At 43.0% G+C, this 218709-nt stretch overlaps 7 protein-coding genes across 9 annotated transcripts; 3 read left to right on the top strand and 4 right to left on the bottom strand.

The window, feature by feature from the left end:
• The first annotated feature begins 18211 nt into the window (after nt 1-18211).
• LOC117735954 (transmembrane protein 252-like) lies at nt 18212-19237 on the top strand. Its single transcript, XM_034540886.1, has 2 exons — nt 18212-18480; nt 18979-19237. The coding sequence occupies exons 1-2, from the start codon at nt 18212-18214 to the stop codon at nt 19235-19237; spliced, it is 528 nt and encodes a 175-aa protein (XP_034396777.1).
• A 1937-nt stretch (nt 19238-21174) lies between these two features.
• pgm5 (phosphoglucomutase 5) lies at nt 21175-44509 on the bottom strand. Its single transcript, XM_034541680.1, has 11 exons — nt 43909-44509; nt 41871-42033; nt 41554-41700; nt 41332-41457; nt 41035-41225; nt 39890-40044; nt 31065-31180; nt 28018-28153; nt 27149-27332; nt 23839-23976; nt 21175-22023 (listed from the first exon to the last, which is right to left on the bottom strand). Exons 1-11 carry the CDS (start codon nt 44164-44166, stop codon nt 21934-21936), a joined length of 1704 nt encoding a protein of 567 aa, XP_034397571.1. The 5' UTR covers nt 44167-44509; the 3' UTR covers nt 21175-21933.
• A 1490-nt stretch (nt 44510-45999) lies between these two features.
• Nucleotides 46000-47067, bottom strand: foxd5 (forkhead box D5). The gene has a single exon (XM_034541681.1). The coding sequence runs from the start codon at nt 47065-47067 to the stop codon at nt 46000-46002; it is 1068 nt and encodes a 355-aa protein (XP_034397572.1).
• A 1794-nt stretch (nt 47068-48861) lies between these two features.
• Nucleotides 48862-62035, bottom strand: cbwd (COBW domain containing). Of its 2 annotated transcripts, XM_034541784.1 has the most exons (16): nt 61861-62035; nt 61400-61535; nt 61186-61272; nt 60340-60436; nt 59925-60016; nt 57525-57584; nt 57092-57129; nt 55893-55939; nt 55116-55202; nt 54867-54911; nt 54145-54201; nt 52180-52231; nt 50231-50299; nt 50081-50146; nt 49814-49940; nt 48862-49469 (listed from the first exon to the last, which is right to left on the bottom strand). In XM_034541784.1, the coding sequence occupies exons 2-16, from the start codon at nt 61512-61514 to the stop codon at nt 49396-49398; spliced, it is 1113 nt and encodes a 370-aa protein (XP_034397675.1). In that variant the 5' UTR covers nt 61515-61535; nt 61861-62035; the 3' UTR covers nt 48862-49395. The 2 variants fall into 2 exon arrangements, with proteins under 2 accessions (XP_034397675.1, XP_034397677.1); XM_034541786.1 differs by lacking the exon at nt 50231-50299.
• A 9631-nt stretch (nt 62036-71666) lies between these two features.
• dock8 (dedicator of cytokinesis 8) lies at nt 71667-122219 on the top strand. The gene is given in 57 exon segments (XM_034542061.1): nt 71667-71962; nt 80173-80272; nt 84598-84773; nt 85421-85492; nt 85706-85814; nt 88490-88699; nt 89533-89618; nt 90283-90349; nt 94454-94603; nt 94958-95038; nt 95218-95380; nt 95479-95615; nt 95977-96070; nt 96570-96732; nt 97440-97557; nt 97823-97893; nt 98091-98235; nt 98472-98573; nt 98881-98976; nt 99104-99338; nt 99810-99974; nt 100108-100283; nt 100756-100768; nt 100771-100846; nt 101667-101695; nt 101698-101762; nt 102388-102405; nt 102407-102476; nt 102479-102538; nt 102817-102888; nt 102891-102930; nt 103066-103222; nt 103703-103842; nt 104131-104236; nt 104239-104296; nt 104874-104892; nt 104894-104934; nt 104937-105022; nt 106273-106455; nt 106756-106882; nt 107334-107421; nt 107545-107641; nt 108153-108287; nt 108746-108898; nt 110827-110985; nt 111070-111170; nt 112321-112513; nt 113115-113258; nt 113612-113681; nt 113684-113742; nt 113863-113997; nt 114420-114509; nt 115564-115800; nt 115898-116041; nt 117132-117238; nt 119868-120038; nt 120469-122219. Coding segments are annotated over 57 exon segments (6264 nt in total). The 5' UTR covers nt 71667-71909; the 3' UTR covers nt 120521-122219.
• Nucleotides 122220-122506: 287 nt separating this feature from the next.
• On the top strand, nt 122507-186358 carry aopep (aminopeptidase O (putative)). The gene is made up of 18 exons (XM_034542549.1): nt 122507-122526; nt 123693-124426; nt 124697-124866; nt 125638-125887; nt 126707-126920; nt 127435-127559; nt 141813-142026; nt 142789-142895; nt 147560-147662; nt 147906-148013; nt 148534-148577; nt 150550-150610; nt 154428-154490; nt 155721-155807; nt 173519-173635; nt 178406-178492; nt 178615-178763; nt 185644-186358. Exons 2-17 carry the CDS (start codon nt 123735-123737, stop codon nt 178753-178755), a joined length of 2583 nt encoding a protein of 860 aa, XP_034398440.1. The 5' UTR covers nt 122507-122526; nt 123693-123734; the 3' UTR covers nt 178756-178763; nt 185644-186358.
• A 530-nt stretch (nt 186359-186888) lies between these two features.
• Nucleotides 186889-213088, bottom strand: fancc (FA complementation group C). 2 transcript variants are annotated; one of them, XM_034542640.1, is made up of 15 exons: nt 212947-213088; nt 209844-210074; nt 205460-205547; nt 205190-205284; nt 199719-199826; nt 199558-199622; nt 199195-199359; nt 198895-199042; nt 195693-195748; nt 195499-195595; nt 194237-194312; nt 191706-191820; nt 189206-189380; nt 188363-188575; nt 186889-187892 (listed from the first exon to the last, which is right to left on the bottom strand). In XM_034542640.1, exons 2-15 carry the CDS (start codon nt 210039-210041, stop codon nt 187716-187718), a joined length of 1776 nt encoding a protein of 591 aa, XP_034398531.1. In that variant the 5' UTR covers nt 210042-210074; nt 212947-213088; the 3' UTR covers nt 186889-187715. The 2 variants fall into 2 exon arrangements, with proteins under 2 accessions (XP_034398531.1, XP_034398532.1); XM_034542641.1 differs by lacking the exons at nt 205190-205284; nt 205460-205547.
• Between the last annotated feature and the right edge of the window lie 5621 nt (nt 213089-218709).

The raw sequence follows: 218709 nt of genomic DNA, 5'->3' as shown, positions 1-218709 counted from the left end.
CCGGTGTATCGGCGTCAGGGCCGTTCAGATCTCCATCAAACAGCGGTGTCAGAAAAAAACCCAGAGAGGGATCACTCTCACTGGCAGCAGCTTTCATGCTGTCATCTATGGCGAGTTGACGAGGAATATGAAATGAATCAATTGATATTCCCATGGTCTTTGTAGCTTCTGTCAGGCAGCCAGGCTCAGCCAACCACAATAACCTGTTTACATGCATCGAACACTGACAGTGGTGCACCAGGATGACTAAATCACTGTATGTAGTTTGTCAGGTGTGTGTGTGTGTGTGTGTGTGTGTTTGTACAGACATGTTTTTGCGTGTGTGTGTTTTTTTTTTTAAGGCCTGAAGGGAATGAATGGGAACAGGTGGTAGCTCCAGACTACAGGAGCTCCTGACAGCAGTAAGGTCCCCAGACTCCCAGCCCCTCATTAAACATTGACACAAAAACACTGCAACTGTCTGTGTGTGAACAGTAATGAACCGCAGACGGCTACACCGGTATACACACTGCAACTTCGCACAGCACGAGCTCTCAGTCGGCGCCTGTGTGTGCGTGTGCGCTTTGTCCATCTGTGTGCGCTCCTTAATGAGGCACATTTGTCCATAGAGGTGTCCGCTTAGATATTGAGGAATTCGTCAGGTTCAGCAACAAAAGCACCCGTCTGCTGTCAGCGGACAGACAGAACTGTCCATTGGTTATGTGATGTGTGTGTGTGTGTGTGCGTGTGTCATTGTCAGAGCATAAAAGCACACATGTATGTGTGTATCCATGCAGGTAAGCGTACACTTGTTCGTTTGCGCGGTACCACTTCCTGTGTGCCTGACCTGTGCTCAGGTCCCTGCTCAGTTCCAGTTGGTAATGACGTCCCTTGGGTGTAGCGCATGCAGCAGCCTCCTCCGGTCTGTCTCACTGTATACTCCTAATGACATCATGATCACACACCGGCCCATTTCATGCCAAAAGCCCTCTTCCTCACCGTCGCCATCAAAACTCCCGTCCAGAGCGTTTCGCTCCCTCGCTTACTCCAACTCTTTCACACACTCGAGCCAACAACATTTCAAGGCCGTGGTGTTTTTCCTGTTGAACTGTTACACAGTTTCACAGCATACAAAGCACACGTTCCTGTCCAAACCAGAAGCTCAGTGTTGGGTCTGAGATTCAAGTGTGCTGCGCAAGACATAGATTATAGTGGCCTGCCAAGCAAAATGCTGTGTGGTACCTTTCATTATATCTTGACGCTAAAAAGTCCTAATCGGCAGACCGTTCCCAGCTGGATTCACTCGACAACGATTCATTCCGTCTTGTCGTTCGCTCATCCTCGTGCTAACTATGCTGTTGTTTCAGACCCAGCCGGTCTTCTCGCCTAACCTGCGCTACCCGGCTCACCTGGTGGCCATTCCCTCATTCGCTCTCTGGTGCATATATAACAATTCTTCCTTTGTTCTCTGTCAGATTGTATTTGTGCCCTGTGCCATAGCGGTCCAGCACGCCGATTAGCTTGAATAACACTGTGTTATGGTCTTCAGAAGTCACATGAGAAAATGTTCAGCCCCATTGTTACCGCAGCAGTCCATCTGTGATTTGTTCACACAGCGCTCCTTGTGCAAAATTGTTGGAAAAGTGAAGAAAAAACAAATATTTTCCTGCTATCTAGCAGCAGGTTGCATCTTCAAAGGCGATTTCTAATATAATCAACTCACAAATGTCTTTCACTTTTTATTTCGGAATTTACTTGGAATGTGCTTCTTTGTTCTCTTCTTCTTCTTCTTCTTCTTCTTCTTCGCTGGAACACATTAAGTCCGCTGCGCAGGCTGCAGCTGTGGCTAGCGGTTTGTTGAAATATAGTTCAATCAGGGAGAGACCAGTTGGATAAAGAAAGGATGCATGTTTATTGTTAACAGATGATATGAAATGATGAAGTTTCAGAGTCTTTGGCGCTTGGACTCTGCGGGGAGATTTGAAATTGAGGGCCGACTCCCCCGATCAGCAACGAGATAGATCCCCCCGTGGAGTCCAGACCTGGTGGTGATGAGCTGATGGAATGATGAGTTGATGAAGCTGATGGATCCATGAAGACTGGGCGGAGATGGGGAGGTGGAGGGGTGCGTGACAGCAGCATGAATGAACTGAAGGTAGAGAGACAGTCATATTTAAACGAGACAGCACCAAGATGATTGGCTAACCGTGTCGTTGTTACCGTGTGCTTATTGGATAGAGGGGATCAGCTGATCTGCGCAGCTGGTGTCATGATTGATGGCGCAGAACGATGACAGCAAGTAAACATTGAGTGAGCATGTGTGAGGAATGATTGGCAGGAATGTGAGGAATAGATGGCGGGCTGAGGGGTATGGTCTTCCTGTCTGAACTTGCGCTAGAGCTCCATGAGTTCCCACAAACTTTACACTTTTGTCTATTTGTGGGTCACGAAAAGTCCTGTTAGTGTTGTTTATGGCTCTAAATCCTGCAATACCCATGGGCCTTTGCTGCAGTAACTTCAAAACACTGCTAGCTGCAATATTCAACCAAAATGTAGCTTTCCGCATTCGCTCCCTGTCAGTAGCACATCGCATGCAACACAACTTTAAGATAGTGCTTGGAGGATTCTGGCAGAAATACTCTTTGAGTGCTTGTTGACCAACATTTTAAAGGCTTTTGATTCATATTGCCATCATTTGTACTTAACAGAGTTTAACCATAAGAAGTAATCAAAACAGTGTTTGCGCAAAAAAACTACCAACATTTTCAGGACCCTGAATCCAGAACTTTGGTGGTATATGGTGGGTTCATAAATATGCTTTAGACCCCAGAATGTATCCCCATTCCCTCCTCGCCCCTTTTCTGAACACAATCTGTTCAGTACTTGTGGAGTGGAACTATCGAGGAAAAGCCCACAGCCTGAACGTTTTGGGCATCTGAGAGTGCAGTTCTTCTAACACTGAGGGCCTTTGTGGTGCATCCAGCTTGCTATTATTACAGTACAGAAAAGAGGATCATAGGCATGTGTTCGTCAACACAGCCTGCAGCATCAGCCCGGCTTCCACATGGACTGTCTTCTTTCCCTCCTCTTCTTACAGAGGGCCGCTGGAGTTTGATCTCCTCTCTCTCCCCCTCCATCGGCCCCGAGGCGTCTGATTAAATGCTAATTAAAGCCGTTAGCGCTGCTATCACCGCTGCTAACTCCTCTCTCTCTGTCACAGAGATTAATGCCCCTCGTTCATCATCCCACCTCACCCAGCCCGAGTACCTGCCCAGCCGCTCGCAAAACCTGATCAAGTCATCATCCCCAAAACCCCTCTGCTCCGCTCCCTCCCAGCGCATGAAGATGGACGAGGGGTTTAAATTTTAATTTGAAAATTGCCCTCAATTATTTCTGCGGCGACCACTTGCGGAGCTTCTCATGTGGTTGAGTGGAAAAGGGTTACAGCAGCGGGTCAGTGGCTGTGATGAGCGATAAGGGGACATTAATAAGAAAGGCAGAGGTTCATTTAAAAGCAGAAAGGACAGTGGGAGCAGCTTTCTCATTATTTAACTCCCCAGCTTTATTTAAAGGACTTTATTTAAGGATACCAAGTTAATGTGTCCTCCAGGACAGACGGTTAAAGCGCCTGACAGAGTGAGAAAGTTACGGCCATAACTTACACCCTGAGCACACACTGTGGTGCCATCTTTTTCACCTCTTTTGACATTCTCTGCAGTTTTCAGGCAGAGCGGAACGAGCCGTGGAGGGACATAAAGCGTTAGAACAAAGTCACACACATCATTTCATTTTATTCTTTCACAATTTCTGGCCCACAAATGTTTTATTGCTTCCACTATTGGTAATCATTATAAGCTATTGGAAGATATTGGGCTATGTATAACAAGTCAGCCAAAATGTCATTTGAACTACCACCAGATAGGAGCTGAGTCCTGAAATGGGCAGCAACTCTGCAGGGCCTCATCTGGTGTGTGTTTTATGCATATCGTTTTTACTGAATTGTACTCATGACTCACAACTAAGTTTGTCCTCCTTTTTTCAAATGCATGGTTGTTGTCGGTGCAGTGTGAGTAGCTAGTTCAGCTGTTTAAGGTCCTCTGTTGAATGTCACCATCTTGATCGGTGAGTGAGGATGTTTTCGTATAAAAGCGGAGAACCGAATGACTTGCTCAACGTTTACCCCCGCACCTTGCCTACCTCCCAACCTGAGCCGCGAACCTGAGCCAACAGTGCTGTCGTCCAACTATTCCCAAGGACAATTAACAAATACAAGGTGATTTATGCATCTGCGACACAAGTGCTCCCACCCAAAAATACTTTCACTTCATCTCTCACTGTTATTGCCAACACTCTGCCGGATGCCTGTCCAGATGCTCTAAATCCATCTGCCGGTGTTTATAATGTCACAATGAATGAACTTGACTCCTCTTTTCCTCAATTAATATGTTTTATAGACAGAAAGCACACATGCAACAGGACTACATGCCGACATTGCATTTTAATATTCTATGGTATGACTGGCACATTCTGATAAGGAAAGGATAGAGACAAGTTTTGAGCTGAAACTGACGTCAGATCCCCACGTACTGAGACATTTAATAGTGAGTGCAGCACTGCAAGAGTAAACAACACCATAGTCAAGGTTAGCAGGCTTTACAGGTGGAGAGACGGCTTCAACATTCCATGGCTGGTTGATTAAAAGCCTAAATGAGTAACAGCGTGGAGTCCCACACTCACTCCATCATCCAGTGGGCTTTTTTTTCCCTTCTTCTTTCCGGCAGCAGCAGTCAGCGAGCGTCCGGCGAACGGGGAACAAAGAAGGGGGAAGAGAGACAGAGAGAAAGAGGGATGGAGCGACAGGAAGAGGAGAGAATGAGAGCATATATCAAGGCCGTTTTTCAGTGACATTTGTGCTCTCGGTGTGGAGAGCTACTATGAATATCAATATGAACCCATGGAGAGGAAACATAGTCTTTTTTTTTCCTTCTTTTTCTTCTCACTGGGCTATTCATGCACACAAGAAATCTATTCAAGTCAACGTAATGGCCAATCTCGGAGCCTGTGCATGGCTGTGTGAACAGTGCAGCCCGGCTCTAGATCTCATGAGTGTGGCTGGCTTGTATTAGTGAAAAACACTTTACGTCAAGTGCAACTGTGGCGGACACTACAATATGTAAATCAGAGTGGATTAAACTCCTGCATGAGTAGAGCTCGACGGCACCAATCAGCAACAGCTACCAGCCAACAGTTTCCCCAGTATCATTTTTGGTGTTTTCACACAGCCTCTCCTCTCCTCCTTCCTCCACTCCCTCTTCCTCTGGTGCTTGGAGATACAGAGTCAAAGGGATGCAAATCTACCCACTTCCTTCCTACCCTCCCCCATCTGCAAACACAGATAGCCCCGGGCCAGTCCCAGGCCTTTCTATATGCAGAACCAGTGACAGGAGTTACACACCATTCTCCCCCTGTAACAAACTGTTCCCTCCCTAACAAGCTGCAAGCCTCGCTCTCTCACTGGGCTGCATGTATGAAGCTGTGTGATTGGTTTGCCACGGTCATAACAATACGGAACGGTGTGCTGGATGCCTCCTCCCTCTTTGCATGTGGATTTTTAACGCCTCCTCTCTCCTTCCCTTCCCCGCTCACCTTATTGTGAGTGAGTGAGTGTGTGTGTGTGTGTGTGTGTGTGTGTGTACGCTCTATCTGCGTATGTGTGATTGTGGACTGTTGGCTCCAGGCTTATTACTTTAAGTTGTCTCCAGCCCCAGCGCTAATCCCTGTCTTCTTCTGGGAGGGATAACAATAATACAACAAGATCCAGAGGTACTAATGAAATCCTATCAGGTTTCTGAGTCTGAATGTCAGAGAGAGAGGTAGAGAAAGGAGACGGAGAGAGTTTATGAGGTATTGATTAAGTGGAGACCAAAGCACGCAAGAGAGATAGAGAGAGGGGAAGCAAGGAGGAAGAAAGAGAGCCAAGGAAGAGGAGTCGTGAAGAGAGAAAGATAGTCAGGGGTGAATAAAAGTGAGAGCGGGGTTTGAGGAGGAGCACGGTGAAAGTAATCAGGGAGAGAGAATGAAAGGAGGGAAGAGAGCGAACAGGATTTATGCCAAAAGAAGAGATTAAGAGTGAATGCGAAAGTTGGGTACGAGTGGAGACCGAATGTTTTCACTTCGGTGACTGAGCATGCGGCAGCTAAAACACATCAGCTCTGACTTGAATAGGTTTCAGACCCAGACCAATTCTCCCTCTGCGTCTCCGCCAGACCCACCATTTGCCCCTGGGATTGAATTAGGCCTGCCCCATTATACAGTTGCCATGGGGACCCTGACACCTCCACTGACGAAAGGAGAGCCACGCAAGGCTGCTGATCAGAATTTGTGTGTGTTTGTACGTGTGTGTGTGTGTGTACGTGCTTGCGTGTGTGTGTTTAGGTATCATTAAATTTATGCGCATGTTGAAATAATTGGGTGCCTTTTGCTAATCTTTGGTTCATATGAATTCTTGATTTTTATTCATCAGCCCTTTCTTTCTTTGAATATTCATTCTATTGCAGGTGTTGTGGTCGAATCAACAAACATTTTATCTCCAAAACGTCAACTTTTCATGAGAAAAAAAAGCTCAGCTTTGTGATAATACATTTTTCAACTAATTACATTTTGTTTAATTGCTTATTTAGCCTTAACATTATGATAATTTCCTAAACCAATAAAGAACATTAGTCCTTCGGTGTATCTAAAACATACAACATCACACAATCTGGAGATAGATGGCTTTCAGTGGAAGAAAACTACTCAATACCTGAGCAAAATAATCACAAAGAAAGAAAAACTGTCTTATTTTCAAATACCCTGGTTTACAAATATTTAAAAAAAATCATATACATAATACAAATTATTCTAAAGAAAGCCAAGTCATCTCTATGACACGATTGTGGCTCCTTTAGGACCATGTAGACATAAGTGAAACCACAAAGTCGCCTGGTCCCACACAAGCTGAAAATCTAGACATAGAGTTGAATAACGTGTTGGCAAGCAGCCTGAACATCTGTCCATCGACCAGACACCGAGCAACAATATCACTCAGTTGTAGGTCAAGTTGTAGGCCGTATGACTGTAATAATCACTCTCCTTATCTCTTAGCTCTGATCTGGTCTCCACCGGCCGTTTAGCTGCTCAATGTTGCACTATGCTCACCAGCGAGATGCTAGCGATGTCTGTCTGCTGTTTGGTGCCAGGCAGGTAGCATTCAGTGCTTAAAGGCTGCGTAAAACCCTCCATATAGAGCTGAGGGGATCTGCAGAGTGAGAATTATCTTTGGGTTTGTCAGTACAAACCATTCAATTCAGTTTATTTTGTATAGCCCTATATCACAAATTACAAATTTGCCTTTACAATCTGTACACATACGACATCCCTGTCCCAGGACCTCACATCGGATCAGGAAAAACTCCCCAAAAATAACCTTTGACAGGGAAAAAAGGGAAGAAACCTTCAGGAGAGCAACAGAGGAGGATCCCTCTCCCCGGATGGACAGAAGCAATAGATGTCATGTGTACAGAATGAACAGCATTACAGAGTTACATAAACACATTACATGAATATGACAACTCCAATCCATGAAACAGAAGGAGGTAGAGAGGAGGGGGGGGGGGGGAAGAGAGCAGGGCCAACGCGGGAGGCCGGCTCACCAGCATCAGACACCTCCAGACCCTATGAGACGTGAAGTCACAACGACTCCGGGGAGGAAGCAGAGTTAGTAAGGTGCAATGGAGAGATGTGAATGTATCCATAATGAGAGAGAGAAGAGGAGCTAGGAGCTCATTGTATCCTAAAACATCCCCCAGCAGCCTATAAGCCTATAGCAGCAACCCTTTCACATTATAGGTACTCATTTGTCTCATAGTTTGTATGAAAACTTTACATTTTGTAGCTTTAAGAATCAGATTTCTGGCTCATACCATGATCAATGTTGTTTAAAAAAAAAAAGAAAAAAAGTCCAGTTTGTAGATTGCTTGGACACTGCACATATATTTCTAATAATTTTCCAAAAATCAAAATGTATTCATTTGTTGATTTGTTTCACAACTTTTACTTGTGTCCCCTGAGAAAACAGTGTTTTTTACAAGTTAAGTTACCCACTTAAAACATCCTCAATGCTCACACACACACACACACAATCGCACACATAAACAATTGGATGGATGCTGAAAGCGGATACCGTGTCCGTCTTCTCACATTGGAATGTTGTCACCAACACAGTTTCTAATGGATGGCCAGAGAAAGGATGCCACCCACAGCACCATCTGGCTAATGCTTCGTCCTCTGCTTATGAATTACGCTAAATTGTGCCCAAGAGAGAGAAGCCACATGTTCATTATGAAAGCTGCAGGGGTATTAGAGATCCCCTGAGTCGCACCAAACGAGCTGCATGTCACAGGACGGCATGACACACAACACGGTGCCATGAAGGGGGAAAAAAAGAAACAACCTTCTCCGGATTTAATAGGATGTATTCATCAGGCAGCCTCGTCTGAGCTCTGACAGGGTTGGTTTTCTATTGTTTAAACTATGATCAGCTGTTCAGTCAGAGTATGACATGTTTGGTAAGTCATGCAGTTTTGTCGGTTGGGTGAAATCAGGAGAAACTGCACTGATGGATGTCACCCCCGACACCAAGTGACACCTGGACCTGAATTGAAACACGGTAGCCATTTTTATGGCAAAATGCTTACAACCGCAGCCAGTGTGCGTGAACTACCATTAGGTCTCTTTATCTGTGTCTAGGCATCATGAGACCAGCCTAACAGCATCTGTCAGTCCCTGCAAAACCCCCTCTGGTACCATAAAAGGACGGGCCCCCTCAGTAAAGGAACCGAGGCTGGAGAACCCAGTGGGGACCCATAGGAAGGTATGGAGAGAAATAAAATGCTCTGCTGTTTTCCTCCTTCTTTTCTTTTTCCATTCCAACACGGTGTGTGCCATGCATCGCCATGCAGGCAGATGGGGGAGGTGGAGGTGGAAATAAAACATGCATGACTCGCCTGCAGCCCAGGAAAATAATTAGTGTCATTTAGCAGACGTGTAGAGGAGAGCAGCGCAGCCCAGTCTGCCCACAGTACAGCGCCACGCCGCCTGCATACCGATGAACTGGAGGGTAACGCAAGAGAGCGAGGGACGAGAGTTGTGTTTTCCTTTTTATTATTTTGATGGTAATAGACGCCACAGTTTATTTTGGGGATGTTTTCATCTGTCACTCACAGCTGACAGGATCCTTAAACTGTTGCAATCAGAAAGAAATTAAACAAAGAGGCTCTTGCTTTCATCCGCCTCCCCTCTCAGAGAAGTTTCGACACAGCTTGATACATAATGCAGCGCCTCTCTGGGATCATTAGTCTCAAAGGACACAGGAAGTACAGTATATTTCTCCGAAGATCAGAGAACAAGATCTGAACTGTGTCTTGGCGCAGGCTAAATCATGCGCACCTTCTCACTCTTTTGCTCTGTCACTCATCTCCTCTCTCCCTCCTCCTCCTCCTCCTCCTCCTCCTCCTCCTCCTCCTCCTCCTCCTCAACCTCTTCCTCTACATCTGTCCATCGCCTTCCTTTCGTCTCCGGCCTCTCTTTTGCCCGGAGTCAGACCACAGCGCAAATTTATAGACAGTGGAGGGATGCCAGTGGAGGTCAAACGCGCGAGCGCCTCCCCGTCTGCCTCCCCTATCATTCTTTATGGCAGATCTAGTGGCAGAGCCTTCATTACCCTGAATTATATGCTCCGATGATTGCCTCTCCCCCGGCCCATGCATGCAGGACGGCCCTGGCCTTATCATCTTATCATCTTACCCAGGAGGAACGTAACGCAGGAATTCTTGATATACAGCGTAACATCTGCCTTCAACATGACTCCACTGCAGATCTTTGAACTTTACATCCAGAGTATGTGATGTATGTGACTGGGATCACAAGCATATTTTTGGGAAACTAGAGTGGGATTATTGTCTGATGGGGGTGTGGGTATATAGCTGTATCTATACATTACATAGACCCACTGATCTCTACATGATGGGAAATGGTGAACTTTTCTCTGGCACTAAAGCACAAACCCACCAAGGTTTTTTATTTTTATTTCCAAGCCCTGTAACTTAGTCCGTCTGCGCTCCTGAAGTTCCACCAAGTGTCTCCAATGTGTGTAAAGGGCAAAGCCCACATTGTTGGCCCCTCAGACGCTGCTGCCTCCACGTGCTTATTAGTCGTAGTCTGTCTTTCTTCCCATCTGTTTCTGATGTTTGGGGGAAACCCAGCGTGACCCACTACAAAGAACTCTGGTTAAAAAGCTAAATTCTCACCCTCATCGTTCTTGATTTTTTTATGTAATCAGCACAACTTATATATTATATAAGTAAAAATCCTTGTTGCTGATCCTTTTCCTCATGTTATGCGGTGTGAAGCCTGAATTCTGGAGTGGGGCACACTGAGAGAACCTGTAAATATCAATGCAGCATGTTGGAGGGGGCAAGGTTGGGGGGGGTGGGGGGGGGGACAAGGACTGGATGACACATGCAGTGCAGCAGGCTTCATCATCTCAGCTACAAGTCAGAAATTTCTCTGGGGAGTTTGCTAAAGTTTTCCCTTACAGATTCCTTCCTGTAATATCTGACACACAGCCTCACATTTCTTTGTAGATTTGAGTAGAACCAAATGCACACCAGGTGGAGCTGAGGGTGCAGTTATATTGCTTTTTCCATCTGAAAATGTGTCATCAGCCAGTGGTGTAAGTGGTATTATGGGAAGCCTTTTATCTGAGTAAAGAAAGCGGCAAAATGTAGACTTACTCCATTACAAGTAAAAGTATTAGTCATGTTTCAGTCATGTGTTTCTCATATTTTGTCCAACACATTTAGATAATGTGAAACAGTATTATGACTCATGCATTACCATTTAAGCAGCATTTCAATGTTGTAGCTGGTCATGGCTATCTTTTATACTGCTGTATAGTTCATCAATATACAATGCATCTCAAGGATGCATAATATGGGTTAAGGTGAAGTGTAGTGTAACAAGTAAAATATTGTTATCAACTACTACTACTATGTAGTGACGTGCAATATTTCCCCCTGAAATGAAGGAGCATAAAAAGGAAATACTTAAGGGTGTTCTCTGGTGATTTTGGCAGGGCGAGACAATTTTATACAAAACGCCACTCAAGCACATGAAAGTGTTGAAGAATCCACAGACGGGAACATGCGCAGACACACACATAGCAACAAGTCAAAAGGAGCCAAGAAAGGTCCAAATGATCCAAATTGATAGAGGCCGAGATATTCTGGCTTTTAATACATTGTATAACCCTCCAAAAACGTTGGATCCGAGACAACCCACAATGCAACTGTATATGTCTTTCATTAGACCCCGTTAAACACCCATGTCTTTCAGACTCCACGCCTCCAGTTTTAGAGGACCATCACCGGGGGGCTTCCTCTGCGACTTCAGACCCTGAGGCCCCTCCAGAGCCACATAACTGACATTAGAGCCACAACTAAAATTGCGCTCTCTACAATATGCACATGTAACTCAGCGCTCGCTGTATGTCCTCCGTCAGCATGTGTCTCTGTCACGTGGGTTTCGCCACTGCCCCCCTATTCACTCCAATGAGAGAAATACACTTGAACACAGATTATGAGCGATTCCTTCGCTGGAGTTTTTCAGACAGACAAAAAAAAAGTTGTTAGATCCTCTGTTTTAGCAACGCACTTTCGCAAGTGTATGCCATTTCCTATTGTTGGTGCATCCTGTAATAATGCGTCATCACACTACTTTTGGAACGTTGGCACTTGACTGCTGAAACGCCCAATGGGAACTACTTCCCAGGACAATGGATTTGTAAAATTGCTGCAGTGCCCCTTTTAGTAAAGTAGAGGTAGCTCTAAATCTTTTATTAAAGTGCACTACATGTTCCATCCTCAGTGTGTCAAGTCCACTATTCTCTTCTTTCAGGGAACAAGACTGCAGACTGAAGGTGAACACAGCAGAGGGCCACATGGCACATACAGATCATCCTCAGCCATCAGCTCCATCAATGGGCACAATTAGAGAAGTTGTTGTGCTGTATCATGACCTAAGTGTAAGTACAGACTCAGCGAGGGGTCGTAGACAGGGATTTGGATGACACACACACACACACACAGTGTGCTGCTATATAGCAAGCAGCCAGGCAGGGAGTCAGCCGTAACAGGGCTATTAGGACTCCCAGGGACCCTATCGATCTCCACATTGATCCCCTCCTGCTAGGCCAGTCCAGACACTGTGAGGGGTTTATATGGCTACTACAGGGATAAGCAGTGAAATCCTACAGCCAAGAGCACATGAAACACTAGAGGATGGACACGGAACGAGAGGTAAGAGAGAAAGAGCCACTTAGAAGAAGAACACAGAGAATGGGGGTGAAAGTTGAAAAGTTAAAAACCTTCCTTCCTTATACCTCCTTCTTCTCGACTTACAGTACAGTGCCTACCCCATCCCCCCTGCCCCTCTTTTTTCTTTCAAACACACATCTCACATTTGAGATATTCCTTTTATCTTTAATCGCATCTCCAAAATGATAAATTGACACCATGGCTTGTGCGTGCAAGTGCATGTTTTTTTACAATATAAAGACGTTATCCAAACTGAAGAGCTTTATAATCGTGTGCCAAAACAGCGGAAAAGATCTGGTGAGCATCATGGTTGTCGAGGCAGGCGGGGCCTTTCACACTGCCTGCAAATGGATCACATTCAGATCACTGAAGGATTGAGAGATAACTTTACTCCACAGGATCCACCCAGTGGTCCTGCTGTGCTCGAAGAAAGTGAGAGCTTTAGTTAAATATCGTAATTACTCCCTAATTAAATAGTTTTTACCAAGCAGTGCTGCAGGGCTTTTGCTCACTAGCCACTGGCATTGGTGAAAGAAAACAATGCAACGTCGCCCCCACTGGACCCTTTGTGGTACTACTACTGTAAATGCATAAACTGACAATGTGTTTATTACAGATCATCTAAACAATCCAATAATTGATATCCACCTTCTCCGTGTGAGTCTTCCATCCAGATTTAGTGGCTGTATAATGAGTGAACTTGTGTACTGCTGAGTCTGCAGTCTGACCGTGATGTGTATTAATGACAGAGGGGGCGACAGGTCTTCATCAGAGTGCAGCTGATTAATAACTGGCCCTTCACTCCTTCCCTCACAACTAATGGCTCTCTGTCTCACCCTGTCTATAATTATCACCTAATAATGAGGTCTAAAAGAGGGTGTGTGTGTGTGTGTGTGTGTGTGTGTGTGTGTGTGTGTGTGTGTGTGTGTGTGTGTGCGTGTGCGTGTGCGTGTGCGTGTGTGTGTGTAAGCAGGCAGGCAGGGGAGAGCATCATTTGGAGCTTGCAGGCAGGCAGGGGAGAGCATCATTTGGAGCTTTACAGACTGCACACGTATTATACATATTATTAATTGTTTACATGTGCAAAAAGTTCATTCATATCCATTTTGTGCTACTTTATAGATACAAAACAGAGATATAATTGTAGTTTTCACTACTAATTTTTACAAAATGTATTTGACAGCTATCAGTAAAGCACTGGATATAATAATTCAATCACACAAAACAGCGGTGGTCGTTGCAAACACAACTGGTGGAGATCTGTACTCTACTGAGTGCACCTTTCTGGTCCACACAGGGGGGTTCAGCCTGGCGTAATCAATGTATACAAACATTAAACAGAATGTTACAAAGCGTCAAATAAAAGCCCACAATTGTACATAAAATGTTCTTGTGCCGCCCTCGATGGACTGGCGGCCTGTCCAGGGTGTCCCCTGCCTTCGCCCTATGTCAGCTGGGATAGGCTCCAGCGCCCCGCGACCCTAATGAGGATAAGCGGTATTGAAAATGGATGGATGGATGGATGTTCTTGTGCCACGTGTCGCATTATAGTGCTGTCCCATTCATATTTATACAATTCCAAGCCCTTGCATCCTTTCACGTTCAAGCCTCCCCCAGGTGCGGTACCTTTAGTCCCCGAGGGTTCAGGGTTTAAGGCCTTAGGGGGTACATTGGGATTGGGTCTAGTTCTGCCTGGGATGTTGTAGATCAGCTGCTCAATCAAGGAAAGTGTTAACAGGTGTGCTTACTCATGTCCTCTTAGCAGGGAGGGCCTGGGCTCTGTTAAGATGAAGAAGAGAGGGAAGCTATTTCTTTAGAAAATATATTCTGTTTTTATTTGGTCTGCTCATTGGTACGGGATGATTGCCCATAGATGAACTGTGATGTCAGCAGTAATTGAGAAATCTTGTATTCATGATGTGTTCATTATTCTGTCTGAATGTGGATGCTTGTTTCAGTTTAGCTCACCCTTACGTATCTGGGCAGGTGGTAGGTTCCAATTAGGTGCGGCTGAATAGATAAAAGCCCAATCACAGGGGAGAGGAGGGGGAGGGGATCCCAATCTAAAAGGGTCCCAAACAGGTGTAGATTAACAATGATGTTAAAATATGAAAAACATGGAATTATGTGTTCAATCATTGTACCCTGAAAGAACTTTAAGGCCCCAAAAGAACAAGCGACTCAACTGGATACTTACCATGTACTTCTACGTTAGATGACAACTTTATAGTACTACATCAACCTGAATTGCATTGCATATTCAGATGTTACACGCTAAATATATAATTAAAATATAATGGGTTATTATTCATTGAACTATCCAGCTTTATAAATTGAAAGATCCCCCTTGAACAGGCGTTAAGTAATGGTACATTGTGCTGATAATGCCTCTCTTTAACTCTACTTGAAGTATAATTACAGGACTTTTACGGCGTGGTATTAATAGTTTTACAAATAGTTTTACTTTAGGAAGAAAGAAAAAATGCCCGTTTCAAAATGTGTGATGGTACCTCGAAACCAGCCCGGTGAACTCATGGTGTCAACAGTCTGCATGGTGAAATCATAATGAATCTTACATTTAGAGGCAGTAGGCTATGCAGTACAGACTGATTTGAGTATGTAGTATGCAGTATGCGACTTCAAAACACAGGGTTTAGGCACAGGTGGCCACGGGGAGTTGTTTTACCAGCGGCAACGTTATTTTAGTTATATATTAGTATGACAAAATGTACACAATTAGAGATGTGGCACAGTTCCTGTAGTCTATCCACTCATTAATTTTTTCCAGCATCGATGTAGCGTTAGCAGGCTATATCCAGCAGGAAAAGTGAAGCGCCGTCAATGAGCGTAGCAGCTGTACAGCTCTAACGTCAACTAATCTGTTAATGATAGAAACGCTCATAATGAGGCTGTCGTGTCTGGTTATGAGGGTCTCTAACTGAATTCTTTTGTTCTTCTTTTTTTGCCAAACAGCTGCATATCAGACCACCAACAGCTCCCTCCGATGTGGCCGCAAAGGCCCCACGGCACACGTGCATTCAGTCATTCTACACAAATAAAACCGGCCTCCAGAGGAATGGAGAGAACCCCTTTGAAATAGAATTTCTCACCTACAGTGGATCTGTTATAATGACACAGACACTGAGATCCCCATGAGCAATACAGCATTCCCAGGTGAAAATTACTCCGCGGCACAGATGAGCATTTGTCTTTGGTTATTCACTGACTAACTTCTATGAACTGTACGTGCAGCATATTGCAGTGTCACGCTCCTGTTTTATTTGCTCTTGCGGGTCAGCTCATTGTTGTGCTATCAGGCCCTGCCTGCACTGTTGAAAGCACTGTTGCCCTCTCACAGGGCAATACAATTACATCAGACCGCTGAATGTGTAGCCACAAAGATTTAGAATCTACTTAACAATTATAAGTGCCACTATTAACCCTCATTACTAGGTAATTCCTGCCAATTAAGAAGCCGATACTCAATCTCACCTGGGCATCAGACACAAGGGTGTGTTAACCTGTCGAAAAACATCGCTGTGGTGCAATAGCTAGATACTACCAGAGCTGAGCTCAGAGCATTAACTCCACGCTGATAAGACTGATAAGGTTCATAAAACCATTAAACTCTCAGAGTGCCAATAAGAGCTCAGATGACTGTGCTGCATTCACAACAAGCATTGAGTGGCAGTGCATAGCTTTCCATTCATAATACCATCCGAGAATAGCTTACTCATAGTGATGAAGAGTTATGACCTATATACAAAGAGGAAGGTGCAAAGTAGAGGTTGTAAGTCAATGGCAAACAGAAAGGGGGAGTACACTCACACGTGCCACGTAGCAGAATATGATCTAATAATATGATATATCCTTGACAATTAATTTACAAGTATCCATTTTATAGTATCCATCTCTTCAAAGCCACAGAACAATATTACAAATGATTTGTCTGATACCTTCCTTTAATAAAACCAAAGGCCACAAACAAGCCTGAGCAGCACTGATGTGTTTGGTCACATTGTAACCAAATATTTCTGGTCCATGCAAAACTTTCACTGACGAGGGCGATATAGAAAAGATCGAGTGGTGACTCAACAGAAAAGATCATAATGTGTGTTTTGACGACCTGAGCTTGTTCCGGGTTTGACCGTACCGCTGTGTTTATTAGTCAGCTTTATGCAACAAGGAAGTCATATTTTCACTGAAAAGAGGTTTTAACATTACAACTTTATAAGTTATAAGTATCATGGCCAAAGTACATTCAGAACAATTCGACATCCAATGGAGCAAGTACATCATCTTTGAGAAGAAGAAAGATAAGGGGGAAAATAATATATATATATATATATATATATATATATATATATATATATATATATATATATATATATATAGAATAACCTCCAAACAAATGAATACAGTAAATTAATTGAACTAAATGTAAATCTATCATCCAAAGTAAAATCTATGAATACATATAACTGTACATGAAATAGTACAAATGTTAAAGCTGATAACATCTTTTTAATTTTAAATAGTGCTTGTTTGTGCACTTACATAAGAATTACTTTGCAGGTTTATGGGGGAAATTACCTTATGACTCCTCCACGATGCCGTATCAGAGAAAAATGTTGTGCAATACTGCAACATTTTATCAGCACCAACTGTCTCAAGTTGCAGGCTTACTGCCAGCTGGTATAGTTGAAAGTGATGACACAGCAAATTAGAACATGAATTTCCTTACATGGACATGGACAACATTTTTGTTTTAAGTTTGAATAAGTCTACTGTGTACATTGGATTAATAATCAATAAAACAAAGAGGTTTTTGTCTGTTTGTAATATTGCATGTTTTAGTGCACTATCTGGGAGGGACTGTGGCTCAGTGGTGAGCAGGGTCGTCCTTCAATCACAGGATCGGCAGTTCGATTCCCGGCTCCGCTAGCCCATGTCGATGTGTCCTTGGGCAAGACACTTAATCCCCAAATTGCTCCCGTAACTGTTCTACAGTGAATGTTAGTTACTGCTGATGTGCAGGTGGCACCTTAGCTCCTCCCATCAGTGGATGAATGATGTCATATAGTGTTAAAGTGCTTTGAGTGGTCGGAAGACTAGAAAAGAGCTTTACAAGTACAGGTCCATTTACTGTTTATCTGGTATTGAAGTTTATCTGAATGATAGGGAAGATTATAAATCTATGAACATCATGTAACGACTTGAAAGTAAAATATAACGATGTCCTTCCTGTTTGCGGTGTCATCAATAGTTCATTGTATCAGTTAACACCGAGCATGCAACTTGGTGGAGAGAGGCTATAACTTAAAAACAAGTTAGGGAATCATGGTGCAGGGTTTAATAATTCTTGCTTGTTAAATTGAGCGGGTATTTGAGCAGCATTGCATGATATTTCCATACATCTCTACTCATCAGATATCACAAACAACAAATATCACATATTTCAAACGTATAGAATGAATTCCCAAATCTATGATCATCTTGGTATCAAACAACTATCAACCAGTGTTAATATAAAACCGAGGAGGCAGGAACATCCCAGCCGCCTCCCCCAATGTCTGGAGACTCACACACCTTCAACTGCAGCCACACTTGTTAGTACTCAAACCTGGTTTGAGGATTTATTTATGTTTCGGCAGGTCTAAAATTCTCCATCAACAGGTGTTACAGAGATCAACCCATAACAATCCTTGAGTACCTCCTGCCTGATACCAGTGTATCTCTCTCTCTGTCAGTGTACTGGAAGAAGAAGAACAGGGCACCTGGAAACTCCAAGAAAGAAACAACAAGTGAGTTAAATGATCATGAATGCGAGGAAGCAGCTGTGGTCCCTGGCCCGCATGGTGTTGCCCGGTGTGGGATTTGCGTTGACCTGCATCGGGGCCTACCTTGTGTCCCTATCGTGTGAGGAGGGCATGTACACTTTGAGGGTCATCTCTGCCTACATCATGCTTGTGTTTGGCATCCTGGTTGTGCTCTTCGGAGTCTTCTGGACCATCTGCCACAGCATGAAGAGCAAGATGTACCAGAGAGGAGGACATGAGCGGCACCTCCGGGCCTACACTATTGACAGGTAACACCGCCTGTGCCACTTTAAAAAGAGACATCATAATGATACTAATAATAATAATAATAATAAATAGTAAATAATAATAATAATAATAATTGTGCTTTTTGATTTTGTATCAAAACACAGAACTACAAAGCCACTGGCAAAAAAAGAATACAAAAGAAATATAGAATAATATAATTATTTTTTAAAGATTATAAAAAAGAATTAGAGCACAAAGATAAACAATGTTACAGTAATTACTTGAATAAAAAAAATGTTTTCCTAACTATAGCTATTGAAAAAAATATCAAAGTAATCAAGTAACTCTTCCTCTCCAGAAGGATGAGAGACTTTGTGCAACACAGGAAAATGTTTTGGAATCAAAAGTCAATAACATACGTTTGCTCATTAGGTATCCCAAATGTATTATTATTAAGTATTCTAAGGTATGTTTCTAATATCTGGCCCAGTAAAATAAAACTATTAAACCTACCATATTGTATGTATGTTCCTCTGCAGACCGAGTTCCTTCCCTCCATCGTACGAGGAGTCCCAGGGCAGCCAGCAGAGTCCTGATACAAACCCTGAGTTCGAGGTTGTGGTTGATGGGGTGGATGTGGCGGTGGGCCTCGCTCCTCCTCTGTACAGCCAGGACAGCTCGGACACCCCAGACTGCACGTGGAGCTGTGAGCAGCCTCCTCGGTACAGCCAGGTGGAGCGCATTCAGCAGGGAGGCGTGGACGCAGAGGAGCGGAGGGGGGCCTTGCCGGGACACTGAAGGGAGGACACGTTTTTTGCCGAACTGGCTGAGGGACAAACAGGAATGGCTAAGACAGAAAGTTCCAGAAGAATGGAAGATGCCTTTTTAAATATGGTTGTACTGCTTGGCTACTAAATGATGGACCACAGAGACGTGCTGGCATCAGTCTTCACCCTGACCTCTCTGTGCTGACCCTAGAGGTACGCACAGGGGTCTCAAAAGAGGTTAAGCCGTGGTTTTGTGTTGTTTGTTGCTCAAATAGAGTAAGAATGAGCTTCACATTTTAGTTGCTGCTTAGTGGTGTGACAAATAACTGAGGACAGTATTAATCCAGCTGGATCCATACAGGTCTAAATTGACAGACAGCGATTACTTTTAGCTGCACTGTCGCTCCAATTCGTACACGATTAAATTATTGGAAGTATAATACAGTTGTTTGTATTGGCGTTAATGACGCTAACCCTGTTCTACGGTCATTTGTATTATGGAAATAAAGTCGCTTAGCTTGTGTTCAATATGTTTCTTTCCCAGTATAAAGCCAACCATCGGGAGAATTGTTTTGCATTATAAATGCTAACATTTTCTGATAATTTTTCATGAATTACTTTTTTTTAAAGTAAATCTTCTTAGAATGCAGCTTCATCTCATTCAAAAGTAGTTTAAAACAACACTTAATTGATTTGAAGCTAATGTTAATATATTCAGACCACAATGTCCTATAAAATACATTACATTTTTTATTTATTGGTATACAGCATTTTATTTACCAGGAAACACACACAGAGCTTGAAAAACGCGAGTGAGACATAACCAAGATGGCTGCACCAAAAGTTGCAGATACAATTTAAAAAAGATCCCAAATCAGACAATGGACTAAAACTGAAAATTATACTAAAATGGACTCATGAATTTACATCCCCTGTGCAGACTATTCTTATCTCTTCTGAATCTCTGTCTCCACATCGAGGACACACAACAGATATCTTGTGATCTGAGCTAATGATTGCATATAATGGACGTCAACCCAGAGACTTGTGAGGCAAAAGAGTCCTTTCAGTCCGTGGTGAATATGTACACGTTTACTGTGTTTGACATGTATGCACGAAGATGCCATGATGTCCTAACAGAATGTTTTATTAGATGATGTTTTTTTTCTCTCAAGCACACCTGACAGTTGAAAAGTTCACCACAATAAAGATAATGGTGGAGCAACAATTCAACTGTGTCGTCTTGTTCACGTTCATGCACATTAGAAATTAAAAGGGTGGTTGTTGGCACCATTTTAATTACCGAGTACTTTAAAAGATGTTTTAGTAGACCTATTAGACACTTGTCTCTGACGCATGAACAATTTCAGGCAAAGCGTAAAACCGCCTTCTTAGCGGCACATTGATAAACTGGCATTGATCCTCGTCCAACCTCAGAAACAACCCGACATTATAGAACCGTTGGATGGGGCAATAGCCTGTAATGGCTGACAGGTAATGTCTGACTGACTAAGGGAACACATCCTTGAGGATATCCACTGGCACATCCTCAACTCATAATGACGGCAATCAGTGTGTTTATGAGTTCCTGCTCTGTGCGTCCTATAATGCCGTATAAAGATCAGCCCTCTTCATTTCTTATCTCAACACAAAAGCTTCAACACATCTCACACTCGGCTCAGAAGCCAGGGCTGTGCTCGACAAACAAAAGCATTTTCCATAAGGATGTTTAATCGCCACATGATATATAGTATCAGCACAACATGGTGCTCCTAATTATGAAGAATTTGTTTAATTAAAATCCCAGAATGCCTCAGGGCAACATATCTCACACTGATGTATTTGTATTTGTCCCCATCAGACCCGTCTGTTTCAATTAAAAAAGGCAAATACCACACACAAAAAAAGTTTATTTGGATTTTAAAAAAAGTATAATAATAATATATTCAAATATAGTTATATGTCATTCCCAAAGGCCTAAAATGACAAACTAAAGCGAAAGCCAGATTAGCAAACAAATCTAAAATATGTATTTTATTTTTCATTACCTGTGGCCTCATTTGCTATTTTGTTATTTTACATTTTAAAAACCTCTCCCATGGTAATACAATAAGTCTGACAAATTCCCACTATTCATAGCAAGATGTGCATTCATTCATATCAAACATAAACTAACTGTAAGTCAATTCACTGATATATTAGTTGTGATGCAAGGCCTGCTTTATTTTACACTTGGACAAAAGTTTGATTACTTAAAGAAATGACACATATGAGGGCAGGTACAAGCAAAAACAGCACGGTGAATACAAAAAATATCTCAGGTTCCCTTAGTCAATAAATCTTTATAACTGCAAGCCACAAACATTAACAGTCAGTCTGCACATTCATAATAGGTTTGCTGTCTTTTGCATTATTTATTCATGGCAATAATTAAATAGCCTGCATGGTTTGGAAACTAAATATTCTACGTTATTGATTATTCAACACAAGATAAGGACCCCCGGTTTAGTCATCATTTGAAGAACCAAAGAAAAATAAATGACCATGAAGTGACCGAGAAGGGATTTAAGGGAAATGAGTATGGGAAAAGTTTTTTTTTATTTTTATGTGTGAGCAGCTAGATGCATGTGTGTGTGTGTGTGTGTGTGTGCGTGTGTGTGTGTGTGTGTGTGTGTGTGTGTGTGTGTGTGTGTGCGCGTGCATGTGACTGTGTGTTTTCCTGGGAGCTCATGTGATGACGTTAGGGCCACGGCGCCCTGTCCTCTCGTGGACGTTGGAGATCTTCAGGGCGATGGCGATGAGAGGACCCAGCACCACCTGCAGTGAAGAACACATCACTAAACGTTTTTAGCAAAGATAAAGATGCCATTGAATACTTGAGAAACAGATTCCACAGCAGATAAGTCAGTTTGACTTTGCCCTATGAAAACTGTTTCAACGAGGATGGCAAGAGGCATTCGTTGGTCAACCAGTTCTTGTTACTTGCTCGAGATGATTAAGTCAAAAAATGTTGTGATATTAGCTACGAGTTTCCTCATGACAGGTGTACAACCTGAGCTACGTGCAGCTAAATATCTTGAAACATTTAAAACACATCTTCAAATGTCACCAACATTGCTCAAGAATGATATGGCACGACTCAGAAGTTTGGTGTCCATGTTGTTGTTTTTAACCGCTCATCGCACAGTGTTGTGTGATGGAATACATCACACACACCATTTGATACACCGTAAGCGTACACACGCAACTACAGTGTGAGGAGTTGCTGTGTCTTGTGGGTTGTATATTTGTATTTGGAGCGCTTTCAGCCTCACGCGAGCATGTTGTCTAATCATGTGCGTTGTGTCTGATGATTTATGTGCGCCGGGTAAGGGGCAGAACGATTAGGAATTAAATTTATGATCTAACATTAATGATAGATAGCCCAAGGGTTAAGTGTAAGTCACACAACGCGGACGAGGGAAATGTAATGACGGGGTGAAACTAATAAGTTTTACGGACTAAAATGTGGCAACTCAAAGCATTCAGGTGTGTTTATGTGTAGGTAGGTGGTCATCGATAGGTGGTCCATACTGAGATTAGAAGAGGGGGATCTCAAATTTGACTTTGTGGTATCACTTTGAAGTTTAATAAGTTTATAGATGAAGAGTTTAATAATGTGTGTTTTACATTCTTACACCTGAGTTAAGTTTGAATTATGGTAACGATGAAATGCAAACTTTGATGCTCAAGTTAGCACACTGAAGACATTGTTGTCCTTTGACTTGTAGAAAGGAGGGCACAAAGGGTTATTAACGTCAGTAAGCACACACTGTTTGATGAAGCTGGGCGGTTCGGCGGCCCAACCTGTGAGGCTGTCTCGCCATCATGACTGTATCTTTACAACCCCTGGGTATGGTTAAAGTGCACTACTGATGCCAACATCCATAACCATACAAGAAGCTAGTGTTTCTAATCACTCCAAAGTCTACAGGTCAATGGACTGGCATTTCACAGCTTAGGCCGTATTACCGCCGCTGTATCTGCACCTATCAGTGAAATTTCTTCTTGTTCAATTCAATACGAAAAAATAAATAAAATAAAAATACGAACCACTGATCAAAATTACACGTCAACTCAAGTGGCTTCTGCGGGGGTTAATACCAAATAAGTGATGATGGAAATTAATAGCACAAAGGAGATTTAAAAAAAAAAGGCTACTTCATGATGCCAGCTGAACAAAAACAGGCGAGGTGATTGGTTGTGTGTGCGGCAGTTTTCATTCAGGTAGTTTTAAATATTTAGTAATAGGAATACCATGACTCAAAGAATGGTGTGCCAATTGTGAATCTATTATGTATCTTATATTCGGGCTGTATAGTCTACAGACTATAATACTGTATATAAAGACAAGAGCACTGTCATCATAATACATTACTTCAGCTACTGTCTCATATCATTCAATAAAGATTTGATATTGTCTTTTTTATGGGGACGAGAATGGATACTGCATAACAAAAAGACTAATTTTGGACGAGGGATTTTAGGTCATGTCACTGTCAGGTGGCAAAACCTTTATGTGCACAAACAACCAGAGTGTCTGTCTCAGAGTCTCATTCACACACCGACACAGATCAGAAACACCATCTGTACCTGTGTCTCTCTGTTGTGTCTCTCGGGGTCTCTCTCGAAGCTCTCTGCGTAAATGCGGATGGTGGCGCCCGTCCCTCCACCGCTCCCGCTCATCCGAAAAACGAGGCGGGACGCATCAGTGAAGACGATCCTTAAACCCTAGAAATATACAGAGCAATGTTCACATTATCAATGTTTTTTTTTTTCGTTTTTGTATTCAGCACATTGTACATCTGCTTGATGAATTATCAAAATGACTAGTGGATTGGAATGGCCATTTTCTAACAGTATCCTGTTAGCGCTGCATACTAAACTAAATGTAGAACCTAATTCTACATATTACTTAAAAACCTGTGAGCTTCATCACACAATACAAATCGTTTAATATTCGACGTATTCAAAGTGTACACGCTCCTATAATTCAAATATGATCATTCATCATTGCTCAACAATACTGTTGATATGAAATAGGAAACATGGTTAAAGAGTATACTTCTTTAATGTGCAGTAACTACAAACATCCACTAGATGTCATTATGTGATTTGTTGGGACTGCGTCCATAGTAATGTCTTTAAAGTTATGGGAGGTCATAACTACTGCTAGTGTTCAGTGTAATTCCAAGACACTTTATAAAATACAGCCCCACATTGATTTGGTTTGGTAGCTCGACATATACGGTCGAAGCCTAATGACCTCTTTTGAACTCAACATCTCTGTTTACAAGAGAAACAGGATATTGTTGCATCGGGGTAACCAATCACAAACTCTTGCCAGCTGGACGTAAGCAAGATAAGACTCTTTGACTAATAATGGATGTGTGATGACTTTTATCTGTCCTAAATTCCACAGTGCCGCTTCCCTTATCCCAGTGGAGCAAAACACAAGCTCGGGGAGACAGCAATGTGTTTTGAGATAAGCAAGAAGCATAAATTAAAGTAAAAATGTCTCATTGGTTTTAATAAAACACACTTTATAGGCACTTTTTACTTTTTATCTGATCAACTTGACTGGCAGTAATTGTCCAATGTAGTAGTGCTGACAAAACATTCATATCATCATCAGGGCTAAAGAAATGTAGGCTACTACATTTTGATATTGACAAATGATGTGTTGTTTATTCTTAGTATACTACAGAAGAGTTTAACAAACTATTATAGGAGTAGAAAGTCAAGTGGGTGAACTGCCCCAGTAAGACAGTGACCCCATCACAGACCATCACTCCTCTTCAAACTGGGACTCAGCTTCATAGTTTATAGTCTTAATAAAAGTAAAGTCAACCCGTCCTCATAATGAGTTTAGCTCAGGCGTGTACCATGTCAGAGTCCAGGTGAAGAGAGACCGTGATAATGAAAGATGTCCGTCCGCCTGCCAGTCTGTCTTTCTATTTGTGAGCGTCAGCTCAGCTCTAACAATAGAGAAGCAGTTATCAGGAGGCTGACTAATGCACGTTAAAAACCATGTCCGCTGTACAGTTCAGAGGTGTGTGTGTGTGTGTGTGTGTCTGTCTCTGTCTATCTATTTAGTTATACAAAGGCAAAATGCAGTACATTTCTGGTCAAAATCGAGTGATGACCTGAACTTGATCTTTTTTACTAGTTAAAAATGGTGAGAAAGCCACAGCTAGCCTTAGCTAACCCTAAAACTACATTTCCTTGGCTGTTTCCTGTCTATGGTAAAGATCTATTTTTATGAACTGAAATCTTGGTAATTACGTTTGTTAATTCAGTTATTAACTAATAAAGCCATAGTCATTTACAACAACAAAAACACAGTTAAACTCTTGCTAAAGTGTTGCTAATCGCAGTATTATCAGCCTCGGACTCGGGTGCAAATGATGTGATTTTGTGTTTTATTCACATATTTATGTTCGTTTTTGATTGATTTCAATATAAATATCAATAGTAGACAGACACCGAACATGACTTTAAATGAACAAAACTAAATTCTTCTGACATTTTATTGGTATACAGGCCTACTGCATTTTCCAATAGTACAGTATCTGCATTTAGGTATTATGTAGGTTCTATAGCAATGATTTATATTTATCCACTATCTGTCTGATATGCAGACAATGCAGATTTAGTTCCGTAGTCGACGACAAAAGGCTGCCATGCCACTGCTGTGTAAATCCCTCATGCTTTGTCTTGTGTGTTTGTGTGTGTGTGTGTGTGTGTGTGTGTGTGTGTGTGTGTGTGTGTGTGTGTGTGTGTGTGTGTGAGTGTGTGTGTGTATGTGTTTATGTGCCAACTTGTCCCCCCTTTAAACACACTTGCAGTGGAGAGACTGCAAGTGAGACGACAGCTGATATAATTCTGTCCTGGCAGGAATGTGTGCTGTACTGTAATAATACACACTGGGGCGACTGGGATGCTGAGGATTTGCCACTGAGGTTAAATCACATTTTGGGGTGACTGACTAACTAGCTGTGGAGCTGCTGTAACCATGGTAACACAGAGAAGTATTCACAGCGGGACAGTGAGACCTGTATTGCTGTTAAGGTACATAAGAGGAAGTCAACGGACAAATTGGAGGCACTACTTTGCCGGCAAACACAAGTGTGAACATGTGAAGGCCGTGCAGGTGTATGCATGTGTTCACACTTAAGCAAAGGGACAACTGACGGACAGCACTTACACCAAAGTGCACAGTGTATGTGTGTATGTGGTATTAGGCAGAGCAGAGGCTAAGAAGTGTCGACGCCAGGAATTTGAGTTTCCACACATTTCTCGGCAGAACAGAGGGAGTCAGACGGGTAAACTTCACAGACTGTGAGGGGAGGGAGAGAGGAGGGTATGTGACAGAGGGACTTATTTTTATGTTTATGTGTGTGTGTGTGTGTGTGTGTGTGTGTGTGTGTGTGGATATGTGCTGTATGTTATGTGTGTATGCATATGTTTATGATTTTAAATGCATGATATACTGTCATGTCCAAATATGGAACCTCTCTAATGAGACAACATTGAAGCTTAGTGGGTGGTCCAGCTCACAAGAGGCTGACGAGTGAGTGCGTGTGTTTGAAAGGGAGCACAGAGAAGGTGTTAGTGTGAGTGTGTGTGCATGTTTAAGATGCTTTCGGGTAGACCTGACCCCATGACAACCGAACAACTGTTTTTATTTGTACTTTTCCACACAAAGAAAATAAGACATAAGTAGAGCTAGATTTAAGTTTGATCAAATATATTAGAAATATTTCTAGAAATACAACAACATTCTAGTTAAACAGTTATAATATGACTGTTACGTTTCTTTGTACTGTATGTATTATGAAAGTAATCCTCTTTTTCTCTTTCTTTTCCATGTTCCATCTTCCCTCTCTTATCCCAGACTGACCTGGTTTCGAGCCACTGTTCCGTCCACAGGGTCGATGTACTCAAAGTTGTCGGCCCTCTCCACGCTGTATATATGGTCTCCCACGGCAAACTTCTGGCTGGTGAATGCTTTGTCTGAGATGACCGACTCCAGATCCCTCATCAGGTAAAAGGCTGCGCGCGGGTCCAGGCCTTCGTAATCAAACCTGGCAAGAACCAACAACACAAACACATAGATGATTAGTAGGCCACTTACACGCCCACCACAGAAAAGGAAAAGCTTTCAGGAAAAGTATTTGTCTTTGATAAACATACATTTTTACAGCATTGCCTTTATTTAAAATGGCCCTAAACTGGGGTTATTAGAGTGATTTGTCTATTTTCATCAAATTGATGACAGCTGTTTGTGTTTTGCTGGGGGTTTTTTTGGGGGGGGGGTCTGGTCCTTGGCCTGTCCTGTATGGCCTCTCCATCTTCATGTTGTGGGAAATCTACATCAAATTTGTAACGCTCTCTGTGGGAACATGAAAATCTGCAGCAACTGTCAGTGGGAACATTGACTGCAGGAACCATCTCTGCCTGTCACAGGGGAGAGGTTAAAATAAGAACAACTGACAACCAGCGAGGAGGACTGGAAGAGAAATGGACGAAGGTGAAGGCCTTGGAGACATTTTTGGCTTTGCTGGGGATACAAAGGATTGAGACTTTTGGGAAAAGCAAAACAAATCTCAGGGCTTGTTGATTGAGATCAATTCAATAATGATTGAAACAAGGAAAGTAACAATGTAGGTAGACCAACAAAGAGATGATAGGGGGAAAAAATTAAATCCCTCACCGAATGCATTATGAAAGCACAGCTCCCTATTCAGAGAACATATACAGCTGAATTACCTGCAGAAGTAGTTACGTCCAAACTTGGCCCAGTGTTCTCTGACGATCTGCTCCACGCCCTGTTTCCTGGCGGCTATGATGGACAACCACACCAACACCGACCACAGACCATCTTTCTCACGAATGTGGTCTGAACCTGGAGGAGAAAGAAAACACCCAAAATACGACAACTCATGCTTTGTGGTTCAGGACGCAAAAACACTTCTGACTTCTGAATTTATGTGTTTTGGTGTAGCTAAACTATCTTTTTATTCACATATTTATGTTTGTTTCATATTGATTTAAAAATGTGTATTGATAGTATACAGACTTCCAGAACAGATTATTCAAAACATACATTTTCAGTAATTACGAGAGCTGAAGCTAAGCTGAGCTTTTTCCTTTGTACAGAGCCAAGCTAGCTGCTTTCCCCTTGTTTCCCATCTTTAAGCTAAGCTAAGCCAAGCCAAATGTAAAACAGTAGTTGGATTTAGCTTAGAATTCAGCTCCACCATATGAAACAAAAGGTCAGGGAGAGTGCTTGTGCTTGGAGATGAACCAAACATCCCCACACAAGAAAATGTTTCCTGCTGCCTACCCTAAAACACACACACACACACACACACGCACACCAACAGAGGAGTTGTTCACACCCTTGATCAGCCTCCTTCACTGGGGAGCTATCACTCTGTTCTCAAAAACAGCTGCACAGTAAAGGTATCTGTTTAGGGGGCACTTTGACATTTTAATAAGACGGAATATGTTAGTAATGTTTCCGAGGCAGAGCTTAGAGCAGAAAACAAACTCAGCAGTTGGGCATCATTTTAAGTTACATGCACATTTATTTCATGAGAAGGACATGAAGGTATCATTATGTCTGTTTTATAGCAGAGAGAATACCTTTATTCTCCACGAAACGCTGACAACAAGAAGTGTACTTCCTTCCTCCGGCTCTAGCAGTAAACAGCTGTTAGGAAACTGACAGTTGTCATTATTTAATCCCTGTCTCACTGTCTGTCTACTTTTATCTCCCTCTCTGACACAGAGCGACACAGAGTAGAACTTACTCATCTAATCATCATACCACCAAAGAACAAACAGAACGTTTCCTACGACCCTGGAAAATATTTTCTCTATACTGTTAATCTTATGGAAATAAAGTTACAATAACGCTTATCAAACGGTGTAATGCTGCAACAGGGAAGTCCTAAAGTCAGAACTAGATCGATTTTTAACTCAATGTGGGGAAGAAATAATATACAGAAAATCTTTTGTATGTTGTTTTTTCAAAAGGCATCAAACTGGATGTTGAAAGCATTACCCTTTTTAAATTCTGATGCTGGCAACAATCACAAAACCTCCCAAACGTACACAGCAAAGTTTGACAGAACTGGCAAACTGTACACTTGCAATAAATAGTTCATGCTGTGTTTGCCTAAATAAGCGTATGAGGGTTAGTAAAGAACAGGAGTGTCGTTCAGCTCTGATGATTTACTGCTCAGGACTCTCTCTGAGCTTTTGGCCCTACATGGGTAGACAACGAGTAAGCTCCCATAGTCTTCCGTGCTCTCTGCTCCTTCCATTTATTTTCTTCCTCGTCAATACTTCTCATATTTGGACCCCCCCCCCCCTCCCCTCACACACACACACACGCACACACTCTTTTTTTCAGCGTTTCTTCAATCCCGTTCATGCCAACAAACATGTGTCTTCTCCCTTGTTCTCTCGGTTTTTAGAGTGAGATATGATCTCGAATTAAAAGGATGAATGAAGAATGAATGTCAGAGAGAAGAAGGAAAACTCGAGAAAATGTAAAAAGTGAAATTAAAACAGCTGTTATAATATAATGTGTATATAATGTGTGCAGGCCTGTTGTTTATATTCTCTGAAGGTGTATGTGTGCGTCTACATTCACAGAAATTGCCACTGGAGGCCTGTCCTCATGTTGCAGTAGTTCAGGGAGCCCTGTGTCCTTTTATAGCAGAAGAATGGGGATTATTTACACATGCAGTCAGGGTCCCAGCCTTCACATCTATTGCACGACTGACTGGAGTCAAACTTATTTAGAGGATAAAAGCAAGTGAAAGTATTAACATGATTACACAAAGAGTTATTTTATCAACATTCCAGGTTCAACTTTGACCAGAGGATAGAGGATGTCATTTATTTTTGTTCCTGTACAATAAGAGATTATAACATTTAATCTGTGTTTTAAAATGTTGAGACAGATATTGCTGCATAAAAAACTACAATTCCATATTCATTTAATTGAGACCACGTTGCCGCTGCAGGTGTGCTGTGACAAAGTGCCACCGGAAAAAGTTGAACCCGGCTCAACCTTTCCAGCAACGCAATGCAACATCAATAGGCAATGTGCCGTGTTGGGCACATTCCTGAAGGATAAAATGATTTCCACCTTTATAAATGTCCAGAGTTGTAAAATCCTGTCTTTATTCAAACTGCTGTGCAGTATTATGGAATCTGATAAGCTTTAAAACGCATGGCTGAACTTCAAACCTTTCTGGTCTCACAGTATCTCAAACCAAGCCATCAGAACATCCGGTTACAGACTGTCCGATCCTCCGACCGCTTGTGTTTCTCGGCCCACTGGACTTCCTTATACTGGTGTCACTGGCATTCCCAAATTGCCGAAGTAACTAATTAAAATGTTATCATAACCAATATCAAAGATGGCTAAAACTACAAAAATAAGATCCAATGTGTAATGAACCCTTGAAGTTAGAGAGACGGTTGACAGACCACACTTGTGTTTCAGCGAGCCCTTCACAGTTAGCAAGTGCAGTCTTCTAGCGACGACCTTGTTTGCAGGAACCTCAGCAACAGTTGCTGCTGAGGGGAGGGGATTTCTCAGTCGCACACCCACTCACATTTTCCAAACAGGTCCGGGGATTTGAATCGGTGACCTTCTCCACGCGAGCTAAAAGGCTACTCCTGCGTTGTATCTGTGGTCATTGGCTTTCTGTTCCGATGTCACGGAGCATTGTCTTCATGAGTGGAGTGTGTTGTTTGGATTGTGAGTGAGTGTGCTGGAGCAGAAGAGAACGTACCTGTCCCAAAGCTCTCCTCCCCGCAGAGGGAACAACGCCCAGAATCCATCAGGTTCCCGAAGTACCTCCAGCCCGTGGGAGTCTCATACAGCGCCAGTTTCATGGCTTTGGCAACCCTAGGAACATACAGAGAGAAGCAAAGCTAGTATGCACACACAATGTATTTATCTCTAATGTCTAACGCCAGCCACTCTCAGTTCTGATACAGAGATACAAACAATCCTCTGACCTTTTGAAATAAACCAAACCAAATGTTGTACGACAAGTGTAATCTGCCAGCAGCTCATCCAATAACTTAATAAGGCAGAGGCAGCAAGAACAAAGTGAGTTAACCTTTTAGCCGATGTTTGCTTTGAACTTGAGCCATGTACTCGCATTGGGGAGAGAAGCAGAGGGAGTGTGCGTCTGTGTGTGTGTGTGTGTGTGTGTGTGTGTGTTGGGGTCCCGGGGAGGGATAAAGGTGAAGACAGTGCAATATGTGGGAGGAGAGTCATCGCAAAGAATCAGACAAGAGGGGAAAAGGGCAAAGAGTAAAACTTGTCAGTGCAAATATACAAAGGTATCTGGCTAAATACAATGGACTTACAGTAATATCATTACAAAGCAGTACATTTTGAGAGGAGGGTTGACACATTTGGATAAAATAAAAATATAATAACGTAATATCAAATAATAAACAAAATCAGCAGCAATTAAAAATAATCAGATCTTGGCACTTTAACATGGAGCCAGAGTCCCACCTCCTCTTCTAGCTGCCTCTGTTCCACTTGGATCTAACTTTCTGCACTAACATCCCCAATTCATTGTCACTGTTTTTATATTGTACATACAAGTTGCTACTCTGTTGTCTTTAATGTATTTTTTATATTTATCCTGTTATTTGTCATTTAAATACATATGTACGATGAGAGCGTACGTGTAACCGGAGTCAAATTCCATGTATGTGCACACATACATGGCCAATAAAGCTGATTCTGATTCTGATCAACTAAAAAGCTTTTCATTGGGTTTTCTGTCCATATTCTAAACTAAACTCATTATAATCACTACAACCATGACACTTTACATTCAGCATGTGAGTCAGCCACTGGCACAGTGTCAAAGCAGTGTTGCGGGCAAGGTCGTGGCTATCGGTAACAGTTAGGCCACCAAGGTCGTGTCCTAATTGTTGTTTCAGGAATCCGAAGGTTTCACTGACCTTTGGTAGAGTTCACATTCTACAGCTACATGCGCAAAGTATACACGGCAGATTTACTAAAACTGACAAGCTTTTTAAAAAAAAAAACATATCTGTAAGGGTGCTTTAATCAAAATATACATATATATACGTGTATAGTTATCACCCAACCCTGCAGTCTCCCTTAGCTTTACAGAGTATTTCAGCAACTTTCATCGCATTGTTTTCAGTTTACGACCCGCAACTGTTTTGGTTCACTCTTAGCGCTCTCATGGCATAGTTTCCAGCAGCAGCATGCAGCTGTTCAGCAACAACAGAAAAGCTCAGATGAACCTTCTGCACGCTATGTACCAAGTTAGCGACTAGCCGGTGAACATAGCGGAGCATTTAGCGGCTATGAAGATCCGGATATTTTTTCTCAGGAGCTAAAAAACGTATTTATCATCATCATAGCTAACAAATGTATCATGTCAACTGGATAACGGTGATGTGTTTGTGTTGTTTTTGAGTTGCTTGTTTCTGCCGCTCAGCATTGGCCAAACAATCACTTCATGCAAGTTTAAATGTAACTGCTTTTCGGCAGATTAGGCTGATATATATTCTCCTTACAGTGTGGGAAAAAAAACATTGAAACCGTATTTTGTGCATTGCAATTATTTTCGCGGTAAGTCAGAAATTGGGGCTGAGGTTTCACAAGAAGAATTTGTTGAATGCCAGCAGAATAATCATTGCTTTGTCATTTTTAAAACGAGCCTATCATATTTTACTCTTTAGTGTAGTAATATATTCCCATGTATCTTAGATTATGAACAAAGAACCAAACTAAAATGTTTCATCTGTTCAGGAAAAGTGACAAAACACACCCTACGTGAGAATGTCTATTGTGTCTCTGTGTAAGGCAATCTGTATAATTATAATTATGAAAGTTGCCATTCCAAGCCTGCTTGCAGAGATATTTAATGTGAAGACGGCCCAGTGTTCTGCCCAATCCCCACGCATCACTCCTCAACCACATCATCCACACCTCCTCAGTAACCGCCGAGAAAAGTAAACAGAATTCCCAGGACTCAGCTAAGAATGGCCGGGAGAAATATTCAACGCAACCAAACTGTAGTTGCTCACTAAGAAACAAACATGTAGAGCTGTCACTCTCAAAATGCTTCACCGTGGGATGCTGTTGTAATTCACAGTGCAATATTATCAAGCTCCTCTTTTATGGAACCAGCTTCCACTTTCAGTCCGGGGTCAGACACAGTCACCTCATTTAAAAATAGACTTAAGACTTTCCTCTTTAATAGTGCTTATAGTTAGGGCTGAATCAGGTTTGCCCTGGTCGAACCCCTTGATATGCTGCTATAGGCTTATAGACTGCTGGGGGACGTTTTATGATACACTGAGCACCTATCTCATCTTCTCTCTCTCCTTATGGATACATTTACATCTCTCCATTGCACCTTATTAACTCTGCTTCCTCCCCGGAGTCGTTGTGACTTCACGTCTCATAGGGTCCATTGGACCTGGAGGTGTCTGATGCCTGGTGAGCCGGCCTCCCGCGTTGGCCCTGCTGATCGCTCCGCCCCCCCTCCTCTCTACCTCCTTCTGTTTCATGGATTGGAGTTCCATTCATACATTGTCATATTCATGTAATGTGTTTATGTAACTCTGTAATGCTGTTCATTCTGTACACATGACATCTATTGCTTCTGTCCATCCGGGGAGAGGGATCCTCCTCTGTTGCTCTCCTGAAGGTGTCTTCCCTTTTTTCCCTGTGAAAGGTTATTTTTGGGGAGTTTTTCCTGATCCGATGTGAGGTCCTGGGACAGGGATGTCGTATGTGTACAGATTGTAAAGCCCTCTGAGGCAAATTTATAATTTGTGATATTGGGCTATACAAAAATAAACTGAATTGAATTGAATTGAATATATGCCGATGTGGGTGGGTTTCAAGGTTTTTAAGTGGTCATACACAACTATCATGCACATACTGTATATAAACTCCTCAGTGTCCAGCACAGTTGTTTACATGGGAATGGGAGGAATTACCAAATAAGAGTAACCAACTGTATTCCCCTGCGGGGAAGCGAGAGCTGGAGCGGAAAGCCTGGCATTCCTAAAAGAACACAGAAACTCTGGTCTAACGGGCCTTTGACGTTTTAGTACACGGCCAACATAAGCACTCAAACTGACCCCACCAGCTCCGTTTGTGTTGTAAAATTGTCGGGACAAAACCACGTGAGAAAATTGCACCAGTTTAACTGAAAAACAGTGTTGACGCAGTAAAACATAAAGTCAGGGAAGCAAGCACAATCAACGATCAAGCATGGCCTCGTCTACACTTATGCACGTGAGATGGTTTTAGATCCACTAGTAAGATTCCTTTTGAACTGAAGAAATGGAGGCCAATACATACAATCATACTCAAACACAAGCACATTTATTGAGATACAGTCCACTGTTTCAGGCCAGCCAGACTCAGAGGATTCTACCTCTCTCTTCACAGGCTTTGCCAAAACAGAAAAATACTGGCAGACACGGGGAATAAACTTGGAAGGTTTCTATTTAGGGCTGTAATCCCCCCGTGTCTATGTGTGACCTCTCAACTAAGGCTTTGAGGTCTGTTGATGTCCAATTTATCACACTGGCAGAACATCAACATCACTCTCAATACACGTGCCAAATCAAAGTGATTATAATACAAAGTGAATTCAACAAGGTTTTGAAAATGTATGTACCTATTCCTGTGGCGTACATCAGTTTCCGTACAATATATTTGTTCATTTTTCATCTTTACTTACATACATCTTGCAAGATGCCTGGTGCATTTCTCTCTATGATTGGAGAGCACTACAAAGAGCACCTTACGCCTTAAATTTAAGTTTCTGTATCACGGAAGAAGGCAGTTTGATAGATCAATAAAGCACTGAAACATGGTACAGTGGCTCAATAAACTAAAGAACAAGATGCATGTAGATTGTGAAGAAAAGGAAAATACTAGGATGAAGTTGTCAAGTGAATTTCTGTTGGTCCTTTGGTTTGGTTGCTTATCGTTATGTGTATGTCCTGTTTTCTATGACATGGGGGACCACGTTGGAAAGAAGTGGCTCCCATGGCTTGTTCTGTCTTCTTTATCCATAAATCAAATCCAAATCACTGCAGCGAGAGATGAGGCTACTGTTCTGCAAGACCTCACCTGTCTGATGAAGTGATGGAACAGAGATAGAAAAGGTCTGTCATGAATGATGCTTTGCCCCCATAAGGTGACGGGCAGGCAGAGATTTCACCTTCCAACATCCTCACGCTCTGGGCTCAGCTCAGGATTACAAACTTAGACCAGACTGACACACACACACACACACACACACACACACACACACACACCTACAGTATGACTTTAAATACTTATCAACCAATATCTCCTTTGCTTTTTCCTCTGTCTCTATCTTGTATGTATCAGGATGTAGAAAGGAGTAATGTGAAGTATGAAGAATACGAGGAGGGAAATATTGCCAGCTTTTGGCCTTGGCTTGATATTTTACCAAACATAGCATCCAGTGCCCTCTCTCCTCACCTCCCCCCCTCTGAAGAGAGCTCAGCCTGAACTTAAGAGCTTTAGGCTGTCATTCAGACAAAAAGTGCAGCATGCTGGAGCTTTACTTGGGCTTGAAATATTCTTCTTGACCTGAACCAGAAACCTTCACTGGACTACACCGAAAAACTAAAAATGAATACCCTGAAGATGTTGCCATGGTGGCCAACACTGAACTTCCTAGAAAGTGAAGAAGTCAAATTCAAGTTGAGAGGATTTCTGTAAATGGTCATAGCTAGTTTCCTACATTGTTTTGTGTGATCAGTATCAGAATACCGTTCTGACATTGTTTGAAAACTGTTTTATGGGCTTTTCCAAAACTGTGTCAAAAATATATTTTTCATCTAATAATATTCAAGGGGGAGAAATGTGCTTGAAGGATCAATGTTTTATTTGGCTACCTTGTGCATCTTGCTTCCCATCAAAATATTGGAGAATAATACAACATGTGAACCAGATGACAGAATTTCTCGTTTCTTGTTTCTTTTTTGTTTGCATTGTTCAGCTTGTCAGCTCTACAAATGGACTAAACCGTGGCAACCCTGCCCTACCAAAACTGGTCTGGTCTGGTCAATCTATTGAGTTTTTAATTCCCACAGTAAGTGCTAGTCCTCCTGCCACTGTCGCGGGTTTAGGGGATGGCTGGTCTTTCAAATGGGCTTCTTGCGCGTCTGCAGGCCCTCGTCTTGTCCCAGTGAAGCAGCTGCTGTTCTTCGAAGCTCAGACCTCTCTGGATTTATTCTTCCCAAGTATTTGTGTCAATATCGATAGCTTTCAGTTTTGCGTATACGTCCTTGTTGCGTAGCTGTAACCATCCTTCATACGGTGGAGGTGACCATCTCTGCTCGAGGAATGTGGACATATCTTTGCTCGCGACAGTACATCCCTGTTGGGCACCTCATGATACAATGCACATGAAAAATACCTTACAAATACCACAATACTCAATGGTCCATGGATCCATAAAGAGCCAACCCTGTGGTTGTAGCACATCCATGTCTTACAAGGGCAGATGTGCAAAACCATCGCAACAGAATTATCAAACAATAAAAAAACAGCTCAGCGACAACACAGCATTTAACATTTGACCCCTCTACTTTGCCGTGCTAATCAACGATTCAGTACAAGAAGTCATCCTGGTAACGGGCTCCCCAGCAGCTCAGCCCTCTCTTCTCCCTACGTCCTCCCATCCCTGGAACGGTTCATGGAGAGCAGATGTTTCCTTTACCAAAGTTTCCCCTCCCCGCCTTCTCTTCCTCCGACCCCTCCCTCCCTCACTCCCTCGCTCCCTCCCCGCATCAGCCTTGACTTATTGCATTTGCACAGAGAAACACCACGCAGTGGGACAGACAGCCTCAGCCTAGCCAAGATGTTGTTACACCTGTATCTCCGGCCTCCTGTCCATCTGAACCCAAAACAACCTGCTTGTCTCTGTCCTTTTAGCTTTTCTGGAAACACGCAACTCCATAGAGTCCAGAAACCGAAGCATTTATCAAGGCTTTTATAACACAGTTTGCTCGACTATGCATAAACACACGGCTGCTCAGTCTAAACACTCTGCATACAGACACACACAGGGGCCACTCGCTCTCCTAAAAAGGCCTACACTTGGGCCGGCTCCAGGGTCCGACACCACCCTGCAAAGCACTTTGACATTCTGCTTCCAGAGACAGCGGTGTTACGTTAGGAGCTTAAGTGGTGGTTATGAAGCTGAACAAAGTGACCCTGTCCTGCTACAAGGCCAGTAACTATCACTTCAATGCTCATTGAATAGGTGTGCTCGGCATCAGCCCACATACCCGAGAGTATGCCGGTGAATATTGGGTTTAACAGGGAAATAAAATAAGTAAATCTTATATAATGCCATTTATTTCTGACAATGCTCTTCAGAAAGCCCAGAGCATGCTATTATCTATAGATTAGGTATTATCTGTAATAGAAATCACACTGTAAGGTCATTCTATTTCTCAGGAGATTGCACAACCGAGATTCCAGGAAATTAAATTTAGGCTTTCATCAATACAAAAAAGGGCCAAATGCTGAGAAAATCGACAAAGGGAGATGAAGGAGATATTTTTAGTCGTAAAAGATGAAGAGGCCATTTTATCTAGGAAGTGTGTGTGCTGTATGAGAGGCCCATGGCTCAGGGTATAGCGGGACATGGGACAATTATGGTTCAGGTCTCAGTGTGTGTGTGTGTGTGTGTGTGTGTGTGTGTGTGTGTGTGTGTGTGTGTGTGTGTGGTGAAGAGCAGGGTTGGTGTGTTGGAGTCTCTACTGTGATTACTTGTAACTGTCAAACCCAGAGAGATCGGGATTGGCAGTGAGGTCACTTCTTGCCAGTGCTAACAATACACACACACACGCACGCACGCACACGCACACACACACACACACACACACACACGCACGCACGCACACACACACACACACACACACACACACACACACAGTTATGTGAGTATTCTAGTCAGTGGTACTAAATGTTTCCTGGCAGTGTTCGATACCAATAAGAGAAAAAGTGTCATGAATATATATATATAAATAAATTATTAGATTTAATTGTAATATTTCACAATAAATTACTTTTATCGTTTCATAGGCTTCAACTGTGATATTTCACAATACATGTACTTTTAATGTGAAATCAATGCAGGAGGACTATCGAACAGGACATTTGAGTTCCTGAAGCATTGTGGGATTACGATCCTGTGATTCTACAACGACAAACTGCTATAATTATCTGATGGGTATCTTACTGTTAAATGTGTTGACTGCGTTGACTGTGAAGTCACAGTATACAGTAAAGCTGTAATTTTACGATCATTAATTGTAAAAAAAAAAAACAATTTCACAGTAACTTGCTGTGAAAGTAATGTAACTAGTAGCCAGTGATTCACTGAAAATGTACAGTCAAATATTTCACTACATAAGAAAGCACGGGTGTGGAAGTTGAGGGTGTGAATAACATTTTTCTTATTCCACCATTTCCCCTGACATTTAAGTCGAATTTGGACATTTTACATGTTGGCTTGGATTAAAAAAGACAACGTGACAGACATCAATGCGCCACAGACTCTTTACTAAGAGTCAAGCATACGGCGATGAATGAACTGGTTCAGTTGAGACAAAACCAAAACATGCACCGTCAGAAGGATTTGAAATATTCAGTTGTGGAAGTCCAGGACTGCCAATATTACAATTAACTACACGTTCAAGTTTCATGTACAATATGACCATCCTGCCTGATAGGCTGAAGACAACCATCAATATTTCCCCCCCCACAAAAAAATTATACTTTGATATATGAATACAATTCTTAAAAGACACTGTTGCACACGCACACTTCTTTTCTTATACTCTTCAGGTAGGAGGCCCTTATTGGCTTTTTATTTCATTCACCGCAAATTCAGAAAAATAAATACTTTCATTATTAAACTGAAACACTTCATAAATAGTGATATTTTATGGAGTAAACTGAAAAGTGCATGAACACTGAAGCTTTTCTGGTCCCCTCATGGTAATAAATTACACATTTCCATTGAGCAGAACCCTCACTGGGCTGCAGTGCTGGGATTTCTCCTCCTGGATGATCACATCCTTTCACTCAGCACCCTCTGCTCGCCTCTGGTCTTATATAACGGACAATATTTATAGGCAGTGAGTAAATGTGTAAGTGTGTGTGTGTGTGTGTGGGGGGGTGTATGTGATCTCAGTCTTATTCATAGTGGGTGAGTCTTCATCAGAGGTTGGGAGCGAGGTCAAGGTGGTGTGACAAGAGCAGGCAAAACCCCTTCGATCTGAAATGTCTATTGTCCAATAGTTTTTAAATCTTGTTTGTCCAATTATCCGATGACAATTGTACGCCTGGTCTAGGTTGACTCTGCATGTGTTTGCCTTGTGTCTTTGTCCACTTTGACTCTGATAAAAACACAGTGGAGTCAAAACGTTGCACTGGCAAAGGCTGCAAATCAATCAGACTGCTCCTGTCCCTTTTTACCGTTGGACTCTTTGGACCTACTGAGTGTGTATGTGTGTGTGCGCGCATTAGTGTGTGTTGTACCTGTCGAGGGCCGTGCTGGTGGCCATACTCCTGGCAAAGCCCTTGACTCCCAGCTGCCTGAAGTAGGGGACGGTGGAGAGGTTGGCGGCCATGACGGCCAACGAGTCTGCCGGGTTCACAAAGAAGCCGTTTTCCCCGAGGATCATGTACCGGTCCTGACAACAGCACAGTCCAATACAGTAGAAAGTGAGTGTCGTTTTGAGTTTAAAGTGTCATAAAGTGATCCTAAGCTTGGCAGAGAATAAGGCTGGTGATCTCATACGATGACGAGAATTAACAATGAATTAATCATACTAGCTTATTTCTGTGTTTCACAGACTCCTTTGTTGTCTTAATAATTCTGCATATAAAACGCATGAATTCAATACATTATGACGGTAAATCTATTCAACTAACAGTCACAAAGCATAACCATTGGGTTACAGTTGGATTTGCAGCTCTGCTGTAAAGACAAAATGACACAAATGATTGAAAAACTTTTTCCCAAAAATCCCAATTACTCTTTCAAGTTTGGAATACATTAGTTACGGTATTATGTAACAGCGCGACCCTGGAAAAAAGTAACCTTCACACAGAAAGACAACCAATGGTGTTAATGACTGTGAAGACAGCAATCCTGGTGGGAGAAACAGAGCAGATATGACATAATTCTCCTGATGCAAAGCTAATTTACTCAAGCAAGGGTGTGTGTGTGTGTGTGTGTGTGTGTGTGTGTGTGTGTGTGTGTGTGTGTGTGTGTGTACGCCATAGACATGGCTATTGGATGACATGGTGGAAAAAGTGAGCTGCTTCTTGGATCATCATGGATACAGAATTGTTCAGTCCCATTGCTTGTCTTCTTGTTATCAATGAGCAAACAATAACAAATACAAAATAAATAAGGCTCTCTCTGGTATCTATGGGTGGAGTCTAATGACACCCATTTAGTCATAATCGGTAAAAGAAAATCGGAATAGTTCACAGTTATGAAAAAACATGGTTGTACTTTGTTTTACCTCGGGTAGAAAACTAAAACTCCTTTTGGGGGATTTGTTCCTCTACTACAAGAGAACAAAGTGAATTTGACACATGACTTGTAAATGCATAAAATGGCATTAAAAACCCCTGCAGACATATTTCAAGATAGTATAAATACAATGTCTCACCCCATCTGCATCAAATGCAGCTCCAAAGCCAAAGTCGCCTCCTTTCATGGCGTCGACCAGAGAGGTGGCATAAGTCAGGTTGGGCTCTGGAGGTTGACCACCAAAGTCCTCCAGGGGGACACTGTTGACAGCGGAGTTAGCGGGAGCTCCCAACTCATCACACAGGATCCTGCGTACATAGGGGCCCATCACTGTAGCACAGCACGAGGGGAGGAGAAAGGACAGAAACAGTTTAGTGTGCCATAATATTTACAACAGCTCGGGGGCTTACGTAAGGTAGAGGATGAATTGTCTGACCTCCGTTCATGGCATCTATGTGTATCTTGAGCTGATCTGGTCCTGTGAGAAGACTTTTAATGGCACTGAAGTCAAAGATGTTTCTCAGCAGCTGTAGATACACCTCAACTGAGTCCACGATCTCCACTAGAAAAGCACAGAGAAGAGCTTCTCAGCACCGGATGGCAACGTGTTTGTTTGTATGTCTTTAAGAAAGAGGAAAGCAGCGAGTGAGTGTTGTACCTCTGAAAGGTTTGAACTTGTTCTCCAGGTCAAATTCTTGCCTTCCCAGCCTGGACAGGTCAACACGGAGATCGGGGCAGATTGCATACTCCTCAAGCTTCCGGCTCACGTGGTAGATCCTCTCCATCACTGTGTCCGAAGACGGGCCTAGCAACGCAAAGGAAGACATACGTTATGTGGAAACAGTCATTTTTGTTCAGTAAAAAAAACTTATTTATTTACTTGTATAAAAAATATTTAAAGACACATCCCTGACTTTTACAGATGGTTTCAATCCCCTACGAAGCAACTAGGATAATCAGAAAACAAGCGCTCACCTCCATTCGCCACGTTGAACTTGATTCCGAAGTCTCCAGCGGGGCCTCCGGGGTTGTGACTCGCTGTGAGGATGATCCCACCAATGGCCTTGATCTTCCTGATGATGCAGGAAACAGCAGGGGTGGACAGGAGGCCGTTGTGACCGATCACCAGTCGGCCGATCTGCACAGAGCACATTTTAAATGGGAGCAACGTCAGTTGCACATCAATCCAGGCAGTCACCTATTGTTATAATGTTTTCCAAGAAGCTGTGACACAAAATCTAAACGGAAAAAAGAACTACACTGACCTATAAAAAAAAATGTAAAAGAGCCCATGGGTCCAACTGGATCTAAAAGCAACACGGGCTCAAAGCACTGCATAATTCTACAGGTGACTAAGTGACAGGCAGCTTTAAAAAAGCAAAATGATCTGCCTCAAGAGGGAGCCTAAATAACAGAGCTGCACTCTCTATTTATAATATGTACGCTACTTTTAAAGCGGTAATACCAGCAGCATCACATAATTCCCCTGCATATCAGCCATTCTAAATAAAAGTATCCTCACTGGAGAGGAATGTATTCTCCCGACGTCAGTGTATCCTCCCAACATCCAGCATGTCGCGTGTGTATATAAAGAAAAGACGAGGAAAGTGAGGGACTACACTATATACGTTCTCTTCAAAATACATTTAGCCTGAATAGTATTGTGTGTAATGAAGGACCTAACAGAACATGTGTAAATCAATGAATTATTTCCCACTAAGATCACATTGAATTCAGTAACCCGTGTCAGAGAGATAGTCCATGCATTGGGCGGGCGGGTCATCTGCAACTGTTGCCTGACTTTTGGTTCAATGCCATATGACAGGGGATCCCCCAAAGCATGAGGTTTGGCCTTGGAGAGGTGGAACGGCAAGAGAGGGGGGGGGGGGGGGGGGGGCATACGTCGGCAGGAAAATAGAGCAGGATGGATGGAACTGCTGATAAGGCCGACATCAAGAGACACTTGGCCGGGCCAGCAGAAAAAAAACAGACTGATCTCAAAAACAAATGATATTCCCTTCAGACTTTCCTTTGGAGCTTGTCCAAACCAATCACAAAGATCTCAGAGCAAGCGTTTTAAAATGAGCTGCGGGGATTTTCCTCCCCTCTGTCTCTCGCACTCTGTCTTCCTATTTTCGTTTATCTGCTGGCGACACTTGAGAGTTCACACGCATTTTGGCCGGGTGTGCGTGTGTCAATATGGCAGATTATTACTTTTCCCCCCTAAAGTGAAGCGCTCATGTCTGTGTGAGGATGAGCTAACGCGATAATGTGAGATAAGATTGTGATGCGAAAGCCAAACGATGACCAACTGTGCAATGCAATATGTGGAGCAACGGGATGCAATTGTACAATTTGGATTTTTAGAATCCAAAGTCCAAAAAAGCGGCCTATGTTTTTTTAAGAAGTTGTGGATCAATCTGCTGAGAGCATTTCTCAGCCGAATAAGTTACAGGTCACCTAATCGCTGTTCCTTCATAGGTTACAGCAATGCTTCCCTTTCTTTATTTTTTACCGGTGATCCCTGAATACAAAGTTGAGATGATTGTCTGTATGACTTGAGAGCACTTCAATGAAAATTAAAAAAAAAAAAATGTCTTTAAAGAGTTGAAGACATATACCTTTTCAGTATCTTACAAGAAAAATGGAAATATAAGGGGGAACAAGTAAACATCATTTTGTTCGTTTTTTCTCATGTCCTCCTCTGGGCTACAGCATAGACACATGAACACCCTGAATACAAAATGTGATTACTTCTTATGTCCAGGAAGTGGATTCAATCACGTTTCTTCATTGCAGTGATAAGCAGCTATACAATCACATGTGGATTTATTTCCATAACTATCTTGTAACAACTAATAAGTTAAATTGTAACCTTTTGTTTTACCAAGCAACAATGTCAGACTTATGCATCGTTGGGAGGGCTACAAGTATGTTGATATATTGGAACAAATGCTTCCCAGACTCTGTGGGCCTGTCAGGACTGTGGGTCACCCCCCTCCTTATTCCTTACCCCATTGGCAGCTGCCATCTGCACTATCACCTCGGTGGCAGCTGGGCTGAAGTAGCGGCCGTCGCTGCCCACCACCATGGTGCAGCCCTGGCGGTCCCGCAGGTCGATGGAGGACAGCACGCTTTGGATGTAGTTCTGCAGGTAGTTCTTCTTCCCCTCGAACACCGCCGTCTTCCTCCGCAGCCCGTTGGTGCCGGGCCGCTGGTCGTCGAAGGGGGCGGTTTGGACCGTCACCACCGGGATGGGGCTCGTCTCCATCCTCCTCTGCGAGACCCAGCGAGCGGGTCAGTTACTGAGGTTGGCTCCTGCTGGTTTCCGACCACAGAGAGTAAAAAAAAACACAAAAAAACAGCCTCTTTGTCATGTGTGTTGGCAGCACAGAGGGGCACCTCGTGGGCCTGTGAAGTCAAGGCACAGTTGCCGTGTCCCTGCCGAGGGAGTGGAGCAGTGACAGCAGTGACCCACGCAGGGATGAAGGGAGACACACAGACGCACACAACAACAAAAAATCCTAGAGGAGAGCAACAACTCCGACAATGTGTGTAGACGCCTTCAGAGCCGCATCCCCTCAGTAGCGTTCAGCAACAACTCTCCTCTAGCCGTTAGACAACTCCCCTCTTTTCCTAATAAGCCTGAACAACTGACTACAAGAGCCAAAAAAGAAAAGGAAAAAAAGAAAAAGCAGGCAGGGCCAGAATCTTCAAGGCCCACAATCAGCTGAGCCTCTGGACAAAAATAGACCGTTGACTGATGGCGGAGAGGAATTGTGTCGGGACCCTTTCTGCAACCGGACACTGCTCGTGTCCACACTGCCCGGTATGAAGGCGTAGGCCGGGACTGGAGTCACACATGGGGGCTTTATAAGTGACAGAAACGCTGAGCAAAAGTCCTCTAACTTTGTCTTTTTCATTGGAAGCTCATTTGTGTGAAGGGTCTGCAGTTCTCGCAGCTCTCTTGCAGGATATTTGTGTGTAAGTGAGTTTAAAGGAATCGAATCAGTGATATTGTATTTATTTGCTGTTACACGAGCAGGTTAGGCCATCACCAGGAGGCTGCAGAAACCTGCGTTATGTCCGCTCCAATGTCTGGTAAACAGTGCCACCTCGTGGCGGAAAGAAAGAACTGGACTTTTCTTCCACGTTTAAAAGAGCGCTGATGATGTTTCATAGAATCTTTATCGAACTGAACAGATTTTTAATTATTATTAATTTAATTATTTATGTTGTTATACAAAGTATAAATACAATACCAATTCATAAATGTGTGAGTTTTCAATGTGTTAAGAGTAATATATGCAAATGTTTATTTATTTATTTTAACAGTCTCATATTATAGATCAGTGAGTTTATTTTCAGCAACATGGACTGGAGCTGGTATCATCCTCACTAACCTGCAGGTTAGAAATTGTGTTCTAAGTTATTTTTGTTTCCATAAGTCCAACCAAATGATTATAAAAATATGTTTTAACCGGTAAGGATGGGTCGACTTCTTTAATAGTTTATAAATATTATTAACCAAGACATGAGTGGACGTGAGTGGACTTGACTAGGAGGATGTTGGCATGTTGTTTACCTTTAATAATGGTGTCATAATATGACTTTGGTAAACAAAATTAAACTTTTCTAAACTGACCCCTGATGCATTATCTAGATAACACAATCGTAATATGTTTTTGACTTCATAATGTAGACTGAGAATATCAGTTTTTTTTTTCTAGTAGGCTGTTAATATAATAATATTCCCACTGCGCCCTGATCCCAAACAGATATGTACAAACTGTAAATGACTACCTTAAAAATAAAAACTTTTAAAAAAATGTATAAATAGCCGAATAAAGAGCTTGGAACATCACATATTGTTCAGACATTTATTTTTGACACGTCAATTACTAACAAAAACACAACGATGGTTTAAACTGCAACAAGTCTCACAAATATATATTACCACTCTTCTTATTTACACGGATTCCTTTAAAAGACATAACTTTGAATGTCAACGCACATAAATATCATGCAATTAAAACATTTCTTTAAGAAATGGGCCACACCGACGTGTCTTCACAGCATCCGACACACAGACACTGTGAAGGCTTCAACAGTGATGGTAGGAGAGTCTGAGATGTTCGCTTCTTAAAGGAGCCGCGCGCAGCATGGCAGAAGGGCAGAACGGGGTCCTGGGAGCCTGCAGGAGCGTCGGAACCAAACAGGCAGCGCGGCCCGCCGTGAGATGAGCGTACCCGAGAGCGCCGCGAGGGCTCTGCTGTGGGTTTGTGTTCGCTGGGCCGATGGGGGAGGGCTTGCTCATGATGCTGTCAATGCTGAAGGAGCACTTTGCCTGCGGGCCAGGCTTTGGCTCAGCGGGTTCTGCTGCGCAAAGCTGCGCTCTGAAGTCTTTAGGCCCACTGCATTTCCCGAGACTGTTCAAAGTTTGTGGCAGGACGTGATAAGAGGAGGGGGGCATCATGATGCCCTCCTGCAGAGGCATGTACCGGATAGGAGCAGCGGCCGGGGGGCTTACCTGGCCCTGCACGCAGTATGGTTGCCCGTACGCCCGGTAGCAGTTCAAGTTGGAATAAAACACAAGTCCGTCTTTGCCAAACTCGGGCTGGTTTCTCTTGAAGCGCTTCCTTCGCCGCAGGAAGCTGCCGTTGTCGAACATGTCCTCTGAGGCGGGGTCCAGGGACCAGTAGTTACCTTTGCCCGGGTTCCCAGGCTCCCTCGGGATCTTGATGAAACAGTCGTTGAGGGAGAGGTTGTGCCTGATGGAGTTCTGCCACGCGGGGAACTTGTCCCTGTAGTAGGGGAACTTGTTGCTGATGAAGTCACAGATGCCACTCAGCGTCAGCTTCTTCACCGGGCTCTGCAGGATGGCCATGGTGATGAGGGCGATGTACGAGTAGGGAGGCTTTACCGAGCTGCTCTGGGCTTTCCTGGACGGCGGTGCGTCTGCGCAGAAACTGTTCTCGCTCTCCCCCGAGGAGTCTGGCTCTGAAGAGTCAAATTCAGCACCGGATTCTGCCGAGGACCCGGGGTCTGGAGAGCACTCATTTCGATACAAGCGCCCGTGGCCAGGCTCTTCCTCCCCCACTATGTCAATCTCATCCTCTTCTAAAGGCAACGCGGCGTGTTGTGAAGCTTCAAACTCACTGGAAAGAGTCATGGTCTCACGCAGAATGTTTAAAAAACGCGTTAAAAACTCAGCTGTGCCAAATATGCATTAATAGTTCGCCGTGCGTAAAAGCCAAGAGGTTTCTCATGCGTAAAAGCGCATCAGCCGTCTGGTTCTTAAACCTAGTGTACCGATTTGCCGTGGGAAGGAGGGCTGAGGCTTTATATGCAGGGAGACCACTGTCCTGCAGGCCAGTCCCATTAACCCTCTGGACCTATCAGAGTGGTCCCTCGCCGCGGGGAGCCAGAGGAGGCAAGCACACAGATGGGGGATGTGGGGGGTACTCGGGGAGCCTTGAAGTGCGCACGGCCTGCTCATGCAAAGGGAGCTCAAATTGTTGCAAAGTATTTCGCTATATGGGTTAAACGGCAACAAAAAACTTACATAAAATAAAAACAATATGTACAAAATATTTGTTTTAAAAACATGCCGCGATTAGTATCGATCACTCCAGTGCTCATGACTTGTTGCACTCCTGCAGCCCACTCAGTATACATTCACCGTGGTTGGTGTGAGCCATTGTTATGTGTCTGACATGCACACATGCCACCGAATTAGATGCATGTGATGAGGTTAAAGTTGACTCCTGGTATTTGAATCATCTGATATTACAGAACATAGAGCAGCACAGTCGGAGGTGGGGTGTTCTCGGGAGTTTTAACACCACGCCTTGCCAGTGCTAAGAAACCAAGTGTTCCCCCTCTCGGAACCCCCGCGGGTTCGTTTAGTTTGCCACCTCTGGATGCCCGCAGGTGGTGTGACCATGAAAATGGCCGTGGCATGGCTCCCCGCAGCCAGCAGAGAAAAGAGGCAATAGTCGCCTTAACGAGGCCATCAGCATCAGAATCGAGTAGGAAACGGCTCAGCTGAACGGTGCGCTCTGGGCTACAGGGCTCAGCTCGGCTTTACGACCGGGATGAATACGCAGAGCAATCCTCAAAGCAAACCGGTCTTACAGCGGATATGTGCTAAAAACCGTGCTGCTAAACCATCTCCATTGCAAATGACCACGTTGGGAAAACTCCACCTATTTCCTCACCTCACTGGGCCTACTACTGTGTGTGAGGGAGATGGTTCTCACAGGACTGGACCAATAAAGGAGTAACAAATACCTGACAACAGAATGGCGGCAATACGTCAAGTATTGCGACTTTATTGACGCTGCAATTCAACATTTAGTCTTAAATGCAGTGAAAATGTCTGTGCTGTGAAGCCATTAAGGCAAAATAGATGACAAACCGGCAGATCATTAAAAACGCTAATTTAAAGAAAACCATTCAAACTCAATTGGCAACACCTAAAGCTAGTTTGAATGTAAGGTTAAACATAACAACAACAGTTTCACTGTAGTGGAAAGCTGCAACATGTTTAATGCATCCATAGACACAATAAAACAGGTTTGCATGGCACTAACACAATATTAATGAATTAGAGCCAATTATACGTTTCATTTCTAGGAACACATTACTTTACTTGCAATATTTGAGTCCTCACACCTGTGAAACAAACACTCTTTATTAAAACCATTTCCTACCGACTAAATGCAGAAATTTGAAAAAAACATCCTTGTATGAGTTTCATAAAAATAAAAGCTAAGATGTTAATGCTCTTTAGTCATTTTCCCCACTTTGTTGAGTATCATGGTGAACTTACCACTTTAACACAAAGCTACTTTTGTCTGTTGTTATGTTAATGACCTGCCGTTGTCAGATAGAACTAGCCATTTTTACTAATCTTTTTACAAAAAACATGTATTTGGTTGAGGCATATCAGAGCAGTCGCAGAACTTGTTCAGGAAAAAATAAGTTTATTTTGAATAATTTTAAAAATACAGGAAGTTAAAAGCCAGGAAATTGTTTACAAAGTACAGTCTTGTACCACACTTGATACATTATGTGCGTCACTTTGCAACTTCTAACACTACTGGGGCTCCCGACCTGAAAAATAAATAATGGCAGATTTTACAAAGCCATCTTTCTGAGAAAAAAATTATAATAATTCCTTGCATCTTTGTGTGTGTGTGTGTACACATTTTAAAGTCCACGATCAAAATAGGTTTCCAGGGGTGACACAAAGCATTTAGCTCAGACACTACAGCCACATAAACACCTTTTGATATGCTGTAGCTTTTAAAGCAGGTATGCTGGATTATCACAATGTGAAAACTACTGTATGGATCATGACTGTAACCGTAACCGTCCACTGAGGAAAGGAGGAAACTGTCTGAGACACGCTGCCAGGTTTATGGACGGCCAAAAGCCACGACCTTTTGCCCCAGAATCATCAGGTTTCAATGCAAAGGGGAAGGAAAGTTTGTGGCTAGTTTCCCTGTGCTCCTTCCAGCACTGTAGAGATGAACTGTTCCTGCAGAATGTTCTTGTCCAGGTTCCTCCCTGCAGGACCGAGTAGAGACAAGCGTGAGCAGTGAGACGGCACGTAGAAGTGTTACGTAGCATAGTGGACATCTCTCGAGCATTATACAGGTCTGCAACTACGATTTCCTAAAAATGTGAATGATGTAATAAGGTACAAATACATTAAAATTTTAAGCAGGTTTACCGCCAAGAACTTATGGAAATGTGTTCTAGAAATCAGAAAGCTACTAAACGGTAATTTTGTCAATTCATGTATTTTTTTTTTGGAATACTAGATACATTTAATGCAATTGAATGAAGTGGCTGCCTTTGCAGTGGTGTGTGTAAAGACACATATGTGAATGAAGTGTGCGTGTCTTCACCTATAAAGACCAGCCGGTTGATCCGCGGGTTCTCCTCCCAAAGCTGTGGAGTCTCATTCAGGTCATACAGCTCGTGAACCCCCTGCAGCATCACTTGGTGGGCTTTACCTGCAAAGGATACTATGCCCTGAAAACAAACAAGTCACAAGTGACGAATGACACATTAACCGAGTCTGAATGAAGCGGCTGGAACTGATTAATACAGATAATAAAGTGGCAGTTATTGATCACTGCTGCCACTCGGGGGACTATTGTGCCTTACCGTACCTTTAACCGAATGACAGTCATGGGTTGCCCCTCTTTGTTTTTGAACATCTTCTCCCACAGGAGCTCCTGAAACAGTGCAAAATGGGTGTTTACTTTACAAAGGACTGTATTGTGTCTGAGCTAATTAGTAATGGCGAAGGGGACACCAACCTGGATGAAAACATTCAGAGCATCCTCAGAGAGATCGCCAGCCACTTCAAATGTCACAGTTAAAATACTCTGAGGATGACATTAAATACAAGGCCAAACTGCCATCACTGTACTTACAACCATTTAGACATGTTGTGGTTTTGAGAAGAATTGACGCAATTGTTGACCAGAATTGTAGTAAGTTCCACAATTCTTAACAAATATGTAAAACTTTGTGTGAAATAGGATGGTGAGGGGAAAGCCGATCTTACAGCACCAACAAAGCACATAAGTATTATCAGCACAAAGTACTTGTAAGTTTATCAGTAAACAGTAAAAGTACCCATTAAGCCAAATAGCTCAATTTAAAGGGTATATGCATCATCTGTAGGCATTTATGTATATTTTAATTCATGATCCAGTAATGTTCAAGCAGCATTTTAATATGGCCAAGGCAAATTTCGACAACTTTCTATACTGTTTGGTAATTTATTACAATGCACATGTTCTGATCATATGCAGCACAATATGTTGAGGTATATAGAATTATAAATACCTCTACAACACTTATACAATACTTGTATAAGTGTGCTTTCCATCAATGCTTTTATGTTTTTGATATATATATATATATATATATATATATATATATATATATTCAGACTGTTATTTAAAAGTCACTTTTCACTGATAAAACCTTTTCTAAATATTTTTTTTCACTGAAACCTGCAAAGTCATTATGAACGTTAAACAAAAGGAGTGTTTTTACGCCCCGGCTGATGACTTTGTCAATGAGCGTGTCAAAAACCACAACTCCTCGGCACCTGAAACCTCTCTTTATACGCGCGCACACACACACACACACACACACACACACACACACACACACACACACACACACACACACACACACACACACACACACACACACACACACACACACACACACACACACACACACACACACACACACACACACACACACACACACACACACACACACACACACACACACACACACACACACACACACACACACACACACACACACACACACACACAGCATTAAAAGGGCACTTTGTAGATATTTGGGGGTTTTGTGTTGGAGTGTTAAGGTTACACACTTCCTTGTCATTTGGTATAACAACAGAAAAGCAGCATTCTCATTTACATGAAAAGAGCAACGCGGGGAAGAGGAGGGGGAGGGGGGGGGAGGGTCTGGAGGGACGATTGAGCTTCATGCGGGAAAGGGAACTTGGAGAAAACAGACAACAATGCCGTTATTTACCCACACAAACAACCCTCATCTCTCCTCATCCTGTGATAAAAGGTCGTGGGTTTAAAGCACGAGATGAGGCCTAATTGCTGCGAGGAGTCATTCGGTCTGATGAAAGCATCAAGACAAATGGCATGGGACTAATCCTGGGGTAAATATATTTTCATAATTTACATCTTCACTGAAAAGAGCTGGATTTAACTGTTTCTTGGATATTGGAGACACATTGCGCCTTTAAATTGATACACCAGAGGTTTCCCCCTTCATATCTGAACGATGAAACGTGGTCTGTGTATGACTTCGGATGACATCTGGATTTGTTTCAAACGACTGCAAAGCCATAACACGGAGCAAAGACTCTAGTCAGTCTAGCCAACCCAGTGTCTACTGAATGTCTATGATGCTGCGTAGGAACCGAGACTGGGTGACAAGGAAACATCAAAAGCCTCAAGTCGATCACCAAACAAAAACCAAAGCAGGGAGGGAGTTTTCACTCCAGTGTCACAGCCTGGGGGAATGCAAGGCACAATGTTAGCCTCAGGAGAATGCATTCCCTTTATCCTGTAGGAAATGACGTGTTGAAATAAATTAGCAAACACAACAAGGAAAACCACAAGAGATGCATGAAGTACTGTATCGGCAGTGAATGAATGAAAGAATCAACTGGACGGCGTTCGGAGCACACAAACAATACCTTGTCAAGATGTGGCCTTGTGTCTTTCACCAGCTGGAGCTTCTCAGCGAGACTTTTCAGAGGAGAGGAACGATAAACAGCATATCACATATTTGTCCAGGTACATACAGTGTGATTTCCACTTAAAAAGGGCTCAAAAGATAACCATGCTGCACTCACTACTTAACTAAATTCAGTCATTGTATATATATATTTTTTAATGATTTCACAGATGTATCCATCCCTAAGCTGAACTACATGGCTGCTGTTGCATCTTGGGATTTTATGGCATTTAAAAAAAAAAAATATTTTTAGAACTGCATTTACACCCTTTGTCAATAGAAAGGTTGACAGAATAATTACAATGTGTCTTATATTCTTATTATTAGTAGTAGTAGTATTTAAATATGGCTGCAGAGACTGTGTGCTCTCTCTTCTGGCTGCTGATATGCTGGAGTAGTTTGGCTCATTAGGTTATTGTTTTTGGACTTAGTTACCTTTTATGGTTTTAGACAACTCTTAGGTTGTGGTTCCACGAGTTCTCCTTTACGACTTTATTTCTACTTTTTCAGGATGCGGCACATACACGCACGCAGCATACACACACACACACACGCAGCATACACACACACACACACGCAGCATACACACACACACACACACACATGCAGAAACCAGTGCTGAGAATCACATCCATTCTTAGGGCTCACAAACCAAGAGGTCGTTCTCTGCTGCTCTACAGTTTAGGCTTTTGTGTCCCGTCTCACAGTATAATACACTGCATGCTGTATCAGTGCCTAATGACACAGCTCTGAAAACTTTAGAAACAGCAATTAAATCCTACAAAACACCGACCACCACCCCCAAACAAACTCTGGCCCTTGTTCTCCCCGTCGGACCTCCTCATCCTCCCCCTTCTCCCTGACCTCACAAGGAGGCTAAATGCAGCGTCCAGCAGCTTGAGCTCTGTGTGCTGTTAGTACCACACAGGCGGAGCGGCGGGGGGCCGCTTCAAACAGCCAGCATGGGATGGAGGGGAGGAGGGGCTTGGACTCTCAAAGGCAGGGGGAAAGGAGCTATCTGTTGGGACAAGGGGGACTCCTCGGGAGCCAGTGGACACACACGGCTCTAATCCTCCGCAGCTGGTCTCAGAGACACTGACCGAGGGCATGTAAGAGAGCTTTAACACCGCGGCCTGTTTCATTCACATGAAAGGATGCACACTGACTCTATTCATGAGCATGACATTCTGCAGGGGATACAATATGATGACCACCCTGCGGTGTAACAGGGGGACGCTCAATAAAAGAGTGTGTTAATTAGAGAGAAACATGATGAGCAACAGTATCAAAGACTGCTGGGAACACCGTTCGGACCGACGAGCAACAAAGGCTGTCAGCGCAGTCCAACCAGTCTTAATCTTTCACTGCAAGTTTTCAAATAGAACACGATGGGCACTATATTGTCAGCGGGCACGTTGGTATCGGCGTGCACGCCAACCGATGAGAAAATACAATGAATAAATGCCAAAGACATGCTCAAGGCAATTTGAAAAAAGCGTCACTTTTCAGCTGTGAAAACTCAAATTTCTTTCTCCTTCTTCATAGAAGAGCGCATCGTATCATAAATCTATAAAAAAACATTTGTAATTCGACATTAGTATCCGCCCCAAACATACAGTAATGAGCAAAGTGACAACTACTTGCGTTATTTTCTTGAGATTGGACAATACTTTTTTTTGAAAAAGAAATATCTGGTCATTTCTTTATATGTAATTTAGTAACACTGTCATCGCTACGTCACTTGTCTGTCAGAAAGCACGGGCAGTTTTTAGGACAGTTTCAAGGATGTCAAATATCAGCTGATGATGCAAATATTAGTATTTGGCTTTTGGAATTAAAGTTCTTTGCCGTTAAATAGAGTATTTTATTCTGTAATTAATATATTCTGTGTACATGAACCTTAAAGGGGACAAAACCAACTCACTTGGCTCCGTCCTTACTGTCGAAGGAATGCAGATCCAGCACTTCGGAGAGATTCACCCTGTGGAAGAAGATCACAGATTATAAATTGGCTAAAACTAACATGCAGGGTAAACGATTGAACCGACTCAAGCGCAAAAAGTTGTGGGAATGTTTTTCCGATTAACCCCTCACTGCACGCCGTCTTTCATCTGTTCACCCTGGTCTGAACTCTGTGGGGTGGCAGGAGCAGATCTGACACACACCCAAACCTTTGAAACACACGGCTTGTGTTAGCCAGATGCTACTTGGGCCCCGACAACACACAACATGCTAACACAGAGGGCGCGTATAGACACACACACACATAACTGCACATGCGCGCATTCTCACACACACACACACACACACACACACACACACACACACCCACACAACCACCCCAACTTGAAGACCCAGGGTCAGAGAGCAAAGACTTGTGGGTAACTGGACACCGTTGAAGGTTCGGTGTTTATTCAGGGTGCAGCAGTTTGTTTATGTGAACGTGTGTGTGTGTGTGTGTGTGTGTATGTGTGTGTGTGTGTGTGTGGGGGTTCTCTTGAGCAATGTCACCCCTGAACGGCTTAATCTTTGATATAAAGATCTGAGCAGGAGCAGCAAGTGGAGTTCAAACAAAGCAGGGAACCTGGTACAAAGTTACATACACACACTACAAAATAAATATATTTTTGGTGGGGGGAAACTTACTTTGACCTCTGGCATTCTAGAATCTTGACAAGACCATTTACAGACCTGAAGTGAAAGGGAAAACAAGTTTACCACTTAGATAATGGACAAATTGGGCCTTGTTCCTTCTCCACTATCCCCTTAAACCTTTGTTCTTCTCGCCGTAATAAAAGGAGGACAAATGTGCTCAAACACAAGAGCATGGATAGAACTGCAGAATACTACTGTACTAGAAAGAGATGTGAAGCAGTGAAAGTGTGTGAAGCTGACCTGACCGCCTCTCGGATTTGACCGAGTTCCTCTTCATTCACCAGGTCTGTCTTGTTGATTATGGTCAGGTCAGCGACGGCAATCTGCCTAAAAAGACATTAAATACGGTCTATAGAACTCCTGTGCAATCTTAATTTCTTTAAGATCCCGTAAAAAAATAAAATAAATGAACAAGCCGCCATCGTGATAACTTGTGAGTGTGTGAGTTTCCGTGGGTAACGGTGGGCGGCGCATTCCAGACTAAAATGGGAGCTGAGCGCCATTTAGTTTGGAGGTGAAAACACAAACAAAGACAGAGAATGCAAAGGGTCATGCAACTGGTCTTTCTTCATCAGCGTATTTGTTCAACAACAACACCACCACACAGCTGCTGGAAGAGACAAACAGAGAGAGACCTGGGGACAGACAGACAGACCTGGTGACAGACAGATAGACCTGGGGACAGACGGACAGACAGATAGACAGACAGACAGACGGACAACCTGTTATGAGCATTGCTTTAGTCTCATATGAACCGCTTGGCATTATGGGAAACACCACACTCGGGCTCAGGCTACCACCAGCAGCCTGTTAGCTTAGCTTAGCACAAAGACTGGAAACAGGGGGAGACAGCTAGCCTGGCTCTGTCCAAACCCGCCTACCAGCTTCTGTTTGACTCTCTAATTAAGATGTCCTAAAGAAAAGGTGTGAAAGCAGCAGTGTGGTTTCTTTCTGTAAGGAGGTGAACAGGTGTATTTCCCAAACTGTTAAATTAATCATTGAAAAAAAGCTTCATACCTGGCTGCTTCATTGACGAGTCCGTCCGCTTTTTCCTCTGTTAGTTGCTACAAAAAGCAGAGACGGTGGACAAAAGGTACTCATGCAACCAGAAAATTAAAAGGAAACAGAGGACTGCTCAATCTGAGGCTAAAACTATAAGCTCATTCTTGAAAAAAATATGTTTGGAACAGCCAACACGAAATGTGACAGATAAATTGGTGAAAGAAAAGGCCTGTCCTCCATCTTTGTGAAGTGGGTGACTTTCTCAACACACGAATCCACAGGCGATGGCTTTTCATTTTCCACCTGTGTTTTGTGACTCACACTGGGGATGCTTCTTCAAAAACAGTTTAATATGTGACCACAGACAGAGCAGGAGGCGTTAATCTGGATCATGACCCCTGAGCGTCAATCTGACATTAATCTGTCACTGCGCCCATCATCACCGCTTCATCTCTGAAGGAACGAATGACAAAATGTTTTAAAGAGCCATAAACGAATGGCCACTTGATGCTTTTTTTTCCTTCTTTTTTTTTTGTCAAAGACCTCTGTACCAAGAGACAAAGGCCTCTCAGAGGGTGTGAGGCCAACTTGAAAACCTCTCAGACAGATGAGGGGAAAGGCAGGTGAGTGGATGTGACAGCCCCATTACAATGGTCACATCTCGGATATCTATTACTCCTTCGCTATCAGTTATCCTCTCCTTCCTTCTGTCATTATTTCCTTCATCTCGCCTCTCTCCAATGAGAAGACAGAGCAGCACCTACAGGCCATGAAATGTGTCACCTCACTGAGTATGACACCTTCAAATTAGAGCCCATTATCTAGGTGTCACTTGTCCTGTTCCTTTTATATGGGGAGGGGAGGGCAGGATGTGTGTGTGTGTGCGCTGCTATTCACTTGGGAAAATTCTCACAATTTTAACAGCTTATTTTGGAGTGAAAGTATCAATAAACCCAATGTAGGGGGTTATATCTCATAAACCCAATGTAGGGGGTTATATCTCAGAGGGGAAACACTGCTGATGCTTTAATGCAACCATGATTACTTTCAATACCGAAAAGTGTTTTTAATGTCACACAGTCTAGAGCGACAACTTTAAGGTGCTTGTTATGTCTGGCTAACAGTCCCAAATCCATATATACTGTATATATTTAATTAACAACACACATGACATGTTTTCTAAGAGGCTTCATGCACATCTTCTCAGCACATACCTGAAGTCCATGCTTGGCGTCGATGACCGTGACGATGCCTAGGATGAACGAAGGGATCAGAGTATCAAATGTTGCGACACAACTCGTGCACATTCTGTTCCGAGTTGCCTTTTGGTGCTTAGTTTGGTCCGTTTGGCTAAAGCCCTTTTCTCTGAGTTACGGGAAGTTCACTTTTGGTTTGCTAGCCTGTCACAACAGAGCGGACAGCTGAGTATTTAGTGAGGACACACACACACACACACACACACACACACACACACACACACACACACACACACACACACACACACACACACACACACACACACACACACACACACACACACACACACACACACACACACACACACACACACACACACACACACACACACACACACACACACACACACACACACACACACACACACACACACACACACACACACCTTACCATCCAAGTAGATGTCACTGCCGAGCTCTGCATCGACCCAGAACATGGAGGCCACGGCTCCTGCCAAACAACATTAACTGTATTGTTAGATCGTACGTGGCTGAAACACATAAACACAAACTTTTCAAAATGCCAGACATGAAATGTAAATAGAGGCAGCCTTTCTTCCTTTTTGTTCCCCATAAATGCACTTATTAAACTATATTTTCCTTCAAAATAATAAAGCAAACCAGGCAATGCCGTCCCAAGGCATGTTACCGCATAGTAATTAAGTACACGCTGTTAGACATCATGATGATCGATACAATTTACAAGACTGATGACATTTTTTTTTACATCTGTTGGAAATCTGTTTAAACACCCAATCTACAATAATAACAACATATTAAATGTTTATGTCATATTGCTAATACGTTTATAATACTATTTATATTATTTATGGATGCAAACTAATTTTTTTTGTTGTTGGCTAATTTGAAGAACAGCCTTCAGTGTATCATTTACTTCTAAAACATGTCAAATAGTGAAACATGCCCATCACAAGGGAACATCTTCAAATGATGTAAAATCGCTGGATATTCAATTCACAGTCATATAAAAGAGAGAAAAGCAGCAAACGTTAAATTTGAGAAGCTACAGTATTTAAAATGCGTATTTTTTACATTTCTTTCCTTGATAAGTATCAATAAGATTAATGTCATAGTAATGTAATCATTTCAACATAAAGTAAATTAACTGTATTTAATGACATCCCTGTCTTGAGCTTTTGTTTTTAAAGTCAGCATTGCATTCTTTTCGGAGCTCTGTGGAGCAGATAAAACCAATATCAGAAGCTTTCAATTGTTTATCTCCTGCCGGTACATTTGGTTTGTTTCCATCTCCCTGTGAACGCGGTTATTACAAGACCCTATGTTGCCTTGCCAGCCACAGCTTGTTCACATAATGCACTTTTGTCAAACTGCCAAGCGAGAATAAGAAAGCATTGTAAATATTTGATGGGTGCGTAATGAAAACACAGTTTTTGAGTGGCATGTTTCACACAACTCATCCGACCACTTCCTGGATGGAAGAGGAGAATCCCCCGGGGAGCCCTTATGATTGACAGCACTGCCAAGGCCAATGACAGACCTGTCCTGGTCGATAACGAGCCTGTCTCAGCCAATGACGCGGCGGAGGAGCGAGGACAGCCTTCCCGGTCTGAGCGTGCTCCGTCGGTTCCGTCTGTGAGGCCAAGTGGTGTGTGTCTGCACACGCTGCTACCTCCTGACACCTGTCCCTTAGCAACACGCCCCCGCCTGTCACGGTGCTCGCCCGGTAGCGGCCTGCTATTGATTCCCTGATTTAAAGCTGATAGCTGAACGGACAGCTCTGTTTTTTTGGGCGCTTCTGTCACCGCAACACAAGTGTGGTCCTCAGAGTTACAAAATGTTTCACTTCAGACGTTTAGAAAGAACTCTGCAGGAGCTTAACCACCATTGAGACACACGGAGAGAAAAAAGCTTTGCTTGATCCATAAGTCCTTCCTAAATATTGTGCCGGGAATAAGTCATTATGAGTGACATGAAAAGACTAGAAGCAGAGACCATCTTAAGTCTTACTTATAGTCCAGAATGGTGACATTATTAGTGGACACTCACTAGTTAACTACAACATGGCTGACAGCTCCTGGTTGTTCAAAAACACACATATTTCATCTTTGAACACATGTAGGCCCGTTTGTTCCCTTGCAGACCTGTCGGTTTCAGTCCAGATACTGTCACTATAATACTGAACAGAAACACTACCAACTGGGATGGGATGTGCAGCACATGGAGGAGAATGGGAGACCATAACCTCCAAATCCACAGCCCTTCCACCCTGCTGCTGTGTCAGCTGTCGTATCAACAGACTTCAGAGCGGCTTCCTCTCTCAGGCTGTGCACGCCTTAATTCATCCTACACATATAATATAGTTATTGTTGTTTGTTTGTCATGTAGACAAATGGGACTACAAACTTCAAACCCTGTTGTACAATGACAGTAAATAACCTTGTACAGTCCACGGGCAGTTGCGGGTTTAGTTCTGTTCACTCTGCTGTTAATAGCAGCTGTTTTTAGAAGTGTGTCAATCTTTATGTGGAATATAACCAGGTATTAGCAGTTCAGTTGTTTAAAATGGTTTTGTTACTCTGAAGGGGTGTTGGTATCTTATAGAAGTCACATTGTCCTCTCATTTCTTGAATACATTAGGACTGTCTAATGTCTGTGTTATGTGCTCGTAGTGAAACAGCTGGTGACTCCATGAGGCATATAACTTGAGAACTAGATCATTCCCAGGACAGAACTTGAACAAACAAAACAATCAAATACAGAGATATTTAAGATAAATGCTCCTATTTAAACTGTGCAGAACGTGTGGTACCTGGATCAGCGAGCCCCGTGGTTTCCAGCAGGATGTAGTCAAACTTTCCTTTCTTCTCCATCAGGTTCTCGATGGCTTTGAGACCGTTGTCCCTGAAGAATTAAGGAACAGACACTATGATTCAAAATGCCAAAAGCAGAGCTCTTGAACAAAATGTCAACAAAAGACACCAACTAAGAACCGGAAGCCAGACATACGATATACCTCAAGAAAATAACCAGAACACATGACGACCGTGTGCTTATACCCTCATTAGCACAGCAGTTCATCCACATAAGTAAAAAAATGAGGCATTAACTGAAGATTTGAAACTGTCTGAACTTATTCAAAATGCAGGGAAAGCAATAATTTTAACCTTTAATTTCTATTTTAATCAACACTCCAACACCGACGGGACTACAGCTACTCTACATACTTGACAGAGCAGCAGAGGCAGCCATTCCTCAGTTCCAGCCACTCCTCATACAGCTCGCCTGCCTGGCTTACAGCGAGGGACTTCTCAAGGGCGCTGCCTGCAGGCAGAGGACGACGAAGGGAGAAACATACAGAATGGTTTGGCTGATATAGACGTTTCTACCAAAGATGCCTTATTGCTGTTTAGCCTTAAAAACTCGGGCTAAATAGTAAAAACACACACACACACACAAGTATTCTAGTCAGTGATATACTCAATGTTTCCTGGCAGTGTTCGATACCAATATGAGAAAAAGTGTCATGTTCACCACTGTAAATTATTAGATTTAACTGTACTATTTCGCAATAAATTACTTTTATCATTTCAGGGGCTTCAACTGTGATATTTCACAATACATGTACTTTTAATGTGACATCAATGCAGGAGGACTATCGAACAGGACATTTGAGTTCCTGAAGCATTGTGGGATTACGATCCTGTGATTCTACAACGACAAACTGCTATAATTATCTGATGGGTATCTTACTGTTAAATGTAATTTGCTGTGAAAGTAATGTAACTAGTAGCAGTCAACAGTCAAATATTTCACTACATATGAAAGCATGGGTGTGGAAGTTGAGGTGAATAACATTTAAGAGCTTCTTTCAGTTGCAGGCAAAGTTGCTTCTATGCTGCTCTCTTGTGGAAAGTTGAGGGAGTGACACAACAATCATCAGCCTTGCATCAAGTTTATAATACCCAATTTGAGATGAACAAACACAATCAATACTACTGATTTGGATTAATCTGAAGGACATTATTATACTATACTTTTACTTTAATTTGTTACTATTATATTATACATACCCTCTCCAAATTCATTGAGGATGACAGCAATCCGCTTGCTGTGTTGTTCTGTTAAGATATAGTTCAGGAGTGTAGTCTTTCCAGCACCTACAATGAAACAGATAAACACACAGAAATGATAAGGAAGCATAAAGCTGAACAACAACAACAGCAGCTCTTGGTTGTGACGAGACACGTGTCTATAATCTCCTCGTTAAAGCCGCGAGTCTCTCACCGAGGTAGCCCGTGATGATGGTGACAGGTATCTGCTCTGCAGGAGGGCCGGGCGGGGTGTCGATGGGCACCAGCTCCGGGCAGTCATCTTCCTCCTCCATCACAGTGCCATCCATACCAGAAATAACCAGCTGGACCTGAGGAAACAGCACAGTTTAGTACAGTTTAGTACATCCACGCACGAGTGGGATTAGACACAACAAGGGAGAGGAAAACAAAAGCATCACACACACACATATGTTTTAGATACTTAGTCGGATGAATTATTTGTCATAAAGATGAGAATCCTAAACAACACGGAAGACGCTGAAACAACCGCCAGCCTCTCGCCTCGGTATCGTAGTAGAGAGGAGAGTTCACGGAGCGAGCGCAGCCAACATGGACGTAATCTCCTCCTGGCGTCGCTCACTGCGCCACGACGGCGAGACAACCCGACGACAGCGGAGGCTATGCGGGAATTACCTTAAAGTTCCTCCTGTGGATGCAGTTATTTAAAGTTTCCACCAAATGTGATATCTTCTGCACTGGTGCTGATTTCTGTTTTGACAGCGTGCGACACCGAAGAGGCTCCGTTCAAATTCGGACTCGGCGATAATAGTTCCGCTTTCGTTCACGTCGGTCAGAACAGAAAGTCTCCAGGACCGGAAGAGGGTTACGCATAATATTGTGGGTCAACCGAGGAAGAGATTAAGAAGGATTACAACATTTTTTGACAATAAATACGTACATTTCTTTGTTTCTACATTTTTTTGTTTCCGTTCTAGCTGCAGTTTCTCAGGGCAGACTAATGGGGTGTGGTGACAAGTGTCAACCACAAGAGGGCGAGAGAAACCTGTTTACGGTGTAAATGAGGGGACTAGGCTGCCAGACAACATATAGTAATCATGCAACATTTTAAGGATATTGGATGTTATAGTAATATGATTGTGTCACAGTACAATAACGTGCAATTTAAACTATAAACACAATGTCTAATACCATAACACGTCAGTCTTCTCATTTTGTTAAAGGAGCATGGTATAGTACAAAAGCACAAATAATGAGCATTGTTCACAATAATATTGCCAAGAAAAAAAATATAATGATTATGGCAGGTGTGTTGAATTGGACGTTAGAGTGTGGCATGTATGATATGGTGGATAACCCTGAATGTAAACGCTTAAATTCCAACACTGTTTTTTCTCGCGGATATTTAACAGACAAAGGGTACTAAGAAATGTAGAATGTCCCTTGGGAAATAAGACACATTTTAAGATGACCTGTTAACGTCATGATACGAATGGAGAGAGACAAGGTAAGTGAGTGTAAACTCACAGCTTAGGAAAGCTTAGGGTCAGCTGTAACATTTTGTCAATTTTTTGCAGACACCTCTTAAAATTATATAAACCATCTTTGTATGCATGTGATGTATATTTTGTGAACTTAATGGATGGGCCTACATAGTTCAGCCTTTGACAGCAAGTTAAACCCATGTGTAACTAGTAATATGAATTATTGCATCTTACAGATGTGAATATTACAGGCCTGTTGCAGAACACCCTTCAGAGATTACGCAAAAGATTGTTGTGACAAAGGCTTGTTGTATGAGTATTGGTGGAAAATGGCTACTTCTAACTTTCTCCAATATATCATATTATAAAGAACATTGGTAAGTAAAAGTGTATGCACAGGTTTGTCATTGCACAGCAAAACAATGCAAACAGCAGAGAAGAAGAGACAGAGCTTGGTTCCGGTTGGTACAAGAACAAGGAGAGAACTGACTATAAATTAATGAAGTTTATGAAGAAGCTGAAGAGGCTACTGAATTCAAAATGTGTTTTATGCTTTCAATTATTCAACGTTAACCACAGCGTGTAACAAATAAAAGCAGCCGTCTGAACATGCAGCACAATAACACACTTTTATTGAATCTTTAGTTATATTCAAAGCAAGAAATGACCCCAGTGAGTGGATGTCAGAATAATGTACACTACATACTCCAGTACGGTAGGTGGCGCTCTTCGCTTAAAAGATGGACTCCATATGTCAAACATTCTCCGTTTCTTATTCTGAGCAGGTCTCCTCATGTGGAAAGTTTGAAGGGAGATGAAATGATGTGCATTTCACTCTCCACTGTTTGGAAGTCTTGAAATGGCCTTGACAACTCCCCATGCAGCTGCTGCCATCATGACAGCTTTAAATCACGAAGAGGGAGCGTCCATCATTTACATAAATGCCTTTCAATATGTTTTACATATCTTTGTTCCTTCCCCCTTGAGCATAATTCAGAAATGTAATTATTAATATTCCCAAAATTCCAATTTACCAATATATACACTTGTGGTGCTTACGTATCCGGCCCCTAATGGTTAAGCTTGAAGATAACTTAAATTCAAAGAGCCATCAACTGAATCCAATATTAAACTAAAGAAACATTCATAAACACTGCAAATCTAAGTCTTGTTTATCAGTCTTTTTCTTCACATTTCTTCATCAGGGTCTGTTCTCTCACGATGGCGTTAAGGATCCAGGGTCAGCACTCTCCTCAGCTCGGATTGCATGCACAGTGATGTTCCTGACCTCTGGATCTTCATGCATGTCTTGCTTCTCATTATCTGGTCTCGGTGGCCATTCACTTTCTGTCCACAACAGAAATCTCAATACGTCTGCATCTGTCTCTGGAACTGTGACCTGATAGAACATTGATTCAATGTCCGCCGTTATGGATATTGGATTCTCCAGGAAACCTCAATAAGGCACCGATGAGTGTATTGGTGAGGTCAGGTCCCTGCACTAATTGTCCATTCAACACCACATCCTGAAAAGAAGCAGTGCAGTCAAAGAGGACACACATTTTGTTTGTCTCCGGGTGGTACACCCCATGATGAGGAGCGTACCAGACCCTGTAGTCATCACGGTCAAGCTCCTCCTCAGGAACTTCAAAAGCGTAGCCTTTATCCAGTATGCTTTTCATGAAGTCTTTGTAGTCTTAAAGAGAGACATCATTCTTTTTCAGTTTTCTCTTCAGGCTAGCAGCATGTTAGCTGTTGCATGTTTCTTAAGAAGTCCTATGCAGGAATGTCCATCCACAAACCCTGTTGTCTTTTGCACTGAATGCATAAACTGCTTGCGACATCTCTTCCTTGTCATCGTCGCGGCGTTCTGGAAAGTCTGTGTTGTACTGCTGAACCATGCTGTGGTTCACCAAGCTGTTCTTCTGTTGACGCTGTAATGAGCTGACGCCATCTTGGAATCAGTGGTCTCATCCAGCCCAGGATGGATGGCCCATCATCCTGAGTATTAATTAAGTGCCACGGCTCCATTGCCTCTGAGTTGCCTACATCAGCGTCAATGTGTGGTAAGGTTACTTCATGCAGATACGGACACTTTAGCAGATGTTAATGAATTGGAGTGTTTTCCTTTTGAACCGGGATACTGCTGTCTGTGAAGGCTTTGGGTAGCTGGACACACCTTGTGTCTTCAAGGCCGCACACTTCCACTTCTGAGTGCGTGCGACTGTAGATTAGCTTCCGCTCACCAGGTTTATCTTGAGCCATAGTGCTCAATAAGATCTGAGTCGGTTTTCCTTTAATGTTCAGTCTCTTTGGAAGCTCGTCTGTACAGAACGCAGCTGTACTGCCAGGATCCATTAAAGCACATGTCTCTATACACCTTCCACCTTTACGTGATCTCACTTTCACTGACACAATCGATAGCAGGCACTCTGTGTTCCCTGTCCTAGCATAGCCAACTATTTCCTGTTTAACAAAGTTCTGAGCCCCTATGACCTCTTCAAGTGCTGTCCTCATTCGCCACGATATATGAAATATCATTATTGGATTCTTTCGAATGTCTGGGTGTTTCTGTGTGCACACCATCCTCTTCTTTCATGTTTGGCTAAGATGTCCTTGCGTTAAACATCCAAAGCATATGCCCTTGGCTTTCAGGAATTCTACACAATCCTTGTGTGCTAGCCCTTTAATTTAGATGCAAGACTCCAATGTGTTATCTTTTTACAGAAAAGACTTGGTGATTGGAAGGCGTTAGCTGCTTTAACTGGGTTGGTCTGCCTTGGGTGTTGTATCCGGCCTTTTACTCTCCACCAACACATTTGTTGCGAAACTGCTTCCTTTCATTACACTTTTCCTTGCTTTTGCTGACTGTAGATGTGCGTCTGTATTGGAAGTCTCCAAAGAGTGGGTCCATAGCAACCTTTGCTTGACGGTCAATAAAGTTAACAAGATCAGCCAATCTTGCCCTGTGTCTTCTACTTTCCTTGAGGTCAAATGCTACATTGCGCCACCTCTCTCTCATTTTATATGGCAATTTGGATACCACAATTCTCATACAATCCTCATATTTGTGGGGTTATCCATCTCCTCCATGAACTCCACATCTTCCATTGTATTACGACATCCAGTCAGAAAAATAGCATAATAGCTTTCTTATCTTCAGACGTGATTTGTGGCCACCTTAAGGCCTTGTCAATGTAAGTGCTTGCTATGAGCTCATCTCCATAGTTCTTCTGAAGCAGTCGTTTTGCAGAGAAGGCCGGTCAGGAGACAGACAGTGACGGACAACCAATGAAAAACGTATGTATTTTTTGACGATCCACCTGGATTTGTCCTGGTGTAGCAGATGGCAAGTACGCCACTAAAACTATCAAACTCTAGGCTGTGGCAAGTAAGGGTTGTAACAGGCGATCAAGCAGAGTAACCACTGATGCAATGTACTGGGGTTTTGATAAGGACTGCTCCATTTTCAGTAGTGCCCAAAAAAATTCAAAACACAAAAATGGTGACTATATATTTCAGTTTTGTGGCATGTTTTCAGCAATTATTTTCTCACATGCATAATGTGTTTCAAGCTAATGTTAAGTTAAAGAGTTAAGACTCTACTTTCCCCGGACTTTAAGATGATCAAACAACAGATGACCATCAGAGGCTCCTGCTGACAACGCACTTCTGCCTAAGAGCAAAAAGGCTGGAGCGGGGAGGGTTGTCAGACCTATAGCTAAACCTATTATATATGTCCACCATAATAATTTTCTACAATATTCTGGAGTCGTGGACAGAGCCCGGCCATTTGGCCTCAACATTTGTTATGAGGCATGTGAGTCACAGATCATGTAAGATGTCATGAGTATTGTACAGTACATGAGTATTGTACAGTACATGAGTATTGTACTCTACATGGGTATTGTACAGTACATGGGTATTGTACAGTACATGAGTATTGTACTCTACATGGGTATTGTACTCTACATGGGTATTGTACACTGAGGAAAGCTAGCTTTGTGGAGTGATGACAAGGAGTCAAACATGACTTACAAGACTAAGGTCCTTTAAGTCACAAACTAACAACATGGAGACCTTCACTGTCTACTAGTCCAATCATTTAGTAACAAATGTAGCAAACAATAACACAACATACGAATCAAAGATAAATAAAAGCATTCATGTCAAGGTAGTCATACACATACGATGCAATTCTCCTTTATTCCATGCCCCTTCTTCCATCCACAGAAAAAAGGCTAAAATGCCAGATAAATATATTTAAAACCCACACAAAGAAAATGGTGGAGCGGTACCAGCTAGATATAGTTGGGCTCACCTCCACGCACAGCATGGGCTCTGGAACCAAGTTCCTGGAGAAGGGTTGGACTTTGTCCTTTTCTGGAGTTGCCCAGGGTGAGAGGCGCCGGGCGGGAGTGGGGATACTCACGAGCCCCCGGCTGAGCGCCGCTGTGTTGGAGTTTTCCCCGGGGAACGAGAGGGTCGCCTCCCTGCGCCTACGGGTTGCGGGGAGTAAGGCTCTGACTGTTGTTTGTGCTTATGCACCGAACAGCATTTCGGAGTATCCGGCCTTCTTGGAGTCGGTGGGAGGGGTCCTGGAAAGGGCGCTGCCTGCCGACTCCATAGTTCTCCTGGGAGACTTCAACGCTCACGTGGGCAATGACAGAGAAACCTGGCGGGGCGTGATTGGGAGGAACGGCTTGCCCGATCTGAACCCGAATGGTGTTTTGTTGTTGGACTTCTGTGCTAGCCACAGTTTGTCCATAACGAACACCATGTTCGAACATAAGGTGGCTCATAAGTGTACCTGGTACCAGAACACCTTAGGCCGGAGATCAATGATCGACTTTGTAATCGTATCATCTGATCTGCGGCCGTATGTCTTGGACACTCGGGTGAAGAGAGGAGCAGAGCTGTCAACTGATCACCACCTGGTGGTGAGTTGGATCAGATGGCGGGGGACTCGGCTAGAGAGACCTGGCAAGCCCAAACGTGTAGTGAGGGTGAACTGGGAACGTCTGGCAGAGGATCCTGTCCGGGAGGTCTTCAACTCCCACCTCCGGAAGAACTTCTCACAAATCCCGAGGGAGGCTGGGGACATGGAATCCGAGTGGACCTTGTTCAAAGCCTCTATTGTGGACGCGGCTGCTCGTGGCTGTGGCCGGAAGGTCATCGGTGCCTGTCGTGGCGGCAACCCTAGAACCCGGTGGTGGACACCGGGGGTGAGGGTAGCCGTCAAACTGAAGAAGGAGGCCTTTCGGGCCTGGTTGGCCCAGGGGTCTCCTGAAGCAGCTGACGGGTACCGGCGGGCCAAAAGGGCTGCAGCGACGATGGTCGCGGAGGCTAAAACTCGGGCATGGGAGGAGTTCGGGGAGGCCATGGAGAAGGACTTTCGGTTGGCCTCAAGGAAGTTCTGGCAAACCATCCGACGGCTCAGGAAGGGAAAGCAGGGTCTACCCCAGGCTGTTCTCAGCAGGGGGGGGAACTGCTGACCCGGACTGGGGACATCGTCGGGCGGTGGAAAGAGCACTTTGAGGAACTCCTAAACCCGGCCAACATCCCTGGCAGAGGTCGCTAAGGTAGTCAAAAAGCTCCTTGGTGGCAAGGCGCCAGGGGTGGATGAGATCCGCCCTGAGATGCTGAAAGCGCTGGACATTGTTGGGCTGTCTTGGTTGACACGCCTTTTCAGTGTCGCATGGGGGTCGGGAACAGTGCCCATGGACTGGCAGACCGGGGTGGTGGTTCCCATCTTCAAGAAGGGGGACCGGAGAGTGTGCTCGAACTATCGTGGTATCACACTGCTCAGCCTCCCGGGAAAAGCTTATGCCAGGGTGCTGGAGAGGAGGCTCCGACCGCTTGTCGAACCTCAGATTCAGGACGAACAGTGCGGATTCCGTCCCGGTCGTGGAACAGTGGACCAGCTCTTTACCCTCGCAAGATTACTGGAGGGGTCCTGGGAGTTTGCCCAACCAGTTTACATGTGCTTTGTAGACCTGGAGAAGGCTTTCGACCGGGTCCCTCTGGGTTTTTTGTGGGGGGTGCTGCGGGAGTATGGGGTGCCGGACCCGTTGGCACGGGCCATCCGGTCTCTGTACGCCTGCAGTAGGAGCTGTGTTTGTCTCCTCGGTAGTAAGTCAGACACGTTCCCGGTGGGTGTTGGCCTCCGCCAGGGCTGCCCTTTATCACCGGTCCTGTTCGTGACCTTCATGGACAGGATATCTAGGCGCAGCCAGGGGGCGGAGAGGATCCGGTTCGGGAGTCTCGGGATCGCCTCTCTGCTGTTTGCGGATGATGTGGTCCTGTTTGCCTCCTCGGACCGTGACCTCCAGCATTCACTGGGGCGTTTTGCAGCCGAGTGCGAAGCGGCAGGGATGAGAGTTAGCACCTCCAAATCTGAGGCCATGGTGCTCTGCCGGAAACCGGCGGATTGCTCCCTCCAGGTGGGGGCAAACTGCCTACCCCAAGCGAAGGAGTTCAAGTATCTCGGGGTCTTGTTCACGTGTGAGGGTAAGGTGGAGCGGGAGATCGATAGGCGGATCGGTTCGGCTGCAGCAGTAAAACAGGCGCTGTACCGGTCCGTCTTAGTGAAGAGGGAGCTGAGCCGGAAGGCAAAGCTCTCCATTTACTGGTCGGTCTACGTTCCAACCCTCACCTATGGTCACGAACTCTGGGTCGTGACCGAAAGAACGAGATCTCGGATACAAGCGGCCGAAATGAGCTTCCTCCGTAGGGTGGCCGGGCTCAGCCTTAGAGATAGGGTAAGGAGCTCGGACATCAGGGGGGAGCTTGGAGTCGAGTCGCTGCTCCTTCGTGTCGAAAGGAGTCAGCTGAGGTGGTTCGGGCATCTAGTTAGGATGCCTCCATTAGAGGTTTTCCGGGCACGTCCAACTGGTAGGAGGCCCCGGGGAAGACCGAGGACACGCTGGAGGGATTATATCTCCCGGCTGGCCTTGGAACGCCTCGGGATCCCCCAGAATGAGCTGGAAAGTGCTGCGGGTGAGAGGGAAGCCTGGGTCGGCCTGCTGAACCTGCTGCCACCGCGACCCGATCCAACCCGGATAAGCGGGTGATAATGGATGGATGGACAAAGAAAATCTGAAACTAAAACCAAGGTATCAAGAGAATATGATGCTCTCCTGGTCTTTCCTTCCTCTGTGACTTTTTCCAGCATTGATCTCGTCTCAGAGGTGGCTGAGCTGCTTCAGATGAGTCTCCCTGTAGTTCTCCAACTACATTACATTCCATTACATTTGGCTGACGCTTTTATCCAAAGCAACTCACATTCATACACCGTAGACACATACAAGGAGCAATTTGTGGTTAAGTGTTTTGCTCAAGGACACATCGACATGGACTAGAAGAGCCGGGGAACGAACCACCAATACTCTGATTGAAGGACGGACCTGCTAACCACTGACCTACAGTCACCACTCCAACAGAAACACAAAAAGAACACAAAAAACACATCAGACACACAATCATTCAGATATTTAAAGAACATCATGTAATTTGTCTCCAGCTGTGCCATGGAGGAAGTGTTTTTCAGGTACACCATGATGTCGTCTCCATCCTGTCTGCGGCTCCTCCCCCAACGCCATGTGTCTTTTCTCTGAGAGTAAAACAAAAAAGACAAATTAGATCCTAAAATGGGTTGCAATATGTCAGCTTCAGGTATTCTGAACTTCTGAACATGAGACAATGATATTCTGTCTAAATCACACTTAATCGTGACTGAATGTCCGTATCTATAAAACACCACAAGAAGCTTTTTAATGTATAACTTGTGGAATAATGGTGTTGATCACTCTCCTGTCAAAACCGGCTTTAAACCACAGCACGTGACGGAATTTCACCTGGTGAAATCCGGTTCGACTGCAGCCCTAGACCCAGAGGTGCCTCTTAGTTAAAAATGTGTTGACTCAAACTGGAATAAGGATGACATGATGACTTCACTGGGTAGAAAGCTCCTGCCGGGCCCTTGTGCAAGACTGAATGTGAAACGGCAAAAACAAAATAAAACAAGAAGCTCCCAATGGTGAGTGGATGAGCTTAAAACTGATGGTTCCCCTTTAAACTCTACTCTACCCCTCCACTCTCAAACGTCTTTTTACTTTTTATAACTCCACTTCCGTCTGAGCTTTACTGTGCAGAATGATGCATGTGCAGAATCTGACACGATGACAGGCTGTTGTCACATGCATCTGCTGAAGTTAAATTTGAGTTTAAGATGTGTACATACAATTATATTTGTTGTACTGATGTGTAACTTGAAGTGTTTCATTAAGAAAACGTGAAACCCGTGCATTTTCACTGAGAATGGACTTTTGAGTGACATTTTCATATTTATTCATTCTGGATTTTTCACATTTTTTTTGCACCCCAAAACCAAAAGCCGTAACCAAAATTCACGAATGCTGCAATACTGTTGTGGTTTAGTTGAACACTATGTCAACATTAGACATCATTTTGGGACGAGCATTCTCAAGTTTATAAAACACCACACAGAGGCCTCCCATATCGCGCATACACGATACGTCTTGATCAGCGATATAAATAAACACTTTCATAATTCGTTGAAGCGTAAATGCAATCGGAATAAGTAAAAAGCCCACGTTATTAACTATAGTTCACTAGCAGGGTATTTGCAAACGTAGTTTCTGACAGTTATGAGAACAAAACGGTCAAATCTCTTCAGGCATCTCACCAAACACCCATTGACTTCCAGCCGGGGGAACGAGAAGTGCTCCCGTTTCCCTACTTTTACGAGTATTCCTATTAAAATATTAACGTTACCCATTAGAAACTGGATTTGGTGTGCATTTCACTTTCACTTACTCACAAAGAGGGAGATGGAGAGGGAGAGAGAGAGAGAGAGAGAGAGAGAGAGAGAGAGAGAGAGAGAGAGAGAGAGAGAGAGAGAGAGAGAGAGCGAGGAAGACAACTTGTAAACACAAAGCTTATGTCGGCAGCGAGGGAGCGCGCGCGTCTCATCCAGACTGTCCCATCATCCCCCCCCGCCCTCGCTCTCTCTCTCTCTCTCTCTCTCTCCACGGGATGGCTCAAATCAAATGCGGAAGTTGACACCCAGGAAAGCCGCCGCCGCCGCCAAGATGAGTGTTGACATGACAGTTGAGCTGTAGCGAGGAGAGGTGGCGGCGCGTCGGTGACAGCGAGGCGGCGAAAACCGCGAGGAAACACCGGAGCCAACCGCCGCTGAACTGGACTTCGGACCCGCTCATGGCTTCTCTGAACAGCGCCGAGCGACGGGCTTTCGCTCTCAAAATCAACAGGTACAAGTGTCCCGTGGGTTAGCACCGGTAGCACGGGTAGCGGGTTTAGTTTGAGGAGTGAGTGGTGAACTCTTGGTGCCTTCCCAGGGGTAAGGGAGGGTCGGGAGGGAGCTCCGTGTTGACAGTTGGAGAGGATTCAACAGCGGAGCAGGCAGCCACATGTTATGAATGTTAATGCTGCAGGTTCGTTAAAAAAAGGGCAGCCCGGAGGACAAGAAACGGACCACTTTTCTCCAACTTTTTCACAGGAATTATTACAGGACACAGCTAACTTCTGGTTTTAGTGACAGCCGTTTGTTAGCCTAACCAATCTGTCCAGTATCATTTCCTCCCCACGAGGACGCTGACTATTTTTATGGTGTCTAATATGATCATTTCCTGTGGTGTGTCAGGTCCGACTGGCCCTTTTTAGAGCTGCTATGAATGAGGAGGGATGTGGTCACTAGTTCCTGCTTTGACACCGGCCAGGTGTGGAGGAAGTATGCACATGGAAGTCTATTGTGACTCATTAAAACAAATACTCTTATACTTCCTATGCTAAGCAGCACAGCCATGTGGGCCTACTGTAAAGCTTCTCAGTACTGGCCTTGATGAACATCGTGTGTGTGTGATCTTGCAGCTCAAGGGTTTCTGATTTGTAATTCTGGGATTTGTTTTTGGTCAGACTTTGAGATGGTGGATGGAGTTATTTATTTTCATAGTCTACAAGCAGCACTGTTTTAATCCCCTTTGATCCTCTCTTTAACGCACTCTTAACAAAAACAACAACAATCAGTTTCCTTGTACACGCCCTCATAACTAACATTTTGTAACTAAGATGAAAACAAATGTATATAAAATATTTATTGACGTTATGGAATTGAATGCATCACTAACCATGCACAATGTCTCCAAAAGTGGTTTAAACTAGTTTAGAGCAGCAAGTAGGACTCTTCAAATGACCAATCGATCTGCTAGCTGTTTTCTTGATTCCTTGGAAAGATGACGTCTTCAGATATTCAAAAGCAATTGTGTTTGTGTACCACCACAAATAATGTACCAATCCCTTGTTTTTAATAGCTAGGAGAAATCCTGGATCTGTGCTGCATGGAGCTGAGCTCAGCTGCTGAGGGATCTTGGGGTCACAGTCTGAATCCAGTGATGAGCCAGCAGAGGGGCTGGTTGAGTGATGCTGTGGCAAAGCATGGGCTTGTGGAATGTGTGGTTGCAAAGTGTCAAACAACACAGTCAGTAAGCGATGATGCAAGAGACAATTTATACTGGTTAATAGTGATTTCTCAAACTGTTGTTGTAGTGACGAAACTCTATTTGTTTTTAACGTGAAATACTTTCGTATCGACTCATAAACCTTTGAATAGAGTATTATGTAGAATTCAACTATCTTTTTAATTTTGTGGTTTTTGTAATGCTGTTGCGTATGTTAGGCACACACAGAAATGATGTCAAAACCTTTTGGAAATGGACTCAAAGATATGCAACAAAGGTCTAAAGACCAGACCCGCTGACATCGTGGTTACATAGCCAGCGTCACAAACACCGCGGCCGTTAGGCCGCTCCGATATATGTAATTTGTAGAAACCATGATCCAACATGCATTGGTCAAACAAACTGCAGCTTTAGTCTCTGAGGGGAAACAACCTAGATAATCATGGCAACAAAAACCAGACTCAAACAAACCGCTCTAACAAAGAGCAACAGTTGACACATGTTGGAACTAAGGCATTCAATATGTTACAGGCTGAAAAGCCTCTTAAACTACTAACACAGCTCATATTTGTGGCGGTTTTATTTCAGCGTTGAATTAATAAGGAATGTTCTTTTGTCCTCCTTACATTTTCTATATGAGCAGTTCCTCTCTCGGTCTCTCTATCAGGATGTGGAGTGTGAAGGAAATCCTGCACACGTGGACATTACAGTGTGTCGCTGCGGGTTTCACTTCGCTTTTTTTCTTTCTTTTTTATTCACAGCGGTTTAAATCAGGAAATATCTGTTTCTTAATAAGCCCTTCAAAATGGGAATGGCAAAGAGGTGTGAGAGAATATGTCAGTCAAAAATTGAAAACACGATGATGGAGCGCAGTGAGTGCATTTGGGTAAACAGATTGAAGGTAGCTGAACACTTGATAGTCCACCGATGAGGTTGAACATGGCGTTACTTAGCAGCATATGGTAACAGGTGTGGGGACAGCTGTGGACGTGGGGCCCGCTGTCGTTCAATCCTCCTTGGCGGCAGGCGGACCTGGATTGAGTTACATCTGATTTCCTGTGGGCTCTGGTTAATGACATCTGTTAAGCCTCATGTGGCTGTTGGTGGGCCTTTTGAGTGATGGGGTGGGTAGGGTGTCAAAAAAGACACACAGCGTCCCTAAAGAAACCTTAGATAAATTACTATGCCTGTATAGTCAAAGCATTCAAACTCTACTAGGATTCTGTTTAATGTTTACTTTTGTCACTTTTTTTTATCTGTCTTGGGGTCAAATGACTGCTGTGTTTATGCATGCCTCCCTCGGACAGGAAGCTGAGCCGTGATGATGCTGATAGCAGCAAGACTCCATTAAGTCTGGAGACATATGATAGTATGAGACACACAGTGGGGGCATCCCTTTGCTCTGCTTTCCTGCTCTTGTCATGCACACCACACAGCACCTTTCCTGTGTTTCTTTTTGGGCTCAGCTGAGGGAGAGAGGACTTATGGGGGAAAACATATGGGTGGGAGGTTTTCTTTTTTAGGCTATACCATGCAAGCTGAAGGAGCCACCCGCCCTTATTGACTTGATAATAGTGGTGATAATAGTAGACTGCCTGGGTGAACAGAGCACTGTGCCTTGTGGGAGTCATGTCAGGATGAGTGAATACAGATAATCCCGAGTAAAATTATAGATTTGGCTATCAGAGGAGGGGGAGGGTTTGAGGCTATTAATCAGATATGTAGCCATGAGAAAAATGGCAACTGCAGTTTTATAGCAGGATTCAATCTGAGGAATGCTTGGCCAATGATTCCAGAAATGCTGACAGGAACACACCATATGCATACACAGCAAGTGCAAGCCTGCCATAGACAGCATGACGTGACAAAAAAGGGAACAGCCTTTTTCTATAGGGCGGGGATGACAAAAGGTTTTCACTGGGGTGAGACCTCTGAAAAATCACTCTTCTTTTCAGAAGTGCTTCTTCAGCATGCTGCACTGTAACTACAATGTCAAAAGGAACATAAAACGATGATATTCACATTAAAGTCTTAACAGCATTACTGACAGATTAGAGGTGTTTGGTGGCTCACAAATACGTGAAGTCGTGGTGTCACACACACAAAGCTGCTTTATCAAATATTATTTCATTTGGATTAATGATGAACATTTTTTTTGGGCCTTTTGTCATTATTTGAATAGGAGAAAGTGTCTTTTCTATACAGGATGATCTCATTAGCACAGTGTGACAGTGGACATGAGGTATGTGGTTATGCCAATATCACAACCATCAATCTGACAAGGAAACTATTAATATATTCCTGTTCATCTCACATGTTATTATATTCTACCTCCAACATACTTATGTTGTCTAGTAATATAAATGAATGATAAGTGATTATCCAAAGATGTTCAAATCGATTCATGAATAATTATCATCCAACTCAGTGTTATGACACAACATTAGTAATGTTGTAGCCGCTGTTATTGATGTGCCTGATATGAATTTGTTTTTTTACGAACAAACCACAATATAATAGTGCCAAAAAATAGTGCTTGATGTTTCATCGGCCCTGATTTATAGCTGGAGTTTGAGGTCAGTTGTAATTCTCCGGAAGCAGGTGTTTAAAGAGAGCCCTCCTCATCAGTGTCGATTGCCTTTTCTCATTATATCTCATGAAAAAAGACAAACATTTCTGGCATCAGGCTTTTGCGATCATCTTGGAGAAAGTATGTTTATATGCACACAAGAAATCAGGTTACTCAGAGACGTAATCCTCGTACGTGGTTCAACTAAGTTTATCAAATGTCTTATTAGCCGGCTTAAATTAACCCGATGATTGAAATTGGGCTATCTCGGTTTCTCAAAGGCTGATCCGTGCTCAAACAATCTCGTTAATTCGAACCAGACTCCAGTAATCGGGATAGTTGCGCGTGCCCGTCCTACTTTGAAAGGGGGAAGCGTCGATCACAGAAACATGATTTTCTAACAGCAAATAAACTCAAAGGAAGAGCCTCTTTTTTCTCCGCTGACGAGCAGGAGATGATCATGAACGCATATGAGGAATTCCAGACCATAATCATGGCACAATCTAACACCGCTGCGAGGGCTATACTTGTTGTGGAAATCCCATAAATGTCGGAACATCAAACGCCCTTGTATTTGGGTTCATAACATTAATATCATATATATATATATATATATATATATATTTATATTTATACATAACATCACCCGTAGGCTCACACAGCTCGGTAACTTTCACCGACTACGTCTGGAGTGAAAATCTGCTTCATTCGCATCCATTGACTTTGCATGGAATCAACACTTTTGGTGTGAACGCAGCATAAGTGTTGGGAAAATGTATTGGCTGATTTTAATCTGCAAGCTTATACAGCTAACTTAAGTTAGCCTGCACTGGAGCAGGTTCAAATTTGTGGATGTGTTGCTATGGTGATTTTGCCAAACTTGCTTTGTGGAACCGAAAAGCCTGATTTATGTAATCTTATCCTGAAAATTATCCAGCTAACCATGTTAGCCAGGTACGAGGAATAGGGCCCAGGTCATACAGGATATCGAACACGCATACACAATGGTAGCCTGCATACCTTAAAACTGTGTGTACATGCAGCAGGGTTTTTTTTAGTGATTACAATACTACATTATTATCCTCTGTTGTAATAATTAATAACCATCAATGTGACCAATATGATGTTGTGATTATAGTGGCTGCACTGCCAGTAAAGGCCTCTTCTTTCTTTTTGGAAAAGAAACTTAACTGCACAGGATGATCTCAGTGAGATGGAATTCAAATTCTTATTACTGCGCTGTATTCAGCTGTGTTATTCAGCTTAGCCTTTTTTATTTTGAATTGTGCGCGTACGATGTTTGGGAGCCTACAGTTGCAGCCAACACTGACTTTCTGATGCTGGGTCTGCTCACATTTTATTTTAGGACATCATCACACCGACAGTGGTGTTGAAGAATATGCCTCTCGTAGAAGGCCACTACGATCATTTTCAGAGATCTGAGGCACCGGGACCTGACGAGGCAAACAAACCTCAGAAGCTGCTTTCGAGGCCAACAAAGTCAACTTCAATAACAGCTGTTTTTACAGACGGGGTCAGCTCTGTATGAGAACAAGATGGTGTTACTGGGCTTCCCTGAGCCTTTCCTATTCAGACTTCTTGACCTTCATTCACCAAGGACCTCAACCTTTGTGTCCTCTCAGCTAAAAGCTTCGCAGGTGTTGTTGACATTCAAACGTTTTATCCATGACAAGAATTCATCACATGTTCAGGCTTGGGGGTTTCACAAAAAAATAATTATCAAGACGTTGCTTTATACTCTGTTTAGGACACAAGCTGCTTTTTCTATAATTTTACCGAAAATCCAAAGCTCTGCTTTTTGTCTTCCTGACAAATGCAGCTTTAGATTTATGTAACAGAGGATGCCAAGAGTAAGACACAGGCCCATTAAAGAGAATGACGGATGCTGTGAGAAGCTGTTTGTCTATTTGTTGTATGAAATTGTGTCTGCTCGGGCACTGCTACCATGAGCTGGCTACAGTTTTACTTGTCCTGGTATTTTCTGACACAGATCCTGAACGTGTGTAAGTTTGTAAGTAAGCAGACGTGAATATGTGTAAATGCAAAAAAAATCACTAATACAATGTGTAAGTTTGGGAATAGTATGACATTCCCAAGCGTTGAGCTTTGTCTCTCCAGTGGCAACGGAAGATGTAGAGGGAGTGCACTACATTAGTGGTGAGGTGGCTGTGGGCTCAGTCTGCACACAAGGAAGGGCATGTTTCTTTTGAAGTCAAGTTATGAGAATGTTTTACAAGGTTTAAATTGCCTTGGGTACAAGCTCAATACACCCATCTGCCCTCAAGCAAGAAAAGGTGTTCTTATTTGTGGCAGTATACAACATCGGAATCACGTGAATCTCAAAGTGAAACATGCTAAAAAACAATCAGACCCAACAGGAGATGTGTGAGGCAGAAGCCATAACTCTGGCCCGTCAACTACTCCTCTCCAGATACCTGCTGGGTTGAGGCTGTGAGGAGGATTGTCATTCCTTGTGTTGACCTGAAGCTTTCTGGAGCTTCAGTTTCTTAACCACAGCCCATTTTAAGCTCCACAGACTTATGTGATTTGACACGTTGCATTACAAGGAGTTGCTCAGCACATTCCTTTGAGACGTTGGCGTAAAAAGTGGGTGTTTGAAGCGACCGTAGGTTGTTGAAGTGCAAGGTGGGCTGCGTCTGTGAGATCCCTCAACAATCAATTTCCACGTGCCGATGCATTCGTACCGCTCTTGTAAACCTGCTTCGTGTTGGTACTGGGCAGCCTTCAACTGTTTGTGCAGTAAATATGCCTGCCGCACCTTTTCAGGGCTGCAGGCTGCTCTATGGGTCATATAGTATTTATATATGCTATTTATTTATTTATATTGCACTTCTCACAGACAAAGGTCACATATAAGGGTCAAGTATTTGTTATCTTGAGGACAATGTAAACAAGATTAACGTTGACACGTGTGCGTGTGTGTGTGCGTGTGTGTGTGTGTGCGTGTGCGTGTGCGTGTGCGTGTGCGTGTGCGTGTGCGTGTGCGTGTGCGTGTGTGTGTGTGTGTGTGTGTGTGGAAACCGGCATGCTTATGTGTGATGTAACAGGCTTCACCAGATTATTTTTTATTTAATGCCATTCATGGCCATTTATTTATTTTCATTCTTGCATTGTTGTGGATGAGCTGTTGAAATACAACGGGTGCTGGACTTTGCTCTTTGAGTACATTTGTATACTGCTCTCCTACCCATGCCATAACCTTCCCTTGCATACAGTTATTGCATTGACTCAGCATGTTTTGTGATTGACAGGAGGGGCGGCAAAGTGTTATAAACAAACGTGCATGAATGCCAGACTCGAATAGGGAGCGTTGTATTCACTAGTGTGCCCCATTCAGATTGAACTGCAAACTGCATGTGAAATGCTGCAAAACACCTTGGTGATATTTGTTTTCTGATGTTTACATGAGGCTCACAGATTTTACAACACGCTTCATCACTCTGCAGCCTCAGTGGTTTTGACATGCAGGCAGTCCTCCATTGCCCTGGCGTTTATTGGTTGGTAGTGGTAATTAGTAACAGGGCTGTCGTAACAATGGCTGTGGGGACTTGATGAACCCATGAGATTTACAACAGGGGGAGCAGTCGGGAATGTGACTCATTTGCTTAAGTCTTTGTCCTCTAACTCTCCCCTGTGTGGCAATATTACAGTAAACTGAATTGCATGTACACATATGAGGGATTTGAACACAAACGCACCAATAGACACAAATGGTAAACACTCGTGCGACACATGCTTGTGCACACAACACTGGCCTTTCATCGTTGAACCGCAGAGGATAAAGCAGTCATTGTGCAGTTTGGTAGGGCTCAAATGATATGGTAGATTAATTGCAAAGGAATAGAGATGAATTGTGGGCAACAAATTGGGACACTGGCTTTGTTCTTGTCCTCCTCTGTTCTTTTGCAGAGGGCTACGGGCACACACACAGCCTCATACACACCATTCCCAACAGCCCACTTTATTTGAATACTACTCCATTGCTATGTCATGCTGATTTCCTGCTCAGTCTGACCCTTAAATCAGAACACCCTATTTATTTTGCTGCCTTTTATAGCTGCCAGCCTGCCAAAGCCTTTACACAGCCAGCAGAGATGCGTTTTTGTGGAGAGAGCAAACAATCATTTGAATGGACTCACCGTGACTGACCAATTCAAACTAATCAGAGGAACAATGGTGGAATTGCAGCTCTCATTAAGATCCACTGTGTGCATGCATGTTGGTGGAATTGTACAAAAGCTATGAGGTCGTAGATATTCCGATGTCCGTTTCTTAGGAAGTATTAAATCAAATAGCCCACAAATATGGTATACGAGTGTTGTAACTATTATCCTCTGCCTACTGAACACACACAACCTTATGACTTTCCATGTGTTTCCATGTTTTGCTCCAGGCACTCTTCTGCAGAGATCAGACGACACTTCAGTGGGACCTATGCCCCTCAACACAGCCGAACCAACTCCAATGCTTCGGCCTCAGTGTGCCTAAATGTGGTGAGCTTCCCTCTATGAAAAGACAGTGGCTTTTAGAACTTTAGTTATTTTCACCCGGCAGTTATTTGTCACATTAAGTGTATATTTCATTGATTCACAAGTTTCAGGAGGGGAAAGTAAGCAATGGGAGAATTTATTTTGCCTAAATGTGAAAAGGCAGCAAACTTTGCAAATTACAATTTTTTTTTGATGTACATAGTTACTCGGTCAACACGTAAAGTGGGTTTAAGAAGGTAAGCAGACTCAAAATGCAAAATGTTTATATAATGCTGCTCCATTTAATGCTAGTGATGTGATGTTAGTTGAGGAGAGGTTTTGTGATGAGGAGGTCAGCGTAGTGGTTTCCTCTAATACTGCACTCGCACAGCTTTAGTGTTTACACTCACACCACCACAGGGCTATAAGCATATCTTCTTCACATCCACTTCACTGTCATTAGTGCTGATAACGTCTGCCTCAGTGTGGTGTGTAGTCTCGGAAGATTATAACTTGAATCATAGAAATTTCGGCCACAACTTAAGTTAATGCTTTTGCAAACACATTTGTCTGCATTTCGAGTTTATGTTTTGTTTTTTAAGGATAATGAGACGAGGACTTGGTTATGGCTGAACACACTTTTGTTAAAACTGGGCTGACACTGCCTGTAACCCAGTACCTCCTTGTTTCTGTAGAGAATGATATGATAAATGCCATTAAGATGCCTCTTCAGTTGAAGCCTAGCAGACAGTTGTTGAGTGATTCTCTCTCTCTCTGTCTCTCTCGCTCGCTCGGCAGAATGATGCACAGTAATCCTTTGCAGGGATTTGTTCCTACTCCTCTCCGAGTCTCTCAGTGGTACCCTCTGAACTTCTGTCTCTGCCTCCCAGATTCCTCTACGCTTCTGTCAGTCTTCCTGCCTTTCTTTTCTATTCCTGTCTGTCCCTGACAGTTCTTTACTCTCTGCCGCCCTACATCTCTCTCATTTTAAGTTTTCTAAAGCTCTCAGGCGCTAAGTCTCCTGACATATCTGTGTGCATGGCTAACTGAGCTGAGGCCCTTTTGAAACTCCGCCAGTGATGATCCTTGAGCTCGTTAGCTAACAGGGTTTGAGGAGGAGTATTTGGACCGTCCTTCCCACCCCAGCTTGTGGCATGCAACCCGGTTAATCTCTAACCTGCTTGGGATATGGGTCAGAGCATTGGCTACCGATGGTCGCTGGATGGGGCCTATTTACCTTGCAGCTTACAAAGGCAAATCTTTAATATGGCTGGATTTGGGATGCGGGAGAGTGTTTTTTAATACTATAATCTCCGGGATGATAGTTTCCCTTTATTCAGCAGTCACGTTTAGCACATGGGTGAGGGTGATGTTTATTAAGAGGAGGAGGGAGGAGTGGAGGATCACTTTGTTGATTATCATATTTCTCCCTCTCTATTACACTCCTGCTATTTTTAGGAACGTTGACTAATCGGTGTTGTCTGTTTCATATACAAATTGAGAGAATAAGAGGAAAAGCTGCACGGTTGCAGCTTGTTTGTGTGTGCGTACGTGTATGCACGCGTGCAAGCGTGTGTGTGGTTTCTGTTCCTGTCTGTTGAAACACCGGTTGATGGAGGGACGCCTTGCTTGATGTCACTTCCTCTTATGGCTTGTGGTTCCCCCCCAGCCTCCCTTTCCCTTCAACTCTAAACTGCAAGAGGCTTTGCCTCAAACTGCTGTCAAAACTTCTTGTAGGTTCAACTTCTCCGTAAAGCTAAAAACACCTCTTCCACTCTTGGTAATGCTGATTGTTTCCTCCCAGATCTCCTGGAGTTCTTAGCTTCTAGGAATATGAAGATCTTTTTAAAGAGGATCCGTGCACTGCGTTGTGGCTTCGTTTTAACAAAAAGTATTCAGCGTCAGTAGGTACACACTGTAGGTTCCCATTTCCGGAGAGCGCCATTTTGTTCACTTCCTTTTTTATGGTTCAGTTTTCAGATTTGCGCAGGGTAAGTCTCCACTTTCCTTACGAACACAGCTGCCGTTTCGACATACTTTAGAATGAGATTATTGGTAAACTCGATTGTCTTAAACATTGCTATTCAGGTTAAACAGGGGCAGTATTTCTGGAAGGACAATGTTTGTCATGACTTCTTTACGTGTCTGTTTTCCGTCCCTGCTCATCTTTGCCAATCCACATTGAGAACAATGGCGTTGGTAGATACAAGTTGTTGTTTTTAAATGGATAAATGTTACGTAAATAAGGCTCCGATCGTGATTGCAGAAATTGATTTAAACAATGTGTAAAGCTTATTTTATTAATTTATCGTTGAATGTGTCTGCACATTATTTTTTTTAACCAGTAATGCATTGCAATCTCAATTATTAGCAACATAGTTGCAAAGGAATCACTTTTAAAATAAAATTACAAATTGAAAACGAGTAAGCGGAAAGACACCAGTCTGGCTGTTTCTTACGAGCTACTCTCATGACTCCACAGAGCAGGCGTTGATCAGAGGCATGCATAGATTTGCATTCATTTGTTTTTGTTAGCCTCCATACTAGACAAAAAAAAGAGGCCATGCTACAATGATTGTTTGAGGCAGAGAGCCAGAGAAGTGCACATATGGAGAAGACGGCCACGCTGTTAAAGATCACACCTCCTCTATAGAAAGGAGGCGTTGAAGGTTTCTTCTGTATTGAGGACCTGCCATTTAGCATGATAATGATACAGTTGTTCCATCTGGCTGTCTGTGTATTCTTCCTTACTTACGCTGCACGCCGCTGATACCAACCCCATGTAGCAGAGAAAAATATCCCTTCAGGGGAATTGATGTGCAAAAACATGTCTGAAGGCAAAAGGAATTTGCCCTGCTTTTAAAAGCTGAGTACAGCAGTGACTCGTCTTGTTGCTGAAGTTATTACTACTTCTCCTGTGTGTACATATTATCTGTCAGTGGGTACGACAGTGGCTGGATCCACTCTTTCTTTCTCAGTCTTTCACACACGACCCATTTGTCATGCAAATGCTTCTTGTGTGGGACAGTGTGCACCCTTACAAGCTTAAATATTAATTTTGGATAGTGCTTCGGCACTTTGTCTCTCTGAACACTGTGCATTGTGTATCTTGAGAGACTTTGACACATTATTAATAACTTAGGAATCTTTCAGTATGATATTGTGATAGATAGTCCAAGCTTTGTCCAATCAGCTACACAGCCTGCCGACTGTAATCCGATTTGAGGTCTGCCCAGTTTGCGGCCCCTTTGCAGAGAAACACCTGCTCCATGCAGGTTCCCAGCTCCCGTTTGTGGAGCCAGCCGCGTGTTATCTCCTCATTTGTGTTTTTTTTTTCTTCCTTTGAGCTCTCTAATGATAAAACGTGGGTCAGTTCTTCCCCTTTGAGTGCCCGTGGGAATTTGTCTAACTGTGTGCGCTGATAACGAACAGTATGTACTGATTCCAAGACCCCAATGCAAATTTCAGCAGCCTGTTTTTACTGTACATAAAAGTGATACAGCTTTGCCTTTGATCTGCTGTAGCTCTGGAGGTTGATACGAGTTTTTGCCTAAAAATAGGTTCACAGATAAAATGTCCTTGTTGTCTTATATGGACCAGTTTGTTCCAGAGTCTATTTTAGTTTGTGCTCCAGTCCTTTATTCCACTACAGGTATGAGGCATTATAAAATAATCATGATTCAACATGTCTGGTCCAACCTCCCTTCCGTTCTTTTCTTCTTCTTCTGTACTTCTCTGCACTGTGGACTGTACAAACTCATGAACCTCCTTATAACTTTTTGCAAACAATATTATATTTCTTTGTTTGCTTGATTTATCTTCTTTATTTCTGAATCATGCAGGATGATCCTTAGATTGATGCATCACTATTTTAATAGCTAAATACAGTGAATTAGTATCTTTCTTCATTAATTAATTTGTTATTCTTTTTTTTTTTATTTGAAATGTTTTTTCTACACTAACTTTTGTTTCAATTTCATTCATTATCTATGTAGATTTAATCTATTCCTTAGAGAATAAAAACAATTTTTAAAAACAGGATGAGGGACTATTTGAACACTTGTTCTATGATTACACAAGATGTGCTGTTCTTGAACGACACTGCAAATTCATCGGTTGATGCAATTTGCTGTTTGTTTAAAGTCTGCCACTTGTCTCTATATGTGATTTGACATGATTTCCATTCATGCTTTCGTGGCATATAGTTAACATTTACCCTCAAGAAGTTCTCCACTCTACTCTATCAGAATCCTTAAACTGCACTTTAGTTAATACGTCTACACATATTTTCCTCATATTGTGAACTTTATTGCTGTGTGTCCTAATTCTTCCCTTCCTTCACTCTGCAGCCTCAGTCGTATGAAGCGGTGGAGCCCTTGGACCTGGAGGAATTCCTGATGTCACAGTTAAGAAGCGGAGACTCGGCCTTGATGCAGGAACTTGGAGACTTCCCGGATGATGACCTGAAGGTGGAGCAGGTGGAGAAGGAGTGTCGCACTGTTAGTCACTCTGTCCCTGAAGATGGGTGAGTCACCAGAATTCTGACAATCCACCCACTCTGACTATAATAAGTCAAAATAAAATAAAATCCTCCCTGAATTTCAATTAGCATGCTTTTAGACCTTTCTGTTAAAGTAAATTACCAGAAAGAATTGTGACGAATGATTTCATAAGGGTTCACTGCATTGTCAGTTATCAAGTCCATGTAGGAAAGTTAATATTTATACTAATAATAATGTGAAAGTTACAGAAATTAAGTATGAAAGTAACTTACTTGGGATAAACAAATAAGGCAGAAGATCAGAAGCCTAGATACAGTTCTAGAATGATTTCTTCATTTAGTCGTACATATTGTGTGTGTGTGTGTGTGTGTGTATAGAGTTAAAAGATGTTAGCTGGGTTTTATAGCTTTTAGGAGAATCTATGCCATAGCAGAATAAGTAGCAGTTACAATGTCAGGACACGTTTTTAAAATACCCGTCAGTCTAAAGGTATTCTACAAAAATGTGCTATCTCAACTTATTCAGAGCATTCTGTTGTTCTGCACCTTGACCATGAAGTACAGAATAAGATGGAGGAGCAATGTAAAGTCTCCAGTTGTCTGTGAATGTTTGCACACTTGTTGGCATGAGAATGTGTGTCGTCTCATCCTCCTCATCCCTCTCTTTGTAGACTGGAGTTGGATCCACATGTGAGGGACTGCGTGAAGAGTTACATTCAGCCGTGGCTTTTGGTCTCTAGAAGGTAAACTGTTTCCCACAGAAACACAACGGTTATTACAATATCCCCCCCCCCCCCCCCCCCCCCCCCCCCCCCCCCCCCCCCCCCCCCCCCCCACTATATTACATAAGGCTTCGGTCTTGTCTGATCGCAGAGGTGTATCGGTTGACTTTTATGTGTGTTTGGTTGTCTACGTCGTTAACCTAGCGTGTGTTTTGTGTGGGTGTGTGTGTGTAGGTGCCAGGGCGATGGCTGGAGTGCGTACTCGGAGCGAGCAGGCCTACACAAACCCCTTCGGAAACAGACCTTTGCGTCCGACGTTGAGCCAGACAACCAGCAGAAGCCAGTAAGAAAGGCAGAATATCTTAATTTAACAGAAATTCTTGTAGCCTATCCAACATTTAAAGATCACACATTAACCGGTTTCTTCTTCCTCTTCTCTTGTTTGTGTAGTGATTGGATAAACAAAATGCAGTGTGTGGTGTGCCCTGGTAGCTTAACGGTTAGGGCGCATACCACATTCCGAAAAATAAATACGATAAAAAGTGACATGCTGATCATTTCCCCCCTGCTCCATACTTTTCCTCACAAACACGAGGCCAGTACAGACCTTCTCAAATTCCGAACAGAACTACAAAAAAAGCTTTGTCCTTGAATGCAAATATGTTGCACATAGTTAAAGTGTCTTTTGTGAGAGTAAAGTAATTAAGCGTATGGTAGTCCATTCTGATCAAGGCTTGAGAGACGATGTGGATACTGGATGTGAAATGTGAGGGAGGAGTGGGAGACTGTGCTGGGGGCGCTTTAATAGTGCACACAACAGTGTTTTGTTATTCCTATCACTCTTTCCCCTGCAGCAGCTCTTTCAAGTTTACTCTGCCTGGCTTGCACTGAACTAAACCTGAATATTATTCATTCTAACTCTTGTAACCTCTGCGTGTTTAGCTTTAGATGGTGTGGTTTATTTTTTTTGTGGTATTCATTTTGTTTATATTCTGCTCTCCACATTTTTTTCAAACAGTAGCTTACGTCTCCATGCCTCAGTCTTTTACTTTCATCACGAATCCCAGCCTCAGTAGTCGACTGGCATTATTTTGAGCCAAGTTCCCATCCTCTCTCACTTCCCTCTCTCCGGCTCTTTTGTCTCACCGTGGCCAAATCCCTAGCTCCCAGCATTAGGCAGTCCCAACCAATCCAAGTCCCAGTCAGCTCCACTCCCAGCCATCCCTAACCACAAGCCAGTCTCACCAGCCCCCTCCTGTCACCCCATCCTTGCCAATTCTGGTTAATCACCCCAAGCAAAAAGGCCCTTATTACCGCTCCGGGCTACCCATGAGCTACATGCCAGAAAGAGAGTCACAGGGAGGGGAAGAGGGGGAAAGAACAGCCCTATTATGATGGGCCCTTGGAGCCCCGATAGGGTGAAGCTTCACCAGGGTGGACGCTCGGTCTGTCCTTGCCAGTGGTTTGGGAGCTGGGATGAGAGACTCATGGATGATGGGAATGAAAGAGAAATGAAGGATGTAGAATGGGAGCAGAGAGGTTATGCACTGCCCTGTAGCTGAGTCTGACTAATGCCTTATGGTGCCAGTGCCAGCCTGAGTGACCTCTGAAGCTCCAATCAGTTATTGTTAACAGAGTTTATTTCTAAACAGGAATTAAAGGTTCTTCCTAGCTGTTGATGTGTTAAATATCACTTGACGTAATGTGCTTTTGTGCTTGACTTTTAGCCACAGGCTCAAGAAAAAGTATTTGCTGCCTTTGCTTCCTTTTCCCCGGAGTCCCGAAGGACAGAGGATTTTAAAGCTAGAATGGTCTATGTTAATGTCTTTGGATATATTTGTATGATGCTTGAGGTTGGTGGTATAAATCCATTGACACTCACCAAATGTAAGAATTCTGTATATTCCAAACAACACAGACGAAAATAAGGCGGAGCGCTCAAAAGCCAAAGGGCAGCATAAATATTTTACAGCAGAAGATATCTTTTGTGCATATCTCAGGCTTGATTCCCCTTACTTCAGCACGTCTGAGAGGTACATTTACATATCCCACTGCTATGTTAAGTTAGTTAATTCATTTTGGACCAGCAGGCCTGTGATGTTGCTGGCAGAGCATTTGGGTGTCAACAATATGCAGCATCTCACAAGCTTGTTTTTCATAGCTCGTGTTGCTCTGGGTCAGTGAACCTCTTTGCTTCCATCATTTTTGCCTGGCATGCCATCAGCCTGCTGGGAGATCTCTGCTTACAGAACTTGATCAGCTAATGTACAATGCATCAATATCGTTAGTGACGAGTAAGTCATACCACCCTATTGTCTGCCAAAATTGAATGACTGTATATCCCACATCTAACTGAAAATACAGCAAGAAAACTGCATGTTTATAACACAGATGGAAGCAGCTGCTGAGTGTTATTATAGGACTCGTGTCACTTCTCTCTCTGTCGCATTAAATATTTAATGCACATAAACATGAGCGATCTGTTGCGTGTTCTCTACATGGAGTCAGCCTTGATTAGGCAAAAACACACAGGAGACTTTCATTGTCTCCAGGCCAAAACAGAAACCGTCTAGACTGCGTAAATGCCCGTTAGCCGTTAGCCGTTTGTTGTGACATGGAGGCAGCGTTTCTCCATGTTGTCGACGGTTCATCAAATGCTGTGGAAGTGTACAGTTGATAATTTGTGGTGATACATTTTAGTTTGGGTAGATTTAGCCATGGGGCAACAATTCAATGGGGATGTCGAGTATGCCGTTTTTCCCTGTTTACTCAAACCCCATAATAATGTAGTTTAACTGAAGGAAGACCGGGCTTTGTCCAAATATCCATTAATAAAGTAGCCCTTACCCTGCACCCAATTTCATCAATGTCTCTCCAAATAACATCCTTCTGGATATTCTGCTTTAATACCGCCTTATTTTGCTCATCCTTTGTTTTTCCCCTCCTCCTCCTCTCCCTATTCTCTCTGTCCTCCCCCCAACTCCAACCCCTTACCCTCTCTCGCTGTCTTTGCCCTAGGTCACGTCTCCAACACTAGCAGGGCTGAGTAATGACTCTGGCCGCACTCTGACCTCCTCCGACTTTAACTTGCGGTGTTTGACCCCGGACCAGAGAGTGGAGGGCCTGCTGGCCTACAGCAGCCACGAGGAGCTAGACCGCTTCAACCAGGAGGCACGGCAGGAGTACAGACACCCCAAGCTGTTTGCTCTGTACCCACCTGCCGAAGAGGTGAGATATAGAGAGGGTTGGTACATATGGGAGCCATGTGCGCAAAGGTCGGTCTGTCTCTGTTAAGAAGGCATACGCACCAGGATGCAGACTAATGTGAGGGTCAATTGGAAATTGTCATACAACTCCTCTCCAATATATACAATGCTTTATTCCCCAAGTGTTTTTGGTTGTCTCTGGTTTCTTTATATATGTACAGTCAATCAATATCTATGAGACATGCCAGAAATGTTAATCACATTGCAATAATGTGATTAACAAAAAAAAGATAATACTTAATTTTCTGAATAGAGATGGTTGAGTTATCAATTAACCTTCTTTGAAAGTATTGTATGTTATCTTTACAGAGTTGAAGTTTTGCTGATTGTGATAGTTTCCTAGATATCTTTGGATTTTGGACTGTTGGTCAGACAAAGCAAGCTTTTTTAAGACATCCCCTTGGGCCCTTGGAAATTGACATTTTTCAAAAACAAGAAAATAATCTCCAGATTATCCTATTAATTATCACTTCTCCCACTGTGTTCCCTATATGAATGGACTTTAGAGTACAGGAAAAGTACACGTCAAAAGGCCGAGAAAAATATTAGTTTTTGGGGAAGTTTCAGACTACTCTAATGCAACCACCTTCAAGAGGGCAAATATATTTTTTAAAAGCATCACCAATTTACACCTCTTGCCTGTAAATGGATTTACTTCTATACCTTGTTAAACTTTAAAAGTTTTCCATTCTGTAGTTGAAATTATTTGTTCACCTACCCCCAATATATAAACACCAGGGAATCATATTTCAGATCTTAAATGGTTTGAAAACTTTCTCTGCTATTGTGCTCCAGGAAGATGCAGTGGAGATCCGGCCCATCCCCGACTGCCCCAAAGAACACACTGGAGACCGCATCCAGATCCGATGCCAGGCCATCAAGTATGTCATACATTTTCATGAACTGTAGGAGGAGGAGGGATTTAAACAGCTGCCCTAAGTTGGACAAGGAACCAACAGTTAGCTGTGTTAAAGGGAAATTATTCCTACACCCCCTAGTTTATGAAAATGACCTTTTGCTCAGCATTCAACATGCAGTACATTCTTGTCTGTCACATCTGATCATGACTTAAAAGTCGTTCAAAAAGCTTGCAGTAGATGTGACGACAGCGCAGTATGAGAGAGTGAAGGAGGACTGTGCTGTACAGTGGCTGCTGTTCTTCTCCAGAAAACCCCGTCCCTCCCTTTCTCTGTGGGATTTGGTCTCTTTCTCTTTATTTCTATCATTCATACACACAAACACACAGAGTTGCTCTGCATTTCACGCTTGATCTCACTCGTCCTTCTTGCATCCCATAAAACTGGTGTTTTAGTTTAACTCATTGCTCCTCTTGCAGTGGTTGGGCAACTTCATTCTCTATTCTTTAGCCCTCAGTGCAAACATGTTATCCCTTACTGTGCTACATTTTATACAACAATAATCTACTGATAGTACTAATAGTATCGGCTTAAAGGGAATAACCAGAGCACTAATGTTGAGTGTTAAATATCTGTCTCTCCTGCTATTATTTAATGAGTAATGTCCTTTTCCTCCTTGGCTTCATAGGTTTGAGATTGACATTGAGCCCATATTTGCCACTATGGCCTTGTATGACTTGAAAGAGAAGAAAAAGGTAAGAACACATTGCTTCACAGTCGTCCTTACATGTAATGACTTATGTCCACTTGTGTGACATGTTTGTCTTGCTTCATACAATACAGGGATAGGACACAATTACAAACCACTTGCAGTACTTGTTTGGTGAGGTTCATTGTGTGTGTTTGTTGTGGACACCTTGCTGTGTTTTTGGTGTTTGTAATAGATGCATCAGTTATTGTGACAACAATGGGAAATCCCAAGAAAGGTGATTCATATTAAAGCACAGTCAAATATATCAAAACATGCTAACATTATTCAATGTGCCTTCTTAAACTGTGACACAAACAGGATACAACATGTTTGTTTACATCATTACTGCTTGTAACTTAAATAGGCCATTATATTTTGCTGCGTGCCAAATTGAAAAGCCCTTTGGATGAAAGCGTCATAGAAATGCAGTCCATTTACCACTTTGGAGGACATATGAGAAATGGAGAAAATGTCATTAACAGAGAGGAACACTGGTCACAAGGAAACCCTCATGAACACGGACTGATTCTTAATAGGAAGTTACTTTGACATCACAAAAAATAGCCCCAAAAATGACAGAATTTAGTCAATGCCTTTGAGACATCTTTGAGTGAATTAAACATGATGGGGCCTCCTCGGACCGTGACCTCCAGCATTCACTGGGTTGTTTTGCAGCCGAGTGCGAAGCGGCAGGGATGAGAGTTAGCACCTCCAAATCTGAGGCCATGGTGCTCTGCCGGAAACCGGCGGATTGCTCCCTCCAGGTGGGGGCAAACTGCCTACCCCAAGCGAAGGAGTTCAAGTATCTCGGGGTCTTGTTCACGAGTGAGGGTAAGGTGGAGCGGGAGATCGATAGGCGGATCGGTGCGGCTGCAGCAGTAAAACAGGCGCTGTACCGGTCCGTCTTGGTGAAGAGGGAGCTGAGCCGGAAGGCAAAGCTCTCCATTTACTGGTCAGTCTACATTCGAACCCTCACCTATGGTCACGAACTCTGGGTCGTGACCGAAAGAACGAGATCTCGGATACAAGCGGCCAATATGAGCTTCCTCCGTAGGGTGGCCGGGCTCAGCCTTAGAGATAGGGTAAGGAGCTCGGACATCAGGGGGGAGCTTGGAGTCGAGTCGCTGCTCCTTCGTGTCGAAAGGAGTCAGCTGAGGTGGTTCGGGCATCTAGTCAGGATGCCTCCTGGACGCCTCCCATTAGAGGTTTTCCGGGCACGTCCAACTGGTAGGAGGCCCCGGGGAAGACCGAGGACACGCTGGAGGGATTATATCTCCCGGCTGGCCTTGAATGAGCTGGAAAGTGTTGCGGGTGAGAGGGAAGCCTGATAATGGATGGATGGATGGGTGTTGTATAAGCTTTAAAAAATGGCATCAAACTGGGATGTTCTGCTTGTGTCATTGATTGCGTTTCCAGCCTTGTTTTTGACGGTAGCTATTGCATGCTGGGAGGTCTGGAAGTTTTGTCAGTCAGCATTGAGGGATCAGTGTAATCTACAAGGTTTACATCTCATCTTCCTCACATATTTCTGCCCCTGGGGGTCGTCATGTTTTGGTTCTATAACTACTAATACTGCGCCGCATTTTCCCAGTCAACCATTTTGAACTACGGCTGTTTGCATGTTTTCTGTGGATTTACACAGCTGGATAGTTTTTTTTTTTTTGGCTGGTGAAAGGACTGGAAGGATTTAGTTGATACTTAAATGCTCATGGGTCTCTCGAATGAGAAGGGGTGTTAGCTACCGGCCTCGCCCTCGTCACGTCGCTGCCCAGCTGCTTTCTAGCTTGTCTGCAGGCTGGACGGCTTTTAAGATGGTCCTCCGAGTGAGATGGGGCAATTGAATGGCCGTTCTTGGGACAACACAAGCAGTGTAAGCTTGTTTGCCTAAGGAAAATGTTGCCTAATATGTCAAAGAGACATGAATATTTTAAGTTCAAGTTCCTAGAAACGTCAGTGCACAAGAGCAGAGCTGAAGTGCTACATTGTCATTAACTTAAGATGAATACTTTTATCACGTGTTAAACTGAAGTGTGTGTCTTTTGTGGAGGTCTTTACAACACCCTGCCTATTTAATTGAGCAGAGACAGATCCAGACTATGAAATGTGTCTCTGAGCGAAGGAGAAACTGACAAGCTTGTTTGCTCACTTAGTTTTAATTGGAGTGGAACTGTGAAGCATCTGCTGCTGACCTATTTATCCTTGAACCCCTCATTCTTTTACTTTCTGCCTTCAGTACACTGATTTATTTTTCTCTGTCTCCTCAAGAGTGTAATGTTTTATTTGCCTCTTTGCCTTATTTTCTCTCCGTTTCCCTGCATCCCTTTCCCTTGTCTCTATATCCCATGGGGATTGTGCTTCTCTGTCTCTGTTTGTATGTTGTTGTCATTTTTTTTCTTCTTCACATCTGTGGAATGTGCAGCAGATGTTCCTATAATTCCATTTAATACTTTCGTTATTAATCATGCCCCTCTGGTCCATCAGCCAAGGTACAGACACGGGATTTGACCCAAAAACGGGGGCCTACTTATGATATCAGATTCACGGATAAAAACAAACCAATGTTCTAGAGTAGTCCTGCAAACGGACAACTATGTCGTCACTTTAAAGAAGAGTTGAGAAATGTCAGCTTCTCTCCAGGTTTACTCCAGGCATTAGTAATCTTCTTCCTGTTATTCTCCTACAAGACCAGACAAGCCTAGTTTTGCTGGGCTGTGACTGCACCCCGAAAAACACAACGAGTGATCAGAAGCACAGCGTTTTCTTTTCTTCATATATGCAGTGGATACTCTGCAAGCAGTTAGCTTGTGTTTCAGTCTGTCTGTTGTTTGGTTGACAAGACATTGTCAGCAACCTCAGGAAGCAGAATAACTGCAGATTCATGGAGCTGCTTTGGAGACTGTTTGTGGGAAAGGGGCTGATGTCTGACCCGAAAATTTGCATTCAGCTGTCGCTTCTTTTGAAAGGTTGTTAAAGGGGTCTTACAACACGCAACATCTTGCCACAACAGTAGCTAAATTGGCAACGCTGGAGTGGTCGTAAGTGTGCCACGTTAGAAAACGTGAAGCATTTATTCTTAAACGGTGTGTGTCAGTCGGTCAAATAGCCTCCGTGTGCATTCCTCATTTCACATTTAATCCCCCAATTTGATGCTTTGAAGGTTTTATTTTCATAAAAGTGAATGTTGACGCATGATCAGCTGGCTTTGATTATTGAGAAGCTATTTCTGTGAATTCCAAGAAGTCATGTGTCCGTACGAGGTGGACTCCTTCACAGCAGGCTTTTGAGAACTCTCGCTCTTGTGGTAAGTGCGCCTCATGTTGATATGACCGGGGTCATTTCCGTCACCAACTCTATACGCTGACGTTTGGCTTTCTGGCTTGTCGGACCACTATGAACAAAATTCAGATAGAAAACCTAGAATATTTTGCCGAGTCTGGAATCTGAGCACAGTTTGAGACTGTTTTCAGGATTCCAGTTAACAACTTGGGCAGGTTTGGCTGACCTAGCAGTCTGCTTTGGTGTGGTCAGTGTATCGGAGAATGATGGAGGCTGTTTAATGGCTTTCCAGTGAAAAGGATCACATGACACACACCAGGCCGGGCCAGACCAGGACATATGGCTGTGTTCCTAGCCCGAGGTCATTAGAAAGACGAGTAGATGACTGTCAAGCTCCGTTGGGCAGATTTTGACTGTCTATTATTATATGGTAAAGAAAAGAGCACTCCCTCATTCAACACATTCTTCAATGTTTTTGCTTGTGAACATTTTTTTAATTTAGTGTGTCATACAAAAATGAATCTCATTTTATGGATTTGTGTTGACTGGTGAATGTCAATAACAAATAAATAAAAGAAAGGCAAGTAGAGAAACTATGGCGCTGACTGAACAGATGGTATTCCTGGATCAGTCTTAGGTTTACATGAAACCTTTTCTCAACTGATTCCTGTTAATCTTTATTTCGGAAAACATTGTGCCTCCGAGTTGCATGCATTTTTGTATGCCCTGAATGTGATGTAAAAGATGTTCTGAACAAAAGTAATAATGTGGCGAAGAGAAATATTTTCTGGCACTCAAAAGTTCAACTTTTCCACTTTTTGTCTCCCTCCAGATATCTGAGAACTTCTACTTCGATCTGAACTCAGAACAGTTAAAAAACTTCTTAAAACCTCACACTCCACACGTGGATCAGTCTTCCCTGGCCAGATCTGCAATCTTCTCCATAACCTACCCTTCCCCAGATATCTACCTGGTCATCAAGGTGATAATGAAATCCATAGCACCTGTGAACAAATGGAACAGAAGGATTCAGCTATTTATTTCTTGGCTTTAAATAATTTAATCCTATCCTATTATTATACCCTGTAATGCTGCCTTTGTGTCTCTTGCTCTTCAATATCTATAATAATAATAATAATAATAATGCATTTAATTTATATAGCGCTTTTCATAATACTCAAAGACACTTCACATAATTAAAACATCCTAAAAGCTAAAAATAAATAAATAAGAATAGCTAAAATACAGGTAAAACAAATAAATAGGGACTTGTATATTATGGTTTGATTATTCTGAGCTGCTCTAATGGCTCATGAACTTTGTGTGTGTTTTTTAGCTTGAAAAGGTTCTCCAGCAGGGAGAGATTGGGGACTGTGCTGACCCCTACATGACACTGAGGGAATGTGACACTGCAAAGGTAACGTGGCAGAGCAATTTCATTAAACAGTCGAACCCCAAACAAAATATTGCAAAAATATTTTTAATGTCATCATGCAAACATCTACTGTTATTATTCTACGTTCTTAGAGTTCAAGGCATTTTTGACTGCATTCATGAAAATAAAACTTTATCGTTACTTATCTGTTGGTCTTTCAGAACAAGGACAAGCTTGAGAAGCTGCGAAATCAGGCAGAGACCTTCTGCTACAGGCTCGGTCGCTATCGCATGCCATTCGCCTGGGCAACTGTTAACATCATGGAAGTCATCTCCACTGCTACGATAGACCGCGATGTCACCGACTCTGACAGCCTAAAAGGAGGTGTGTGTGCTTGTGGGTGTCCGCCCTAATGAATGGGAGGACTATGGTGTGTATTTCCATAGATTGTTTATAGCCGTGTGCATGTTTTATTTTTCCAGGTAAATCCAGCAGCATTGACCGGAGGGCGCAGTTTCCCAGGAGGAATTCTGAACGTTACAATACCATCGATGATCAATTTTGCAACGTGTCTGCCTTCAAACCTGCCACCATTACTATCAGCACCATCTTCAAACAGGTCGGACAGCAACCCACACACAAGGAGACTATTATTTCCTTGAGATTCAACATACAGTGTAACAGGCAGATCAGCTTGTCTTCGGCCTTGTCTCATTCTTTGATCAAACAGGACATTCCATCAGAGTCTTCACTGTTAAAAGTGTGTGTGTGTGTGTGTGTGTGTGTGTGTGTGTGTGTGTGTGTGTGTGTGTGTGGTGTGTGTGTGTGTGTGTGTGTGTGTGTGTGTGTGTGTGTGTGTGTGTGTGTGTGTGTGTGTGTGTGTGTGTGTGTGTGTGTGTGTGTGTGTGTGTGTGTGTGTGTGTGTGTGTGTGTGTGTGTGTGTGTGTGTGTGTGTGTGTGTGTGTGTGTGTGTGTGTTAGGAGGGAGATCGTTTGAGTGATGAGGATTTGCTCAAGTTCTTGTCTGAGATCAAGAAAACCTCCACTCCACAGAGAAGAGTCAAGACAATATCAGGTCATCTCTCATCACATCTAAACACTCATTCAGAGATTTTTATTTTATTGTACACATTGAGGGAATACTTCTACACTGTGGGAAATAGGTTTATCTGATTTCTTGCAGATAGTTGAGGAGATTGATACCGGTCTCAATTCGACTGCGACATATGAAGCTACTGCCAGCAGCCAGTTAGCTTAGCTTAGCACACATACTTTGTTACCTTTTGGCTTGCTGTTTCTCCCTGTTCCTTTTCTTTATGCTAAGCTAACCAGCTGATGCCTGTAGCTTCATACCGAACAGACAGACATGAGTTTGGTATTGTTCTTCTCAACACTACTCAACTCTGCAAGAAAGTGCACAAGCAGACTTCCCCCAAATCTAAAACTATTCCTTTTGAGTTCGGCTAGATTTCCTTTTATCAGTGTGTGTTTTGTTTGTGTGTTGATTATGCAAAGAATTCAAATGATGTGGCGTGATATCATATGACTCACAAGACTTATCTTGTGTCTTCCAGGCTCCATAAAGCTGGACATGTCTCCAGTCCACGACACGCCACTGGCATGTTTGTCCACTGAGCTCATCCCTCTGATACCTGTGGCTGAGAAGAACATTCGGCCAATCAAAGAAGTGCTGGAGTTCCCATCCAGTGAGGTGTATGTCCCTCACAACATTTACAGGTGGGTTAGAAGGCATGATATACTGCATATAACTGAACGGTCATACACTCCTTTTACAGCTGTTTCACTTTAAATACATTTTCTTTGTCATAGTAAAGTGAAACTGTTTTCAGAAAAACTTCCCCGTAAACAGGATTAAATACAAACAAATGTTTCGCAGCTTGAGGTGTAAACAAGTTTGTTTCCTCTCACTGACAGACTGAAAGACCAGAGTCAACATGAACAGTCATGCTGTACTCGTCACCTAAGGACTGACACCGCTTTGCTCTTTGTAGTGTTGCGTCTACTTTTAGGCCTTTCCAGCCAGGCTACCTGTAAAATTGCTTCAATAAGGAGGCAGTCTGTGTGAGCAGAGGTTTAAACAACACTGAATTCTGAAATGCTTGTAACGTCATGCGTGAACAAGTTCCCTGCATGGCAATTACACGCTGACATTCTCTGAGCATTTGTTCAGAGGAACCTGTAGTATTTCCCCGTATTCCAGGTTTCTACAGATCACAGTCTAGTGTTATAACCACCCGTCCCAGTGAATTACTGCTTTTCTGGAACTTTTGGCATGACCATGATGTTGCTGCACAGATAGTGCCACCTTGTGATGTATATTGGAACTGCTTAATTTCATATATAGAAGGGCATTGCATGATTTGTTTCATGTATTAATAACTGAGGAAGCCTCTGGCACTTTTTCTCTCCCTATGTCAATGTAGGAACCTGCTCTATGTCTACCCGCAGAGGCTTAACTTTGTCAACAGGCTTACATCAGCAAGAAACATCACCATCAAAATGCAGTTTATGAGCGGAGAGGACCCAACCTGCTCGCTACCTGTGAGTGCTGCCCCCCTCCCCCTCAGATTTACCAAGGACAGATTCACATGTGTTCCTGTCAGTCTGAAAACAATAGTGAGGTGTCCATATGAACATTGAGAAAAGTTTTGCTTGCTGTAATTATTCCTCCTTTTCATACTGACCATTACGAGATGCCCTCCTAATGTGCTTTCAATGCAAGTGATGGGGAATACAATCTACAGTCCTCTTTTTGTGTTTATCTTGTACCGCTAATTTGTGTTTTTTCCCACCTGTCCATTCTTAGGTCATTTTTGGGAAATCAAGTGGCTCTGAATTTTTACAAGAAGTCTACACACCTGTTACCTACCATAACAAGCAAGTACACATTATTGAGGTTCTTTTTACTGTTTTGTGATGGCTTCTTTTACAATATAAAACAGTCTGTTTAACTCAATATAGCTTAATATTGTCTCTACCTGTTCTCTCATCTCTCCCCCTCCATCCTCACTCATCCCTGTTTCCCTCTGGTTGACTTCCTTTAAAACTCCATATTTATTTGTATTTATCTTCAGGTCCCCAGACTTCTATGAGGAAGTGAAGCTGGCTCTCCCAGCTCGTCTTACAGAGAGACACCACTTGCTGTTCACCTTCTACCACATCAGCTGCCAGCAGAAACAGAACCAGAGTGTCAGCTGTGAGACGCTCATTGGATACTCTGTGAGATTTTGTCCTTTTACTTCCCGACCATTTTTATAAATGTACATGTGAAGTCAAAGTATTGCTCTGCCTAATAACGTCCTGTACATGATGGATTACAGGATATGGGCACAACAATTAAACAGGATGCTGCAGCAGCATATGAATTAATTTAATATTAAATAACATGTTCCTATTCTGATGTTAAAGTGCACACAAGCTTGCATACTAGTTGTTCACTTTTTGTTCTCATCTAGTGGCTGCCCTTAGTGAATAATGACCGACTGCAGACGGGTCAGTTCTGTCTGCCCATTGTCTTGGAGCGACTACCTGTCAACTATTCACTACACACACCTGAGGTAAATGCATCTATTATTTATTTCTCTCTCTCTCTCTCTCTCTCTCTTTCTCTCTCTCTCTCTCTCTCTCTCTCTCTCTCTCTCTCTATATATATATATATATATATATATATATATATATATATATATATATATATATATATATATATATATATAATGTTTAGATTTTAGACATAAGTTCTGCATGTCCATATCAAGCTACTGTATGGAAAGGAGTATTCGTAGAAGGCTTCCCACGTATTAAAGACTGAACACGGACATGGAGGACAGTTCACACAGTTATATTTCCTGTGTCTCTGTCGTGTAGAAACTTCCTCCCCAGACTCCTCCGGTCAAGTGGATGGAGAGTCACAAAGGAATTTTCAACCTTGAGGTCCAGGCCGTGTCATCTGTCCACACACAGGTGAGAATGTCGTAAGATATCCACCCTGATGCATCACGGGCATACTGTCTTTTTACACTTGTTTCCATATATCTCTGCTTCCCTCACAAGTGCCACACTGTAACAAATCATCTCTCTTCCATACCAGGACAACCACCTGGAGCGTTTCTTCACCCTCTGTCATGCCCTGGAGGGTGGAGCTATGTTCCCTCTGCGGGTCAGGGAGGAGAAGATTCCAGAGAACAAGCTGGAGCATGAGCTGAAGCTCAGCATCATCTCTCTGTCCTCCTCCAGTTTAGAGCCTCTGGTCCTCTTCCTCCATCTGGTGCTGGATAAACTCTTCACCCTCATCATGCAGCCCATGGTCATTGCCGGCCAGACCGGTAAGGAGTTAGTTCACGTTAAACATTTCTGTGCTCCAGCTTCTACAATGTGAATATTTGCTGCTCTACTCTGTTTTGAGACTTCTGAAATTGTCACCCTTGGACTCCTAATGGGATTTTTTAAACTATTTCTATTTTAATTTTTTTCAATACATTTTATTGGCTAAATAATAAACTGATTAATCAATACTGAAAATAGTATTTCATTTCAGCCCTAGATACAAAATGTAAATGTTTGAGAGCAAGATAATGAGCTGTTTAAAGTCTTCTACATTTTTTGAAAAATTAAATCAAAATTGTTAAAGATGCATTTTCTACTACTTAATCTACACATTGCTTTAGCTCTTATTGATTGTGATACACAGCTTAATATCATTATTATTTACAAGGAAGGTTTCTGTTGTCATGATAATATTTTGGATATTATCGGTCTAACATTTGTGATTGCATTTTTATGTCTGTGTCCTACAGCCAATCTGGCCCAGATAGCCTTCGAATCAGTGGTGTCTATTGTCAACAGTCTTCATAACAGTCAGGAGCTGATCAGGGACCAGCAGGGTAGGAACAGCCTCTTGGCGACCTACCTTTACTGGGTGTTTCGTCTGCCTGATCCCCCCCGAGACATACAGAATGCAGGTACTGACGTACGATTTATGAATATTAACTTGCTTACTTTTTGTGTTTTTTTTTTCTTTGATTTATATTTGCTGTCATTATTTTAAGAATGAAGAAGTGATCTTTTTTTGTGTGTCCATGAACCTGTGTTCAGATTCAGGGAGTATACCGCCTGCAGAGAGCCGTTACAGCACCATGGGTCGGGCCACAGCAGCCACAGTTGGCTCGATGCTTCTCCAATCCAGAATCCGCAGCAGCAGCAACCCAGACATCCCCGCTCCACACACCTCTGCTGAAGATGCCGAGGTCAAACACATCCTCTCTGCCAAGGTACTGCCACTTTATAGAACCATGATTTGATGTGAAGGTCAGTGTCAGATGAATTAAACTCGGTTTTAGAAGTTTTTTTTTTTGGAAGTTATTTTTGGAAGTTATCTGCACTACTCGTGCACACATTGAGGGAAATTAGCATTGACTTCAAAAGTGTGCGATATAAATCTTGACAATTTTCACTGAAGTCTATATTTCATCAGGCCAATGCACAGTTTAGTTTATTTGACAAAACACACACACACACACACCAACACACCCACACACACCACACACACACACACACACACACACACACACCACACACACAGCAGTATGTAAATATCCAGCAGGCTTGCACATACACAGAAAACATGTAATTTGCTATTCATCCCACAGTACATTAGGTATTCTAATAGGCCACTAGAAGCCCACTTTAATGAATGCATCCATCACGTTCAATGTGATGGAACCTGTGTGTTTCTGTCTCCAGGGCCACAACAACCCAGGCAGCGCATGTCCACCATTGTGGAACTTAACCAACCACCAGACTCAACAGGAAACACCAGGCCTCAAACAGAAAGGTACATAATAACTTTAACTTGTTCCCATGTCAACAACAACACCCCGCATGTGAGACAGTTTGGAGCGACTTGTTGCAGACATTTGCATATTAATTAGACATGATTAAATATTAATTAATATATTCTATCCAACTGAGACATATTCAAATGTGAGCAGTGATGCACAGTCCTGATATGAGTAAACTAAGGCAATGTTTGCAGAGCATGCCATGACATGAAGTATCAAGTCAGTTTAACTCTAAGTGAATTTAATGTTTACTGAATTGTTTACTGAATTTAATCTACTGAAGTCTAACTGGTGATGTGTGAGTGCAGATATATGATTTGACACTAATTAAATATGTTGTTATGTTATGTTGTAGCTTAATTGTTAATATGTTGAATTTTAGGATGGTAAATATTTTGAATAATTGCCGTTTAAAATTATACCATTCATCACATTCTGGAGATGCTACATTGACCTTGAAATAAAGAAATAACTAATGATATCCATAGCATACCCTGTTATGTTTAAGAATTCTACTTCCTACTGTTTGGATTATGCATGTATTCAACAACACTCAGCCCCTGCTGCACAGTGTAACATGAAGAGAAAGTTCCTCTGGTTACCACAGGGTGGGAGTGTGACACTGAGAACCCAAAATATTGTGGTGGATTATGTTTTCCCGTTTCTTCCCTGTTAAAGCTCAAACCAGTATTTCAAATTGTATTTAAATTGATAATTTGTTTAATACTTGCAGATGCTCTATTCAATGTTTTATTCAGTCAGCTACCACCGGGAGGTTGTTCTCACCACGGGTTTGCATTTTCTGTCTTGCAGGCAGTTCCATGAGGAGTTGGCCCTGCAGATGTCGTCAGCACTGGGGTCTGCAGAGAGAATGCATACAAATATGCCTGGTTCTTCTTTGAGCTGCTGGTCAGTGTGCTTAAACATAATAAAATCACAATCTATGATTGATGCCCAAGCTCTATGAAAAAAAAGTAAGGATTGCTTAGGGTGATATTAATGAATGGATGAAGGAATACAAATTACTCACAAAACGAAACATGACCTCTTAAAAGACACCTTAAAAGATAAATGATGTTTTATTGTGTGGGGAACAAAAGGGCATTTTTAATACACTCTGGTCTGTAATTTATCAAGTCACTTGACAATTTGTCATCCTTTTAGAGTTTTGGAAGTGTGTCATCACTCACAATCACTCTCATCCCTTCATCGTGTGATGAAGGATTCATGTTTCTTTTTTCAATATAACTTAATTAAAAATGTTAACTTTTTTAAAAGGCATCTTTTTTTTATTTTAATGAAAACATGCGGATGGAATAAGATGATAAATATTCGAGGATCGCTTGTTACTATCAGGCCACCGTTTTAATCAAATCAGCGTTGCTCTGTCGGGTTACCCGACAAAATTATTGATTAAAATGCACATTCATCACGCTTGCTTTAAACCACCAATGCATTTCCATGGTTTTCCCTTATTTGTTTCTGATAATTAACATGTTTTATGGTGTGTTTGATGTGTTTCTTGCTCTAACAGGTGAAAAGCATGGCTCAGGCATGTGTCTCATCTCGACAAGCACAGTGTCCCCCGGAGGAGCCGCTTCTCTGACCGGTTTAAAGATGACATCACACCATTGTCTCCGTGGTGACAGCTGAGATTGGGACCATCCTTGTCAAACAACAAAAAGGTGAGGAATGTGATGATGATGAAAATACGTTTCACTCATCAATAATTCAGTCAGATTAGGTGTAAAATGTTTCACTGTCTCCTTCTGTTGTTCCCTGGGCTTGGTAGAAGCTGTTTCCGCCTCAGTTTACATGATGTGTCCTCAACACAAAAGGGAGCTAGAAGTGCTAATTATATTTGCCTCTGTGGTATCAGAAAGCCCCGCTTTCACTGCTGGAGGCTTGGCCAGATCCGCTCAGTGCAGCTTACGGATAGTTGATTGTTGTTGTTTTTAGGAAGTCGAGCAAGCGGAGAAAGTCAACATCCAGCTGGCCTTCTTCCTCTATGACCTGCTGTCTCTCATGGACCGAGGCTTGTCTTTCATCTGGTGAAAAACTACTGCAACCAGGTAGAGTAACATTGATTGCAACCAAAACTATTTAATTATGTGTCTTAAAAACATGATTTCAGGGAATTGTTTGATGTTAGGTTCTGAAAGAATAGTATTATTTAAATTATTATTTCTTTTTTTTGCTCTGTTTCTTCTAGATTGTCGGCTAAGAGCGTGTCAATGCCAACATTAATCAGCATGCGTCTGGAGTTCCTGCGAATCCTATGCAGTCATGAGCACTACCTCAACTTGAGCCTCTTCTTCTGCAGCCCTGCTTCTGCTCCCTGCCTCACTTGTCCATCCATCACCTCACAGGTCTGCCCACTTTTCAGTCAGAATTTGCACTTCTATGCCATTTGTAATTCATGCATTCAGGTGATTGTTCCATCATTAGGCAGTAAAAACCAACAATCTGCTCAAAGTGACATGTGTGGCAGGTCAAGTTAATTTACACAGCCCTAAAGCGAGCAGCAAGCATTCGGTACTAACCGTAGACCCTCGGTTTGGATGAGGATTGTCATTATGACTGCAATAAGGGAGCAGCGTAAATATGTGCGCCCTCGTGCTTTTACATTTGCCATTTAACAGAAAAGATCTAAGAAAGTACAAATAGAAGAATTGAAAAGGGGAGTTGAGGGAGTCATTAAATCGAGCAGATTAGATTTAATGGGATTCAGTTTACCAGGGGCTGTTTTAAAAAGTACTTTACCTTGCATTAATGAAAAATCGTAACCATAATATGTTCCCGCGCCTCTCATCGTGTCTGTCACTGCTTCATTTCATCTCTCCATTCAGAGCTCCAGCTCGTGTAGTTTCCAGGAGCAGCAGAGGATCTTGGGGCTGTTTGAGCTTTCTCAGGAATTCAAGCAGCAGCACTACCTCACCGGTCTGCTGCTCACAGAGCTCAGTGCCGCCCTCGACATGGAGTCAGAGGGGTATTGAAACATAGACACCTTCAAGTCTTTACCTCCTTATTGCCTTGTTTTTACAAAGCTAATCTGTCTGCTCTCTTTCAAGGCACAAATTAAAGACAATAAAAGATTCAGACTTAAAAACATACAGTACATGTTTGCTAAAACCGATTCTGAATAAGTACTTTGATGTGGACACGTTCTAATAAATATAACAGCATCCAAACGTGCCAAACATTGTATATACCTCTGTAAGTCCTTCTGTATAATGTTGATGCCATTGCTGGATTCAATGAAACTTTGTGTTCACAGGGGGAAAGTCCAGAGAAAGGCCATCAATGCCATCTGCAGCCTGCTGTGTTCCCATGATCTCGACCATCGCTGTAATAAACCTGAGGTCAGAGCGAAGGGGGGCTGCTCTTTTACCTCTCTTTGGTGGGGATTATCATTGACTCCACCAACTACCTGGACTTTACTGGTACACACACACACACACAAACACACACACACACGCATTCTGTACTCACCAACCCTTCGGAGTTGACTTGCTGCCTCTTTCACACTATAGACACAGTGGAATTAGTGTTTTAGCCACTTCGACTTTGTTTATCATTTTCCTCTAATTATCAAGGTGTCTTACCACTGTTTTGTACGGAAGCCCAGAGAGGCAAGTGAGAAAAAAAAACAATACTATATAATAAATAATATATATAGAGGTTGAAGTGCACCACTACCACATGTTCTAAATATGGACTAAAGACATTCATGAGTTTTATTGTACATGCTAACACAAAATATATGACTCTAATGTTTAGAGTGCAGGAAGAAATTATAATCCCCTGGAAGAAAACATGAATGCTTTTAGTCATATTTACAACATGGAGTTGTTGTTGTGGTTATATATTGTGTGATATGTAATAGTTTATCCAGTACGTGCTTGATTCCCTTCGTGATTACGACTCTGTAGTGTCAACGTTTTATAAATGCTGTATTTAAATCCTGTTTGCTCCAGCCCCCTCTTCTTCCGCATATGTGACCCCTGTTGCTCTCCGTAGTTTCTGACACACCGGCGGGAAAACAAGACGGGCGGACCCGAGGATGACCTTGAAAATGTCCCACCATCAATCAGTCTGTTGCCATGGCGATTGCCGGGAATCCCTTTAATACACTGGGACGGAATGCACTCGTTTCCATGGCATCCATGGTAAAGTTCTATAATAATTCCGTAATGATAAAATGCTAACTGATTGTTGTGTGCTTTTCATTATTTTTAAAAGTTCAAAAGTGCATTTGTCTGTGAGCATTCTGCCTCCGAACAGGTGAGCTGCACTGAGGTAGATTGATTGACTGTCAGAGCCACACACACACTTCATCCATCCTGAAAAATCACACACAAGCGCGCGTGCACATGTCTGCGGGAGATGGTTTATGGGAAGGCATTGCCATCATAAGTGAACAGGGCCGTCCTCCCTGACAAACACATCCATCAAGTGTAGCTACAGCAACAACACGGGCACTAAAACTCTGCTTCTCTCCAGGAGATGAATCAGTCCCTTGTATGTTGTAACATGAAATACTGTTGTGGAAAATCTGATTTTCACACAACTGAGCCATCAGCCTGGTATCCATCACAAACCCAAACATGGCGCTTGTTCCACATTTTCAGGCAGTTCCTCCTCAAACAATCTCAGCTGCAGATGTGTTTTTTTTTTCACTTTAATTTTCAAATAAGCAACTGATGTTTTTTGATTATATGCAACACATATTTGATATTGCTTCACTCAGCTCTGCTATGAAACGGAGACCTGGAAACCAGGTTCTAGGTGGGACACCAGAGCTCTAGGAGGTTAATGGAAACATTCATCAAATCTGCCACACAGTGAAGCAGCAGTAGCCCGCTATAGTAGCGATCCATTCATCACACGGATGAAGGTAAATTAATCTGCAGTAGATCTAACGCCTATTAAGATGGAGGAAGAGAACCATACTTCACTAAAGCCCGTGTGAAAAGAAGTGTCCAGCCATGTTTGGGGTTGAGAGAAGCTTGTGAGTGATACAGCGTTAGTTTGTGAGATACACTTGTTATTCTCGCTGTACGATTCGATGGGTAGAGCAGGAGACCACCACTCAGTGTTACGGATGTGTTTTTTTTAATGAGAGTTGGCTCTGATAGAAATATATGAATAAATCGTCCTGACTATCTGTTATGTTATAATAGACAGAGAACACCAGTAAACCACATTTACACAGATGTTTTTTTATTTACCTGTTTTATTATTGTTTTTTATGCATCCCTTTCGTTTTTTTTCTGGAAGGTAAATTGTGGATCTGGGACCCCACACTGTGTGTGTGTGTGTGTGTGTGTTTCTGACTGAGTCCCGGTGCTCTTTGTGTTCAGCGGGATCTCCATCATACTGTATCATACTGCATTTCTCTCTCCTCCCCTCTTCCCAGCAAGGTAAATCCGTAGCCACCCTGGCAGCAGACACCAGTCGCCACCTGTTGGCGTGTTTCCTGTGGGTGATGAAGAACGCCGATAGGAGTCTGATTCAGCGCTGGACTGTCGATTTGCCTCACTCGCAGCTCAACAAGCTGCTGGAGCTGCTCACGATCTGCGTGTCCTGCTTCGAGTATGGGGTCAGTTTACTTATTCAGCAACTTGTTTTGTATCAGTGCAGTTGCAGCAGCCCTTAAAAAATCATTTTAATTTGTATGTACAATTTAGACTACGTCATTGTGTGTCATGATATCGCAATGTATGATTTTATCGTGATATTATTCCATTGTTAGATGTTATCGCACAGCCCTGCTTTGCATCATGGACGTCAGGGCATCCTGTGTGTTTATCATACAGAACTTCAGGATAAATAAATGATAAGTGTTCTAAATAATAAAATTATATGCACTTATTTGTAGCTGGTGAATATGTGTTTGTAGGGTAAGCAGAGCAGTGACAAAGTGAGCACCCAGGCCTTACAGAAATCTCAGCAGGCCAAGCTGCAGCTGGAAGGAGCCCTGCTGAGAGGAATGGGCGCCCGCGGGGAGATGATGAAACGAGTTGGAGGTGTTGTATCTCCTCTCTTTGAATTGCTTTTTCTGTCAAAATTAGATGGGCATTTTCTGCAATATTTCAAAGTTTTGAACTGGAACTACCTCGTGAAAAACTAGTGAATGTTATCAGTATTTTACTGTAAGAACCAATTTCAGGGTACGCGGTATGTGCTTAGGTTAAGCATATTACTCAGGAAACGTATGTCTGCTCTGTATTAAGCAGCATTTCAAATATGAGTAGACTGTGTATAAGACGGTGTATAAGGAGACCAGGTACATGAAAATACAGCTCTAAATGTTAATTTAAAGAAACGAAAATTCACAATTGTTTTATAAAACATAGTTCATCTTTCAGACTGCATGGATTGCGATGATACAGTTTAGTGTATTTAAGTAAACATGCATAATAGTTCTCTCACTACCAAATTTCTTGACATGATAAGTTGCTTTTGAACACCTCACAGGGATTGATAGGACGATGGGTCACAGGGAGAACCTACGGTGGAGGAAAGACCTCACTCAGTGGAGACAGACCAACGACAGACAGGATAAGTAAGTTATAACTAATAAGATTTTCTGTTTTATCAGCGGCTATCAGTCTTTCTTTCCGCTTTCTCAGTCTTTTTAGTGCTTTCTTCTCTAAATATCTGCCATACTCTCACTGTGTTCCAACAGGACTAAAGCAGAGTTGGACCAGGAGGCTCTGATCAGTGGGAACTTGGCCACAGAGTCTAACCTAATCGTGCTGGATTTGCTGGAAACCATTGTTCAGGTCACACTCTAACCTACACTCATGCAACATTTCAACACTATGTACAGAAAATTAAGAAATGAACATTGTTATGTAGACCATCGGCCATTTGGTAATGGATGCGCTATATTGTAAGGTTTTCTTAATATTTTGCTTCTGCAGAGGGACCTGAGAGTCAACAAGAGATTTTCTTTCATCCGCTAACCCTATTAAAAAAATAATTAAATTTGTACGTATGCCAAAAAAGTTCCGGATTAGGTATTTGACTAAACCCTGATCAGCTTTCTTGAGAAGGCTGGAAAACATTAAGTCTGTCAAAACCAGAGTGTTTTTCCCTCAGTGAATTGGCACTAAACAAAGTAGAAAACAAGTTGAATGCAGATGCATGTTTTTAATTGCTGTGAATAAACACAACATTTAATGAGTTGAGCACAAAGACGGCATAATATGCCATCCACACATGTGACACATCTGTGTAGACTTGCTTGTTGAACCATGTTGATTTGCTCATCTTTGAATGTCCCCTGTCCAGGCAGTGCCACTGGCCGAGTGCAAGGACAGCGTGGTTGGCGGAGTGTTGAAGGTGTTACTTCACTCCCTCACCTGCAACCAGAGTACCACCTTTCTCTCTCACACCTTCAGCACACTCCGAGCGCTTGTTGTCAAGGTAAATTAATTCTGACGTGTGTGTGTGTGTGTGTGTGTGTGTGTGTGTGTGTGTGTGTGTTTGTGTTGCACTTGTAACTGTGTGTTGATGTGTTTACACAAAACACAATCTCTTTCTAAATTAAATGTTGTTATTTACTCTCGGGGGTAGCAAGCTGTTGATGCGAGCCAGAGTTACTTATGTACATATCTGCGTGTGCCTGTGTATACCTGGTTTCAATTTGTGTGTGTGTGTGTGTGTGTGTGTGTGTGTGTGTGTGTGTGTGTGTGTGTGTGTGTGTGTGTGTGTGTGTGTGTGTGTGTGTGTGTGTGTGTGTGTGTGTGTGTGTGTGTGTGTGTGTGTGTGTGTGTGTGTGTGTGTGTGTGTGTGTGTGTGTGTGTGTGTGTGTGTGTGTGTGTGTGTGTGTGTGTGTGTGTGTGTGTGTGTGTGTACGTGTACGTGTACGTGTACGTGCGCAGTTTGGGGACCTGATGTTTGAGGAGGAGGCAGAACAGTGTGCAGACCTGTGCCAGAAGGTGCTTCAGTACTGCAGCAGCCCTGTCGATGAGAACAGGAGCCAGGCCTGTGCCACCCTCTACCTCATCATGAGATACAGCTACAGCAATGCCAGCGTGAGGACACACACACACACACACACTTATCCTGTGTATATGTTCCAATGGGTTGACGCACACATAGAAGCACACACACAAAGCAAATGTCAGGCATGTGTTACCTTCCTGTCAGATAAAACCATATCTAACATCTAAGCTTGCAGAAGAAATTGCATTTATGTGGGATCAAATATAATTTAAGTGCACTCGAGAGTTCAACATTGCTTGAATTGATACATGTGCTCTTGAACACACATAGAAGCGGGGAGTCTGTCACACACATCTCAGCCTGTCTTCTCCACTTTTCCTCTCCTGCTCAGCTTTAATGTCTTTTCTGTGTCTATTCTGAGCGTGCTGCAGAAAGTTTCTGCTGAAGGATGTGTCTGAGTCGATAGCACAGAGATATGTCACTGTCTCCCCATATTCCAACCCCTCTTAAACTAATGACAGCCAGACCGTGTGTGTGTGTGTGTGTGTTTTTCAGTATATATGTTTGCATGTGTACGTTCATGTGCTCAAGGGCAGAGTGAGTGTGAAAGGGGCGTAAAGGAGGAAATCACGATAGAGATGGAGTGTTTTTGCCAGAGGTGAGGCAGTGACGGAGGGAAATAAAACGAGAGACAGATCGGAAGGAAGGAAGATTTAGGATAGAGTATCTTCTTTCATTTGCTCTGCTAGTTCAATAACTGCTGTTGCAGTTGATATTTCCTGTGTTTACAGTCTGTACACTTTAATGAAAGTCAGACACCAGCTTGTGGGAGCACACAGTACACACACACACGCACGCACACACACACAGAGTATCTACAGTTTAAAGAGTATTTCCCATCTGCGTGTCCCAGCGTATGTTTGTTTATGTGGTGTATACAGACGGAGCTGTGATCTGAATTAGCGTAGCAGCCATATGACTCATTCATTCAGAACCTCCACCTCTTCCTTCGTTTATGTTTTCCTCCCTTCATCCGCCCTTGTGTTCCTCTCTGTTTGTCACACATTTTTTTTTCCCTCTGTCCATCTTTACTTTAATTTCCGATTGTGGTAATAAAAAGAGACAATACCAGGTTTTTTTTCATCTTCCAGAAATGAAAAAAACTCACTAAAAGCAGATACCTTTGGTTAAATATTGTCCATGTTATGTAACCACTGGAAAGAAAGCCATAGGAAAGGGGGAATATGAGAAAGAAAGACAAAGAGGGTTTTAGTGTTGACTTAAACTATCATTTAGGGTACTTTTGAACACACACACACACACACACACACACACACACACACACACACACACAGAGTTGAGGGCAGGGATGGGTGGTTAGACTTTGGCTGCATGCTCAGTTGAACAGAATGGGGCCGTAGAGATGATCCATGGGTGATTATGTCTCTGCTAATGGGAGATCATTTCCCGCTTAGCTGGTCATGCTGGAGATGGATGGGACTTCACACACACACACGAGCACACTCCCGCTCACACATGCACACACACATCTCGCTGCAGAGGATGGAGGGGTGTTTGTCAGTTATGGTGGACAGGTAGTGTGACGGATGGAGAGACGAGTAAAGAGCGGTGACTAGGGTCAACAATACAGCGTACCAATATAAGTATTGCTTAATATTGTCTTCAGATGTATAATAGCATATCTGTAGCAGCTGTCAAATGGCAATGCATGACTAAAACAAGCAGGCTACAGGCATAGCGTTTCCAAAGACACCGTATTGCATAACTTGGAAACGTTTTCATTGCACGTTAGAATATCCTTTGAACATTCAACAATTGCATACACACAACACAGTGCAGTGCGTACACATTTTTGCTTTCAATTGATATGTGTTCTATTGGTTTATTTAGATGTTGTATTGTAGGGAACTTGAAGGTCGGGTTAAAAAGGAATGGTTGAATTATTAGAAAGGAGTCAAACATGTTCATACTGTAAATGTATATATGTCTTCGTTAGAACTTCTCAAGAGTGAAGATGCAGGTCACCATGTCTCTGGCCTCGTTGGTGGGCAAGTCGTCAGACTTCCAGGAGGAATACTTACGACGCTCACTTCGCACCATCCTGGCCTACGCAGAGGAGGACTCGGAGATGCAGAACACTCAGCTGCCCTCACAAGTATAAATCACACCTGCATTACGTGGCTGACATTGATTGGATTCTAGCCTCACACCTGCTTCTTGTGTTCGTCTGTGCTTTCAGGTGGATGAGCTTCTCAGAAACCTCAACAGTATTTTGTCAGACACAGTGAAGATGAGGGAGTTCCAGGAAGATCCTGAGATGCTGATGGACCTCATGTACAGGTGAGACACACCATCAACAGTGAAAGACTCTTTGTCTCTCGCTCTTTCTCTCTCTTCTGTCCTCACTCCTTCTCTCATCACCCTGTGGCTTCTCGCTATGTTGTGCTGCTGGTTCCTATTTCTCTGTGGTTTGGGCTGTTTTGTCTCTATTTGGTGCTCTCACTATGGTAACCATGTGGTAGCAGTTTAGTCTCCTGATTTGGCTTTGTGTATATGCAAATGCAAACGGTGTGCGTGCGCGTGCATGTATGCCAGTGTGTCTGTGTGTGAGTACGAGGCGAGCGTGTGTCTTTGAGAACAGTGGGACAAAGATAGCATACATGTGCTGTGTGTTGTTTTAGGCACTTTACCTCAACGTGCCCTAATGTCACTTACATGTGTCATTTATCATGCACCTTTCTGTTTGGTCTGTGGGCCCAGTCACCTGGTGAGTGTTTGACGACTGCACAGAACGACCCATTAGCTTTACACACTTAGCTAGACTCACCCCGACGTTTACCTCCAAGCTCCCGAACACAGAGGTCATTGACGTACAAGACATTTGGTCTCCAGATGCTTGAATTCATTTGTATAGTTTGGTGACTCACCTGCTTTATAAATAAATTAATTCAGAGCGTTTCAGATTTATTCCCATGCTGTTAGGCTAATGATTATTCATGCATTCCATGAACAGGAAAACATTTTCCATATTCTTTTGTTGCCCATAAAAACATGACATGACCTTTTTCACTCTCCCGATGCAGTTCTTCAGTTAAGAATATTGCTGCCCTCCTTTTTTGTGTTTTCTATCCAGTGTGTTTTATTTATAATTAATGATGGACATTTATCTATGTTGTCTTTGCATTACAAAAACATTAAGCCTTGGTTGCAGTTCAGACTATTTGTCTATTTGTCTCTGGCCTATGCCAAAAGAAATCAACATAAATGTTGTCACCAAATGCATCTTGCCTGTAATGCATAAAAAAAAGATTTAATAGTTCTTAGTTCCTTGTGTCTGTTGCACACTGGTTTTGTCTGTTTCTTTGCTGCCTTCTTAGCTAAGTCTGTCTTCAAAGTGAGTTGTTAATCTCAATGTGACTTGTACCTGTTTTAAATTAAGGAAAAGAAAGAAAAAAAGCACAACAAGACCCTTCTTCCCTTCCCTCCTTAGGATAGCGAAGGGCTACCAGACATCTCCCGACCTTCGTCTGACCTGGCTGCAGAACATGGCAGAGAAGCACAACAACAGGAAGTGTTACACTGAGTCGGCTATGTGTCTTGTCCACGCTGCTGCCCTGGTGGCCGAGTATCTCAGCATGCTGGAAGATCACAAGTACCTACCTGTTGGCAGCGTCACCTTCCAGGTAGAGAACACGGATACAAATATAAAAAACAAATTAGCAAGGAACTAATAATACAAATTTAGACTGAACGAAGAAACTGTTACAGCCACACAAATTAAGCACTCAGTATTGGTTTGTTGGGACTGTTGGTTGTTTTGTTGAACAGAGGCAAACACTCATTCTCTCAACACGCCACATCACACATCTCCTCACGGATTTCTTCCAAATTTGGCTGCCTGTGTCCAGAGGGGGGAGCTGTACCCTCAAAACGTCAACATATGAATATGGTCCCCTTGGTTGCACTGCTTAGCACAACGCCGTTTGAAGTTTGACGGATTTGGCGGGTGGGGGTGGTGGGGGGGCATATGTGCTCTCGTGGCAGAAGAACAGACTGTTCCCCTGATCTGAAAACAAAGTTATAACAGTAACTGTGATGATGGTGTTATCAATGAGCCTCTGTGGCGCTTCGGTACCGGTATCAGTCAGCAGGTCATTGATTGGATGTTCATCAAATTAGTTCCATTTCCGACTTTAGGACATCTCCTTTTTAAAATCAGCCATGTGATTGATTATTTTATTAAGAGGGCTAATTGATTGATTAATTAGCTGATTTGCTCCTCAGAACATCTCCACCAATGTGCTGGAGGAGTCGGCGGTGTCGGATGACATCCTGTCTCCGGACGAGGACGGGGTGTGTTCGGGACGCTACTTCACCGAGAGTGGCCTGGTGGGATTGTTGGAGCAGGCTGCCGAGCTCTTCAGCAATGTGAGACCATGAGGCTGCACTGACGTTCATGATATTTATGTTGAGAGTGTAGTGTTAACATAGAAAGCCCTGGCTGTATGTTATTTAGATAAAGGCATTAAAGAGGACCAAACTGTACTTAACCCACAACTTTAGAGTAGGTTTAATGCAGTAACTAAAATAATCAGAGTACAGGTAGTAGTATGGAATTGGTAACTGTTTGCATTGAGTCGTTAACAATACATATTTGGGCTGTCATGCCATAGAACATTATTTTTTTTTTTTTAAGTGATAGATATATTTCAAATATTTCCTCTTTATATATTGTGTGTGTGTGTGGTCAAGCTAACCAGCAGTGGTGGCTGTCTCATCAGGGCTGTCTCTTCGAGGCAGTGAATGAGGTCTACAAGATCATCTTACCAATCCTGGAGGCTCACAGAGATTTCAGAAACTGTCATCCACTCATGACAAACTACATCGAGCTTTTGAGAACATCATTCAGAAGGTAAAACCAAAACGGCAACGGGTTCTTTATAAAAGGCGATTAACGTAATGAGAAAGCATATGTTACTGATGTCATATTGATTAGATGGTGACATAAAAGCTCCTCTTCTTTTCCCTCCAGGGCCACAAGAGGATGTTTGGAACCTATTTCCGGGTGGGTTTTTATGGGGCCAAGTTCGGCGACCTGGATGAATGGGAATTCATTTACAAGGAGCCAGGGATCACACATCTGCCTGAGATATCACACAGGCTGGAGGTACGGTGTGCGTGCGCTGCATGTGTTGAATTAATGTTTAATTGTGGTGGAGGGCAAAGGGAAGATGGTGCCTGGCTTGACTGGTGGTATCTGATAATGACAAAGACTTTGAGTTTAACAGAAAGAAGGAATGCAAGACTCACAGTCATCCATCTGTTTTAGTGAGTTTTTAGAGAGCCTGGAAAACTTTCATTTAAAAGGAGAAATAATTTCACGAAGAGTAATACAATCTGAGCCCCAGTCTTGAATCAAATAAGTCAATGAATCAGTTGCTTAATGACATTTCATGCGTCACAGGTGTTCTTTTAACATTGTATTCTTCAATGAATAGCGTTGAAAGACATTGTAATCTGTATAATTTGTGCATAAAAGTCATGAAAGACTATACTGTATACTAACAACACAATTGTGCCCACTCCTAGAACTTCTACAGTCAGTGTTTTGGAGAAGACGCATTGGTGATGATCAAGGACTCGACACCAGTGGACAGAAAACAACTCAACCCCAGCAAGGTAGGTGACCATGCCCATGATTACTGCTGTTAGTCTCTATTAACAAAGGAGTAATGATCCAGGTGGTTAAGTTTAATCTTTTCATTGCCATATACTAATGTTATGTTACTAATAACGTGTGTGTGTGTGTGTGTGTGTGTGTGTATATGTATGTGTGTGTATATATGTGTATATATATATATATATATATATATATATATATATATATATATATATATATATATATTAGAACTCCTAAACCCGGCCAACATGTCCCCCGGAGAGGGGGCAGCGCCGGAAGACTTTGGGGTGGATTCACCCATATCCCTGGCAGAGGTCGCTAAGGTAGTCAAAAAGCTCCTTGGTGGCAAGGCGCCAGGGGTGGATGAGATCCGCCCTGAGATGCTGAAAGCGCTGGACATTGTTGGGCTGTCTTGGTTGACACGCCTTTTCAGTGTCGCATGGGGGTCGGGAACAGTGCCCATGGACTGGCAGACCAAGGTGGTGGTTCCCATCTTCAAGAAGGGGGACCGGAGAGTGTGCTCGAACTATCGTGGTATCACACTGCTCAGCCTCCCGGGAAAAGCTTATGCCAGGGTGCTGGAGAGGAGGCTCCGACCGCTTGTCGAACCTCAGATTCAGGACGAACAGTGCGGATTCCGTCCCGGTCGTGGAACAGTGGACCAGCTCTTTACCCTCGCAAGATTACTGGAGGGGTCCTGGGAGTTTGCCCAACCAGTTTACATGTGCTTTGTAGACCTGGAGAAGGCTTTCGACCGGGTCTCTCTGGGGTTTTTGTGGAGCTATATATATATATATATATATATATATATATATATATATATATATATATATATATATATATATATATATATATATATATATATATATATATATATATATATATATATATATATATATATATATATATATATATATATATATATATATATATATATATGGGGTTCCTGATATTGAACATGCAAATTTAGATTTGCAGAAACTGATTGTTGTGTGTCTTTTGTTTTTGTTGCATTTATTGAACAACTGTCAGTAAACCACCTCTCCTCTCCAGGCATATATCCAGATCACTTATGTGGAGCCCTTCTTTGATGACTATGAGATGAAAGACCGGCTGACAAACTTTGAGAAGAACTTCAACCTGCGCCGCTTCATGTACACCACGCCCTTCACAAAGAGCGGGCGGCCACGGGGGGAACTCAACGAGCAGTACAAGAGGAAAACCATCCTCACCACCATGCATGCCTTCCCCTACATCAAGACTCGCATCAACGTCATCCAGAAAGAGGAGGTGGATGTCAACATCTAACAACTCTTTTAGGACTTTCTCTACATGTTGATGACTGCAGCAGTTCATTTGTACAATATTACCTCTCTCTTGCTTCCAGTTTGACCTGACTCCTATTGAGGTGGCCATAGAGGACATGCAGAAGAAGACGAGAGAGCTAGCAGTAGCCACACATAGAGAACAGCCCGATGCTAAGATGTTACAGATGCTGCTTCAAGGCTCTGTGGGAGCCACTGTTAACCAGGTACGAGCGTAGCAGAGCGGCGCTTCTCTTTTACAGTGCCTGCTCCGATTATAGCGGAAATGATCACTTACCTCACGCTTAACCAACTGATTGCTGTTCTCCCAAAACGATGTCTCTTTGTATCACACATAGTCCTTTTGTTCCCTTGAGTGTTCCTTCTTACTGTGCAAAATAAACCGGAATAATTTACCTCTATTTATCTTATCACATTTACAGCTTCCATTGTAGTCCCAGAGTGCAGGTGGGAGACATGACAGTGATCACACATCAAAGCCTTCACCCCATCCACAACTCTAACCCGTCCTTTTTGCTTCTCGCCTGATTTAGTTAAAATGTCAATTCATGGCCCTTCTTTCCTTTCATGTCCCTGCTGCATGGCATGCTGAACCGGAGGTCTCTTTGATCTGATAGCTTCCAGATCCTGCCAGCCTGGTGAATGTTGGAGTAATGATGAAGCTAGCTATAGCGTCTCCGCTCCCTCCCCCCTTTGCTTTATCTTCCAGCGTCTAATCTGACAGGTCCGTCCCGATGGCTGTATACATAACGCTAATGCTCAGCAGCTTCGTAAACATATAACTCTTGACTGTAATCAGCACAGGAGGCTGGCTTTCTGTGTGTGGGTCTGCAGCTCAGACCCAGGACTGTGGCCCAGGCCCCAATGTGCTTATGATGCTAACTGTTTAACTGTGCCTGTCGTGATGCAGGCACTCTGCGAGCATGCTGTGGTTTTATGATGAATATAAGTTAAGGTAACAAGATCTCATACTGGGCAAATGGGAGCCAAATGGTGGGTGTATGCAGTGTTAGTGGTGACATTGGCCATACAGGAGGCTAATCATGGCTCCTTCTCTGATCTGATATCTTCCTCATGTTCTCGTTCGACATCTCGGGGTCGCATTAGACATTCAGTTAGGAAGTCGTTTCCCGGACTGAACAAGGGGTATTCGCATCCCTCCTTTGTTCATACACTCTCGAACACTTCCTCTCTTACCCCTCTCTTTCCTTCCTCCCCTCTGTTTTTGCTTTCTCTTTCTTTGCCTCTCTAACTCTGTCCCTTTTTTGTTTTTGTCCCCCTCACCCATCATTGTAGGGCCCATTGGAGGTGGCCCAGGTCTTCCTGAATGAGATCCCAGCGGACCCAAAGCTCTTCCGTCACCACAACAAACTGCGTCTGTGTTTCAAAGAGTTTATAATGAGGTAAGATACGATCAAAGAAGCAGCACGAAAGTCATGCAAAAACGAGGAAAAACACCACTAAAAATACCAAAAAAACAACAATACAAACTTTCATCGTGAGCCAAAAAACCTAAAAGGAGTTCAACTATTTTACTTAAATTTGCATTTATGCCTCCCTTTATTGTTACAAGTGGCTGGTGCTTGCTCAGTAGGTGGACGTGTAGAACAATACTTCAAAGAGATTGTTGGGTAGAAAATTCATTGTTTGTGAGACATGACTGACTCCAGGATGCTTTCTATATACATAATCATTGGTGTCAGTGTATGATGATGAAAGAGCATCGGAGACAACTGTGACTGATGGAGACTGATAAACTGCTGCTTAAGCAAAGTGTCAGTCAAGATGCAGAGATGGAAATGATGCTCGGCATTAAAGTGCACATCAGATGCATGTTAAAGAAACCAATTATGTACAACAGGAGTGTGAAGAAATATTACTGATTGTTTTTCTCGTTTCCTCTATGACATGGAAGATATTTTCCCTCATCTTCTTGAATTGCAAAAGTGTATTGTTCCCAAGAGTTTCTTTATATTTTGAATGTTCAGAACACAATTTAAAAATGTGTGTGTGTTGGGCATTTGCAGTTTGCCTCCAAAAGGTGGTTTTAATTTGTATCCCCTCATGTCACATTCCAGCTGCCTTGATTGCTACAAGCAGGTTGGCAAATATTTACTAATTTCAAAAAGTGTATTTTATTTTTTTCATCCAGCACCCTTTTGTATGCCTGTTTTCTTGACTGGCGTTCTAATAAAACCCACTCAAGAAAACACAATTTTAGAAGTTGGTAATCTGATTTCTCCCACTTGTCATCTTCTGTAAAACTCTTTGCTGTTAACAGATGCACTGTAACGTAGGTTTACGTTCAGCTGCAGCAATATAGATAGGAATCAAAAACGTATGCAACATTTTATATTTAATTTAATGAACTATCATCTCCTGTTGTGCATGATTTTAGATAAAACTACTCGCATGTAAACTTAAAACCTAGTCATAACTTTTAGTCGTGATTAGCCTGGAGTCATTCATTTCAACAACTACATTTTGTTAAACTATGAAACAAATTATATTGCCATGTTACGATTCCGGGCTGCACGGTGGTGTAGTGGCTAGCACTGTCGCCTCACAGCAAGAGGGCCGCGGGTTCAATTCCCGGTCGGAGCGGTCCTTCTGTGTGGAGTTTGCATGTTCTCCCCGTGGCAGCGTGGGTTCTCTCCGGCTTCCTCCCACAGTCCAAAGACATGCTGCAGGTTAATTGATCTCTAAATTGCCCATAGGTGTGAATGTGAGAGTGAATGGTTGTATGTCCCTACATGTGCCCTCGATGGACTGGCGGCCTGTCCAGGGTGTCCCCTGCCTTCGCCCTATGTCAGCTGGGATGGGCTCCAGCGCCCCCGCAACCCTAATGAGGATAAGCGGTATTGAAAATGGATGGATGGATGTTACGATTCCACCTAAGATATATTTACAACAAAAAAAAGTCAGTACATTTGATCTACGAAATGTGTTACGTCACATGTTATTACTTTGCATTGATGGCATTTCTAAAACGCGTCGTCTTAGTGATTCGGGCCTGAAGAGATGAATGTTGGAGAGGTTGTTTTCTTGATTGACAGGCGTTCTGAGCCGCGGTGTAGCTGATGTCTAGTCTCCCCTTTGCTCAAATTTGGATTATCCAAGTAACAAACAAACAAAGATGATGTTTAAAAGTCGGCTCAGAAAACGTGTGAATGATGTGACACATACAGAAAGAGCCATTCATTTTCATTTCACACTCATTTAGTCAGTTGGAACAAATACATGTATTTAAATAGAGCAGGTACATCAGGAGAATTAATTTTAAAACTTTCAAACCAAGCAATTGGAGAGAAAGCTATATATCCGTTGACGTTTTTGTGGCTTGGAAAATCCTTTTCTCTTGTGAACTGTCCTCAATGCTCCTTGGCCTGCGTATTTACTGTATACTGTTACATGACATTGCTGTTTCCATATTACCTACTTTTAAAATGGAAGAGATAAACTCAGACATGTGTTTGCAATCATCTCAACCTCTCTTATTTCCTGCTGACTGCTCTGTGTGTTGGTCATGATGGAGGACCGCTGTGAGATCCCATTCCTGCCCTGTGCTCTTCGTTCAGCTCATAACCGAGAATAGCAGTTTATTTTCGAGTCATTCCTGATTTTGAGATTTACCCCTGCTGCTCCTTTTTTTTTTTTTTACTGCGCTCTGAAACCGCCATGTGGGTCATTTACAGTTTAACCCACATTCTAGCTGAGGTACTTGGAAAGATCCAATATAGGAATGTCTTACAGCCAAGTACATTGTTAACTCGCATGAAAAAGGAGTCCAATTTATGTCAAGGAGTTACAGGATGTTGACGGTAAGAAACGGCGCAGTGCGTTTCAGAAGGCTCGAGGACAGGGAGGGGATTACCGCCAGATTGTTTTGCATGGAATCGTTTTTAAAGCTGTTTTTAAGGTATTTCATTAAAAAGGTCAAGGAGTACATTCAACTCTGTTTTTATCCATCTCATGAAATGTCATTTAAGAGCAGAGTTTAAAACTGACTCCACGTTGCTCTTGGTCCTGTAGGTGTGGTGAAGCAGTTGAGAAGAACAAGCACCTGATCACATTCGACCAGAAAGAGTACCAGCAGGAGCTGAAGAAGAACTACAACCGCCTGAGAGAGAACCTGAGGCCTATGCTGGAGAGGAAGATACCTGAGCTCTATAAACCCATCATCAGGCCTCGGCTGGAGAACAGGTAGACAGACCCAGCCCCTGTTTTGACAAGAGACAACACTGGAAAAAAACATGTCTCATTGATTTCATCTCTCTCTATGATTGCTGAACCCAAAGAGAAGTGAGAACAAATGGAACTAAGCAGAGATCCATTCACAGTGACCGTGTCGCCTCTACAAGTATTGATGGCTGAACCAGAGCCACAGTACACCGATTGAGTGCTGAGCCAAAGCCACGGCCACATTGTACCCTTGAATTAGTAAAGACAAAAATCAGTTGATCAAATTAACTTGGATGAGGACTAATTAAATTATTTGAAAATGTTAATATAATTAAAAAATATATTTATATTGGATTTGTTTTAGTTTATTGCCATTATGTATTATTGAAAGTTAAATGGAATATATATATATATATTTCTTTCTTATACTTGTCTTCTCTCCGTCTCACAGGGATTCCTTCAAACGTCTAAGTTTCCGCAAAGCTCAGGAAGAAAACTCCTGAGATGCCACGACTCGTCAGAGAGAAAGAGAGAGAGAGAGCGCTACGGAGAGGAAGTAGAGGCCGTCACAAAACCGAAAGAGGAAACGAGAAGATAAGATGAAAAAACAAGGAAATGAACTGCTGGTGACACCCTTGCAATCCTCTGCGCTGGAGACGCACATTGTGTCCACAATGGAGGACTCAGTCTCTCAACAGTCCAGTGCTTAGTAAAGTCTGCTGCACGTCCATTTTTATGATTTCGCGGTTGTTTGTTACAGGAGACAAAAGGTGAGAGAGCACATACAAATATGGAGGTGGGAATCTCAAGCAAAGTGTAGCTTATTGAGCATTTCACTGTAAAATCTTCAGATGCTTTGGCACTGTTGATTTCCTTCTCTCTTTTTTTTTTTTTTTAAAGATAACTGCAAGTCCTAATAATGCTGCAAACATTTCCACTGGGTTGGTACAGAGGGAGAGTTGCCCTTGCTGGCCCGGGGCCTGTGTGTGTGCCAATAATGCTCGTGACCTGTGTGTATGGATGTGTGTATGCAAATGTGTCAACGGATGTGTGTTGTTTTTTTTCGATAATGTTTGGAGTAGGGGATTTTGGTACCATACTGAACTCACTTTGTACTCTGTGATGATAAATGATTCTGTTTTGTGCTAAAAGGCCTGTGGAATTCCACTGGGCGTCTCTGCATGAAATGTAGGAGCAGCAAGAGTATGGACGGATTTGTGCACTGGAAAAAATAGACACCATTTCCCGTGTTAGCTCTTAAGGCCATTCTTGTCTTAATAATGTTGAACATACAGTACCTGACCATGTAGCTAATGGAAGAGTTTAACTTATTGATGTAATTACACAAGAGATAGATAGACTTACCTTATCTGAGGCTCAAAATCACACATGGCTTATCTCTAAATACTCATTTTGTACATAGATGTATTACATCCGATAGTTACAAAGATGTTTACAAAGGTATGAAAAACTATTTTTCATTTTATGGAAATGTTTTTTTAGATAAAGAAATAGCAATAATGATATTAATTAGAAATGTCAATCAGTAGGCAGGATTCAGTGACTGAACTGTAACAACCTAAATGTATGTTCTAGTAGTTTCCGTACCTGTAAATAGTCCACTTCCTACGATACAGAGTGCCACATGTAATTCCTCCTTACTTACTTAAGAATAGAGATACTATAAATGCAACATGTTAAAAAGTCAGCTGTACTTTGCAGTGTGCATTGTGTTTACTCGTCAAAATACATTCCAGAGAAATGTAGTTCTGCTTTGCAGTATTGAGTCATGGCAACCTGATTTCCTTTGACATCCATACACAGCTCACTCTGTATTTCAGTAATGTAAGTGTACTTTCAAAAGTGTGTGTTTACATCTTTTATATACTTTAGATACTCATTTGAATATGTTTCGCTCTGTTTCCTGGTACATCTGTTATTTATGGGCTGTTGAATGTGTTTAAATTGATAAACAAGTGTGAGTATTAACTAAAATGGATACATATTTTTGAAACATGCAGTGCATTGCTGAAAGTTGGCGTTATAAGATGCATTGGTGGCATTCGACCTCTGGATATTGCATTTTGGTTTCTTCATCAGTTATTTTATGTTTATACCTATTGTGTTTTAATACGTTTTACTTGTCATGCAATCTGTGCTGTTGAAAAACCCAAATAAAAGTTAATATATGCACATTTGTCATTTCTGTGTTAAGTGGCTCTTTTTAAAACTTTCAAGAAATGGCCTTTTAAAGATTTGTATTATATTACAGAGCTATACCACTTGCTGAATGGCAGATTCAATTTAAAGTTATCCATTTTACTGGTGTTTTGTTCCCCCACTAGGCTACTGTACTAATGACCAATTAATACAATGTGAAAAAAATATATATATATATATATATATATATACGACGCGAGTTTAAAAAGAGGAAAAACAAAAACTACAACCTTCTGCTGTCTCGTTTTGTCGACGTCATCACTGCTCGACGTCGACAAGACGGACACAGGTTTGTCGTAGATTTCATTAACAACAAGCGAGTGCGTATGAGTACGTTATGTCGACGGTTGTTTTCATTGAGGACTGGTTGCTCAACCCGCCGTAAGCTGCAGTGAAGCCGGTGTTTAATGGCGGCGCCGCTGCTGTAACTCGTTTGAGCTTTTAGTGACGGAGAGCAGACTTGCGACGCTCCCTCGTGCCATACTGTCAGTATGACGCAAGAAGACGCGTGTGCGTATAAACGCGTCACTCAGCACACCACTGCGGCGTTAAGTAGTTCACCTGTTGCTCTGCAGCCTTCAGAAGCTGTCGCCCGTTTCTGCCTGCAAGGACTCCGCATGCGCACTGACCTGCCACAGTTTAGCCTTTCACAAAGTCACTTAATAGCTACTTTCTACTTAACATCCATCTTTGCTCCACTTGGCTCATAGCGACCCATTTGAAGACTCTTTGAGTCACTGCGTGTCATTCCACACGACAGTAACAGTATGCAGATATACAGTGAACTCACTATAATCACAAAGTTAGAAAACACACCGGGTCGTATGGTCATGTTTTAGCCATCCTCTACTGAGAGATATTATTGCTTTTTGTTGTTGTTGCCTTCTACTTATAGCTGTAGATATTATTCTCTTCTTTTTTGTGTGCTCATCATTTTATGAATTTACTCCTGCACCGAATAACTTTTGAGGATCTCCTGCTGTAAATGGTAATCGCGTCCTCTTTTCTTGCCAAGCTTGCCTTCATGCCCCAAGCAGCCTAAGTGGAAGGATTGTGACTTCCCGGTGCGGTGCTAAGGTGTTCAGCTAATAAAATAACTAACTTATACCTCCACTTCATTACGCCACAGATCAGAAAATGCAATCAAGAAACAGTTTTTGCTGTTTGGAAAACATTTGCGGAATGTGTGAACAGATTGAGTTTGGCATTCAAGTTTGAGTTGAGCGTACAGACCCACGGCCGTTTTGGCTTGGTCGCAGTACACTGGCAGAACATTCACAAACTAAAAGTAAGCGCCTCAGCCCACAGGAAGCTGTAGAATATCAACTTAAAGTGTTGACCGTAACTTACGTAAACACACACTTTTCCCATTACCCTGTGATAGATGAAGGGTTTGCTTGTATGGAAACAAACACATAATGACAATAAAGCTTTATTTCTGGTCTTGCCTCTTAGGTTCAACCATCCTCTGCTCAACTTTGATGCCATTTGTGTGACATGGAGCCGGACAAGGACCTAAACCCTGACACGGACGACCTTCCACTCCGAGCCAATACCAACCACATACTTGTCAGACATTATGTGCTGGACCTGACGGTTCATTTCGACAGGAAGGTCATCAGCGGTAGCGTCGTTCTGTTCCTGGAGCCTTGCTCTGGATTGGGGACCGCGGCTGAGGATGACCCTGGAGCTAAAGAGGCCGGAGTGAGTCTGCCTGGCATTGGGTTGGCGCAGACTGCAGCCGAAGCCGGAAATAGTCAGTCTTCACATTCGTGGGAAACCACCAGCGACGGGGATTTCACCTTATTGCTGGACTGCTGTGACCTCGACGTGTCAAAGGTGGAGGAGGTGGACGTCACCTCTGTGTCGGCCACGTCTAGCCTCCTGCCAGAGGTCGCGTCCGAGAGGTCAGGTGTCAGTTCAGCGAGCCCTCAAGCAGCCTTTATTCAGAATCTTATCTCCATGCCCTCGAGCCGATGGAGGCCGAAGCAGCGGCTCTTCTCGGCGTGCAGCCGGGCCCTTGGCGCTCAGGGTGGCAGCTCGCTTCATTTTCACAGAGACCGATGGAGCCTGCAGGTGAGGAAGAAAGGGGTCGCGTCACCTCAGGAGTTCCCCCGTGCTGTCAGGATCTGCTATGAGACGAGGCCAGCAGGAGGTTCTGTGAGGTGGACCGAAGACCAGGACAACAGGTTTGTCTCGGGATGCAAATCATGAAACCATTTTGTGGTTTCACATGATGAGACTCGGTCTTTAAATACTTTAAAACTGGTGGCACACCTGCTCTGATATCTGCTACTCGAATGACAGTGTACTATTCTGAGCCTGCCACATTAGACCAGTTTAGAGACTAGAATAGCGGTTCAATAATTATTATATTCTGTTCTGTGTGTGTGTGTTTGGTGGATCCTTTGAGAATTGCATGAGGGTTGTTTATAGTTTACCATTGTTTACCCTTCCAGGGTGTGTGTTTACACTGCCGGTTCTCCCATCAACAACAGAGCACTCTTCCCCTGCCAGGAGCCGCCTGTTGCCATGTCAACGTGGCAGGCAACAGTACGGGCCCCCAGTGGGTGTGTGGTTTTGATGAGTGGGGAGGAGCCCACTGTACCCATTGAGGACGAGGACACACGTAAGCTGTTATTTCGCAGACCTTTTGTTGAAACCAGTAGAAGTCAAGTCGATTTTATGAATGTAGCCCACAATCACACAACAGCTCTCCTTCTGAACAACATGAACGACTTCTTATCTATCGCGAAAATATGGCTTAGTGTTAAGTGACTATTTGTTCAATAACAAAAGCAATATTTTGTTTTATATCTATATATTTAGCTTGTTTGACTTTGAAACAAGTTTCCCCTTAGACGTAATTCAAATAGATATGATGTGTTGTGCTCATTGGCATCTGTTTCAACCAAACACAAATCAGAGTTAGAATGATGTGTCAACTTCCTGTGTAGGGGGGCAGTAACAATAACACTAGAGACTTTCTATAAAATGGATACAGATGTGGATAAAATGACTGCAGCTGTACAGGTTGTTGACAACTGATTTAAGAGAATTATTTTTTTTAAATCCTAAATTTACATATTTCTTTGATTGACATGGAAAATGTTAACTGCCTCCAGCGACCAGTACTTAGATCTGTGTCGTTTGACGAGTTGGCATGAGGGATACGGAATAACACAATGTAAGAATAACAAGAAGTAAGAATAACACAATGTAAGAATAACAAGATGTAAGAATAACACAATGTAGGAATAAGACGTCTTCAGACTAGTCAAGTAAAAAAAAGTCATTTCAGTCCAAATGTTTCCTTCGCTCTCTGCCTGTCTTCCTCTCCATTTCCCCACCTTTTGACATTTTGATCCTTTCTCTCTTGCCCTCCCTCTACTCTCCGCAGGCTCCTTAATCTGGAATTACTACGTCACTATGCCCATGCCCGCCTCCACCTTCACCTTGGCAGTGGGCCACTGGCGCCAGGTCCCATCAGAAAACCCCCCAGCATTGGAAAGGGTCGTGAGGGACAAGACGGATTGTGGCGAGACGGACAAACTCGGGGCCGGACCTAGGGAATGGGCCCAGGCTGACCTTATGTCTGGACCAAGCTCCATCCGTGAAGTAGTAAAGGGCTCTCCAGTCAAGACTGGCAGGTATTTTATTATTTGTTCTTTATGTGTTCTTTTCTTCCTCCTCCTCCTCCTCTCCAGACTGTTATTAACCCAAGTCTGGCCCTTCAACATTCCACGGTGAAACTTTCCTTTCGCCATACCAAAAATGGTGCAGGTGAAGTAAGGGGTGCAGTACTCAATCAGATTTTTTACGACAAGTATATTAAAGCTTGTACTATAGTATATAGTACATTGATTGTGCCCAGCAGACATTATCTTTGGAGACCAAAAGAGGTAAAGCTCACATAAATTGTACGGAGGTCGAGGATATAGAGTGCAGGCTGGGGCATTGGAGAGGGCCGGCTGGCTGTGGGCACGGTTGGGATGGGGTCTCCCTCTCCACTGGCCAGCAGGTTGGCAGGTCTGCCAGTGGTTTCCAGTAATCCCCCTCCTCCCCTCATGGTTTTCCTCCAGCAGCAGCCCAGCTGTAGCCTGCTGCAGGCCCCAGGAATCTCCCGCTACAAGGAAGGCCTTTATTTTCAGCGAATTAATGGAAGGAAACTTGGATGTTGCTCAGAACCTTTGGAACGGCTCTGATGCTGAGGAGGGAGGGAGCGCTGGATGTTGGATTTAGAGCGTGATTGCATGTCGGCGAGATATTTTTGGGATCACTGTGGTTTGCCTTTGTGACGTATGTATTCCATATTTCCACTGCTTTCATCGCCGTGCTTATGGCACAGAGAGACGCGACACATGGTGCCGTATTTGGTTCCCCAACTCGAGAACTGTATACAAAGACATCAACAAAATGCATTAAATTGTCGTTATTAACCTTTGCTTGCATTTTTTAATCTGCTACAGCGGAGACCAGATCACCCGCTCAGACTCTGCATTCTGTTACTCGTCGCTTGAGGATGAGGTGCTCTCTGAAACTGATTATTCAGGCATGGTGAATGACGGCATCCCTTGTTCCCATGGCGACTACCCTTGCCGATTTACTGAGCAGTCGACAAGGTCCCAGCGGGTGATTCCACACCGTGTGTTTGGACCCGACTGCTTGCTGCAGAAAGCCCAGGTGGAGTTTTGACAAAGAACCACTGAGGCTAATTATACCTTGTACGATTAAAAGATACAGTTAGCATCAGTTGTTTCATTATGCCGGCGGTTTTCAACTGCCATCTCTTGGCTGAATGGTAAAAGTACTAGACTGTAATCAATGAGGGCCACTTAAAACATTCCTCATACTCTAAATAGACATTTCGAGCTCAAATAGTGTTCATATTATTTGTATTAGGCCAAAGGATTTGTCACGTTCAGTCAGTTCTGAGCGGATGATTCTTGTTAGATGAGTGACGAAAAATGTGTAACAAACAGAAGGTGCAGTTGCCTTTGACTTGATACTATATATCCTCTCACCTGGAGCACATCATTGACATACACAATGCATCTATGCCAGAGCAAATACACGTACCCACAAACTATTGTATATCCTACACATCTGTATCAACATAAACACATCTGCTTCAGGCTAAACTTGCACGTTTATAGTTGCCAGTTGTTTTGAGAAACCCGTTGCCTTCCTCTTGCAGATGGGAGTCCTAAAGCTTTTGCCGCGATGTTTGGCTGCAGCCCACGCCGTTCTGGGGGTCCACCCCTTTCCCCGCCTTGATGTTCTCATCGTTCCAGCAGGGTTCTCCAGTCTGGGCATGGCCAGGTAATGACAACTGGGTCTTTAGCAGAATCATGTAATATGTTAACCTTGCAAAAGAAGCTGGAAAGAGCAAAGGGTAAGGGAGTAATGAAGAGCGAGAAAACTGTATGAATATGAATTAAGATTTAATAATTCAAATTGAAAAAAACTTGCGATGATTGATTTTCTGACCACTTGGGGGCAGCAGAAACAACCTGTGAACACAACACTGGAATTATTTCACTTTTATATTTATATTGAAGAAATAATTACTTTTTTTACACATCCAGCAGATACAGAGCGACATTTTAATAAATGTTGGGGTTAAGTGTTTATGGCCACCTTAATGGCCAATACGGCAAGAGGAAGGCAACATGGCAACACGTTTTTTGGGAGCTTTTTCTCAGCCGATGTGAGGTCCTGGGACATAAGGTATGTGTACAGATTGTAAAGCCCTCTGAGGCTAATTTGTGATTTTGGGCTATACAAAATAAACTGAATTGAATTGAATATTCACTCTCCCTTTAGCTCCGTTTTGGTCTCCACCAACTCCAGAGGGAAATATCTATAATATCTCATAACTGCTAAATGCTCCAGTATGTTGACCATCTGGTGAAATTAGTTTGTCGACAGAGTTATTACAGTTTTCTGTGACCTTCTGTTTGCTGTCCTTCTGGAAAGGATGCGGATGAGAGCTGTGAGAGTGACCCAAAACAGGCCTTAAAAGCAAAATAATTCGCTGAAAGGTGCTAATTAACTACAGGAGTTATACTTATAATAAATATAGCAGCTTTAAAGTTCTTCAGTACGGCGTAGTATGTTTACTGTATTCTGCTGTCATTTAAAGGCCAATGTTTGAACAATCATTTACAATCAAGTTGTAAATAAACAGAACATCAAAGATTTGCCACAACAAAGTCAGCACTTTATTCAACTTTATCCTGGTTTGCATGATTAATTACATACTTCACATTTCCAAACCTCTCAATCTTCATCGAGGAGATCTTCCACATTGGAATTCTTTACTGAATTAAAGAGTCCGACTCTTTAATGCGAACTCTGTTCAGTCACTTGTCATCTCTCCTTTGGTTCCAATATAACTAAATAAATATAACTGCTGTCAACTAGCACATCCATGTGTTTCAGTTGTGAGTTTAAGACTGAATGTTGCCAAACAGTAACGACACAATACTCGTGCTGCACTAGATTGAAGCGAGACAAAATGTAAACGCATATAAGTTGGCAGACAAAGGAATCTTCAGCCTATACTTAAATCCTTTGTTTCCGTACACTGTCCCTGTGTTCTTCTCATAAGTTTCTGTCATATTCTTTGAATGTGTTGTAACTCTGTAACGCTGTTCATCTGTACACATGACATCTATTGGATGAGGGATCCTCCTCTGTTGCTCTCCTGAAGGTTTATTCTCTTTTTTTCCCTGTGAAAGGTTATTTTCTATTTTTTTGGGAGTTTTTCCTGAGCCCATGTGTTCTCCCATCGACTTCCCCACTACTTTTCTTTACTTTATCTATTCTCTCCCTCCCTCCCTTCCTTCCTCCCTTTCCTCATCTCGTTTCCAAAACCTCACCACCTCGTTCTTCCTTCATCCTTTTCCCCCGCCCCAAACAGTTCTCTCCTTTAAACCTGCTCGCATTTGTTTTTACATTTTAGCCATGAAGTTGACACTCAGTAAAATGTTCCTTACCTCCTCCAAACACAACATGGTTCTTCCTTCTTTAATTTCTCCCCACCCCAAGATCCCAAAAACCCTGATCCTTTTGGATGAGAATACATGGCTCACATCTTGTCTGGGCACAGCTTCATTCACTCAGCTACTCAGTCAATAGTCTGCTGTATTATATATCTATTTAAATTTTACTAGCAGAGATTCCAGGTGCTCTGCAGACTCTGTGCTCCCCACTAGACATGTGTATATTTACGTCTGTCTGTTGGTGTGCAGTTTAAACAGAGGTCCAGGGGCAGATGGGTGGGCGCAAAGCCACTGAATGACAGATTCATTGTCCTGTGCACTGGAAATAATTCTGCTCTATGTATTTCTTTGTTCCCTCTTTAGCTCCTGTCCCCTCGACTTCTTTTCCATATTCATCCGCCTTGTATTCCCTTACTCTCCCCTGTTTTATTTTATTCTTCTACTTAACATCGGTAGTGTCCTGTTTCAGTCACTTCTTCTTCGCTCTCCACCGTCTCTCATTTTCCTCTTTTCATCTCCTGACTTTCTGTTTCTCTTTGTTTTGCCGTCCTCTCCATTTCTCTGTACGGTCAATCACTCTCCTGTCTGGCCTCTAGCATTCTACAATAGAGATAGTTTCCCTGGAAATCAAGTTTGATGTTTTCTCTGCAATATAGCTGGCATATGGTATGCTTGAAGATATGACTGCATGCCAGCCCGTAGCCATATGAAGGAAGTTAAAATTGGAAATTGAAGCAAAAATAAAGACCATCATTGACTGGCTTTTTACTTTTTATATATTGTGTTGATAAAGTAAAGGGATTAGGGTGGTCAGTGAACGTTGTCCCAGTGTCTGCGGTCTGCAACCACAGTCTCTCTTTCTATCCGTCTGTCTTTCTCCTCTCCCCCGGCGGCCTCCCTCGAGAAAAGTGCCCCAGACAGGATATGAGCTCATACCTGAATGTGTATTCTGTGTGCATTTCTGACATTACAGCCAGGAGGAGTCTCAACCCGAGATATTTTGAAGGACAGAGAGCGACAAGTTCTCAACTTTGCATTCGTCTTCTGTTGTAATTAACCCAAAGTGCAGAGTGCTCTTTGATCTGCGGAAAATCTCTCCCCTGATCTTGTGAAAATCTGTCTCCCTGCTGTATTTCTTTTGAACGGGCATCAAGGGCTAACACTGAGGCTGCTCTGCTGTGGCTGTTGCCTGATGGATGTTTTCTTTCCTTTATGAAGATAGCTCCCAGGCACTTATCCCTCTTGCCCTGGCTGCTTAGACTCCAGTTAGCTGCAGATGACAGAGAAGAGATTTAGGGCCTTCATTAAGCTTCAGACAGCACCTGCACTGGCTCCTTATAAACTCTGCATGGGTCCTCAACCCAGTGTCAACTCACTGCATCCTCCCCTCAATGGGGGTGGTGCGGCGGTCCTGCATGTCTCCGCACTTAACCACAGGGTTGTGCCATGAGTAGGCGGGAAAGTCGACCGAAATGGAAGCGTAGATTGAGATGGAGATGAGAGAGAGATGAAGAGGGCAAAGGCGAGGTTCACGACAGGCCAGCGGACCCCCAGGATGTGGGAGAGGATGTGTGGATTATTCCCAGCAACAAAAGCCATTAGCCCCTGGAAGGACTTCAGAGACTGGCGCTATTTAATCTAGAGATTGGGAGGTATGTGGGCCCCAGTGCTTGGGACCAAGCCAAGCGATGTTTGTGTGCAGTGCCCCTGAAGAAACAGCAGGAGTGGAGGGGCTATAGGACAGGGAGCTGTGGCAAGGAGGCATGAAGCTTTTACAGCGTGATACACAGAATGGAGGGCAGAGGCAAAACGGGAGGATTCACAGAGGCATGAAGGGGAGGTGGGGGGGGCGTAGGAAACCGAAGATTAAGGAGTCAAGTAAAGGCAGGTCTGCATTGTACACACACGCACACTCCTTTAAACCCCTTAAAGTTGCTCTATACCGTGCGGCTAGCAGCTAACAGTGCGAACAGAGCAAACCACGGCAGAAATGCTGGTGACGCAAATTGTTTTTACCTGATGGCTCGACTATGTCAACAAAGTTAGGAGAAGATTGATATACACAGGAGAGCGACTTTCTTCTCTTCCCAGGTTGACATTCCTCCACGTTATCTTTACATAGACAATCGTTGTTTGCTGCTGTTTTCATGCTCAGAATCCTAACATTTCGCAGCTTCAAAGTTACTTCTGTTTCCAGTCCGTATCAAAAAGCTCATTGTTTTAAATTTGAAGGGTTTGAACAACATGTTGTGAACCACAGTTCTAATGAATCTGCTCTGAGCTGTCATGGTCAAACCGCCCACTGTTTCCTACTCGGCCCAATTTGTTTGTGTGTATGTGCATTTGTACATCTGTGTCTTTATTTTAATGTGCCTTAGCTCATACTTTTTTTCTCGTTCTTTTTTTTTTATTTGGATGCGTAATCTCCACATCACATCTCAACCACGTCATTTGCTTCCGACTGGGAGTGACAGGAAGGGCACAGCATTTCCTCTCGCTCTTTGAAGCCGAGGTCTGTGAGTCCCAGAGCGCAGTGCGCTGGACTTGTACGACTAATCAGAGATCACTGCGTTTGCAGCGTGCCCAAATCAAGACATGGCTGACGTCCCCCGAGAGAGCGGTGCTTTCCCCCTCCACATTTCGTCGAGAAATGTGTTGAAACAGGCCCTTTAGGAGTGCGGTTGATGTGGGATTTGTTTTTCTTCACTGTAGACAGGCAGATTCCTGTGCTTGTGTTTGTATGAATGCATGTATTGTTCAAATAAGTGTGTAAGGATGTGTATTTAGAGCAATGGGATGACGCAGAGGAATGCTTAACAGATCAATTGTCATTACTTTTTGTCTCTGGTGGGGAAAATTAAGTTAACTTGTTTTTGGGCTTTTGTGTTATCCTTATGTTATAATTGTAATTGAACCAGTCAGATCGATGCGTAATCCTTTTATTTATTTTTTTGAGGGCCTTCCCACACCGCTTAGTGGCGGGCTCCGATTAAACCCCCACACATTCATACTTAAACATATCCATCTGTCAACACGTGTCATTGCATTATTGCCAGCTTCCTTTCATTATCGCAGAATAACACAAACAGGCTTTATTAGTAGTTTTCATACTTCTTAAAATTTACCCCCCGATCCTCCTGTGTTTTGCATGAAAGGAAGTAAAAAACAACAACAACAACAACAACAACAACTCTCCCACCGGCGGTGGCTGCCCGAAGAAATAGGGAGAAAAAGCATCAAGTATTTAAACTGCTCACTTCCTTTTGCAGTACAGCCAACCTAGGCAGCCATATAACTGTCACAGGCGCTAGGTCAAAGTTATGACTGGTGTATACCTCTTGACCTCTCTAAGTGGCACTGGAGGATTTTCAGCCTGACTTCAGTTGACTGCATTGTTTGTTTATGGGCTTGCAGGAAGTTACATCGGCCATTAGTCCCTGTTGGGAGGAAGTAGCTGGAGCTGGAGCTGGAGTGCCGGGGGGGGGGGGGGGGGGAAAGTGGGGGGGGGGGGGGGGGGGGGGGGGGGGGGGGGGGGGGGGGGTCGCACCCTGCAGGGTAATCACCCGTTGCCCTGGAGCTCTTACGTGTACCACCTTAGCTCTTTTTTCATTTTTAATAGGACCAGACTGGTGTTTTTGGCATGTTTTAAACCCATTACTAGAAATCACATATTCTTCACATTACTGCCGACTATTTCCCAAAGCATGCCACATGCTTTTGGAGACAATGGGTTTTAATTATTGTCAGTATGGAAGAAGTTGTTACTTATTCCCACATGGTAGGTAATGCAGCTGCAAGAGACTTATCATTTCAGACTTGCTTCCAAACGGCAACCTTTTGAATGCAAGCAACATCCATGTGTGCTAATTGTTAACAACAAAGCACTAACAACATACATTTGCAAAGAGACACTTACAATAACGGATTTAGAAATTCGTAGTTTCTTCAAACCTGCATACTTTACTAAGTGGTCAGTGTTAATGGGATTACAAAACCAACAGCTTTTAAAAGATGAAGCTGATCATTAAGGAAAGATCATTCACTTTGAAGAAAGGCTGCTTGTTGCCATCTTAAGTAAATGAAATATAATGGCAGACCTCAAAGGGAAAATTAAAAAGACTCAATGTTCATTTTAACCTTCCCCAGTTAATAACATGAGTCTTACTCTTATATCTTATTGGCCATGATATCTCATCACACCCTTACTGATTTGTGCCTTCTGCCTCCTTGTTGACCCTTTGTCTCTTTTTTCTCTACTCCTCCTTACTTTCTTTCCCAGTCCTCCCACCAATTGTCCTCCCCTCTTTCTTCTGACGTCCCAGTGGATTTCTTGCCTTTCTGCTCTCCCCTGCAGTTTAATCTATGAAGTAACCCTAGAAGTGTGCGACAAAGACCTGCTCTTTCAGGAGGCATTTGGGGGGGGGGGGGGGGGGGGGGGGGGGGGGGGGGGGGGGGGGGGGGGGGGGGGGTGGGCGGTTCATGTTGGGGAGGGCGGGATTGGGGGGGGGTCGCATTTTTTGGCTCGGGAGACAGCTGTTAATCAAATAGTCCAAGGATGAGGTGTTTCTTTCTTCCCACCTTCAGTGTATCTCCCTCTTTTCTGTAGCCACACAAAAGAGCGTGGCGAGTTGAAAAGGCAGCTCCTGCATGCCTGCACCTGGACCGAAGGAGAGGGAGTGCCCTGTGAACACTTTTTAAAGTGATTGCACAGTAGTTGAGATTTTTAGGTGAGGTTTTTTTCCCTTTTTTCTCCCGTGTAGCCCTTGATTCTCTGCTCGCCTCCCTGCTGAACACACACAGGGGCGGCCCCGAACCCCACAAGCGTTCCATCTCTTCGAGCTTTCCTTGTCTCTTTTTCTCGTTGCTCTGTGCTCTTAATGAAGATAGCAGGGGCCAGTTTAGAAAGTGTGTTGTTATTGAGCATTCCTTTCGAGTTATCTTGGGCCTCTCGACTTCCCTTCTCTATCTGGGTGTAGGTTTACCTGCTCTTCTACCGTACCGTCTCACAATTATGACAGGAGAGGGTTATCCGATTTGTTGTGGACATGCAATTAGAGTAGTTTATATTAATGTGCAGCATTGTGCAAAACTAACCACTATCATGTGTCATGTTTTATTCCCAGGTGCCATATAAGCTTCCATTGTCATCAGTGGTTTGTGAGTGATAGTACGTGGCTTTTAACTGCCCTCAGATGTGAACCTGCTGGCAACAGCTGGCAAATAGTACTACATTTAACAGTAACACAGGCACACTGTGCCATAACTCTGGATTAGAGGCTGTGGCAAGACGGGCCTGTCACTGCACACCCCGTTCTACTAACTAATGAATGAGTCCAGAGGACCCATTCCCTGGAGTGATGGATGGGTCCATTGTATGGGGTAGGGGGACACTGCTGCTGCTCTTGGTGTGGCATCCTGGGGGCGTGTGTGGATAGTGGAACCTAGGGGGTGTGAGGGTTATTTCAGTTGTCTGTGCAAAGCCAGACGGCTTAATGTCCGTGGGACCTCTGCGCTGAACCGGCCAAAATGAGATATTTGAAACAAAGTGCTGTGAAATGCTCGGTGGTAATGCTTCCGATGTCTGGATTTGCTTTTAGCCTTGGGGAGAGAGCTGTGCTCCAAGATGCACCGCTTTTGAAATGCTTTTAGCCACACTAGCAACTTGCCTCTATGGAGGGCAGTGTCGGTCTGCTGGTCAATCGTGAAATATCATGTAGGTAACAACTATGAACTGGATTGTGTTAACATTTTATACAGGCATTAATGGACATTTAGAAAAAGAATAACTTTGCCTGACTTACCTATAACGCCACCAGAAGGTCAATGGTTTCATTACAGCCGCCTCAAACCTCTTTATTAAAGACAAAGAGTAAATTTCCCTTTGATCTCGCCTTTATCCATCTTTACATTATGTCAAACACTTCTTGTTTCCCTGCTGTACCGAGTGGTCTCGCTTTACATCTCCGTATTGTCTCGCTTTCTCAACTTATAGAAGAGAGACAAATTGTCTATTTATTACCCCACAGGCAAAACATGTCTCAAACTATAATCCTGTGAAATACATTTATCCTGTCTTCTTCAATGAGACGGAAGTAGAAACCAAGGGATTCTGCTGAGTGCTTTACGATGAGTGATGGGGTTTGCATGAAAATAGCTGCAGTGATACAGGAATGTGGGTTATGTCACGTAAATGTCACGTCAACACCTGGCTGAGACTGATTGACAGGGGCTTGTTGTGGCCAGGCGAACTCACACTGCTTTAGTGCTCACTTAAGGTCCAAAAGCCCTGAAAGCGATAATTGACGCGCTTCATTTGATGGCGCTGTGGCGCACTGCAGGCATCAGATTTGAAATGCAAACACCACAGAACCAGCAGTATTTTAGAAAAAGAACGCATTTTGGGCAACATATATTACAGACGCCCCATAATCTTTTAACTTAATATACAAATACGTGTCCACGCTGTTTTTAAATCTATGCTCCAACACACACACACACACACACACACACACACGCACACACACACGCACACACACACACACACACACACACACACACACACACACACACACTCTCAAGAACATTCCTCTGGTGTGACATAATTTTTTGGACTTGGCACTAAACATGGAACAAACTGCACTGTGGATTGTTTTACTGTTAAGAGATCAGATAGATCAGACATCTGCTATCACTTCCTAGCTGATACGGATTCAAAGTATTTGCTGAATGTGTGTGTGTGTGTGTGCGTGTGCGTGTGTGTGTGTGAGTGTGTGTGTGTGTGTGTGTGTGTGCGCCTGTGTTGGGTTATGTTGGTGCACCTTATTCAGTTATTGCATCGTTGTGTGTGTGTGTGTGTGTGTACACAGGCATTCTTGACCTCATCAGGCTATGACCCACATGATCCCTTCAGTGTGATACAAATTTGACCTGCTTACACGTATGCATGAATGGGCTTTTAAGATTAAGCACTTGACTACAACTAGAAAATTCAATCTTATCGTCATTTATTTGTTACGCGTCTACAGCGCCTCATTTTCTCAAGACGTGAGCAGCAGAGACGCCTCCTTGTTCCTGATGACCTCGGATATCTTTTCTGCTATTTATTTTCAGGCTCTGATGCGATGCAGTGGAGGTGGGTGGAGCGGCCCTCTAGGGGCCCCAGCCTGGCCCCTGTTCATATGATCAGGCCCTACATGGAGTGGCATTTGGCCTGGCCCTGTGGGGCCCCGTCTGGGAGCAGAGAGCTGATCTGCAGCCAGCCTGGAATGCCAGACATTTGAAGTCAGACTTGTGAAAAAGGAACGAAGGCTGGTAGGAGTTTGGTCAAATAGACCCCCGTGTCTAAAATAGCCCACAGACTCTGCGCAAGAGGGAGTGAAAGGAGACAAAGCGTCTTTCCGTAAGCTGACATTAGGAAAGGCCGACCCCTCCAACCTTTTGCTTGAACACAAAAGAACAAGGATAGGCAAAGTTGTTTGTGTGCTTGTTATCTCTTGTGTGGCTTTTGTCTATCTCCTCACCTGTCTGTCATTAAAAAGTGCTGCATACCTATGTAGAAAACATGCAAACAAACGATGTGTGAAGCTCCACCAGCGATGCCGTAAGAACTGTGTCACACTGGTTCAGCTGGTATCACACCAGGGAGTTGACACTGCACTTGGGGAAAGAGAACAACTCCTCACAGTGACATAACAGAGGATTCTCTCTCTCCTCTCTCTTTCTCCATGAGTATCTATCAGATCATCTTTTCATTCACTGTATCTGTGTACTCACAATATTTATATCTATGTTGTCGAATTGTATCTCCTTCTTTACGTTTTTCTTGCGCTCGCTCTCTCATTTACACATACAGTGCACACTCAGCTCCCATCATTTTTTTCTTCTCCTCCCGATGTCTCGTGGGGCTGTTTTACTGGTGTCCCCAGCTATGAGCTCAGCTAGGCTAGGGATGTCAATTATAGGACTATGATAGGGCCACTGCTGCATTATGCATGGAAGTGTCCCGCTGGGGAAAAATGGCCTACCAGCCAGGAACGATGGATGGAGGGATGAATAATGGATGGAGAGATGGAGGAGCGAAACAGTATTGCAATCTGTGTGCGCACCAAATTGAGACTTGCCCTGACTCACACCTCTGAAATTCAAGGCCAAGTCACCGTGGGTGACTCAGAGTCGTGAGGTTGTCTCGTGAGAAAGCACAGGAGGGCTTTAATGAGTATTTCATTTTGTGCGTTTAGACCCGACGATGTACACCTCCATCAGAAAGGTCACCTAAGGTCCATGTCTGTGCTACTAAATGCAGACAGCCTCTCATCGTGATCACTTTGTTTTATCGCCCTCTGGATATGAATTCATAGCGCTGTTTTAAGGCTTTTACATATATACAAGTGTAGAGTGTTCTCATGCATTGCAGTGCTTGTGTGTGAGTTTCTGAGCATATTCGTGCGTAGTTTTTATCTGAGCCTCAAGACAAACCACATGAACGAAGTCAAGAGAAGAGATATAATTGACAGTAGAGATGACAATTCATGTTTGGCATCCAATTAGATATTATATACATATATTCAGATATTGTGATTCAGTTTCTTTCATGCCTTGTTCATAAGAGAGCTAAGTAAGGACGAGTAGAGAGTACGTCTTTATGACACCTAAAGGCAAAACATTAAATTACAAAAACAGACATGTGACAGGAACACTAATATTAGTTTCTTTACTCTAAGGTGTAAATGTTTTACCAACCACATGTGGGATGCAAAGACGTTGTATGAGTATCATGTTAGTACACCGTTTCTTAAAGATGAATCACTATCACTTAATGCTTGATTGATTGTAATTATTGGTCCGATCCGGAGCTTTAGTGAATCATTTGTTTTGTAATTTGGAAGACAGTATTTGCTTACAGATTAATGTCTAATACCTTATTTGAAAAAACAGCACAGACACTGTTGATTGTTAATCGGGGACAAACATTCCTCCCCAACACAGATTCAGATCTACAGTGGAGAAGAAAGGTGTATCCATATGTGCAGGTGTTGCATATGCACATATGGATACACCTTTCTTCTTCTGTGTTTTCATGCATGTGTCCCTGACAGGTCCCTGATGTCAACTAATGTCACTCATTGTATCAGAGCATGTGAAAGATGCTGTTGTTTGTTCACCCTCACCAGGGTGGGGATGACACTATTTATCACTGTCGTGATGGATTCCGCATCCTCAGCGGAGCATGTGCAAGCGCCGTCTCTGAAAGGCTGTCTTTGTGTTTCACACACAGACGCACGCATATAACGCACCGCTGGAGCTGACAACAAAGGCGTTCTTATCCAATTGTGGGGGAATAAGATTAGGCTACAAAGAAACTCATAAGGCTAATGTTAGCATCCCCCTGCTCCAGTGAGAGCTTTTGTTTGTGTAATCAGAAAAAACACAGGATTAGGTTTAGAGATGCTGTCACGGAAATGATGCCCATAAGAGGCCTTTTGTATGATGTTGACATGTTCCTAAGTAACAAAAGCCAATAGCCTGCCTTCTATCTGATAATGCAATCCTCTGGGAAATACAGAGCATTTGTGTGCTCAGATGGCCAATTTAGGTTTCCCTCTAAAATAGACTGTCTGGCAGACCCGGACTAACCTATGTCTTAACTCACTGTTTTCCTTCGTAATCGACTTGTCACCATAATTAGGGTTACGTAAGAAAGGAAAATAAGTCCTCTGTCATCTACTGTTTTAAGCAAATAATCTTTCCTTCACAAGAGCAGCTCATTTACTGTCAATCCAACGGGTGAAGTGGTTGTCGCTCCTGTGTCAGGAAGTAAGAACCATTCTTTATGACTTTAGACGCTTTGACTGCATTGTGTGGTTTTATTACTACGTGATGTTCACATGTAGTTAACATACGAAGATGCTTAACAAAGTGGACTAGAATGAAGTGAAACGGAGAGATAAAAACCTTTCTTCTGTAACGTAGAGGCATCTTTAAACATGTTTGACATAGTCGTAGGGTGGTATGACCCTTTGAAACATACTTGCAGTTTGCCATAAATTCTCCCAGCATTGTCGGATCAATAGTGGCCTGGACACTTAAGATCTAGAGAGTGTGAGGGGGAACTCTAGACAATGTTGTTTTATGGGCCAGCAGAGGGAGAGAGACCATTCATTAGCACCTCTGTGACCCTTCACCCATTCTTCTTTTGAAGAATTGCCTGTCTGTCACGCACAGTCGGCCCAAAGCCCCTCATGGTGCACAGAGCCCGTTACATAAGACAGAAGTAAAGAAGGCTCCAGAACAATCTTAAGCTATGACCTTGCCTTTGACAGATCACTCCTATAGGTCCTGTTCAACTAGTTCTGTCTCATGGTTAGAAATCACATGTCCTGTCCTGTATTCCTGTGTCTATGTGAAGCTGATAGTCTACAGTGTGTCAGACAGATCCTGTATATTATCACAAATGTAATGTGGATGTGGTTCAAACTTAGGGAGAGCAGTGAGCGTGGCAATGTCGGTTAATCTCCACGGATGGAGTCCCAGCTTGAAGAACCTCGTAAGTGCCCGTCATGTCCTGGCCTCATGGTTGGGACTGATATTTGTGCACCTGCTTCGAGTGCCATACAGCCATACAGCCTGCCCGGCCTGCTGAGCGCTGCAAAGATTCAAAACCAACCGCAGTGGCATTGCTTCCGGTTGTTTGCTGCAACGCTGAACGAACCGGAGCTCCAGATCAGCGCCGTTGGCATCCACTCCCTTTTACCCTCGTGGCTTGTTACAGCGACATGTTCCCATGCTCCTCTGTGACCAGGGTAATGGGTTGTGCAGGGTGTCTGCTGCTCATGTTTTCTACCCCTGGAAGGCTAGGACATGGCTCTACCCAGTTCAGTTGTTATACTAAGTGGGTTTGGTGGGGCGCCCTACTTCTCTCAGCATGTTAGCATTGCCATTGTGAGCATGATGATTTCAGCATTTAGAGCACCACTGTGCCTCACAGAGTCGCTAGCATGGCTGTAGACTTCTTAGTCTAGTCGGGGCATTTTTGAGGATGCCCCGAGTAGCTGATAGCCCCCAAAAGATGATAGAATCTCAAATATTTCACTCTTTGAATTTCCTTTTGAAGAAAAACATCCGACATGTTTCTTCAAAACCTTTTCCTACACTATAATTTGACCAGCAAACTGTACACTAGATACTCATCTGAATGTGGTGTGGGCCGGGGCCAATTCTATTTCAGCAGCTCAGTGTTCTCTGCTGGCAACAATCATGAGCGGTGAAACTTTCCAGACCCTTGTCATACCTAAACGTTACTTCTTTGATCAAGGAGAAAAGTTGAAGGTAAAATCAAATTAACTTCAACATTTTTAACAAGACATCTAACATGGACATTAAGGGAAACCATTTTCTATATTGAATTGTATTTACCATGTCAAATTTGCAACCATTACATTGTAATTCAGCTGCTCACAGCCTTGTTATTTCCTCTTTGGTTCAGAGCTTCAATAAACTGCTGTTATTTGCTGAAAAGCTTAATGTGGCTTTTGAATTGTTGTTGATTAAGAAACACACATACACAGGCACTGTTAATATGATTCTTTTTGTGTATTTTAGTATGTGGATGTTGCCAATCTGTTCTGTCAATATAATAATAATAAATATATTATTATATATTCAGATTGTTTTACATAATCTTAAAATACATCATCACTATAAGTTTCTTTGTGAGAAGAGAGCAAGGTAAATTAACTTAGTTTCTCAATAAATCGGTCAGTTATTAAAGTCAATAATTAAAGAGGTTCATTATATAGTCATATGCTAAGCTTTGTTCTTAATCCTTTCCTTTTCATCTCTATAAATATCTTAAAAGTGGATGGCTTTGGTTAAGAATTTTCTTTTACTGTAAAATAAATAAATAAAATCATGACAACTTGTATCTCCTCTTAAAACCTAAAATGTGTCGTAGTGCTTTGAAGTCGTGTTCACAAGCAAAAGAGGAGGTGTGCACCCGGCCTTGATGAATTCTTAACATTTGGCCAAAACCTCCCAGAATTTCTAATTTCATTTATTTAGTTGTACCCATTGTTAGTAGATCATTTCAGTCAAGGGAACATAATGTTCTTGTTTTTACAAGGCAGTTAGATTTGGCAAAAACATTTAGTGAGTAAGCTGCCCTTTGCTAATAACAATAATAATGTGGAAGAAGGTTAAAGGGATGGGCATTGAGTGACTCCCATACTCATTAGTACGCACACATGTTGATTCGGCTTACCGTACATGGCGTGTTCAAGCCAGATTTTCTGTAATCATAGGTGTGTAACCTTACTTCAGTAACTCTTCGATCTTTTTGAAGGGTGGTCATCGTTTTCTTTCTCAGTGATCTCTTGTTGTCCCCGCTGTAGTTTTTCTCTCATTTACTTTACCTCCTTGATTCTAAAACCATTTTTATTCTAATCCTTTATTCTAATCCTATTTCCATCCCTCACTCCCTTACTCATTTCTCACTCTTTTCCTCCCTTTTGTAATTTATTCCCGACTTTATCTCCCTCATTCATTTTGTATTATTGTCATTTATCTTCCCCAGCCCCCATGTCATGTTCCTGTCCCAGAGTGTGCTGTGTGCTGGGAGTCTTGGTTCTGGAGAGAACGACCTGACTCTGTGCGGGTCCAGGATCTGCCATGAGATTGCCCACTCCTGGTTCGGCCTGGTAATTGGAGCCAGAGACTGGACTGAAGAATGGATCAGTGAGGGCTTTGCCACCTACCTGGAGGACATTATTTGGGCCCAAGCACAACAAGTACAGTAAAACCAATGCCTGAAGATTGCAGTTTACAGCAGCTATTTTATCAAAGTAACTTAATGGTGGCCTTTTTCAGCCCGTCACCCCAGGAAGACCAACATTCTCAAAAGCAATAAGAGTTTTCAGAAAAAAAAAAGGACGAACAAGAAACGTACAGGTCAGAGATGTTATCCAAACAAAAAGAGAAAAGAGTTTCTGGGCCAACCACAAAACGAACATCCAAACCCGAATCCCCTGACGCAAGACCACACTCCTAAAAGTACTACCGTCACTCACTCCTCAAAAAGTGGGACATTTTAAAGAAGCTGATCATTTGGAGCTTGTGTCCTTTTAATAATGTTGATAAAAGTATACCTGCATAAAGATGAGGGAAACAACAGGACAAAGGTGAAGGGTGAAGCATTGCTATGAATCATTTGCTTAATTGCAGAGCTGGTGGGCTGATACAGATCTAATCCTCCTCCTTACTTTCCCACACTGTCTAGAGTTACACAAATGTTTTTCTTATGTGTGCGCTGTTAACCATATCACCTTTTTGATGTGTGCTTGGCTCTGAAGGAACAGATTAAAGCGGACTTGTTATTGCTGCCAAACTCAATACCACAGTGTCAGAGGTAGCAGCAGGGCCGCTTGCATCGTGATATTAGTGTGCATTTGACTCCTTCTGTTCTTGCTGATGAAATTCACCATATTTGTATTTTTCCTCCTCTTAATTCTTTCCCCTCACGTCTTTATAACTTTCCGTTTTTCTCCCTTTAGCTTTCCTTACAAGAGGCAGCGGAACAGTCTGACCTGAAGGCACTGCTGAGGTGGAGACGACTGTCTGATGAGTTGCAGAACTCAGAGGAGGCACTTCAAATCCTCAGGTGTGTGTGTGTGTGTGTGTGTGTGTGTGTGGGGTGTTTTTTGGTCTAGTACATCTGGGTTAATTAACATACTGCTGTTAGCACTGGAGAGGAAGTAGCTGCTTGAGAATAGAGAAACAGCACCTTCAGTAAGCAGAACTCAGTACGATACACTGACAAGTAATCAACCCCAAATGCTGACTGCTTATCGCCTTCCCCAGTGTTCGTTTTAGTCGTCCTAAATTTCAGGAGCGGTTTAGCACCCTGGGTTCAACATGTGCAGAGGAGGCAATATCTTCCCACAGCGGTCAGTGCAACTGCTCGAGATTCTTTTTTTTTCACACACTCTGAGATATTTTGTTAGCGTCTTCACGTGCAGGCGCACACATGAGCGTAAGGCATATGCATTCCAGGGGTACAGGTGTGGCAGGTGTGGCAACTGCAGTATATCCAGGTGTACTGTCAGGTCTAAAAAGCTTTGCACACAAGCATGGCAAGTACACACAAACACACACACTCCTCATCTGATCCTGACAATGTGGGGCCCACACCCTGTTTGTTTTACCCAGGGTGGAACAGCACAGTGTCATCAGGGGATTATAGGTGTGAACCCCAGCCGTGTGTTAACTGTTTAAGGGTGGAAATGCAATTCTTTGCGTTGTGCCTTACATTTTGTAGCTCTTCCTTTTGAACAAAAAAAAAAAAGAAGCTTAACTGGAGATGACACTTGTAACATCCACACTTGACAGCGTGACAGCAAATCAATGTGTTATTGATTTTGTGGCACTTCTGCTTGGCACTAACTTCTAACTATGTCACTTCCCTAATAATGTGTTGACTTCACACAATGGAAGTCAACACTTTACATTAATCAGTCTGCGAAAAGCTTCGGTATTCATAGAAGGGATTTTGATTCTTTTTTTACTTTGAAGCTTTGTCCTTGTGCGTTTAAAGGATTTAAGTGCTTTTTGGACACATTATACTCTTTTCATTCTCATATGCTTGATAACCTCCAGTGTATGTTGTTGCGTGATGAAGTTTCACATTTGTGGCATGCATGGTAGAGGTTTTGTGACACAGGAGTACATCTTGAAATCAGAAGCCGTGTGTGTGAGTGAACATGCACTTGAGATCTGAGTCTGTCTCGCAGTGCATCAGGGTGTTCCCCTATGAGGCGAACATGCCGGTGAGGAGGATCAGGATTAGGTTTCTCTGCACCTGACGGGGTTAAGTCAACAACACAAAAGCAACATCTGAAAAATGCAAACGACACACACATTCACACATATGCACATACGTGCATGCTCGTACGCATGAATGTCGACATTTTTACTTATTATGTTACATGGAAACACATTAGTAAAAAAAAGCATGTAATCGCTGAAGCCACCCACGGAAAAGCCATTTGTTAATCCCCACATCTCTTACAGGAATGTTAAAGCATGTTGAGGCATAAAGGGACGCTGCTCACACATTATCTTAATGACTGTATACAGTTTGGGAGTCGGGTGCAGCTTTCACTCTGCAAATGCAATGATCTTTGCCTCATGGGTTTGCAATTTCAAAATAATTTCAAAAATGTTACATGGAGAAATAACTATGTAATCTGCTACTAATTATATGGAAAATAGAGCCAGTGTTCAATTATATCCAATTAATTGCTATGTAACCTAGACTCTTGCAGTGCACATCCCGTCAGCTGAAAATTAAAAAATGTGCCTACAGGCAAGCAAACAATTCAAGAAATATGAAGTATAGAGTTTCCAATAATGAATGAATAATGACTGAATGTTTACTTGGATTCAAACACACATACACACACCTTCCCAGGAATGAAATCACAGACCTGTATTATAAAACGAGCGATACCAAATTTGACATCCAAATTCATGTTATGAAGCAAATCGGTCATTCAAGTTTTTAGTCGGACACAAGTCATAACTATCAGGATTAATTTAATGTGAGCGCAGTCGGTCATTCTTTACCTTGAGTTTCCAACTGCATCTCATGGTCTAAGTGAGGGAGATGGTAACCCCATCTCAGTTCAAGGAGGGGTCTCTGTTGTCACATGTTTATCTCTCTCTGACCAATGACTTTGACCCCTATCCAGTCGATGCTGTTACCACTTTTGTTATGATGTCCATAGACAGCTGATGGTGTTCAGATGTTTTGAATGCTCTGCTCCACTTTCTTTTGGTCCAAGGTCTTTCTCTCAATGCCGTGTTACCACTGCAGATAGCAATGTAGGCCGGATTCTCAGCTGATCGCCATAATAATAATGGAAACGCTAAAATAACCGTTCTAGTGTTTAATGATCCGAATTGGACTGGACTGGAGTGAACTGGTTGGAACTGGACTGCTTGGTGGAAGCGGTTCTTAAAATCTGGCCCTGCTACTTTTCGATGCTAGCTTGTCGGCCTGTATGTCCAGTTCCTGATGTGGCTCCACTGCTTAGCATTTTGAGTAAACACATTCTGTCTGTTGCAACGCACAGAGAGAAATTTCAGAGAGGTACGGGTGAAGGCAAAGGGAGCGCAAAGGGGTGTACAGATAGGAGAGATATGCTCAACATCACCAGTATACGTACACAAGAGCACACACATGAAGGCTAAATGGCAGATTGTGCCTTTCCAAGTTCAGTGGGTCACAATGGACACCCCCTGATCCAGCAGGGGCCCCAGTGGCCAGTGTTTATCTGTCCATTTCAGATGAGTTCTATTTAGGGCAGCCTGGGCCAGACGCCATTCTCCCTGCTGATTCACTGGGCTGCTGGGACCACTGCTCTACCTTATCCGGTTTCCACAGTCAACCCAGTGTAATTTGTCAGGATATGGCTCATAGAGCCATAAACCTCTCTGTGTGTGTGTGTGTGTGTGGGTGCGTGTGCGTGTGTGTGCATGTGCGTGCGTGTACATTTTACATTAAGTTCTGTCAGTAATAGCTCCTGATATCCTCCCGACACTATCTCTCTCTCTCTCTCTCTCTCTCTCTTTCTTTTTCTCTCTCTCTCTCTCTCTCTCTCCAAATCTCAGACACACCCTGGTGTATGCATGGCTCCCCCCCCCCCCCCCCCCCCACCCACCCACCCACACAGACAAACACCCTCCCTCTCACACACATGGCCTACGAGCCAGATAAGAGCGCCGTTTATTCTGCAATACATTGAGCTATTGTGTGCTTCTCCAAGGCAGCGAGCAGCGATTCCTCTTAAAGCTGTAGTAAATCATCTCTGACAAAGAGAGACGGCAAAAGCCAGAGATTTACACATCCATACATCTCTGGTCTGGGCAGTGGGAAGGGTGGAGTTCCTTTGTCTAACATGGCAGTGATGGATCAACATTTTCTCCACTCAGCGCTGTGCCGCCAGTATCTCTGATGTAGGAAACCGACACGTTTTCTCCTCTGGAAATACACGTTCTGTCATTGTTTTTTGTCTCTTGCTCTGGTCCCTCTTTCTCTCTGTATTTCTCTGTCTGACACATTTACACACATTTTCCCAGGGATACAGCACAGTCCTGCTGTCAAAAAAAGAAAAGAAGTAATTTCAACCTATCAGCTGCAACATACAGAAAAAAGTATTGTATTGAGATATTGTGGCAATGATATACTGAGAATAAGTAAAATACTCCTTATTTTACGATGCAGGCCTGTGTTTTACAAACATATTTTAATGTGAGTTCATATGTTCACTGTCTGGCTCATAATATTGACAGGCAGTCTTTAATGTACAGACACCGAGCATTATTACAATGTTGATTCCGAAATGGATTTCCCCCAAATCAAATGTTTTTCTCACACAAGAGGGTCCAGTCGAATTCAGCAACTTCAAGAAGTTGATGGTATCTTCTCTCCACTGAGCGAAACAAACATTCCCGTCTATCTCCTGTCCCACACCTGTTTCTCCTCTTCTTGTCTTCAATCTTGTCTTCACATTAATCCGAGTTTGAATACGGGTTTTGGGTCCCTAAATGTACGTGTGCGTGTGCGTGTGCGTGTCTGGCCCTGTTATGGAGCGGCCCTGTGGAAAAGTGCTAGCCAGTGATGAAGGGTGTATTGATTTGTGGGCCAGGCGCCTGGCGTATCGACTTGCAGGAGTGTGATCCTTCAAGGCCTTCCTATTGGCACACTGAGTTAATCTGCTCAGCCTGATCGATACCACATAACTGAAACTATCATCGCACAGCATCCCACGTCAGCGCTGTGTTTGTTTGGCTTTCATTGGTTTTATGTGTGTTTATGTAGGTTGAAGGGATGATTTGTATCTGTGTGACAGGGAAAGCGTAACCTAGAGCATGCCTCTTTTGTGCCTGTTGACAGGGGTGCTTTTTTTGTGGAAGTGTTATATGTTCGCTCAGTGAGTCATGGGCAGTAAAGTCAGAGCGCAGCACTGTGAGGTCATATAAACAGTATAGCACGCTAATATAAATCTGCAGCTTGATTTCCAGCCCGCCTCGGGCAAAGTATGGCGACCTGGCAATGTGTTCGCTATTGAGAGGATCGGCCGAGTGGCTGGATTTAGTGTTGCTGACGGCGCTCTGTGGAAATTGGGGTTTACCTGCAACCAAAAATGCTTTGGCTCTCTTCACTCCATCCCGCTCTGTTCTTGCTGTTCTGCTGTTTGTTTTTTTTGGCCCATTTGCTAACCTGACTTATCTGCCCGCGTATTGTTGTTTGTCCTCCTGCAGACCTAACATGGAGAACACTGGTCAGGTCAGTGCATCTGGCTCCTCCACGGTTAAACATGCCCTCAACCCTGACAAAACCTTCATGCAAGTCCACTACCTCAAGGTGGGATACATGTGGGGAAGGAGGGGATAGAGTGCAAAAGGAAGGAAGGAAGGAAGGAAGGAAGGGGAAGAAGGAAACAAAGAAAATATAAACAAAGTCCTGTGTCCTTTTAGGTGGCCCACTCTGTGTTGGATGTGCTTGGAAAAGCACTTGTAGTGACTATAGATGTTGCTGCCATGTTTCTCTGTATTGTCCTTGATGGATCATGTGTTGGTGCCTTTATTTATCTTGTTCTTTGTCCAGGGTTACTTCCTCCTCCGGTTCTTGGCCAGTCAAGTGGGAGAGAAACAATTCATCGACTTCTTCCGAGTATTTGTGAAGAAATACCACGGGCAACTCATTTTGTCTCAGGTGAGGCTGTAGTATTGGGAATTTCGTTGTTGACTTGAAGCTACTTAACAGGCAACGGCACATGGGTATTAACTGTTTAAATATGACCCATCTCTGAGGCATAAGGTTATTTCCATAAATTAATTGGGAGGCCGATGTAAGCTTGATTGCCACTCTGTTACAATAGTTGAAAATGCTCCGGCAGCTTTTCAAATTGATGGCTGCACCTCAGCTCAGCCACATTATGTTTATTCTGCTGGGGCCATGAAGCTGAGTGATCACATCTGGAAGTCGCTGTGTGTTTGTACGTGTGTGTGTCCGTGTCCGTGTGTGTGTGATATGTGATGTGTTCCACCTGCCGTTTCTTCGGTGGCAGTCTGAGTCTTCCCACTAAATAATGGATGTAACATAAACACTGTTTAACCTTGCACTCCTGACTTAAGCTCAGGTATGCCTTTCTCTTTCTTTCTTTTTTTTTCTTCCTCTCACACCTCCCTAAAAGCCTCCATTTCTGTCTTTTTCTGTGTGTTCGTTCTGACAGGATTTCCTGCAAATGCTGCTGATTACCTTTCCCGACATGGAGAGGTATGTAAGTGGCTATGAATAATGCTTACAGTTCATGAATACTAAAAAAAATGTCGAGACATGTTAAAATCAAGTATCGGTAGCCTGGTGTCCAGTTCGAGACAAATTAAAGATATGTTTTTCATCAATTTTCTGCATGCATTTAGTGTTCCTTTTAATCTTAACAGATTTGACATGTTAGTAGATTTACTGTCAAATATATCAGCATGTGTTAATGTGGCCCCTCCTCTTGGTCCTGCTGGGGAAACATGACCAGCAAAAGCTCCCAAAAGCAATCCTATTAGAGAAGTCTCATCCACTCTCATATTAATTGAAGAGTAAAAGGATAACTGCTCCTCCTGCTCACCTCCTCTCTAATTTTCTCTCTCCCTCTCTGCGCTTGCTTAATCATTCACTTCTCTATTTCTCCTGATTGCTTCATTAACCTCTTCTTCCGGTCTCTCTCTCTCTCTCTCTCTCTCTCTCTCTCTCTCCCTGTCTTTCACTTTGTTTTTCCCTACCTGCACCTCTTCGTTTCTCCTCAGCATCCGTTTGTCTGCTCTGAATGTTGTCGTTTGGCCTTTCCTGTCATGTGGAGTGTTCTGCTGGACTAGCACAGATTGATTGAATTAAACAGAGGGAGTTGGGGACAGTCAATATTTGGATCTGATGCCTCTTTCAGTAAACAACCCGCTAGAAGGTTCAGGATAAGAATAGACACTCGCTGTTGAGGAGCATGGCCCCTCTTTGTGCCCCTGCAGGGGCATGTATCCTGCCCATTCCCCAGACTAAATGGGGAACATCATATTTATAAGACAAAACATACAAACTATAAACCCACATTTAAAAAATAATAATAATAATAATAATCAATGCATTTATTGATTTGTGCGAGTAAGAAACTTCTGTTTTCCAGGCATCACCATTCAGGGTAATTAACAATAAAATGAAACAAAAATCCAAAGATCAACGTGAAAAAACTGGTCGATACACGTCTTGTCTTCTCTCGTGAGACGTGAAGCTTATTTCTATCGAGTCCAATTATGAAGAGTATTTGACAGGCCATGTGTTTATTTTGTGGTTTATTAACTGTATTAACCTTTTGTTTGCTCCAACTATACATAATGCCTCATAATCCCACTTTATGGTGTCTCGCTGTTGATGTGGCAGATGTTTAGTTTCTTCATGCTCTCTATTGTTCAACGCCAAATGCCAAGAGTTGAAATTCCCTAGTGGTGAAGTCACGGAAGACATTTTTAGTGTCCACTTTCTGGGCAAACTTCTGGGCTCTTCGAGTCCACAGTGGAGTATGAACTCTGAGTCTTTTTCACGGGCGTGACACGCTACAAATCCAGTAGTTGAGGGGGTCTCCAATGAAGGGGGTGAAGCGTCCACCAATCACATGTTTTTGTTCCCCCTGTGCTGTTCCATCTCAAACAAATGCCATAAGCCAGATCCCAGCACTATTTAACCACATAACTATGCCAACATACTGGAATAATCATTACAGTAAAAGGCAAATAGACTTATTGACAAAAACGTATGGAAAACTGGAAAATAAAGATAAACAAACCAGCATTTATGTTGCTCCAAAATTATATAATACATTTTTGAAATAGATATATTTTTTTGGATAATATTTTTTAGTTTGTGTGCACATTTGTCTTTGCAAGCCAGTTCTGTGACTATTTGCTTTCTGGTGTATGATGTATGGTTTTCATGTGCACACTCACACCCAGATGTACTCACACATGCGTACTATAAATGCATACTTACGAACCCAATTCATTGTCCATACATGCCTGTTGGCTTGTCCTTGTATAGGACAGTGGGTGTGCCCTTCTTTTTGTTTAAGGTGTTGGCTTAAATTGAAAGTCCGCCATGTGCCCAACAATATTTTCCCAGAGCCATGTATTCATAGGTTGTCTTGGGCAATAACAGTCATTGCTATAATAATAGGAATAATACTAACACTTGTGCCATTGTATTCCAGAAAAGGCCTCACCCTCAGAGCTATTTATGCTGACTGGCTTGATCGACCGGGAATTCCAAAGGTATGAAAAGTCTAGCTTTTTATCCGTCTTTCGTTATCTATTAGAATTTAGAAGTTGACAATGTTGCTTTAATATCTAGAATATATCTTCGGAAAAAGCTAAATACCAACAAGCCACATTATCAAGTTAATGAAACATTTAACTCTTAAATCAATTTTGACTGAAAATAAACTTTACACTTGACTGTAATGTATAAAATGAATTATTACAATCTATGCATAATTAACAAATCACACAATAGTGCAATAATTCAGTACTATTGATGTTGGCCTGTTAATTAGTTGGGTCTGTACGTTTCTTTTTATTGTCCACTGATCTTGCATGCATCATCTGTTTCGCTATAAAATAAGTAATTGCTTTAATTATGTTCTTTCTCCGCATCGTTTCTTTATCATATCAGGTAATGGAAACAAATGATCACACAGCTGTTGTTTCGTAGTATTGATGCTGGCAGTCAAAGTACCTTTTATTCAGCACTTGATGTGATCCTTTCATACCTGGCACGTGCATGCACAGGGTGGTATTAGTTATAATACTCAGTGGTTTCTGGTTATGGAAGAGATGGGTTCTCTTTTGGTTTGAAATAGCTGATGGCACAGCTTTGTCTCAACTTACTTACTTACCGTACAATACCCAGACTCCTCCCATATACAGCAGCCGCCATAGTTTTACCTCCTAGTCAGTCCTTAAAGTGCTTCGGGACTTCACTCTTATTGTAGTTTTTCTTTCCGTTCTTCTTAGTTTTCTCCTGTTGTTCTTACTATTCAGTGGTCACTTTGTGTTTCCCCGACAACTGTGACAGCATTCAACTGCCTGATTAGGTCGGTATGAAAGCCACGTGCCAAGAATCATACTGACTTCATCATCGGTGTAGCTGTGAGGTCATGTGATCAACGGCCCTTCAAGGTGCTGTGTTCCAGTTGGAGCCCAAATGGGTAACATATAGTCCCACACACAGCAATATTTCTTGTGCGCCATACACATTTGCTCTTGGAAGACAGCAGCAGGCTAACATTTGTCTCACTATTTACCAGCTGTAAATGGCTGTGTAATGACGCTCTCATAATGGCAATTATGTCTCATATTAGAAGTAAGATAGCTTTCACTACATAAATACTACAGCTTAAATGACGTGTGACTGCGAGCGAGCAGGCGTTTTGAAACTGTTTGACGATGACAACGACAACGAGGACGATGACGATGATGATGGTGGCATATTAGTTGTTCAACTCGAGGAACGTTTTTTCAAATTGGCTTTGCAAAAGATATCATGATGACATCTTGATGATGAACGGTTAGACTGGCAGTTCATTGTATCATCGTGTTGTTGGATCATTATCATCCCCGTTGTTACCAGACTGTTACTGTGTTTTGACAAGGGGAGCAGTGCTGCTTTGCCTGCTATAATTGAGAAAGACCCACGGTCATAGATACCCCCTCCCCACACACACGCTCCCACAATCAATCCACAGCTTCTTCAATTCTCCCATCTCCATGGTAACTGATCTTAATTAACGCTGTGCAAATGTGCATTTTTGTGCGTCTGCACTCCTGTTGCTGTCTGGGAATATTCACCTTCTAGATCATGTGATGTTGTAACGGGAGCCTTTCGGGGGCCTCTGAGGGTGTTGCGTACATCGTGGGGCGACTGCGGTTCTCTCGCACGTGATTGGGTGACGGCTCAAGTGTTCTTGCAGAAGCTTTTCTTGTGTTTGATGTGCCAGTCACCAGCTAATACGATCAGTGAGATCGATTGAAACCTTTTACAGATGCAAGTGCTCGTGCATTATGTACACTCGACACAAACGCATTTTTAAAGTCTCTCTCTCTCTCTCTCTCTCTCTCTCTCTCTCTCTCTCTCTCCTCTCTTCCTCCTTTCCATCGGTGGACAATGTGCTTGAATTGGAGAAAGGCAGGAAATGCTTTGGCCTAATAATAAACAATGACATTCACTGTAAGAGATGTGGAATGGGAAGGCTAGTGGCCATTTTGAGATTTCTTTCGTCGATAAGTCATTTTTCATGCTTTTTCATGCCGAGTGACTTATTTCCAAGAAACTTCTGAGCACATCTTCGGGAAACACAAGATTCAAAGTGGAGAAAATCAGTTCTACAGATCTGTCCAATAAATCAGCTAATCGAGGACAGCCCGAACCTTTTGAATGTACATCAACTCAGCTGTGTTTGAAGCATTATTCAATAAAACAAAATTCCTGCTAAATTCAAGGATATTTCAAATATTCGATCTGTTTGTTTGACTCAAATCCTGTTGATTTTGAGGAATTTCTATTTAGGAAAGTTTATCTCCAGCTTTTTCGATCTGTCTATCGACAAAGTTAAGGTGTTGAAAAGGTTACTGTTCTGGTATTAGTTCCACAACTGGTATATTTATTGTCTGGCATTGTTTTCTTTTGTTTTATTTACAACTATGTATATATATATAAATATAATAGACGTAATATATATATATATATATATATATATATATATATATATATATATATATATATATATTACGTCTATTATATTTATATTTTGAAGAATAGCTATGAATAATTCAGCTAAAAACACTCACCAAACTGTGTATTGATCTCAGGAAGATATAGGGCACACTTCTCATGCATTATGGGCGCGAGGTGTAACTTCTGAACACGCAAGCTGATATTGATTCACTAGAGAGACACTACACAGACGGGGGGGAGACGAAGAGAGTTTTAGGGAGACAAAAGCCTTGCTATTCAGGGAATGGTGGTGGGGAGCTAGGCAGCAAAAGAGCCATGTGTGGTATCCGGTTACACAATGCCAATTTACTGCTTCAACACTCACTACATTTGATACAGCCCACTCTAACAACTCCCTTTTCTCCATACCTCTGTATGTCTCATCCCCCCCCCCCCCCATCTCCTTGGCTTCTACACACACCTTCGTGCTATTTCTGCCAGAGTACTTGTATAATACTCAGAGAGAAGTACTCTCTACAGTTAAAGTATTGAAGGTTGTGTGTGTGGCTATGGTAACGCTAATGGCATCGCATTGAATCGCTGCACGAATGTACGTGGGAACGTGTGTGTGGATTGTGTAATTATGATGCTGCGTCTCTCGTTTGTGTGTGTGTGTGTGTGTGTGAGTGAGTGACATTACAAACTCCTTGCTTCCATGCAATCCCTGACTTCTGTCTGTCTCTCGACTGTGTCCTTATTTCCCCCCAACAAACACACTGCCACAAACACACACCGACGGACACACAACCCTCCCCGTCATCTCTCCGATATGTGATTCACATCACTCGAGTAGTGGCTCTGCTGAAAGCCTTAATAAGGTTAGAGAGTAAGTGCTCTGTGTTTGTGCCTATAGCTGCTCTTTATGCGTAGGTGTGTGTTTGCGTGCGTGTGTGTGTGTGTTTGCGTGCGTGCGTGTGTGTGTGTGTGTGTGTCTGTGATGGTGGAGGAGGTGACTCTCCATCTTTAAGTTGCTAGTTATTGAGGGATTTTTATTTTCCTTCTCTTCTTTCTTTTCTCCTCCATTCTTCCTCCTTTCTCTCATCCTCCGGAGTCAATTTGCGAGTTTCTGTCAGAGGAACAAGTGATCGCTCTCCCACCTCCTCCTCCTCCCACCCTCCCCTTCCTGCTTCTCTCTCCCTCTCCCTCTCCCTCTCCCTCTCTCTCTCTCTCTCTCTCTCTCTCTCTCTCTCTCTCTCTCTCTCTCTCTCTCTCTCTCTCTCTCTCTCTCTCTCTCGCTCTCTGCCTCAGCAAAGCATTCCACTCTGTCCCGATCACTTGCCCCCGGCTCACTGCTTTCCCTTCTTCTGTGTCGTTCAGTGGCTGTATGAAAGGAGCGCCGTGTGGTCACAGGCGAGGCTGGTGGAAGAAGTCAAAGCAGAGGTAAGCACTCTATCTTTCTCTTTCCCCCTCTTCTCTCTTTTCCAGTCTCTGGGGGGACAGCTCTCAGATTTGAAATGTTGCCCCTCGGTCTGCTTGATATGATTGTCATCTGATTCTCTCTTTTCCTTCTCTCAGTTATTTTGCCACTGTCACTCGACGCCGCCTCCTCTCTGTTTCTTCTTCTTCTCGGTCTCATTTTACATGCCCTGTTTCACAATGTTTGATACCATCTCTTATCTCTACCTCTCTTGTGCTCATTTGCTCCCTGTATCGGTCTCTCCCTCTGTCTGCCTCTGGGTGAAGTGCGCTGTGCATCTGTTGCGTGTCATTCTGTGCCGTCCATCAGATTTCCCATAAAGCTCCCGTGTTGTTCGTAATTGCTTTGCCTATATTTTCCAATTCTTCCATTATTTTCTCTGTTTAAATGAAATTGAATCAGACCTGAAGAGAATATCTGTCAAATATATAACACCGTGAAACACAAAACATGTCTGAGTGATTTTGCATCTTAGAAATGACTCATCCACTTTATGGGCTGTTAAAGTGTTTGGAAACCTCACAAACTGTGTTACGACGGTGTATTTATTCTGAGATATAAAGTGAAGCGGACAAGAGGAGATTGGCTTTGATAGTGATCAGCTGTTTAATGGAGATCTATGGTGTAGGGAGTTGCTCCGTCACAGCAACATACTTTCACTATTACTCTTTTGTCTCAGCCGGCCGTTTGTGTTGGTTATATATGGAGCACAAGTGAGCGCTGAAAGGTTGGAATTAATGTGAGAGAGAGAGAGAGAGAGAGAGAGAGAGAGAGCGAGAGAGAGAGAGAGAGAGAGAGAGAGATGTGCATTTGCGTCTCTACTTTACACTCTGTCAAAGCTCGCTCACTGAGAGTGTGTACATGTATATTCCTGTGTGCCTTTCCACTTGAGAGATGGAAAGTGCGCCTGAAGTCTGTTTATATTTACTCTCTGCTATCGAACGTGACCACTCACTCTTTCTCTCACACCCTTTCCTTCCTCTATCTTTCTGTCATTGTTTCACCTTTCTGATTTCTCCTCTCCCCCCCCCCCCCCCTCATTTTCTCTGTTTCTGCTTCACATTGTCTAATTCTGCTCACTCAAAACCTGCCACTTTGTTGTCTCTCTCCACCTCCCTCTCTACCTTCTCTCCCTTTTCCCGCCATCGCCACCTTACCACCACCCTCCCTCACCCCCATCCTCCCTCCTGCAGGTTGTAAAATGGATTCTCCTCAGTCAGAGTCATCAGGGGAAGGGCAGAAAACGGAAGAGAACAGAGCCCAAGGTGAACTACAAAGAGGTAGGAAGCACTCTCCTGTATTAAGATCTAGCTTCCCTGCTGCTCTACTTCAACTCTTAGCAGTGTACTTTTCTCCTTTCGGAAACCTCTGTCTTGCTGTCTATTTGTGTTTTTCCTCTTTTGATTAAGCTGCGATTCAAGAGTTACAAAACATTATTGTTTGTCTCTCACCCCCCCCCAATTATGTTTGTGTTGTGTCAGACTACCCTGTACTTGTTTAAGTCTGTGTTTACTGTAAGTTCCGTCGCACACATACTTAACCTTTTAAGAGCTTGTGTACATCACATACCCTCCGCTGTTTCTGTGTGGTCATGGCCAATGTGTGTGTGGGACGGCGTCTGTGTTTGTCTGGAGGGGCCGGGGACCAGTTAGCCTCGACGTTCGGGTTTGAATCTGGACTTGAACCTTTGCTGCATCCCTCTTTGTCTTCCTGTCATTTCAAACTGTTTCCTACCAAATAAAATATCCCCAAAAATGTGTTTTGTGCCTGTGTGTGTGTGTGTGTAGTGCTAATTAGTTCTCTCAAGGGATGGCTAATCCCCTCCACCCACTAATTGACACACACACTTGCACACACGCCTGCATCATTAATGAACGCACACTGATCTATAAGCCACTGAGGGGCCAGAAGTCATTAGCTAGCAGCAGAGCAGCTTTTATATATTACTCTCCATATGCTTAGATATCACATGACAAAGCCTCCAATTGTTAGGTACATTACATTTTACGGCATGAATAAGTAAGGTTAAGTGCCCCTGGGTATTTTCGAATAAATAAAAAAAATCTTTGCCAAGGAGACTTTTTAGGGCTTTAAATTTCCCCTCGACACTCAGATTTCAACAAATGTAATGTAAGCTTTATTCATAAGCAAAAGTGTACATGGACCTGAAGTCCAAAGAGTATTTTATAAAACCTTTGAAACATGATTTCTTTTTCTGGATTAGATTACCGACAATTACTGTGCTGTAATTTGGAGCGTGCAGTGAATGAAATGCCTGTAGAGTCCGCAGCCAGTGCAGCCACCTGATACCTACCGTCTGGCATATTTACAACGTACACACTCATACACACAAATACACTTACTTCTGAGGGGCAGCAAAGGGGCCTCTTCCTGTGGGGGGGGGGGGGGGGGGGGGGGGGGGGGGGGGCAGAGAGTGCTGAAATCAGCCTCATGAAAGAATAGCCAATTACTGTCCACTTGGTCATACACAATAGTGAGAAAGAGGAGGGAGGGACGAATGGACGGACGGACAGACGAAGCGAGGTAGATGGGGCCGGGGGGTGTAGGGGCGGGGGGTGTGGGAGGTCAGTGTTTGAAGTTACACCATAAAAGCCATCCTGAAAGGAAACACAAAGTGACCCCCCCCGCCCCCCACTCTCGCTTTTCATCCACCCCTCTCCCCCTGAGGCCCAGCCCTCTCTTCTCTGCTCCTCTTAGTCTCCCTCCCTTCCCTTTGTTTCTGTGTACAGAGAGTGCCCCATGGATGGACCAGGTGTATTTTATATTACTCCTTCATGTACTTCAAACGCCAAACAGCCCAATTTTTACTCAACCCCTTTTTTCATCTATACCTCTCCTCTCGGTAGGAGGAGAGAAGAATGAGGGGAGAGAGGGGTAAAAGACAGGAGACAGGAAGACGGGGAAGATAAAGTTTGGATGAACCAGAGATGAAGATACAAGTGGAGCATAGAGCAACGAGAGTGGAATATGAACAACAACACTTGGCGCCACCGCTGGGCATTAGGCATCCCCTGTGGTTATCTTTTCAATCCATTCAAGTTGGATTGGAAACATGGATTTAAGTCACAAAATGAGGCTGTTAGCTGGCGGTTGAAAGACCCAAATTGAAAGGTCATATCAGAGGTTTTGAGAATAAATAGGAGATGAAATGATTGTATTGAAGGAGAAAGAGAGGATGAAGAAAAAGTAGAAAAGTGGAGCAAAGTGCAGATGAATTCCTGCGAGGTAATTAATCTGTTGCAGGGAATTTGAGGAATTCAAGTGGATATTTGAGGACATTTGAGACGCATGCAAGAGATGAAATATTACTGGACAGGTCAGATGATGTAAGCGTGGTTCGGAAGAGGGATGGCGAGGGAGGGAATAGAGAAGGTAGGACTTTTAGTGGGAAGGAATTAGGCTGAGCCGGAGTTGCATTAAGCGCTAATGACATCATGGATGATTAGGGAAAACACACACACACTCACACACACTCACACGCACAGACTCACAAACCTATAGATGCACCCAGTGGAAAAAGCCAGACACCCCCCACAGAGCAGCCAGAGATCTGGTCAGTTTAATAGAGCCTAAGTTTATTACCAACTTCCCGTCGTCTTTGGTTCTGCGGTACGTTATTGATTCACATGCAGACTTTTTTATGTACACGTGTAACTTGCGTGTGCACGTGATGATCGTGCGTGTGTCCAGAGTGTGTGGAGAGGTCTGTAGAGGGATATTAGTCACGCCCGCATGGTAATGGGCCTCATTTTGCTCTCATTTTCATCTGCGGTCTTTGTAATGAGAGGGTCCGTCTGCCCCTGATGATCAGGACAGGAAACCCTGTAGGGTAAAAGAGCTGTAAATAGTGAGAGCACTTAGCCAACTTTTTTGGCGGAGACGGGCCCCTCTGCTCTTTGAAGATGCTTTTTATAAGTTGTAATTTATCTGGGTTTTATATTAATCAACTGGACTCCACGGTAAATTGCCTCAACGATGATCAATAGCTATCAAAACATACCGAAACGAGTGCAGCTTTGCCATATAGCTTGTTCAATAATCTCTGGGTTCATGGAACATCTAGCCAGCAGAATGGGCTTAATTGTTTACACATGTAGCATAATTTGACCTCCTAATCTGCTTTTCCAGGAGATGGCACATTTCTTTCTCCTTTTTCGCTCTGACAATAGTACAATAAAAGCACAATTTAGCAGAAAAAGATCAAAAGTTATGAAACATATTGTAGAGGTGTTATTATGGGCATGTACAACTGATCCTATTATAAGAAGACTTTTGAGTGGAAAGTTACCTTAAATTGTACTTGATTTAAAGTTATTAATATTACCAAAGTGTATTGTATTCAAAGCTCCGTGTAGTTCTTTGAATAGAATATATTTGATGCAGCATGACACATCTCAGTGCTTTTAGTGCAGATGTGATAAGGTTCTGTATATAGAAAGTGTTTACACAGCTCTTCCCCCGGATAAACAAATCCGGGAAATGGTGTAATCCTGAATTCTTGTCATTCCTGCAGAAACCGTTCTGCTCCACACTATTTTTAACTTTGCCTCCCTGAATCTAAGGCTGCACAATTATTATGTCCACCAAACTTATTTTGGTTCATAATGAGATCATAATTCTGAATCAACCAACAATATAATCTGCACTAGATTATTTCTTCCGTTATCTCGATTGTTGAAAACGCACCTAATAATTTCAACCATTGCAATATTCAGGCTAAAATGGCAACATATGATTATAAACTCTAAATCGGTGCTCGCGCTCAGAGGATAATGTATGTGAGAGCAGGGACATCTTTCACAGACGCAGCAGAATAGGTGGATGATGAGTCAGCCTCCATCTCACTGACACTCTGCTACCTCATTTGCACCGACATGGCAGTCTGCACATTCCCGGGTCGATGCCGCGTTACTGTGAGAACATGTACCACCACGTTTCTGTTTTGTGGCTGAGGAGGATGTCAACAACAACAACAACAACATGTTCAGAGGAACAGCTTCAAACTGCCCCTCAAAATATATTATTCTGCACATATCATGTATATCAGGATTTCACAAAGACAGTTTGAGATTGAGCATCATAACTCAAGGTCTATCCTGAAGTGCTACGTTGCTTTCAGTTGGTGAAGGGTTTTCACTCTCATCTAAAAGGCTGCTTCAGTTTCGAACAACAAAAAAAAGCTATAAGTGGACCTTGATTATTTGTTTTGCCCAATCCAAGTTACATTTCTAAAGGCTTAACAGATCGACATACATCACTTGTTGTTTCCGAGGTTAAGAGTGAATGCATATATCATAATTGGACACACTAGACATCTGATTTGAACACTTTCTGGCCTTTAAGAAGTGGTACAATCACACTCCGTCTGAAGATGTCACTCAAGAGGTATGCCAAACTCCAGTTAAAACAGTTTATTACCGACGTGCTGGCGGTGGCTAACTTTTTTTTTGTTGCTTCATTATTATTTTCTCAAGTATTGTTTAAGATATTTTATGCCTTTTTATTATGAGCCGGAGAGACACATTTAGGGGAGAGACAGATGAGGAACAACATGAAATGTGTGTTGTGAACTAACTGAAGGCCTCCGAGTTCAAATAACACGGGATTATGCTCCTATAACAAATGGATAGCGAGTTCTATTTTAGGAGATAATGTAAACCCACAAATAGATGAACCGCGCTCGAGTGGTGACTGGAATCCCTTGTGTTGTGCTGAGGTGTGATGTTAATGGTTGGACAGGGCACGTACGAGAGGTAACTGAGTCCCTGTGGGAGGGTAAACGGCAGGGAGGGCATGATCAAAAAGCCCCTTGAGTGAGGTGGGGCTTGCAGGTGGCGTACAGTACTTCACCATAATGGGCTTAAGTAGAGCATGGAGAAAGAGGCAAGAAATGTGGACATAGTTTCACGCTCTCTGCCCATTGGTGAGAAGAACAGAAAAAAATTGAATCCTAGTTCATGATTTGACCAATCACAGGCCGTAGTCGCGTATTGTGCGTAAGCATAATAAACCAGTGGCTATAATAAGAACGTTTGAGTAACAAAATACCCAACTGTCTTGTCTGTTTTTCCTCTCTTCTTCTTTCGTTAGAGTTTGACCCAAACCCATGAAATAAGGCATATCCGTATAGTAGTGGTGTTAATATGGCGTCTCCTTCATCTTGGTTTTCATATCTCCAGTGCACCCCTGTCTCCTGGTTTATGCCGCCTTACCTTTCTCTCGTACACTTGTCCTTACTCTTTCTGTTTCGCTCTCTCTCTCTCTCTCTCTCTCTCTCTCTCTCAGTGATTTATTGGCAATGAATCAGGGATGAGGGAGTATGCCGGAGGAGAGATGGGAACATTCAGGGAAATGGCTGTTTCCGGCCAGACTTCATCACATCAGGATGGGAAATGGTCGGAAGAAAATTGTGTGTGTGTGTGCGTGTGTGTGTGTGCGTGTGTGAGTGTGAGTGTGTGTGCGTGTTTCTCCATTATCAGACCAACTGGAGATCAGCTAAGGGCTGCTCACCACTGTGAGCTACAACCCCTTAATTGTCTTTTTAAATGGAAGAAAAAAAAGTCACTCTCCACACATATGGCAAGATATACAGAGCTCAAGCTAAATAATCCACCCCATGGCTTTATTGGAATATTTAAATTGCAGTATGAGTTGCTGTCATAGGGAGTTTATTATGTGGCTATGGCTCACTTTTATGGGTCCAATTCCTGTGCTGTACTTCTTACCTTGTCAAATCGTATCGTGATCGAGGGTTTGTGCGCCCCCGTCCCACTGGGAGCTGTGCTGTCTGAAGCATCAAGCTGATTCTGATGAGGGACTTCCGTGGCAGACCGGTTTCAGGTGACAGGTCAAGCAAAGAGCCACGCATCAGTTCTCTGGGCTCATTTCAACCCCGGATGGTGAGATCCGCATGGGCCGCTTTGGTGTCGCTCGTTCCGATGATAGAGACTTCACATGGGGAAGCTGAGGGCTGAGGTGTTGTTGTTCACAGTGATGGGTTGCCAGATGAGCAAGTGGATCTGTGCGGCAACGGCAGCCAATGCGCATATTGTAAAAGATGGCCACGGTGAAGAGGGGAATGAGTAATCTTCATCTATGATCATGAGCTGTTTCAATAGCTGCTAAAAGGGAATGATTGTGGACACAAAGGGAAACTAGTGTAGCTTATTAGCTGTGTTGCACCATCAGCTTGTATTTAACCTCTTCTATTAGAGTATAAACTGCTCACTGAAAGAGGAATGGTTTTCAGACAATTACATTTATTGGAGGCATGACTCTGCACCGACACAAAGGCACACACATACTGTACTGTTGCTACACAAGAATGTACCACGGTCTTCCTTTGAGTACGCGAGATGAGGGTTCCCTGGGGGCTGAACTCGTGAGCTCGGCGAGAGATAGTGAAAGAGTAAGAGAGAATCTGAGGAGAAAGAGATGAGAGAGTCCAGAACATCCAAAGAGACAAAAGAGCTGGAGTAAAACAACGGATCAATAAAAGTATCTTACCGGCATTGTCATTTTCTGCAGTAACTGCTGTGAAAAGTGCTGACCAGAAGACTCAGATTGTGTGGGAATCAAGGGATCGTTGTGGCAAACAGCTGCTGTTTGATTCTGCTTCTCTTCCACTGACTGTGCATCAATACGCTGTTGATCCAGCATTACCTGCCAATGAAACTTTTCAGCCCACTTGTATTTGAACGAAAGTCTGCACGGTGTTTGTTTTGTGACAAAGCTGATGCAGTAAGCGCTAAATCTGAACACTACGCCTACAGAACATGCTTCATGGTAACTGGCAATGCTGCCACTATATATGACCCCAGAGTTTAACTTGTAAAGCCCATGTCGTAGTACTGTATAAACTGACCGCGCATAAAATCCACACAATGCCTGTAAAAGTGTACATGACAGACAGAAGTGTGTCCCTGTCTGAATGTGTGTGTATTGGTGCTGGAGTCCATTTTAATGTCATCACAACATCTTAGAAAAAACACATAATCGGGCCGTTTTACGCTCCATTTCACCCTCAAGTTCCTGACATCCGCGCTGATGGAGAGTAAAAAAACAGTTTTTCCCTTTTTGATGGGTAGTAAAAATCTAAGAGAAATTCAGCAGTGGGGCAGGTGTTAGAGATGGGAAGATTTATGTGGAGAGATGAGGGAGGAGAGGAGAGCGAGGAGATGGCTCCATTTGTGTTGTGTTAATGAGGGCGAGCAAGATGGAATGAAAGTGAGAGGGAGAGAGTGCCAGCGCGTATTTGTCTCATTTATCACTCAGCAGCAGTTCTGTTTTTTCGGGGTCATTTTAAGCTCGCAGTCTGTCTCATCTCCTCCGGGGACTCCCTGCAGTCTGCGTGCGTTGCGTGCATGAGCGTGTGTGAGAACAACAATCAGGATTGGCGATGCTGACAAGCTATTTCATGGCAGATATAGCTGCTCAGAAATACCACTTAGGGCTTCATGACTCTGAGGAACGCACCCATGCACGTACGCACGCACACACACACACACACACATACACACACGTACGTACGTACGTATGTACGTAGAGGGGTAGTTATACGGAGCAAGAGTAGCTTCAGCAGGCTTTTCACTGAAGTGGTCAGGAAGAACATTGACGCGCACAAAGACGCACACGCACGTATACACATCCGTGTATTCTGAATCCCAGAAGCATTTGAGTGTCATTAAAGTGCAGCTGTGTTTGTCTTTCCAGCACACATGGAAAACGCATCGGGGAGAGGGAAGGCAGCCTGCTGAATAGGGCTGCTTCCACAATGCATACAAAACAAGCACAGCACTTTGTCACTCGCACAAAATTGTTCGCTTTGGAGCCGATTCCATCGCACATTTCGACGTTGAGTCTAATGCAATGCTATAAAAACACACTGTAGTGTGGAGGTCGCGTTGTTAATCCTAGTGATGCTTTGGCCAGATATTAAGTGTAGAGTCATGTTCATTATTGGGCTGGGCTGTAAAATGGAGTTGGCTTTTTAGTGGTGGGAAATGAATCAGTGCTTTTCCCATAAAATCCGATTTGGGCGTCACCTCGTTGCTTTAATAGGTACAGTACGTAATGATGTGTTTGTGTGTCTGTGTGTGCGCGTATGAATGCGGCGTGCTGAGTGCTAAAACATCTGTCTTTCTTGGTAATGACTTGGGAGCCGACAGCGCCCTCAGACAGCCATGCCGCAATTAGCCTTGTCAAGCGTACGCACGCACACACACGCACACACACACACACACACACACACACACACACACACACACACACACACACACACACACACACACACACACACACACACACACAGACTAATGCAAAGTAATGGCAGCTGTATACTACAAGGCTCATAGACGCTGAAGATCACAGAAATCCCTGCACATGCGACTGATGAGTAAGTGTCTCAGAGATCCGACAGTGCTTCGGGGCAGCTTGTCTTCACAGTGGCTGTCTGGCCGATGATGCTCTTCGCTTATTTGTTTAGCTCAATTTCAGGCTATATGATTTATTTATTTATTTTTGTCCCAAAAGCAGCATTGTTAACACCCATCACAACTTCCTAAACCCCAAGGTAAAAATGCTCATTTTGTTGGACCAACAGCCCCAAAAAGAAACAAATCCAAAAACACTCAGTTTACTGTCAAATAGAATATATACAGATGGACAGAATTGAGACACTAAAACATGTGAATGTTTGGTATGCTTGTTTCAGAAGAACTGACGGATAATCAGTTCAAATCAAATCAGTAATGTAGATTAACTTCAGTTTGAGAAATGTTCAGTTTGAGAAACTTTTCAGCGCCATTCAACAATCTGATTTCCCATGAACTTGTGTTTGTCCTGCAAGGAACAAAGTGCTGTAAAACATTGGCAAATTAACTTTAAGACCAGTCATAGTGATGATGAACGTGTTGCATCGCAACACTGACACTTTGTGTACTGTCATTCACACACTGCCAGGGGGACAACAAAAAACTACGGTCTTAATCTTTCCAAAAGTCTTGAGTCTGCTGTTCAGACAGACACTTATAGAAGCCGTTCAGTTGTTGCCAACAGCCATACTGCGGGCGACAGCTTCAGCTCCACAGTCTGGGAGATCATGTGTTGCTAAGCTGGATATGGTCTTATCGTAGGAACAAATACAGAAGGATTGTCTTCCTGTGGCTTAAATGCAAAGTAAACAGCACGTTTTGAATTTCTTTCCATCTGTTTTCCCCATCGCTGTCTCTGTGTGATGGTGTCTCTTACTCCATCACCCTCCTGTTTCTGTGGTATCTTCTGCCAGTCTCTAATATCTGCCTCTTTGTTTTGTTCTTCTTCCTGTGTGTTTGTGGTGGTGCACGGTTCCACAGCTGTGTGTTCATGTCTGTCTGTGCAGCAGATATCTGGGCTTGGAACATCACACATACGTCATACAGCTCGAACTGCTTAAACCCAGCCAGCCTAGAGTTCATGCAGGAGACAACACACACACATACAGTACAAACTGCACGCACACACAGGAGACAACACACATACAGTACAAACTGCACACACACACAGGAGACAACACACGTACAGTACAAACTGCACACACACACAGGAGACAACACACATACAGTACATACTGCACACACACAGGAGACAACACACATACAGTACATACTGCACACACACACAGGAGACAACACACATACAGTACATACTGCACACACACAGGAGACAACACACATACAGTACATACTGCACACACACACAGGAGACAACACACATACAGTACATACTGCACACACACAGGAGACAACACACATACAGTACATACTGCACACACACACAGGAGACAACACACATACAGTACATACTGCACACACACACAGGAGACAACACACATACAGTACATACTGCACACACACAGGAGACAACACACATACAGTACATACTGCACACACACACAGGAGACAACACACATACAGTACATACTGCACACACACACAGGAGACAACACACATACAGTACATACTGCACACACACAGGAGACAACACACATACAGTACATATTGCACACACACACAGGAGACAACACACATACAGTACATCCTGCACACACACAGGAGACAACACACATACAGTACATACTGCACACACACACATACAAAGTACAACAAACAAAGATGTAACACGGCCCACACAAATGCAGAAAGACCCACTCAGAGTCTCTTCCTGAACGTGACCGTTCTCCCTGATGGCTCTGGCTATGTTAGCCTCTCCCCTTCTCGAGCCACTCTCCTTCGTGTTGGACTCCAGAGTCATCCCATCTTTCCTCCTCCCACTCTGGCTCTTTCTCGTGTATCTTTCAACAGCAGTCGATGCTATCTCTCCACACTGGAGGTCATCCCTGGTGCATGTTTTTCTTTTGCCCCTATTTTTGTTGTCATACAGCTAAACCCGGCTTGAATGGATGAATCTCAGCTGCCTGTGTGTGTACATGGATGTGTGTGTGTGTGTGTGTGTGTGTGTGTGTGTTCGGGGTGGGCTTTTGCCTTGTGTGTCCTGACATTTAGGAGCCTAACCATTGGAAATGTCATGGTAAAATTGCCAGCATGCAATTTGCATGAGCTTGCAAATGTGCTTTGACCACTTTTTTGACATTTCTGTTTGTCTCTGTGCCCTATTAACCCTAATACTTATTTGTCCACAACCCCTTAAAGAAAATCGCAGTGTGGCTGGTTGCTGCTGTTTAATTTGAGTTTTTTGTTTCCCACCCCCCAGGGATAATATTTAACCAGGACTCCTCTTACCCTATCAGGATCAGGCCAGAACAAATGACATGAGGAAATTAAACCAGGGCGCTCTGCTATTTTCAGAGTCACATTTCATACTTCCGTACCTTATGTGTGTTCATGGCGCAGCAGTAATCAGTGATATAAATGAATATATTGTGTTAGTGTGTGCGTTGGACATCCGGTTTTAACTGAATTCCAACACGTGGTGATTTTGGATTGAGACGTCTGGATTTCCTTTAGAATTTTGTTCTTGGCAGGAAGAAAATCCAAGAAGCAGAATATAGACCATCTGAAGCTCTCCATGGACATGTGGAAAAGCAAAAAGGACAACGACAAGAATTGCTACATTTGTGTCATTACATCAAAATCTTTCTTTAAACTGGAGTTAGTTTGAGCGCTAATCATGAGCAATCGGTCCCAATGAACACAAAATGACTACGTCCTGTGTGTCTCTGTTCTCCACCATCCCTTTCTCCTCACCTCTCTCTTTGTCTAAGCTGACGGCCAGCTGTTTGAATGTGTCACCGTAGTACAAATGCTGCAGAATTTTCGCCCTCGCACCCAAACAGAGTCCTTTTGTTCCAGTTCTGTTTCAAAGGCCTCTCTCTTTCAAAGGCATACGGGCGGTGCAGGGGAAAAACACTCGAGAGCCGGGTTCAATCCCCCGACGTGACTCCTACTGGTTGGTTAGGGCACCTGCATGGAGGGGAGTTGGATCAAGTGGGGCTTGTTATACCCTTCCGGGGAAGGTGGCAAGTGACAATGAGGACGAGGCCCATGGCGGTCTCCCCAGAGCAACAGTAGCACAAGCAGTGACAAGGAAATGTGCTTTCCAAAATCTGGGTGGAATGTGTTTGAGGAGTTGTGCCTCCATCGGGAATGAACAACGGGTTGTGGTAAGAGGAGAAATGGTAGGAGGGAGGCGAGGGAGGCATTCACTGGAGACTGTGAGATTTGTGGCTTCCGTCAAAGCACAACGTGCCAGAGATTAATTAAACTTCCCCTGTTTCGGAGGTGTGTGCATGTGAGAATGAGTATGAGTCAGAGCAGTGATGAGTAGGAGAGAAAACATGTTAATTGCCTTCATGATCCATGCCAAATTGCAGGAACATGGACTTTTACATTTAAAAAAAAAAACGCCCCACGTGCACAAAGAAAGAACAAAATGTTGAGACAGTCAAGGAAAGCAATCCGATGAGCCCGAGAATTTTCTGCTGCGTGCCTGATGAAAAGGTGCGCGTGCACATGCAGAGTGTTTCTTCGTGCATTTGTGTATGTTTGCCCGGTTGATTCCCCCTCAGAGCAAGTAGTCATTCCTCTCCTCCAGACCCACTGTGTGTGCTTTTTCAGTTTAACCCCGGACTGGCAACCCCGCCGTGACCCCACGCGGCTTTTGGATTGGCCTGAGACTGTGAATTTGAAGGCCAGGAAGCAAGAAGTGGGGGTAGAAGGAGCAGCTACGACGGGCTACCCGTCCTCAGCAGCTGATCAAACATACAAATCATACATTCACACAAATGTATCTCGCACACTTGACGAACACAACATAAATGAGCCACATTATAGACTTGTTTGTTTTCCAAATGGGCTCTGTTGATTGGCAATGTATTGTACGTGCTGGGAATATTTGTGGTGCCTTATACTCATGCCGGAGAACGCTCCGGACACTTTTCCGGTTGCCAGTGCATGTGCTCGTGTCGCAAGATGCACCGATGAGACAATTGATCCAGACAGTCATCGAGATTGCAAGGTCAAAATTTGAAAAGCGTTGTCTCCTGTCCCACTGTGTCCGTCTCTCTCGAAAGCTCTCTGTATGTTTAGCTTCCTGATTATGTTTCACGACTGATTGCAACAGCCAGATCCCCCCCCCACACACACACACACACACACACCCTCATCTCGCTCTCTGTTCGTTGATTAAAGCAGTTTTCCAAAATTGAAAAACAAAGAATGAAAGCTCTTAATGAATAGATTGCAGATAGACAGTCGCAGCTTGTCATCACCGAGGTCATCAGTCTGTGACCGGCGCTATTTGCGAGATCGTCACCGTGCTGCAGCAGCAGGTGTGACATCATTTGAGGAGATGGTAGCACAGGAGACAGCTCCATTTCACAAGTTGAAATGGGACCAAGTGACTCACAGATGACCTTTCAGCATCTCCTGAGTGTGTCCAATCCATTCCCCCCAAATTGGTTTACAAAACCTATGATGTCAGCAGGCCGTTTTATAATGTCTTTTTAGACCTTGTGAAGCCACAAGATTGCAATATTATATCCCCACATTGTATGAATATATTTTTCTTTGGCCACTTATCATGTTTATAGGTTTTATGTTTAGAGGGTCCTCTCATTAATGCTGTGACTTACACTAAACTCCACTCATGCATCTGCAAGCAGAGACTCCTGCTACTGTATGAGAGGGGCCTCCTGCTAACATGGGACTGCGTATGTGTGGTAGTAAGACTCAATGTATTTGTTACATTTACACCTCATTCATTGGTTAGAAACTGTCATTTTCTTTACAATTTGAGAATTATACACAATATAAGAGTTCCAGAGATTTTAGAGAACTAAAAGACTGCTTGCCTAAATGCAATATTCCAGAGCTACTGAATGGTTTCCTTACATCATTTGGTATTATTCCTGACCATCTGCCACGTTTTTGCACATTTCAATTCTATGCAGCTGTATAGAGCAGTAAAAACCCAATTAAAAGTGTAAGTATTTGTGATGCTATTTATGCTGTCATGGCTGTTGAGACAATCTTAACAGCTGCTTTGCATACTGTTCCTCCTCAAGACCCGCCGCTGCAGTTTGAGCAGATGAATGCTCGGGCCCTTAAATCAAGTGTAGAATAAAGTCGGAAAGAGAGAGATAAAGGAAGTAAGGAGGGGCTTATAATTGGATGAGCAAGGCACGCAGTTTGATCCAGTGAAAAGGAGTTGGTATGGAGACGGGGAGCAGACAGGCATGGAGACAGAGGCAGAGGGAGAGAGAAAGGGAGGGATTTGAGGGAAAGAATGAGTGAAACCTTAGTACCTGAGGCGTGGGCTGAGGCCTTTAGCTGCTGGTGCCAGAATGTGTTTTTACGAGCCTGCGGTCAGACAGAAATAAAAGGCAGCCGAGCGGCTGAATGGCATCACACATACGCAAACACACGCATGCTCGCACACGATTCAATGGCCTTTCATAGTTTGGTTTTATAATGTCACAGTTATCCAATGTCTCCAGCCTCCATGATGCAGTGTGACTGAACAAGCAGCACGCTCTCCTCGGTGGTACGGATGTAAGGAGCGGGAGAAGGAAGAGAGGAAAGGTATGGGAGGAAAAGAAAGCATTCGCAACACCTCTGTGCTCCTTTCAACGGTGCCAAGGGCAGAGCGAGAGGTTCTCTTACGTTCTTTGGAGTCATTATATAGATTTTATGGTCAGTTAGTCCAATTGTTGACTTGTTCGACACAGTCCCTTGGGAGGAACGGGGGTATTTCTTTTTTGTCCCATTGTCTTTTTATTTCTTATTACCAGTAAGTTTCAGTGAATTTGGCTTTTCTGATTATCATTACAAATAACCCAAAGGAATATTGGAGTTCACACCATAATGCTTGAGAGAGTCGAGTGAGAAAAGTGCTAAAAACACAGACCTGAATTAGTGAATTGGGAGTAAAATAGACCCGGCGGTTATTTTTCTCGTAAATCAGCGTGAGGAGAAAGAAGCAGAAATGTTGGAGAGTGATGATTCAGTGAGCAGAGGTGGTCTCAGGTTCCTCTTGTAGAGATGTGATGGTAAGTGGTGAGTGACTTTGCTGTAACAAGAGCCTTAAAGGGACGTCGACCATGAGGCTCTTTAGCACAGAGGTGTGATGTGATGGTAGTGATAGATGCAGGAAATGGAAATATTTTGGATCAATCCCGTCGATGCATAAAGGCTCCTGATAAAGGACATAAGCTGGCTCTTCTGTGTACTGTACAGAACGCAGTGGTAATCGGTGCCGTTGCCATGGAAATGCTGAACAAGTGATGGATGGATTATTGGAAAGGGACAGAAAAAGATTTATAGTTTTCATTTTTTGTATATATTTTTTTTTTTTTGGACAACCCTTTTTCCATCTCAGAAAAGGAAGTGCAGAAACTCACAGATGTAACAGGAATCATTTCTATGCGACTCTTAACTCATGCTTTGTTATAGCCCGATCATTGTTCAGGGTGGAAATATCACACTGTTGCTGTGAGTGTGTGTGTCCACATTGTGCACAAAAGGCTAAGGAGCTCCGATTCGTTTTGTGCTGTGCAAACATGTTATACAGCAGCAGTAGCATGACTAATGTTGCTTAGTCCCATGGTCCCACCCGCCCACACACACACACACAAACTCTGATGCATGCACAAATAAAGTGTAGCTGACTTCTTCTCCATTACTCTCCCACTCACATGAGAATGCCATGTAATGCAGTGTACACACACACACACGCACACACACGCACGCACGCACGCACACACACAAACACACACTATGTATACTTTATTTAATTTAGAGTTTGGTGGTGCTGATCATATCCTGTGTTTACTCTGTGTGTGTGTGTGTGTGTGTGTGTGAGTGAGGAGATCTTTTCTCAAGAATTGTTGAGATAGAGGGGGATACTTTACCCCCTTCAGTGGTAAACTGCTTTCAGCACTGTACTATTACGGGCTATTGTTAGAGTTACCCATGACCTGGTCATGACACGGGACTGTGCGCGTGTGTTTAGCTGTGTGTATGAGCTGTTTGTGAGTGTTTGGGTGTCATTCTTCAGGCCCACTAATAAAGGAGTGCTCAGCCATGGAGTTCACCTTTCCACCTAGAATTGCTCTCTCTCCCCACACACACCCACACACGCAAACACACATACACTTTCTCAACCATGCTCAAAGCTCCCCTGAAAAACATTTTTTTTTCAGTCCCCAATGTGAAGTTGGATCTTCTTAAAAGAGAAGCTTTGAATCAGTTGTCGAGCCATTTGTAGGTGGCTTAAATGTGTAGAAAACAAGACGCTCGGTGAGTCGGTACTCGACTCTCAGAAGAGGAGCTTCAGTAGTGAGTCCGCCTTTGCTGCACCGGATTCCAATTGTGTACTCGAGCACAAGCAATTCCCGCACGAAGGAAGAAATTCATGGACGTTGGGAAGTGAAAAGTGCAATGTTTTCCTCTAAAATGTTGTGTAGTGGAAGGAGAAAGTAGCATAAAACAAATAAAGTACATGTACTTAAGTGCAATACTCGAGTTGGTTTTGTTGTACAAGTAGATGAGAGCTAGACGGCTTCAGGAAGCAGATTTTAGTTGCTGTTGATGAGAGAGACAATTGTGCTTCTGGCTGTAAATATGTGTTCAATGTGTTGGTGTGAAAATTATACTAAATTGGTTTGTTGTGTACCGTCATTGACCAGGAATTTGTTTCTGGAGACACTGGCGCAGACATATTGATTACCACCAGAGCAACACAAGTACATACAGGCACACCGGGACCTCACAGACAGCGGAGAGGGGTGTGTGTGTGTGTGTGTGTGTGTGTGTGTGTGTGTGTGTGTGTGTGTGTGTGTGTGTGCATGTGCGTGAGTGTGTGTCTACTGCATTGTGCAGTGTTTTATTGCTGTGGATTCCTCACTTTTTTCAAAGGGTGGGAGAGTGAGAAGGATCATGGGTGGGCCCCAAAAAGACCCTTTAGAGATGGAGACGCCACTTCAGAAAACCTCAGCCTTCACAAAATGGAGGGAGGAGAGGACGGAGAGTCGCTAGAGGGTGGAGGGCAAGACTGGATATCTGATTTTCCATGGAGTTAGACGATCATCAGTCTCTCTCTCTGTGTGTGTGTGTGTGTGTGTGTGCGTGTGTGTGTCTGTGTGTGTGTGTGTCTGTGTGTGTGTGTTATAGCATTAGTGGTGTTTGATTTGACCATTTGCCAGCTGGAGTATGGGTGTTATTCCCTCAGCTCCAACAGCTACATGCTGAAATACTTCCTGGTTTTAGGTCAGGTTTTTCCCAGCACAGCTTCGGAGGTTGTTTACCAAAGATAGCCCTAATGAATAGGCTCTTTACGAAATATATAATTCATTCTTTGCTGGATGTGTTTTCCTAAGAGTTTTGTCCGTCTTCCTTCTCCTCTGTCACTTTCTTTTTTCTCCTCCTTTGCTCTCTCTCTCTCTCTGGCTCTGGTTCGCTCAGTCACACACACACACACACACACACACACACACACACACACACACTTCATACCTATTTTCACATCCGTCTGCAGGGCCGTCAGCCATTAATTGTGTCCCAGACTGGGACGAGAGGGAAAGTGTGAGTGTAAGCAGGGGACAGGCAGGCAAGGCTGGGCACAGCTCTCTCCAGAGGAGGAAGTCGCTCTCTCATATCGCTGCCCACATCCATCCTCAGAATAATCGTCCAAATTCACCACTGAGTGTTCGGCGTCCCTGAAGATGTTAGTCATTAGAAGAAAATAGGTTGTTTCCTTCAGGTGCACCTCAGGATAGCACAATCAGCACATACGCTATTAAGACGCAACAGTGAAGCATTTCCTATTTCTTGAAAACTGTGTTCTTTTTTAGATTTTTTTTAGATTTTTTTTTGTTGTTAATTTTTAGGCTCCGTCTTTGCTGCAATCAGGGCTTTTATTGCAGTCTTACCACCTACAAAGGCTAAATATTCTAAAAGATGTCTTTTTTTAGCAGCTGGTGTCCCTGAGCAGTGCCTCTCTCCCTTATTTTCTCTTCAATAGGGCAATATACAAAAAGACAACGTCATTGCTTTGTTTCAAATTTGTTCTACCCCTCTTTTGTATATTTTGTAATATTTCCCTAGTTGTACAGGATTCACTTGGTTTTCCATATTTATTTAATCACCGTTTCAGCTCTGTTTTATTATGCTACCGTTCCCTCCGTTTGAAAGCCCTCATTAATTGCCTGAGTTATATTAATGTATTTTCTTCCCAGCACTGGAAAGAAAATGAATAAAAACCTTTGGAATATAAAATAAACATAAATGTGTTTGAGAACAGACTCATTGCCTGCAATATGTTAATAATGTTTCTAGTTTAGTAGTTTGAAACTGCTGGTGCAAGGGGAAAGTGACTTTTCTTTCCCTCTGTAATATCCAATAATACGTCTCAATATATTTCATGAGGGTTGTATAAGTCAGCGCTATTAATCTCATGACTCCTTTTGTCTCCTCAGGTGACGTCGGAGCAGCTCGTGATGCTTCTGGAGCTTCTGCTCGAAGAAGAGAAGCTGAGCGGGGCCACGTTGTGCGCTCTGCAGAGAACTTACCACCTACAGAACCAAGACGCTGAGGTAAGACCGCACACACACACACACACACACACACACACACACACACACACACACACACACACACACACGCACACACATACTAAGTGAGCATACCCATCCAAGCTCCATGAACTCCTCCAATAATGAAATGTCAACGTTTTTCTCTCCCTTCTCATCCCGAGGCACATCGCTTGGTAATGTGGAGTAAATTGTGCCGTAATAGCAGCTCTCTTCTTTACAGCAACCATTATTGAGTAAATCCCACAAGTATTTGCTTCATGTTTTAGTACTGCACAATGTTCCTTAATGGTACTATTAACAGTGTTTGTGAGTGAGTGTGTGTGTGTGTGCGCTCTGCAGCTGTGTGTGTTGGCGGCTGAGGGGTTGTGTATTGTACAGCGTCGCCTCTCAGAACAGGAGCAGGAGGGTGGAAGCACAGCTGCGGCAGAGCCCGTAAACGAGCCACGCTAACCTCCGTTGTTAACACGTGGCTCGTCTTGAAAAGAAAAACTTGATACATATTTAGTTGTTTTTTTTTACAAGTTCTTATTAATTATATGAGCTGTTTTGTTGGGGCCGTAATGCATATAACGGGGCTCAGACACTATGTTGTACGTGGCCAATTGAGCCATTATTGTATTGAATCCAGACATTAAAAGTAATCGAAGGACTTTTTTTTTAAATGTACATTCCAAAATCACAGCTGGGCCACTTGTTTGCGTTCCCACGAAGAAAAGAAAGTTGCGTCTAATTTAGACATTTTAACGTATTCTCTCACTTTATTAGCTCGAAGTCTGATTCTGGGAATTTATTCTGCTCTTGATGTTGCTGTCTTGCATTTAATTCAAGTGCTTAACCTCGTGGTCAACGAGCCGAGGCCACTTTGCGTTTGGCCTTGGGTCCGGCTTCAGGTCTAGGCCTCTTTAGTCAGACTTCCTGGCATATGAAAGCAGATTCTCATCTGCAATTTCCAGGAAAAACTTTCAGTGTTCGCTAAAAATACACAGGGCCATTATGCACATAGTCATGCATGGAAAGACACACCCTTTCTCTCATACACAAACATACACACTCCTGCACGCACCTGCCTAAAGGCAATGGTCCTGTCCTAATGTTAGTAATCTCATTCAGAGGAGGTTAATCACCTACATCTCTCCTCATAAATGTGGCCATTTATTCTCCTCTCTCTCTCTCTCTCTCTCTCTCTCTCTCTCTCTCCCTCCCTCTCTGGTCTGATTGTATTCATCGTCTCACTCAGCTTTCCTCCGTCTGGTACTGCATCCTCTTCAGATGAATGATCTGTTTAAAATTCTTGGACAAACACGGGACTGAGTGCAGTTCAGCCTCTGTCGACCCTTCGCTGTAGAGAATTCCAGTTCTTTAATGGATGACTACTTGATTATGGGAGTCATTCTCATGGCTTCTGAAGAGCCGTTAGTAATGTGACGACTCAGAATGCATTGTGATGAAACACGACGTAGATTGTTCACCCTGTAATCGAACTGTGTCATGGGTGCATACAGTAAAAATCTCTTCTGAAGAGGACCTCATACCACCTTAATGAGGGGCGTTCCTGATTTGTTATTTAACAAGTTTCATGAATCCATTTTATACGGTATTTTCTCACCACTACACCTTAATATGGCGATAGAAGCACAGCATGGCGTTACATACTGTTTAACCAGCTGTTAGCGAGAGAGACGTTTACAGTGATACGCTGTGCAGTGAATGAGAGAGAGTGCATGACTGTTCCCATAGCTTTCATATGAGCCTCATGTGGTGTGTGTGTGTGTGTGTGTGTGTGTGTGTGTGTGTGTGTGTGTGTCTCTGTCTCGAAGGTCATCTGTCGGTCAAGCACACAGGACACATTGTCTTGTTGGCGCCCAGGTTAGGCCGACTCCACAACAACATGCGAGAAAGCGGAGAGTTATAATAAACCAAGGAATGTCGAAGTAGAAAAAAAAAAGAAGCTAATTTAAGTTTATTTGTGTAGCCTTTCATCACAATCACGATGGACTTCACAGACTGGAAACTAAAACAGCTTCTCAAGTGAAGAAGAACAAAAAAAAAACTCTAATGCTAAAAATTAAGAACCATCAGAGAGGAGGAATCCCCTTCCAGTCCTAAAGTTAGCATGGGGCAAACAACCAGAGAGGGAAACAATAATGGCAGCTATAATTAGATACTGTGATGGAGAGCACAGATATAAAATCATAGCAGAAAGATGTGTTTATTAATCGATGAGTCGATCGAAAGTCAATGAAACGTCAAATACTTTGATCATCTTTTAAAGGGCCAGTGTGTAGCATTTCGGATATATATGGATTTGACATTAACAACTATGTATTTATTAGTGTTTATTCGTTAGCTTAGAATGAGCTTTTAATATCTACACAGAACAGGTCTTCTTCACATGTTTAAGGTACTGGAGCCCAGAACAAACAAAAAAAACCTTGGCGCTAAAGAGGGCCTTTTTGCCTTTTTGCTTTTTTTACAGTAGTCGAAGGCCACCGTAGTTCTCTGAGTGAGTGAATGGGTATTCATTTGGTTACAATCTTCATTTACACCTCTAGGTGCAACCCAAATCCTCCTTTTGAATCATATTTTAAGCAAATACAATTTATGTATACTTTTTGAATATAATTGTTATGTTACATCCCTAGTTGGAAGGAATGTTGAGGATTTCCACTATACATGCGGTAGACACTATCCTTACAAGTCAAGACGACCGTAACATTACCCACGGATCTTCACTTCATATATTCTTTTGCGTGTCTGTCTTGTCTATCGGATTCGTTGTTGGTCATGGTAAGTGCGTGCACGAGCGGAGTGTGTTAGTGTCGGAATCAGTGGTGGTGGTGGTGGCGGTGTAGGGTGAAGGAGGGGCAGGAGTTCAGTAATAAATGAAGGAATGTCACTGTGTTATTGCATGTGCTGTCAGAGAGAGAGAGAGGCCAAGAGAGGAAACCGAGTAAAAAAAAAAAAAAAAAAAGGGTAAGGAGAGGTGCACGAGGCAGCTGCTCTGCCCCAGGGCTTTTCCCAGGAATGTAACCCAGCGCAGGGAACAGCTGCCGGGGCTACGCGGGCCAGAAGGGCAGCGCTGGCACCAGAGGGTACACTTGTGCACACTCCCACATTCATGAATACAAACACACACATATCCTTGTTCCCATGTGGGTAGACGATAGGAGAGCATGGAACACTTAACTTGTACTCTTTTGTCCGATTTTTTTTTTGCGCAGCTTTCCAAAGTAAACACGAGGCAGAGAATATGAGGATAAAGGAAGACTTTAAATTTGGGATGAAAGAGGAAGTAGAAAGCACTTCAGAGACCAATTAACTTCATGTTTATTTAGTTTGCGGAGGTAATGTGAGGATTTAAATGTGGCTGTTCTAAGTGGAGCGTCGCTCAAGCTCCATTCTCATGCTGCATGAACAGATTGGGCAGCGCAACATTCCTGGCACAAACAAACCAAGCATCAACTCCTCTGAGGCGTGTGAACACTGTCGCAGGTAGATCCCTTTTTGGCTCCTTTCCTCAAAATGAATATCTCTGTACAAGCGCTGTAGAAATGGCCAAAGTTTGAGCTTGAGCATCAACGCTTGGTGACTGTGCTCTCCAAAAGACAAGTTTATTATCCTGAGTGTGCAGAGATAGTTATGGAGGAGATAGAAATGCCCACGTAAAAAAATACAAAAAACAGCCAAAGGAAACTGTAGTAGTGACAGTGCTTTAAAAGATTTTCAGCTTCATTTTTTGTATTGCTCTTCTGTCTCTTGTATCATCCTCCGTCGGCCTCCTCCACAAGTCCGTATCACACACACACGCGCGCACACACACATACACACACACACACACGCACATGCACGCCCATAGCAGATGATGAAAGATGATGGCTGAGACAGGGACAGAGCCAGTCTCTGATCTCTCCTGTAACCGCGGCAACAGAGCTCCTATTGATCCTCTGGGAGAAAGGCCAGGCATTAGCTTTCACACATACACACACATACACACACACACACACGCACATACAGTAAAAAAGAAGCACACACTGTGATCGTACACATGCACATTGTCAGAGAAGGAAATATAATTATTAAACATGAACTTTAGATTGAGATGGTTTCCTTTCTAAAACCAAGTTCACGCCTGTTATTATTATTCCTCCGATTGTGGATGAATATATTCGTTGTGAGTGGAGCAGCTTCCAGCTCTGTCGGATGAGCCGCTTGTCTTTTGTTACTGGCATCGAGGGAGACCTGTTCACATTATTGTTGCAAGTGCATTAGCCAAAGGCAGACAAATGAAATAAACATGTTCTCCATCTTTGCCATCATCTATTTCTTTTAATGATCTTTTTTTCATTAGTGATATAAACTATGTTTAACAGTCATTTATCCCTCCCAACTTCATATTGTCTGCACCAAGAGTCTATACACGTTGGTGAAGCTTTCATGTGTTCAGCTTCAACAGCTTCGAATGCTCAACATACAAACAGCTTCAGACTTTCCCTCGTGGCCATTTTAAAGACGGAAAGTGCAATTGTTTTCATGTATGTCTTTACTTTGAAGTAGCAATTGTGGGAATGTACTTTTTTTTAAATGCCTATAATCTTCTTTTCTTTGATTTCGTGTGAGTCCCCGTTGACAACTTTGTGCTTCCATTTTTCTTCTCTCTTTTGTCTCTTAAATATAAAACATGTCTGTCAAGGTTTCAAATAATTAAATGAATACTTTTGTTGTTGATTACATTAATAGAGGGTGTATATTGTCCTCCGTTTTGTCTTCCAGGTGAAACATCGCTGGTGTGAGCTGGTGATCAAACATGCATACGCTGGGGCTTACGGAGATGTGGAACACTTTCTGGTTCACGACCAAGTAAATAGACACAACTGTTGAACATTAGTCCTGTTTGATACAAGGAAACACTTTTACACTGAGGGAAAAGCCTTGAGACTTCAAAGAGATAAAGTATTTGATGATGTGTGTGTGCGTTTTAGGCCATGGGGGTGTATCTGTACGGCGAGCTGATGGTTCAGGAGGACCCTGAGCAGCAGGCTCTGGCCCGTCGTTGCCTCTCATTGGTCCAGGAAGAAATTGACCAATCGGCACGCAGAGTGGTGGAGGAGATGGTTCTCTGATATTCAAGGTAACGTCTCCTTCTCCGTGTCTCATTGCCTTTGTGTCGTCCATGCTGCGCGTCGTGCCATTTTGTGTCCTTGATAGTATTCAAGTTAAACCGGAAAGCAACATGCCATTTTTTTCATTATCTTCCTTCGCTTTTTGTTTTCTTTCAACATCACATTAAATTAGTGGAATTCTACTTTCTTTACATCAAGAGGTCTTCTAGCAAGCTGAATCTGAAAAGTACAAATACATTTTACTAATTACATTTGTCAGGCTAATTATTGTGATTTCTTCTTCCGTTTTTTAAAAAGTATTTCTACATATTAATCGACACTATTCTGACCTTCAGAGGTGAGATGTTGGATGTTGATCATAAGAAAATCTTTGCGTTGATCCTGATTCCATCTGCCCCAGTGGACAGTCCACACTTGAGTCACTTGGCTAATTATTCTTCACATTCCTCTCTGATCCCATTGAGTGCGTGTGCGTGTGTGCGTGTGCGTGTGTGTGTGCGTGCGTATGTGTGTCCGTGTGTGTGTGCGTGCGTATGTGTGTCCGTGTGTGTGCGTGTGCGTGTGCAGACTTAGAATGGGGCCTTTCCGTGGTTTCGCAGCAGCACCATCAGATGTGTTTGTCAGGGAAGGAATTTGGGAATGTGTTCCTCAAACAAACGAGAGAGGGAAGAAATAAAGAGAGCGATGACGGGTCAGCGAGCGTTTTCTGAAGGACTCGGGGCGGTCTCTCCTCGATGGGGGATGATTTGTATACTGTTGACCCTGAAATTCCTCCTGTGTGTGTGTGTGTGCGATGTATGTGCCTGATGATTTTTGATGATTCTAAACAGTGAGGGGTTTATTGGTCTCACACTAAATTCAGTGAAGAGAGAAATTTATGGTTTAAACAGACAGACGTAGAGAAATGGGAGGAATAAAGAGCGCCAAAGGGAGGACTGTAGTGAAGACAGGTCTCTTTGAAGCTGCTGGTCTATTCATAACAGTCCTGCTATTACTGACACCAATCTTTGATTAATGAGAGCAGGCAGTTAATCACATCTTTGCCCGACAATTGAACTGTTGTAACTCTATTCCTCTTTTAAACAATACAGTAGTATTGCTACATCTACCAAATCTGAATATTTGCCAGTTAATTTTCCACTCATTTATAAACCTAATCAATTGATAGACGAATCGTTTATACTTTAGTGTGGTTTGATTACATTTCACTTATGGTGCCATCACATTCTTTTTCCGATGATGATGAACTTAATGCACCTTTTCCAGCTGAGCCATGCCCGCTTAGAACCAGTGACAATAACTAGGACGAAACATGAATCCATACGTCACTCAAGTAAAAGAAGGAGGATGGTTATAATTCTGGCAGAACATTGCAAAGCTGATTGAGAAGGTGGGTTTTAATTTAGATTGCTGTATCTGACTTCACATGAATTTTAGGAGAGAAAGTGAGAACATCGTCATACGATAATTTAGTAAAAACGGTTCGCAGCATGCGGCGTCGTTATAACGTCGAGTGATATTTACACCAGCATTCCCTATTGAGTGTGTCAGAAAGATGGGTGAGGAGCAACACTAGGAGGGGCTTCAATGTTTATGGAACATTGTGACTCCATCCCCCAAATGTATGATGGCACTGACACATCTAGCAAACTCCCAAACCAGCAAGTATAGGGTTAAACAATGTGTCTGTGACCTTCGACAGGGGCTTAGTCAAAAGGAGCTGCTAAATACTTGTCACGTCAACCGGACTGATTTACAGCACTAAATCCTTTTTTTAGGCTGTGACCAAGCCACTACAAGACAGGCTTTTATCTTCAGACACAAACACGAGTACAGGCAGACAGACAGACACACACACACACACACACACACACACACACACAGCTTTATGCTTTTGCGCAGGATGTGAAAGGCTTTCTAGACAAGTGCTCGGCATCTGGCTCAGTCCTGATAAATCTCTCTGACTCTCTCACTCACACTCTCTCACACACACACACACACACACACACACACACACACACACACACACACACACACACACACACACACACACACACACACACACACAGTGCCTATCGGTCTGTCCCTCCCTCTCTACATCTCCTTGTGGAGCCTCACTTTGAGTTCAGGAGGACTGAAACGGACCAGCTAAACACCCCCCCCCCCCACAAAAAAAAGAATCGAACAAGAAAAGAAGCATTTAGGGATTTATGTCCTTAAACTTTTACTATTACATCCCGTTGGACTGAACCAAACAAACCCCTGTAAACATCAGTGGAACATGCTGGTCAACTGAGCTCAGGTCATATTTCTCTCCAATTAAAATGATGGATGAACCAGCCTCCTCACTGCTTTTTCATATTGCACTGTGGGGAGATGGATTGATGTTTTACTGCTCACGTTGTGTGCCCCAACCATCTTTTCTTAAGTGGAGCAGTCCTCCCTGTACCTTTTGCACCCTCACACGCACACACACACGGTTCAGTGGGATTAGGCAGAGGCGGGCTGAGAGGGTTTTAACTGAAAACAACATGTCTGTCAAGTTGCACTCCCTGCTCTGTGTTTTTAAACCTAAAAAGCACAACCCTTTAAAGGAAAAGGGTGGTCTCCCCCTGTCCTTTTTTTTCTTCTTTTCCCCTCCCACTCCCGCGTTCTTTTCTCCCCCGGTACATGCCTCTGGAATCCTTCTTGATCCGCTTAATGAGGGGCATATCGCCGGGTTAGCCGAGCGTGGCGAATGGTAGAGGAGGAGAGGGGTAACCAAGGAAATAGTGTGGGAGAGAGGGACTGAGTATCAACAAGTCCAGTCTTTCACGACTGCGCTCTGATGGCAGACTTGAAAAGGAGAAAGTACAAACAAAGTTAGAGAATCTCATTTCTAAGTGTTGCCGGTTAGCGTTGGACATGAGGGTGTAGTTGGAGCAAGAACACATGAGACAGAGAAAAGGATCTTTCATGTCTGGGCTGTGAGGGTTCCTGGCGTGCTGATTTGTGACTTATGATAAAATCACATTGCCAGGGATTACCACACAGCCCTGACCCAGCCGGCTGCCGTGGCAACCACAGCCTCTCCTACGCACGCACACACACACACACACACACACACACATACGCACACACACACACACACACACATTTGTCCCCCAGAAACTTAAAACCAAGAAGACATGATTATCCGTATGATTGTGTTTGAGGAGTTGATGATTTGGAAGCGCAAAGAAGGAAACGGATGATGATGGAGCCAGAGGGTCTTGGTCTGTGTGTGCACGTGTGAGTGTGTGTGTATGTGTCAGTCCTCCAGACAGTTTTTTTATCCTCTCTCCAGCCAGGCACAGAGCTTAGCTGATTGGTGAACAGTGATTGATTTCCTCTTTGTTCACAGTGGCTAAGTTCTGCACCTGAGGAGAGCATGACCCAGACAAGCAGACAAAGGAAGACAATGAAACAGAAATGCTCTTTTAAGTTTTTTACGGCGGCGGCTGTGTGTGTGTGTGTGTGCTTTTGTGTGAACACCATTGAGTTCAATCGTCTAATGTGTGTTTATACATTTCACTCACAGAAGTCCTTCCCCTTTGTCCCCTTCTGTTTTTCTCGCTCCTCACTTGATTGTCTTGCCATCGTTTCACCTTTCCCTTCTTTCTCTTATCTCATTTCACTCTTCTCCTCCCTTTCTCCTCATCCTGTATCTCCCATTCACTTTGGTCCGACGTCGGTCGAAATAGCGCTCCTCTCTTGCAGCCTCACTTGTGGAGCTTTCCACTGAGCGCCTCTCCCTCAGAAGAATTAAACACACAAGCCTCCTCACAAATTCAAAACGGTGTGCCACATTGCTAATGAGCGTCACTCCACGCTCTCCTGCATTGCCCGTTGTTCTCTCCCTCCACTTCTTTTCTTGCATTCTTCCTCCACCCTTCTGCTTCCGTCTCCTTTCAGTTAACGTAGTATAAAAGATAATCCTGCGGATGATGCCGGCCTGCACGCTCTGTAGTTCTAGTGAAGGTGAGAGGCGAGCACCTGGAGTACTAATGAGGCCTGGGAAGACCCGAACGCTGCTTAATGCTGCCGACAGATATTACATCAATCTGTAAACAGTGGCTACAATCATCCCGCTCATAATGTATATGTATATATATAATAATATGAGAAATGAATTTCAGACGCTGGCTGCCATTACCAAGTTTTTTTCTGATGAATTTATGACTTTTTTGTGAGTCGTTTCGTAAATTTCATCTCAGAGAATATCCAAGTTTCTTTTCTCGTACATTTTGATAATTAAGATTGGAACTTTAGATTTTTTTTTTCTCATAATACAAATCAGACTTATTTTTTTCCAAGCTAAGGAGTCGCCCCCCGCTGGTCAGTAGAGAGAATGCAACTTTTAAAACGATTCCACATTGGCCTCACTCCTAGAAAAGAAAAAAAAAAGTGCGACAATAACAAGTCTCGGTTTTATCATGGGAAATGCGGTGTGCTGTTTCTTGACTTCCTGTTATTGTTCATCTCGTGTAAATTTCACCAAAATGTCAAACTATTCCTTTAACTTGACAGTTTATTTTTATACAGCAGGCTAATTAGTTTAAAAAAAAAGGTTGACAGGTCCTGCAGCAAATCGGTGCTCATCTTTGTGCTCCAGTTTTAAAACTTGAAAAGTGCCGTCCATGCCCGGGCAGATGCGTATTGATTTCTGATCTAATCTCAGGCAGAAGAAACCAAGATACAGAGATCCATAAAGCAGACAGATTCTCACTGAACACCATTCCACACTGAAGGAAAACAAGACCGAGGCTTCAATGGATGGAAATCTTGCAACGATTTTAGATGATTTTTATCATTGAGGGAGGTCAGTTCCACTTCATTGGGACAATCAAGTGTTTCTGCGATATGGTTTCTATTGTTTCGTTTTAGAGAAACAAAAGGCTGTGATCCTGTAAAACAGCCGGTGATGACAAGAACAGCAGGAATTGACAATTGGACTGCACCACACGCTTTGTTTCAAGTCTTACAGAGTGCACAGAGAGGGGCATCCCTAATGAGTCAAGAGAAGCTTGAAACCTCCAAAACAATTCAACAGACACACCTTTTACGCTTTTTATTCAGCCCGTCTGCCAACACAATGATGAATAAATCTCCGTCTGTCTCACCCGTCTCTTTTAGTTTTGGAGCTGTTACACAACAACCCCCATTTGCATGTTCCTCCAGAACACACTATTACTATTAAGTAATATATGTTACTACTAAGTGTTTCTATCATCCGAGCTGGAAATAAGTCCAGCTGGACTACATGTAAAGAATAAATCATGTATGAATGAGTCTTTAACTTAGTGTATAGCTTCTCTACAGCGTGGGTGTAGTCCACTGTTACACCCGCTAATTGTAATGCAATGCTATATCGTTCTGGGCCAATCACTCCCCACTCAAAACAGTGACAGATGGCTGGAAGTGTATTTTAGAACTGTCAGTCTTTTTTTGGCAGTCATAATAAGAGGCGTGAGGAGGTATTATAGCGCTCTATATTCACGACGACAAAATGGCGACTAAACGAGGACAGATGTTTGAATTAGAAATGAGGGCCATGTGGAGTCTGCCTTTTTTAGACCTATATTTAGGGCCTGTTAAAAGAGTAATGACCATCAAAGGCCTGTAAAAGAGAGGACTTGCCGCCAGAGCCCGTATCCAAAAGGTGATTTATTACACTCTAACGGGAGCGAAATGGTGCTCGGCACATAAAAGGACCAAGCAACATTGTATAAAGACACCAAAAATAAACTTATTTGGCCCACACCGTCTTTTCTTCACGCAACTGAACTTGACTGATTGGCTCTTTAATGTCAACTGTATTTTAGAGAGCTGTTGTATTCTGTTTCAAAGTATTTGTTTTCATATGTATGGACGCTCCTCACGGAAGGTGGTGGAATTTGATTTTGATGGATTTATAGATTTTTTATGATCGCCTTTTCGAAAGCCAACCGTGGTACCAAACACTTTGGCGAGCTCAAACAATCCAGCACAACTGAGACTGCGGTAGAGAAGTTTCTACCGTGCCAAGCACACCTTTCACCAGCTTGTGAAATCCAACCGTCTAAATAGACCTAAAGCAGTGTGGTTTCTTGTGGGTTTGGCAAAGCGGAACGCTGCCTGACACGCAGCCAGAGTTGGCATTGCTTTTTGTAGGTGTCCATAGCTCGCCAGTGCTTCGTGAAAAAGAGAGAAGAGATATTTGGGCTTGGCTTCCTGTGCCTACTGAGCTGATAATCAGTCCTATACAACCACTGGCTCAGTTCAGCAGGAACAGGAGTCCAGTCCACTCGCCACCAAAGAAGAAAACACGAGCACTGCAGAAGAAGTTGCTGTTCTATTGGACAGGGAATTGCTAGAAAATGTCTTTGATTTTGTCTGTCGCTTGGATATCTTTGCGGTTTACCATGTGTCACTATTTGTAGCCTAAACTGTCAATCAAAAAATGTTTTACAGATTTAAAAAAAAATATATATATATATATATGTATGTTGTTACTTGCAGACCTAATTTTGTATCAGCGTTTATATCTGCAGATTAAAAACAAGGAACTACAGCATAGTTTTGTGCGCAGTGAGATGTTTCTATATAATGCAGAACTAGCATCTGCATTATACAGTTTGTCCACCAGAGGGTGATGCCAAGTTTATACCTGTAAATGTCCTGCTCAGCACTTTTATTTGATTTAAGAGATTCTTATCCACAACTATATTGGTCGATACATTTTTAAACTCTTATATATTGTCATCCACCTCCAGAACCCGGTATCGGTGTTTAAACTGGGTTATTAGTCTACACGCAGTATCCAGTGTTTGCCTTTACATCAGTGAGTTATGCAACGCTCCAGTCTCAACGTATCTTTCTCCCCTACAGTTTGCTGACTTCAGACGGAGATGGTGGTCTGGTGCTCGCTCTCCTCCTCTTCCTCCTCTTCCTCTGGACGAGACCGGAGGCTCCAGAATCACTCAGCAGTGTGAACACCAAAAGGCTTCGTTCTCACTCGACGGCCAACTGGTCGAGAGCGCCGCAGCTCTGCCCATTCAAGTCGAAAGAAATAACTTGTGCGTGGGAACCACTCACAATGAGAGCTGTTCCATTGTTTACGACATTGTTTCTGTGACGATTTCTTTGGGTATTAATGTTTTTTGGGGGAATTTGGAAGCGAAGAGAAGGAAACGGATGATGATGACGCCAGAGGGTCTTGATGTTTTTTGTGTGTGTCCTTTTGGATAAAAAAAGAAAAAGAAAAGAGATACTGGGAGATGTTCCATGGATCCACGTTTAGGAGCCTGGTATCAGTTAGATTCTCTTTGTTTAGGTGTGACTTCATGTCCATTTACTCTGAAGCCATGATGTGGTTCTTAAGAGTGAGACAGGAAATGCTTTCAGGTCATTCCCATTTTTGTAACTAATGACTTCACGCCGACCAATAACGACCCTGGAACATATTATGAAACCTCTCAGGACATTTCTAGAGCCGTGATGGCTGTGTGACTGCTGTGTGAACGAATGATAGTAGTGAACTTGTGTTTCTTTGTACATTTTAAGTGAAGGTTAAATTGTCTAATGTGTGGTTTTTGAAATGTTCATGTCGAAATAAAATTGTTTTCTTGAAATAAATTATCTTCAGCTTATTCCATCTGTTAAGCAAAAGCTGAACATTAGTTCGCACCTCGTGCCTATTTTATTTGCAACTAGGTAAGAATGTCAGCCAAATTAATTTTCAGATTTCTTAGAGAACTGATTTACTGTATAAAATAATAAGTGTGTAATGTGTTAGGTTAAGTGATATCCAAGTATATATTTAATCTTTTCTTTTAAAAGTTCTTGCACAGACTGTGTGATGCTACACTAGAATTCCAAGTGACTCAAGGAATCTCCCAGACATTAAATGATGATTTTATGAAATTACTTTTTTTTTTAAATCATACTATTATGAACTTTGTAGAGCTTTTTAATGACGCAGTATACTAGACTACTAGACCTAGACAGGCAAAAGCCTTAAGTCAAAAGGCATCAACCTCTATTTGATCTCTCAATTTGTTGTTGATACCGTAAGCATTATACTGAATGTTGACGTACAACATCTATTGAAGGAGAAAAGACATTTCCCTAGTACTCAAGTAATTACTCCAATATTTACTTTTAAAAAGGTGGAAATCAAATCTGTTTACAAATTACACGCATTACAAGTACATTATGTACCAAATAGAAAACACAATATCAAACATCCTGCACGATGCCAGCACAAGAAATGTTAATATATAGTATGCATTAGTTTCTCTTTCTTTACAGCTCATGCAGTAGTCAATCAGTACTCATAAAAGGTTGATATGTAGAGACATATTATCGATAACACAAAAAAGGAGTCATTCTCCATCTGTATAAATAATGAAGCAATAGAAAATGCACAAAGACATTAATATTTACATTTACATTTCTTATAAACATTACACAATTTAACATTGGAACACAAATCACACAAAGATAACTGGCGTTTGGTTTTCCTGTCCTCCAAACATAAATGTCTTTTAGTCAGCATGTGTAACGTGAAGGAAGTACATGTGAGACAATTATGAATGGGAGGACTCCGACACATTGTGGGAGCCGCTGCTTCTTTGCAGTGCAATCCGTCACCGTTCAAGTGTCCTTGTGGGCCATGAAGGTGTGTGTGTGTGTGTGTGTGCGTATAATTGTAGCCTCTCCACATAATCTGTGCTTGCTGTGCTGTTTTGACACACTCCTGTCATTGCACCGCAGCATGTCTTCACGAGAGTCTGGCTATTTGACATTCTGCAAAGGTGCCTTGGAAAAAAAAACCTGAGCTGAGGATGAACTCACTGCTGTGTGGTTTTATGAATTAATGTGCATGTGTATGCATTCTCACCTATTTTAGAGTGTGAGTTTGTCAGTGTGTGTGTGTGTGTGTGTGTGTCTGTGCGTGCTTAGTTCTCGGCAGGCCGTGATGCTGCATGCATACGTGTTAGTGTGTTTTGAAGTGCGTGGATCCTGAGATGAACTCTTTTAGTGTCGCTTGATAAGCAGTTATCTTCGTTTAGTCTGAACTCCAGTGAGCTGAGAACACACTCTGCCTCATCAACCAGACCAGACCGGTCCACAACCTGGACACACACACATGGAGACACACACACACACACACACACGTGGAGATACACACACACACACACACACACACACACACACACACACACACACACACACACACACACACACAAAAGACAAAAGAAAACCATATTGCTTATTGTTCAAAAAGACAAGGGACTCGTTATTTGTGATATATTATAATATCAAATTCAATAGTAAACTATATCATTCTAGATATGTAATGTATAGCCATCTAAATAATGGAATACAATATTTTTGTGAGACAACACAAATTTAGGAATCAAAGTCTGAGTAATAAATAATATTCTATGTGCAACTCAACTAATATTTAGCCAACTTGAGGTTTCGGGGTTTTTTTCTGCCATGAAAAAAACCAAAGCAAAGTATGTTGTTTGAGTCATTTGAATAAATACAAAATTGACATTACTGAAAACACATTTTGGGGAAGAAAAGCTTGTTTCCTCACCGTCTGTATCAGTTCTGTTGATGCACTCAGGGTTTGCTGTAGAAAAACAGCACAGTTGACGACCAGGTTGAGGATCAATAACGGAGACAGCGATGGTTGCTGAGATTGTGGTGACAGCAGAGCGACCAATGGCTGCAGGCGGTCAACAGGGAGAGGACGAGCTGAGGTCAAGAACAGGGAGTGTAGCTGGTCCCATGCTTCTTTGCCGTGGACCTGGAAACACAGATTACACAATAACCTCATGTCAGCTGACGGATCGTCCGTGTATGGACCACACTGGAATCAAGAAGCATTGCTCTAAGTATCTGTCGTACCAATAAAAAAACAATAGATTAGTAATTCACAAATAATTAACAAAGTCAACCCCCTGCGAGTTGATCGTAATGGTGGAGACGGCGCCGACGACAGCGCGTCTCCCCGGGTTTTGAGAGGAGGCGGACAAACCGGAGACAGGGAGATGAAACTCGGGCCAGCTGGCCAGACACTCAGTGAGAAATCAATACACATCACCCTCTTCACCCGGCTCCCCTCCCTCATCTGTATCCGTCTCTCTCTCTGCCGCCGTCTCATTCTCTCTTACTCAGATCAACCATAATTTTTTTAAGTGTTATTCTTCTGTCTCTGTATTCGTTACAATGGTAATCCAATAACAGAGAGCAGACCCTCCACATTGTTATGACACCGCACGTGCTTTAGGCAGACTGTCTGAGTCCTTCTCAAGTCATATCTAACAAAGCTCGGCCAGTCAGTACAGCTCGCATTGACAATGATAACACGTTGTTAAAAACAGGTTAACGTTTAGCAGGTATAACGTTTAAATATGTTCTCTCGTAAACATCTTACCAGCTGCCGTGCTCTGTGGTGCCCCCGGTTAGTGGGGTGGTGGTAGAAGATAAGCAGCCACAAAAGGGGGCCACGGTCCTCGGGCTCCGATGTCACCAGCAGCTGGACAGCCACTTGCACCCAGTGGGCACACTGAACCAGCAGGAACCAGGACTCGAACACTTTGTGGTACCTCCTACAGGACAGGAGCAGAAACAGTGCTCAACATTAAAGTAGAGGGCTGTCCGAGTACTTCCTCTCGGCATCTTGGGATATGAAAGATTTCCTTGTGCTGGTGCATGGATAAATGACACTGCAGCAGAGGACATATTTTCATGGCCCCTCCGTCCCATCCTTATGAAAACATAAGGTCTCAAGGGGACCAATGGCCCCTCCGTCCCATCCTTATGAAAACATAAGGGCTCAAGGGGACCAATGGCCCCTCCGTCCCATCCTTATGAAAACATAAGGGCTCAAGGGGACCAATGGCCCCTCCGTCCCATCCTTATGAAAACATAAGGGCTCAAGGGGACCAATGGCCCCTCCGTCCCATCCTTATGAAAACATAAGGGCTCAAGGGGACCAATGGCCCCTTCGTCCCATCCTTATGAAAACATAAGGGCTCAAGGGGACCAATGGCCCCTTCGTCCCCTTGTCCACTCACACACAGCCCCACATGGTGAAAACAATACCAGCGTCACTAAAAAAAAACCAATTATCTTGAGCTTAAGAATTCAGTCTTGAGCATGGAGCACTGCAGCATTATTAAGTGTACACACTTGTGGCCTTCGTCAACAGTTGGAGTTTCATGTGACCTGATACTGTATGTTATACATCTCCATGACAACTGAGCAAACTTAATCTGCAGATAGGGATGACAACTATGGAAGTAGATGTAGAAGTAAATCAATGTTCATTTTTAATGGCAGATTAAAAACAAAAGCATTATACTTCAAGTTATTAGTTCAGTGTGCTATGAACAAAAACAATATAAACTATGAACCGATTTGGGAGGTTTCATTTAGCTCCTAAACAGCCTGCCACTCCCCAGCTTACCAAGGTATGTGTATGGATATGTACAACTCTGTCCTTCTCTAATTCCTGACCCAATTTGCACGCGATAATCATCATCAAAGTAAATTACACCCAAGTTGAGATATTTTAATACATTTTGACAAATTGTCTATGAAACTCAACCATGCTGCAAAATTGTCGGGAAATGATTTGTTTTTTCTAGTGTGCCCCAGAAACCATCTAATATAACAGGCTATCTGGGGTCATTTACATCATAATAGCTTCATGAATGAGCCACAAAGTTGGTCCTGCCCCGCTGACCCAAACAATAGACGATCAAAGAGAATCAGAGCTTCCACACAGATCTACATTTCAGAATTAGATAGTGAATCTCATCATTTGTTCCCAGGTGTTATCACACTGAGGGGCAGCTGTGATTCCACTGGTGATATTTCATCAAATTAAAAAAATTATCAATTTTAATGCTTTTATAGCACTCAAGTAACATCTCAAAGTACAACAGCCTAGATGACAAATATTATCTGGTCGTCTGAATAGAAATCTGATAGATTTGGGTGTATTCAAACTCCCTCCTTTTTTATCTTTGGTTGAGCCCAATGGTTTCTTATTCTTCATTTTGGTTGTAGCTTCCTAACTGCATAGCTTTTTATCTTTTCTTCTCAGCTTACAGAATATACAGGTTTGGACTTTTGGTAGAAAGAAAAAAATCACGTAATTTGAAGATGCGTCAATTTGGGCTCTGGGAATCAGTGGTCATTTTTCACTATTCTCTCACAATTTAGAGACATGAGGACTAATTACATGTAGCATATTAATAAATAATTAAACTAGTGTTGCATATTACTGTAAAAAGTGTGCTTTTTTGAAGATTGCAAGATGGAGCTGCAACAGAGTGAAACAGAGCCACCCAGCTGAAACATGTGACACTGACTTCAAATTAGAAGAGCGATAAGGATCTCTATCGAATTTCACCATCATCATCATCATCTCTTCCTCATCAACCATCTTTTCCCAAAATCCGAACGGCAGCACCCTCCTGCAGAGCACTAGCAGCTGCATCCTCGCTCAGAGCAACACAACATACTACTTTTTCACAGTTGGCTCGGAACAATGTTTTGGGAATCCTTCATGGAGAATGGAGCAGTGGTGGGAATAACGAGCCCCGTTAAAAAAAGCGCAGCAGGAGCGTATTAAGTCAGCCGTCTCCATCTCGCGGACATCGACTGCCTTTCATCTGCATCTGCTATCCTCTTTCCCTCTAAATCTGTACAACCACTTTCTCTAGTTTAATATTTGTGCATTCCTTTTCTCACTCTTTTCCAACACTGCATTGCACCAGGGCCTCTCTGCTGTGATGCAAGGGGAAAATATCTGACTAACCACCCCCTCAACAGCAGTTAATGGAAATAAGAACGCCGCACAGGCACTCAGTAAGGTGGTAGATGTAGACACACATTAACACATTCCCTCTGCAAGCCTTTCTCACGCTAATCTGGTGCTAGCGCTGTTGTCTCCGTCTCCCTCCTCTCCCTCCTCTGTCAGTCTCTGTAATGAGCCGCTGAGCCAGTTCAGGTGATGTCTCCAGGCCTCCTGAGGCATCTCTGCAAAAACACATTCACATATACAGACATAATGATTACTTGTAGCACATATAAAGTCAGGTAGTATTCTTTCAGAGAATTTCAGAATTATGGGAATACATTAATTTGGTGAGAGCTGAATAAGAAGATTGATACCACCCTTAGCGAGGGGGGGAGGGAGAGATTCAGCCTGATTCAGCTTTATGTTACAATTTGCGTTTCAATCCATTATCTTTTCTGTGTATCCTGGGCCGGATTGTGGGGACAGCAGGCCTAGCAGAGTATTCCAGGCGCCACCCCCAGCAAGATTTTCCAGCATTTAATGGGGGACCCTGAGGGGTTCCCAAGCCAGACAAGACACACATATATATTCTCTGTATTAGTTGGACGTATCTGGAAAAAAGTGAAGCGCTCAGGAGGCATGGTGATCAGATGCCCGAACCACACCCCGGACCCCCACTGGGGATGCGTTTGTCTTTGTGCCGAGTACAGGGACACAGCTCTCACTTTGATTACACAAGGACTGGATGGCTCATAGCAAAGACCAATGTACCCAGTAAACCCCCACAGGAGTCGGCGGGGCCACAAAACACGTGTAGACTGGACGTGCAAACTCCCACGGCCCCTCAAACAGCCCTGCCAGAGAGCTGGTCCACTGTGTCCACATATCGCCTCCTCCTGGATCTGAGGTTGGACAATCGGTCGGAGCCTCCTTTCAAGCACCGAGAATACACTTTCCCGGGGAGGCTGAGCAGTGTGACAATTGGAGTACACTCTCCTGTCACCCCTTTTTGGAAATGGGAACGTCCACCCACTTCTGCCACTGCACAGGCAAGGTCCCCGACCTCCACGCCACACTGGTGATGCGTGTCAGCCAAGACAGCCCAACGATACCCAAGAGCCTTCAGCCTCTCAGAGCCATCGAGGAGTTTTTTTAACTGGGTGCAGATGGGTCTTCCCTTGAGCCTTCGAGTCTTTGCCTCCTTGTTGGTTGGGTTCAGGAGTTCCTCAAAGTACTCTTTCCACAGCTCGACAATATCCCCGGTCCTAACCTGCAGCACACAGCCTGAGCCAAGTCCTGCTTTCCCTTTGTGAGTAGATTAGCCACAACGTATTTAAAGCCAACTGAAAGTCCTTCTCCATAGTCTCCCCGAATGTTACGATCCAGAAAACAAGAACAAATATGAGACTCAAAAGGTTTTGCGAGTGAAATAACTTTAATAGACAATTTTCCAAATGTTAGACATATCGATTTTCCAAGCAGAACTGGATAATTTGCAATCACTTGCAAATACATTTTTCCGTTTTCCAGCAATCGTGTTATATAAACCAGTGTTTAAAGGGCCGGCGTGGTGCTTGTCACATTGTTCTGTCAAAAAATACACCCGAACCACAAACCTAATGTTCAGGTTAACAAATAAACTTGAACGATATCTTGATTCCCCCCACCGCAAGCTATATTTCAACAATGCCATGCTGTCTTAATTTAGAAGGAAGCACAAATCACGATAAGACCTCAAATCTTCTACTCCTCACCGCGCACACACACACACACACACACACACACACACACACACACACACACACACACACACACACACACACACACACACACACACACACACACACACACACACACACACACACACACACACACACACACACACACACACACACACACACACACACACACACACACACACACACACACACACACACACACACACACACACACACACACACACACACACACACACACACACACACACACACACACACACACACACACACACACACACACACACACACACACACACACACACACACACACACACACACACACACACACACACACACACACACACACACACACACACACACACACACACACACACACACACACACACACACACACACACACACACACACCATTCCTGGCCAGTCTGGGCACACACTGATAAGCACTGCTTCACTGTTTCCCTGCACTCACCTATGCATCGGTTCAACAGTATAGATTCCTATACATATTCAGTATAGAGCAAATATATTCTTCTAAATAATAATAATCAGGGGCATTAGTGTGTTTGTATAAGACAATCAACAGTTTCAGTTATTCACAAGCATCTTGTAATAAAATAACTCGTTAAACGTCTCTATGGATTTGATATTAGTAACGACACAAAGCATAACTTCTGTTCGACATTATTTCAACTTTGATATCCAACATAAAAGAGTTAACACAGTTGCTGACTAACTAAAATTGATTCGCAAGAACAAGACACACAAGAGTCCATTCACTCTGCAGCAGGAAGGCTTTGTTGACACACAGTTAAAGAATACCCAAAAAGACCATTTCTCACAATGCAGGGTTTTGTACATTGTGTCAAAGTCAAATATCTAGACACACACACAGATAAGTGTGTATGTATACACTGACCTGATGGGCGGGTCAAGAGAGGAAGCAGCAGACTCGAAGGTGACTGTGGGAACATGGCCTTCAAAGATACCCTCATCTGAAACAACACAAAGCGCACATTTTCCTCAGCTTCATAACTGTAAATCACATTTACCATGATATCTCATACACCGCTGTGCTCTGAAAGCCTGAAAAATAGCATTTTGAATGGGAGTCTGTGTAACAGTGATACAGTAGGTGCTAATGTGTAATGTAGCGTGTAATAGGTAGCGTTTAGTGCAGTGTGACTACAGCCATTAAAACCGATTCCACTGTAAATACACTATAGCACTGCCATCTACTGGTTAATAGGGGGAAAGGAGTTAAGCTATATTCACAAAACCGGTCAGCGGGTAATACATAAATCCTACGTCGTAACACATGTTTTCTGGCCTTTTGACAGTAACGGCTCACATGTGAGTGCCAGAAGGTTCCCTACAGTCACACAGGATAGACAACAGACTCATGTATATCTGAGAGAATCTGTGGGGGAAAGTTGATGAATCCATAGTGGCACATCAGTGGAACAGCTCCCACAGGTTTGCACACATTGCCGGTGTTATATATATACAAAAGTTATTACCCACAAATTGATGCTTTAAAAGCCATTTGGATTTCTCGTCTATGAGGCAGAGGTGTGAACCGTGGTGTGTGTAGTAAGTGGAGTACGCTCTCGGCACGAGATGAAGTGATAATGGCGCGGAGGATTAATCAAATGTTAAGTGATTTTGCCTGCAGACAGGAGGTAATTGTTCATCGCCCTGTGTGTGCCTCTATGCCTGCGGCATAATAAAAGTAACCATCCTTTTACTCTCGGCAAAGATGGTGCATAAGAATAATGAGATTCTGTGGTAAAGTACGAAAGGTGAGTACTAAAGAGGAATATGTTTGACAAAAGCTATCAGTCGTAGCATTAAAACTGTAGCATCTTGATGACCACATGCAGTTGGAAACGTAGACGCCACAGTGGACTTCAATATCACCGGTTTGCGCACACAAAGTGACAAGAAAACATGGATTTTTGTGTCTCTCAATACAATAATCAATGGATATTATATATTCATAAGTAAATATAAATAAAAAAACTACATATTTTAAAAACTAATTAGATTAATTAGTCAATCAACAAAATTAACAAATAACACAAAATGGGAAGGCTAATGGATAATGAAAAAAGATCGTTAGTTGCAGCCCTGAAAGAAACCAAATATTTATGGATCTTTGGATGAGAAGTCGAGGCCTACCTGCTGCTGCAGTGCCCGTTCCCTGAGGAAACAGCTGGTGAAGGCTTGGATGAAATACTTAACAGACTCTTTCCCTTCGGCTTGCTTAAGGATGGACCTGTGGGACCCGCAAACAATTATGGTCACACAAAAATACACACTTACACACACACATGAGAATCACTACAACCTTAAAGTGACACACCAGCCCTCACCTGAAGATGTCGTTTACAACCAAGAACATAGAGCAGTGCTGAGCACAGGCTTTGGGCTGAAACACACAAAAACACAATTTTTAAACTTTGTAAAATTGCATTGCTTCAAAGACATTAAAGGCCTACACTTAGAATCCAGAAACTATAGAAAGCATACGTTGAAACCTATCTATCCCATTATAACTCAAATCATGAACCACCAAATATTGACCACTTGGTGTCCCTATTGCATCATCTACAAATCTTCAATGAGTCACAGTTCCTCCCTGTTCTCACTCTGTCCCCATTAACCAGTTTACCACTGTCAGACACACACACACATCATGTGTTTTAGATTCAACACTTTCTAAAACGCCCAAGCATAAACATGTAACAGCTGCACGTTTATATATCTTCTAGTCCCAATTATTCTCCCTCTCACCCCCAACACTCTCATATAGGGGCATACGTTTCACTATAGGAGGGGCACAAGTAGCCTACTTTCTTTGTTATGCAGTCGAAGAGAGATTAAAAGGACCACCAGAATCAGTTGTGAGTAAGCTTTCCAAATATTCGACTTAGCTATAAAAACTTCCATCTGTGTTAATAATGTAGTAAAATGTATATTACAATACTTTTGGGACATCAAGGCGAAAAATGACCTTCAACCTGCTTCTGTAAAGTGTGTTGAAGACCGTTTCCAAACTAGTCCAAGCACACACTGAACTGCAGATGTAATTGTAAAAGTGCCAGAGTAAAAGACCAATTAGAGTCTTAGTGAGGTAAATAAGAACAAACAACCCCACCCAGTGTTTATATGGTGTCATTACAACATTACGACATACAAATCAAGTGCTTTCATCTTCAGTTTTCACGTGTCTCGTTTCTTTTTTTCTCCACTGGGGCCAGAAAACAGTATTAATCAAACAAACGGTGCCGTACATGTACGCCGGCATAGGTTTTATGGGTGTCAGTGTAATTCTTGCATGCCAGCGTTTTATGCGTGCGTACAAACTCCATGCACCCCCCAGTGAAAACAGATGGGTTTCTTTAGCATCCTCCTCCATACCTTACCACTAACACTTCAAGGAGGGTCAATTACAGCACACAACAAACATCCTGTTTTTTGTAGTAAGGCCCAGGAAGTGAGTGTTTATTGTTATTGGGCCTTTGTCTCTCACTGGATCACAGAGCGGTGGGGCAAGCCAAAACGAGGAATGTGAGCCTTATTTCATGTCTCACGATTTTGATTGGAGTTTGAACAAGTGAGTGAAAGGGAGGCGAGAGGAGACACAAGCCAGTCAGCTCACACACACCTCTTGTTTTTTGTTGTGTTGCTCTTGTACACGTGTACACCAACGGAGACTCGTATACACGGAGACACATGTGAAGCGCGCATCTGACTTCCAAACAACCTGAAGGCTAAGTGAAACCTAAACGTATGCCTCCCACCCTCTTAACGGCAGACACACTATACCAGATGCAATTTCATAAACAAAGCATGGCGGCTGGAGGCATGTGTGAGGGTTCACATGTGCGTGTGAACCAGCAAGGTGATAAAAACAGAGGTCAGTCAGAGATGGATGAGAGGGTAAACAAAGACTGTTTACAGAACTCCTCTCTCCAACATTGTGGCTCCTCAAGTGCAATCAGGCAGACATATTCTTCTTCATGCAGTGTTAGTAAACCATTCACATGTCCACCAGTGTATTCCAATCCTATATTGAGAACAGTTCCTGAACGGAAAAAACGTGGCCATTGCTAGTCCGTTACGTACACAGCTCAAGTGGACCATCACTCTGGGAAAACAATTTGTTTGTATCACAACTGACAAACGTTACTGAAGTTAACACAAGGCAAACTGCCTGCCAGGTAAACTCTGGTTTTTCCACAAAGTTTCAATGACATCAACCAAAGGCAGTGGGTAATCCAGGTAAATAGAATTGTATTCAGGGGTATTGCAGTGCATGGCACAGATGTCTACTTAGATTTATCTCCCCTCGGCTTCTTTTGTGCCATGCCTACTCAATGGATAGGCCTCATTTTGTAAATTGTTGCATCTGCATTTAAGTGCTTCATCCGAGATCTCTTGTATTGTTTAGTTCCAGTGACACATTGAATTATTCATTGATATCCCTAATATGACTAACATGTTCTCAGTTATTGTGGGATAAAAAGCAACCCTTGGTGGCCAAGTGAAAAGAACACCAAACACTGCTGGTATTTTCTAATTGCATGAGGACAATCAAAAACAACCTATGAATCAAAAATCACTTCTGACTTTTAAACACAGCATGCTCTTAAGTTAAAGGTTATATGAAGTGAGGAGTGACCAAGGGCTCAAGTGACAAGAATTAAGTACACACAAGCCAAATGATGTGAGATGCACTACAGAGATCGCCAAATGATGTGGGACGCAAGCAGAGCGAAGCCAAGGGGGTGAGTTAGCGAGGCAAAAACAGTCAATAAAGATCCACCAAAAAGCAAAGGAATGCTTCCAAGTACTATGCATACATAACAATACCCCACAATAAATGAGGAGGCATTATCGTCACACTGTTTGATTTCACAGTTTACAAATTAGTTCAAAGGGAACATTAAAACATATGGAGCGTGCAGTGATTTCCAATGTGAGACTCTACAGCCTAATTCAGGGCAGATGAGACAAACTAGGTACAGAGCAAAACCATTTACCAACAGCAATGTGTCACTAATTAATCAACAATGCTTCCAATTCAGGAAAATGCCAAAGAATGTTCTGGTTGGCTGTGATGGACTTCTTCCTTCCCATAATGATGTTGTCAAAGTAGCCGTGCATGGAGGTACATTAGGTCAAATGTATTTATTTAAATCATGCGTTCCACGGCGCACATGCCAAGTCATCGCCACGCTGGTTTGAAACAAACGGCAATTTTAATACGTCATCCTGCGCTCTGAGGAACGGTGATGGCCGTTACGTCACACATTTGTCACATTTCATGGATTATACTCTGAATCAAGAAAAGCGATCATTTTTACTTGCAGGATTAAACAAATTTCAAAGCAGCCTTTTAGACATATCGTAAGTGCTGCTGTGAAAAGGACCCATTCAGTGTTTATCTGCTGATTAAATGTAGACATAACGTGTTTTTGGGAAATCTGGTCATATCTAACACAGAAATACATGACTTTATCCTTTCAGAGTTGTGATTTTAGAGAGTCCTCATTACAGAAAATGACTCACCAGCAATGACTGTTCCAGTTGCTTGTGAGGATCTGACCCCGAGGTGGTGAGAGCACACTCCAGCAGACTGAGCACGGCCTCCTCCAGGCTGGACAGGTTGTGATACCACAGAGAGACCACAGCCTGCTCCTCCAACAACAAGCATTGGCTAAAAACGCAAAACAAAAAACAGCAATGGCATTATCATCGCATCTAAGATATAAGTAGTGTATATAAATATACCTGTTTGGACACAACTTAATAGAAAAAAACTTCCAGAAAACATATTTTACAGCCCAAACAAGAACGCAGTGTGCCTACCTGGAGTAGGCGGAGCTCACAGCATCCAGGAAGTCTTCACTCAGTGCTGCCCTGACACAAGTCCCTGGCAGCTGCAGCAGTGCACCAATGAGAGGAGCAGCCTCAGGACACGTGACCAGGGGGACGCAGGCTTCTGATGTGGCCAGAATGCTGTCGCATGAACACCTGCACAGAGTAATATAGACAAACTCTGTATCATCAATGGCCTACTTTATACAGCCGAAGAGGCATAAAAGATCTGTTTTTTAAAGCTTTTTAAACGTGAGGATTTGCCATTTGACATCACCTCGGGATCTGGGAAACTGTGACGAATATTTTTTATAACTGTAAGTGGCAGTCCGTGTTCTCTCTTCTGTGCTGTACCTCTGATTAATGTCGCCCAAAGAACTGCAGCTCTTCCCAATGTTTTCCTGCAGCAGTGCCACCATCTGAAATGCAGGAAAGAGCACAACTGGCATGAATGCTGACATCAATTACAGTATTTATCAATGCTGGTAAGAATGAAACAGAAAAAAAAACAATACCTTTCTCAGAACTCCAAGATGGTACTCTTCAGGTGGAACGCCAATTTGCTTCATCAATGCCTGCGCTGGAGCATCGTCTTCCTCCGTAGCAAGCTGACACAGCACCTTCTGGGGGAGGGCAGGTAACATAATGTGCAGGTGATTATTGGCACGTTATATGTATATCTATAACAGACTATAATATACTTTAATGCAATCTGCCCAAACCCCTAGATTCACAACATCAAAGCTAATGAGGTTCTGGAATATAGGATGACTCTGTTGGCGTCACATCATTTGAACCACATGAGTGGAGGAAAAGCATTTCGGTAAGTGAGAATGTATGGACGGCATATGAGCAACTTCAAAAATGAACATTCTTTGTTAGAGAGGGCCTTGGTGTTTTACAAGCATTTTTCAGAAGGGGCCTCATCATACACTGATAAAACTAGACTCATAAACTCTGCTGATCTCGTCTGTGAAAGAGTCATAATTAAGGAAAAAAAGGAGGGAACACGAGACTCGTACTGTAAGTCATAATCCGACAAGAGTGGCTCTCAAACTTGAGGGATGTTTTTTCTCAACAAATGTGTTGCTTAGAAATAACAACAAAAATGCCACACAGCATTTACTTATGATAAACAATCTGTATGCTTGGCGAGGTTTGCTTTCATCAACATTCACTCAGAGGTGTGATGAAAGCCCTCAGCAGTGTTGCTTTGAATTATAGATTGATTCGGACTCTAGAAGCAGCCCTCTCTATTGGATCACAAGAGGCCGATTCACTGGTACAAGTTGGGAAGTGTGATCCAACAGAAAGAGCCAAGGCCTCACATCTTCAGCACGCATCTGTTTTTACAACTTCAATGAACCGAAAACAGGGAAAAAAAGCCACACCACTAAGAGTAGACTAAGAAAGAACAAATCCCTTTCAAACTGCAGATAAAAGGATGTCAACACACAACGAGCAGAGAAAGAGAACGAGAGTGGCACAATATGGTTAAAAAAAGGGATGGGGTAAAAAAAAAAAAAAAATACCAGGAGCACTGTGGGGAGCTCTGTGGTTTCTTTTACCAGGCTTTACAGCACGCTAAGATGCTTACCCTCTACATAGTCTGACAAAATAACCCCAATCGCTTCCATCTGAGCACCCTCAAACTCTGCACATTGAGTACATACAAAACCAATCACACTTATTCCACCCTTGGTGAGGAGGAACAGTGGGGCAGGGGATATGAGAGGGAAGGACTGGTTAGAAGGAATGGCAGAGAGAGACTGGGACACCGTATGATGGCTGCATTCAGAGCATGGGGTGGGGGGGGGAATGTGATGAAGGGCAAATGAATAGATAGATGGCAAATACTTCAGGTCAAGTCATTTTTCTTTCATAAAAAAGACAGCAACCGAGCTGGCTTTGGGGTCTTGGACAGAGGCTGCTGCCAAAGAACTGATACCTCCTTAAATCTAAAATAAAAACAGAGCATGGAGATAAATGCACAAGTCATAGATGGGTTTGTTTTGATGAGTGCCTGTTAACAATTACTGAGCTGTGATTGAATTCTCCGAAAACCAATGAAAGTCTCGAGTATAGCCTCAGAGGGTCAAAACAACAGAGACAAACAGAGAAGCGATGAAATGTGGGAAAAAGAATACCACATTTACCACAAAGAAAAGTGATATTTCAAACAGTGCTAAATCAAATCTATAATCTTTTGACCTCACGAATGTGAGGCATTTAAAAAATACATAATCAAAGAGGTTTACGTAACGCAAAAACACTCACACAAACTTTGTTTTGATTGAAGTTGAAGCATGACACCATAATCTGGGCGTGATGGCTGTTTTCAGTTCTGATTTTGTCTTGTCTTGTGGTTTAGGTGGTTAGGGCTCTCCTTTGTGGATTTAAATCACACATTGTGCTTTGAAATAAAAGCAAAGGGTCCAAATGGCATCAGACAAGTACAACGAAAAAACTGTAATACTCAAGGAATAGTTTGACAATTTGGGATACCGGCTTATTCAAAGACTTAACTTATGTTATGTTAAGTATGGAAAAGTGGTAGCGGTGGGAAACGGCTAGCTTGGCTCTCTCCAAAGTTAAAAAATGACATAAACAAACAGTTAAACTGCCCGCCCAGCATCTGTGCAGCGTCTACTTACAGTTGCGGCGAAACTCACGAGACAACGCTCACAGATTTATGGCAGCTAAGTAAAAGGTTTTATTTTATGAGAAATATGCATATTTTCCAAAAACATTGAACATTAAAAAGGAAGAAAAAAAACGTAAAAAAGGCAGAAACATGAATACTTTCAAGTAAGTCAGATTTACTGAAAGAGGAATGCCACCCAAGAGGACACCAAAGGATGAAGGGGAACCATAATTGTCACAAAGAGACTTTCATCTCCACATTAAAACACAGAGCGCAGCAGCCAATGTGAGCGGTCCAAAATATGTTTCCAAACACTAACGCTGCCACAGAAGCTCCGGGGCCTACCTGTGGTTCACCCTGTTTGAGTCAGGAAAGATACAAGTCCAAGATTAAGGTATCAAACCAGCCGTCCTCCGGCCCTCTAATATCACACTCTGGTGCTTTACTTGATCTGTCATCTCCTTTAAAGATTTGAAACCATTTTGCTGCAGCACTGTGTGGTCCCGCTGCTAGCGCAGGATGTAGAGAAACAGACCGATCGAGCTAATGACTATCTGACATAGCCTGCATCTTTGTGGCTGTACCCGGCATTCATCAAACTCAGATGTGGAGAGGAGAGGCAGACGGGGAGGGGGGGTCAACGAAAGACGGGACGGCGAAACAAGGCAAAATACTCATATGTGCAACGTTATCGTCATTTAAGGAGGACAAATACATGTGGCTTCTAACAGTATACATACAGTAGCAGCGCAGCACATGTTTTTGCACAAATACCCACATGCGTATGCGAGCACATGCACAAAATTACAGTATTTAGGTGCCACTTAGCACAAGACCCTCAGTCTATTAAGAAGGCAGCAGGAAAACACTGCTGGGGAGCTCGATCAGACAGGGCTAACAGAAAGCAGGCTGCATTCTGCATTCCAGGACCGGCAGTCCAACACAACGCAGACACGGGGAGAGACACAGAGGCAGACCAGCTCTGTCTTCAAACCATACATCTGCACCGCTCCCCCAGACGGGATGAGCTGCGGTGGGGAATAGGTTGTAGTGTTTTGTTTGTGTGCTTCCCGCCATTCCTGTCACTTGTGGCTTGAGATGAAGCTTCTTCGGAGAAGATGAGATGCAGAACGAGGAGACGCTGCACAGTTTGCTATGAGCGTATTGTACACTTTCATCCGGTCCTGCGCGCCATTTTAGTGAACCCTTTCCTTTGACTCGGTCCGTCAGTGCTGTATCGCGAGCATTCGGCTACAATAAACTACGACGTTGGAAATATAGTTTGAGACTTTTAAAGAGTTTTATCTCAGTTATTTTGTCATGGTTCTCCTTCTATTTGAGAAAGTACACCGTTCACAATCGTAGCAAAGTTTGTACTGTCGCCAAACCCGCTGCCTAATCTAAGAAAATCTTCCCTCCAACCACGATCACCTCCTTCCAGCAGAAATTAGTAAGGTAAAAATGGCTTCATATGCAGCGTTTGGGGGGGATTGAAGGTACCCCAACATAATGATACATCCCCTTTCCCTGATTAATAACAATATATTAATGTAAAGGTAAATCTGTACACCATCCCCACTTGCACATAGACATGCATACTATATACGGACATATGCCCACACAAACAGACACAAACATAACCATACACATATGCACTTCGCTTCCCCTCTTATGGGTCAAAGACCATCTGGCAAATTCAAGGTTTACTTTCAAGGCACTGTTTTAATTAGCAAGATGTTTTATTAGATGAGAAATTAATCAAAAGAATACAAACACAGCTAACCTGGCAGAAATGTGAAAGTTCACATTGTTTATCATAAGCCATCTGTGCGGACCCTCTCAAAGTTGAGAATTGCAGAATCTTTTCTTCCCTCTGTCCTCTTTCCCTCCCTTTGAAAGAGTGTGCGCGCCATGAAAACACAGCGAGTACGATCAACTAACCATAATATAAAGGCGGATCCTTCTCTGCTGACAAGGGGTAGTGAAACAGTCAATTCTAATTTGCTTTCAAAATATATTTTCCAGTTTTGGGCACAAAAGGCTCAGAATAACAGACCCAATCTACCTCATTCATCATTCATGTCCCATCGGAGAGGAGAAACAGAAGGCTGGCGAGAAAACTCCTATTAAAATTAAATTAGACAGAAAATCTCTTCAGCAGCCCAAAGGCATACGAAGACAGATTTATTTTTTGTTGGGGTATTTAAGGGATGATAATCAGTCTGTACGCCCAGTCTTTCCGAATCTAAATAGGACATAAACAGATCATATCTGAAAATGATGAAGAGGGCATTCAATGGACAAATGTAGTTTTTATCTCCACATATTCCAGCTTCCCTCATGATTACGTGTTTAATCTCTGTCTAACCCCACGAGGTGGATCCAAATGACCTGCAGCCAGGACGGATGACATTATTTGGCATCACAATTGACAATGTTTCTTTATCAGAAAACATAATACTGAGTAAGTTGTATTAACTATAGACATTTTAAAACATTTAGCATACTCCATTCTTCCATCCAGTGTCTTCCACATAATCGGGCCAGGTTGCAAGGACAGCAGGCTTAACGGGGTATTCCAGACGTCCCTCTGCCCATCAACGTTCTCTAGCTCTTCCTGGGGAAGCCCAGGAGATATATAAGCTCTCAAACATGTTAGTTGGACGTGCCTGGAAAACCTCCAAAGGGAAGAGTCAAGGCCTCCTGACCATCAGATGCCCCAAACACCTCACCTGGCCCCTTTCAATGCGAAGGAGCATCGGCTCTACTAGGAGCTCCCTAAGGATGTCCGAGCTTCTCGCACTATTTCTTAGGCTGAGCGCAACATTTTGGTCGCTTGTAAAACTGAGGTGTTCTATCGACACTGTTAGAAATATATTAAGAATGATGCTCAGCCCTATTCCTTCTTGTTAGCAGTGTTTTTAAGGAATCGTACATGTGTTAGAGTGATTAAAGAGATGACAGAAAATTAGGGTTAAGCGAGATAGGGAACGACAATGCATTTGAGGTCCAACCATAAACAGCAGGGATGTTTTGGTTTATGTTTGACGCATCAACCCACAAAGGGAAATCTGGCTGCTAAAGCCCTATTTCTACTTGATCCTGAATCTAAAACTGGTGAGATAAAAAGGAAATGCAGTTCAGAAAAAAAATGTTCAGTTACTGCACAGCGCAAAGATGAAATGAATCTCAGATAGAAAGTGGCATGTAAAAGCAATCGCGAACCACTTTGGTTCAACCATTATTTATATATATTTTTTAAATAATCAATATTCTAAGTCTACCCAACTCCCTTCCATCTAACTTCTCTATCGACAGCGGTAGAGAGAGTCCAGTCCATACCCGTATCCACTGGTTAGCCTTTGTTTCCACAGCATTGCCTGGAAGCTCCGAGTACAGTCCCCACAGACACTGGAACAACAGCCTCCTGCCCGTAGCTGCAGACAGCAAGACACAATGGATGGTGGATTTCTGATTTAATATAACACCCCTTTTACACAGATTATAAGCATCCAAATGACTTGCTTGTAAAGAGACTATTATTACGATGGACCTGATCCATCCACCATTCCCCAATACAGAGTTAAAGTTTATTTCCCGAGGTGCACTCACCATCGGCAGTGACATACGGGTTCCAGCAGAGTCGGCCAAGAAACTGGCCGAGGAGGGGCAGCCTCTTCATGGTCTCTGTTGTGGAGCTCTTGGGGACGGCAACAGGTAGGAAGGAGAAAATGGATTTAATAGTCAACATGTTTTACACTCTTACACCTTTGAGCTGCGTAGCTTGGACTAATAACTTAAGTGGGTTAGTTCTCGGAGATGAAGGGACATATACAGTCATCTGTTTTTTCCTCATCTGGTAGTCAAACATTACACAAGTGGAACCAATCCAAAAAACGAAATCTCCTTCCGTTATGGTTTGACTGCATTATAGATAGTTGCACCTCCTCGCCTGTTTCATCCTCCTTTGTTTTATCCTTTTTACCTAGCAACCCTGCGTGCCACAACACCAACAGGGTCTCTGGTCGAGGGGGCTATACTGTGATCGTTTAAGTATGTGTGTGTCTGTGCTTCTTAATCCAGTACAAACAACAGACCATGTGATTAATTTCACCTCACAGCCAATTAAAAGATCCAGAAGGTTTCCAGTCTGGGCAAACACTAAACACTGTATTAAGGAACGTGAATAGCCCTTAAATCCTGAGTATCTATACGTTTCAGTTTTTTGAACATATTATAATTTACCAGATAGTTGTCACAATGCTTAATATAATAATATGTCGCTGAAACCAATGAGAAAAACAAGATTTGGTGTACAGTAATATGAGTGTGATTAAATAAATAATAATAATAAATACTAAAAACAGCACAATCAAGGACCTATGTGGAAAAACAAGACCGGAACAAGTCACACGCACACTTATTTAAACCAGAGCCAAACAGAAGGTGATCATTAAAACTCGTAGAACGACAACCAACTCATTTGTTGTTTCTAGTTTAATATGACTAAACCTTTGCCTGATATCCGACAGGAGTCATTTTCAATCTTCCATCTCACATTCCTTCACTAACAGATTTCTCAGTTGGGGACATTTTGTTTTGTAACCTATGACTAGAGACCAACGTATCCACACGAATCTAACGGCATTTAAAGTCGACGCTCTTGCGCTCTTGGCTTAGCAGGGGTTTTAAACGTAGAGCGGCGCAAAGTAAAACCAAACTACGACTCGCTAGGTTATTAATCCCCTCCGCGTCGCTCACTGGCTCAATTGCTTTTTAACCAAGAAACCGACGTTTCGTGTCGCCAGACGAATCCGTCAACCCCAACTCGGTGTAGTGGGAGAACTTCGAAGGTTTGCACTCATGTCAACGAAAGATGGCATTCGTCAGAAAAGAACGTGACATTATTTGTGCTTCCACAGTTCTGAAAACTATTCAAATCAAGTTGGAGACTGAGACAAATGCCTGGATGAAGACTTTTAAACTCATTTTATATACAGAATAACTCTGTAAAAAAATAGAAGTTTGTTTTATCTCATTACTTTTCTTGGTGTATTACATTGTTGTTGTTTTTTGGCATTCGACACATAATTTTTACAATAAGATGGAGTGGGATATACAGAAAGCAGATCAAAGAGGTGACGTATTACTTAAATTTACAAGCAAGTATGCACATGTGTGCATCATGAATCATGCACATTTACAATATTAGTCAGTATTCATCCCATATTTTAGGATTATATCATGCATTTCACCTGTGAGCTAATTGAACTGAAGAGAACAGCTTTGATGCAGATAGACCCACAAAAAAAAACATGTTTTCTGATGGACTTCAAAATATTTCCCTCTTCTTGTCCCATGTCTTCCCCTTGGGCTCATCATCCCATCAGCCTCACAGAAAATTGTTGCAATTTCTATGTTGTATTTATGAGAAGAAGTAAGAGGACAGCAAAAAGGGAAGAAGAAACAGAAAAAGAAAGGTTTAAGAATTGCAGAGAAGAAATAAAGATATGAGAAAAATTGTTGCGCTGCCAACACGCATCATTCTTGCATGAAGCACCATTCATCAAAGATGATCAGAGAGCACTGAGCACTCATGGAGACGCCCAACTGTAGCATCGGATAAAAGGAAGATGTTGAGTTAACATTCGGCCTATACGTTCAAAACCAGCACCAGACAGACAAGGAGATTAACTTGACGCACTCGAGTGGATGAGATCACCATTAATGGGAAGCAGAGTGGTAATAGGCCATATGTAGGGTTTCTCTGTGCCCCCAAAACACCACCGATGCTGTCTGGAAAACAGCCCTCACACTCTGCCTTCCTATCAATCCCACAACACATGGTAAACGCTGTGTGCGGGTATACATGTGCATGTGTGCGTTGGTGATGCAACTGAAAATGCACATTCATTTACCGGTACAATAAGAACTTTACTGAAGCTTTGTGACTTTTAATAAGAATCGGCAATCGCAACGAAAGAAATCATCACCGACTGCCGTGGGCCACCACAGCCATGCAACATCGTCCTTAAAAGAAATGGGCTTTGGGACAAGACGATGTATCTGGGTGAGGAAACACTGACGTCCATGAACCACCTTCAGTGTAGCACTAAAATCAAATAGCCATAAGTTACTATGGCGAGCACATAAAATACGCCGTACGGAGGCTCACTCAAAGTGAGCTGACTTTTAAGGGGAACCAGCTATTCTCAAACTAAAATGGAACCCTCAACCAAGTACAGTTCATTCAGGCAACGGGACGAGGCTGAAAAGGATCACAGGGAGGGTTTGTTATTTTAGGCTATTTTGCAAGAAACATAAAAATAGAACATATTAAACAGCTAGGATGCAGTCTATTTTGCTCTTAATGCAATGGAGAGCTATTCAATTGTCCAGCATAATATAGGCCTTTTTTAAAGTACGCAGATATTTAGTATTAAATTACTTAGATCGGGGTTCAGGGCCAAGTCAATTTGTGATTTTATGGGGTAGTGCGGGACCATTTATTGTCCGGGCAAAGTGACTTTCGGAAATGTCCATTGTTTGCATGACAACCTCATGGTGATAAAAAGACTGGAGGAAGTTACTGCGCCCGGACATATAACCCCACTTAAAATGGCAAATAGCCATTTCACACTTTTTGTTCACACTAACCGGGCTGGATAGAACATGTTAGTTAGTGAACTGTAGAGGTGCTGCGAGGTGCATTTCATTTGGACGGAGCCAGCCGAGCTGTTTCTCTGTTGCACATCTTTATGCTATTCTAAGCTAAGCCAGACGGCCTCATATTAAACAAACAGATATGAGAATGGTATCGATCAAACTCTCAGTAAGAGAGAAAATAAGCAACATTTCCAAGAACCTATCAAAATACGTTTTGTGCAATTTTGAAATAGGAAATTTCCTCCACTTTTCGAACCGAGCGTTAACCTGGAAATTAATCATAACTAGACGTATTTCTCATCTTAGGCCATAAGCCACAGGAAAGTTGTTAAGTCATCAAAGGATGCAGCGTGCTGCCAAGAAGCAGGCTATCTTCAGCTGGACTTTTATGAGCCCGCAGCCAGTAAAAATGATTTCAACCCAATTAAGCTATACCATTCTTTTTTTTCCTGTCTTTGTATCCGCTCCACCATCCTACACATGCTGACACCTCTGCATGACGTTTACCCGGAATAATGCTAGCAGAGAAGGAGACAGACAGATACAAATAACAGCCATTGATCTATAAAAAATATAAGGCCAGTGGCTGAAGTGGAGAGGAAGAACAAAGTAAGACAGACAGAGACACAGACAGACTAACTATCACCAGAGTGTTACACTATGGGTTGGAGAGAATCACAAATGAAAACCCTCAAGAGCACCGTGACTATGGTACTAACAAGAAAAAGATCCTTACGTGAGAAAAAGGGAGAGTATATGTGAGGGAATTCTGTTTATCAAAAGCAGAAAGTGCCAAGGGAAAAGAGCTGGAGGGCGGAGGCAAGGACGTGGTAACACTAAAATCTCACTGCACCCCTCGAGTCCTCGGCCCCCTTTCCCAAATTTGCTAGACCTGACATTTGGATACATTAGGTTAGCGCTGGAGGTCCCAATGCGACTATTACCTGACTAACTCAACACTGTAGCACTGCCAGGCAGACATGCACGGCCTCTGCACAGCACAGAGCAGCCTCTGTTAGCAGGACCCTACCAACGCTGGACTCGCTGTTCATGCCCCGGCTTGGACAGAGAGTGAGCGTGTGCGTTTGCATGTTTGTCTGTGTGTGTGTGTGTGTGTGTGTGTGTGAGCACTAGACGTGCTGGTGTTTAAATTAACTTTGGGCGGCTGTTTTGGCGTAACCGATTCAACTGATCTAATTTATTTCTTTTGGTGATGTGTCAAGACTGTAAAACTCTTAGTAGATACGGACCATTTTATTAAACTTAACAGGCATCTGGGCAAAAAGAGTGTATGTATGCATATCTGTCAGGAATATAAGGACATGCTCACCACGTTGTTGATAAGTGTGAGCAGTTGCTGGAGGAAATCCCTCAGTCTGCTCAAGTGCAGGGCGGTGTCTTTCTGAGTGTCCGGGCGGTCGGCCTGGCCCCACGCCACTGCTTTGTCCAGCCAGAACCGCATCTCCTGGACGTCCAGCAGGGGCTCTGCAGCGAGTCGGAGCTGGATCGGAGGCTGCAGCTGAGACATTCTGCTATTTGTCCAGGTGAATGGACTGAAGACCTAAACAAGATCCCAAGTGACACAAAGATCAAGTCCGTGTTTAAGGCTACAAATATCTTATCATCTTTCCTTGTCAAGGAAAAAAACTAAAACGTACAGGGCACTTTTGACTTTAGTGAGTGTCACGGTCATTATCTACAAACTAAATCGAAAATATATTAATTGTGATTGTTACTATATTATATAATGATAATTATTATCATTGTGTTTTAAAGAAAAACATTGAATCTCAAACTATTTTATAAATTATTGGGCACGTTACCCTATAAAATGCCATTCAAATAAGATAAGACACCCTATTTATTGATCCCCAGAGGGGAAGTTCTGTTGTTGCAGCAGATTAGACAGACAGAAATAAATACAGATAAGTATAGACAGTAAGAGGTGCATAACTTAAATAAGGATTTAATTTAAAAAGAGCATTTGGGGACAAAACGACATGGTAAAGTGACAGTGGTGCTGTTATAGTGACATTAACAAAACAATAAATTTATGTAAACAGCCTTACACAAAACATATGATTAAATTCATGAATTATAGGCATATTAGGGATGTTTTTTTGTGACTTTTCATGGGATAAAAGTCGAGAGGTAACACATTCTTACCTAAAACGATTGCTACTGAATCTGAAATAACAAATAAGTGCACAACAAATACATAACATAATTCCATTTATGTTACGTGTAAATAATTACAAACATTAAAAAAATGTAAATACAACCTATGCAACAGCACTGTACAGTGTGTAATTTCTGTACTTTACGTATACACCAAAATACATCTTGATAAACCAACATCAGTCAATAACATCAACCTGTCAATCAAATTGTTGGGCTCTACTTTATAATGTGCTTGTGTGGTCGACACCATCCCCCATTTTCTATTAGAGCAGAAGTGGATAATATGATGGAAGTCATAATAAGTGGAAAATAAATGAAAGCATATTGTGGTAACCTTGTGTTAAACTCTTATTACCACAATGTAACAATCATACTTTTAAAACCAGTCAATCACACAAACACACACCTTTTATGCTGACGGAGAGCAAAAAGTGTGGGTGAGGATGTGCTTTGCGTATGTATGCAGCCTCAGAATAGTGTGTGTGTGTGTGTGTGTGTGTGTGTGTGTGTGTTGTTCTTTCTTGCCATAATGACACGTCTGTGTTTTATGATTACCTCGTTACACACGATTTGTTTAATGTCTTGCCATCATCTCGGCTGGAAAGCCCCTCACTGATGTGAATATATAAATACTCATTTTCAGGGAGAAAAAAAAAAAAAGCTCAACCAAATTAGGAACAAACGCCTCTTGTTGACTTTTGTTGAGGGCTCAGTTTTTAGTAAAGCAGAGGGGGAAAAGAATTGCATGCCGAATACCTAGTATCACCCATAACCTCTATCGCCTACAGACTATTATATGAATACACAGGAATATATGCTGGACTTACACAACTTTGTTGCCGCAAATGCATGTCATTCAGGCAAAAAATAAAAACATGTACATGCACATAAACATAAACATACTCTACAGCGGCCTTGGTGTTGGCTGAACACATTCTGGAGCAGGAACGAGATGTGACTGGTCAAATATTATCTTTGAAGATTTGTTAAACTAAGCTTGTGGACTTTGGGTAAAAGTGAGTTTGCTGTTCCAATTATGAGATTGTTGACATTATTTCAGTATAATCAAATCAGTTTAACATCACTTTCTACAAATTTGTACCCCAGTTTGTTATTTAAGAATTCAGGGATTAAATGAGAGAACAAGTTGTCTCAATAAAAGGAACAGTTTTGTTAAACTAATGTGTGCTAATGTAATTATAAAACGTTTTTAGTCATCCTTTCTCTCCAATAAGGCAACATTTGCCACGTGCTGACAATACACACCTGAATAAATCAGTGGGGAAACATGAACAGTACAAGCGCATCAATACAGGGCAGCGCCTGAAGAGTCATTGAATGGTTTGATGGAAAAATGTCTTTCCACTAACTCCTTGAAAGACATTTCTCTACTCCTCACAGCTTCCCAAAGCCCGAGGTGGCCTGTCCGGATTTGTTGTCTATCCAGGAAACTTGAAAGTGTTTTGACATGAGTTTCATTAAATTACTTCTTTCTTTTTTTTTAACAGTTAATTGACAATCTTTGTTGATTCAACTTCTGAATCAGTTATTCCCCGACCTTCACATTTGAATAATGTATTTTAAAAAGGTTTACAGAGTTACGACACACACACACACACACACACACACACACACACACACACACACACACACACACACACACACACACACACACACACACACACACACACACACACACACACACACACACACACACACACACACACACACACACACACACACACACACACACACACACACACACACACACACACACACACACACACACACACACACACACACACACACACACACACACACACACACACACACACACACACACACACACACACACACACACACACACACACACACACACACACACACACACACACACACACACACACACACACACACACACACGCACACACACACGCACACACACACGCACACACACACGCACACACACACGCACACACGCACGCACACGTTTGCGATGCAACAACTACAACCCACCACAGGATGCCAGTATTTGCTCCATACTGCAATTACAATGAATGTTGCTGAAGCATCAGAATCAGTTCGAGATACCAAACAACTTGTTATCTCGTGTCGAGTTACGTCACGACTCAAATTAACTCCCGTTAACCTCGTGCTTCTTTACAACCGTCACTTCAGGTCTTAGCAGGTTAACGTGAATCACTCTGCAGTCGTATACATGTCAACTAATGTAGCTTCAAATGTGGACTTACATGTACACAAGACGTGCACGCGTCACATTTGAATCTTCGCAGAGCAGAAGTCAGCTTCTTCCATTCATGAGGTCTGTCTTCAGACCAGAAGCCAGGCGTTCGTCCCGCGACGGAAACAAACTGAACTTCCCTCTTCTTTCAGAGTTCCGCGTATTCAAGAAGACGATTGGCTGAATCGAGTCCCCCCCCCCCTCCCTCCCTCCCTCCCCCCCCCCCTCGTCATCCCCGCAGTGCCTGCTGGGAAATTGAGTCAGATGTCTCTCCGGCTCTCATGGCTCTCAATCACACGCACGCAGACACACACGCACACGCACACTCACGAACACACGCACACGCACGCACGCACGCATTTATAGTGCTTTAAAAGACATTTGCTTCTCCAAAGTGAATATTGCAGATTGAAAACAAATCAGGAACTCAGAACTCCTCAGAGTATAAAAACACTACAAACAAATACTTAAAAGATTACTATAAAGTTCAATCAGTGTAAGATATCTGTATTTTCACATGGTCATTTTGTCAGAATTTTTAAATAACAGTTTTACTCATCTAGCTGGCCTTGAGATAAACCTGTCATTCTCAATAGCAGTTCAAGGGTTAAAATGTATTGGAACATGTCTGAAACAATGAGCATGCTGTATGTGTAAGTGTGTACTTATGCAGACTTATACATGTATCTGTGCTTATGCTTTGAGTACGATTATATTTATATAGCAACTTTGAACTAAAAGTTTCAAAGTGCTTCACAGGCTACAGATACAACAAATATTAAGAACACACAGCAATAAACAGAATGGGCACATATAACAATACAGAGGACACAAATAAATTACAGCTCCTACAGGGAAGTTGAACGGGATGGGTTTTAAGAAGTTTTTTTGAAGCAAAGTTTATGGATTCAGCTAATCTAACAGTTCCAAAGGGATGGGTCCCTAACTGAAAAAAGTGTATGTGTGTGTGTGACATTCATTTCAGGGGGGAGGGTCTAAGGGTGAAGCTGACGAAGGGTGTGCATACCATTGGCAGGAATTCAGGGGTCCGGAGCGTGTCCCTCTGGAACCCAAAGCAAACTTAGAGGGGTTCCTGGCCTGCACGGCTCAAACTGACAAATCACCCAGAGGCTCCAACCCAGCACCGTGCACCAGGAAGTGGTTGTTTAAACATACGTAATGTCACTTGTATGAGGTGCACGTGCGTGTGCATGTGTATGTGCTTGTGGGCATAATGTACATTGATGCCTGCATGAGAAAATGATTATACGCATGTGAAGTGTGTTTTTTTTGTAATTATACACACACACACACACACACACACACACACGCGCACACAGACACACTTTGTTTCAATGTCTCTTGTCTGAGTGTGGTCAAATGCGGTGGTGGCTGGCAACGTGTGCCTATACTACTTGAATACCGCCCAATATGCATGTGCCAGCCATGGTATGAGCTCTGTGTGTGTGCACAGTGTGAATGTTACAGTGAGACAGTCCAGTGTGTAAGATGGAGCACGTGTTTAAAGTGGTCTAACGGCTCCACGTTAGACATCAGAATTTCTGTGGTAGGAAAGTTCATGCTGTGGATGTGTATGTGTGAGTTGGAGGGAGTGTGTGCATGTGTGTGCAGGTGCGTTCACATACGGTGTGTGTCTGTGTGTGTGTGTGTGTGTGTGTGTGTGTGTGTGTGTGTGTGCTCTCATAGTTTGGTGCTTGTGGCCTGCTTCGCAAATAAAACATTGGAAACTGCGTGTACAAACGTATGTGAGGTGCAACATCTTTTTTACGTTATGAATTTTTTAAGAAATATTTTCCACCCCCATCTGCCTGAAACCGTAAGCAGTCACTATTAGCTTTCTCAGAGTCATTTGTTTAGTCTATTAGGCTCATACTCAAACAACTTTGATTAAGGGTTCCATATGGAAAAGAAATGTGCCGTTCACGTCATCCCCTTCCATTGATAATCGTAGAGTAATTCAATTAAGTCACGTCTTCGGGTGGAGTTTCACAATCGAAAGATTGTTAATATTTCAATCTCATTTCTTTCTTTCAAAAATGTGTGTTTATAATCTAAGATTATTTGTGATCCCTTTACTTCCAGGTGCTTTTTCAGATATATTCACAGCACCTGTGAATATATCTGAAAAATGTCTCAATGAAAACACAGAGGACCCTGTCCTGAAACCGACACACACATGCACATAAACAACCATTTAACCCTAATTAAACTAATGTCATCAAAAAACTTTTAACTTTTGCTCATGCTGGATTAAAGTACTGTCACGTAACATAGTTATATTGGTGTCTCCATCAGTAAATGTCCAGCGAAGGCAGCAGTTAAAATCATAAGTCTCTGGACCAGGTCCACCATCAGCTCCACCCTGGCTGCCTGCCTGGGCCGGCATGTAGGTCAACAAGGGCTCTGCATGTGCACGGTGCTGTATGTGTGTCCCCAAGTCTTGTAAAAATATCAGCATATGGGTTTGGAACACGGTCCCCGGCAATACTCTGGAAAAAAAAACGAGAGAGAAGGAAAGAAAAACCAGGCACAAATTTGAGAGAGTGTGGTCTGATGCCCAAAGTGGAAACCCTGATGTTTGTGTGTGCGTGTGTGCATCATGTGTTTATGTGCATATGTGTGTTTGTCCTTGTGGCCGTGCCTGTGCTTTTGCCATGCCTAAGCTTGCATGGGCACACATATGGATGCTCGGAGAAAATTTAGTGTAAACCATGTGTGTTTTTACTGTACTGCTACTCTGTGATTATTACAGAGCCAAGAGACGGGCTGTCACGCAGTGAAGCAAAAACTCCTCCATATGTCTGCGTGTTTGCATGTGTGTGTGTGTGTGTGTGTGTGTGTGTGTGTGTGTGTGTGTGTGTGTGTGAGTGCTTGGAGCGTAGGCCTGACCGCAGCGAACTGAGCGACTGAACCAGCATGCTGTTATTCCAATGTCCACTATTTGTTATTTTAATAGTGCACCTGTCAAATATGACAAAAAATACAATTGAATATTTACGAAAACATACGTAAACTGGTATTCACTCAATAGTATTATGTAGAGATGTTATGTTTTAGACAAACCCAGATGATAGACATCCTTATTCTCTTCCTTACTCTTCCTACCATGTGATTATTTTTTTTGATCTTGAATTTGCAGGTGCTTCATCTCACTCTTTGTATCCGACTCTGTCCCGGATGATAATTTAGGACAAAATTAAATGAAAAAAAACTAAATGTCACCAAAGCGATGCTTGAAGTTTATCATCTGAAAAATAAAAATATAACCCTTACCCGAACCATGAATAGATTTTGTGGAAAAGGCGATCACGGTCTGGAGCTTATCCCGGGCACTCAGACCCAGGAGTTGGTCAGCTGCTGACGAATCTGCCAGTCCTGATCCAGACCAATCCTATTACCGGTTCTGGTCCAGACCAAAGCCATTACCAACCTGGCTCTGCCACTGTGGCCCTACGTGACCCGATGCCTGACGCAGTGCGCCACACACCAAAGCTGCTCTGTATGATGGCCTGCACTGCTGTGTGCGTGCGGGTGGTGTCTCCTGCTGGATACCACGGAAGGGAAAATATGAGCTCTGCGATAAGCAACATTAAGCTCTGTTTGCATGATCTTTGTCTTTTTATTCTTGCATTCCCAAAACACAACAACTGGTGCACAAAACCTACTTTTTCCTCTGCGGTTTGTAACACACACACAAACACACACACACACACATGCACACAAAAAAACATTCACACACACACACACACACACACACATTCACGCACCTAAGTACACAGACTTTCACACACATTTAAAGTGTCAGACATTGTTGTTATGCTCACTGCAGCTCAGATAAAAACAGGATACAACAAACATAATGACAGAATCATGAAAAATGTTACCGCCACAACAGCTCAAGACTTCAGTCTGTAATTAAATGCAGTATGGCAAAAATTTATAAAATACCAACAATAAATTCAGAACAGACGTACCAAGATTAGCGTTAAAGTGCCTGTTTGATTTATATTTAACTTAGTATACACTGTCATGACTCGGGTCATATCTTGAGCTCATTCATTCTGTCCACGCCTACATTAATGCAGAAAGGTTTTCAAAAGCCAAAGAGTGGAGAGTGGAGCCACAGTTATGTCACCATCGAACATGGAGTGTGATTGGACTGATAGTGCCCTTTTACTAACAGCGATGCCGACACACTCCTATTTGTCGTTGCAATAAAGGTCTGTTTTCTCATGTTTTCTCATGTGTGGAAACAGTATTCGACACAACGCCAGCCCTGCAAGCACATCGCTCAGAATCAGTACCAACACGTGTGTGCCTGAGTCTGCTCGTCAACTCTGGTCTTCTTGTGTGATGAAACATAGCTGTCCCTCAGCCTGAGGACAGTTAAAGCAATGGAGGTGGGGGGGGGGGGGGGGGGGGGGGAAGACATTCAAATTAAAGTAGAGGAATGTTCCGTTAAAAATCTTCAGATCCGTTTGGGCTTTACTCTGAATGTCTAGCTTTTTAGAGAGAGAGAGAGAGAGAGAGAGAGAGAGGGGGACACAGAGATGGAGAGAAGAGAGCATTTTCAGAAGATAAAGGAAGAGCTGTCAGAGGTGTCTCCAGACAGGGGCCAGCTAGCCCTCATAGAGGGATTTCAGACTCACGTAAATGTTTAAAGGATTTCTTTGGTTCTTCCTGCATTTGTGTGTATTTTAGTTTTTTTTTTTTGTTTCAGCGTGCTTTTTGTGTGTTCATTTGAGTAAATAGTTTGGTTGCACAGCAGTTAATGTCAGTTTACGGTTTGATACTGAACAGTTTTCATGAAAACAAGAGAAGAGAAAACAAATTAATTGTCAAGACATTAACCACATACAACAGCAACATCTACTTTGTATTCTCTTTTCTTTTCCAAAAGGCATTGCCATTAATTTATCTGAATTATCGTCATAAATTAGAATTAAAAATTCTATTTAGTTTTTCTCTCACAGAGAATGTCACCTCATTGACAACGTTTCTAACCTTTTGATTGACATTCTCAGTTAAATCTCACTGGCATCAGAAATTCCAGGTTATTGAACAATCTGTTTATTTACACTGTAGCCCGTATAAATAAAAAAGAAAAGTCCACTCTCATGGGTGTATTAACAACCCTAGTTTTTATTGAACACCTTTTTAAGCCTCCTTTTTCTTCTCGTGGTTCACTGCCAGAACTGCTGTGAATATCAAAGAATATTGAAAACATATCGCTAAATTCGGTTCAGAGCCTCTCTGACGGAAGATTGCCTCGCCGACTTCACTCTGTGTTGTGTTCACAGAGTACAATGAGAGCAAGGCACAAATAAATAGGGGGAAAGTGAGAAGATATGAAACATGGTTTAGTCTGGAAGGTGTGAGCACGGGATATAGATGGGTTCCCATCATTTTGTTGTTTGAAGTCTGAAATGAGACTGTACATGTGCAATTTTGACCGGGAACACCATGGCTGTTACAAAACCACAAACAATTCAATGAAAGTATGAAAGCAATGTTATATCTTCAAATGCCTAGTGTGGAGGATATCATAAGGCCTTGAGGCAATCAGATGTAAAACACAATATTTATGATCGATTAAAGTTGTCAATGGGTCAGATTTGACCCAAACACGACAGAAGTGTTAACTTGTAGGTCATAACCACTTTCCCCAGTGCACGTACTCAACCAAAAACATCTCAAACTAGGAAATACAAATGCAACGCAGAGGCGCCTTAAAAGGACATCAAGAGACCTA

Source organism: Cyclopterus lumpus, chromosome 9 (genome assembly GCF_009769545.1).
Source record: "Cyclopterus lumpus isolate fCycLum1 chromosome 9, fCycLum1.pri, whole genome shotgun sequence".
NCBI classification, from domain to species: Eukaryota; Metazoa; Chordata; class Actinopteri; order Perciformes; family Cyclopteridae; genus Cyclopterus; species Cyclopterus lumpus.
This window is presented reverse-complemented; position numbering and strand designations above follow the sequence as displayed.

Bases quoted from the DNA above. Each gene is read 5' to 3' on its own strand.
- foxd5 (XM_034541681.1), bottom strand. From the start codon at position 47,067: ATGACTCTTTCCAGTGAGTTTGAAGCTTCACAACACGCCGCGTTGCCT.
- cbwd (XM_034541784.1), bottom strand. From the start codon at position 61,514: ATGGATGGCACTGTGATGGAGGAGGAAGATGACTGCCCGGAGCTGGTG. The intron at 55,203-55,892 runs GTATGAAGCTTT...ATGTCTTTTTAG, and splicing joins CTCGTCAATGAAGCAGCCAG to GCAGATTGCCGTCGCTGACC. The intron at 49,941-50,080 runs GTACGGTAAGGC...GTTTGTTTTCAG, and splicing joins TGACTGTCATTCGGTTAAAG to GGCATAGTATCCTTTGCAGG.
- fancc (XM_034542640.1), bottom strand. From the start codon at position 210,041: ATGTCTCAGCTGCAGCCTCCGATCCAGCTCCGACTCGCTGCAGAGCCC. The intron at 199,623-199,718 runs GTATTGTTTTTT...CCTGCATTTCAG, and splicing joins ATCTTGGAGTTCTGAGAAAG to ATGGTGGCACTGCTGCAGGA. The intron at 199,043-199,194 runs GTAGGCACACTG...TTGCGTTTTTAG, and splicing joins GTGAGCTCCGCCTACTCCAG to CCAATGCTTGTTGTTGGAGG.
- aopep (XM_034542549.1), top strand. From the start codon at position 123,735: ATGGAGCCGGACAAGGACCTAAACCCTGACACGGACGACCTTCCACTC. The intron at 142,896-147,559 runs GTGTGTGTGTGT...GTCCTCCTGCAG, and splicing joins GAGGCACTTCAAATCCTCAG to ACCTAACATGGAGAACACTG. The intron at 178,493-178,614 runs GTAAATAGACAC...TGTGCGTTTTAG, and splicing joins ACTTTCTGGTTCACGACCAA to GCCATGGGGGTGTATCTGTA.
- pgm5 (XM_034541680.1), bottom strand. From the start codon at position 44,166: ATGGAGACGAGCCCCATCCCGGTGGTGACGGTCCAAACCGCCCCCTTC. The intron at 41,458-41,553 runs GTACAACACTCA...GTGCTTTTCTAG, and splicing joins CAAGTTCAAACCTTTCAGAG to TGGAGATCGTGGACTCAGTT. The intron at 41,226-41,331 runs GTCAGACAATTC...GCTGTGCTACAG, and splicing joins CATAGATGCCATGAACGGAG to TGATGGGCCCCTATGTACGC.
- LOC117735954 (XM_034540886.1), top strand. From the start codon at position 18,212: ATGAATGCGAGGAAGCAGCTGTGGTCCCTGGCCCGCATGGTGTTGCCC. The intron at 18,481-18,978 runs GTAACACCGCCT...GTTCCTCTGCAG, and splicing joins CGGGCCTACACTATTGACAG to ACCGAGTTCCTTCCCTCCAT.